Below are 263,113 nucleotides of genomic sequence, written 5' to 3' on the forward strand. Positions count from 1 at the left end.
CTCGCCGTCCCTATCTGTAAAACGGAGGTAATAATAATACTATACCCAAAGGATTGTTGTGAGGATTAATGAAATTATATATTTGAAGTGCCTAATGCTGTGTTCACCCCTTAGCAAGTTCACAATCAATTGGAGCTATTATTTTTATTATTACTAAAACCACCTCTAAAGATAGAGGGGACGTTGGGCACAACAGAGCATTCCAGAGGCATTTGGTTTCTTTTCCACCATGTGAAACTAACCTTCAGCAAGTTCTGCAGTTGCACCCATTTCTCCTAATAGGAGTCACCCGTCCAGCTAATGAGCTCTGGGGAAATTGTCTCCTCATTCCCTGGAGGTGCCAGTCCAGTAAACCAGTAGACATGAAAGTGGCTGAGATCTGCCACATGCAAAGTTTTTCCTGCTTCTGAGTCTGAGCCCTGCCCAAGTAGCGCCACAAGCATTAACAAAATTCCATCTCATTTGTCACTTAACCAGTGAAAGATAAGGCCCTTCATGATGTGGCCCAGGCCCACCTTTCCAGCCTCATCTGGATTAAGAAGCGCAGCCATCAGACAGTGTGACCAGGTGACAGCCCCAGTCACTCTGCCACTTTCCCTGAAGAAAGCATTGAATGAGGGCATACCTAGAAGAACGCAGCCCAGCACATGGAGGGCGGGCCCCTGGAATCAGCTCTGGATTTGAATTGCACATCCAGCACCTATCAGCTTTGGGGCCACATTGTCCAACTCTCTGAGCCTTGTGTCCTACTCTGTAAAATGGTGATAATAATAACCACCACCTCACATGGCTTTTGTGAGGACTGAGGAGGGAATGACTAGCACTTAGCACGGTGCCCTGCATTTGGTCGGCTTTTAACCACGTTAGTTCTCCTTCTACCCTCCCCACTGATGCTCTGTAGAAGTCACTCATTTCATCCTCTGCACCCACAGACCCATGGCCAGACTTGGGATCACAAGGAAAGTGTTTCTGGGCAATCTGAAAGAGGGTATCTGCTAAACCCTGAGGCCTGCAGGGGCTCTAGGCAACCCAACGGGTAAATAAGCAATACACCCAGAGAAGGAAGGAAGTTTTTGCACTGGGGGAAGGAGGGCTTGTGGTTACAAGCATCAGAGGGTGATTCAGCACCCAGAGGAAACCATGAGAGGCCTGCCAGTCATCACTCAGGGTCTCCTTTTGAAAACCCTTTCAGCGTGAGAGAACAGCTGGAAGCCCCCTTCCACCAAAAGGTAAGGAAGGGTATATGGGGACCTCCTGGGTGGGTAAAGGCACAACCAGATCCCACTCACCCCAGGCCAGGCGTCCAGCACTCAGGCTTTCTTCCAGCCCCAGCTCAGACACACCTGTTCCTGGAGAGGGGGGAGGACTGACGGGGAACAGGAACAGGGAGTCCATGTGGCTGATCCCTAGACCTCCCTGGGGCACGTCCTCTTGGGTCAACGGAAATAGAGTGAGGAGGGAAATGTGAGCCCCCTGGGGAGCTAGAAATGGGGAGGGGAAAAGACACAGGCCCTGCCCTGCACCAGCCTCCTTCCCGCAGGCTGAGCCAAGTCAGAACTCTCCCAGCTTTCTCTGGCCTTCAGACTCCAAGTCCAATAGCAGAAGCTTAACACTTGACCATGAAAGGGGGGCAGGTGGGGAGAGAGAGTCCCAAATTTTGAATACCTACTGTGTGCTCTCATCAATCCTCACAAGAATGCTCTGAGACAAGGAGTCAACCACTTTTTTAAAAAATTATAATTATCCTCACTTCTGTTCACTTTCTTTTCTTCTTTTTTTTTTTAATTTTTTTTTTTTGAGGAAGATTAGCCCTGAGCTAACTACTGCCAACCTCCTCTTTTTGCTGAGGAAGATGGGCCCTGAGCTAACATCAATGCCCATCTTCCTCTACTTTATACATGGGACATCTACCATAGCATGGCATGCCAAGCGGTGCCATGTCTGCACCCAGGATCCAAACCGGCGAACCACGGGCCCCCAAAGCGGAACATGCGAACTTAACTGCTGCGCCACTGGCCAGCCCCCTTCTTTTTTTTTTTTTGCTGAGGAAGATTCACCCTGAGCTAACATCTGTTGCCAATCTTTCTCTTTTTGTATGTGGGTCACTGCCACAGCATGGCCACTGACAGACCAGTGGTATAGGTCTGCACCTGGGAACCAAACCCTGGCCGCAGAAGCGGAGTGTGCTGAGCCTAACCATGAGGCCACCAGGGCTGGCCCAAGGAGTCAACCGCTCTCAACAGATGAGAAAACTGAGGCTTAAAGAGGTGAAGTGACTACAAAGGCTGTAGAGCATAAGGGTTAAGCTCTTTTTTTGCCCTAAGGAGCTTTCACATTTGTTTGTCCAGATTTGAATCTAGACTTTGCCATTATTAGCTGTCACCTTTGGCAGGTTACTTACTCTCTGTGTGCCTCTATTTTCCCGTCCCTAAAATGAGAATAAAAATACGTATTTCATAAAGTTGTTGCATAACCAAGTGCATTAATGTATGTAAAGTGCTTAGACAGGGACTGGTGCAAAGTAAGAACTCAGGAAATACTTGGCTCTTACTGAGGCTGTTCAGAGATTCAAGCTGTGAGTAAAAACCAGAGACCCCCAACTCCACACTCATCACCCCTCTCTTTCTGAAGGCTGCTCACCTTTGCCCTCCCTCCACCCCAGAGCAGACCCCTTCTTGCCATCTACTCCAACCAGGCAGAGTCTTCACTGCACTTCCCAGAGCTAGGAGTCCCCTACACCTGCAAGACATGTCCTAGAGAAAGGGCCCACCCACAGGCTGGCTGCTCACTCTCTGGACTATAGATAGCAGGTGCCTGCGGGCCAAACTGGGGGGTTGGGGGCCCAAATTGAAGTAGGGTCTGTCATTCATTCATTCATCAGATATTAATTATGTACGAGAGTTTGGAGTAGGTACTGGGAATGTGGTGGTGAACAACAAGGACCCAGTCTTGCCCTCATGGCACGTACAGTTTAGGGAGCAGCCACAACAATGATAAACAAGCAATTAGTTAACTTTGAAAGGAAACTTGGCCTCCGGGTGACTTGGGACCCAGGAAGGAAGCATGTGATTCAGAGACGGGAGGAGGGGACTCAGGAGTTCCAGCCTGGGATAGACTGAGCCTCTGTTCTGAGAGCTTGGCTAGACCCGGTCTGGGGGATGGGAGAGCCCCTGTGGGCACCTGAACCTCTACTCCAGACGCTGAGGTTATTTCGAGTTGGTTTGTTGTCTCTTGTTTTGCAAACAGCGCACTAGAGCCTCCTCCTCCCTCCCCCCCTCCTTCCAGATCGAGGCTATTTATTCCTAGTGACAAGCCTGAGGATCCCAAGGGGGGTGGCCTCAAGGACCTGGAGGGGCCTGTGTCCCTGGCAGGCGCCAGTCCTCCCTCCCCGGCACAGGGAGGAAGCCAGAGGGTTGGAAAATGTAGAGGTGGGGGAGGAGGGGTTCCCTCCACTTCCCTCCACCGTCCCTGCAGCACCCCATCCATACATACTCCTCACAACCCTCCCTAAGAAGCCCAAAAATCACGGGGCCAAGGATTAGGGTGTCCCCTGGGTCTCAAAGGTCAAAACTATTCCTGGGCACGGTGGAAACCGAGGCAGGACTTCTCCGCACAAGGATGCAGCTGGAGGTGAGGAGGTGGTTACTTCTGTTTGCCACTCAGAATTGTGGAATAAAGCCCTTTGAAGGTCAAGGCCCTATGCGGCTGGGGGTGGGGGTGGGGGTTTCCACTCTTCGGTCTCTGTTTCCAGAGAACACCTTGGTCCCCATGACAGCAGAGTCGAATTCACCCCCGCCTCCAGGCTGGATTAAGGCCTCATTTACAAACTCGGGCTGAGTGTGACCCCTGGGGGTAGAACTAAGTGGGGCGGGGTCACGAAGGGGGCTTGAGGACCCTTGGTTCTCAAATGGACCCTGGTCGGCTGGGTCCCGTACCCCTTGCCCGAGATGAATCGAGCAGTCTCCCGCTTGCAGCTGGGGGGGAAGGGGGAGAGCGGAGGGAAAAAGGAGGGCAAAAGCTCCAGGGAGGGAACAGGGGCGGGGTCCTGGCCGCCCTGGAAGGTTGGGAGCGCCAGGTTAGGCTGGACCGGAGGAGGGGGGCTGGGGCGAGCTCCAGTCTGGAAGGGAGGTGGGGGCGGGGTCTGGCCCCCGCCTCCGGGATGGGGGGCCGGGGGCGGGGTCCGCACCCCGCGGGCAGGGGCGGCCGGGGGCGGGGTCCGGGCGGGGCGGGCCCCCGCGCTCACTTCCTCGGGGAGGGGTTGGGGCCGCGCTACCATCGCCCACACAGTCCGTGTGCCGCCGGCAGCCTCGCCGGCAGCTCGTCCTGCGCCCGCTCGGCCCGGCCCGCAGGTACTAGCCGCCCAGGGACGCGGCCCCGGGGTCCCCGCCCCGCCCACGCCCGCGCCCCGCTCCGGCCGCCCGCGTCGAGGTGAGCTCCCCGCCGAGCCCGGCTCCGAATAGCAGCTCCCGGCGCCCGCCCCCTGCCCCCCGCCCGGGGCCGGCCGCGGGCACGCCGAGCCCGGGAGGGCGCCCCCCGGACCGCATCGCTCCGGGCCGCCCGGCGGGGCGGGAGCTGCGGCGGGAGTGAGGCGGGGGAGGGGGCCAAGTTTGAAATGGAAAAGCCTGAGTCGAGAGAGAGGCCGGGTGGGTTCGAGAAACTGAGGCTCGCGGAAAGCCTGGAGAGGCGAGAGACCGAGACCGGGACGGGGACGGGGACAGGAGCGACGACAGGCTTAGAGTGGAAGCTGCAGAGATCACCGAGACGGGGACAGAAACTTGGCTGGAGACTGACCGAGAGACAGACCCGAGGCATAGGGACGGATCCAGGTTTTGTGGAGCATGTTAAGAAAAAGCATACAGTGACCCCAGTGAACACGTCGTAGGATGCTTCGCAGGGCCTTGGGGATTCCTGGGCAAGTGAGGGGCCCTGAAACCCAAGCTTCCGTAGCCTGGTGGTGAATCAGCCTCTGTTAGGCCTATAAAGACAGTAGGGGATACAGAGATGCTAAGGGGTAGAAAGGAGAGTGGGGTGAGGACCAAGACATTCTGCGCCATAGAGACCCTGAGAGGCCAGACTTGGGCATTCAGAGGTAGAAATCCACAGAGGCCAGCTGTTGGGAGATAGCCAGTCAGAGATACAGAGACGCTCACAAGGTAGAGACAGCTGCTGAAGTGTGCAGGACACAGAGACTGAGATTAATGGAGGAGCTCTGACGGCTTCCAAGACAGACCCTGAGACTCAGGCCTGGAGGACTGGGAAGCAAGGATGTGGGGAAACTCTGGGCCAACTGAGTCCCCATGAGGAGAGGACCTGAGACAATAAGACTGTGAGCAAGGAGGAGCCCCACGCGTGCACCAAGACAGCCCCAATTTATTTTTAAAGTCAAATCTTGGACCGTGGCGTCAGCCCTGGGGGACCCGGGGTGAATGAACTGTTCCTCTCCTGTCCCCAGAGCAGCTGCTGGATCCTGCTTCCCACCCCCCCTTCCCCTAAACTGCTCCAACTCCCAGGCCCCATGGGGGGAGGGGAGGGGAGAAGAGAGTGGAGACTTTGGGGTTGGTGCCTGGTAGCAGGGGGTGGGGGTGGGGGGAGTTCGATTTCTCCCCTTAAGTCTCCTGTCAACTCCTAGGAGCTGGGGGAGGGGTCTGTTCTGATCTTGACTCACAGCTGTGGGTCCTGGCCAGGGTCCTCCTGGACAGTGGGGAGTAGAGGGGGGCAAAAGGGTTGAGTGGTTGGCATGGGTAATTGGAAAGGCTTCTGGGTGTCTTCCAATCGCAGGGCTGGCAGCTGAGGAGAAGAGCCAGGCTCCTGTGCCAGTGATGTCACCCAGCATCTCCTTTCCCCCTGCTCTTAAATGCTGACCACCCCCTCTGCCACCACAGCGGCATTCATAGGGAAAGCCGGGGACCTGGGCTCTCTAATACCTGCGTGACCTTGGGCATGCCCCAGCCCTGTCCCTAGCCTCTGTGTTCAGTTGTACAATGGAGATGCTATACTGTCCTGCCTGCCTTTTGTGAGATCTGAGGAGCTGGTGGGTGGGAATGCACCTTGTGAGAGGCAGAGCAGCATGCAGGTGTGTACACCTGTGTACCTGTGTGCCTGTGCAAGGGGTCTCGGAGTTATGCTCACTGAAGTCAGTCTGGCCCCACAGATCTCAGCGAGCCTCATGGCCTGGGCCTCTTCAGTCCCCCCAGCAGAACTAGGGGGTTCCCTCTTTCTTCTCTCCCTGGGCCTGCACTGAGAATGTCCATGTCAAATCCCCCGCCAGCTCCCTGACCGGGGCCTGGCGGAGAAACTCTCGTCTGACCCCAGTATGAGTGAGGGGCTGATAGTAAAAAACGCTAATAGCTACTATTTACTGACAACTTACCGTCTGCCAGGTGCTTTCCAAGGATCGTCACGTTTAAGCCTGACAATGACCCTAGGAGGTACACAGCAATATTAGATGGGAAAATAGGCTCAGAGAGCTTCAGTGACTTGCCCAAGATCACCCAGCTTTATATTTCACAGCTTAAGCCTCTACACATCACATGCCCACAGCCATTTATCCCACTCTTCTGAGCTCTGGGAGGTTCGCTGGGAGGTGCCAAATGTGTGTGTCTAGGTCAGGTGTGGGAATGTGTGTATGTGTGTGTGTGTGTTGGTGGGGGCAGGGGCTGGGAGCCATCTGGCAGACTGAGCAGTCTCCTCTCATCCCACCACCAGCCATGAGGGAATACAGACTGGTTCCCTACAGTCCCCCAGCCCTGCCAGGGAAAGGGGGGGGGCGGGGGATGGGCAGAGACAGGTGGGCCTTGATAGTGCCCTTCATGCTGTCCTCACTAGAGCCCAGCTGGGCAGACTAGGGGACGAGGGGATTCTGGGAAGGAAGCAAGCCACGCCCACACCCTATTTGGGGTGCCCCTGTCTCAGAGTGGTGAGTGCCTCCCAGGGGGCGGACTCTGGGCTAGCCTGGGCCTGGGAAGGTGGCGGCTGCTTTGGGCCAAGCCAGGAAGGAAGGAAAAGGCCCAGGGCACTCCCGGATGGACACATGGCCACACTCCACCTGTGTGGCCCCCTGCTGCCCAGTGGCTGACAGCCCAGGCAATCCTCAGATCTTGGGCCAGAGGAAACTCGGGCCTGAGTGGCGGGGAGCAGACTGAGAAGGGGGGGTACCCTCCACCCTACAGCATAGCCACCACTCCAGAAGTCCCCACACTGAAGACCCCAGCTCCTGGGGCCTCCTGTTCTGGCCTGGGGTATGAACTGAGTGTCCTCCCATTGTACAGAAGGGCAGCTGCGGGCCCAGGAGCCATCCCTTCAGAAGAGCCAGGCCCTCCGGGCTTGGGGCGTCTGCTGGCGCCTGGAGTCTGAACTCCAAGCCAGAGCAACGCTTGTTGGCGAGAATTTCCCACTGGGGGTGGCTGAAACATGGAGAGCTGTTCCTTCAACTTGAGCCAGGGCAGGCTCTGGGGACTGCCATTACTGGGATCTGACGCAGGGGGAGCGGGTTGGCAAGCTCCCTTGTGCTCCCTAGGCTCATCTGCAGCTGGGAGGTCATCCCCTTCCTATGGGTCCTGATGGGTCCTCTCCACCCACCCCAGGATCCCAGTCCTTAGAGAGCAGGCTTCATGATGGAGGAGGCCGGGGGTGGGGAGCTCTGAATTTGAGGCTAGAGACTAGAATTAGGGACAGCAGAAGGGACTGGGAACCCCACTTCCCTACCCCCCCACTCCCCACGCTCCTGTTCCAGAGGCAGCTGTGTGGATGACCTCATCCCGCAAACATGCTTTGTTCCTGAGAAAATGGAAAGTGTCTGAGGTTTGGTGGGGGGCTGGGTGTCTGCAGCAGCAGCTCTCAGGGCTCCCTCTTGCCTGACTTCCCCCCCAAGAGGGGGTCTGACTGGGGAGATGGTGTCTTCAGTGGCTCCCACTCTCTCACCTTTCCCTCCCCCTGCCCCAAACCCTTAGAAATCCGGAAAAGCTGGGGAGAAGCTGTCTCTTCCAGAGGCAGGGGGAGGGAAATAGTGACCCAGGGGATGGAAAGATCCTGGGGCTTTGCCAGTTGCTGCCAGGAGTGATGCCAGGAGTGATGCTCAGCAGGAGATGGCAGGGGGCACACTGCATGATCTCCACTTCCCCTCTCCCTCTCCAAGCATCTCATTTCCTTTTTTTTCCCCCTGTTGCTGGCAAAACTTGACATCTGGCCATCTGTGCTGCCACAGCTGCTGCAGATGTTGTAAGCCAAGGCTGCCCAGGCTGGTGTGACCAGCGACCCAGCGGGGGGTAGAGGGGGATGAGGGCAGAGGGTCCAGCTGGGGAAGCTTGGCTGTGTCCAGCTTGCAGGATTTCCTTCCTGCTTAAACCTAGGCTGAGTCTCTGAAGTCCTTGTTGCTGGGCCGATTGTCCAGGGAGGGGAGGCCCGAGTCTCCCATCAGGCCTCCTCCACCTCTACCATTCATGGGCCCAGCATCCCTCTAACATTCCACCATTTCCTGGATCAGGATGGGGGCAGGACAGCCCATTCCCATCCCTAAGCTGCCCACTCCAGAGCTCTGGGTATATCCCGAGGGTCCCTTCCTGGGAGTCAGGAGAGTGGGAGTGCTGTTCATATGAGATGGCGGGGGTGGCTCCCTGCCCCTGCTCTTCCCCTTTGGGGACAGTAAGGGACAGTGGAGGCTAAACTCAGACTGGGGCAGGAAATGAGTCACTGACCCAGGAAAAGCCCCCTCCCCCCAGATCTGCCAGGGCCCAGATAAGAAAACAACTTCTGCTTCCTGATTTTTTCCTGACCCCCTCCCACCCCCACTGTTAAATACAGAAATAAACGTGTGGGACTCCTGGGTTCCAGAAGCACGCCTTCCCCATCACCACCTGCTCTGACCTGGCATTTCCTATGCCTCGTCTCGCTTTTTTTAATGCAAAGGGCTATGCCACAGCCCCTCTGGGTGACCCACCCCCACCCCTTGTGCCCCACCTTGTGCCCCTAAGAGGGCTCCCTCAGAGCCACCATGAGCGAGGCCTTCGACTGTGCAAAATGCAGCGAGTCCCTGTACGGCCGCAAATACATCCAGACAGACAACGGCCCCTACTGTGTGCCCTGCTATGACAACACCTTCGCCAACACCTGCGCTGAGTGTCAGCAGCTTATTGGGCATGACTCAAGGGTAAGGACCAGACAAGACAAGTCAGGGAGGGGTGGAGGCTGGTGGGAGGGGCCAAAGGTGCCAGTGGCCCTTCCATCCTCCCCGCAGGAGCTGTTCTATGAAGACCGCCACTTCCACGAGGGCTGCTTCCGCTGCTGCCGCTGCCAGCGCTCCCTAGCCGATGAGCCCTTCACCTGCCAGGACAGCGAGCTGCTCTGCAATGACTGTTACTGCAGTGCCTTCTCCTCCCAGTGCTCCGCCTGTGGGGAAACCGTCATGCCCGGTACGTGCCCAGGGGCTCCTTGTGTGCACGACTGGCATGCCTGGCATCTGTATAGGGTTCTTGCATGTGCAAGGGACTGGCATGTCTGTCTGATACATACATGGAGGCTGGGTCTAGTAAAGACCTACACACGCAGTGTGTTCCTAGAAATTTGGTGTCTGTAGGATCTGTTGTACCTGAATGCTCTTGGGAGCTTAGCATGTGCAGGAACTGACAAGCTTGGTACATTCCTGAGGGTTTAGTGTGTGCTGGACCAGTAAGCCTGGTTTATATCTGTGGGCTTCCCATTTACAGGCAGACTGACACGCTTGATATACACCAAGGGGCTTAGCATGTATGAAGACCTGCATGTTTGGTACATGTAGGAGCTAAGAGCCTGCTGAGACTGTCATGCTTGGTGCATCGAGGCTTGTTGTGTGCATACAGATAAACAGAGGGCTTAACGTGTGGCAACCTGTATGCCTAATAGACAGGTGAAGGTGTAGACCTGTGGAGAAGGGCGTGATTAGGGTACGTGAGGGCTTAGCAGCTGCTGAATCCATCATGTCCAGGCCGTTAGAACTTCGTGTGGGCAGAGACTTGCTTGCCTGGTATATGTGGGGTCTTGATATGTGTGCTGAAACCATTATGTCTGGTGTATAAAGGCTTTGCAAATAGAGACATCATGACTGTGACACGGAGGCCTGGTGTGTGCTGAGATAGTCCTTTCTGGTACACAGGGGGACTTCCCATATGCCAAACCCTCATGTCTGGTTTGTGGCGGCCTAGCACATGCTCAGCCAGCATGTCCAGTGTTTGGCGGAGGTTAGGACATGCAGTATACATGCTGAGGGTCCTGCTGCATGTGCATGGACACCACCCTGCTCAGGCTATGGGAGCAGCGGGGACTCTCCTTGGAGGGTAGCAGAGGGTGGTGGCACTTGGCAGCTTGGGCCACAGGCCTCTGAGTTGGACCCCTGTTCCCCACAGGGTCCCGGAAGCTGGAGTATGGAGGCCAGACGTGGCATGAGCACTGCTTCCTGTGCAGTGGCTGTGAGCAGCCACTGGGCTCCCGGTCCTTTGTGCCCGACAAGGGTGCTCACTACTGCGTGCCCTGCTATGAGAACAAGTTCGCTCCTCGCTGCGCCCGCTGCAGCAAGGTGGGAGCCCGGCCAGCGGGGTGGGGGTGCTCATCTCCACTGCACTCAGGGATGGAGGCGAGCAAGGCTGTCGTGGGGTGGGAACCCCCACTCCCCCCTACTGACAGATGCTGCCCCCACAGACACTGACACAGGGTGGCGTGACATACCGTGACCAGCCCTGGCATCGAGAATGCCTGGTCTGCACCGGGTGCCAGACACCCCTGGCAGGGCAGCAGTTCACCTCCCGGGATGATGACCCCTACTGTGTGGCCTGTTTTGGAGAACTCTTTGCACCCAAGTGCAGCAGTTGCAAGCGCCCCATCACAGGTGGGACAGGGGTCGAAGGACTGAGTGGGTGGGGTGCAGGCAAGGGAGTGGTGTCTGGTATTGGGAGGCTGAGGGGCAGGACGGCCCTCTAGATCTGCAGTGCTAACCTCCAGCTTCCCTCCAGGACTCGGGGGAGGCAAGTACGTGTCCTTTGAAGACCGCCACTGGCACCACAGCTGCTTCTCCTGCGCCCGCTGCTCCACCTCCCTGGTTGGCCAAGGCTTCGTGCCAGACGGAGACCAAGTGCTGTGCCAGGGCTGCAGCCAGGCAGGGCCCTGAGCCTGGGCCCCAGGCCCTCCCAAACCAGGGCTCTAGGACTAAGGCTCCTTTTCCAAACCATCTCTGGGACCCAGCCCTTCCCCAAATTGGGGCTCCCCCTGGGCTCCAGGATTCAGCCTCCCTACTCCAACATCCCTGGAACTGGTACTCCCTGACCCAGGGCCCCCAAACCTGGGCTCTTATGAGCCTCCATGATTCAAATCCCCTCCCCAAGCTTGGACTCCAGAACTCTCCTCTATAGTCTGTGTTCCCAGACCAAGCCCCTTCCCCAAATAAGGGCTCTAGACCCCCAGCCCTCCAAACCTGGACTCTGGGACCCAGGCCCCCTTCAATCTAGACTTCTCTCCAAAGACTGTAGGCCTCCTGTGGGTGCCTGAGCAGCCCTCCAAGGTGGACTATACTCAGGCTTGACCCTCCCCACCCCATCCCACCTCTACCCACAGGGCTGGGGCTGTCTGGACAGCAGAACAGGGGTTCACTGGTTAGGGGGTCCTAGGGTACAGGGTTTTGCCCAGCCCATGTCCGATGAGTATTTTCTCATTTCATTTCAGCTTCGTTTTGCCCAGAGATGGGCAGAGGGGTGGGATTGGCTCACCCCCTTCCAGATTCTGCAATAAAGCAGTGTGAGGAAGTGAAGGCCTCTGTGTGTTTGTCTGGGGATGCCGGGGGAAGGAATTCGCAGACCGAGGGGATCTGAGGCTCTTCCAAACCTTCTCCGTGCAGGGCAGAGGGGGAAGCTGCCGGACCATGGAGCGGGAAATCTCTCCCCAGAGAGGGGATCCCCACCGCTGCTACCGTCCTTCTCAGGCTTAGCCTGCCTCCCCCCTGCTGGCGAAGAGCTTTTTCTTCCATGTGGGGAAGGGAGGGGTTTGAGGGAAGTTCTGGACAAGAGCGGGGGTGGCAGTGGGTTCCCCCATCTGGTACAAATCGCCCCCCTCCTCTAACAGCCCTTCCCAAATCCCGCAGAGCACCCGGTGCGGATCCCCAGCCTGGGCCCAGACCCTCGGCCCCCTTCCCCCTCTTCCCGAGGATTAACGGAGGCGGCCCGGGATCCGCTCGCGGCCGCACGTTTTTTGCCAAAAAAGGCAAGGATGCAGCTGCACGCGCCGCGGGAACATCTGGATCCGATTCCCGGCATGAATGGGTCATGGCCCCGCCCCCCCGTGATTCAAGAGCGGGGGCGGGAAGGAGCGAGGGGGGCTGTCCCCCAAAGTGGGGAGATGGGGCGGAGCGCTGCTCCCCTCACCCGGCGTCCGACGCCCCCTGCCCCTGCCCCCTCCGCGGCCTGCGGTCTGGGCTCCGCGGGGGGACTGTCGGAGCCCGCTTGTGCGCACACTCGGTACGCGCGGGCTCCGGGGGTGGGCGCGCGCCGCGGGCTGGGCGGACCTTCGTGCCCTGGGGGGGAGGGGGCCCTGGGGTCCGGTGGAACCGCGTGGTTGTATGTATCTCATATTAAATCCTCCGAGAAATCCGATGGGGCGGGCATTTTTCCATGTCACGGAGGTGGAGACGCTGTTTGTCACTTTCCCAAAGTCACATAGGTAGTCCCTGGTAGATCTGGGGTTCTAATGCGCTTCACACTGCCTCCCCGTGTCTAATTCGAATTGTAAACTTTCTGAGGCCTTGGTTGACATTTCCAACAAGCCTTTACGAATACCTGCCATGTGTGTTCATAATTAATAATTATATGTTTATATTTTTGTCTTTCTCCCACCAGCCACGTGGAGGATTAGAACTGCGTCTGCCTCGCTCAGCCCTCCAGCCTCAGCTCCCGGCACTTATTACGTGTTCAATAAATACTTGTTGAGGAGTAGTCGTCCAAGCATAGAAAACAGCTGGTGCAAAGGCCTGGGGGCCTGAAAAACCATATGGTGCTTTGGGGAAGCAGCAAGTAATTTCATTTGGAGGAAGTGCCAAGAGACTAACATGGCAGGCAGAGGCCAGGTCAGGAAAAGCTGAATGCCAAGTTAAACAGACCTCACCCTCTGGGTAAAGCAGCCGGTGAAAATGTTTAAGCAGTGGTGAGGCGATCACTCTGGCTGCAACATGAATAATGGATTGGAGGTAAGATGAGCAGGCTGATTAGACTAGCGCAGTGGTCCAGGTGAGAGATAATGAGGCATGTGGCAGCAGAAGTGGAAAAGACAGGACTTGGTGACTGGGTTGATAGAGCCGGGAAGGAAGGCATCAACTGAATGGTGTTGCTTAGGTGGTCCACCCACCTGAGAGGAGGAGATTTACAGGTACAAAACCATGTCTTGATTTCAAGATAATCGTTTTTCAGAGTTAACATCTCCGAAACCCAGATGCATTGTATAATCATATAATTGTATAAGCAACATCGTTTAATTGACAATTTTTTTTTCTTTCTTAGTGGAACGTGGTGGGGTTAAACATTTGGTGTCTTGTATTTGATGAAACAGGGTAGATCCCAAACCTAACCAAAAAAAAAAAAGGTACACACACTCTTCATCTCTCTGATCCTGAATGGAGATTTCTCACTTTTTTTCCTTGGGGTGCCAGAAAAGCCTCTGGTGAGGAATTGTGCCTGGAGTTCTCTCCCTGAGGTTGAGGTCTTGCTTAAATTTTTATACATAAACTACCCTCACAATTACCCCATGAGCAGGCAAGACAAGAGTCATTATCCCTATGTTATTTTTTTTTTTAAAGATTTTTTTTTTATTTTTTCCTTTTTCTCCCCAAAGCCCCCCGGTACATAGTTGTATATTCTTTGTTGTGGGTCCTTCTAGTTGTGGCATGTGAGACGCTGCCTCAGCGTGGTCTGATGAGCAGTGCCATGTCCGCGCCCAGGATTCGAACCAACAAAACACTGGGCCGCCTGCAGCGGAGCGCGCGAACTTAACCACTCGGCCACGGGGCCAGCCCCATCCCTATGTTATTTTTAACATTAAAAAACAAAAAGCAATGTATACTTATTGTAGAAAACTTGGAGAATTCCAAAAAGAGAACAAAAGATAAATTACTAACAACTCCTTGATATATTATAGCGTCCTAGTTCTTTTGTAAGTATGCATGTGCATACGTGTATTTTCAAAGAAAAATTTCCCTCCCATAGCAGATCTTCCAGGCTATCTCCTCATAAACAATAACTGTTTACTGTTACTTGGCTATCTTTACAGAAATCTCTTAGTGCATCTATTTTTATACACACTTGTGCATCTAGCTTTTTTCACTTTGGCCATATGAGTTCATCCAGATTTTAACAGCTTTATTGAGGTATAAGTTACATACCATAAAATTCACCCATTTTGGGTGTACAATTCAATTAATTTTAGCAAATTGAATACAGTTGTGCAACTATTGTCACAATCCAATTTTAGAACATTTCTATCACCCACAAAAAGAGTTCTCATGCACATTTTCAGTTACTTCCATTCTTACCTCCAACCACGGGCAACCACTGATCTACTTTCTGTCTCCGTTTATTTTCCTTTCTGCACACTTCATCTGGACCTAGAGAAGATCATCTTTTGTGTATGGCTTCTTTCACTTAGCATGATGTTTTCATGGCTCATCCCTATCATAGCATTAATTTACTGCTGAGTAATATTCCATTGCTGAGTAAATTCCATTGTATGGATATACCATATTTTGCTTATCTATCCAGTGGATTTGGGGGTTGCGTCCTGTTTTTGTTGATTATGAATAACGGTGCTATGAACGTCTGCATATACGGACGTGTGTTTTCATTTCTCCATCTAGAAGTGGAAATATAGACTTGCTTCATTCTTTTTGTTTGTTTGTTTTACAGCTGTGACATTTCACTGCTTCAATGTTCCTTATTTTATTTAACCAGTCCCCTGCTGATAGACAATTAGGTTGTTTCTGCATGTGAATTTCTTAAAAAAAAAAAAAAGAAACAAACAACAAAACCCGCTATCAGCCCCATCTTACTGACAAGGATGCCGAGATTCAGAGAAGGGAAAAACGTTGTCAGAGTTCACAATGAAAGTTAGAGGCTCAAGGTCCCGTCTCCCAACTCCTATCCGTGCGAATCTGCTACTCCTTAGTCCCCAGTGTCCCTGCTGCTCGGCCAGCAAGCCCCAGCCAGGAAGCCGGCACTTCACCCCAGGTTCCTGGATTTCTGTACGCCCCCTAGAGGCACCTGCAAAGCGCTCGGCGTCGCCCCACCACACCCCCGGCCAGCAGGAGGCGCTGCTGCCAACTCGATAGCACAGACTGGCTCTCCTTTCGGTGCTCACTTTTCCTCGAGTCCCCGCAGCACTTCCGGTATCCGCGGAACTTTGGAGCCGCCAGACCCGCAGCGTGGGGACGCGGGCGCGCAAGGCGGCAGGAGTTGTTTCCGGCCGTGTCGGTGGTCTGAATTGAGGTTCGGCGGCGGAGGGAAGATGGAGACAATTTTGGAGCAGCAGCGGCGATATCACGAAGAGAAGGAACGGCTCATGGACGTTATGGCCAAAGAGATGCTCACTAAGAAGTCCACGGTGAGTGGGGCCTGGGAAGGGCGGCCTCCGAAGCTGGGCCCCATCCCCGGTTCGCACCCCCGGGGGCTGTCTTGGGCCCGCACACCCTCCCCGCGCCCCGCCCCCGGATCCCTCCCCCAGCTCCCGCCCTGGTCCCCTCCTCCTGGGACCCAGCACCCGGAGGCCTCTCGGCTTCGGCCGCTAGCTCTGAGCGGGCAGGCTCCGCCATCGGGCGGCCTTTCCAACTCCAGAACTCCGGCTAACGGCGCCGTGTCACCGTTTGCCTCCCTTCAGCTCCGGGACCAGATCAATTCGGACCACCGCACACGGGCCATGCAGGATGTGAGTGCCCCGCTGCCCGCGTCTCTCTGCGTCGGGATGGGCTGGAAGAGAGGGGAGGCGTGGTGCGGGGTCTCCACGAGAGCCCCACGGTTCCAGAGGGAACCGGATTGGCCAGTCGCGGGTTGTCTGCCTGGAGATGTCCGCGCCGCTGCCAATCCTAAGGGTGCTTAACTGCCCTTCCTCGATTCTCTGAACGGGGAACTCTTACTCGTTCTTCGTTACTCGGACAGACGCCCCTGCATCCCATGGATGTGCCCAGAATGGTTATGAGAAGTCAGTGATCGAAGTACAGAAAGTACTATTCCTTCTCCCCGAAAGAGAATGCTGTATATTAGTGTTTTCTCCCAGAACGCTCATTTGAAGTGTTTCTCCCTTCCAAACTGCTTTTGCCTGGTGATGGTTCAATTTGTTACTTTTAGAAAACTAATCAAAATCAAAGTATTGATACTGCTGAAAGTTGAGTGATCAGTAAGTGGAGGTTCGTTTATGATGCTCTCTACTTGTACATGTTTGAGATCTGTTTAGAAAAGAATAAAAGACCTAATCAGTGTTTCTGATTTGCGGGAGATGATTAGTATTACAAGCCCCTAGTCCTTTATCTAAATTCCCAGATCCAAAATACTCTGAAGACAGAGATTTCTTTTGGTAATTACTTGGTGGCAAAAAAGTGAACATGAGAGGCTTTTGTGGTCTTTATGCTACTTAGTAAATAACGTGTAAGTTTCACTGCAGAACTATAAATATGTTTCACATTCCACTAGGGATATTATATAATATATAGTACCTTCATGAAATTAAAAATTCTGAAGTCTGAAATCTGGTTCCAGAAGTTTTGGAGAAGGGCCTATGTACCTATACTATCCTGAGTTTGAATCCAAAGGAAGCTGTGTGGTGTTTTATTTAGTCTCTGCACTCTGCAATCAAGCTTTTTGAAGTAGTGAAAATCATCTTGGACCACCCTTTTACCTTTGAAGGTCTCAGATGGGAACTACTGTTTAGCAAAGTTATGCCTCTTTTTTATGACTCTTCTAGAGAAAGTTAAGCATCAGTAACATGTAAACGTAGGCACTCACTGCTACCCCTCAAATCACATCACTTAGGTAATCTTCAAATTGACGTATTTTAGAAACTAAGCAGGAACCAGTGCTGTCTATTAAAGGTACTAGAAAGCACAGGAACTCTTCATACCACATTTCTCGAGGTTCCCCTGGGCTTTGAGTAGAGAGCCCTTGTCTGTTGCTTAGCTCTATGGTTGTACAGATTGCATCATTCTCATGGGTTTGTGTTTGCCTTTCAGAGGTATATGGAAGTCAGTGGGAACCTGAGGGATTTGTATGACGATAAGGATGGGTAAGTGACAGTCACAGCCAGTCCAGGAGTGAGTGCTTCTGAGGAGCCATGGTTAAAGGACTAACTTAGTGCTCTCTGTTCTTCGGATTTTTCTTGAAATCACAGGCTACGAAAGGAGGAGCTCAATGCCATTTCAGGACCCAATGAGTTTGCTGAATTCTATAATAGACTCAAGCAAATAAAGGAATTCCACCGGAAGCACCCAAATGAGGTATGGCCTCAGGAAGTATTTTCTCCAAACCTGCTCAAAGAGCGTACTAAAGGACAGGTGTGAGGAAAATGGAGACATGCCACTGAGATGTCCCTTCAGAAAACAACCTGCCTGTTAGCTGCAGGGAGCATAGTTAGCTGACATCCTACAACTCCATTGCTTTCGGGATCCCCTCAGCTTTAAGCCAAAGCCATTCTCTTCCGGGGCCACCCCCAGCCAGTGACTGAGCGTGGTGCGGGTACTGTGGCCTGGCTACTTCTGCCCGATGTGAGGTTCTTCTACTGAGTAGTCCTTGCTCCAGAGCTCCCCATTGGATTGGTCGGGATTTTGTCCAGTCTGCATCATGATCCATGCTCGCTCTCCCTGCCCACTTGTGCTCTCTTCTTTTTACCTCTCACGGATATTACCCTCCAATAAACTGCTTGTGCTCCTGACTCTGTCCTAAAATCTGCTACCTGGAGGAGCCAACTAATGCAGAGAGGCTTTACTCACTTCCAGGGATCATTACACACCTTCAAGACTCAGCCCAGAGGCCAATTTTTTCATGAAATATCTTTCTTAGTCTACCCCCCACCACTTAATCTTTCCTTTCCTTATGATCTTATCATATTTTATGACAAGGAATGTTTGCACCACTGTGTTATATTATAAGGCGCGGGGATTATGTCTCAATTATCTAGAACTCATTAAGCACCTTGCACAGCTGACCAAAGGAATTCTGTCTAGGGGCAGGGGGAGAATTAGCGAGGTTCTGTGATTACTCTGAGCTGTCATGACTGTGTAACTGGAAAGTTGTTTGTTCCCTTGATAGAATAAGGAAGGAAGAGGTGACCCATTTGCAGTGGGAAATGAATTTTTATATATGTAGATTTTCAGGTGATGTCCTATCTAGCTGGAATTGTCCCATGAGCAGTGGAAGTTAGGTGACTGGGGCTCAGGCAAGAAGTAGAGACTTGTGATTTAGATTTGAGAATTGTCACATGGACTTGGTGGTTGAAGCTATGAATCACAGTGTTCTGGGAGAGACACAGTGTGAAGGGAGACTGTCAGCTTCTCTGTGTGCCTTAGGCACGCTCACAATGAGGGACTTAACTGAAAAGGAGCCTGGGAAGCCTTCTACTATGGAAGTCAGATGACAGCTCCAGGAAATGTCGTCTTACTGGGACTAAGCAAAAGGGACTTTCAGAAAGGACGTCCCTGCTATCACTGCTGATTGGTACCTGCCAGGCCTGCTGCTTCGTTGAAGTAGTGGGAATGGATATCTGGTCCCAGGTGAAAGTGGGTAATGGAAACAGTAACATGGAGTGTGGAGCGTGCATTTGAAAGACTGACAGAAAAAAGAAGAGACACGGGAGAATTGTAAGGAAGATAAGGAAGACGTACATACGTAAGGAGCAGATAGAGGAAGAGACTGAAAATGCCAGAAAGAGAGGCTATTTCTTGAAGTTAAGTAGGGGTAGATGAAGGTACTCGCGCACACCTACATGCCCCCTCGTTGGAGGGTAGAATATGAAGTCTTTTGTTAACCAAGAGAGAAGACCTGAGTACCATTCTGGTGTGTTAACCTTATTCCAGCCATGGTAGAAAGGTGATGAGGAATAAATGATTGAATAAATGACTGGAAAGACACCCAGGATATACTAAGTGAAAAAAAAGTCGGATGTGAGGAAAAATAATAATAACCTTGTACCCACTTGTATGTTCTTCTACAAATACATGTATTTAAGTACATAGAGCAGTGTTTTCCAAATTTTGCTGCACATTTGAATCACCTGGGGATCTTTGGAAACTATTAACTGCCCCTTTCTGATTTGATTGGTATCAGGTGCATCAGGATTTTTTTTTTTTAACTCTCCCAGGTGATTCTAATGTGCAGCCAAGTTTGGGAATGGCTGGCGTAAGAAAAAGGTCTGTTAACAGTGGTTACCTCTTCACAAGAGAATTAATAAAATTTTTATTACTTTGATTTTGATTTTTATGACTTTGATTTTTCATTTTGTATTTTTGTGTTAGTAAAGTCTTTGCGCACATGTTTTACTTTAGCAGTTTATAGTCAAACAATGCAAAAAAGGACAAAAAAAAAGCAAGGTAATTGTCAAACAGCTGTAGGCTCCTAATAAAAAATCAAGGCCAAAGCAAGCATCAGAAGTCCAGCTTTGCGTAGAGCCCATTTCTGTGGTGCTACAACTTTTATGTTGAAAAATCCCCCTGAGCTTTTCTCTTTTCCGTCAGATCTGTGTGCCAATGTCAGTGGAATTTGAGGAGCTGCTCAAGGCTCGGGAGAATCCAAGTGAAGAGGCACAAAGTAAGTAGGGTTAACATTTCCATCCAGCATTAGCCCTCCCGATTTGCCCTCCGAGCCCTGGAAAACAGGCTCCAGAGAAATGTATAGCCAGGTTCTCTCACTGGGTTTCTGTTTGCTGGTTTCTGGGCTGGATTGGTCTCCTCAGTTGGCCTTGGACAAAATGTTTATTCTGTTCTAGCCTAGCTCAGATTCACTGACCTGGAAAACTGAGGTCTTTTCCCTTTGTGAGCATAGGGAGGACATTGGGGTGAAGGGCTGCGTCACACAACAAGGAACTAGCAGGTCATTTGAAAAGCCAAGTCCAAGAAAGTGACCTTTAGTGTCTGAATCACTAATATCTCTGATTGCTTCAGATTTGGTGGAGTTTACAGATGAAGAGGGCTATGGTCGTTACCTCGATCTCCACGACTGTTACCTCAAATATATTAACCTGAAGGCCTCTGAGGTAAGACTCAGGGGAGGGGAGAGTGGTTCTGTGCTAGTCCTGAGTCAGGACGCTGCATTGGGGCTACTAGACAGGAAGCAGTTAGAGTGTCTTCCCTGTGTTTTCTAACTTATATAAATATTAGAGAGGTGATTTGCTTTCTTGGAATGAAACTATTCAAAATGAAAGGTTTCTACAGTGAGTACAATAAGCATATGATTTTATTAATAAACTTTATTAATACAATAAGCATTTTTTTCTTTTGTGAAAATAAAACCAAAAAAACCCTCACAAATACGTATCGAGCTCCTGTGTTAGGCACATATAGTACTAGGTACATGGAAGATACAAAAACATAATCTTTGGGGCCAGCCCGATGGTGTAGTGGTTAAGTTTGTGTGATCTGCTTTGATGGCCCAGAGTTCACAGGTTCAGATCCTGGGCATGAACCCACACACCAACTCATCAAGCCATGCTGTAGCAGCATCCCACATACAAAATAGAGGAAGATTGGCACAGATGTTAGCTCAGGGACAATCTTCCTCACCAAAAAAAACCCCATAATCTCTGCCAGCAAAGGGCTATCTCGTGTGTTTTAAAAGACATTAAAAAATAACTTAATCACAAGAGATGAGATCTAACATGACAGTCTCAGAAAGGTCGCAAGGAAGTATATGATTAAGGTCCCCTTAGAGCTGTGAGCAAATGTCCCAAAAGTTCAGTGACTACACTTTGAGCTCCGTAAGGGCAGATCCTGTTATCTGTCTTGTTCTCATCTGTCTCCATTTTCTTAGTCCAGAGATGCTCAATAATGACTGAATGAGTGAACAAAATAGCAGCTTCCGGAACCTTAATTTAGGATGTGGTGGGTGTCAGAGTCTTTAACCAAGTGTCTGGCATGTAGTAAGTGTTTGACAAATGTTTCTTTTAGTTTACGATTTATTAACTTGATCTTTATTTTGCAGTTAATTATGTCTAATATTCTATCAGTCCAGTGGAATTAACACCACAGTTAGTATAGGAATTGAGTGATGGAAAAGAAAAGAATAAGCTGGGCCTCATTATTTCATTAGGCGACACTCAATTTTGATCTCATTTATTGGGGATTATATTGTAACTTTGTGCAAACACCTAACTGAATCTCTTGTCATTTCTTTTCTCTTTGCAGAAGCTGGATTATATCACATACCTGTCCATCTTTGACCAGTTATTTGACATTCCTAAAGAAAGGAAGAATGCAGAGTACAAGAGGTAGGCATTACTAGCTTCTAGCCCTCTACTGGATTTAAGTAGAAGATTATTTAATGTGAAGGTTTGAGGGCAGAAATCTGAATTTTGTAGCCTGTAAGTCATACATGAATAACTTCCAGGATTATTGGAGGACAGGGGTTTTAAAACCTTTGTAATACCCTGGCTCTGAAACTGTGTGTGTCTGTGGGCCCATCTTTGGTCGTAAGCCCCTATTATTCTTTTTTTTTTGAGGAAGATTAGCCCTGAGCTAACTACTGCCTCCTCTTTTTGCTGAGGAAGCCTGGCCCTGAGCTAACATCCGTGCCCATCTTCCTCTACTTTATATGTGGGACGCCTACCACAGCATGGCGTGCTAAGCGGTGCCATGTCCGCACCCGAGATCCCAACCAGCGAACCCCGGGCTGCCGAGAAGCAGAACCTGCGAACTTAACCGCTGTGCCACCGGGCCGGCCCCACCCCTATTATTCTTGATTTTGTCCCCTTGTAGAAGAAAATCTCCCATCCAGGGACCTCAGTGTCTTTGGAGTTTAATGGGAAGAAATTCGACTTTCTCAGATTGTGACTGAAGTGAGGCGCCTGGGTCTGATGGATAGAAGTTTTGTTTGTATTATTATGCCCCTGGTTAGTGATCTACATTCCCAGCTGCTGCTTTTTCTCAATTTTCTTTTTACCTGAAATCTTTTATGTGTGAGTTAAAACTTTAGTATTTGGAATTGTATCATGAGGATGAAAGAAGATAGAAAAGGTCAGAATCAAGATGACATGTTAGGAAAAAAGTCAATTTAAGCTCATTTTAAAGAGTAGTATTACTACTTGTAAAAACTAATATCACGGGGCTGGCCCCGTGGCCAAGTGGTTAAGTTTGCGCACCCTGTTTCAGTGGCCCAGGGTTTCGCCAGTTTGGATCCTGGACGCGGACATGGCACCGCTCATTAGGCCATGCTGAGGCAGCGTCCCACATGCCACAACTAGAAGGACCCACAACTAAAAAATACACAACTATGTCCTGGGGGGATCTGGGGAGAAAAGGCAGGAAAAAAGCCAAACTAATGTCACTAGAATTATATTTTATAGGGCATAACAATGTATGAAAAATAGAAATCCTCTTTGCTTTCTCTGTATTACTTGTTCCTCTGTAGATACCTGGAGATGCTGCTTGAGTACCTTCAGGATTACACAGATAGAGTGAAGCCCCTCCAAGATCAGAATGAACTTTTTGGGAAGATTCAGAATGAGTTTGAGAAGAAGTGGGAGAATGGTACCTTTCCTGGATGGCCGGTGAGCTTCAGTGGGGTGTGGGTGGAGGACATGCCGGGGAGTTGAACTGACTGTTTTACTTTCATCATAACCTCTCTTTAGAGCATTAGATGCTGATCTCTTGGGACCAGTTGTGGCCATGAGGTTTTCTCTGCCAAGTATGCTAGGTTTTCTCTGTGTACTTTGGAGTGAGATTTGTCAAGGCCCACTTGCCGTTGGCGGGGCCCAGGATTTTCAGCAACCGTGTCATTACTGCTGTGTGGTCTGATAAAATTATGTGCTAGAAATCTCTAATATATACTTTCACTCCTGGGGATAAACTTGAGTTTTTCTGAACTCTCAGGGAGAGAATGGACCATCTGTTTTTTCACTCTACTCTTAGAATTTGATTCTTATTCATACATGTGTATAAGAAAGGGGGCAGCCAGCAGCTGGTAATTTAGATGGCTCCCTCGCCTTCATTCTGAGCCTAGATCTTAGTAAACATCATGTTGTTGTTCTTGCCAGAAAGAGACAAGCAGTGCCCTGACCCATGCTGGAGCCCATCTTGACCTCTCTGCATTCTCCTCCTGGGAGGTATGTTTCCTTTAACCGCTATACTGGTCTCACCTCTTGACACCTCAGAGGGACCACTCAAGCTTCTCTTTTTAATGCCATGGACTTAGGATAAGACGCCAATTCCTGGGACCAGGCATCTACAAAGAATGTGGAAAGATGAAAAAAAAAAACATCCAACTACTTTGAAAGCTGTGAAATAGTAGTTCTAACTATATTAAGCTATAGTGGAAGTAATGGAAACACTACCAGTATGGTTACGTATAAACTTGACCACAGAGACAATTTTTGGAGAGTTTGAGCTTACTGCTGGGAGGTTGGCTCTGGAAGGTGTGGTCTTGCCACAGCTTCAGGGAACACTCACGCGCCAGCCTGCAAACACCTAAGTCTGAGGCTTGTTGATTCTCAGAACCTATTTATATAAAGTTGTAACTTGTCTCTCTTTTATATAGGAGTTGGCCTCCCTTGGTCTAGACAGATTGAAATCTGCTCTCCTGGCTTTAGGCCTGAAGTGTGGTGGGTAAGAGACTGGTTTTTCTACCAGAACCGTCCTGTTTGCTGTGTGTTTGCACCATCTTCTGATTGGCTCTGATTCCATTCTTGCTGTCATCCCACACTGTAGAAAGAAGCAAGCCTGTATGGTAATCTTGAAATCCTTTGCCCCTCTTGTCTCCTTAGGACCCTAGAAGAGCGAGCCCAGAGGCTATTTAGCACCAAAGGAAAGTCGCTGGAGTCACTTGACACCTCCTTGTTTGCCAAAAATCCCAAGTCAAAGGGCACCAAGCGGTGAGTGGTTGGGGTGGCACCTCTGCGTACAGTTTTGAAATTTTATTCCCGGGCAGGGTTTCACCATGACAGATTTTAAAGCCTGTTTTGTCACCATTATTGATCCATAGAGATCCGTCTGCTCTTTTTCTCTGCTAATGGCAGAGCGTGCTCTCATTGTTGCTGTGAACCAAGGACAGTCTGTACTTGGGTGATTTAGAGTGGGCGCAGTCTCGAGTGTTGAAACTGCTTTTGTAGGTACCTTTTGTTACCTCAACGGGTTAGGGAGGCTAAGCAGGTTGAAAAAAATATTTTTCCAGGTTCGTTTTTGCTAATGACAGTTGAATCCATTCTTTTTTTGTATGTGTATGTGAGGAAGATTGGCACCAGCCAACGTCTGTTGCCAGTCTTCCTCCTGTCTGTCTGGTTCTCCTCCCAAAGCCCCAGTGCGCAGTTGTGTCCTAGTAGTAAGTCCTTGTAGTTCTTCTGTGTGGGACGCCGCCACAGCACGGCTCAGTGAGCAGTGTGTAAGTCCACACCCAGGATCCGAACTGGTGGACCCCGGGCCGCCAAAGCAGAGCATGCGAACTTAGCCACTAGACCACTGGGCCGGCCCCAGTTGAATGTATTCTTGAGCTATTTGTTTGTACGGGGTACTTTTAATGTTTTCTCCTAATGCGCCTAACAACCCTGAAAAGTGGTTGTTATCCTGATTTTTTGTAGTTAAGGACTCAGAAAAGTTATGGGCTGTATTCATTATCTCACAGTTATTAAATAGCAGGGTCAGGATTTGGGCCCAAGCCTGCCTGTTCTGGAGCTCCTCTATACCACATTTCTCTTGTAGATTGTAACGATGGAAATTGCAGTATGTCTATATGCTTCCACGCATTACAAGAAATAACCTTGGTACTTCTGTCAGCAGGTCCTGAGCTGAGCAGAGCATGTACTTTCACAGGGTGATATTTCTCATGTGCTTGTGATTTTTAGTGCCCTCGTGGAGTAAGTGTTCCCAGAAATAGGGAACATGGCATTGGGTAAAAGACCCCTTGAGTGATAAAAGACCCCTTGTTTCTTGTTCTCAGAGACACTGAGAGGAACAAAGACATTGCCTTCCTCGAAGCCCAGATCTATGAATATGTAGAGATTCTTGGGGTGAGTAACTGACTCTGCTCTGGCTGTAAATGCTACAAGGTGTGGGAGTCGGAGAAATATGATCTTAGAGGATTTTTTTTTAGAATCAAAAGAGGAAGGGTAGGTGTTAAATGAGTTCAGCTTTTCAGGCTACTTGGCCCTTCAGTGAGGTCCTGCTCTGTTCTTAGGTGTCTGTTGTCAGGTGATATTCCCAAGGTTGCCCAACCCTAAGAGGCCAGGCAGAGAGAATAGACTCCCCTCTCAATATAGTATTCAGAATGGTGCAGGTTCTTTGCCTAGCTCTGGAATATACCCAGGAGGTGACCTGAGAAGTGGACACTCAAAGGGCAAGTAAGGGAAAGGCTACTCACAGTGGCTTTTCAGGATAACTTATTATGGAAAGGCGTTGCTCACATGTTCACAAAGTTGTGAGAACTTATTAGGGCTGGAATGTTAGTAGTACAAAGCTGGCTGTGCGCTGCTCCTTGAATATACTTTCAAGAAGGAGCTGAAGGATGGGTTGGGAGTGGCAAAAGGCCGAACCAGACCCAGATGCTTATCTCGGAGAAAGTAGGGGGAGGAGTAGGAGGAAAATAGTTCTCTTTCAGGGAAGAGAAGGTGGAAGAAAGGGCAGCGCTCACCTAAAGATGGTCCCTGTCCCTGGGAGTCCTACCATAGACCAGCCTTCCTAATCGTGTCTGCTTTGTGCAGTATGGATGTAATAGCTATAAAATTAAGAGTCACCTGTTGGCTCCTTCTATTACAACTGCTTTCAGTAAAAGGCTAGCCACATACTGGACGCTGGGGATGCTGGTATTCTTCACGGTGGGCTTGGGCTCTGCTGGTGTGGGCAGCAGTCTGAGTTGCCAGTCTTCCTAAGCTAACTGGAGGCTAATTTGTGCCCTAGACATACAGTGTACCTGGTTACTTTCTCCCTCCTTTGAGAGCATTTGGCTTTCCCTCCAGGAGGTGGCACCATTCTCCTTGGAATTCCAGCCAAAGTAGTTTCCAGAAGTTGCTCTCATTATTTGCTGATAGGATTTTTACTGTTATTTCACCATTTATTGGAATCTTTGGATGTTGTGGTGAATATGGCACAGCCTCTTGCCCTTGAAAAACCTACTTTGTGGTTGGAAGAGACAAATAGCTGTGGAATAATGTGATCTATGCCATAATACATTGAGATGGAGTTTCATAAGTAGAAAGAGGGAGAACAAATGTTCCAGGTAAAGGAAATGGCAAGCACAAAGGTAAAATATTATGAAAGGAAATGAGAAATTCAGTGTGTGTGGAATGTGCCTTGTGAGGGAGGGAGTTGAGTCAGAGAAAAATTGGGAGAGTTATGTTGGAATTTGGGATTTCGGCCTTTAAATAGTAAAAGCCAATAAAAGTCTTTTAAGCAGAGTGTACCATTAGATTGATTTTTTTAAGCAGATAAATCCAGGAACAAAATGGAAGCTGGCCTGGAATGAGGAGATACTCAGGGCGAGTGAGAAAGTTGTCATCTTGGTGAGGGCAATGACTGGGGGAAGGAGGAGAAAGCACTGTTTCAGAGACGACTGAGGCTGTCTCTGTTTTAGAGACAGAGGAGAGAAGACTTGGTTTTCTCTTGTTCTGTGATAGTGTGTGGCCTCAGATGAGTAATTTAGGCAAGTGACATAAAACCTGTGACTTTTTCCTTCAGCATCAGGGAGGGCCGGCTGATAAGGAACTCTAATATGAAGGCAGGAATTCCCTTTTGTTCTACAAGAAAGCAAGCCTTATCCTTGGAAGTGAGGGGTCAGCAAGGGTTATGGGAAAATGGGAAATTTCTCTTCTTGTTCTGCACTGCTTCTCTCTGACTTCCCTTTTTCATTTATGGACCTGACTTAGGAACAGCGACATCTCACTCACGAAAATGTGCAGCGCAAGCAGGCAAGGACAGGAGAAGAGCGAGAAGAGGAGGAGGAAGAGCAGATCAGTGAGAGTGAGAGTGAGGATGAAGAGAACGAGATCATCTACAACCCCAAGAACCTGCCGCTCGGCTGGGATGGCAAGGTCAGGCCCAGCGCGGCTGTCTTTCTCCCCATTCCCTGTTGCAAGCAGCTGCAGACGCTAGTCTAATGTTATCTGATTTCTTTTAGCCCATTCCCTACTGGTTGTATAAGCTTCATGGCCTGAATATCAACTACAACTGTGAGATTTGTGGAAACTACACCTACCGCGGTCCCAAGGCCTTCCAGCGGCACTTTGCTGTAAGGAGTTCAGAATCGTTTCTCCTGGAAACTGAAGTGTGAAACATGAGTCTTCTAGAAAAGAGGATGGGAGCAGCTTGAGAGGACTGGTAGTGTCCAGAGCTTAAGAGAATCAGAGAAGGAGTGGGTCTCAAGTCAAGCATATGGCATTGGGCTTTGGCACTAGCCTTGAGGCACACCGGAGACCGTGTCTGGAGGCATCCCGCCACGCTGCTGTTTGAGCCTTGTTTCCATTTTCTTCTTGCTTGTTCTTGTACTTCTCTCTTTTTGTCTTTCTGCCAGCATCTTAGACCAGTCCCTGGCTCCTTGGTCATTTCTTACCCCATTGCTAGTACACAGGACCAAAGAAGGGGCTGCCCACCTCATAAATGGCCTTTACCTCTTTGGAAAAAAGAAACTAAGGGGATAACATTCAGCAAGCTGTTCCTCGAGTCTAGGCATTATCTGGGTGGTGCTCCAGTAAGCAGATTTAGCCTTGTTTTATTTCTGCCTTTAATTCCTGGTACTTGGAAGGAAATTTTTTTTTAAAGATTGGCACCTGAGCTAACGGCTGTTGCCAGTCTTTTTTTTTTTTTTTCCTGCTTTTTCTCCCAAAATCCCCCCAATACATAGTTGTATATTTCAGTCGTGGGTCCTACTAGTTGTGGCATGTGGGACGCTGCTTCAGCATGGCCTGATGAGCAGTGCCATGTCTGCGCCCAGGATCCGCACCAGTGAAACCCTGGGCCACCGAATCAGAGCGTGCAAACTTAACCGCTCGGCCACCGGGCCGGCCCCCTTGGAAAGAAATTTTACAGAATGGAAAAGACTTGTTAGCCCAAGGATGGAGAATTTATGTGAACTCCTCTCTCCTTCCCTCAGACATACATATTACTATCTGATCCTGGCTCTTTTCTGCTGAGCCCCTGAGCGGTCTCTGAACCTTTCTCAACACCATCTCCAGTGAATTAGACTTGGCATCCAGGATAAAGCTCGCGCCATTTGCCGTCCCTGAGCCAGAACTGTCATTGTGTCAGCATCTCTCTCTCACATCCTTGCCTATACCTGATGAACAGTGTTCTCCGTTACTTACAGAGATGACCGTGGCCTGCCATGAGTAACACTCAAGCTGGGGGTGGGTGGGGGTGTGTGGGAGGTGACTGGTTGGTTAGAGCTGTGGTGCTTTTCTGTGGTCCTGACAGAGGTTTTGTCTGGAGGACTCCTGATTAGAATCTGGGTTTTATAAACCAGCCCAGCGAGGCGAACAGCGCAGTGCTGCTTTAAAGTAACTGCCTCTTGTGGGTCACAGCCAGCTGTTTACAAACAGAAACCACAAAGGATTGCTGCCTTTCCGTGGAGTCTTTTGCAAAGGGTCAGATTAGGGTTGATGAGCAGAGTGGAGTTAGTGCTCTGTGTTCAGTTGCTCACATTGTCCTCCTGCTTCTCTCCTCCCAGGAATGGCGTCACGCTCATGGCATGAGGTGTTTGGGCATCCCAAACACGGCCCACTTTGCTAATGTGACACAGATTGAAGATGCTGTTTCCTGTAAGTAACCTTGCTTTATTCCCTTGGCCAGACCAAGTGACCACCCCTACAGCTCCCTGTCCCAGCACCCTGCTGCATCCAGGCCTAGAGCAGCGTTTGTGGAGATGTAAAAACTAGTACAGTCATATGGTCACTGTATTATTTAGGGGCGTGAGTCAGCAGTACTGATTGTTTCCCTCTTGAGAAGAGCCCTGTGCTGAGTCAAACAGGGCTTTTCAGCGGGGTCTGTGAACTCCCCTGTGTGCAAGATTTTGAGTGAGTGGGTGTATGTGTATTTTCCCAAATTGATTTTAGTGTGTTGAGAACTGCACATATGAAGGAAAAATAGAAATGGTCTCAGTCAGCGTATTTCTGAGGTGCCAGGGCGGATACACAGAAACACGGCTGCAGAATATCTCTTGGGGAGAGAGCGCAGTGGGTGCCTGCCGGGAGTGTGCTGACAGCGCCAGGGGCCTCAGTCAGGCTTCCTCTGTGCCTGGCGCCGGTCGCTTTTTCTGCCTTGAGCATCTTCCTTGAAGGCTTTCTATTTCCTTTCTGGTTTATCTCTTCTCTGTCATGTTTTCACTTTGAACCGGTTAGACTGAGAGGAAAGGAATTTTACTGCTTCATTTGAAATTTCAGGCACTCCATCTCAGGTGTGCCCGTCACACCACTCAGCTGCTGGATCAGCTGACTCCTTTGGCTCCCAACTCTAAAGAGCTCCCTGACCCTGACTTAGCCCGGGGCTTCTGGGACTCTTTCAGTGAGGGTTTTGTGTGCCATCAGCTTTGGCGACTCCTTCTTGCTTTCTTGTCTTTTTTTATTCATTTATAAGTCAGGATCATACAATTTTTGCAATCAGAACTCTGTCATAATCAGATTATCCAACTAGCTTCTTTACCTTTCATTTTTGCCCTTTACTTTGTTTGGAGGAAATTAAAATAGTAACAAAATTTCATAGAATCATACTGCTGCATTTTGAATGCAGTCTCATTTTTAGATGTATTTTCTAGCTGTATACCACTACTAAATAGATCACAGTTCGTTTTTTGTGTATTTTTTTGTGTATTTTCTTATGTCCTGCAGTTTGTCTGAGTTGATTTATTACTACCTTGAGATTGATCTATTTACATCATTTTTAGGCTTAGAATCATGCCAACTGCAAAAACAAAGGTAGTATTTTTATTAATTTTGTTCCATGTGCTTGCTTTTCTTCGTGGACAGTTATCCTAGGTGTTACCCCCAAGTCTTACGTTAAATAGAAGTAGGTGCTAGATCATCCTCGCCTGGATGCTGCTTCTAAAAGGAACGATGCTTGTGCATCTACACTCATTTTAAGATTGGCTAGTGATTTCATTATCACGTTCCAAAAAAGAAAGATGACAACGTTCTTAGCAGTTTTTCTTTTATTAGGCATTGGCTAAAACAGTGTTCCTGGATTATTTTGCGCTGGGTGGCAGATATTCTTTTAATGCAATTATTTATCCTGTTAGGATTTTGTTTAGAAGTTGTGTATATATGTTCATAAAGATGTGCTGCTTGTTTTCCTTTGAGACACTTGTCAAATTTAGGGATCAAAACCATATTTATGACATAAAATGCATGGGATTACATGCTACATTCTCTTTTGTCATTTGAAACTGTTTATATTTCAATAGAGATTACTTCTTCATGTAAAGGGACCACTCTGAGAAGATTCTTTAGTTGATAACCCATATAATTCCCTGATGTATTATGACAAAATAGGAAACTAAGTGCTTTATTTCTATTCTGTTTTATTATTTCCTTTTTCCTATTAATATTTTCTGTGATCTTGTTTCTTTATTCCTTAAGTCTTTTAGTCAAGAACTTTCTTCTCTTTATCCTTTCTAATACAGGCATTTAGAACTAGATGTGATTCTGTTAGGAACCATTGGGAAGATCCATTGCTGACATGTTATATTTAAAGCTTTATTTATTAAAGCTGTTATCTCTGAATTTTTAAAAATAATTCAGAAATTATTTAAAAGAGTACTTTTAATTCTAATTGATTGAACATCTTTTAACTCCATTTTATTTATTCCTATTTTTCTTGGCCCGTGCAACAGGATGCAGAATTTCTTCTTTTAGAACATTTCTGTCTTTGTGTCCAAGTGTATAGTCAGCGATTTGTTAAAGATTTCTGCACACCTGAAAAGAAGTGCTTGTCTCCACCTGGAGGCTGTTCAATCTTAGAGTGTTCAGGTCCTTAATTTCATACTTAGATCTATTCATTTTGAATTCTAACAGGGACATGTTGACATTTCCAGTTATAATTAAATTTTGTCTCTTGCATTTCTGTCAGTTTTGTATGTATTTCGTGTTGTTTAAACCACATAAAGTCAATATTTTCGTGTAACCTTATTGATCACTCCCATTTTCCTTTTGAAATTCCTTATATAACTTATTTGTTCTATTGTGATAGACTTGACTATTTCCTCAATTATCAGAATTTTGGAGGGCTGGCCGAGTGGTGTAGCAGTTAAGTTTGTATGCTCTGCTTTAGCAGCCCAGGGTTTGCAGGTTCAAATCCTGGATGCAGACCTACACACTGCTCAGCAAGCCATGCTGTGGCAGCATCCCACATACAAAAGAGAGGAAGATTGGCATAGATCTTAGCTCAACAGCAGTCTTCCTCAAGCAAAACGAGAAAGATTGGCAAGAGAGGTTAGCTCCGGGCCAATCTTCCTCACCCGAAAAAAAAAAAAAGGGGCAGCAATTGTGGGCTTTTACCCCAGTCGTCAATACTCATCATTGTATATGGGTATTAAGCCTTTTACACTCAGTGTATTAACAGATCTATTTGTATTTAATTTCTTTGCTAGAAAGGTTATCTTGTTTTTTGTTAGATTCTCATTTACATGGATTATATAGTAGACTTGAATCTCTTCCTTTTATTTGGGTATTTTTGTAATATTTCTAACTTTAACATTTCAACTAATAGTTTATTTCTTCTAAGTTCTATTATTATTAATATATATTATTTGGTTGAATTATTTACAGGAGATAAATATTGATGGTCTGAAACACTGTAAACTTGATACTTGTTTCCTACTCTCATAATATGAGTAGCCATACAGAGACTTTTAGATAATTTTTATTTTTTTCTAGAATATTGTTGGCAGGTTCATGATTCTATTATCCTTATTATTTTCAGAATTTATCTCCTTACTCAGATGTCTAGTTTAATCAGTTTCTTTCATATGCCTGTTTTTATTGTACTTGTTTGATTTATTGTATCATTTCCATCCATCACGACTTCCCTTGATATTTTTAGGTTCTCTACATAACATTTATAGTTTTACTTCCATCTCAATATCACTTTCTTTTTTCATTTTTTTTCTCCACCCTCAATAGACCATTCGTAGGTTTACTACAAATTTATCATCACATCCCCCGCCCCTTGTTTTTTCCAGGCATTATTCCTCCTTTTAAGTATCTTAGATTAACTCTGGCTTCCGTTCAGACTTTCAGGAACAGGTAGATATTCATAGTGACTCCTATAGGATGCTGACAGCTTTGTCTGATGTATCTCCGTGATTACAGTAAACATCGATTAATTGTTGAATTGAAGTTAATTATACTGTTCTGTACAGTTTCTGCAGTTTTTCTTCCTTTCCTGTTGGTATAATTCCTTTTTATTAAACCTATATTGTGCTTCTTTTTTTTTTTTTAAAGCATCCAAAGTAGACACCCTGGGGGATTTTTATTTATAAGAAGGGAGACTATTAAAACTAGCTCCATGCTCTCCATCCTCTTTGCAAGAACATGCGTACCCAGCCTTTCTTCTTTCTGTACATGTGCCTTCTCCACTTCCTTGCGTCTTCTCTCTTAACCTTAGCTCACCACCAAGGCAGCTGTAGCCCTTGCTCTGTAAGCCCTGTTCGGTTTTCAGAGCCTGCTGCCATCCAGCTCATTCAGTCTCTCCATGTCCCAGTTTCTAATCCCTGGGACAGACAGTAGGTAGGCGCGGCTGGGTCAGGCCCCACCTGCGGTCCAGTCAGCTGTCTCTCCAGTAGCTGGTGGCAAATGTACTTACTTGTTAGATCACACTGCTCCCTGCAGAACTCATGGGGAAGACATGTTCCCTAATAAGGGAGGGGGTAGGGAAGTGACCGTTGGCACAGCCGGTGCGCTGGGTTCACTGATCTTGGTTTGAGTCATTCTGTTGAAGTTTTTCTTCAGTCCTGTCATTTAAGTTACAGTAGAATTTTTTTTTTTAATGAAGGCTCTCACTTTTCAATTTATTATGTTAATTATTCCATTGTTCCAGACTTAAGATTTTTTTTAAAAAAAGTTGAACAAAAGACAGCTAAGAAAGAGCCCTGTGGAATTGCCACCAGAGATCTCCATTTAGATGGTTGGTCACAATTGACTAATAGTAGGTATAAATCTGCCTAACTGGTGAAGTTCAGATATCACCATCTGGTTTATAATAATAGCATAAGAGATTTAAATGTTTTAATAAACTCTAGGGACATTGCCTATGAAAACAGTTGCTTTGCTAAAATTCTGATGTCCTGTGTCTCTGGCTTTTTCTCGGGTCAGCTATCCCATGAAAAACAGAAAATTCAGTTAGTTTGCTTCACGTATTCTTAGTGAACTCACACTGGCACCCAGAGGTGATCCCATGCTTTTCTAACTGTCTTCAGATCCCTCTGAACAGTGACTCCTCCCTTACTGCTCCACAATCTCCTACATCCGTTTTTGTCTTTAAGAAAATCATGACAGCATTTCAGATCTCCAGTATTTTAGTACCACTGTGGGTTGGGTTCCTGAATGGCTCGGACAAAGAATATGACAAGGCCCTGCCCTGGCATATAGTAGTACAGGATAAATTCTCCATTCCTTCGTGATGTGCATATAATCTGGGCCTGAAGGCTTCAGTTAATTTCAAACAATCAGCAAGGAGGAAAAGATGATTAGTTGAGCATCTTTACGCCAGGCACAGAGCTAAGCACTTTTTGATATATTGTCTCATTCACTATTTCCTCCCCATCTTAGGTTTCAACTTTCTTTATAGGATACTTCTTCTAGTCTTGTCAAGTTTGGAGATTGTTCTGCTTGATAGGAAACATGGACACATATAGGAATCAAGTGGTTCTGCCTTCTCACCGTCTATTAATATTTTGTCATCTCTCTCTCAGCAGACCTGTCTTGTCTGCGCCATGTCACACTTTGTTCTGAGAGTGTACCTTCCTGACACCATTCTTAGAGATTTAAATCATACTTTCCCTGATTCTATATCTGTCCTGTCTTGTGTACGTGTCTGATCACTCCCTCTGAAGATGTGGTATCTGTAAATGTCTTCCCCTATTCATCTTCATTGGGATAATTTGTTACTGCACTGTCAGGATTCTTGTTTTAATGTCTCCAGTGTTTGTTGAGCCATCTTACCTTTAGACTCTTTGGCCGTGATATTTCATCCTTTTTTTTTTTTCTCTGAAGTTTTTGAAATATGTGCACTAGACTTTAAATAAATATATTTTATAACGTCTAGTGTTTTCTTTCTCTTCTATAATGAACTTTAAGGTAATAAGGTCACTGTCTCCCATAATTCCCATAGGTCATACCACATTAATTTCTTTTTTGAAGAGTGTCAGTTCTTTCTTCTAAGAGTTCTTTGATTATATTTGATCCAACTTTTATAGCAATGCAAAGATTATGATAAATTTTGCAGTGGAAGGGGTTTTGTCTACAGGTGGTCCAGAACTAAAATTCCAGTTTGGGGCAGGCACAAGTCTCAAGGGCAGGGTCATCCGGGGGATCCTAATGAGGGCTGTGATGTAACACCGTGTACCCAGTAGATACTCGGGCAGTCCTGATTCCTGCTCATTTCTCCTCCCGCAGTGTGGGCTAAGCTGAAACTGCAGAAGGCTTCAGAACGATGGCAACCTGACACTGAGGTGGGTGCTGGCGTAGCGTCGGGAATAGTGCCAGTGACAGAGCTCCCTCACCGTGTAGAAGGGACATGAAAGATGGTTCCTGGTTCACTGTACAGTCATGCACCACATAGTGACATTTCAGTCAACAATGGACCACATGTGTGACGGTGGTCCCATAAGATTAGTACACACGGGCTAGGTGTGTAGTAAGCTATACCATCTAGGTTTCTTTGGGTACACTCTGTGATGTTCACATAACGGCAGAGTTGCCTAATGACATATTTCTCAGAATGTATCCCCGTCGTTAAGTGATGCGTGACTATAGCAGCGAGTATAATGTGACAATATCTATAAAGTGGCTCTTGACTGGCTCTTGATGTAAGCCTAACTTATTTATGATATTAAATGTGTTAGAGGTTGAATCTGTGTCTTAAGACAGGTTGTATTCTTCCATTGAAATTTTTAAGTGGTAAACAGGAGTACCCAGTGTCTCGTCCTGCCGTGAGGACTCATAAGCTAGGAAGTTGAGAGTCCGTATTGTATGTTAGATCTCCTTTGAGAAGAGCATCTAAGGAGAGATGATCCTCTCGTGGAATGGGGAGGCATCCTTGTTGGTCTTGAGATAGTCATCCCAAATAGCAGATTTCAGGGGTGAGGAATGACATGTATGTGAAGTTTATAGTAGCAACTCCCAGTCCTTTGGGTCAGTGGTTGTCAGTATTTCTTTTTTAGCAGCAAGGTCCTTTTCAACCTGTATTGTGGAACTCTAATATATAAAACAAAATAAAGCAGAATTGCTCTGGAAAAGGGGAAGCTCAGCCCTCTTGGCCTCCCTTTCAACCCTACAGTGGCCTCTTGGGCAGAAACCTAGGATTCTTGGGAACCGTTTGAAAACTGTTGTCTTAGGTCAGCCTTTCTCAACCAGGGTTCCTCATCTTAAACACAGAGCGTGATTTGACTGAACTGTTTTCTCAGATATCCCAAGCATGGGTCATAAGCTACCATTCTAGATGCCTAGCAGAGAAGTGAGTTGACTACACACAGCAGATGCCTTAGGGCAATAGGGCTTCATGCTCTTGCAGAACCCCAGTTGAGAAAGGTTGTCTTAGACGAATGCCATGGAATCAAGCCAGAGTTCCAGACTTCCTCCCAGGAGGCATAGCTAACAGTGTGCCCCTTCCCTTTTAGGAAGAATATGAAGACTCCAGTGGGAATGTTGTGAATAAGAAGACGTACGAGGATCTGAAAAGACAAGGACTGCTGTAGTGGTCAGGGATGTAGCTCAGCTTTCGGGCTTGCCCAGCCTTCCCTAAGATCTGCTTTTTCTATTTCTCCCAACCAAATGCTCCTAAAGACTCTTTGCTACTTAGTCTTCTGGTCTAGCATGCATCTTGTAGAGACAAGGCATGCTGGCAGATTGCAGGGTCGACATGTGTTTTATCTTTGTTTTATATTAAAAAAGATTCTGTCGGAAAATAAAACCAGCCCTTGTTCTGAATGTCTTGTTCTGAAGCCCAGGATTATGGACTCACTCAATCCTTTAGTTCTTAACATCTCCCTACCTCTTTCTCGTCAACCTCAGTAGCAACTAAGGTTCAATGAGCACCTGTTATGTTACACATATTATGTTAGGTAAATCTGACCGAACACCTTTCCCCACCCCCATTTGCTGCCATTTCCTCAAATGAGCATCACCCCAGGATAAGCCCTGCCCTTAGTTGAGTCAGCCACTCACACACATACTAGGGAACGAGGGGTAGGGTGAGCTGGGACCTCTGCTAAGGACAAAGTTGTGGCACCAAGGTTTGCCTTTTTTGTTTGCATAGAGAAGAGAGTTGAGCTTGTTTGGAATGGGCCTGCCACCCTACCCCTTCCCCAAGCCTCAGCAGCCTGGCACACAATATAACTAGGACCAGCAGTGACTTCAGCCGCTTGCTAGTTCAGAACAAGAGTCTTTGGTGATCCTGTCTGCCTGTTTCTTCTACAAGATCCCCGCTTAACTGAGAAGTGCCTAATACTCTTGTGTTTTCCAAGCCCAGATAGCCAAGATTTGGGTGGAGTTAAGCAGCTGCCTCAGGATCTGAATCTGGTATCCCAAATGGAGGAAGCTAAGAGAGCCAAGGAGGCACTGATCTGCCCACAGACACAGTCAGCTGAAAGCCAGGGCCTGTTCCAGAATAGAATTTCTCCAGAGGCCTCCTTTGCCCCTCAGCCCTCAGACCTTCAGTTTGTTTGTTTGTAATGTGTCAACTTGTAAAGATCCCAACTCAGGACCTGGCCCTCCCCGTCACGCTTATCTGTTGCCCTAGTCATCTCCATGGCAGTAAGGTTTCACCACCCCTCTCCCCGTGGCACTTCCCTCTGGGTTGGTATTTTCCTTCCTGGTTCAACCTATCCCTGGGGCAACACCTCACATGTCTGTGTGTGCTTTGGCTCCTCCACTAACTTAAAACCCTAATTGGACAACCTCTCCAGGGCCTGAGCTTCTGAGGCAGTGAGTGGATAATTAAACCTAATTGAGCCAACTAGAAACACTGATTACCAAAAGCCGGCCCAAAGTGCAAGGAGACATTGCCATTTGGGAAAAGTTAAAGCCTCAGAAGTGGGAGATGGGGGAGACATCCCTCCAGCCTGCCTGTGGGAGCAGCAGCAGCATCCAGGTGCCCAAGGAATGCACCTGCTGCTTTCCGGCCGTCACATTGCCCCCTCTCTAGAAGTAGGTACCTGGCTGCAGGGTTAATGTAGTATCCCAAGAAGCTGTTTCCGGTTTTTACAGTGTAGAGGGGAGGTGGGAGCAGGTTCTGAGGAGTCCTGCCATCCCCCTTGGCCAGATAACCAGTCATCCTGTGAACTGTGCACCAGCACGGCCTTGGCGGAAACGCGGGGCCTTTTCAGTGCATTTCATGTGCTAGGCACAGCTAACTTTGCAAACCTTGAGAATCAGGTGAAGGTGAGATGGTGGGAGCAGAACCAGAGGTAAGGAGGACTGGTAACAACCTCCCCAGCAGGCAGGAAGAGCCGTGTGGCCAGCTCCACCCAGCCCTGAGGGGCACGGAGCTGTTAGTGAGGTGCCAGCAAGCTCGCATCAGAAGTGGTTCTCCCCAGAGGTGACTCCTTCAAGCCTGGACTTCAGGGCGTCTGCTCCAGGGAAAACAGGATGGCAGCTGAGCCCCTTGACCAGGCTGGGCAAGGAGAGGGTTGCTCTTTCTTGGCTTAGATCAGTCATTCTTTTTAGGATGATCTTTTTAGGATCATAGGTTCCTTTGGAAATATAAAGATAACTGTAGACTATCTCCCCAGGAAGATATACATGCACAGACATTCTGCACACTATTTTAGGAGTTCATGAGTCCCCAGAAGTCTGTCCTTGGTTCCCGAATCTTAAAATCTTTCAAATCTCTCCTTTAGACAGGGAGTCAGAACCTCTGCCAGGGCGCTTCCTGCCGAGGACAGGGAGGAAAGCCGCCCCATCAGAGAAGCTGGAAGCGTCCTGGGAGTCGTTCCTGGGATTGACACCAGATGGGTGCTGCCGAACCCAGAGGGTGATCCTGGGCTGAACCTCCCAGGAGCAGGAGTCTCCTCACTCTGCACCTCTGAGCAAGAGTGGATACATCTATGTCCAGCCTCAACTAGTCATCCCTTCCCTTTGGTCTCCCTCTGTCCCCTCCCCAGGGTCAGCTTGTGCCAGAAGGCTCTATGAGAGAGCACCCTGAAGGTACCAACGGCTGGGAAAGCAAGGGGCAGAGTTCTGAGTTGTTCTCCCTCCGCGTTATTTTTTTATCCTTGAGATGATAGCTACCACTCCCGTCGTCTTTCAGGTCCTGTCATCAGCTTCACCTCAAAGTTCTCATCGTGGGAGTGGGCCTGCAACCTCTCCCCGCACGCTACCCTTTCCGCTGTCAGCCAGCGTCCTCCCACTCCAGAAGGGTTCTGGAGGACACTGGCCTCCCCTCCCTCTCATCTCTTCTGAGAGCCCTCGCCACCTGGCAGGTTTCTGATCTACACAAATAAGGCACAACCCAGTGGGACATTGGGATGGGGGTCCTTCGATCTGCCCAAGCTGCCAATTGGCTTTCTTTTCTTTCTGTGGCTACAGTACGGACATCCACTGTACTTCCTTCTTTTGCCTGTAGCCCCTTTGCGTCCCCAGTGGCAGCAACATCAGAGGGAAGTCCCAGGGCTGACCAATGATTGCAGAGGAGGAGGGGCAGCCGCCAGCTTCCAGGGGCTGCACCTGTAGCCTTCCTGACTTGCTTGCTGCCCTCCGCACCTTCAGGTGTGCCGGTAGGTCTACAGCTGGGAGGGGTGGGGCACAGGGAATATTGGGAATATTCTCCTGAGTCATGGAGGGGTGCACAGACTAAAGTGGATGGGCAAGGAGCCAGAACCAATACCAACCAGGAGGTAACCCTCCAGGCTTTGCCAGCTTTCTGATTCTGCTGAGTGTCTTGCCCCCTCACACTCCTGAGCTGTCACACCAGCCTCATGTACCCAAACCAGGGAGGAAGGAGAGGGGCTTGTGCGGGAGGCCTGGCCCCTTCCTTTCACAAGGACACGGGGACCTGGGTAGAACCTTGGGGCCCTTCTGTTGACCCACGCACCTTTAAAGACTGAGGTCACCTTGGAGAAGTGCTGACTGGATGAGAACTGCTTCTTGAATGTAGTGTTGTGGGGGAACGATGGGGGGCTGAGGCTCCTGGTGGTAAGGAGGGGAGAAGGTGGAGAGAGAAGTGGCCCTTACTGCCAAGGGGTCCTATCCTGCCTCGCCTCAGCACCCTGGATCCTGAGCACCGCCCCATCCATGCATTAAAGACCACCCCAGAAGGGGCCCAGGAGAGAGGGGGTCCCAGCTCCAGTCTGTCCCTGGCAGCTGTCACTTGAGAGACAGATCCAAAGCTGACGGCAGACTATAGCCACGAGGACAGGGAAACAGGCCCTTAGCCCCGGGATCCTTGGGGCTGGGTTGTGCTCCATCTCCCAGGGTTGGGCAGGAAGACGAGAATAATGCCCCACTCTCTCATCTCCAGCAGTTTTCCGCCTGGCTTGGGAAAACCTGAACCCGGGCTTGAGCAGACCCTTACAGGTCTGATCCCTCAGTCCTGGGGGAGGCAGAGCCCGGGTCTGAGAGCTACCTCCTGCCCTTGGCTCAGCTCTGTTTTAGGAACAGGGTGGGGTCTGAACCCTGAATTGCCTGGACAAGGTAAGCCGTGACTTCTGGCCCTCCCTGTGACCCGCAGTTTCCCTGCCCTGGGCTCTGAGGAAGCCCATCACCCCCACCCCCCAGCCCCGGCACCTTCTGATGTGGGAGGCAAATGAGGCCAGATCAGAGGCACCGGATGTCTATTTCCTGTCACTGCACCTGCTCCAGCTCTGTCTCCCCTTGGGCCTGGGATGCTGCTGTTGCCATGCCAACAGCAACATTCACTCTCAGAGGGGCTGTTACCAGGCTGCAGGCTCCTTTGTGGCTGCCTCAATATCATTCTGACAGTATGATTTGTGGGAAGCAAAAGTCCGGCCCCAGGATCCCGTATTTCCTACAGATTGACCTTGCCTTTCCCCAGCCTCAGTTGATTCATCGGTGTAGTACAATAATGGGGATCTCTGTTCACAGCCCTCCCCTGGCCTGCCCAGACTGGTCCTTCTCACTCTCTGTCTCCTGCAGCACCTCCACAGAAGATGTGTGTGGCCAATGGTAGCCATAGGGCTGCTTTGCCCCGAGGTAGCTGTCCTCAGCCCAGGAATCCCAGCCTTTCCTGGACTCCGTGACCAACTCTAACCCATGACTATTGCTGGACCCTGGGACTTCCCCTTTTCCCTGACCTCATGACCTCTACCACTTAACCACTGCATGACCTTTCCTTGACCTATGACCCTTGAGCTGCTTACTCCCTGCAGTGGTTCCCTCTCTCCTTTTCCTCCTACCAGTCCTCCTGCTGGTCTTACTGGTAGCCCAGAACCTGGTGAGAAGTCAGCTGACCCCTGCTCCTGTCCAGGTGAGCAGCATATGAAGGAGGAGAGAGCCTGCCCCGAGGGGAATGAGGCCACAGTGTTCCAACCCTCTCCTCAGATATCCATAGCTCCCGCTGCTTTGGAGAAGTGTGCTGCCAGGAGGCAAAGTTCTCCAACCAACGACAGTGTGCAGGCCCGGGGAGCACCACGGCGAGGTGCGGGGAAGGGCTGCCATGGGGCCCAGGCGGGGTGCTACCATGAGGGGCTGCCCCAGGGGTGGGGAGCAGTGCCACTGGAGGGCTGCTGATGAGAGAGACTGAAGCAGGAGGGAGAGGAGTCAGTGTTCAGGATGCCAGGGGAAGTTGAGATCTGGCTGTCCCGCCATCCTCTGGGCTCCTCCGCATTCTCTCTCTCTTTTTCTTTTTTTTTTTTTGAGGAAGATTAGCCCTGAGCTAACATCTGCTGCCAATCCTCCTCTTTTTGCTGAGGAAGACTGGCCCTGAGCTACTATCTTCCTCTACTTTAAATGTGGGACGCCTACCACAGCATGGCTTGCCAAGCGGTGCCATGTCTGCACCTGGGATCCAAACCGGTGAACCCCAGGCCACCGAAGTGGAACGTGTGCACTTAACCGATGCGCCACCAGGGCGGCCCCCACATTCTCTTTATTCTGCTGATTCAACTCCATGCTTCCCACTGCACTGCCTGGTGCAGCCTCAGTTGTGACCGGGGAAATGAAACCAGTCCCAGCCCTTGCCTGCTGCCCAACAACGCAGACCCCAGCCAAGGCCCCTGCTCTCTGCAGGCCTGCAGTGGCCGCCACTGTGCCTGGCGCTCAGCGGTCAGCCTCAGGTGAGACAGCCGCACAAGTCTGAACCCCTCTTCCATTGCCCCCTACTCTGACTCCTGCTCCCATTGGCCCCATAACCTTTGAGCCCCACCCCACCTCTCCCCAGCCCTGAGCCTTGCCCACACAGTAACCCCCAACTCTGAACCCCACCCTTTTAGAGGCCCTCACATCTGAGCTCAGTTTTCACCAAACCCCCAACCTCTGTCAACACCCTGACCTTTAAACCTTGTCAGGCTGACCCTTACCTTTGAGGTCTCCCCTCCTCATCGACTCCCCAAATCTGAGCTTTCTACCTTCAGTGCCTTCCACACTCCCCCTCCCAAGCCCCTCCACATCCCCAGCGCAGCTTAGACAGTGCTCCCCGCCAGGCTCCGAGGGAGCCGGGGCAAGCTCCCGTGCTTGTCCACAGCGGCGGCAGAGGAGTTTCTGGCTGTGATAGCACACAAGATGCCCTCCCTTGGGGCCGGGGCTGGGACTTTGCAGAGGAATCATCCCCAAGCAGAGGTGTCACAGCACTTCCCCAGGCAGCCCTGCTCTGCTCCCAGGCCTGGGCCACCTGACCATCCCAGAGGACAAGCTGCTTTCCACTGCCCCCCTGGTGACCACCACCCTGCCAGCCCCTAAGAGAAATGTGTCTCATTCACACCTGCCTGCTCTGGGAGGTGGAGGCAGGAATGACAACGTGTGGTGGCTGGGGCCAGCGGGACAGACAGGATGGGGCTCCAGCCTCGCCTCTGTCCGGCATTCACTCCCTCTTGGTCTAGACAGAGCTCTCCACTTTCTCTTCCAGGGGACAGTCTGTGCCACCTTCTCCCGCCAAGGCAGTGACTGCTTCAAAGGACAGAAAACTGTGACCGTGTGTCCTGAGGGCTTGGCCTTTTGTGAGGTGCGCCCCTGGAGTGCTCCAAGGTTGAGGTGGTGTCCTCCCTCAGCACTGCAGGCCTTTCTCCGCCTGCCTGGACAGAGTGGGTCAGCCCCGAATCTGGCTGGCGCTAGACCTGCTGGGAGCCAGGCTGCCTGGGGTGTGGCCTGTGTGACCCTCCCAGCCCTGCATGAGGCCAGATCCCAGGTGGCAGCTGGAATTTTCTGAGTCTCCATGATGTGCCCCCTTGTTCTGATGGCCCTGTATGATCTCTGGGGACTAGCTGGCTGACCTCGTGGGGAGGGAGCGAGGAGTCCAGGAAGGTTCAGCTCAGCCCGTGGCCCACTTAACACTTTCTGCCCCCGCGAGTCGGGGAGAGAGGTAAGGGCAGGATGAATGGGCACATCTCTGGTCTGCAGTTGAAATGGTCCAGCCCAGGTTACACTGCAGGCTGCAGCCAGGCCTGCATGGCAGGGACCCCCAGGTGTCACGGGCCTAAGGCTCAGCCCTGCTACCAGGTATGCTGCCAAGCCTCGGCCTCAGGCAGCTGCCTCCAGCTGGACGGGAATCTCCCCTTGAACCGGGCAGCCCCAGGGGCCACCAGCAGCTCCCTGTCCTGGGCCCTGACAGGGCTGTGCTGCTGCTCCTCCACTCTGCCCTCCTTCCCTTCCTGCTCCCCCACCTGAGCCCAGGAGAATCAGGGAACTGCAGCCAGGAAGACCCTGTAGGCCTGGCAAGCCCCAGGCCTGCCCCCAGCTCTGATTCCTGTAGCTCTGTCTTTAGTGAAAAGGATTTATCAAGGCCTCGGCTCTTGGCCGAGGCCTGACATGGTGTCCTCCAGGGGGCAGGGCCCTAGCTCCAATTCAAAGAGAGGCTAAGGTTTGTCTGAAAAAACAGAACCACCTCCTGTCTGAGCCCCATCAACTGGGAGGACCCCCCAGCGTCCTGCGGGGCCAGTTTCTTCGCCTGTAAGAATTGCCCAGTGCTATGCATCTTCCCAGAACTTCCTCCCCAACGTTTGACATTAAGAGCGGGCTGGAGTTAGGGTTCCTCTGCTTTTCTGCAGTGACCCCCACCCCTTTATCTCCAAAGATCTGAATGAATCCCCTCTCCCCTCATCCCCTACATGACTTTGAGACCAAATTCAAATAAACTTGAGCTCCATGTGTGCCGTGGCTATTTCCAGGAAAAGGAGATTGGGAAGAAGGTGAGCTCTGTTTCTGAAAGAGGTTCACACATACAGAGCTGGACTGGCCATCAGGGTGGCAGCTCCCAGCTCAGGCAAAGGGAGGGGGCACTGGTGAGAAGTCACAGCGGTCACTCCTTCCCCAGCACTGACCCTTCAGTTTGCGTCAAAGCTTGAGAGAAGGTGTATTCATTCAGATCATTCATTCATTCAGTGATTCAATAAACAAGGTCTGAGGGCCACCTGTGTGCCAGAACCTGTGCTGAAGTGATGAGAGGAAGACACAGCCCTGTCCTCTGTCCTCTGGGGGGCTTACAGCTCTGTGAAATGGCCGACAGTGTGAGAGAGCCCCGTCCTGGACTCCCTTATCCGAGCTGGCCCTTTTTGCCCATCCAGAGCAACTTCCTTATCCTAGATGGGGAAATTGAGGCCCAAAAGGAGGAAGGCCTTCCCAAGGACACGTGACCAGGGGAATCAGGGGAAAGGGCTGGAGAACAATAAAGTGCACCCTCAGGCTATCGTGAGAGCTGAGGGGCCCCCTCCCATGTCCACTCCGCTGCCCTAGGAGGAGGAGAGAGGACTGGGTCTCAGCACAGGAACAGCGTCACGCCCGTTACAAAGTGCCTTCCCATGAGGCGGGCAGGACCGGATGCTCCCCATCGTTCACACGTCATTCACACACACGTGAGGCTGAGGGAGGAAACATGGCAGTGTGAGGCAGTGTCCATGGCACACAAGTTGGAGGCACACTTCCAGCTGAGGCCCAGTTTTGCCGCTTGGTGTCTGCAGAGCCTTGATCGACTTGTTTAACCTGAGCCTCAGTTTCTCCACCCGGAAAATGGGAATGATGGTTCTTCATAGTGTCGTTCTCCTTTAAGCTAGGACAGGATAGTTATCTGAGGAGGAGGAATTCCAGCAGAGGCCAGAGTTGGCCTGTCTGGAGTGAGAGGAGTGGAGGATGGAATTGAGGAGAAAACAAAAATGCATTATTTTTCCCCCTTAAGGCAGACGTGACCATCTTCCTTCCGGGGCCCTGGGCGGGGAGCTCTGACCCCATGACTTAGAGGGCCGGGGGTGGAAGTTAAGGCATTCGTTAGGAAAGCCTTTCTGGAATAAGGAGCCCGGAACACCCCAGGACCTAAGGAGTTAATGGGGGCGGGGAGACCCCCCCCCCCCATGATTGGCGCAGGCATGCCGGGACTTGCAGGCTGGCTGACCATCATGCGGCGCAGGGGCTGCTGGGAAATGTAGTCACTGGCCGGGCCAGGGCCGAAGTGTCCCGTGCACCCAGCGGTGACAGCTCAGGAGGTAGGAGGCAACGGCAGGGGGCTGGGAGTAGGTGCAGAGCTGGGAACCAGGGCACGGCTGGGCAAGAGTGGGTGGGCAAGCTGAGGGCTGGGCCCCCTAGCCTGTGGCTGTCAGAACCGGACACCCCCTGGCCTGTGGCTGATGCAATTGGGCCTGATGGGCGGGGGTGAGAGCCAAGGAGCAATGGGACGCTTTTCACATCTCCGGGGAAAGAGGAACAGGACTGGGGTCCTCATCCAGGATGAGACCCTCCCTTCCTGGGAGTAACAGGATGTTCCCCCCAACCCCACGCAGACACACACAACTGACACCTCTCAGAGAGACGCCAGCAGGACTAACGTGGCTCCCCAAAAAGGGAGACAGAGCCCCATCCCAGGAGCAATGGGACCATGACCCTCTCTACAGTTATGGGACCAGGCACCCCACTTCCAACAAGCAGACTGGACCCCACTCAGGAACGACTGGTTCCCTTCCAGACAAAGGGCGGCACAACAAACCACATCCCACCAGGGGCAAAGGGTCGGCCCCTCTCCCTAGAAACTAGAAGGCCCCTTCTAGGGAGGAGGAGGGGGAGGAGGAGGGGGATCAGGCGTCCCGCACTTTTCCCTGCACAGAGGCCCTCCTCCCTGCCCCCGCCCCCTGAGGCAGCTCCATCACCTCTGGGGTGACGTTAACCAAAGGGGGCTCCCATCTGCCCTCCTGCAGGGTGTGTCCGCCCAGCAGGGGCCAGCATGGACCAGTCCGTGGCCATCCAGGAGACCCTGGCGGATGGGGAGTACTGTATCATCATATCCTTCCCCGTGCTGAGCTCCCAGGGCCAGCGCCTGGCCTGGGCTTGGGAAGTGGAATGGGAGGTGTCTGTAAGTCTATCTGCTCTCCTCCCTCTCTCTGTGCCATCAGGGGGAGAAAGAAACCAGTATTTAGTAAGTACTTAGTATTGGACCCTCTGCCAGGTGCTGTAAATACTCAGTGATCCTCCCAACCCCTGGTGACGTTGGGGATTATTATCCCCATTACACAGATGAGGAAGGCTCAGAGAGGGGAAGCCACTTGCCCAAGGTCACACAGTAAATCTGTGTGGGTGAGGACCGGGAAAGGGGCAGGCTAGGTTGGGAGAGGCCTGGCCTCCGGTTTTGTTTCGGTTTCCCTTGACCCTGAGCAGCAGGCAGTGCAAGGTATGCTGTGTGAGGGAGACAGCAGGCAGAGCCGGCTCCTGGGACTCGTCCGTTACCGCCTGGAACATGGTGGTCAGGAACACGCGTAAGTGAGGGGTTCGGTCTTTGCCTGGGCCATGGGGTTATTCTTCACTGTACCCTCCAGCTGGACTTCAAACATCTCTCCGGGGCAGAGTCTGAGTTTTCTAGAATAAATATAATATTGATGGTTAATATTTTTTGAAGACTATATTCTAAGCGCTTCATATGTATTCACTCCTATAACCCTCAAAATATGATGAGGGAGCTACTGGAGAAGAGGCAGTTTGACGCACTGGCCCAGAGCCTGAGCCTCGTGGCCCGCCTGCCCGGGTTCAGATCCAGGCTTTGTTACTTGCGAGCCACATGATCTTGAGCAAGTTGCTACACTCCTCTGTACCTGAATGTGTCCAGATTAAAGTGAGTTATTGCATGTAAAGTGTTTAGAACACCACGAAGCCCATAGAAAGTGCTCAATAAATGCTGCCTAGTAATGCCCACGTATTACCCAGGAGCAGAGAGAGAATAAATAATACTTGTCAAAGGTCTCATAGCCAGAAGGTGAACCCCGGGGTCCCAGAGCTGGGAGGGAGGCGCCTTAGACATTTTCTAATCCACTGCCCTCACTTTATAGGCGGAGAAACTGGGGTTCAGGAAGGGGAAGGGGGTGGCTCAGGTTGCCCTGTTCCTGTCACATGCAGCGCTAGAGTGTGCAATGGACAGAGCATGTGTTTTCCTAACAAAGCAGGGGCTCCCCACAATGAGACAAGTTCAGCTTTGATGACCTATCCATAAAATTGCAGTCTCTGATGGGCACCATGAACAGAGAGGGAAAGAGGAGTGTGCACAGCTGGGCAACACCAGCACAGCCCTAGGGACCAAGGAGGGAGTGTGAGCACCCTGAGGCCTCTACGATGGGCCCTTGGGAGGCCAGCAGACCCTGTCCTCACCTGTGCTTCCTGCCCTCAGTCTCTTCCTATACACGCACCGGAGGATGGCCATTACTGGGGACGACGTCTCTTTGGACCGGATAGTGCCTGTCTCGCGGGATTTTACGCTGGAAGAAGGTGCCGCCGGGGGCTGGGTGGCATGAGTCCCTCTCCTCTGGCCTTCTAGGTCATTTCTGCCCTTTTGGGGGTGGGCATGGGAGCCAGGAAGGCGCTGGGGCTGGGGTGTTCACTTGCTAAGGGCCTTTTTCTTTCCGTCCCCACAGTGTCCCCAGATGGTGAACTCTACATTCTTGGTGAGTGGTCGTTTCAGTCTGGGTCCCAGCGGGGGCAGGGGGCACAGGTTCTGCAGAGAAAGGAATGGTGGGAAGTAAGAGCACCCTCCGATATCCCTACTGTGGCGAGGAAGACCCCGCAGGATCTGAGCCACCCCCTCTCCAGCCTCAGCTCCCTCTCTTCCTGCCACTCTGGGAATCCTCTGGATTGCTTCCATCGCCCCACACGTGACCCGTTCTCAGCACGGAGCCCCTGATGTGCTGCTCCCTCTTCCTGAATGCCTTCCCACCTCTTTCCACTTCGCCAGCTCATCCTTCAGGGCTTCAGTTCACATTTCATTTTTCCCAGAAGGCCATTGTGCAACTCCTGAAATTGTATCTCACTGATACACATTCCCTTTTCTCATCCTGGCCAGCTCTCTGTCACTCACAGGGATGTAAGGATCCTATAGGATCCTTACAGTGACCTATTTAATGTCTGTCTTCTTTGTTAGCCTGTAGTAGGAGTAGTAGTTGATAATAATAACAATAGGGGCTGGCCTGGTGCATAGTGGTTAAGTTCATGCACTCCACTTCAGTGGCCTGTGGTTCACTGGTTTGGATCCTGGGTGTGGACCCACACACCACTCATCAGCCATGCTATGGTGTTGTCCCACATATAAAATAGAGGAAGATTGGCACAGATGTTAGCTCATGGACAGTCTTCCTCACCAAAAAAATTTTAAAAAAATAGAAGTGGCTATTCAATCAATGATTATGTTGTGCCAGGCACTATGCTGAGACCTTTACACACATCATATGGTGCTTTCCTCACAACAACTCTATGACATTATCCCTGTCTTCGTCCCCATTTTATGGACAAGGGAACTGAGGCCCAGAGAAATTAAGTACTTTAGTAAGTGGTGGAAACTGGATTCAAACTCAGCATCCAGACTCTAGAGCCCACACTCTTTATCACTCTGCTAGCTCACTCCTACCTCTTCATTAATTCAGCTCCTGTTTGCGCATGCTCACCATGTGCCTGTGGATGCTGGGGTTATGCTCTGAGCAAGACACTGTCCGCAGTCTAGCTCCCTGAAGACAGGCCTCGTCTGTTCTCCTCACCATGGTATTCCCAGGGCCTAGCACATGCCTGGCCCAGTCAGCTAGACTGACAGACGGACAGCCCCTCCCGTCCGCCTCTGTGTGCCTTTCATTCCACTTGGGGGGATAGACTACAGGTCAGAGACCTTGCTCTTTTCCAGCAGCATTGTGTTACCGACTTTTTAGGGCCTTGGTCCACCCCCCACTGTAGAGTGAGGATGACGTTAATTTGGAGCCGAGGGTACAGAGGGTTCCCTCATCGCCCCAGCAGCAGCTTTTAGTGAATTGATGAAGGGGCTTTGGGAGGATGGGCTGCTGACCCTCCATTCTGAGGACTCCAGCCTTAAGATGCAGCTAAGTGCTTCGCTCCTGGAGGCCAAGGGCTTATTTCCTGCCTCCTCTCTGCAGGCTCAGATGTGACCGTCCAGCTGGACACGGCGGAGCTCAGCCTCATGTTCCAGCTACCCTTTGGTTCACACACCAGGATGTTCCTCCAGGAAGTCGCCAGGGCCTGTCCAGGTAGGTAAGACCCCAGGCTCCCTGGAGGGTGGTGGGGTTAGCAGGCACTAATCTACCCACCACCAGTTGACTTTCCACATTTTGGACTCACACCTCATAGTTTCTGTGCCCTCTCGAAGTCACTGGCACGCAGCCACAGTGCCCCCAGGCCGCCAGCCAAGCAGGGTGTTTGCTTTTCGATTTTCCTGGCTCTGGACCTGAGTTGTAACTCCGGCAGGACCCCTCTGCCCTCCTGGCCCTGTGCAGGGCTGCACGGGTGGGCTGCGATTCTGATGCAATGTCTCTTATCAGTCAGCAGGGTCTGCAGCTTTCCTCTCCTCTGCCAGCCACAGCTAGACCCAAGGAAAGTCTATCAGACGGGCTCTCCTGCCCTGTTCCCACTGCGGCTGAGAAAATGGTCCAGCTTTGGCCCAGCAGGGAGAGGTCAGTGGCCTCAAGGGCAGAATTTGTTTAGATGGGAAGATCAGCCAGGCAGGATAAGAAGAGTTTGTACAGAGCAGAGGATCAGCCGTAGGACATGCAAATTCAAGCCACCATGTGCTGGGGCTGAGCTGTACCCAACACTATTACTCGTTTCCTTCCATGCCAACCTCTCGTCTCTGCAGGAGTGGAGGCGGGCTTCCCTTTGGTCGTGGTCTCACCATGGAGCCTGAACATGGGGAAAGGAAGCAGAAACAAGATTATAGAGCCTTGAATGCCTGGTTAAGGGGTTCAAGGTTTATTCTACAAGTGGGGGGAAGTTTATCTCGAAATCTTAAACTAACAAGGAGAACTTATTTTATGATTATTAGTAGTATTTGTAGGGGAGGTAATAATAGTAACAACAGCAAAGAGCATGGACTTTGAAGCTACAGAGCCCCTTGTGTTTGAAAGTTATCTTTGCTGGACCCTAGCTGTGTGACTTTGGGTAAACCACCTCACCTCTCTGAACCTTGGTTTTGTAGACTTCTTCTTCATGTAAAAAATATCATCCTCATGGAGTTGCAAGAATTAAATAACACATGTAAAAGTGCCTAGCACATAGTAGGAACTCAGAAAATGTTAACTCCTTCTGTACAAGAGGGCCCATAACTTAGCTAGCATTCATGGTTGACTTATTGTGTATTAGACACTGTTCTTTTCACACATTGTCTCCTTTTCCTTACAAGCTTACAAGGCAGGCATTATCTATGTCTCCATTTTACAGATGAGGAAACTGAGGCTCAGAGAGGTTAAGTGCCTTGTTCGAGTACCTTGCTGGTAAACTACAGAGCCAGGACTGGACAGAATTAGATCGTCTCCTCCAGAGCCTGAACTGTTGAGTTTTGCACTAGGGCTTCCTAAACTCAGGCCAACCCGTCACATATAAATGGCTCAGGGAAGGCTTCATGGAGGAGGTGATGTTTAAGCCGAGACTAGGATGACTAAGTTTTTTCCCAGGCGAGCAACAAGGGGAAAAGGGCAGTTGGAGGGAAGAGCAGATCATTTGGTGGCCTGAACTTGCTGTAGTAGGAGGGTGTGGAAAGAGCTGAGCTGGGAGAGGCCAGCAGACGGCTCACAAAAGGTCTTAAATAACCAACAAAGCACTCGGACTTTGCCCTGTAGCTTGTGGGGAGCTGCGGGAATTTTAAACTGAGGGATGACAAGGCAGGATTTGCACGTTGTGAAAGCTCCTCTGGCAAACTGGCGCGGAAGTGGAGAGCCTGGAGCAGGGAGATCGACAGGAGCACATTGCAGCGGCTCAGGCGTGGAAAAGGAGGCTTGGACCAGGGCCTGGGGATGGGAATGAGGAAGAGAGGACGGACGGGAGAGATCAAACGGATGAGAATGCACCATGGGGTACTGAGTTAGCGTTCTGTTCACAACTTTACCCCAGTGGTTAGAACAGTGCCTGGCACCTAGTAGGCACTTAATCAATATTTGTTGAATGGATGAACAGAGCCTGGTGCCTGGCTATGGGCATGAAGAAGAGAGAGGAGTCAAGGATGACATCTCTCTTTCACGCTTAAGTATCTGTCTGTCCCCTTACCTGCTCTTCCTTCTGGGGTCCACACTTGGGGTAACCAGCAGGTTAACCACACTAACTCAGCTTCTCAGAGTGGTTGTCACGATGTGGACTTCCTCAGGGAGGGGACTGGGTGAGAGGGGACTCTCAGAGCTGACCAGCTCTTGGATATCCACCAGCCCAAACCTTGCATTTTACAGACGAAGGGACTCAAGTCCAGGATGAGGTTATAGGTCAAAGAAACTAGGTTTTTTCCGCTGAGTCCTTGGTGGATGATGATGTGCGGCACAAAAGGCCAGGGAGTGGACGTGCCTTAGCCAAGAGACCACAATTAGAGAAAAGAATCAGCTAACATTCAGTACCTACTGTGCGCCAGATATTTTTCAAGCTATCTAGATAATGCACAACAATCATGTTCTGTTCAGTCTTTTGAGCAATGCTAAAAAGTAGGTATCCTGTTTTATAGATGAGTAACCTGATGGAGAGAAAGTAAGTAACTTACCCAAGGTCATTCATCTATTGAAGTAATCGGACCAGGTCTGGAACCCCAGGTTCCGACTCCAAAGCCCACAGAATCCAGAGATCTCAATTCTGGATGTGAATGTGGATAATATATTTTATTTCTTCAGGCCTTGGCTTTATTATTTGTACAATGGAAACATGAACTTCCCTTGTCTGCTACTCCAACGGTTCTATGAGAATCAGATGCAGCCGTGTATGGGTTAATAGTATGTCAATGCTGTAAATAATTTAAGAGCTGTGTCTGGCAGTGTCATCGTCAGGACTGGAACCCAAGGCTTCTCATTTATGATGTCCTTGCAAATCCAATTCAGCTAGGTCAGGTTCATGCAGTTCCATGAGGGGAGCAGGCAGGATTGCACAGGAGTTAACAGCGAGTGTTGGGGGTCAGACAGACCTGGGCTTGAGTGAGAGGCAGAGGAGACTCAAGAATTTCTAGAAAGGAGTGGCAATCTGGTTAAAGGGGAACCAGAGGACTTGTCTTGAAGGTATAGTTCGTAGCAAGCACTCTGCTTTTACTTAGAGTGTTTATTTGGAGTGGCTTGCGCCTTGCTGATGGAGACTATGGGTGGTTAAAGTCCCCAGTCCACACCTTATACTGACGTCTATTTAAGTGCCCACTCTGTGACCTTAGACTCCACCTCGCTGAGCGCAGTTGCCATGGGACAATAGTTGCCTGCCTCCTAAAGTTAGTTGTGAGGATTAAGAAGGTAACGTACATCTGAAGCAGACTTTGACACCTAGTTACCACAAGGTCGGAGGAGTGGCGCGGGTCTACCTTGGAACGGCACTTTCGTTTTAATTCTTTCTATTGCATTTGAATCTCAGACCCACCCTGTGCGCGAGAGGAACAGGCTTGGAGACTCTCCGGAGAACCTGAGCGATTTGCTCCCGGTCATACAATCACGCAGAGGCGCAACGGCTCTTCAAGCCCGTGGCTCAGTACTCCCTCTTTATTCCTGCCACAGGCTTCGATCCTGTGACCCCCGATCCCGAGTTCCGGTGGCTGTCTCGATACAGGTGCACCCAGCCGCAGTCCCAGCTGCCCACGCCCCACGGTTGGAACTCGGCCCCAGGCACCTGGCCGGGGTGCGCCAGAATTGGCGGAGGCAGGTATCCGTCTCGGAACGGGCTGTGGGGATTGGAGGAGGCCAGGTCGCAGGGGCGGGCTCCGTTCTGTTTGGGGGCGGGGCTGTGGATCAGACCGGCCTTCGATTGGCGGAGGTGGCACGCGGGGGCGGGCCCCTCTGGGGGCGGAGCCGGCTGGGCGGCGCGGGCGGCGTGATGAAGAGGTTGAGGAAGCAGGCCGGGAAATGTCCGCCGCCGCCGGCTCTCGGGAGCGCGACTCTGCAGGTCCGGCGGGCGGGGGGAGCCGGGCGGGGGCTCCGGGCCGCGGGCGGCGGCGGGCCCGGGCCTCGGGCGGCCGGGGTCTGCGGGTTGGCCGGTGGTCGCACGGGCAAAGACCAAGGTCCTGGCCCTATGGAGACGGGGCCGCTGGGACTGAAGTTCTCTGGAGATGTTGGTTATCCTTAGCCGGGCGTGATGAGGACAGGCGGGTGGCACTGGGGTTTTCTGGGATCTCGAGGCTGGGGCTGTAGGAAAGCTTAATTTTGACTCGCTGTGTGACCTGTGGCTAGTCGCTGCCCGTCTCTGAGCCATTTTCTCCATCCTGACCTTTAGTCCGTTTCTTAAGTCCTGACCTTCCGAGTTTGGCTTGTGTGGAGGTGCACTCCCCACGACAGAGCCTTCCTTTGGGTGAGGAACGGTGTGTGTATTGGGGCTGGCTGGCTCTCTTGTCAGTCTCAGCCCCTATGATAGATCGGGCTGTGCGCGACCCGGAGACTAGGACAGCCCCATCCGCCCTGGGACTAGAGGCCAGGATGAGGTTACAGGTGAAAGGGACTAGGTTTTTTCCAGGCACCCCTTGGTGGATAACGTTGTGCAGCACAGAAGGCCAATTGTTGAGCAGGAGGTCGTCTTTTGGAGAGTGAGAGGCCCAGGGCTGAAATTTGGGTCAGTCTGGTGCTTGGGGAGGACCAGCAGACCAGTATTTTCTGACCAGCTCCTAGGTTTTCTGCAAGGGCTCCCTGGAATTCTTTTCTCCTGGGTGTGCCCTTGCGGCTCCAGTTACGCACGAGCTTTGGCATGACCACGAGGACCTGGTTGTGCCCCTTCTCAGCCTTGCAGGAGCTGAAGCGTCTGTCGAGGAGCTGTAAGTGGGGCCCAGCACTTCACCTGCTCTTACCCGGCTTGGAAACTATGAGGGGCGGGGGGGAATAGTGTGTTGCACAAGTTCTTAAAATGGGAGGAAGCGAAGCGAGCAGAGGACTTCCTCAGTGCTTGAGCTTCTCCTTCACTGCGGCCACTGCAAGACGTGGCCGGAGCGGCTGATCGTTTGCATCTTTTGTGGGTTTATCTCAGCTCCCTTGAAGCGCTGATCTTGAGACAGCTCTTGCTTCAGTTTCCGTGACATTCTGGGCTGTGGTGCTGGGGCAGGTGAAAGTTTAAGGTTAAGAACCTGGCCTCTCCTTGCCCCTTCGAAAGAGGCTGCCAGAATGCAGACGATCGACAGAGGACAGGCGGTCCAGTGGCCACAGAAAGGGTGGGTTCTGTCTTCTGGGCCAGCACAGCCGAGCCAGGCTGTGGGAGGACTTCATTCCCTCAGCGGAGAGAGACCTGTGAGAGGTCAGGGCGGCTCTGAGCCGGTTATCTGCTCCGGGTGATAAAGGGCGGCAGGCTCACAACCTTTCCTCTCCTTTCCAAAAACAGAAACTAGCCACATGCTGGTGAGGAATTATTGTCAAGGTGTTGGGTTTATTTCTAGTTGGAAATGATTTGTCCCCATTATAATACCTACAGTAAGTGGGGATGCTCTATTAATTGCTAAGTTGCTCATGTTACAATTGGTAAGAAATGGCACCAAGCCCCCAGTTCTGGTTGGGTCATCTCTGTTTCCAGAGTTGCTCTGGCCTCAAAGGAGAGTGACATCTTCTGCAAGAGGTAGGAGGAACCCTTTGGGCCTCCTCTGGGCATTCGCGACATTCTAGGTCCCATGGAAAACAGGTAGTGGATTTGGTTTTTCCCATATACATATGATCAAAATATCCACTTCCCAATAGCCTGGGGAAGCAGCTCGAGGCAAAAAACTGCTTAAAAATACTGTTGGTGACGCATGTCAGGAGGAAGAGGGCTTCCCCCAGGAGCTATAGTCTGTCAATAGAGATAAGAGAGTGTAGGCTTGGCCCAGCAGGGCGGTGGTCCTTGTAGGGTGAGCCAAGGGTAAGAACACCATAAAGGACTAGGTATTTTGGGGGCAAGGTGAATCTGATCTTCACTCGCCTTTGCCTTGGTGGAGAAGGGAGAAACTCACTTTGATGCTTCTCTCCAAAATGTCCATTTCTTTCTTTGGTTTGTCTTTGCTGAATTCAGGGATGCCAGGCCAAGCTTGGCAGGGATTGTGGTAGAAAAGTGAAATGCAGCTAGCTTGAGACTGGAGACCACGTCTTCAGGGTCAGCCCGGTGTCTTGGAGCTCAGTCGTGATGCTGAAGTGAGATGTGATGCTCCTGGTTGAGTGGCAGCCAGTCGTCTGATTCTCTTGGCCTCTTGAGCTGCTGAGACCTTGCCCGGGTCTCAGACCTGTGGCTGTTGTGGGTAGGGGCATTGCTGCGGCTTCACTTATTTAACTGCTCTTCATTGTGTAGCTTTTCCTTTCCTTAAAAAGATATCAGGAGAAATGCCTCCTTATTTCTATCTAGCAACTGAAGGTGCTCTTATCCAGAAGGCCCCCTTGGAGGATCCAGCGTAGGTCTCAGTACTCACCCGTGTCGTTGTGTAAAATGGTCACCCACCCACATTTCATGCCAGACACGTGCAGAGACCTGGAGCTGTGTCTAGAGGATTCTGGGCTATGTGTTAGAAAGGAAACAGCTACTCAGAAGTCCCATTGGGGCTCTTCTGGGCTAATTTAACAAAGTGGTAATAACAAACACATTTTGGTCTTTTGAAGTGGTTTTCTTATTCCATGGTTGATTCAAAGTGAGGCAGCTTTGTAGTAACTCAAATTTAGAATGAGATGAGCTATGAGTATTTTTTCCCCTGGACCCAGGAAACAAAGCATTAAAGTCTATCTGGCCTGAGAAAGGAAATGAATGCTATTTATATCTCAGGGTAGCATAAAGGCTAACCTAGATTATTACCAGGGTAGAAGCCAGAGAATGCTGGAAAATAGCCCCTGGGTCGATCCTCTCTCCCTCTCCTCCCTCTCTCTCCCTCTCAATAAGTAAAATCTGTGTGACCAACATGTCCCTTTAGCTTGGAGAAAATGCATTTTGCTAGGTGTTTATCCTCTGGGTAGAAACATCACCCAATATTTTCACCTTTGTAGGAAGCTCTGCAGACTCCTAAGCAAATTCATGTGGCTCACTTTGTTTCTTTAAACAAAAGAGAACTGTGTTCATTTTTCTTCCTCCTTTCGTTGTTCCCTCCTCCATTTTCCCTCTTTGTCCCATTTAACCTTGTATTTGTTTCTAGAGCAGGAGAACCCCCGGAAGACTTTTCTTTCCTTCAGAAAACTGTTCATTTTGGAATTGTGGTGCAGTGGGAGTCTGGAGCAGAGAGGTGACCCACAAACGTTCAATTAGAATTGCAGCTTTGCACAGAAAAATCCTACGGGACGGAAGGTTCAGGAAGAGGGAGGCATCAATATTTATTAGAGGAAAGACAGTGTTGGAACATAGAAGCCAGCTGACTCGCATGCTTGCTTTCTTAAAATATTCTGTAACAAATTTCTAGACTTTACCAGTGATGCACATGTGAACTGAGGCTGGCAGATATGAATGATGAGGATTTGAACGCCATGTATCTCTAAGTGGCCTGGATATCATTTTTATTTTCATGATTGCACCTTGGTACAGTATTAGACATGTTCTCTTGACTTTCCTCTCTTCCATCTGTAAAATGGGAGTGTTTGCCTCCTACAAGGTCAGAGGACTTAAGGAAGGCTCAGGTGTTTCGGGATGCTTTTGTTTGGGAAGTGCATTTAGGAATTGCAGATGCCCACCTCCTAGGGCTTAGAAACTCGCTGCCCCCTTCATGGTCTGTCCTGGGCTGGTTTCTGCCAACTAACTACACTCATTATCTTCTTTACTCCTCCCTCCTTCCAGTTTCTTTTCTGTTAATGCCATCACTGACAACCTCAGTCAGCCTTGACCCTTCTCTCTCCTCTTATGTCTAATAACCAAATTCTGTCCAGTCTTTTTCAGCAATTTTAAAATTTTTCGAAAATTAAAAAAGTTTTTTTCAATCCCTGTGGTTCATGTTGGAGTCCTCTTACCTGAACTGGGGCAGCGGTCTCTACAAGTCTTCCTAACTTTACGTCTCCTTCTCCCCTAGGGATCTCCTGAGAACATGACTTTTATCATGTGCTGCGAGTTTGTATGTGAACTTGAATGTTGCACCACTGCCTGGTGCCTACAGAGGAAGGTTCAGATGCCTCAGCATGGCCTTCAGGTCCTGCACAGCCTGGCGTGGGCCCCCTCTCTAGTGCTTGCTGCCACAACTCACTTTCCTTTCCTCTTACTTCACACTTGACTGCTTTTTATTTCTGGATAAAGCCTTAGGCTTTTTCACCTCTTTGGGGACTGCTCATTCAGCTCTGTTTTTACAAGCTTGAGCTTGCTGCTCTCAGCATTTTGCATCCTCTCTCCTCCCCAAAGGCCAGCATAAAGCCTTGTACATCAGCAGGTGCTACAAAACTGCCTGTCGTCTTTGTTTGAACCGGAGAGGCTTGTATGATTCGTAGCCTGAAGTACTTGGTCACCTAAGCTCCTGACCCCTTCCTCCCCGAGCACCCTGTGCGCTTCTTCCCCCTTCCTGATTTGTTGTTGCCCACTTCTCTTTCAGCTTTATCACCAGACCACAGACAGTTCACACAAGGCCCGGTGAAGGGAGGGCCTGCAGGAAAAAGTCAAATCATCTCTCCAATAGCCCACCCCACCACAGCCTGTTGCCGTGGAGTAACTGCACTCTAGTCTTCCTCCTTGCAAGCTGAATTGGTCCTATTTAGTCTTACTGACCCAGGTTGGATTTGCACAAGGTGCAGACTGGATTTTGAGTCCTGGACTCACAGGTTTGCAGGGCACAGGATGTGGTTTTGGAGATGTCTCTGCCCATGTTAAATACCAAAATCTATGGTACCTTTTGAAAAGCCGTGGGAGAGTGGCAAATGTTAAAAAAGAAAAGAAAACTAAGAAGCATGGTTATTTAGTCTTTTAAGAAAGTAGCAGAACCATTTGCGGTGGTAGACAGGCTGAAATGGATCCTTTCCGTTCGTTTTAGTGCTGGGTGCCCTGTGTTACGGGCTTCTCTCACGATCTCCCTGCCTGGGGCCGGCCCCGAGGCCACGACGTTAAGTTCACCTGCTCTGCTTCAATGGCCCAGGGTTTTGCCAATTCTGATCCTGGGCATGGACATGGCACTGCTCATCAAGCCATGCCAAGGCAGTGTCCCACATAGCAGAGCCAGAAGGACCTACAACTAGAATATACAACCATGTACTGGGGAGCTTTGGGGAGAAGAAGAAACAAAGACAAAAATCTTGGCAACAGATGTTAGCTCAGGTGCCAATCTTTAAAAAAAAAAAGATTTCCCTGCCTTATGTACTGTGTACTATGTACTTAGTTCCCCTTTGCCGTAGAGTAAGATCCAAACTCCACATGGCATTCCAGTTCTTACAGTTGGGCCCTAATACATGTAATACAAATTTATTACTAATCAATAAAAGTATTACCGTTGTGACTATTATTATTAGCAGTTAGCATTTATTCGGCACTTACTGTGGCTCTGTGGGCCTCACACTGTGCCACAGAAGTGCTGTAGGAGGATGTCCATTTCTCAGCTGGACAGATTGAGGCCCAGAGGGTCGGTGACATGCCTGTGATCACTCACTGGTCAGTGACAGACTTGAGCCTAGACGTCAGTTGTCCGTTTGAATGTAATGCTTGAGCCCTAACCCCTACACTCTTCTTTTGTATCCTCCAGCGCTTCTCAAACAAAACTTTTCATTTCTACTTATTTATACTACTTATTATTACTTATTTCTGAGCATACTATAAAGCCACATCTTTGTGGTGAAATTATTTCCTCTGCCATAAATGCTTTCTGAACCCCATGTTTTTCTTTTCTTTTCTTTTCTTTTTTTGAGGAAGATTAGCCCTGAACTAACATCTGCTGCCAATCCTCTTCTTTTTGCTGAGGAAGACTGGTCCTGAGCTAACATCCGTGCCCATCTTCCTCTACTTTATATGTGGGATGCCTACCACAGCATGGCTTGCCAAGCAGTGCCATGTCCACACCTGGGATCCGAACCAGCGAACCCCGGGCCACCGAAGTGGAATGTGTGCACTTAACCACTGTGCCACCAGACCGGCCCCCCCATGTTTTTCTGATAGTGTAGTTTATTGGTTAGGAACACAGACTCTTCAGCCAGATTCCTTGGGTTTGAATCCCGGCTGTGCCACTTATTAGCTGTGTGTTCTGGGGCCAGTTACTTACCCTCTCTGTGTTTGTCTCCTGGTCTGTAAAGTGCAAATAATAATAGCACGTACCTCATGGAGTAGTTGTGAAGGTTAAATATCTGTAAAGTGATTAAAACTATGCTTGGCATGTAGTCAGCCTTAAGTATATGCTGTTGATATTATCCATGATAATATTACTATCATTGTCATCGTTAACGCAGCCTGACTTGGATTCTGGGTAGTTGGATCTGGATGTGTTTATCTCCCCGTGAATTGAACGTATCTCTCCCTGGTCTGTGTTGTCCTGTCTTAGACTGCGGGAGCCCATGGGATGGCCCCCTAGAGGGGTGTACACACTATGGTGTCGCCGATAAGCATGGAGCCAGCGCACTTACTCCTGCCAGTTTGAACTCTCAGCTGTTTTGCTCACACAGTTCTGCAGGTTCTTCTAGTGTGCTGGAAATGGAATGTAAAGCCGGTGACTGAGAAGATAAGAAGGCCCACCTCCTCCTAGGCCAGTCGAGTAGATGCTCAGGAAGGACAGGACGTGATCTCCACCCATCAGTGACAGCCACACCCACGCATCCTGTGGAGGCCATGGTGGTACTTTTGCTTTGTGATCCAGATGGTCTCAGTCCTAGTCATAGTTACCCCTGGGAGTTTATATTTGTGCTGAGGGTGTTGTGGCCATGTTTGCGAAAGGGGAGGCTGGAGTCAAGCAGATCTGGGTTTCAGCATCAACTGCGCCATTTACTGGCTTGGCTCTGTGTCTTTGAGTATGTCTGCCATCTGCCCTGGGCCTCGATAACTTTCTTTGTAAAATGAGGTCACTAGTAAGAAATACCACGTGAAGCACTTAACTTAATACCTGGCTGTTAGAGGGTCCTCCATCAGTCGTGGTCCTTGTCATCGAAGCAGTGCAGGATTAGGGCTAGAGCAGAAGGAAAAGAACTAACAGGTCCTGGGTTCCGGCTGTGGACCAGGCATGGTGCTAGGCTCTTGACCCATTCAGAATTTCATCTGTTTATCCTTTCGGCTTCGCTGTAAGTTTGGTGGTGTTATCCTCATTTTACAAAAGAGGAAGCATTAAGTAATTTGCTGGAGGTTTCATGTGAGGTAATGGATGGAACCAGTAAATTGGCCAGGTCTATTTTATTCCAAAGCTCAAGGCTTTTTCCAAAGCACTCTAATTTCTCTTAAAGTGCCAAACAAGTTATATGGACAAGAAGGCCTTCAGAATTCAGAGAAATGACTGCCGAGGACTGGTGTGGTTGGGGAGGCTTCGAGAAGGAGGACGTAGGAGTTGAGGCTGGGCTTTGAAGGAGAGGGAGCCAGAAGGTGGGAGGAATGTCATGTGGAGGCAGGAGTGAGGGTGGCGTGTGTGGGGAACCTGTTTAGATCGGGCTGTCTTTGGGTGGTGCATTGGTGAGGGAGAGCGGGCCTCATGTGCCAGTTCAACCAGTTTGGACCTTAACCTGCAGGCAGTGGTGTAATACTGAACGTTTTAGAGCAGGGAGAGATGAAATCAGAGTTTAATCCGGCAAGTCCAGAGTCTAAATGGGATAGGGAGAAGTGGAAGGTCTCTTGGTTGAGAGACTCTTGAGGTAACAAGTGAGGAGAAGATGGCCAGGAGGAAGGCAGCTGTGAGAATGAAGAGACTGCTGACCGCCTTGCTCTGGGAGCCCAAGGAGAGAGGTGAGCGAATGGCAGGATTGCAGAGGTGGCTGATGGGGAGAATGACAGTGCTGGTGACAGGAGGGAGAGCTCAGGGAAAGGGCCCAGAAGGCAAACCACCCATTTCTGGGACCCACCTGTGCGCAGAACCTCTTGTAGCAATGCCCAGTAGACAGTGGGGGCCTGGGCTCAGGCAGAGCTGGACAGCTCCGTTTAGACTGGACCGTGACGGCTGTTGGTTCTTGTAGAAGACAAAGAACGAAATCTAGATCTGCACTGTCCAGTATGATAGCCACTGGCCACAGGGGGCTATTTAAATTTAATTTAGGTAAATAAAATAAAAAATTGAATTTCTCATTCACTGTAGCCACATTTTACGCATTCATGTGTGGCTAGCGGCCACTGTTTTGGGCAGTGCCATTATAGAACATTTCCATCATCACAGTTGGTGGTAGGCCTATCTACAAGCTACTGAAAGCGAAGCCTTGCCTCCTGTCATTGTTTTGTAGGTCTGGGCCTTCAGCAGGTCTGGTTTAGCTTCTGGAGCACTTTTTGGTCTTGCAGTGAGGGGTAGCCTCGAGCTAACCGTAGGAAAAGAAGGCAGCAACCGTATGAGGCAGATACTGTTATCTTTACTTGACTGAGGAAGCAGAAGCTTAGAGAAGTTAGAAAACTTGCTCAAGGTCATACAGCTAGTGAGTGGCAGGGCCAGAAATGGAATCTGAGACTGCCGCCAAAGCCTGTGCTATATATATAGCACTATATGTATTATATATATCAGTATCAGTGTATATATATAGTGTGTATATATATACACACACACAAAAAAATACATCTGATTTTAGTGAACTTTGAAAGTGCCTATAAGCAAAAAGGAAAAGAAATCTTACCACTGAGAAATGACAACTGTTGACATCTGGTGTATCCCTTCCAGACTTTTCCATGTGTATGTGAATGTGTCTATATACGTATATATGTATATTTATAAACGTGTTATGTATGTACACAGACATATATTCCAATCCCTTCTAATGCAGATAGATATGTCAGGCCATGCTCTTAACTACCATCCTCAGTCCTTTATCAGCAGTTCTGAAGTCCTAGAATCTCTAAAGACTGAAAAGAACTTTGCGTGTAAGTTTGGTCCAAGTTCAGTTTGGCAGGGAAGCCTCGTGTGAACTGCACAATCCTATTTATAGCCTTTATGTATCCCACTGAGTCTTACGGCTCATGAAGTGCACTGTGGAAATATGAGTGTTTGGTTAGTGGGTGTTGCCTCAGACTCTGCTGAGGATGTTGTATAATATTTGCCACAGATAATGTAGCATCTTTCTAAAATTCCCCCAATTCTGAATTCCAAAATACACTTGGCCCCAAGGGTTTCAGCTAAGGGACTGCAGATCTGTACTAGGCTCTCCCGCCATGTGGGCGAAGGAAGGAGCCTCAATGTGATCTGTTTAGCCAGGCATGGGAGAGGGGTTTTGCTTTTGTAGGATGTGCAGTGCAATGCACAGAATTCGTAAGAAAAATACAACACTTCTGCACTCTTATGCACCCAGATCGAGCTGCTGCTGTTGCTCTGGTTGACCTACTCTGTAGTCTCTTACCGGAAATGGTTTCATGGTAGGCGTGAAAGGTGGTCATCGAGAAGGCCCCCAGAACTGACACCTGAGTCTCTGCTCTATGGCTCTTTGTTCGGTGTTTGTTTACTGACAACCTGGTATGTTGCATATATATGGTGAGCCGGGGGCCACAGAAGAAAAACATCATCCCCTGCTCCAAGACGCATGTGGTCTAGCCAGAGATGTGAGACAAATGAAAAGGGCTAAAGACTGCCTTTATGGGGAGTGCCTTGATGCGCTATGCCCTGGGTATATGAGACTGTGAGGAGAGGGCCAGAGAAGGCTGTCGAAGGAGACGACTCCTGCGCCGAGTCTTGAAGGATGCGTTTGGAGTTCACTGCATGAAGGTGGGATGGAGGGGTGGTCAGGATACACCCAGAATCAGGGGTGGGGTGAGGAGGCATCATCGAAAAAGATAAATAATTTTGGTGTGACCGAATTGGGGGGTGAGAGATGGGGCTGGAAGGTAGTCTGGGGCTAATTATAAAGGTTCTTGTATGTAATACTTAGAGGTTTGAGTTTTATTCCAAAGGTGATGCAAGTTATTGAAGGATTTTACATGCAGGAATGACCTGTTCAGATTTGTGCTTTCTTCTAGATCTTGGCAGAATGGGCCGGAGGGAGTGAGAATGGAGGCAGAGAAGTCATTGAAGGTGCTTTCCAGAAATATTAAGGGCCTAAACTAAGGCGTGGTAGTAAGGATAGAGAAGGGGCTCAGGTATAAAAATATTTAGGAGAGAGGATTTATCGGACTTGGTAACAGGACATGGGAAGAAAGGCAAATTCTCAGGTATCACCTATTAGATTGGGAGACAAAGGATCGGAGGTTTGAGGTTGGAAAAAGAGCAGAGTGGGAGTAGGGAAGCAGGAGCGGAGGAGGGACAGGAAGCTGTGGCCACAGAGGGAAGCGTGGGGCTGTGTGATGGTAAACTTGGTAGAAGAGCTGCTGACAGCCAGCTTCCTGCCAGATTCAGGAAAGAAGAGATTCCGAGAAGACTACCCTGTGGCTGGAAATCCCCCGAATCATCCTTTAAAGTTTCCATACATAGAGTCATGAATGAAGATGTTCCAGTCCTTGCTGGACCGTGTCCAGAGAGAGATGGTGTGAGGACGTTGACAAGATGTAGGTCTGCAAGGCAATTTTCCACTCAGTACGTTGCCCACTCATGGACGTAATTGAATCCACAGGGACAAAACCACTTGTCTTCAGGAGATGTCTTTTCAGTCTGGCTGTTGGTAGGAACTACCCCCAAAACCAAAATCCTGAAGGAGTCCTTAGAAAGCGCTCACATGCAGAAACAGAGCTCCTAACCAGTATTCCTTAGTTTGCTTTTGCATATTGTAAAGCCCCATGAGATATTTATATTAAAGATCCTACTTTATAGATGAAGAAACTAACACCCAAAGAGAGGAAGTATCTTGTTAAACAGGAAGATAATGGTAGAGTTAGATGTCAGCTTACGTTTCCTGAAACTTTCATGCATTTAACACATTGTGAACCTACTATGCACCAGGTGCTGTTCCAGGTCCCTGGGAAATAGCAGAAAGAAGACAAAGTCCCTGCCTCCTAAGGCTTACATTTTCATGGAAAGAGCATCCAATAAACCAATGAATACGTATAAGATTCAGTAGCAAATGGTGTTAGTACTAAGAGGAAAAATTTAAGTAACCAGGTTGTGGTTCCCAAACTGTTTGCTGAGGCACCCTGGGGCTCTGCATTGAACACACAGGGGCACTGAGGGACGTTTACAATTTTGAAGGTAAACACGGATACTGTCTGACATCTGTTGGAACATCAGATGAATTTCTAGCTTGAGGTAGTTCACAGTTTCAACCTTAGACGGTGCTGCATTCCTTTTGATGACGTCCTGTCTTTGTGAAGCTGGGTTTTTGGTGGCTCCTGTGATCAAAAACAAGTACCACGCCCAGATCAATGCGGAGCATCGTGTGTGGTGTCCAGTCTGAGTCCCAGGGTTGAGAAGTTGTGCAGTACCCAACAGGCACACACATCTCATTAAGTAATGGTGGGTATTTAAAATGAAATAGAAGTCCTATTTTTTCTTTCTATCTATGTGTGTTTTTTCAAACTGCTACTAAGTTGTTAGGACCTAAGTACTTAGTAATTTATTTGGCCCTAACTAAAACAGAACTGTTACGTACGTCTTTTGGCCTAGAGGTACCTTGAAAAAATTATGGAGGCGGTAAGGGTGCTGTGAACCAAGAAAGTTTAGGAACCCCTGGAGTAAGGGGATAGAGTGATGTGGGGTGGTGGGCCCGGTTTAAATGGGGTGTCAGAGCTACTGACAGTTGAGCGGAGGCCTGAATGAAATGGACTGAGCAGGGGCTGGCCCTGTGGCCGAGTGGTTAAGTTCGCGAGCTCTGCTGCAGGCGGCCCAGTGTTTCGTTGGTTTGAATCCTGGGCGCGGACATGGCACTGCTCGTCAAACCACACTGAGGCAGCGTCCCACATGCCACAACTAGAAGGACCCACAACGAAGAATATACAACTATGTACGGGGGGCTTTGGGGAGAAAAAGGAAAAAATTAAAAAAATCTTAAAAAAAAAAAAAAAAGAAATGGAGTGAGCAACATGGAGATCTGGAGGAAAAGCATTCCAGGCAAAGGGACCAGCGAGAGCAAAGGCACCTAGTTGGGAATGAGCTTGACACGCTCCAGAACAGCAAAAAAAGGAAGTGTGACTTGATCTGACCCGGTGAGGTAGAGTGTGAAGGCTGAGGCCAGAGAGGCCTGGAGGCTGGATTAGGTAAGGCCTTATCAACTCCATTCAGGAGGTTGGGTTTTATTCTGAGTGTGGTGGGAAGCTGTCTGAAAGTTTTAAGCAGGGAAGTTACTTCATCTGATGCAGTGATGCGCTTTCTTACTGTTGTCTCGGTGAGAGCTTCTGGGTATGTTTTTGAAGGTAGAAGTTGCCTGAACTGCTGATGAGCTGGATAGGGGTGTGAGGGGACAAAAGAGGAGTCACAAGGGAGTGTTAGGTGTTCTGAGCAGCTGGTTGACGATGGTGCCATTTACTGAGATGAGGAAGACTAAGAGGGGAAGCAGAATATAAGAATCTGGAGCTCAGGTGACAGGCCCTGACTGGAGATGTAAATTTGGGAATGATCAGCAGGTAGCTGGCTTTTAAAACCGTGAGACTACATGAGGTCACCTAGATGAGGAAGAGTGGCATTAGAGAAGAAGTCATCCCAGGACGTAGCCTGGAGTCATTCCGGTGCTGGGAGGTCGGGTAGGGGAGAGAAAACGAGGAGGCTTCAAGGACTGAAAAAGGCGTTTACCAGAGGAGGGAGCGGTCATCTTTCAAGTGCTGCCAAAGAAGGTGACGCGGGCTTAGCTGAAAACTGGGACTTGACCCTCGGATATGACAACAAGGAAGACTGTCCACTAGCTTCACACCAGCAGTCGCTGTGGGTGGCGGGGCCCGAGGCCCCGTTGCAGGCAGTTGAGAAGAGAGTGGGAAGTGAGGCAGAGGCTGGGTGAGCCTTTCAGAGAGTTTTGATTTCAGTTCCCAGTACGCCTTTTTAAAAAATAAACATTTTTATTTTAGAACAGTATTAGAGTCTCAAAAAAATCGTGAAGATAGCACAGAGAGATGCCATTTATCCCACACCCAGTCTCCGCTATTATTATCTTACATTAGTTATAGCACATTTTTCACAATTAATGAACCAATATCCGTACATTATTATTAACTGCAGTCCATCCTTTATTCAGATTTCCTTTGTTTTGGGCTTAGGTCCTGTTTCTGTTCTAGGGTCCTGTCTAGGGTACCACATTATGTGTCGTCCTCGTGTCTCCTCAGGCTCTTCAAGGCTGTGACCGTTTCTCATTGTGGGTGTTCCTTGCTTTTGACGACGTTGGTAGTTTTGAGGAGTACTGATGAGATATTTTGTGGAATGACCCTTGATTTGGATGTGTCTGGTGTTTTCCCCACGGTTGGACTGGTTTTACAGGTTTGGGGAGGAAGGCCACAGAAGTGAAGTGTCCTTTGCATCACAGCATCTTGAGGGTACGTGCCGTCAACATGACCTGTCACTGTTGGCGTGAACCTCGAGCACCCGATTGAGGTCCTGTTGGCCAAGTTTCTCCACTGTCGTTCGTCCTTCCCCCCTGCCACGCTGTCCACTGTGGAAGCAGTCACTGTGCACAGCCCACACTCAGGGAAGGGGAGCTGTGCTCTGCCTCCTTGCAGGCAGAGTATTCACCTAAATTATTTGGAATTCTCCAGAGGAGATTTGTCTCTTCTCCTCCATTTATTTTTTTATTCAATTTATTTGTGTCAACTTGGACTGATGGATACTTATTTTGTACTTTGCATTATAATCCAATGCTACTTTATTTATTTTGTTGCTCAAATTATTCCAATCATGGCCCTTGGAGCTCTTTCGGTTGGCTCCTGTGTCCCTTTGACATACCCCCATCCCCGTGGGTGTTTTATTTTCGTGTTTTTGAACACTTTCTTGTTTTCTGGCACCTACAAAATGCTCTGGGCTCATCTTGTGTATTTCCTGCCCCAGTCCCAGAATAACCATGTCTGAGGGAGCCCTGGTTCCTTGTGTTGGAGAATGGTATTAGAAACCAAGATCTGGGTGTTAAGTGTGGTCCTTGCTACTAGTATGTCCTTGCTTCTAGGCCCTCTTAGGTGACAGAGCAAGGAAACATTTGTGTGTATACTTACCTGTGTGTGTGTGTGTTTCTAAATGTAACCATCTCTATATTAAGGTCAACATGAGTTCATATTGATGTCTCCAGCTCGAATCCATTCCCACATGGAGCATTCCAGCTTCCTCCTTGCTTGTCTGGAACCTCCTCCTCCAGCAGTGGGGACCTGGCCCTCGCCATCTGCCGTGCATTGGCTTCATTCTTCAGTCCCAGTGTGCACGTCTAGTGGCTTCCGAGTTGTTAACCCACACCCGTGGGAAACAGCATTATCAACTGGAGTACAGCGCTTGCATGCGGTTCCTTTTGCCTTCAGTCTTGCAGGCTCCACATATTTCCAAAGGTACTTAGGTCAGCACTTTTTATCCCACCTCCGGTGAGGTTGTTTCACACATTTGTAACGTAGGTAGATTCTTTTGTCATTTTCTACGTTTCACCCCAGGATCCCTGACCTCCAAAATGATTTTTTAAAAAATTTGGATACATTAAGGTTCACTTTGTGCTGTCAAGTCCTATGGGTTTTGAAGGTCATATATAGTGTCATGTATCCACCATTATAGTTTCTTCCAGTTTAGTTTCACTGTCCTAAAAAGCCCCCTGTGCCTCACTTATTTAATCCTTACCCCAGCCCCAACCCCTGGCAACCGCTGATCTGTTTACCATCTCTATAGTTTTGCCTTGTCTGGAATGTTATATAATTGGAATCATATAGTATGTAGCCTTTTCAGACTGGCTTCTTTCATTTAGCAATATGCATTTAATATTCATTCATATCTTTTTGTGGCTTGATAACTTCTTTTGTTTAATCGAAGTATAATTGACGTACAATATTATATTAGTTTCATGTGTACAACATAGTGAATCAACATTTGTATACGTTGCAAACTGATCACCACAATAAATCTAATTACCATCCATCATCATACAAAGTTACTACAATATTATTGCTGTATTCTCCATGTTGTACGTTACATCCCCATGACTTATTTATTTTATAACTGGAAGTTTGTACGTATTGCTCCCCTTCCCCCATTTTGCCTCCCCAATCTCCCTGCCCTCTTCTCTGTATCTGTGATTCCAGGTTTTGTTTTGTTTTGTTTGTTTTGTCTTTTGGATTCCACTATAAGTGAAATCATGCTGTATTTGTCTTTATCTGTCTGACTTATTTCGCTTAGCTTAATTTTCTCAAGGTCCTTCCATGTTGTCACAAGTGGGAAGATTTCATTCTTTTTTACAGCTGAGTAGTATTCCATTGTGCATATATATCACATCTTTGTCCATTCATCTGTCACTGGACACTTAGGTTGTTTCCATATTTTGGCTATTGTAAATAATGCTGTAGTGAACATGGGGGTGCATATATCTTTTTGAATTAATGTTTTTGTTCTCTTCAGATAGATACCCAGAAGTGGGATTGCTAGGTCATATGGTATTTCTATTTTTAATTTCTTGAGGAAACTCCATACTGTTTTCCACAGTGGCTGCACCAATTTACATTCCCACCAACAGTACACAAGGGTTCCTTTTTCTCCACATCCTTATCAACACTTGTTATTTTTTGTCTTTTTGATAATAGCCATTCTGATAGGTGTGAGGTGTTATCTCATTGTGGTTTTGATTTGCATTTACCTGGTGACTAATGATGTTGAGTATCTTTTCATGTACCTCTTGGCCTTCTGTATGTCTTTGAAAAGATGTCTGTTCAGATCCTCTGCCCATTTTTTAATTGGATTTTTTGTTTTTTGTTAGTGAGTTGTATGAGTACTTTATATATTTTGGATATTAATGCCTCATCAGATATATAATTTGCAAATATCTCCTCCCGTTCAGTAAGTTGTCTTTTTGTTTTGTTGATGGTTTTCTTTGCTGTGCAGAAGCTTTTCAGTTCAATGTAGTTTCATTTGTTTATTTTTGCTTTTGTTGTCCTGCCTTTGGAGTCAGATCTAAAAAACATCACTAAAACCTATGTCGAGGAGATTACTGCCTGTGTTTTCTTCTAGGAGTTTTATGGCTTCAGTTCTTACATTTAAGTCTTTAATCCATTTTGAGTTGCTTTCTGTGTATGGTATAAGATAATTGTCTGGTTTCATTCTTTTGCACGTGCCTGTCCACTTTTCCCAGCACCATTTATTGAAGAGACTGTCCTTTCCCCATTGTATATTCCTGCCTCCTTTGTTGTAAATTAATTGACCATATGTGTATGGATTTATTTCTGGGCTCTTTATTCTGCTCCATTGATCTGTGTGTCTGTTTTTGTGCCAGTACCATACTGTTTTGATTATTATAGCTTTGTAGTATAGTTTGAAATCAGGGAGTGTGATACCTCTGGCTTTGTTCTTCTTTTTCAAGTTTGCTTTGGCTATTCAGGGTCTTTTGTGGTTCTATACAAATTTTAGAATTATTTGTTCTAGTTCTGTGAAAAATGCCATTGGAATTTTGATAGGGCTAATGCATTCTTTTTTATTGTTGAATAATGTTTCATTATTTGGATGTACAACAGTTTGTTTATCCAGTCACCTGTTGAAGGGCATCTTGGTTGCTTACAGGTTTTGATGATTGTGGATAAAGCTGCTATAAACATTTGCATGAGGCTTTTTATATGGACATAAACTTTCAAATCAATAATACCTAGGTGTGTGATTGCTGGATCCTTTGGTAAGACTGTGTTTAGTTTTATAAGAAACTGACAAACTACTTCCAAAGTGGCTGTACCATTTTCTACTCTTACAGTCAATGAACGAGAGATACTGTTGCTCCACATCCTTGCCAGCAATTGGTATTGTCAGTTTTTTGGTTTTCAGCAATTTTAATAGGTGTCCCAGTATGCCATTCACTAACTTAAATGCTTGGTTCTCTAAGCTTTATAGCTCAGTGAGAGTAAAGTAAGAGAGGTAGAATCCAGTTGGTGATTTGATTTCCAGAAATAATTAACTAACCATGGGTTGTAGAATTCTAGAAACAACCTATTCTCTCTAGTTCTCCCTTTCTTATTTTTCTTGTTCGCTGAAAGATGATCTGAAACATTCCAGAGAAAGCTACAGACTTGCACTTAGATGGGATTATATTTATATAAGGCACATAAAGGTCCACATTCATCTAGTATTTTCTATTGAATTGTGGAGTGATTGAACTTCTTAGAATGCACCGGCTGGCATGCTGGATGATGGCGATGCAGTGATGAATAGATTGGAGATGGTCTTGTCCTCAATAAGCTCGCAGTCTAATGAGGGAGAGAGTTACAGTAGACGCCAATCAAGGCTGTGATGGGAGAAGCACAGGGAGCTGTGGGAACACCAGTGTCAGGGCATCTGGCCAGTCTGGGAGGAATCAGAGAAGGCTTCTTAGAAGTGACCTCTGAGATGTGGCCTACAGCAGGGGGTGGCTAACTGCAGTCCGTGGGCCAAATCCTGCCGCCCGCTTTTGTACAGCCTGTGAGCTAAGAGTAATTTTCATGCTTTTAAATGTTTGAAAAGAATCACAAGAGAGTACTATTTTGTGATATGTGACAATTATATAATATTCAAGTTTCAGTGACCATAAATAAAGTTTTATTGAAATACAACTACGCTCATGACTGCTTTTGTACTATAATGGCAGAATTGAGTGGTTGGATCAGAGTCTATAAGGCCTGCCAAACCTAGGGCATTTGCTCTCTGGCCCTTTAGAGAAAAAGTTTGCTAACCCCTGGCCACAGGATGGGTAGGCGTTAGCCACATAAAGCAGGGTGAGGCAGAAGGAAGTCAGGTTCTAGTGGGATCTTTGTACAACAGCAGTAACTGTAATATACTTAGAGTTTGGCATTCAAGGAGGGAGGGGGTCAGAGGACTGAGGTGAGTGATGTGGCTGAAGAGGTGGGCAGGATCTGGACTGGGAAGACACTTGGCAGCCATATTATGGGGTTTGGGGTTGTCCATAGGGAGCTTTCAAAAGGTTTTAAGTGATGTGATCAGATCTGCTCTTTCAAAAAGTCTTCTGGCCACAGTGTAGAGGTTGGGTTAGAGGGTGGGGTGAGAAAGGAGGCAGGAAGACTGGTTGAGGTTTTTGTCATTCCAGGGAGATATCGGTAACATGGATTAGTATAGTGACATTGGGAGACAGGAATATATTGATTTGAGAGGCATTTAGGAAGAAAAATGGAAAGGCCTTGGTGATTGATTCGAGGCATTGAAATGCTATTCTTTCCATGTTTCAAACTGTTGTGTTTTCTTTTTCAACTCCAAAGTTTGTTTGTTTTTTCTGGCTCATGTGAATTCATGGGTGAAAAATCCATGTTTAGTAATAGTCTTTAAAGCAAAATTCTTCAGTGACGTTTCACATCTCTGGTGCTCCTTGCAATCTGTGTATCACAGCAGCCTTTCTCTGTGGCCTCTTCGTGCTGTTCCCTGTTGACAAGAGATTTGGCTTTTAAGGAACAGAGAAGCCATTGGCAGATTAATTTTCCCTTTCAGGTTTATTGTGGTGTAACAACTTTCCCAAATATGTCTTTGTTGGAAGTCCTTGGGCTCTTTGGTTTTCAAGGCAATTTGTTGCCTGTGACAATTCTTCTCATTCTCTAGAGCACTGAGACACTTTCCAGTTCTAGATCTCTGACCCTTGCCTTTTTCCTCCTTGGAATTGAAGTCTCGCTTGCAGTAAATGGTAATAAGATCACTATCTTATGTTTTATAATATGTTCTGTGGTTTTCAAAGTGCTTACTCACACGTCAACTACTTGATCCCTACAATAAACCTGTGAGGAAGGCAGGTCAGGTCAAGTTGCTGAGATCAGGAGAGGTTAGATGACTTGCCCCAAGTCAAAAGGTCAATAAATAGTAGAGCTGGTGATAGAACTTAGGTCTGCAGATTTCATGGCTTTATTCTTTTTCGTTTTTGAGGAAGATCGGCCCTGAGCTAAGATCTGTTACCAATCTTCTTCTTTTTGCTTGAGGAAGATTGTCGCTGAGCTAACATCTGTGCCAGTCTTCCTCTATTTTGTATGTGGGACGCTGCCACAGCATGGCCTGATGAGTGGTGTGTAGGTCCACACCCAGAATCTTAACCCATGAACTCCGGGCTGCCAAAGTGGAGTACGTGAACTTAACCTCTACACCAATGGGCTGGCCCACGGCTTTATCCTTTTTATAATGCACTCCGTCTCCAAGAGAAAGGAGTCGGACTAGCTGGGAGAGGTATGTTTTCAGCAGTAAAGACATCGGATGAAATATTTTTTTTTCCTCTTTGTGTGCTCTGTGGGAGCCTCACCTGGACATGACTATAGGCCTTTCCTACACTTTCAAGCCATATGTGGACAACCAGTGACAACTGAGAAGCTGTGGTCTGTATGTTGAAGCGTATGTTTGTGTTTTAATTCCTTCCCCCTCTCTTCTCAGGTAATTCTCACTTTGATGATTTGAGGCCAAATGGGAAAGGCCTGCTTGTGGACCAGAGCTCCTGGGGTCAGGATAAACCAGAAGACTTGCTCCCAAGGTAATGCGGCTCTCCCTTTGTGTGTACCTCTTAGGGCCGAGGTTTTCCTCGTTGTAGAGCTGAGATCATTCCCGTGCGTGATGTTGCCTGGGGGCCGCTGGCCTAAGAAATGTTGGACAGGGGCTGGCCCCGTGGCCAAGTGGTTAAGTTCACGCGCTCCGCTGCAGGTGGCCCAGTGTTTCGTTGGTTCGAATCCTGGGCGCGGACATGGCGCTGCTCATCAAACCACGCTAAGGAAGCATCCCACATGCCACAAGTAGAAGGACCCACAACGAAGAATATACAACTGTGTACGGGGGGGCTTTGGGGAGAAAAAGGAAAAAAATAAAAAATCTTAAAAAGAAAAAAAGAAATCTTGGACATTGATTGTGCGTTTACTGTGTAGGCAGCCGCCATGAGCTTACGTGGATTATCTTGTTTTCACCTGAGAGGTGGGTGCCATCGTTTTCTCTGCCTTTCAGCTAAGGAAACAGGTGAAGGAGAGAGGTTATGTGACTCACCCAGGATCCAGAACGAGCAAGTAGTGGCTCTAGCTTTGAAACTGGCGTCTGATCCTGCCTTAGAAATGTAGACGATCAGAAACATTTGGATTTCTCCCTCCCATTCTTTTAGGAGTTTCCTGACTTTCAAGATAGTTCCTTATTCCATTTTTTTTCCCACTATGTGCTGTTCTATTTCATCTGTGCTCCAGTGCCCCCTACTGTTCATAGCCAGAACCATCTAGTCAAGATGAAACTTGATTTGTGTCATTATTTTAATTATGTACTTAAGCAACAGTGAACGGTCCCTGCAGTTTAAATGTAGCTGGATCTGTCATTCTCAAGTCACTTTTGAGCCTTCTTGGTTTACATAGATACTTTTATATAGCCTTAATTAGTATGCACATGACGACAGTAATGTCAAACACTTGTGTGGCATTTATTCGGTGTCAGAAATTGTTTCAGGTGCTTTAAATATCTTAATTCATTAAGTAGTCTTCACTGAAAGCTTCTTGAGCCATTATTAGGATTCTGTTAGGTAAATATGTCAAACCTTGCTTAACTTTAAATGTTGGTATTTGAATACTTTTTAATACGACTATTAAAACTACATAAATAATAGTGGAATACAAATTTTCACGGCCTTTCTTTTTATTTCAGATTATTCCTGTGGAATACAGTAGACTTACCAAGTCAAAGGATCTGGACAGTTTTATAGTCTTGTTATGTGAGACACTAGGGTCCAGAAAGAGCCTTGTCCAACCTGAGTTCTAATCTGTCCACACTCTGCCTTCATCCAACAGGGTGAATCATTGATGATGCTCAGTCTCATTTTTCTCATTTGAAAAATGAAGGGATTCGGTTAGATAATCTTCAAGGTCCCCTTCTGATCAAAGATTCTGTGAATCTATTATTAGAAGATCTCTGGACCAATATACTGTGCAATCAACGACATATGAGTTCATTTAATTCCATATAGAGATAGTGTTGTTTTAGCAAACAAGTTTTCCTTTGGCCCCCTTTAGTCTTCTGTGACTCAGGTGGTGTGTGTAGAACCTTCTAGCTTTACATTCACGTATTTTATCATGGAGGGCTCATCAAAATATGATTAAAAAAATTTTTTTTTCTAGACAGAATAAATCCAAGTCTGAAATTACCGACATGGTTCGCTCCTCCACTATCACAGTATCAGACAAGGCTCATATTTTATCCATGCAGAAGTTTGGACTGCGAGACACATTGGTGAAATCAGAGCTCGTGCAGAAAGAAGAGGATTATACCTACATTCAGAATTTCAGGTAGCTATCTGGGTCTTAGACTGTTTTCATAGCAAAATGATCGTTCAGCTCTGTGAAATTTAAGCATCCCCTCACCTCACCCCCATACCCATCATTTTCTAAATGAGTGATTCTTTTCCCTCTTCATTAGCAGGCATTTATTCTGGGGCTTTTCTGGCCAGGCACTGTGACGGGTGTGGTATAGTGGGAGTGACCCAGCTTGCAAATAGTTACAGAAATGTTTGAAAAGATATACGGGTGCAGAAGGAGGAGAAATGCCTCGATCTTTGCCTGTCCCTCTGTATCCCTTGGCCTTTCTGGGCCTTTGAAGAAAGTCATTTAAATTGAAGTTAGTAAAATAAAATAGTGTTTGGTAATCTTTTTAGACAGGATTACTGAAAGTTAAATGAATAAAGGATGTGGGATTCTGCCATATCTTTTAAAGTGATTGCATTGGGACTATAAGACAAAGTAACATAGCTTCTAGGGATATAAACAGTGAATTATGGTGAAAAAATAGCCTTTTGAACCCTGGTGTTGCTTTCCTTCCGAATGTAATTACCACGGTACTTTCCAGTAGCATACACAGTAAAGAATCATCTTGTGAGTTATGGCTCCCTAATGACTGTTAAAGCTAAATAGGAATGTTCAGAGTAGACTTACACTGTTTGAAATTATCACAAAAGCAACAAATAGTATGGCAGATTGCAAGTAACCCGTTGGTGCCACAGTCATTGGTCTAGGTTAGATGTGACATTTCTTATGTTGTAAAATTCCACTCCCGAGAGACTGAAATGAGGCAAAATCAGCATAAAATGCTTTTCCTTGTCATCTCCATAGTCCTCCTGAGTGACTGATCAGTTTTCTTTGGTGACAGGTTTTTTGTGGGAACATACAATGTAAATGGACAGTCCCCCAAAGAATGCCTCCGGCCCTGGCTGAGACATAGTGTCGAGGCTCCAGATGTGTACTGTGTAGGGTGAGTGCTTCTTTTCTAGTTGCCTCTACATCCTCAAGATGTATACTGTGGTTGAAGGGATGGGGACATGAATATGTAACTGAGTCTTCACAGCAGGTGAAGGAATTAGAAAACAAGTGTGTGCTCAATAATAGCTGCTTCTCTGTTTGATGTTCTGGCACTATTTTAAATTAAATTAAAACCAAATTTCTGGTACTATTAAAGTGATGTGCTTGGCATTTAAATGCTAATATTTAATTTTTAGTGTAACTCTGTTAACATCATTGCACCTTGAACCGAATTTTATTACTTTGACAAAATTCAGTACTTTATTGGGGCTGGCCAGTGGCATAGTGGTTAAGTTCATACACTCCGCTTTGGCGGCCAGGGCTTCGCTGGTTCGGATCCTGAGTGCAGACCTACACGGGGCTCATGAAGCCATGTTGTGGTGGCATCCCACATAGAAGAACTAGAAGGACTTAGAACTGGGATGTATAATTGTGTACTGGAGCTTTGGGTAGGAAAAAAAAAGATGAAGATTGGCAACAGATGTTAGCTCAGGGCCGAGCTTCCTCACCAGAAGGCTTACCTTAAAAAAATAATTCAGTACTTTATTGGTCACAAAGTAAACATATCTTTGCCAGAAAAAGAAGGTTAACTTAAGGAAAAAAAGCTCCAGCAGTCAGTCATTTTTTTTTCACACCTACTGTCTTCTCACTGCTGTACTGGGCACTGTTGGTGGAGAGGAGGTAGCAAGGAGGCCTGCATGGTGAAGTGGAAAGGGCCTAGAATTGGGTATTTGTATAGACCTGGGTTTGAGCCTGTTTGTCACTTGGTGCTTGTATGAACTAGTGATCTCAGATGTAGAAGGGGGACACTTCCGACTCCTTCGCAGGCTGGTGGTGAAGAGGAAGTGGTCCGTTGCTTGTGAAGGCACCTGCTAAGTCCTTTGGCGTTTAGTTCCTCGGCTCTAGGTGTTTATTTTTCTTCCCTCCTGAGCGTCCTGCAGTTTATCTAGAAAGCTCGGATTTTCTCACCTAAAGCAATCTGAGAACATGTCATCTTTCATGTTCACTTTCTCTACTGTCTAACTGATTGTTTCTCCTAATAGGTTCCAAGAGCTCGATCTGAGTAAGGAAGCCTTTTTCTTCCAAGATACGCCAAAGGAGGAAGAGTGGTTCAAAGCTGTATCAGACTGTCTTCATCCAGGTGCCAAGTACGCAAAGGTAAGAGAGGAGTGAGGGACCTTTTGGTTTGATGGTGCCACGCAGGGACATTCTAAGGCAATCTTTCACTTTTCCCATGATCTTTATTGTAAGCCACTTGTAATTATCGTGCGATTTTCACTTCTGGGTGCTCCAGAACAGGCGCCCGTAGGTGGGAACGATGCACGTCTTGGCACTGGTAGGCTGTTTGGTTCTCACGTAGCACACTCAGTGAGTCGAACAGGTACCTTGTGTCCTAGTAAGGTGGGAAAGGAGGGACACTCTCACTCTCAGCCAGCTTCAAGACCACTTTTCCTTTGGGATATTTATTCTTGTTTTCAACTTCTAATAATGCTGTGGCTTGAACGTTTGGCTCTATTTTCCAGATAAAGCTCATCCGACTGGTTGGCATCATGCTCCTATTATATGTCAAAGAGGAACATGCAGCGTACATCTCAGAAGTGGAAGCTGAGTCTGTGGGGACAGGAATCATGGGGAGGATGGTGAGTTCTCGGATGGTCTGTGTGGCATGCTGAGGTCCTTGATCCCTGAGGTCTTGACCCCGTTTCTAATGATACCATGACTGCGTGTGTCCCAGTTTGAGGGTGCTGGTACTACAAGATGAGTGGTACCCTCAATCAGGGCCAAATGAGCAGAATTTAGAAATTTATTTAGAAACCGTGTTTTTTTTTTTAAGATTTTAGTTTTCCTTTTTCTCCCCAAAGCCCCACAGTACATGGTTGAATATTTTTAGTTGTGGATCCTTCTGGTTGTGGCATGTGGGATGCTGCCTCAGCATGGCTTGATTAGCAGTGCCATGTCCGCGCTCAGGATCCGAACCAGCGAAACCCCGGGCTGCTGAAGTGGAGCACGTGAACTTTACCGCTCGGCCATGGGGCTGGCCCCCAGAAATCGTGTTTCAGTGAATGGCTGGCTGATTTGCCGAACTGACGCATTCCCCTGTGTTCACTCCACTCTGGAGCCTCTAGCTTATCCTTCTGTTTAATCCGTGAACTATGTCGCAGAAACTATGTTGGGTCACCAAGGAAAAGAAAGAATGCTGATAATAGGTTTGCAGTTTCCTCCTCTTCTCGAGATTGTTAGAATCCTGCTTCTAGGTTCTACCGCAAGAGCTTAGCTTCCCATGGAGAAGGGAGAACACATGGTTTGCCTGTGATTTAGTGAAAAGTGGACTCAGCTTTGCCACTGACTGGCTAGTCATTGTGCCTTGTTGGGTTTGTTTTCTTACCTGTGAAATACAGACAATAACACTGCTTTACTGACCTCACAGGGTGATTATGAAGACTAATTAGGAGAAAACACTTTGGAAGTTTGCAGGTTTAAATGACTAACACAGTTAAGGTGTGAATTGGATTTTTCTGGGCTCCTTTTCATAGGGCAACAAAGGAGGCGTGGCCATCAGGTTCCGGTTCCACAACACCAGCATCTGCGTTGTGAATTCTCACTTGGCCGCCCACACAGAGGAGTGTGAGAGGAGGAACCAGGACTATAAGGACATTTGTTCTCGAATGCAGTTTTGTCAGGTTGACCCAGGCCTTCCCCCGCTCACCATCAGCAAGCACGAGTGAGTCTGGGCTTCCACACCACGCAGTTCACCGCGCCTGCTAGGCAGAGCTGTGGGCCTCTGTTAGGGAAGTGCCTGGGGGAGGCTTCCCATGGCTGGAGTGCGAACTCCAGCAACCCCCGCTTACACGTGGATTATGTCCTTTGGAAATGTTTAGTGTCCCGACGTACCATCTGGCAGACCTCTAGAATCCTTTTCAAACATCACTTGTCCCTGGAAAATGTATAAGATTGATTTTAATGTGGGTCTGCCTTGATCCAACATCGTGAGGAAAGCAACCACAGAGCAAGATCACACACCAGGCTTTAGAAGTCTGGTTTAGGATTTGATGTGTCTGTTCTTTCCAGGAGTGTGGGTAGTTGAGAACTGGACCACATCTGTCTCCCTTCACATCGTCTTTTATACCTCTTGATTCAACCTTACAAAGCTATAGTTGCCGCTGCTTGGAGCATCTTGTGCTAATTTTGGTCTGTTCTCTTTATTTCATTTGTCTCTAAAACCTTGTATATGTCTAAATTCAAGGCATATTAGAATTTCAGACTTTACAGTAACACTTGAAGCTTGTGCCACTTCTTTCATAAAGAGGAAGAAGCCTGTGGGGCCTTGGTGTCCCCCAGGGAGTACACAGAGTCAAGCCTCTCTTCCTGCTGCTGCGGTGGCAGAACTGTCTTGAGCTCACTGGTGTTCTGGAAGCTGACAGAATGGCTTTCCTTCTCCAGGGAGCCAAGCAAGGAGGGTGTCTTCCATTCTGCTGAACCTGCAGCGTCCTAGTTGCAGCTTGCATGTCAGTTTGTCTGCTTTTAGTGCATAGATGCATTTATTTTGGTGTGTGTGTACTGCTGTGCAGATTCTCTGATGACCTGCTTGTTGGCTTCAGATAGAGCAGTATTGGGCCTTATGGGATATGTGATGTCATCTGGGAGCATTCAGTTATCTTTTTCCCAAAGTAGCAGGTGTAGTAAAACAACTGTCACACTGCAAAAAGAGCCAACTGATGACACAGTGGTGGTTACACCCAGACTCCACTGTAACAGTCGAGCTTTGTTCCAGAGGAATTTAGCTCTAGAAACAAAGGCTGAGAGTGTGTTTTGTGGACTGGAGTGTGCCTGGCGGCAGAGGCAACATCATGGCCTCATCTGGTTTGAGGTCCTTGAGTGATTGACACGACTCCCAGTACTTGATCTTTTTTGCCTCTTCCCAGGAATGAGCTAATTTATTATCTTGCTTTTAGATCTTATTAGACTATCTTTCCAACTGAGCGAGAATAAAATAGTCAAGGAGAACTTAAAGTTGTTTATAATGAACTTGGACCAAGATAATTGAGTAGGCAGCATGTTAGACATGGTATCGAATGGGGTACCAAGAGAAAAAGGTTTCCTGAATGGCTGAGTCACTTCCCCACCCAAGTCCCAAGAGGCTGAGCCTCAGGGGCTTCCTGTCAGAAGCTCCCTGAATAGGACTGGTAAAGTCCCTCCCAAACCCTGTGACCTTTGTGCTCTGTCCTCACAGTGTGATCTTGTGGCTGGGGGACCTCAACTACAGGATAGAAGAGCTGGATGTGGAAAAAGTGAAAAAGCTCATCGAAGAGAAGGCCTTTCAAACCCTGTATGCATATGATCAGGTACAGATGGCCACCTGTGCCCTCTTCAGGCAGCTGCCCCCCACTGTGAGGCACAGAAAAGCCTGGCTTCCCAACTCTCAGCCTCTTCTTCCTCGACTTGGGAGGTTTCTTCCTTTCATCTGCATCTCCCTCGTCCATAGCTGTCTCCCCATTGGCTCATCCCTTGAGGCGCCCATCTCCCTTGGGAGCGAGAGTGTGTTCTCTCTTGTCTCCTGTGCTCATTCATTCATTCATCTATTCAAGTTGGGACTAAGAGGGTACCAGGCTTCTCTTAAAGAAGATACTTGATTAAGATGATTTACTGATTTTTCTGAACGAGCCTCCTGCTCCTTCCTCCTCCCCTCCAGACTTGTCCAGTGTGAATGACAACTCTTTTTTGTGAGTGGCTTTCTTCACTGCCAACAGGAATCAGTTCTGTAACCTGCTGTTCTCCCCTGTTATTTGGGTTAGCATTTCTTTCTCAGAACGTTAACCATTTATAGGACAAGACAAATCTGTTTCTCTGACTCTCCTCAGGTTACTCCTCTCAGTAGATTTCAGAACTATTCAAGCGGTCAAACTATTCAACTTTATCAATGTTAAAGTTCTTTTTCTTTTTAGTCTGTATCTCCCTTTTAATATCCTTCCTATTGTCATTAGTCTAAATCTTTCGTTACCTTGTTTTCCTCCCTGTGCAGAACGATTGAAGAAAACAAATCTAAACTTTATGTCTTTCTTTATTGAATAATCTCTTTGTTTACTCACTTTTCTCTCCAGCTCTTTTTCTTGGTACATTACTTTTATTCTCTTTAATCCTCATTTCAGCATTAACCCGGTCTGTTCTGTAACTGCATGTTTACTGCCTCTATTCTGGACTGGGGTGTTCTAACTGCCCTGTAGTTTAATACCCATCTCCTGTTGCCCTCTTTTCTGGTCTTTCCTCAAGTGATCGTACCAGTTTTGGGTGTTCTCTGCCTTCCAGATGATTTTAAAGTCTATATATACCCATGTTTAAGAATCATCTTACATTAGTAGCTAAATTTTTATTATTTCCTTTTGTATGAATGTTTATTTTTCCTTGATAGTTTTTTTAGGAATTCATGTTTTGGGGAATTCGGCAACTGTTGTCCCCTGGATAGCGGACCCTGTCTCCAACGTTAGAGGACAGTCCCTCACCAGTCCACGCAGTGCCAGGCCTGGTGCTCTGGGGAGAAGGCAGGAACAGCTGTGGTTTTTCTCTCTTGCTGAGAGTGTGATCTGGAAGGAGCGCCCAGAATTAGTGCAATAGGAAAAAGGCTAGCCATTATCATAATGTGTCAGGCCCTGTTCAAGTTGACAGCTCATCTTCCCAACCATCCTGTGAGGCAAATTCTGTTATAAACCCCAAATCTACAGATGGGGAAACCAAGGCACAGAGCTTCCCCCAGTTCATATGACTAATTTGCCAAACTCCTTTAAAAAATTGTTTTAATTTAAATTTCATTCCTAATTGTTTTGATATACTTCTACTCTATGTTTCTACATACATGGAAGTTCCCCTTGCTTTTTGGACTGTATCTTTTTCTATGTAGTTTTCTCTCTCTGTATTACTGGAACAATCTGTGCTACACAGATGGAGTGTTTGATACCGGGGAGGGAGAAACTCTGTATCCATTGGTACCTAATCCTCTTGGCAACATCTCAGTAGGATGGTACTCAGGGCCCTTCAATGCAGGTACACTCTTCTAAAAGAGCCTTAAAAACTGTGCAACAGCTGGAGCAATGGTCAGCTTGCTCCTCTTCCTGGTAGTTAAGCAAGATCTTACAGAATAGCTTTCTCATGGGCCTTTCCCCTTGGGTTAGGGTTCAAATTCCAGATTGATTTCCTTTCCTCTGCTAATTCAACGTTTGACCTTTTTCTTCTGAGATTTTTTTTTTTGTCTTCTATCCTTTTGCGTAGCTGAAAACTCAGGTGGCTGCAAAGGCTGTCTTTGAAGGCTTCACAGAGGGCGAGCTGACGTTCCAGCCGACCTATAAGTATGATACTGGCTCTGACGACTGGGACACCAGGTGGGTCCGAGGTTGCTCCAGGGGGTTGGGCTAATGGAAACCCAGAAAGTTATGGAAGCACTTGCCCTCATGGACCTCAAGAAGAGGATAGGTTTCCTGTGACTTCTTCCCCGTGTTTTGCATCTGGTCAAACATTTTCTCTCCGAATCTGCTCATGAAGCAGCCTACCTTCCTGTATGTTTTATGTTTGACTGCCTTGCCTTTATTCCATAATAATTCTTGAGGCTGATTTACTTTTTAGCTATGCTTAGGGTGACAAGATGATTCCAACTGACTTAGCTTGTACTTGGTCCTTACGTAGTAGTTCCTATTTTTTATTAGTGCTTACGGTATGCCCCGCACTGTTCGATACATTACATGTGTTATCTCGTTTGATCTTCTCAATAACCCACTGAAGTAAGTATGACTTATTATCCTCATTTTGTAGTTCAGGGAACTGAGGCGTAGGAAGATTAAAGAGCCTCCCAAGAAGGCCAGTGTGGAGCCAGGATGTGACCCCAGGCAGCAGGAATTCAGAGCCTGTTTTAGCCACCGCTTTTGAGGCTCAGGGAGCACTTACTTCTCAGGTTGCCTCCCCGTGGGAGGCTCAGTGCAGAGAATCGTTCTGAACGGTGATTTGGCTCTGAGCTTTCGCACTTGCTTTGGATGATACCACGGGACACATGGTATCCCTCGGTGGGCCACAGTCGCTCCCGCCCTCTCAGACCCCTGGCCTGCACGGACTCGAAGGCTCTTCCCCATCATTCCCAGCTGAGCCGGGGCTCTAGCCAGGCAGGGGTGCTGCTGTGCCTGTGAGGGCCCCCAGTGTGGACTTTGCCTTTCAGTGAGAAGTGTCGTGCTCCTGCCTGGTGTGACCGGATCCTCTGGAAAGGGAAGAACATCACTCAGCTGAGTTACCAGAGCCACATGGCCCTGAAGACCAGTGACCACAAGCCTGTCAGCTCAGTGTTTGACATTGGGGTAGGTGGGCAGCTGATCCCTGTTGTAATCATTCTGTAGGGAATTGCTTCTCACAACCAAGACGCTTTGTCTCTCTCATCTCCTCCTCCCCCCTTGAGTGTAAGGAAGCTTCTTTTAAAAATTGTTTTAATTTCAATTTAATTCCTAATTGTTTTGGTATACTTCTATTATGTATTTCTACATACATGGAAATTCCCATTTGCTTTTAGTATGGTATCTTTCCAGACCTTTTTCTGTGCGTTTACAAATGAGTATGTTGGTGTTCTATATATAACATAGGGGATATTTTTCCTTTTTTGTGAAAGAGATCATGTTATGCACAGTATTCTGAGACTGTCTTTTTTCCCTCACTGACTGCATCTTAGGAGATGTTTCCATGTCAGTAAAGGTGGAGCTCCCTCCTGGGTATTTTTTTTTTTTTAAAGATTTTATTTTTTTCCTTTTTCTCCCCAAAGCCCCCTGGTACATAGTTGTATATTCTTCGTTGTGGGTTCTTCTAGTTGTGGCATGTGGGACGCTGCCTCAGTGTGGCTTGATGAGCAGTGCCATGTCCACACCCAGGATTCGAACCAACGAAACACTGGGCCGCCTGCAGCGGAGCGCGTGAACTTAACCACTCGGCCACGGGGCCAGCCCCCGTCCTGGGTATTTTTAAAGGTTGCGAAAGATTCCACAGTATGGATGAATCATAATGTATATATCGATGGTCATTTAAGTTGTTTCCAAAGTTTTGCTGTTATATGCAGTACTGTGAGGACTACCCTTCACATATATCTTTGTGTACCAGTGTGAGTATTTCTATAGAGTGAAATTCCTAGAGGGGAAATTAATGGTTGAAAGAAAAATGTATTCTAGATTTATTAGACCCTGCTAAATTACCTTACCTTTTTACACTTGTACCAAACGTGGATGAGCTGCTTTTCCCACACCCTGGTTAATCTTGAATTTGATCAGTCTTAGATTTCTGCCAACCCAATAATCTTTCATTATTTTAGATTACATTTCCCTGATTACTGGTGAGGTCGACCATCTCTTCATTTATTTATTATCTCTTTGTGTCTCTTCTTCAGTGACTTCTGTGTTTCTTACATTACCAGTTCTCAAGGGGGCAGTGCAAGTAGAGGCATATCAGAATCTGAGAGTGTGGGTAGTTTGAAAAAAGCCTAATGAATGTTATAATTAAAGTTTTATTGTTGGAAAATGACAAAAATTGTGTTTATAATTCAAAATACAGAAGAGAAAGCCTGACAAAATCTTCTTGGCTGATGAAGCACAGGTTACAAAAGCTCGAGAAATGCTGCTTTAAATCAAAGCCCTAGAGAAGCTTCCCCTTGCAGGCCTGTTGGCAGCAGCCAGCACGGTGGAGCCAGGCACTGAGCATCTCCTGCCCTGGGCCCGACACCTGGCCAAACTACCAACCAGGCTTTCCCACCACGTCATCTTTCTGCCAGTCAGGAGGCAGCTCACTTGTACAAGCTTTGCCTCTGGGGGACCCTTGCAATGCTGACATTAATTGGGTTCTTGTTAATTAAATTTATTTAGTCTTCACTTTCTGTGTTGCTATCAACTGCAGTTTCCCCATGCTGTGAATGTTCTCAATGCTGAAAAAGAGGAAGTGGGCAGAAGCCAAGGCTCTCAGGCTCTGATGTTTCCCTTCCAGGTGAAAGTCAGAAATGAAGAGCTTTACCGGAAGACCCTGGAGGAGATTGTTCGCTCCCTGGATAAGATGGAAAATGCCAACATTCCTTCTGTGTCCCTCTCCAAACGAGAGGTAGGAAGGGCATGTTAAGAATATTGGCCTCAGGGCCCAGCCCTGTGGCCGAGTGGTTAAAGTTCCACACGCTCTATGGTGGTGGCCTGGGTTTGCAGGTTCGGGTCCTGGGCACAGACCTACTCCACTCACCAGCCATGCTGTGGTGGTGTCCCACATATAAAAAAAAAAATCCAATAGGATTGGCACAGATGTTAGTTTAGGACTAATCTTCCTCAAGCAGAAAAAGAGGAGGATTGGCAATGAATGTTAGCTCAGGGCGAATCTTCCTCAGTGAAGAAAAAAAGAATATTGGCATCAGGCTCTTCTATTCACAGAACTTAAATCTCATCTGCCAAGGCTCAGAACTCCAGGAGACACCTATCAAATTACTGGACTCTAGACTCTTGATAGGCTGCTTGTAGATAAAGTGAGGCTAATAACGCTAGCTGAGAAGAGAGGGGTTATTTGTTTAGATTATGTTAATCTCCTGATCTTCTAAACCAGAAGCCCTTAAACCTTTTGTGGCTCATTTATTTCACTCAAACATGGGCCGTCCATGAGTTAAATAATGGCATAAATGACCCAGAATGTGTTTTGTTTGATTTTAGTATAACTGGTATGTATTCTTGCAATGGGTTTGTCTTCCTACCAATGCTTTGCTTTGACTGAGATTAAATTGAGTCTGAATTTCTTGGGTCTGCCTGAGTTGCTGGGAGGGAAGGCAGTATAGAAAAGCGATGGGCAGTGGGAGAAGTCAAGTAAGGGCTAAAGATTTTTCATGGAAGAGCCCCACCATAGATTATTCAGAATTGACAATACCAAGAAGTCAATCAAACGGGAATTTATGGTGAGGATATTTTTAATGCCCTAGATGTCCAGCTACTTGGAAAGATGGGCTTGGTTTTGATGTTTGGGGTAGGAATTTGTGAAGACCATTCGTATTTTGGAAATGGTCTTTGGTTATAGAAGATTTAAATTTTTATTCCTTTGGGAAATTTATTTGTAAGACAACACGAGTTCCTTGGGTTTTGGGGTTTCTGGGTTAAATACAGACAACTGGTCTTTAGTGGTAGCCACGGCCTCCTAGGTAAGTACTTGAAGCAAAAACATGATTTGAAAGAAGTAGTCCTTCATTTTCTTTCCAGAAAGGGCAAGGATTGCCCAGTTAGGGTGGCTGGGCAGGTTGCCCAGGAGAGGGCACTGGTCTGACTGGTCCCGGGCTCGTTCCCAGTTCTGTTTTCAGAATGTGAAGTACATGCAGTTGCAAGTGGAATCCTTTACCATTCATAATGGACAAGTACCCTGTCGGTTTGAATTCATCAACAAGCCTGATGAGCAGTCTTACTGTAAGCAGTGGCTGAACGCCAACCCCAGCAGAGGCTTCCTCCTGCCAGGTACGGCCTCTCTGCCCACGCTCCTGCTTCTGGTTTGGGAACCTTCCACCCTGTCTGCTCATTTTCCTAAAATAAGCTTTTTGTTCCTGAGAGTTTTCTTGTCTGCTTGAAACTTTTTAAGAGCCCTGTGGATGAACCATCCATAAATAACTATAAAATAGTGCGGAGCATGGGTTCAGTTTCAGAAGCCTTCTCAGTCATGTTTATGTTCCATAATTTCACAGAAAGAGAAAACATAAGGTTGCTGGGAAGCAGGCGCTGCTGTCGAAGGAACCATTTTCACTGTCTGCCTCACTATCGTCAGCTCCCAACTGTCTACTCTTGTGGGGCAAGACAATGGGCGGTAATCCAGAAATTACATCTGGCCCTGGAATGTACCCCGTGGCGTGCCCCCAGCTTCTCCTTTGCACTCTGTGTTGTGCTCTGAGGCAGAGGGATTAAGCCAGAGTTGTGGACAATTCACAGGCTGATACTTGCCGTATATTTTCTGCTGGATCAGGTGTCTTCATCTGACCTGGCTCAGGGCATCTCTGATCCATGCCTTCTTACTGTATTAATAATTTCCAGCTCGAGCTGTGCTCCTGAGAACTTGCATTTTATGGTAGTTGCCTATTGACCTGTTTTTGTTGGTTGTTTTCGTATCCCCACTAGGACTGCCCACTCCTCGTTCGTGTGTCTCCTGAGTGCTGAGCATGTCCATAAATACTTGTTGGTCGGCTGATCCTCTTCCTTCCTCTCCCTAACTCTTTACACCTGACCCTCTTCCCGCTTATCTTCTTTCCCCCTTTCCTCTTGGCCTCCCACCCACTGACGTTCCTTTTTAAAATTTTTCTTCAGATTCTACCATTGAGATTGAATTGGAGCTATTTGTAAATAAGAGCACGGCTACAAAGCTCAACTCGAATGAAGACAAAATTGAGGACATCCTGGTTTTGCACTTGGACAGGGGAAAGGATTACTTTTTGTCTGTGTCCGGGAACTACCTGCCCAGCTGTTTTGGATCTCCCATTCATACGTTATGTTACATGAAGGAGCCAATCTTGGACCTGCCGCTTGAAACTGTCAGGGAGCTGGTGAGTCACCTGCCACAAGGAAAGATCTAGACCCATGTAGCAGCCAAGCCAGTCAAACAAGATATTCCTGTGCCTACCTTCCCAGGAACCTGAGAATTCTTCAGCCTTCTTAGAACTTGCTTCCTCTGTCAGTTGTATACTGCTGTCTAACAAACTACCCTGAAATTTTAGTGGTTTAAGACAACGGGTTCTTGCTTCCCATGACTCTATGAGTTTCCGGTGTGGCTCTTGTGCTGGTTTTCGTAGGCTCATTTGTGTGGTTGCAATCAGATGGCAGCAAGTTGTGGAGCCAGCCCAGATCCCAGGGGCAGGGAAGGACTCTCTACCTCTTGTGGTAAAAAGCTGCAAAATGATGTGGCCGTGTTTTCAGTCTTTCATACATAATGTATTAGAGAAACTCAGCCGTTGATACTAAGATATGAAGGTTCCCTGGCCCATGATATTTTTCCCTTTTTTTGTTTTAGTCGTCACTTGGTGGTTTATCATCCTAAACTAAATTTTCTGAGATCTAAAAGGCTCCTATGGTGACAATTATAATACAAGGGAACTAGTTTGGAGCAGATTTATGGTAGTATGTATGCGTTTTTCTTCCCGCCTCCAATGCATTTTTTTTTAAATTTAGGGAGTCTTGAACTCTCTTGTCTCCATTATACAGCTGGAAGCAGAGGCACGATAAGGAGAGTGATTTGTCTAGGTCACATGGCGAATTAACCTGGACCCAGACCTGGCACTCAGGTTTTGGGCTCCCACATCTGTGCTCTTTTTCCCCAGACCACACTGTCTCTGGTTCTGACAGTGAAGTGCTGTAGGCAGGAGGTTTTTCCTAAGACGATGGCGCGTGTTTCACCTGATGCCTTGACACTGCTTCCCATAAGCCACTCCCAGTTCTCAGAAGTCGCCATCTGTGCCTTGATTGCTCCACCTGATTTCATTTTTGCCGGTGGAATGTTTGCTTGGGGGCATTGACATGCTTCCCTTCTTCCACGGGTTTGCTGTCCCCATATTGTGCGTCCTCCTGAAGCCAGCTGGCAGAAGTTCCATTGGTGGGCTTTCTTATCAGGCTTTTTACTTCTTTGCAGACTCTGAGGCCACTATGGACTGAAGACGATGGGAGCCAGTTAGAGAACCCCATGGAAATCCCCAAAGAGCTCTGGATGATGGTTGACTACCTGTACCGAAATGCGGTCCAGCAGGTAGGTGGCAGTGAAGTCATCAGACCTGATTGAGGCCAGGCTGCCTTGAGAAAGAGTGTCAGCCCCTAGAACTCTTGGCATAAAAAGTTCTTACCCTGAGGAACTTGTGGAAAGTTGTTGTTCCCCCAGGGAGTGAATGAGGGATAGATAAGTTCATGTTTCACACCCCTGTGGCACCCTGATGTTACATATGGCGCTTGATTACCCCCAAGGGAAGCAGCCTTGCACAGAATGGCCTTCCCAGCACAGCATGTTCCCTCCCCTGGCCTCTGGGGTCCCAGGTAGAAAGTCAGCTGGAGACTTCTCAGGGTGTCACTCTGCTCTCCTTTTTGGGAACTCTCTCCAGCTTCTGGGAAGGGTAGGGGCTCACTTGTTGACAAGGCAGACAGAGGCAGGGGAGTTCTAGAGGGAGGTGGGCAGGCTTTCTGGGATCAGGTTGGTCAGTTTCACTGAGTCATTTATAGAGCTCCCAGGGAGACTGATACCAACTATAATCTACCACCACTTCCAAGCCACTTACATTCTTTGGATATTCTCTTTTCACTTTTGTTTCCCTCTCATTTATTGAGTGTTACAATGTACCAAACGCTATTCTAAGTGTTTACAGCATTGCCTTATTTAGTTCTCACAATAGCTCTCAGATGAGGAAACAGATGGCCAGAAAGGTTGAAGAATTTTGTCAAGGTCCCAAAGCTGATAAATAGGTAGGATTGGTATTTGAACTCACAGACTCTGGCTATAGACGTTTTGTTTGTTTGTTTTTTCACTTTTTATTTATTTTTTCCCCTATTTTTATGAGATATAATTGACATACATCACTGTATAAGTTTAAGGTGTACAACATCATGGTTTGGCTTACATATATTGTGAAATGATTACCATAATAAGTTTAGTTAGCATCCATCATCTATATAGATACAATTAAAAAAAAGAAACAAAAGAAACAAAAAATTTCTTTTTTCTTGTGATTAACTCTTAGCATCTACCCTAACAATTTTCACATATATCATACAGCAGTGTTAACTATAGTCCTCATGCTGTACGTTACATTTCTAGTACTTATGTATTTAATCTGATCTCTTTTTCTATGAATTTGTGGGGTTTTCACATAAGTGAGATCATATCAGTATTTGTCTTTCCCCGACTTATTTCACTTAGCATAATGCCCTCAAGGTCCATCCATTGTCACAAATGGCAGGATTTCCTCAATTTTTGTGGCTGAGTAATAGTCCATTATATATATGTACCACAGTTTCTTTATCTATTCATCCATCGATGGACACTTAGGTTGTTTCCATATCTTGGCTGTTGTGATAATGCTGTAGTGAACATGGGGGTGCAGAATCTTTCCGAGTTCTTTTCATTTCCTTTGGATATATTCCCAGAAGTAGAATTGCTGGGTCATGTGGTATTTCTATTTTCATTTTTTGAGGAACCTCCATACTGTTTTCCATAGTGGCTGCACCAGTTTACATTCCCACCAACAGTGCACAAGGGTTCCCTTTTTCCCACATCCTCTCCAGCATTTGTTATCTCCTGCCTTCTTGAGGATAGCCATTCTAACAGGTGTGAGGTGATACTTTATTATGGTTTTGATTTGCATTTCCCTGATGACTAGTGATCTTGAGCATCTTTTCATGTACCTGTTGGCCGTTTGAATATCTTCTTTGGAAAAATGTCTATTCAGATCTTTTGCCCATTTTTTAATTGGATTATTTGTTGGGCTTTTTTGATGTTGAGTTGTATGAGTTTTTTAGGTATTTTGGATATTAACCCCATATCATCAGCTAGGTGGTTTGCAAATATTTTCTCCCATTCCATAGGTTATCTTGTCACTTTGCTGATTGTTTCTTTTGCTGTGCAGAAGCTTTTTAGTTTGATGTGGTCTCGCTTGTTTATTTTTGATTTTGTGGCTTGTGTGTCATTAGGTGTCATATCCAAAAAATCATTGCCAAGGCCACTGTCAAGGGGCTTTTCTCCTCTGTTTTAGAATTCACATTCCTAAGTACTCTGCTATTCTCCCTTTTCTGTTGAGCTCCTTTCACGTGTAACTTTTGAGCAATACATATTAACCTAGTTATATGGCATTAGATCATTTTGTAAAACAAATGAATATAAAGTATCCTAGGACTAGTGGAAATACCTTTATTGCCATAATCTTGATGTCACAAAGCATTGAGGTCCATTTTTCCATCTTATGATATATTTTCTTCAGTTTTTTCTTTTTCTGGTTAATCCCCCTATAACACTGCAGGAAACATAGCTACTTTAAAGGCATACTTTTTTACGTGTGTGTGAGGAAGACTGGCCCTGAGCTAACAACTGCTGCCAATCTTCTTCTTTTTGCTTGACGAAGATAGTCCCTGAGCTAACATCTGTGCCAGTCTTCCTCTATTTTGTATTTGGCATACCGCCACAGCATGGCTTGATGAGTGGTGTGTAGGTCTGCGCCCAAGATCCAAACCCATGAACCCTGGCCACCGATGCTAAGGGTGCGAACTCAACCACTATGCCACCAGGCCAGCCCCAAAGACATACTTTAAAGATCACTTTAAAGACCTGTTGTGGGAGCATGCCTGGGAAGGCCTGCAAGATGAACCAGCGCCATCAGCCTAAATCAGCTCATCTACCAGGGTGATTCACAGGCCGCACTACCCTGCTCGTTTTGCACTCTGCTGGTGATTATATTTCTAGGTCAGGAAATGGTGGCTGACTTTCTGAGAACATAATTGTTTTGCAACTCTCTTACCTTCTGCAGGAAGATCTGTTTCAGCAGCCAGGCCTGAGGTCGGAGTTTGAGCACGTCAGGGACTGTCTGGACACTGGCATGATCGACACCCTCTGTATCCTTCAGATATTCACGTGCATGTGTGTCTGTGTGTGTCTGTGTGTGAGGATATGAGTAGGAGAGGTGAGAAAAAGGAATGAGTAATATTTTAAGGCTCAAAATCTGATCTTGTGTCCTCAGCTCTCATGTTTTTCCTACTTAAAGTTTGCATAGAGAAGACTTTACAACTTTAAGCAACCAATATAGCAGGATCTCAGGAGGGCCCGGCTAAGCTGACAAACAGCTTGGCCCCTTCAAGATGTCAGTCTGGCATCCTAGCTCTGAGCAGGCAGCACTTCTGGCACGTGCTCGCTCCTGGGCCTTTTCCTAACCATGGGCAGAGGCATCCCCTGTTCCTTAACGATGGGCTCAAAGCTGCTAGCAATCACTCTGTAGCCGAAGCCTTGCTGCTTTTCCTGGAGAGCCTGCCGGAGCCTGTCATCTGTTACAGCGCCTACCATAACTGCTTGGAGTGTTCTGGCAACTACACGGCAAGTAAACAGGTGAGGGGAAGTGTTGAGCATCAGCGTACACATGTTGCAGCCCCAGGCCTCATGAGGCCTGAGGGAACGAAGTGGGTGCCATCACTCAAAATGCAATGTCTTAGAAATTCAATTCCACATCTTTCCTTCCCAAACCTGTTCTTCCTCTCATGTCCCTTTTTCTTTTAATGGCATCATTCTTAATTCCAGTGACTCACCCTAGAAACCTGAGTCACTTCTGACTCCTCCTGTTCTCACCTCCCACATGCCCAGACCTCTTGATCTGTCACCCATCTTCTTTCTTCCATTCTCGTTCCACTTACCACGGTTCAGGGCCCTGCATTCAGGCTCTCTCTCTGCTAGTTTGTTTTGCATAGCGCCATCAGATTGTGTATTCTAAAGCTCTCAGCATGTCACTCTTGGTCGAAAACCATACTTGGCTTTCCACTGCCAATTAGTGATTTTCTTAAATGTTCAAGACTTTTTATGATCTAGCTTAGTGATTCACACATACAACTGACCATGGCAGAATAATCTAGAAAACTTGCTAATAATACATTTTCCAGAGCCTCACCCCACATCCACTGAGTGAGAATGTCTTTTGGAATATAGTTTGTGCAAGCTTCCCACCCGATTCTGATGTGCAGAGAGCTGGAGGTCTAGTCTAGTTGAAGTCTAGTCTCATCAACCCTGCAGGCTTCGTGCCTGTTCGGATAGTTGTGCTTCTGCCAAAGTGGGCTTCTCACAATGTGTCCTCTCTCCTCATCTCCCCGCTCTCCTTATCTTGCCTTTTTTTTTACACTTTCTTTTGCCCTAAGTATTCTAGTCCTTACCTCTGCAGGTCCAATCTTGTCTTATATTCAAGACCCAACTAAAATGTCTTCTATTCCTTTAAGTCTTTTGAGAAACATGCAGTGAGAAGTTTGACGTCTAAATTCATGCAGTGCTTGATCTGTGCCTCTCTTTTGGCATTTGTGCCAAGTGGTAACTGATCAAGGTTTTCTGTGCACAGTCTTACTCCTGTTCCTGGAATATGGCAGGCAGTTGACACATGATTGAGTGAACAACAAGACAAATCCAAATTCTCTCTCTTCCAGGTCATTTCTACTCTCCCCACATTCCACAAAAATGTCTTCAACTACTTGATGGCGTTTTTGCAAGAACTGCTGAAAAATTCAGCAAAAAATCATTTGGATGAGAATATTCTAGGTGAGCAGCCAAGCGTCTGTGGGAAGTATGTCTGCAAACTGAGAGCCTCATTAGGAGAAGTGTGGTTGGGGGGGGGTCCCAAGTCCACTGTAGCAGAACTGTTGTGGGAGCATGCCTGGGAAGGCCTGCAAACTCAAATCGCAAGCTCTGGGTGAAGTTTACTCTCAAATAGTTTTTATAAAGCAGCAAATATCCTCCCCACCCCTAACAACACAAGAATAAGTAGTACTTCTTTTGCTGAATCGTTTGTTTTCTGTGTTTTTCATGCAGCTAGCATATTTGGCAGCTTACTGCTTCGAAACCCAGCTGGTCACCAAAAGCTTGAAATGGTAGAGAAGAAGAAGGCTCAAGAATTTATTCACCAGTTCCTCTGCAACTCCCCCTGAGCCTCCCTCTCCTCGCCGATTTTACTGGAGGCAGCCAATTTCCAGCCTCACCTGAAGAGCTGCCTTAAGAGGATGTGAGGCCACTTAGAAGCAAGAGTGGCAGCTGCCTGTTTCCTGAGCCCAGACCACCCTCCCCACCATGGCTGTCACACCCAGACCTGCTGTGAGTTGTGAAGACATGGGGGAAAACCACCACAATAAAACTGACATTCAATGTTCAACTTTAGTTATTTAACACAGATAGATCTCTATTTTTTTTTCAAAGATGTTTAAATAACTGTACTTCTTGTGCTCGCTCAACCTGCCTCCAGGGCATAGTCAGTGCCTTCCCTGTAGCCGGGCTGAGCTGCCCAGGATCAGATATTTGAACGAACTTTGGAGTCCTGAAGGGAGAATGAGTTGGACAGCAAGAATGCAAGTGGAAGCTACTGGATAAACAGGCTGCAGCCACCCCAGATGCTTCCAACGCTCTGAGGACGTGTGTGCATGCATATGACACCCCACCCCCATTCCTACTCAGATATGGCTCAACAACTCTGGGGCTGGCCGCTGGGCCTCTGAGGGCAGTACGGTGGCTTGAAAAGGAAAACACTGAAGAAACTGGTGTTCTGGTGAAACAAGTGGGACTTTCTGCGCCAGCAAATCCTCCAAATTATATATGATGCATCCCCTCTCTCGTATGTGTAATATATTTCAGTGATAAATGTATTTTTAACAGTGGTTGTTTGTATGTTTTTATCTCTTAAGAGATGGCTACTCTCAGCAGCTGGACCTTTGTGGCTTAAGCACAGGGACAGTTGGTCAGAGGCCAAAGAGATATTTGCCTGGCAGTCTGGTGGTAACAGTCACTACTCACATTTTAAAAGCAAGAGATACTACAGGCAGGTCTGATCCCCTTGACCCCTGATCTAGTCTCCGGGGGTTGTCCCACTCTGAATCTTCTAGAGAAGTAGCTAATGGGGAAAACGGGCAGTGGCTCCTGGGAGGTTCTAACAGCTAGATCTTCCTGGCATTTAGAAAAATCAGCATAATGAAGCCACATGCAAAACTGCTTCTTGGGCACGGGAACACCACTACTCTTTGGCAGTGTAAAATGTGACTTACATACACATACCGGCCAGTAGGATGACAGTGTGAAAGGTTAAAGAAAGGGAATGGCCAGTAGGTGGCGTTGACTGGCCCGGGCGCAAGTGCCGTGAAACCCGCAGTCCTCGGCAGGGGAAAAAATTGGGACAGACAGCCTAGGCAGGAGCGTGAGGAAGCAGAGTTGGGAATCTCAGGAGAGCGTCAGAGTGGGGGAAGAGGCGGCGGCCACCTCCGGCTAGGATCGAAATACTCCTAGTTCTGCTATTTGGCTCCAATCTTCCATCTTAGATCCTCCTGCTCATATTAACTGTGGTGAACGATGAGGGGCAGCTGCGGCCACAGGGAGAAATCCGGAGATGTCACAGCCTTCCAGGCTCTCCCCTTGCGGACCCGGGCCGGACTTCGGATGGCTAGCTGATCCTTCCCATTGCGGTTGTGGCTGCCAGGGCGAGGGCGGCCAGCGCAAGCCGGGCGGAGGCCGCTTCGGGTTGGTGGTTGAGGGTTCAATCCGCGTTCCTCGCGTCTGGTGCCGCGGGAGCGCCGGCCGGACTCCCGGCGGACGCTTCCCGGCGCTGGGCGAACTCCCAGCAGGGCGCCGTCTCCGCGGAGCCCCGCCCCGCCCCGCCCCTCCCGCTCTCCAATTGGAGGCTCGAGCTCAGCCCCCATGCCGCACAAGCCAACCCGAAGCGCCCGCGATAGGCGGAGCCGGTTTCCCCTCCTTCCTCCGGAAAGCGGAAGCGGAAGTGACGTTCGGGGAAGGTGGGGGCAATCATGGTGCCGCTGGGGAGGGGAGAAGCTGCCGCTGCCGCCGTTGCCGGGAGCCGCGGAGGTAAAAGGCGAAACTAGACGCGGCCTGGGTTGGGGGCTTCCCGGGGGGCGCGGGGCTTAGGCTCCCTCCTGAAGCATTTCCCAGTGGAGACCCCAGTCGGGTCACCATAGGGACCCCACCCCTCCTCCGTTTCCATGGGGATGGGTATCCAGCCCCCCTCCCCTGTTTCCATGGAGACCCGGACCCTGCCCCTCTTCGTCCGGCTTGGAGCCCCCCCCCAGCCTGTCTTCGGGTTTTTCCGTGTCGCCCCGGGCTGGGAGTTCTCCTAGCCAGGTTCCTTTTCCCAGCCTCTTCTCAGGGGTGCTCCGTTTGTACTCTTCGTTTGCCACCCTCAAACCTCCTGGTCTTGTTTGTTCCGGACAGTTGGTCTCCGCGTTGCCGCCGATGGTGCCGGGGCAGCCCAGTGGGGCCCCCGGTGTTCTTATCTCTTCTCTCAGATGCAGCGAAATGTGCATCTACTGGGTTGCGTAAGCCAGAGCAAGGGGTCGGGCCGGTTCCTCCCGGGTCTGATCCCTTGGCCTGTTTCTGTCCAGCCGCCCCACTACGTAAAGGTTCACTTTCTAATCCAGAGGAGAAAAGAAAGATAAAGTACAAAGCCAGACTGAAAACTAAAAGTGATGTGCTGATTATTTTTGAATTCTCTGTTCTGCCTGCTAAACCCACATTTGTAGAACCTGTGTGTTTGCAGGTAAAGGAAGAATCACTATTCTAGAACAGGAAAGCTTCAAATTTGGTATTTTTCCCAAGAAAGCCTATCTTCCCAGGAGAGTTTATGTTCTCAAGGGAGTATATCTTCCCAAAAACTATATCTGCACGTCTTTCATTCATTTAGGTGACGTCTCCTGAACTCCTAGTGAGTGTCAGTGTACTGTGCTAGGGGCAGTAGAAACAAAAATAAGACTAGTCATTCCCTCACTGCAGGGAGCACACTCTACAAGCCTAGCTTTTAGTGGACACCAGATTGTTTTAGGAGATAAATAGATAAGGTGATCTGCATTAGATATGCCTGATGAGGGATCGGCCCTTCTACCCAGAAGCTGAAACGTCTGTTCTAAGGAGGGAATGAATTCACAATTGTTTTCTCTACTATTGTCAGACACTGTGCTTTAATGTAATTATCTCTTTTACTCCACATAACGACTTTGAGAGAACAGGAATTACCAGTCTCATCTTAAGCGTAAGAAAAATGAGGCACAGAAAAGTTACTCAAGTAGTAAGTGACAAAGCCAGGATTTGTAAGTAGGTAACCCTGCCTCAAAGCCCTGCTCCTTCCACTGTAGACTGCACTGCCTCGGGGTCTGACTTAGGGAATATTTGAGTGGGGTTTCCTTAATTTAAGATTGATGGGAACTCAGCCGCAAAGCAGTTTGTCCCTATATGCCCTTTAGATATTTTGACCAACATTCAAATTATTTGGCAATAAGGCACATTTGGAAGATCTTGTGAACTGCTACTCATTACTTCAATTTTTTTTTTTTAAAAGCATTGCTTTTCCTTTAGAATGACTTGAAGCTTTAAAAGTTAAAAAAAAGTTATTTCCAAGGAACACGGTTTTTCCTTTTCTTTGGCCTGCTCTTGAAATGAGAGGGAAAAGGAGCTGTGTGGTTGCTGAGGAGACCCCTGGTCCTGTGGGAGGGCTCTAACTCTGGCTGTGTTCTGTTGCAGACAGGCCATCACCTTTCCATTTCTCACAATTGGGCTGAGCACGATTGAACCATGGGGGAACACAGTCCAGACAACAACATCATCTACTTTGAGGCGGAGGAAGATGAGCTGACCCCCGATGTCAAGATGCTCAGGTTTGTGGATAAAAACGGACTGGTGCCTTCCTCATCTGGAACTGTTTATGATAGGACAACTGTTCTTATTGAGCAGGACCCTGGCACTTTGGAGGATGAAGATGACGATGGACAGTGCGGAGAACACTTGCCTTTTCTAGTAGGGGGTGAAGAGGGCTTTCACCTAATAGATCATGAAGCAATGTCCCAGGGTTATGTGCAACACATTATCTCACCAGATCAGATTCATTTAACAATAAACCCTGGTTCCACGCCCATGCCGAGAAATATCGAAGGTGCAACCCTCACTCTACAATCGGAATGTCCAGAAACGAAACGTAAAGAAGTAAGTAAAGCAGCGAGTGAGGGCCCAGTTTGGCTTTGGGGAAAGTCCTTACACAACTCTCATTGGCAGTTATAGCTGAGGAGTGAAGGAGTCCCTGGACTTAGGGCCTCCGATGGCTTTGCTTGTCAGTGGTACATATGTTTCACATTTTGTTGTGACTGCTTTCTGGAACTTTTGGTTTGTATGGCCACGTTGAAAATTGGGGAAACTGGGGCCGGCTCCGTGGCCGAGTGGTTAAGTTCGCATGATCCGCTGCAGCGGCCCGGGGTTCGGATCCTGGGTGCGGACATGGCACTGCTCGTCAGGCCACGTTGAGCCGGCGGCGTCCCACATCCCACAACTAGAAGGACGTGCAACTAAGATATACAACTGTGTACAGGGGGCATTTGGGGAGATAAAAGCAGGAAAAAAAAAAAAAAGATTGGCAACAGTTGTTAGCCCAGGTGACAATCTTTGGAAAAAAAAAAAAAGAAAATTGGGGAAACTAAATTATACTTTTTCAAATTTCCTCGCCAAATCGTAAATAAAATAGAAATTTCGCTGAGGTAAGTCCATGTTTCTGATGCTGACATAACTCCATTTGGCCTATCTGATAGTGGAATAACTAGATGTGGTTTATCTCTGGGTTGTATAAATGATTTGTTTTGGAGATGAGTATCTGCAGGCATATACCTTATTAGTGAATGTTTAATGAATACTAAGGGCTAGCTTTCTTTCATAAGGATTCAGGCAAGAGACAGTAAATGAGAGCAGATTATCCAAAATAAGTTTTCATGCTCGTATTTAGCTAATGTGCATAAGGTAATGCATGTCACAATGCTTTGAAAACTAAAGCATTGTACAAATTGTACTAGTGGTGACTATTAGCAGAATAAAAGACATGGTTTAAAGGTAGTGAAATACATCATCCAGGAACTGACTACAGGTCAATTAGAAAAAATAGATCATTGGTAGTTGCAATGCCAAGGACTAAACCTAAGATGCTGCCAGACAGACACAGGGGAAATTGTTTAGTAAAATATTTTTCTCCTTTGTTGTAATTAAGGTCTTGAAATTAGAGAATTTTAGTATTCATGGCATATGGCTTTTCCTTTGCTAGCCTTAGAATCTCAGAGCTGGAATAAACGCCTAGAGAGACCATCTTGTCCTACCTCCCACCCCATGCAGGAGTCTCTCCACAGCATCTCTGACATTAATTCATCTGGTCTCTGCCTGAACACTTCCAGCATGATGAGCGCACAGTGTTTCACAGCTAAGCCTAATATCTATGCTGGCCAGCTCTGATTGTTAGAAAGCTTTTACTTGTATAGAGCCAAAATGTGCCTTCCTGCAGCTATTGCCCACTGGTTCTCGTTCTGCCTTCCTGAACAACAGCAGGTTAAACTTTCCTCCCATGGGACAGCCCATCAGATATTCGAAGATCATGAGTTTCTCTTCTGCTTCTCTTGTACGGGCTAAACACCTCCAATAACTTAAATATCCCCCTTAGGACATTTTCCTCTAGTTTCTCATCAGTGTGGTCACCTTTGATTGTATCAATTCCAGTTTTCCAAAGTCCTCTTAAAATTCATAATTGTACAGTGTCACAAGTGTGAGTCAACTAGCACTGAATACTATGCAACTCTTATCTCTGAATCTGGATTCTGTACCACCATGACTATATATTTTATTAGCAATGACATTGTGCTGTTAGCTTGTACTTGGAAACCTCTACAATCATGGTCCTTGACTGGAGCCAGTTTTGTCCCATAGGAGACATTCGGCAATGTCTGGAGACCTTTTTGGTTGTTACACTGGGGAAGTGCTACTGGAATCTAGTGCGTAGAGGCCAAAGATCATGTTAAACGTTCTGCAATGCACAGGACAGCCCCCTACAACAAAGAATTATCAGGCCCAGAATGTCAACTGGCTGTGTTCCAATAAAAATTTATTTACAAAACAGACAGTGGTCTAGATTTAGCCCACTGGCTGTAGTGTGCCTACCCCTGGACGAGAACATAGGCAGTACTAGAAGATAAGATGGAAAGGTAGCAGAGGTCAAGACATGGAAGGCAGTGACAGCATGCTAAGGGGGTTGGACTGTGCTCTGGAAATAGTGGGAAACCATCGAAGGTGTCTGAGCCCCAGAGTGATGTAGAATAGCATTTTGGAGAGATTGCTCTGCTAGCAGTGGTAGCTTGATCGCCCAGGTAGAAGATAGCTGTAGTTTGCGTTTGGGCTTTCATTCAAGTCTAATGAAGGATAGTGGCCTTGTTACGTGGAAAGAATCCAGAGCTTTTGTTGAAGTAGAAGAGAACTTGGTATCTTATTGGAGTTTGAAGAATGAGCTATGAATTGGGTATGATTCAAAGGATTCATCCATTTTTCTAAGTGTCTTCAGTTTCTTCTCTGTCTTAGCACAGAAGCCACACAGATTATTGATGTGTCTGTGCTGTCCCCCGCCCCTCTGGAAATGGTGATTCCATAAAAGGAGTCAAGAAGACAGGAAGTTTGGTGGGGAAATTGATGAGTTTGGTTGGAGTATACTGAATGCATACTCCTTGGAGAAAAGTAAAGTGAACAACTTGAGAAGCCCATTGGAAATGTGGATCTGAAGTTGAGGAAATGGCTTAGGATTAGAATTGTGGATCCGTGAAGGTGGAGTAGTTCAGACTGTGGGCAGTTTACTCAAGGGAGAAGTAAGAGTTGATCTGAGAATTGAAGGGTTAGAAAGAGAAAGAGGAACCAAAGGTCACATAGTCACAGAGCTGGGTGGAATGCAGTGTTGTGGAAGCTGAGGGAAGAGTTTCAAGAAGTGTGACCAGTCATCTATGACCCTGCGGAGGGATAGAGGGGTCAAAGAGAAGCCATTAGTTCTGCTGTCTGTGCAGCTGGATCCCATCATGAGAAGACTTTCAGTGGAGCGCTGGGGGCTGAAGCCAGATTTCGAGTGATGGAGAAGTGTGTGGGTAGTGAGGAAACAGGAGACAGGAAGTGTCAGAGGTTTTTTTTTTTTAATATAATAGTTGAAGGAAGAAGAGTGATGAGGCAGTAGTAACTCAAGGGGACTGAATCATTTTTTTAGCACAGAAAATTTGAACATGGCTTAGGGCCTAAATTTTAGGCCATCCTCAGTTAGTGAGTGCCATGTGGAAATGTTTCAAGAGCAAATGTTTGGGAAACATTAAGTTAAATCAAGACAGAGGTTCATTTCTTCCAGGATTTCTCAGAGCTTTTGATGTACTAATAACTAAAAAGGATGGAAATGGAGAATTCTCCAAGTGTTTTGAACTTGGGAAGCCATTTTTCAGGTCTCGTTTCCAAGGTCACTGTTTTGTGGAGCACATTTTAGGAAGTGCTGATCTAGGCAGAAAAGGAGGAGATGGGAGGGAGGGGACGATTACGCAATCGGTGATATTAGCTGTCACTTTCCCACTCTGTACTACTAGCAGGGCTGGTTTACTGTTCATGTCTTCAGGTCATTAGTAACCACGTTGAATAGGACAAGGTCAAGAGTGCGATGAGCACCCTCTTCAGTCTCCTGTGGATTTAGCTCACTGTCCTTTCCTCCCACCACGTTTTCGCATTCTATCCATGAGACCTACATGGAAGATTCTGTAAACTAGTCTTGAAATCACTAGGTGTGGGGTTAGTTGGGGACTGAGAGAGAAGCAGCAGTGGCTTTCGGTCTCTGAAGATCTTGCTGGATGCCTGGGTGTTCAGGAGCCTTGCCTTTCTGAGGCACCGTCTCGCCTTAGCTTGTACTTTGACAGTGATTTTATTTCTCTGGCATTTAAATCCAGTTAATTGGCCCGAAGAGGCCAATGTTTATGACTCTTTGATAGCACTCTTCCTGATTTCCTTACTGCCTCCCCCCTTTTTTTCTGAACTTGGTCCTTTTCTCCATCTCCGTGCCCAGGTGTTAGTCTTGAGAAATCACATCATTTGATAACTAGTTCGGCATCTTAGCTTCCTAAGCAGCTTATTTTCTGAGTCAGATTTTGGCCTGATTTTCCTGTTTACCCTGGATTGTTCCATTGTTTCCTATAGTGTGTAGTCGGCTTACCTATTACTTCATTTTTTTTCCTCATGCTTTTCTTGCGCAAAAATAAACCAGCCAGAACCTTGCTCCAGATAGTGTGTTCTCCTTCCACAGGGCCACTGGTTATGCCGACTCTAATTTCACGTATCTCATTCTCACACTTGCTCTTTTCCTACCCTCTACCTGTTGATTTGGCAGCTTTGAGAAATTCCAATCAAAATACCGTTATTCTGTGCAAGGTCAGCCTTCTTAAGCTTTGTTCCTTCAATACCTTTCTGCTCCTTGTTTCTAAGCAGCTGTGTTTCCTTTAGTTGGTTCACTCAGTCCATGGTTTCCAAACTTGGTTGCTTCTGTGCCCTTCCTGAGAATGTGCCAGGACTGTCATCCTGTTTATCCACCTGTGTTTGAACCACATTGGTGAACGTCATGTACCCCCCGTGGCTAACTGACCTTGCCACTTTTCTCCTGCATACTTGGCCAGAAGTCTGAAGAAACCCAGAATCCTATACGAGATACGTTCTTCATGTTGCCCCAAGGTATTCCAGTGTGTTGATAAAGAAAGAATGTCTTTTTCTACCAAGAAGCACTTAACAGTGATGCTTTATGAACTAGGCTGCTTGCTCTATTGGTCAGTGACACTCCAAAAGGAAACTTCTTTTTTTTTACTGTGACAAATTTTAAGTGTAAGAATAAGGGGAAAAATTTTGATTCCAGTGTCTTGGAGCCTTTTTGCAATGTGTCCTTTACTTCGGGAGACCTAGTTCCAATGGCATTACTCATTACCAGTCCCTTTGGCAGAGGAATGATCCACTCAGACAAACCAGGATGTTGTGGACTCTCCCAGAGGGGAGCCACTCACTTTTAGTCTTTGCAAACTGTGATTACATTTTCTCACAGGTTCCTTCTGAACTCCCACGGACTTGCCATTCAGAACGAGGACAGACAGAGACTGTTTCTGCTTGAAATTCTAGTGTTAAGGATCCATTCATTCTATACACAAGCTTTTACTTATTGAGTGTGTATTTTTGTCAAATATCAGGAAGGACAAAGAAACAGTCCCTGCCCTGAGGGGCTTGGAATCTAGTAGGGAGACTGCTAGAGATATATGTGCCAGGTTCTGCGGGAATCCAGGGCCGGAAGCACTTTCCATGTGCCACCAGATGAAGCTGTTTTAGCGCTGTCCCCTGCACACCTGCATGTGTGCCGTGTCCCTCTCTGCAGCCATCAGCATTTCCATCACCGAGGCCCACTGGCCTGGACGAGGGACAGCGGTTGTTTTGTGTACATATTGGTTTTCTAGCATAGTGCTGCAGGAGTAACAGGCCTCAAATTTAATTTTATATTGGCTGTATCTCTTGGGTATTGCTGAAATTTTGCTATTGTAGAACATTGGAGAAATAACCCGAATTTTAATGTTTTTCTCCTACTTAAATCAAGCTTATTCTTAAACGGTTTCTTCTGTGATGTGCAAAGGGATAATTTAGACCTAGCTTCCATTTTTGTTTTGGAATATGCTGCATGGCCTTGGGCAAGCTGCTCTGTTTCCTCTTTTGTAAAATTGAAATAAAAATATCCCATTGCATTTTGTGGAGATTAAATGAGAGTTCTTCATCTATAAATATACAACAGTGTGTATAAAACATTTAGCGTAGTGTCTGGTGTGTCGTGGTGGTTCAGTGGATGTTCATTTACCTTCTCTTCCTTGTAGGCCCCATGATTCTTGAAGGAGGTACGGTGTAAGAAGAGGTTCAAATGGTCTCTGTTAGGAACTCTTTGGGAAGCACGTTCCCCTTAAAACAAGGTGATAAATGGTGGTTGAGTTGCAGGACAGCCTATAGAAATCCCGTAACCCCTACCTAGCTGGACCGTGTGTTAACGTGGAATGTGAGCCACCATTTATAACTGTGTTTTAAAATGAGAACAGGTGTGTGGTCCTACAGCAGGGGGTCTCTGAACACCAGCCGCCGCCACAGGTAAGCGTCCGCTGTCACACGTGCCTCCCTTTGACTTCCTTAGCACCAGGCCACCCTCAGTTACTCCATGGTGGGCAGTTGAGGCACCTGGCAAGGCTGAGGGCTTGTAGAGCTCGAGAGTGAAGACTCCTGCTATGCTGGCAGTGGCTGTGAGGGGAGGGTGAGAGAGCTAACACCTGTTGAGTGCCTACTATGTACTCGTCACTGTGTCAGGGCTTTAAGATAGTTTTGCCTTTCATTTTTATAACAATTTTAAAAAATAGGTACTGTTAGCTCTCATTTTACAGACTAGAAAACTGAGGCTTAGAAACATACAACTAGCAAATGATAGAACTGAGATTTAAACTGAAGACTTTCTAGATGCCAAAGCCAGTGCTTTTCTATCCTAACACACCATCTTCACAAAGACAGAGGGGAGAATCAGACCCTGAGACCTGTCAGCTGTGGAGAACGCTGAGCAGTGAGGAGCAGCAGGATGGCATTAGTTCTATAAGGGTAGAGGGTTAAAGTGTGGAAACAGCTGTATGAATTCAGCTCTCGTGGGGGGCAATGGCAAGTAAGAAACGAGGTCGCTTCTGAGCTCTCGTATTTCTACTGGGAGCTCTTTGGTTGCACACTATGGAGGAGGAGAGATGAGATCAGTGCTGGCATGGGAACAGAGTTGGTATGGAGAAATGGAAGGGAAGTCCCTGGTGATGAGGAGGAGAGGGCAGCTCCTACGGCCAGAGCAGCCAGGCCAGTCATTGGTTGGTGAGAATGTCCCTGTGCTGGGTGCTCAGAATCAGAGGCCCCCGTCCTTCCTGAGTGTGCGCCCGTTGACGTGTGGAATCTAGTTCTCCCAGTCTCATGTCTTTTCCCTCCAGCAGAAACCCAGACTTTTTTCTTTTCTGAATTTTTTAAAGCTTTTGTCTCCTAGAGTACCAGTGTTTAATTTTCTTGTTTTTCCTTATCTCATTCACTTTCCTTCTCTGATTCTGTTGACTTAACAGGGCAATCGTCTTTGTCAAATATTTCTCTATTCTAGAACTACTCAGAACACTTTGTAAGTCAACATCAGTTCTCTGAAAGCTCCTGCTTCCTGCCCATTGCTACCGTTAGACCCCTGTGCTTTCTCCGAACTCCTTAACTTAGTACTGGACAGCTGTCTGTGGCCACAGAGGAAAATTAAAGTGATGCAATGCTTAAGCTTTTTGGGGGAAATGAGTTTTCTTTATTATCCAGTGAAATCTTCAGCGTCATTATGTTCATATTACACTAATTAATTTCGATAATTAGTTATGTGTCACCTCTCCCTCAAGTTCTTTAACTTCGGCTTGGGCATCACCTCCTTCGAGAAGCCTTTTGTAGTTATCCCCAAGTCTAAGTTAGATGCTTTTTCTCTGTATTTCTCTATATTCTGACATCCATTGTCAGTACAGCTTGTCATACCATATTGTTCTTATCTGTTTATTTGTTTGATTCTCCTCTTGACTTTGAGCTCCTCGAGAGCAGGGGCTATTTTTTTTTTTTAATTCCTAGCACCTGGGACAGTATAATCCCTGGAACATAATTTTTTAAATGCATGCATGATAAACCTTTAACCTTTTAAGTCTACCAAATGTCGCAATACATCCTCTATGTAACCATGAAAACTTACACGTTTTTTGCAACTTCCCGTTCTGATCCAGTTTGAGGAGGTTTAGTTTTCCCTTTTTGTGAAACTTGGTGTTATTTAAAAACGATTCTGAAAGACACAGAATAGTGACTTCCATTTACTGCCTCCCTCCAGATGGGGTGAGAGAGTATTCATTTATTCGGCATATTATGGGGGAGCAGGCATTTGCTTTCACTGTCAGCCGTCTCTCCCACCTTTAAATATAAATCCCTTCCCCAGCGTGTGCCCTCTCCTCACTGTGTCTCCTCTCTCTCTCTCTTCAGCTGAGTTTCTTGAAAGAGTAATGATGTTCATTGTCTCCAGTTCTTTCTCCCGACTTCTCGGCCTGTTACATTCTGGCTTCTGTTCCTACCCCTCCAGTGAAGCTAGTCTCACTGGGGCAGTTGTGATCTCGTAAGTCGACTGAATCCAAGAAATGCTTTGTCAGTCATCTCTGCTGCATTTGACCTAGTCCACCATCCTCCTTGAAACTCTCTTCCTTTGTCACTTGTCACTTATAGTCCGTGTCATTACTTTCCTCAGCATGAAATCCTGCTGGTTTTGTTTTGTTTGTTTAGTCATTCATTCCTTCGTTCAACAAATATGAATCATCGAGTGCCACTTCCCCAGAAGGCTAGTCCCCAAGGCTGTGGCACTGAACAAGACAGACAAGGTCCCTGCTCTCATGGAGCCTGTAGTCCAACTAAAGAGTAGCCGTTTATTGGTCCAACTCAACAAATATTTATTTAGTGCCTCCTGTTTTCCAGCTACTGCTGTGCCTAACAACTAAATAGATAATGATGTAAATTGTTTAGTTGTGTAATTATTTAATTGTAATGGTATCATGTGCTTTAAAGAAACACAGGAAGCTATGAGAAACTATAATAAGGAGACTTATTCTGCTTTGAGGTGGGGGTAGGGGTCAGTCAGGGAAAAGTTTCTTGAGGAAGGAGCATTTAATGGAAGCTTGAACTGGCCAAGTAAAAATACCTGGATGGGAGTAGGGGTTGGCAGGGCAGGGAGACAGGGAGGGGTAGTTAATTATTGATTGCACTGTTACCTATAAAGTTATCAACTGCTGTAGCATCTTGAGAATGAAGTTTTGCTCTTATCATTCGTCATTGTCATAAACTCTTTGGTTGAGACATGTAGACGCCTTTATTGCAGCATGCACAGTCCCCATTCTTCCTGGTCAGTGATTATTTTGAAACTCTATCTGGCAGAACCAAAGAGGTTTTTAGTCTTGTTGGGAAATCAGGATATATGCATGAGAGGGTAATTAACAGTGTAAGCTAAGTGTCGAATGAGTGCTGTAGTTAACTATTGTTGGAATTCGGAGAACGGCACTGTCACTTAGACCTGGAGTAATTGTGGAGGGCCTTGGAGGTGGTGGGACTGAAACTGAAGGAAGAGAGAGCTTCGGAAAAGCGAAGAAGGAGCAAGGCATTTCCAGTAGAAGAGAGGAGCGAGCAAAGGCGGGCAAGTAGGAGTTCAGCGCTGCAATTAGGGAAGGGTGTCTGTTGCCTGTGGGCCTGGACAGAGCCTCCTGCCGGATGGTCAGGCAGTAATGTGATAGAAGGTGGAAGGGCCCCTGGGAAGGACCTTGACTATCACGCTAAGGAATTGGGATTTTATCGTTTGAGCAGAGAGACGGCACCTGCAGCACGCTGTTGTAGAATAAATCTGGCAGTGATTGGCTTCAGAACGAGGCACTGAGACGCGACAGTGCCTGGACTAGTGGGTCAGTAACAGGTGTTGATGAAGCTCCTCCTGTGTGGCGCTGGCAGGGCAAGGAATGAATGAGCAGGAGAGCCCTGGCCTGAGGAACCTACAGACTTGTGCAAGATCTTCCTGGGGGTTGGGCAGATGAGAGAAGGAGTGGGAGGGGAGACGGGAGGAGTCAGGGCCCCTCCCTCCCCACCCCCACAAGTTTTAGGGGTTGGCAAACTATGGCCCACAAGCCAGATCCATCCAGATACCTGTTTTTGTAGAAGAGTTTTTACATTTTTAAATGATTTTTTAGAAAATCAAACAACAGCATTTCATGATCTATGAAAATGATATGAACTTCAAATTTCAATGTCCATAAATAAAGTGTTTTTGGAGCACAGGCTGGCTTGTCCATTTATGTGTTGTCTCTGGCTACTTTCACATAGAGCAGCAGAGTTGAGTTATTGTAACAGAGACTGCATGGCCCGCAGAGCCTAAAATACTTACTATTTGGCCCTTTACAGAAACCTTGTCCACCCTTGAGTCACACCCGTCCTTATCCCAGGTCCTCTGTTCTCTGAAACTGAATGTCCCTCTTCCTACCTGAGGCTCTTCCCTCCACCCGGGCTTTTAAATATCGCTTTATTTTTGTGTTCCTCCCCAGATCCTCAGCTTCTCTTCTTCCAGGACCTTTCTCCTCCCAAATGTGCTCAGATCTATCCTACTTAAAAAAATAAAAACTTCATCAACTCAAAAGCCCCCATTTGGTGCTGCTCCCCATCTCTAGTCTCTACCTTCACACTCCCTGTCACTCATTCCCCTTAATCCAGACTTCTGACCCCAGCAGTCCGTTAAACTAGTCTTGCTAAGTCAGCAGTGAATGCCTAGCTGCTGAATCCAGTAGTTTCCTCAGTCCTTATCTTCCATGTTTTCTCTGACATTTAACATTTTGATCATTCTCTTTTCCTTGAGACCCTTTTTTTGTTGGCTTCTGTGACATCGTTCTCCTTTGCTTCTCTTCCTGTCTCCTTGACCCTTTCTCCTACTCACCATCAGTGGCTTCTCTTATTTTACCAGTACCTTAAACATTGGTTACTTTCAGGGGTCTGTCCTTTGTCCTCTAATAAGAGCTATTATTTTACTGAGTACCTACTATATGCCAGTCACTGTATTTAAATGCTTTATACAGATTATTCCTAATCCTTACAACAACCCTAAAACGATAGATTTGTTTCCTCTATGTTATATATAAGGAAAGTGCAGCTTAGTGAGCTTAAATAATTTCCCCAAGGTTACACAGTAAGTGGCAGAGCTGGGGCTTGAACCTGAGCCTGCCTGTGGACAGGGAAAGGCAGCTGTTATCTGTGTACAAAAGACTCCTGCCATAGACTGTCCTTTTAGCTTCTAGCCTATATGTCTGACTATCTACTAGACCTTTCCACCTGGAAGTCCTGGCAGCATCTCAACTTATCATCTCTCTCCCACCCCCCATCCAGCCCCAGATTGGTAGTGTGACCGTCTATTTAGTCATTCAGGCCATAATCTTGGGAGTTGATCTCGACTTTGCCTCTCCCCGACCCCTTCCACTCCTTGGCGCCCAGTTGTCACTACAGCCGGTTATTTCTCCCCCTTTAATTTCTGCGGCTTCAGCTCTCAGAATGTCCACTGTCACTTCCTGGTTCAGATTCTTCTCATCTCTCTTCTGGACTGTTGCCCCTCTTCTCTTAATCTCTACCCCTTCTACTCTCTTACCCTTCCAGTCCGTCCTCCCCAAGGCTACAAGAATGATGTCTCCTAAACCCCAGATCTGCTGGTGTTGCTATCTTGGTTAAAACCTGCTGCTGGCTCCCCATTGTCCTATTCCTCTACTCCATAGCTTGACTAAGGAGGCTTTGCCTTATTTTCTAGATTCTTCTCCCTCCAACCTCTCACATATTACAGGTGTGTTTGTGGTTCACCACAACATATAGTGGTACCAGTGTGTGGTACCAGCGCGCTCATTTATCTCTCCATGCAGTTCCCAAGGTGTTACCTCTTTCTCGAATGCCCTCTTTTCCTGGTTTGTCTGAGGAACACCTTTTCAGTTTATCCCTAAAAAAATAGGCAAACTGAAAGCAAAAAAAAGCCGCCCTCAGTTCAGAGAGAGTCCCTCAGCTTCTGAGCCTTCACTGATTTCCAGTCTTTCTGAGAGTGGTTGGGTTTCCCTTTTTTATGCTCCCCAAGCACGTTGGGTATGTATGTGTTGTCAGGCTCAGCACAGTGTATAATAATCTGTGCCTGTCTGCCTCCTTAAAACCAGTGCTCTGTAAAAGCAGAGATTTTTGTCTTGTGTATTTTTTTATCTGTGGTATCTAGCTTGTTGACTAGGACATAGCAGTTCAGTAACTGTTGAATGAATACCAGTAGTGTAGTCAGAGATAAGGATTGAAGCTTTGGAGAAAGGTCCAGATTAAAGCATGAAGATGTTCACTAAAGCTGAAGAGTAGACAATACTAGCACCCAAAGTACTTTCACAAATGTTTTATCTCATTTTGTCCCACTCAAAGGACCATGAGACAGACAGGGCAGGCGTTAATATTAGCATTGTAGAAATAAAGCAGCTGAAGTTCAGAGAAGTGAAGTGACTCGTTCAAAGGCTTGAGCATGAGTGCCAGAATTCCGTCTCCTGCAGCCAAGTCTAGTGCTGCTTCCCCTGCACCAGGGTGGAGGCGGGGAAGATGTGGAGATGAGAGACACGTTCTGGAATAAATCTACATTGGCGGGTGAAGGAAAGGACTGGCTCAGAGAAGAAGATAAAGAGAGCGCCACGAAATTACTGGGTTTTTTTTGTGAAGAACAAGTTTTCAGAAGGAGAGGGCATCATCGATGAGATATTTTTGCAAGTAGTGAAGGAAAATGGGGAAGGATGAAAGAGTTTGACCACCAGGAAGTTCAAGAGAATAGCTTTGTATAGTGAAGCCAGCTTGCCAAGTGGTTAAGGAATACGTGGACATTGAGGGAAATGGAGGCATACGTGTATACTACCCTCTCAAGAAGTTTGGTGGGGAAAGGAAACCAAGAGGCCAGTAGTTTGAGAAATGTCATACTGCCAAATAGGCTGAGAAATTCTTGATACATTATTTTCATTTTGGACTTGAAAATATACAGTGGTGGAACCAGCCTGGTGGCGTAGTGGTTAAGTTTGTGCACTCTGCTTTGGTGGCCTGGAGTTCGCAGGTTCAGATCCTGGGCACAGACCTACACACCACTCATCAAGCCATGCTGTGGCAGTCTCCCACATACAAAATAAGGGAAGATTGGCACAGATGTTAGTTCAGGGACAATCTTCCTCAAGCAAAAAAAAAAAAAAAAAAAAGAGGAAGATTAACAACAACGGTTGGCTCAGGGCCTATCTTCCTCACCAAAAAACAAAAAAGGCAACAACAACAAGAAAACATTTCAGGGGAGGGGCCAGCCCCATGGCCATGTGGTTAAGTTCATGTACTCTGCTTCAGCGGCCCAGGGTTTCACCAGTTCAGATCCTGGGCATGGACATGGCACCACTCATGAGGCCATGTTGAGGTGGCGTCCCACATGCCACAACTAGAAGGACCCACAACTGAAATATACAACTACGTATGGGGGGATTTGGGGAGAAAAAGCTTGAAAAAAAAAAAGAAAGGAAACATGCAGGGGAAACCATGCTAGTATATATGTGACTGAGTATGTAAATTTCAGGTTGTTTTAGGCTTAATTTAACATTGGTCAGTTCCCATCAAGATATAGTGCCAGCGGGCAGGGTGTTTAATCAAGCCTTAAAACGAAGTCAAATTGTATTTGAATGTAGGCAATTGTAACAGTATATGCCCATACCAGAGGATAGATATTTACTAGAGTCTGAAAACACCCTTCTGTTCATTTAGAATATTCACCTGCCTCCAAGCTTCTCTCTTCCCCATTACTCATTTGTAGTCCAGGTGTCATCTGAATGATGGGAAGATTTCCCCACCTTGTTGGGAGTGGTTTTCTGTATTTATGATAAAAACCTATTTGTGTCATCCACATCTCCTGGGAGCCAAGCTCTGGGGGGAGTTAGGCCCTGGGCAGCTCTTCTGTCCTGTTGATGAGGTCTCCTCTGTCTGCCAGGTAAAGCGGTACCAGTGCACCTTTGAGGGCTGTCCCCGCACCTACAGCACAGCAGGCAACCTGCGCACCCACCAGAAGACTCACCGAGGAGAGTACACCTTTGTCTGTAATCAGGAGGGCTGTGGCAAGGCCTTCCTCACCTCCTACAGCCTCAGGATCCATGTGCGAGTGCACACGAAGGAGAAGCCATTTGAGTGCGACGTGCAGGGCTGTGAGAAGGCCTTCAACACGCTGTACAGGTCTGCATCTTCTCCCAGCGTGCCTCCCACCTCTGACCCTAGCTTTGTCATGACTGCAGAGCACTCTCTCCTTGCACAGTACAGATGTTCACTTTCAGGCCTTCAAAGAGCACAGCAATGCTCAACTGTTTAAAATGCATTAGAGGAACTCGTTACTTAGAGATTGACATTTATTGGGTTGGTTAAAAATGATAGTACGTTGTGTTTCCATTTGTATTTCCTGGAGTGACATTCTGGCCTGGGGATTTTATTATTTGGCACAGGGTAATATTTCCCATTGGCTCAGGATCTTGGTACTAGGCTTCTATCATTTTCTTTTCTACATCACCTTGAAGATTAACTTTTTTCTACCCTGAGAAATGAGGAGTGGTCCACTCGTTAGCCATTTCTCTTTTCCACTGTTTGTATCAGAAGACTTACGTTAGTCTTCAACGCTGGGTGTAAAATAAAAAACATAATAATAGCTTACACTTAAAAAGCACTCACTGTACGCTAGGCCCTGTTCTGAGTGCTAATCCTCGTGGCAGCTGATGAGTAAATGGAAGCACAGAGAGGTTATTTAACTGTCTCCAGGTCCCCCATCCAGTAGGAGGTGGGACCAGGATTTGAGTCGCAGGCAGTCTGGCTCCAGAGTCACACTCATACCTCTCTGCTGTATACTTCTCTGACTATCTCTTTGAGCATACAATTTTGGATACTCATCTATTATGGATATAGAATTCTTCTGCACTTGATCCTGAAGGACATTAAGCTGACAAGGGGAGGCTGTGTAGTACATTATCACAAAGGCAATTTCTCTGGGATATCTTGCAGGCTGAAAGCACATCAGAGGCTTCACACAGGGAAAACGTTTAACTGTGAATCTCAAGGCTGCAGCAAGTACTTCACCACACTCAGTGATCTGAGGAAGCACATCCGAACCCATACAGGAGAAAAGCCATTTCGGTAGGTCTTTCTATTGTCTATTTGTCGCTGACTAGGTTTCAGTTGGGGGTCCGGAGGTACGCTAAAATTTTTCAAAGTGGAGAGAAAATTCCCTTCACCAGCTCTTTGGCAGTGTTAGCTCTCCCCAGGATGGCTATAACCAACCACTGCAGGTGGGAGGAGTGGTGATGGAACCAAGGGCATCCTTACTCTGTGGGTGACGGCCTTTCTGCCTCCATTTTCCCCTTTATTTTCTAGACGCATTGTTGAAACTCACTTAGGTGGTAGGTACTTTAATCAGTGCTGGAGAAGTACTAAGACAGTGGCTCTCCTCTTGAGAAGCTTGGTCTGGTGGAAAAGAACCACAAGTAACCAGACAGTCTCTGAGGCTGAGATGCCCAAAGTGCTTTGAGCACAGAGGGAAGGATACGTATGAACAAGGTGGGAGGCGGGGAGACGAGAGGGGAAATGAGGGGTAGGAATGCTTAGGCTAGGGGGGCGGGTATTTTATTTTGTTACTTGTTCACTTTTTGCTTTGTAGTATCTCATGTGTTGTATACACAGACATACAGGAGCCTCCATTTTTATCTGTGTATTTAAATTTATGTATATGTACATATATATACATTTAATAGATACATGTGTAAATGCATAAGCTTTTAAGGAAGGACTGGTGTCATCTATTTTCTTCTCTGCTCAGCATATAGCATGATTCTGGGCATTCAGTAGGGGTTCAAAAACAACTTGGGGATGATTATGTGACATTTTTAATGAGAAAATCAGTTTGTAAGGATTCCGTCTAAATATAATATAGATGTATTACAGAAAATTGCCCATAAACAGTGTCTTTGGATTTTGGCAGGAGAGATTGCTGTTATGTTCATGGCATCAAATTTGCTACCTTTCCCTTCTCAAATCACTCATCTCCTCGTTAGGATACCAAGGAATTTAAAAGTCTTCAGGGACAGTCAACTCTTAAACACCAATTAAATGGAATTGTGTTTTAAAATTACAGATGCATTCCTGAGTCATGGCCCCTTTAAAAGCAAGAGTATTTAGATTTTAGTTACTTACTCTTCCAGATGCTATGAAGCTTAGGTTATTTTTTTGTTCCATAGGGCTCTTGAGGGAACTCTGATTTCTATTCAATCACGTGCATTTTTGTGATGATTAAAACTGCTAATTTTTCTTTAATATTAGATGAGACTTTAGACACAATGATTACATGTAATTAAAAAGTAGAATGCTGGGGCCGGCCCCATGGCCGAGTGGTTGAGTTCGTGTACTCTGCTTCAGCAGCCCAGAGTTTCACCGGTTCGGATCTGGGGTGCAGACACGGCACCGCTCATCAAGCCATGCTGAGGCGGCATCCCACATTCCACAACTAGAAGGACCCACAACTAAAAATATACAACTGTGTGCTGGGGGACTTTGGGGAGAAGGAAAAATAAAATCTTTAAGGGGGGAAAAAAAGGTAAAATGCTTTAGAGAAGCTTTCTATTTAAAGAAATAAAATATTTTGGCTTATGAAAAAATGCATTCATTCATATAAATAGTTAGTGAAGACCTGCTATGTGCAAGAACTATAGCAGATGTAAAGAACCACATGGACCCTGCCCTCAGAGTTTACAATCTCAGAGAACAGATAACAGGTGTATACACATAGAGATAAAATAAGATTGGAAATGACAGGTGCCGTGAAAGAAGCATGTAGATAAATGCCTTAGCAGTTTTGAGGAGGGGTAGATTACTTCTAGCTTTGGTTGTCAAGAAAGGAAAAGAGAAGTAGATCTCAACACTGCAGATTATAGGTAAGCCGTTACAGCCAGTATGTTCGGACTGATTTCACTCGACTGTTGTATCTCAGGCTCTGTGCAGGTCTGAGAGCCTCTGTACCCACTGTTGATGTTCCTAATACTGCACTGGCAGATTTTCCGTATGGGCTCTCCTTGTCAATAGAATTCTGTTAAATAATTCATCAAAAGGCTTTTATTGTCAGGCTTTCAACATGTGCCTTACCTGTAGGACAAGAAATACTTACTCTGGGCCGTCAGCTCCCTCTGATCCCAGATTTGTCACCTTACTTTTCTAGGGACCTGTCATCATTCCCATCTCTAAAACCAATTCCATCGATCTGATCCTAGTATTCTGAACTTTTGTTTTAGTTTGAGTTTGTATTTACAAGAGATAATGAAGATAAAGGTCTGTTGGCTAATGCCTGCTGTTTGTCTTTGCTTAAACAACTTATTTAGGTGTGATCATGATGGCTGTGGAAAAGCATTTGCAGCAAGCCACCACCTTAAAACTCACGTCCGTACACATACTGGTGAGTTTAGGCTAAGTTTTATTTTTATTTTAACCTTTGTCAAGCCAGTAAACATCTATGTTTCCATTGAGATTTGTAGAGCTCCATGGAGGGAGCAAGCCTAATCAGTGTAGCCTTCACCTATAATGTTTGAGTTTCTTTCAGAGGGAAAAGGATCTAAAGGTTAGACTCAGGAATCCAGCCTTAAGAAAGAAACCAATACAGAGATACTCAAAAACAGAACCTGGGAAAAAAACTAATCTTCTCTTTAAACTTCCCAGGAGCAGGCCATTCTCAGTGCTTTGCTCTTCATTAAGTTTTAGGACTGAGATGATTAACATGTAATTCATCCAACTTAATAACAACTGTTACCTGAACCCTCATAAGAATATTTTCTTCCGTCTGTTAGGGAAAAGTAGATGTCTTAATCCAGTGAAATGACTTTTGGTAAAATTAACACTATTTGTCATTCTTGCAGGTGAAAGACCCTTTTTCTGCCCCAGTAATGGCTGTGAGAAAACATTCAGCACTCAGTACAGTCTCAAAAGTCACATGAAAGGTCACGATAACAAAGGACACTCATACAATGCACTTCCAAATCACAGTGGATCAGAGGTGTGCAGTGTTTTGTCTCTTGTTTTGATCGGGGCAGCACAGAACAGCAACAATTGTTTGTGTATCAAAATAAAAGGTTAAAACATCTCTCTAAGTCTGGCAGTGAGAGGGAAGAAATCAGGGTCAAGATCTGTGTCTTTGTGATGTGGTGGTGGAAGCCAGCAATGTTACCAGGCTCCCTGTGCTTTAGCCTCTGAGCCCCCTCTGCCTCCCTTCCATCAGGTATGGTGGAAGAAGGTGTCTTGAAACCAGGGGTCTCAGAATGGCTTCCGAAAGGCCAGCCAGATGCTCTAAAAGGGTGTTAATTTCCCATTCATATCTATAAAATGATATATCTGTACTTGAATTTGGGACCCAAATTAATGATTTGCTTCACACGTCCATTAATCCATCATTGGAGAACCAGGCAGAGTTTGGAGGGTCCCTTGCCCTTTTGAATTGTCTGCCGACCAGAATGTCTGAGAGCCACTGCTTTAAGGCACTGCACCACAGAACCAGCCACTGCAAAATTTTAGGCAATTTTGTATGTTGTTTACCAAGCCCTTCTACCATATTTCCCTCTCTTCTACAGCTCCTTTCCAGAGAGATTCTGGGATAAATTATCTGTTATTACTTCTAATGTGGTATTGGGCACTTATGTCTTTTAAACCTAGGAAGTGAGTACTGTTATTATCTTACTACTTCATAGATAAAGAAACTGAAGCACACTGACCCTCTTGAATAATGAGGTTCTTTATGTATTTAATATGATTTTGATTTGGAGAGAGACAGCATACTTCAATTCTGTGGTTTCTAATTTTTAAACTGCAAGGGATCTTTTTGAAAGGTCTTTCCCCTTCTGTTTTATTAGTGATGATGACTAATATTAACTGAATGTTTACTATGTGCCAGGTACTGTGCTGAGTGCCTTTGTATGGATGATCTCACTCACAGAGCTCTGTGAGGTCAGTACTATCATTATCCCCATATTACTGATAAACTTGGAGCAAGGAGAAATTAAAGAACTCACTTAAGTATCCAAAGCTTGCCATTAGTCTGATCCAGAGCCTGGTTCTTGACCCCGATGTTGTCAGAGGCAAACAGCATTGGTTGTGAAAAGTGCAGCCTCTGGAGTTCAGCTGCCTGAATTCACATCCAAGCTCCACCCCTAATCAAACGGCTTTGTTGTGCCTCAGTTTCTTCATCTGGTAAGACCCAATAAAAATATTAAGATTTGAGAGTCTTTGTCTGCTAAGCTGCATATATGAAGGCATGATCAGTTTTCTCATTTTCATAACAATCCAAGGACAGTTCAATTGCAGACAACCTTTAAGTATTGGAGTGCCCCAGTGTACAGTGCTCAGACCTCATCTTCTCTGGATTCTGTTCACTCCCCAGTGGAGGGAATCTCTTCTAGTGTCAGGCTATAAATGCCATCTGGATTGCCTTTGAGTCCTAAATTTACGTCTCCAGCCTGGTCTCTTCCTGAGCTCTAGACTTGTGCTGTTAACCACCCACTCCACCCAGATATCATCTGCTCTTCTCGAACTTGACATGTCCAAACCTGTTCCTCCTGAGTCTTCCCCATCTCCCTAAATGGCGCCTCCTTTTTTCTAGTGGCACAGGCCAAAAATCTTGGAGTTGTTCTTGAGTCTTTTTTCTTTATACCCCACATCCACCAGCAAAGTCTGTCAGCTCTACCTGGAGAATATATCTAGAATCTGATCACTTCTTCGTATTACTTCGTTCAAGTCACTATCGTCTTTTGCCTGGATTATTGCAGTAACCTGCTAAGTGGTCTTCTGGCACCTTTTCCTCCCTTCTCCCCTCTCCCAGTCTGCCCTGACACAGACTGTCCTGCATTTATGACCCAGAGCGATCTTTCTAAACCGTAAGGCAGATAATGTCTGTCCTCTGCTCATAACCCTCTAGTAGCTTCTTGTATCACTTGAAGTAAAAGTCAAAATCTTGACAGTGGTCCACAAGGGACTCTGCACCCTGACCTGGTCACTTCTCTGGCCTAGTTTACTTCTCCTCCTTTCACTTTAGTCATACTGTCCTCTTTATGGTTCCTTGAACAATGGAGGCCCACTCCTGCCTCCAGGCCTTTGTACTCGCTGTACGTACCCTCTGCTTGGAACGCCTTCCCTAGACATACATGGCCCATGCCCTTTCTCCTTCAGTGTCTATGCAAATGCCACCTTATGTGAGAGGCCTTCCCTAACCTAATAAAAGGGCAGCTCCTACCCCAGTATTCCCTATTCCCCTGACCCTCTGTAGTGCTCATTATCATCTTATATACTATGTATTTATTTGTTTTTTTCGACACCCCCGACACCGCCCCCCCCAGCAACTAGAATGTAAGCTCTGTGATGGCAGGGACTTTGCTTTGTTCATTCTCATGTCCCTGGGCCTGGAACAGTACCTGAGGCGTGGTGGATGCTCAGTGATCATTTGTTGAATGCACGCATGAATGGGAACTTCTGGTTCACGGGGGCGCTCGTTACCACAGAAGGTCTGTGAATCGCAGCTGGCAGTCTAGGAATCCAGAGGTGAGAGCGAGCCTGGGCAGCTGTGTGTCAACAGGGAACCCTCAGCTCCCCCCTGAGATGCCAGTACTGGGGACACAGTGATAACGGAAGGAAGATGGACTTGCAATCGGAAGTACTGGGTTTGTGTTCTGCTAATTAGCAGTGTGATTTTGGACAGTTCACTGCCAGTCTTATTAATTTTCTCATATTTAAAATGGGAATGTAAAATAATACTTCAAAGGTTTATATGAATAGCAAATGAGGTCATGTGAAATCGCTTTGTAAATGATAAGGCCAATTATGCAGATATTGTTAATTTTGTGTTATTATACCCTTTGTTATTCTGGAGCCTGAGTCATGAGATAATTCTTAAACTCTTTATTAACCGTCTTTAAGAAACATAAGAGATTTTTCTAAGAATGTCAGGACTTTTAAAATTAAAATAATTCAGTAATTCCCGTGGCCCCTGCTTGGGTGGTTTATTCCCCTCCAGGTGACACCTCTAGATGTTTGCAGCCTTAGGAACGTTGTAATCAAGCGTCTTATTACATGATATACTACTATAAATCCTGATTTTTTTTACTCAATTAGATTTTTTCTCTTTTCACAGGATACAAATCACACCCTTTGTCTGAGTGACTTGAGCCTTCTGTCCACAGATTCTGAATTGCGAGAAAATTCCAACACAGTAAGTGCACCTGTGACATGGGCGCTGGGAAACAAGCACGAGCCTTGAGCGCTCCCTCTGGGGGGAAACTGAGGGCCGGCTTTAGGTCTTCCGGATTTAATTGTGCTCAGTCAGTGACGGTGTAGGAGTTGTTGTTATTGTTTTTGTTCCCTCATAAGAGCTCTCTTAGGAGGGGTTCTCTCTGATGCCTGGTCACACACCTGATAGCTGCCTGGCCCCAGAAATTTTCTTCCTTTATTCGTTTAGCAAATATTTGTGGAGCACCTTCTCCATGATGCAGTGTGCTGGGGCTGAGCCTGTAGTGGTAAAAAAGTAGGCATGGTCTGTCCTTGAGGTGCTTAAAATTTGTCCACTGTGGGGCCGGCCTGGTGACACAGTGGTTAAGTGCGCACGTTCCACTTCGGTGGCCCGGGGTTCGCTGGTTCAGATCCCAGGTGTGGACATGGCACCGCTTGGTAAGTCATGCTGTGGCAGGCGTCCCACATATAAAGTAGAGGAAGATGGGCACGGATGTGAGCTGAGGGCCAGTCTTCCTGAGCAAAAAAAAAAAAAAAAGAGGAGGATTGGCAGCAGATGTTAGCTCAGGGCTAATCTTCCTCAAAGAAGGAAAAAAAATGTCCACTGTAAGAGGCAGCCAGGGTTCCAGTTTCCAGACTCTCTCAAGCCCTGCTGACCTGACCGGAGTCAGTCTTGCCTTCCTGTGAGCTTACTGCAGTGGGATTTTAAAGGAAGCTCCTCTGCAGCCCCTCTGCTAGAAGACTGCCCACTGCCTCTTGATCTGATGCTTCAGCTCACTCTGCTGAGCATCTCTCCCAGTTCCCCTGGCTCCGTGAGGTGGCCTACAGACCACTGCGTGAGGCCTGAGCTCACGCTTCTTCCTGAGGGTCTGTGCATTTTACTGTGTCCCCAACACTGGTTTTCAGCTGTGCGTTCTTTGTTATTTTTCCCTGCTAAATAAGTATAGCTTAGGTTAAACTTTGTGCGAGTACACGCATAATAAATAAGAAAGAGTCAACACGATAGGAAGTGTGTGAACAGACGGAGTGAGTCAGGAGTGCTGTGAGAAAGGGTTTCTCCCAATGTGATCGGTGGAGTCATCTGCACTGCTTCTGGCGACGTCGGGTCTTGGGCCTCCCCCAAGCCTGCTGAGTCAGCATCCTCTGGGAGTGGCAGCTGACACTGCACCTTTATATAAGCACCCAAAGCCTGGGTTCTTCTGGTAATGGCAGAGTTGCCCTTATCAGACCAACCCCCCCAAAGAAGACAAGTATCTCTGCTGGGCAAAATATAAAAATGATTTGAAGGCACCAGAGAGCAACCCAAACAGGCAGAGGGAACACTTGGAAAAAGGGGCCACTTGAGATATAGCAAAGCCCCTGGATAAGCTCTCGGATTTGGTGGCTTATCCACCTCAGGGCCACCCCGGCTGATACCAGACAAGATGGCCAAAACTCAGTAAACACTCAGTCTTACAGGCTTGGATAACCAGAGGACAGAGTTCAGGGCTACCACAGCTACTGCCACCCCCAAGTGCAGGGGGAAGCCTAGAAAGGAAAGAGCCACAAAGGGGAGCCCCAAGTTCTGTGTGTAAACTCTGTCCAGGGGCCAGCCCGCTGGCACAGTGGTTAAGTTTGCATGTTCCACTTTGGCGGCCTGGGGTTTGCTGGTTCAGATGCCGGGTGTGGACATGGCACTGCTCATCAAGCCATGCTGTGGTAGGCGTCCCACATATAAAGTAGAGGAAGATGGGCACAGATGTTAGCTCAGGGCCAGTCTTCCTCAGCAAAAAGAGGAGGATTGGTAGTAGGTGTTAGCTCAGGGCTAATCTTCCTCAAAAAAAAAAAAAAATTTAAATAATTTTTTTAAAAAGAAGAAATTTTAATAAATAAATAAATAAATAAATAAATAAATTAAAAAAAAAAAAAAAAAAAAAAACTCTGCCCAGTTGTCTCGTTGAGCCCTGAACTGTGGCGGTGTGGGGCACACCTAAGCAGCCCAGCTACGGCAGAAGGTCTGGACAGAGGTTCCGGCTGCCGCCCGCTGCAGGGAAGACAGCTTGGAGCTGGAGCACGGCCAAGTCAACAGAATGCTGAAGCAGACAAACAAACACTCTTCCAAGAAGCGTAACAGAATCCAGAGCCGTTTTACCACAATTCACCTCAGCCAGAGAGAGGCTGCTCTGTCCCTTGGGGTCAAATTATTGTGTCCTTGTCACCCAGCATTTATCCCAGAATTGGAAATAGTCCCATTTTTAGTCTTTCAAACTAAGGCCACAATTTCTTGAAGTAACAGGATTAATTTTGTTTGTTTTGCTTTTGCTTGCTTTAAAAAAATTATGAATCGTTCAAATCAAATTTTCAGTTTTTATGAGATCATCATTTTACTGGTTTCTGAGCAGGCGCATGTGTATATGTGTCCTAGAAGTGACCTTTGCTTGCTCAAATCTTTTGTTGATGGAGGGTTGAAGCAGCTGGGGAATGGCCTGCTGAGCCTCGGGCTTCAGGATCGCTCCTGGTCCCAGACAGCACCCGGTGTCCTCTGTCTCTGCTCCAGACCCGGAGGCCTGTCCTGGTCTCCTTCGGGAGCTGCTCCCACTCTCTCTGCCCCAGGGGTTTTGCCCTGAAGCCTGGCAGTGAGTGAGTCATAGTCTCCTCAGCACTTTCCCTTTTTTTTTCCTTTCAATTAAAAAAACCTTTTTATTGAGGTATAATATACATACAGAAAAGTACACCTATCGTAAATGTATACAGCTTGATGAATCACCATGGTTCACCAAATCCATGTAACCAACACCCAGCTCAAGAAATGGAACATTCTTGAGCCCCCAGAAGCCCCCTGATGCCCCCTGACACCTGTTCCCTCTCCCTGAGGATAGCCACTGTCCTGACTTCCAACAACCTGAGACAAATTTTGCCTGTTTTTGTGCTTTGTCTAATTGGAATCCTGTGGTATGTACTCCTTCGTGCTGGCTTCTTTCTTGACGTTATGTTTAAGAAATTAATCCATGTTGTTGCATATATCATTAGGGCATTCATTCTCATTGTTGAACAGTTATCACAGGAAATGAAGATACCACAGTTTGCTCTTTCTACGTCCCTTGGGTATTTGGATACTTCCTAGTTTGGAACCATGTGCTCTGTGAGCATCCTCGTACATAATCTTTTAGAGTCACACAGGCTCGTTCCTTTTTAGTAATGTTACTGCTGATAATTTGTAAACAGGCAGGACAAAAATAACAACCATCAGGAAGCTGCAAAGCTTATAGCTTAGTGGCAGTTGTTAGCCTGCTACTTTTCAAACTGAGTTGCACCTCTTCCCTGAGTTGTAGAATAGTGGTTTATAAACAGCATTTTAAGGACATCAACAGAATAGAAAGTAGCAGAAGACATCGCACATGGTAAGGCTAAGTTCTGTTTCATAGACTTTTGTTTCAGTTATACATATGTGTATGTAATATGAAGTATTTGTGTACATATATATATAATGTAAAATGTATTTCTTACTTTGTGTCACAATGAAAAGTTTGAAGGCTGCTGTCTTGGCCTATGATTCTTTTTTATTTTTTGAGGAAGATTAGCCCTGAGCTAACATCTGCCACCGATCCTCCGCTTTTTGCTGGGGAAGACTGGCCCTGAGCTAAAATCTGTGCCCATCTTCCTCTGCTTTATATGTGGGACGCCTGCCACAGCATGGCTTGACAAGCGGTGCATAGGTCCGCACCCAGGATCCAAACCAGTGAACCCCGGGCCACTGAAGCGGCGCATATGAACTTAACCACTCTGCCACCGGGCCGGCCCCTTGGCCTATAATTCTTAACTCTCTCTGGACTGGAAGCCTTGCAGAGATCTCTGTGTTCGGCTTCTGTCATACTGGCAATCAGATTCACTCAGCTCACCTCTCGTCCTTCCATGTAATGGAATCATGTTAGAATAATCGACCCCTCTTGGCTCATATGAGCAGTTTCATCTCTGAGGTCCTCTAAGCTGGTGGACAGTTCCACTCACCAGGCTTTTACCCCTCCTCCATCCCCAGAATGTTCCTTCTCTCTCCCAGAAGCTGAATTGTTGCAAAATGATCTTTAAACACAAGTTGGCACTGGGGCAAAATCTGGCCTGAGGTTAGGTTTGGTTTGGTTTATACGGTGCTTTTAAGTTGTTTTTAGTTACTTGCTTTTAATTACAAGTCAGAAGATTTCACATAAAAATCCAATTTCCGACTGCTCTTGAGCTCTGGTAACCCCCAGCCTGTAGAGCCTCGTGGCAGCATCCGCTGAAGCCTGAAGCCCGTTAGAGGACTGGGGCACGTGCTCTCCCATTTGCCGGTCTCCCTATCCCCGCCCTCCTTGCTTCCTTTATTTCTGTTATTTGCCTGGACCCCTGGAGGCGGCTGCCTTTGTCACTCTCGCCCTACACAATGTGGAACTGGAGGTGGACTGCAGAGAAAAGAACCGCTGTTCTTCCCTTCCCCTCATCTCAAGGGGAGCCTGGGGGTGCTCATTTCATTTGGTGCCTATTGGGAGTCAGACCCTCAGGGCATTATGTGTTTTGTTTTGCTTTCACATTTTATCTTATTTTTGTGTGTGTGAGAGGAAGTTTGGCCCCGAGCTAACATCTCTTGCCAGTCTTCCTCTTTTTGCTTGAGGAAGATTGGCCCTGAGCTAATGTCTGTGCCAGTCTTTCTCTATTTTATATGTGGGATGCTGCCACAGCATGCCTGATGAGTGCTGTGTAGGTCCACACTGGGATCCGAACCCGTGAGCCCCAGGCCACCAAAGTGGAGCGTGCAAACTTAACCACTGCACCACTGGGCCAGCCCCACATTTTATCTTTTTTTTTTAAGTGCCTCTGACTTTTTCTTAATTTTAAGTTACAAAGAAATTTGCAATGACAGATGGTAATGAGTATAAGGTGATCACTATTGTCTGTCATTATAAGTTTCCTTCTATTGTTTGATTTGTTACCATGTATACATATTAGAATATCATAGATGGTCTATTATGACCTTGAAAGATATTCACAATATATTATTATTACATGAGAAAAGGAAGTCGCTGGTAATGGATATTATACAATCCCATTTTTATGTAAGATTTGGTATTTAGAGTAGGGGTTGGCAAAGTAGTTTTTGGAAAGGGCCAGAGAGTAAGTATTTTTGGCTCTGCGGACCATACGGTGTCTGTCACAACTCCTCAACTCTACCGTTATAGCCGCGGAGGCAGCATAGACAGAAAGTAAACAAGCTTGCCTCTGTTCCTTTAAAGCTTTACTTACAAAAACAAGTCACAGTTTGCTGGCTCCTTTTTAGAGTATTTGAGGACCCAAACCTTCAGTGTCTGAGATTTAGGGAAATAAATATACATCACCTTGGAAAAGGAGAAGTTAGAAACAAGAAGCATATCAAAAGATCATTCTAGTTCTGTTGCTCTGACTGTGTTCTCATGGTGAAGGATTGCCTTAGCATGGAGCATCTCCCATCTCTGTCTCTGTCTCTGTCCTTCAGACGCAGGGCCAGGATCTCAGCACACTCTCACCAGCAATCATCTTTGAATCCATGTTCCAGAATTCAGATGACGCAGCCATTCAGGAAGATCCGCAACAGACAGGTGTGTTACCCGGACTCTTCCTGCTCAACTCTCAGCACTGGGGAAGGGAATTCACACTTGTGGACGTGCTGAACGAGGGACATGGCAAGATGTTATTTCCATTCCTTTGAGTGAAGTGTCCTTTCAGCGAGAGGTCAGGAAAGTAGGCGCCTAGCAGTTCAGTGTCATCTTTTTCCCCACTTCCCTCAACAAGAGTCCACTTGAGGGTCTACTTTGCCCAGAAGGGGTCTCTTTTCCCAAAAGCTCTTGTTGGCTTTAAAAAATGAGCGCTGTCGTGAGCTCTGTCTCCTGCTGTGATTCCCTGTTCATGAGTGGGGAGGATCCACAGACAGCGTCAGATGCATGGATCATGCTGTGTTTGAATGAAAATCTGTCGCTGAAGCTTCACAGTAGTCAGAAAGTGTGTTCACTGGTCATGCCGAAAAGGGATGTCTAGTCTCTTTTTCAGACAAGCCTTAGGGCACATGTTTTTATGGTCAGACCTAGACTAGCTCTTCACATGTAGAAAGTGAGGTTGATGGTGACGCCTGGTACTTTGCCCAGAGGGGTCGTTAAATGAAAAGCAGAAAGCCAGCCTTCTAGCAGTGAAGGATTGGCTCTCACAGATGTCAGATGTCCTTGGTTTAGCCCATAATGACTGTGTTTTTGTGGCTCATATAAGGCTTGGGATATGTATATATATTTCTATTTCTTTTTCTTACCAGCTGCCTTGATTGAAAGTTTTAATGGTGATGCAGAGTCAGTCAGTGATGTTCCACCATCCACAGGAAATTCAGCATCTTTATCTCTTCCACTTGTACTGCAGCCTGGCATCTCCGAGCCACCCCAGCCTCTACTACCAGCCTCAGCACCGTCTACTGCTCCGCCGGCTCCCTCCTTAGGAACTGGTTCCCAGCAAGCTGCATTTGGCAACCCCCCTGCTCTCTTACAACCTCCAGAAGTGCCTGTTCTCCACAGCACACAGTTTGCTCCTAATCATCAAGAGTTTCTTCCGCACCCTCAGGCACCGCAACCTATCGTCCCGGGACTTTCTGTTGTTGCTGGGGCTTCTGCATCAGCAGCGGCAGTGGCGTCAGCCGTGGCAGCACCACCCCAACCACAAAGTACTACTGAGCCCCTGCCAGCCATGGTCCAGACTCTGCCCCTGGGTGCCAACTCTGTCCTAACGAATAATCCCACTATAACCATCACCCCAACTCCCAACACGGCTATCCTGCAGTCCAGCCTAGTCATGGGAGAACAGAACTTACAGTGGATATTGAATGGCGCCACGAGTTCACCGCAAAACCAAGAACAAATTGTAAGTATTACATAGAAATGGATCCAGTGGGGGAACTGTATTTACATAGGTGACATGTACAGAGGCTTTTACTTCAAAAAGGAAAATGGCTATCATATCTGTCCAGAAACATGTAATTCTATGTCTTAGTCATTTTCCCCATAATCGAGTGGTCTAAACCCAGGGAATGCTGTGGTTGACACCTACGGTAGGGAGGCAGAGAAACAACCTTCAGGTTTACCGAGCAGCGGGCACTTGAACAGCTATTCCGTCTGCAGTTTAATCTCATCCTTGAGGACAGGAGCGCTGTCACAGACTCCAGAGGCCCAAGAACGTTTCAGGAAAGCGGTTCTTCCCCAAGGCACAGTCACACTGATGTGAGGGACTGACATGACCCTGTCAGATGGAGCAGCCAGCAGTGGCCAAGTCAGAGAAATAGTCTATGCTCCCAGAGCCCCCCACAGAGCCATTTTCCACAGAAGCGCTTGGTCTTGATGACTTGGTCATTCAGTTAAATATCTTTCGAGGGCCTGATATTGACCAGATACCCCGGGGTATACTCTCAGGATACAGAAAGTGAAAAGCAGGATCTCTTTTTCACAAAAACTTACTTTCTAGTTAAAGTGGCTAAAATGCCTAAAAGAAAGTTAATACATCCAATACGTAAAGTGCCAAATAATAATAAAAACACTAGTAAAAAAATAACAGCAGCTGTGATTTCCTGAGCCCTTACTCTGTTTAGGGTCCACTGTGCTAACTAAGCACTTTTGACAATTGGGGATCTAACGTGTGCCGCTCATTACCTTAGGTACATCATCTTTAGACTACATTTTTTTACATTTTATCGAACAGATAGTACAGAGAACTGCCCTACACTCTGCACCCGCCCCCCCATTTCCCCTATTATTAACCTCTTGCATCCGTGTGGTACATTTATTATTATTGATGAATCACGTTTGGTGCATTATTATTGACTGAAGTCCGTAGTTGATATCAGGCCCACTCTTTGTGTGCTATGGCTCTGTGGGTTTGACAGATGCATGAAGGCACGTGTCTACCATTACCGTATCCAGGATAGCTTCACCACCCTAAGAGTCCCCTGCACTTCACTTATCCCTTCCCCCTGCCCTCTCCTCCCTAGCGACCGCTGGTCTTTTTACTACCTCTGTGTGTCTGTATCTCTAGATATCACCCACTGTGCTGAGCATTTTTTAATGCATTTCTCTAATCACAACAATCTTAAGAGTAGGTATGATTTTACCAATGGAGAGCTGAGGCCCAGAGAAGTTAAGTGAGTAGCCCAAGGTCACACAGCTCTAAGTAGCACAGCTGGGATTTGAGCATAGGCAGATGGACCCCAGAGCCTCTGCTCTTGACTGCTCCATTGTGCTGCCAGATAAGGGCTTGTTGGGTGGCCATACAGGCCAGGAGAGACTTAAGGTTTGAGTCGGAATTAGATGGAGAAGAGGAAGGACTAAGTCGGAGAGTGTCTGGACAGATATATGACACTATCAAATGGAAAGGTGGTGTCGGGCTAAACGTTAGAGCTAATGTCAGGGCACTCACACTCCATACGCGGGGCGCCAGCTGGCTCTGGAGGCAGCTGCGTTCCATTTGCAGACGGCTGGAGTCACTGGAGAGGTCTTCCCAGCATGAGGACCCAATGTGCCTCCGTGTAGTTGGTACCATTTTGTTCTGCATCTGCCCTGGGGAGCTGCGTGGAACAAGTAGCATTCCTTTTCCATGCCATTCGTTTTCATGTATTTAAATATGCATCTCATTTCTCCATCATTATTCTTTAGTCTCATCTCCTATAACTTAGCCAGAAGCTTTCACGTTCCTCCTAGACTCATCTTAGAGGGACTTTTTTGTTCCCTTAAAGGGATAAAAGACAAAGCCCTTTTTAAGATAAGACTTGAAGAAAGCCGAAACCCTTTCAATTTAATAGCAAATACACTAAAAGGGCTGATTTCTGAGCGTGACTTTACAGTCCTCCTTAGTAATGATACTAACAGCTCATGTATGTCGAGGGCTCACCACGCGCTCGGGGCCCCACATGCATCATCTCTTTGTACTCTCTCAGGGCTCCTCCGGAGGTCCTTTGGTTATCATCCCCGTTTTTACAGACGAGGAAGCTGATACTTTACGAGGTTAAAGCACTTGCCTGACCTCAACAACTAATATGCAGCAGAGCTTGGACTCGGATGCAGGTGTGGTTGAGTCCAGGGCCCCTCCCAGAACAGCTCCCCAGTGCAGCCGACAGCATGCTGCCCAGGGCCTTCACAGTGCTGCCTGTGAGGGGGAGTCCCGGCCTGTCCTTAGCCTGGAGCTTAATCCTTGAGGGGAAAAAAGAACTTTCCAGCCTCACAGAAGGCAGGGGAGTTGGGGAGTGGCGTGGGAGTGCAGAACTTAGAGGGGAGGCCAGCCCTGGGGCTTCCCCCGAGAAGACCGTCGGCTTGAGAAAGGCAACCTTGGAGGAGCCTTTGGGCACACAGAAGCCACTGGATTAGGCAGCTGGGAGACAGCCAAGTAGCAGGGGACATAGCTGGCTACATTGTCAGCACTGAATGTCAAACAGTGCGGTGACCTCATGTCAGAGCACAAACAAAACATCCCTCAGTGCAAAAATCCCCGAACACTGAGGGTTTTCTGTCCTCTTGGGTGACCAGTCTAACCGGGGCAGCTTCAGGTCCTTGGAGATCCGCCATGCGACCGTGGCCATAAATGTGTGTGTTTTTTTCCAGCAGCAAGCATCTAAAGTTGAGAAGGTGTTTTTTACCACTGCAGTACCAGTAGCCAGTAGCACAGGTATGTAATTCTGTGTTAGCTTTAAAAGAACGTCGACTCTCTGGGCCCCTTGAGGCACAGTTAATTGTTGCTTTGCCCCAGTTTTTAAAACTTTAAAATTAATTTGTCACATTTTCTTGTTTATTTATTAAAGTATTTCATAGTCTCACAACTATTGGAAGTTAGTGTACTTATGGCATAAATACCACATTTAACATTCTTTAACTGCTACAGTGGTCCCCCCTTATGTGCGGGGGATACATTCCAAGAGCCCCAGTGGATGCCTGAGACCGTGGCTAGTACTGAACCCTAAATATACTATGTTTTTTCCTATATGTACATCCCTATGATAAAGTTTAATTTATACATTAGGCACAGTAAGCGATTAATAACAATAACTAATAATACAATAGAGCAATTATAGCAATATACTATAATAAGAGTTATGTGAATGTGGTTTCTCTCAAAATGTGTTCTGTACTGTACTCACTCTCCTCCTTGTGATAATGTGAGATGATCAGATTCCTAGTGATGAGATGAAGGGAGGGAATGATGTAGGCATTGTGACGTAGCGTGACTGGGCATCGGAAGGAGGGTCGTCTGCTTCCGGACTGTGGCTGACCGCTGGTAACCGAAACCACGGAAAGTGGAACCGCGGATAAGGGCAGACTCTTATGATGGTTCTTTCCCTTTCCGATATAGCTTTTCACTGTAGCCAGAAAAAAGTTTGAATCACAGTTACTGCTGAAGAGCGCAGCTGTTAATTCACTGGACTCTTTTCTAATTACAGTAATGAAGAAATAGCATCTAGGCCAGAGATTCCTGTAGAGCTAAAAGGTCCTTTTTTTCAAGCTCTTTATTTTAGAGATTAAGAAACTGGGGCCCTGAAAGATTAAACGCCTCCCCAAAGTCATAAGTGAGTTTGTGGCAGTCCCAAAGCACTAGTCCTGAGGCCTGTGACTCCCTCTCTGTTCTCCTGCCCCTTGGTCTCTAGCTATTTTTGAGACACACAAAGCCTGTTTGAATTCAGAGTGTGCATATGCACAGCACACATACACACACACACAGAATGCGTGTGCACGCGAGGCTGGCTTGTAAAAGGAGATTTACCCACATCTGCTGTGTGTCCGAGACTGGGCCTATAAAGATGAGTGGGATGTCCTAAAGGAGCTCAGAGTCTCTCGGGCAGGCAGAACTGACGAGGTCCCGTACAGTATGGAGAAAGGTGTGAGTACCTCTCAGTAGCTCTGGGCATGTGCCAGGAGGCTCATGTGCTGCCAGCCCTCAGCCTAGCCCTTGGTATAAGCCTGCTGGAAACACTCCGTGGAGGCATCAGGAGGGAGAGGCGCATGAGCTAGGTCTTGAGAGATGAGAGTAAGCTCTCCAGAAGAGCAGCCCTGTCAGGGGAGTTGAGGCAGAAGGAAGAGCCCATAGGCCCAGAGGTATGAAGAACGTGTGAGAAAAGGGAGGTGTCCTCCGTGGCTGGCATGGAGGGTGCCCAGGAGAATGGCTGGAAATACAGGGTGTGTCCAGACAGCACGTGTGGCTTTCGAAGGAAGAGGGACCTTGTCTTGGAGGGGATGGGCAGTGTCAGAGGCCTCCTGAGGAAGAACATGGTCCAAGTTAAAGCGGGACAAATCGCAGAGCGTGGCGTCCACCCCTTCCCACGGTTCCTGCCCCCATGGCACTCAGCTCTCACCAGCCTGTATCCCCGCCCCTCCTGCCCCTTCCCTGCGGCTGGCTACTTGAAGAGCAGTCTCTCTCGCCTCTCTCATAGGGAGCTCTGTCCAGCAGATTGGCCTCAGTCTTCCTGTGATCATCATCAAACAAGAGGAGGCGTGTCAGTGTCAGTGTGCGTGCCGGGACTCTGCCAAGGAGCGGGCGGCCGGCAGGAGAAAGGGCTGTTCTTCCCCACTCCCTCCAGAGCCAAGCCCCCAGCCTCCTGATGGGCCCAGCCCGAAGCTGCCGCCTCAGACTTTCTCCCCACCTCCCGTCCCTCTGTCATCCTCCTCCACCATACCTTCTTCCTGTGAGCAAAGCAGACAAGCAGAGACTCCTTCAGCCCCTCAGACAGAAACGTTAAGTGCCATGGATATGTCAGAGTTTCTGTCCCTCCAGAGCCTGGACACCCCGTCCCCTCTGACTCCCATTGAAGCACTGCTGCGGGGGGAGGAGGAGATGGGCCTGACCAGCAGCTTCTCCAAGTGAAGGCCTGTGTGCTCACCTCCGGGCGAAGAGGCCCGGCAGCAGGGTCAGGTGCGGGGCCTCCCATCTCGGGGTCAGCAGTTTGAAGGATGAAGAAACCTGCTGTTGAAATCCTCACCTTTCAGCCGTATTTTCTTTATTCATATCCCAGGAGCATCCATTTTAAGGAACTGATCTTTGAGGAAAAAAAAAAAACCAACAAAACAGAAAAAAAAAGCTAAGTTATAAATGAACTGTTTGGCTGCACTGTATGTCACTTTTGCTTATTGTCATGTGAACTTGGAAATTAAGGTTACTCGTATGCATAAAAATTCTAAATGAAAGGGTGTGGTTTCCATCAATCTGATGCTGCCCAACACTTGCAGTGGGGGCTTTGTGGTTTGGGCAGTAGATTTCAGTGTGTTGGGTGTTGCTCCTCCCCGTGAGTCTTTTGAGTGTGAGGCTGAAGCTTGTTCGGAAGGCCAGACCTCGCTCCATTGGAGAGGGAAGTGGCAAAGGCAGTTCGGACCCCATGAGCTGGACAGGGATTGGGTAAGATGGTTCTGTTGTTGCGCTTGGTGTCGGTGGAGCTCAGTGTGACTAGGCAGGGTCATCCGGCAGCTAAAAGCCTGGCCCGAGGCTGTGGGGATGATCCGGCTCTGCAGGGGCCCTCGGCAGGTTGCTGACTGCTAGCTGTGGATGACGGGTGTGCAGAGCAGGCTCTGGCGACACGATCACAGTCTTCGCCTTCCTGGTTCTTTCTCTCTCGGTTGGTCGCTGGGGCTTGCAGGTTGCAGTGAATTCTTGGGGAACGTCCCTGTTTTGTACTAGAGCAGACAGGTGGCTTGTGACCAGTTGCTGGGCGGTGGTCTGCCTTCCTTAATGGTGTTTCCTTCCTTAGAGCAAGAGAGCTGCATTTTGCTTCTCGGGAGAAGGTGCGGCTTTAAGGGAGTTTTTTTAAGGTGCGTGTCCTTGGCAGGCCGAGTGTGCTGGTTCAGGCTTCAGCAGGCTTCTGGCTGCCCCCTCCCATCTCCGCCTCTCACCCTCTGGATTTTGCATACAGCCTAGTACAGTGCAAAGAAGGATATGACTTGCTCAGCTTAGTCATTTGATTGCTAAACAAAAACAAAAAAACACAAAACGATGATCTTCTACTCAGGGTAAAACAAAACAAAAAATTCCCTTTCCACCAAAAAGCCTGAAATGTTGCAATAAGTTATCTCATTTGGAATGTTTCATTAAGTTGTGTTATAGGGAAAAAGATTTTCTTTTTGATCTGTGTATAGATTTGTATCCATCTGTCTGCCTTTGGCTCCAAGTCATGGCCTCTTAAAATAAAACATAAACTACAGTCCACACTAAAATGGAAAGTTTCTCTCAACTGGCTCTGTTAACGTGGTCCCGCATGCTCCCCAGACTCCCTGAGCTCAGAAGCTAGGCATGGCCCAGGGTTCTAGCCTCTGCCCCGAGGAGTGCTTGCCTGCCTTGAGCGAGGAGCAGGCTGCCACAGGCGGGGCTGTTCTTCTGAGTCGACCAGGTCAGGCAGAAAGCAGCCATCATTTTGCGTACCTTTTCCACTCCCTTATGTACAGAGATCTGCATTTGTCACACTCCTGTTCTCTGAGCCATTACTCAGGACCAGCCAAGACAGTATCCAGAGCAGATCGTTTACCTGGGAGCCAGGCTCTGCCGCTGACAGGATGTTTGGGACAGACTTGGACAAGAGGGCAGTGGCAGTAAATGTTGCTCCTGCCACGAGGAGAAATGGCCTTAAGCATAAGCAGCTGGCGGTTTTCACTCCAGGAGTCTCATCAGGAGAATTGATTTCTTTCTGACCTTCTACACTCCCCTCTGGGGACCACTGACCTCAGCAGAAGTTGATAAGGCAAGAGGAATCTTGTATTACCACAGTGGGTTAGTCCTGGAAAACCAGCAGCTGAGCATGGGTGGTCCTTGCCTGTCTCTGGGCCTTGCACCCATGGGAAGCTTTGAGGTAGGACCCTTGCTGTTTTCTCTACAGCTTCTGGGAGAGAGCAGTGCGATGGGACCCCAAAGCTTGCTTATATCAGAGGGCAGGAATGACCTCCCCACATACCCATGCTAGGGTTACCTGGGCTTCGGTTCCCTGGGAGCTGAGGTGGGAAACAGGAGCCCAGGGAAGGCCACTGGAAGGCCGTGGTTTAAGTATTGCTTCTTTCTGCTTAGCCAGGGCTGTGCTCGTGTAGGGCCTACCCAGGTCAGTGACTTTTCTGCCCTCCAGAGATGGGGAGTGATAAAGAAGCATCTTAAAACAGCGTTTAGGCTGACAGATTTTTCTAGTTGAAGTATCTGCCTTTTGAGGGTGACTTGAGATTACAAGGGGGACTGTCAGATCCAATCAGCTTTTGAAAAATCAGGAATGTGCTTAAAATGCTAGTGAGTGGTTGTGAGGAGCAGGTCTGTTCCAAAGGGTGGGTAGTCTTTCCTTTCCTTCCTCTTCTGGCACTCTTTCCCTCCCCACTCCCTTCTGTAAGCCTGGTCTCCAGTGCCCAGGGCCTTGGAGAAGGGAGGCCACTGGCTAAAGTGGAGCCAAAGGAGCCTTCTTGGAGAGTGTGGTTTCCTAGCCCAGGAATGAACCGAGGGTGGGGTTAGGGCAGGTCTGCCGACTGCTAGCGGTGACACCAGGCCCTTTTTCTTCCCATGGTAACCGTAACCATTTTCACCCCCAGCTCCCGTTAGCACCTCCACTTATCTGCCCCTTTGCAGGGGGCTGGGCAGCCCCAGGATTGGGAGCTCGTGGGCTTGGAGCTGGTAGGGAACGTTGGCTGGCACCGCCAAACTGCCTTAGTGAATTTGGCCCTTCCCCCACAGGTGGGTGGGGTGTTGAGGGAAGTGGTCCTCCCTTTCCTGGCAGGGTCTGGCCAGCCTCACGGGGGCATCACTAGTTCGGTGACAAGAGCTGGTATCATTTATTGAATTCCACCTCCTGCCCCTTTAGAAGGAGATCATGGTACAAAGCTTAGGAGGAGCCTTAAGGTGTGAAGGCCTCTCTGGGTAGAAGCAAGGGACTTCTCACCAGCTCTGGAGAGTCAGGAGATGAGAGAGTTTTACCTTCAGGGTCCACACGGTGGACTGACGGGGATAACGGGGTGCGGGGGTGGGGTTCCTGAGAGACTTTGTACATTGTTGAATGTGTCCAGAGGGACGAGTTTGCAGAACCTCATATTGGTATATTAAAGAAATAATAAAATAAAAAAGCACTTTAGGTTATTTTATCTTTAACCCAATTGCTGCAATTTCTTTTGTGTGTATATATATATACATATATATACTTTCCACAAAGTTTTATTTTTTGCTCAGAATAAAAAGTTAAATTGAGGTGTGAAAAGAAAAGCACTTACTTTGGTGCAATATGTGTAGCTTGACGGTCGTTGTCCCATGTGGCCCTGGCCTGGCCCGGTTTTCCTCTCATCAGCCCTGTACTCAGGCTGTCTATAGGGAAACACTATTATGCATTCTCAGCAACTGCTCAATCTATGCAAGCTTTCCCTGTGTGCCCGAGGGCGCCCCCTCAGGCTCTCTGAAGAATTGCTGCGAGTCCTGTTTTCTTCTGCTGACTGTTGAGGCCCTTTTTCATCATTTCTTGGTCCCTTGCCATCTTTCCCCTCTTCACCATTACAAAATGATACCTGGAGGAAGGAACAGGTGGTTCCTAGGTAGAAACCTGGCACCTTCTAGACTTTTATATTTCTAATCACATCGGTTGTCCTTAATCTTAAAGACTCCTGCAGAGTCACTGAAACCATTAAAGGTTTGTGGAACTGCAACAATATTGCTAAAGAATACCTTTCCACCAATCAAAAGTATGTTTGGGGAGGTGTTGGTAGTCAGGGTGGCAAGAGAGTTATTTCCATCCTGCCCCCATTCTGGCCTGTTGGCTCTTTAAGCAAAAAGCCCTCTAGGCTCCCTTGAATCCAGTAAACCAAGCTGTTAATAATTCGCTTTGTCAACTTTCTTCCTTCCCCCTCACTCCCCTCATGTTCTCCCCCACCCCATTTTATCTTCAATTCTCAGGCTACAATAGAAGAGAGAAGTTTTAAAATATACTTCAGCCAAAGCAGAAAGATTTCCATAGATCCAGTGTGCAAATTCTTCTGCTGTGACATAGATCGGAAATTGTCCATTCTTTAATACTTGGGGCAGGGGGGGCAACAAAACTGAATTATGCATATCTCTGATTGGTAGTCAGTCTAGCCTTTCCTCTTGCATATTTTTGCGGGAGAGGGAAAGGGTCCCGTATTTCTTCTCATGCCTTTTGGGGAAGCTGGCATTTCTCTGTTATTCCTGTTCAAGAGAGGGCTTCTCAGTCTGCACTGAAAAATCCAAATTAAACTGGATCTTGCTGTCAATGTGTACATAGTACAAGCTTTTTTACTGGAAGCAAAGTTTAAAACACGCTGCCCTTTTGGTGGTGTGCTGCTGGGCCAAAAATTGGGTGATAATGTAGTGTCACTTTCTCAGCTCAATGCAGTTTCTACTCTCTTTCTTATGGGAAAACTTTTCATAAAATCTTTTTTCACCAAAACCCAGGGGTGTTTTTTGCAATATCCTCGTTATCCTCTTAGTGGTGCCAAGTCAGAAGCCTCTCTTGCTCTTCTCCCCTGTGTCCTCAGGCCTCCCAGGGGCGCTTTTTGACTCAACGGTCTACATCCTTTGTTGTGTTTTGGAGAATGTGGGCTGAGGGTTGGAGTTCAAGGTGGCTGTTCCTTTTCCCTGTGAACTCCTCCTGGTCCCTGTTTGGGGAAGGTGGCTGGAAACAGGTTTTTGCTGAATCTCTGTCTCAGATCTTCTGGCCAGGAAAGGCAAGACCCACGAGAGCCTTCTCTTTTGACACACACTATCATTGGCCAGAGGTCTTGGTGACAATTTTTTTAAATCCCAAATAGTTTTATTTGGATTATGTAAAAGCCTATCAAATTTATTTAAGTGTGAAACATGGGAACAACAGACTTCCACTGAGCGATATGAAAACGTTACAGGTTCAGTACTTCCAAAGGAAGAAACCTCCAAACCCAAAAAAGAGTAAATATGAATTTGTATTTTTGAAGAATGTGAAATAATGGTGTTTGCTTAATTGCTCATTTTGTATAAACTTAATATTGTACTTTAAAATATCTGCTAAGAAGTCAAAATTTAACTTTTTGGAATTGAAAAAGCAATATTAAATACTAATGAAATCCTAATTAAATGCTTATTTAAATCTGGTAGTATCTGTGGCATTTCTTCCCAACCCGGCCCATGGTTGACAGTTTTCAACTATTTCCCCCCTCCCCAGCCATCAGAGTCTTAGAGAGGGGACAAAAAGGAAAGGTCGGTCACCAGAAGAGTCTGCAGGTTTCCTTTTAATCAAGGCTCTGCTAAAAGTGTTTTGTGGAGCTGGGAGCCCCCAAAGCATGAAATGGACATGTAACACCAACTGGATCCCCCAAAGCAGGCCAGACCACTCTGGCGAGCACTGCTGGTCTGCCCAAATCCGGGTATTCAGACTGGGTATTCATTGGCTACATTTCAAAGCTCAGCACTGCCTTCAGCCAGGATGAAGTGGGAGTGAACCCGGCTGCTAGCAGAGCTGCCACCCCAGGCTGAGAGCCAAGTACCAGCCACTGCCAGTGAAGACTGGCCCCTTTATTCAAGGGAGTTGTTCAGAGTCCAGCCACCAGCCCCGGGGAGGCAGAGAAGTCAGGGCGCCCGGCTCGGGGATGGTCAGGGCTCCGCAGCTCCATCGCCAGCATCCTTTGGAAAGCCACCTCTGGCGGAGACAGCTGGCTGAGGGGGCGCTCCAGGTTTGCCTGAGACGTTCTGGTTAGAACAGAAAGGAAAAAAGTGAGGCCGGGAGGAAAGGCCTTAGATTAGGCCCAGCAAGGATATGGCCACTTGGCATTTGGATAGCACCTAACTTTTTCAAAGCCTCTAGCCCAGATGAAAAGCGGGGGAGGGGTAAAGCCGTGGGGACACTCTTCCACCCTCCAGGGAAAGCTAGGGTTTAGCAAGTCCACCCGCTGGGTAGTCCGCACCTCCCAGGCCCAGCCCGGGGTGGGCACTGACCCCGCCACCAGCCGGCTCCGGGCGCCGGCGGCCCAGCTGCCGCAGCATCTCCTCGCAGGCGGCGATGGTGTCCAGGAGCTGCCGCTGCCGCTGCTCCACCGCATCCAGCAGCTGCTGGGCGCGCTCATCCCGGGGCGGCTGCGGGGGTGGCCTCCCGCCGAGCCCCAGCCCCGCCTTCCCACGGTCCACGCCGGCAGCCTCCCTGGCCGGGAGAGAGCGAGACAGACGGTCAGGGCCGGCGCTTGCGCGGGGTCCGAGCCCCTTCCCCCCCGTCCCCGACGGGCCCCCTCTCACCCCCGTGACCAGTCTGAGCCCGGGCCCCATTCCATCTCCGCCTGCGCGGCCCGACCACCTCCCCCCTTTCGGCCGCCCCCCCTCCCCAGCGCTGCGCTAAGGCTCTGCAAAGCTGCGCCCCGCCCCGTCCCCACCGGTCTCCTTCAATCCTCCTGGGGGTCGCGGTCCCTTTAAGTTGCCCGGCGCGGAGGTGGGGCCGAGCCTCCCGGACCGGAAGCTGACTGTGCGCGTCACTTCCTCCCGGAAGCGGGCCTGGGTGGATGTCTCCGGCGTGTCCGTGCAGGGGGCTGAGGGCCGCGGTGGCTGCCAGCGTGGGGCTGAGCGAGGGGCCGCCGGGCTCCGCCCGGAGCGGCCGCCTCCTCCGCCCGCCGAACCCCGCTCCGGCGGCGCCGGGAGCCCGGCTGTTGCGACTCCCGGGGAGCGGGACCGTGCGGGCCGCAAACCCGGAGCGCGCCGGCTGGAGCGAGGCGCTGCGGGCCGCCGTGGCCGAGCTGCGCGCCGGCGCCGTGGTGGCTGTCCCCACCGACACGCTGTACGGCCTGGCCTGCTCGGCGAGCTGCTCGGCGGCGCTCGGCGCGGTGTACCGCCTCAAGGGCCGCAGCGAGGCCAAGCCGCTGGCCGTATGCCTGGGCCGCGTGGCCGACGTCTACAGGTGAGGCCGCCCCGACCCGGCCCCGCTGGGGGCGGCACCGCGGGAGGGGCTTCCGGTGACAGGCTTGGGAGACTGAGGCGCAGAGCGCGGGAGGGGCTTGTCCAGGCTCACCCAGGAATCCGGAACTGGAAATGTGTATTGAGCGCTTAGCGTCCGCTGGCGCTGGACGAGATGCTGGGGCGCAGCAGTGAACAAGGCAGCCAGGGTCCTTGTTTTCTTGGCGCTTTTGTGATAATGGGGAGGCTCCCGCGGTATTAGGAAGAAAGAAAGAGGGAAACCAATAAAGTCGGGAGCTTAATTTAATAGGAGGTGCCTTGAAGAAAATAAAACACGGAGCACCAAAGCGATGCAGCTGTTGTAGGCTCGAAGACCAGGGGCAAGTGGGCTCCGAACCTGGGTGCTCCTCTGGAGCCCTGCCTTCTGCTCAAGCTCTTAGGTGATGAGGGAAGAAGGACGGGTCCCATTGTAGGCCCTAGGAACCCCTTTTTGGATCTACCTAAAGTCTGGAATAGGACCAGCAGTAGCCCTTCATTCTTGGATGGATTTGTACCCCTTTGTTTCCCAGGTACTGCCATGTGAGAGTACCCGAGGGGCTCCTGAAAGACCTGTTACCAGGACCGGTGACCCTGGTGATGGAACGCTCAGAGGAGCTCAACAAGGACCTGAACCCCTTCACTCCTGTGAGTCAGATTTTCTCGTGTCCCCAGGCTCCTGCCATTTGACTTTCAGTAGGATGCAGGCCAGACCAGTCTCCCACCCCTCCCAGCCTTTCTGATGGTCCCCGTTTCCCCTTGCCTCATAGCTCGTGGGCATCCGGATTCCTGACCATGCCTTCATGCAGGACTTGGCCCAGGTGTTTGGGGGACCACTTGCTCTCACCAGTGCCAATCTCAGCTCCCAGGCCAGTTCTCTGAATGTCGAGGTGAGAGTTACCCGGTCCTCCCCCCAGAAATGTCACCAGGCCAGACATTTTCCTTTGAACCAGTGGGGTTGACGGTTTGCTGGAATTGCCTAGCGGGAGAGTCGCCCTTTGGGTCTGATGATGGGAAGTCTGTGTCGTTGTCAGGGGGTGAGGGAGGCGGGGTGGAAGGAATCCACATTAAAGAATCTCAGAAAGGTTTTATTACAAAGTTTGAGAGGCGAGGGGGAGAATTGGTGTTTCCTTCTTATTAACTTTTTACCTATAAGAAACATTGTGATAAATACAATCATTTCTTCCCTTTTTGTGGGGGTAGCAGTTTTTGGAGAATACAGTTGGGCGATAAGTCTTTACAACAGTGCTGTACAGAAAGTTAAGGCTCCAAAAAGTTCATTCACTTGTGCCAGGGTCTCCTGATCCTGTTCTCTTACCTCTGCCACAAGCCAGGTCGAAGGATCATCCTATTCCTGTCTCAGCTGCATAGCTCAGACCAAATGAGGACACGAAGGAATTGAACTTACCACATGTTTTTCTTCGTACTGAATTTAAATGTAGAATATAGTCAAGTGACAGAGTTTTCCATGCCCGGACCTAGAGAGTGGGTTCAGGGGCCCTGGAAAGTGAGAGCTCAGCATCCCTTCTTATCCTCAGACTGCAGGCTTTTCTCGGTCCTGGTGGCTCCGCCCGAGGTGGTGGGGAAGGGGATGCTAGTGGGGAAGAGGGTTATTCTTACCTCTTAGCAAGCAGTTGACCTATCCAACACAGTAACTGGTATTTATGATCCCCCATCCCAAATTCCCAGGCCTAACTGCCACTGCATTGTCTTCACTGGGGCTGGGGGGAGTGGTCTACGCTCTAGCTCAGTTAACAGTTCAGTCCACAGCTCTGGAGGGAGTATCCTTCCCATAGCCCAAGGATTGAGTGCTGGTGGCATGCACTTGTGGAGTGCACCCTCTTTTCCTCTCCCTACCCTGATCCAGAGTTCCTCTGAGATCCAGAATCATAGTGCTAGAGCCAGAGGGACCCTTAGAGACCATCTAGTTCAGCCCCCTTATTCTACAGCCCTAGGTAAACTAACTTGTATGCAGTCACACAGAGATTTGGTAGGAAGTCCAGAGTGGAGCCCACATCTTTGGACTCCCATCTGGCACTCCAGTCATTGTACTTACAGCTTCCCAACTGAAGCAGTGTGGGGAATTTCCTCTTGGCACAGCAGGATTTTTTTTTAAGCTCTAAGATAGGTGTTACTTGGGGTGCTAACCTGGGGCAGCTCCAAACCTCATGAGATTCAGTGTCCTAGGAGCTAATGCGGTGTCCTTGGCACAGCTGACCTTAACAAATAAGGTTCCTTCCCCTGCTTAGAGGAAGATGCCTCCTGTTTTAGAACCGTGTGGCCTTTGTCTTGCTTACAAACCCTGCGTGCAGGATGACATCATTGCAATGCCAGAAGTAGCATCCATGCGCTTCCTCTCCCTCTTCTCAGGAGTTCCAAGACCTCTGGCCTCAACTGTCCCTGGTCGTTGATGGGGGACCGATTGGGGATGGCCAGAGCCCTGAGTGTCGCCTCGGCTCAACTGTGGTTGACTTGTCTGTGCCTGGAAAGTTTGGCATCATTCGTCCAGGCTGGTGAGTCTCTTTCCTGTGGCATGGGGATAGAATTTGAGGGAGGTTGGCAGATGCAAAAAAAGCCTTGACAGAATAAAGGCGATCACTCCTATCTTGTCCTGAGGTGGGTGGGCAGGTTTGGAGAAGTGGTGGATGGAGTGGGACTGAGTTTGCTCATATTTGCTGGCTTTTTCAAGATTCAAAAGGATTCATCAAGGGTTTGATGAACAGAGCATAGTTAAGACCAAGTGTTTAGAGGTCTCTGGTCACCTGACTCAGGTGGGCTCAAGACTTTGAGGAGTCAAACTCTAACTGTGCTCCATTTCCTCCTCAGTGCCCTGGAAAGTACTACAGCCATCCTCCAACAGAAGTACGGGCTGCTCCCTTCACACGGATCCTGCTTGTGAAACGTGGGAGGAGGTGGGGCCCAAGGACTGGTGCTGGACACTGTGTGTCTGTCCGCTGGTGGCTGACAAGGCCTCATTTGCAGAGGCCACTGGGGCTGCAAGGTCACTAGTCTGACCCTTCAAGGCAATGTGTCTTTCTCAACGCTGTAGACCAGGTCCCAGGAGCTGCCAGTGTAGCCTCACACCTGGTGGAGGAGGTTATATTTATTATTTGTAATTTCATGTATCAGCCAAAAGCTGACTAGAGACTTTAAGAACATTCCTAGGATGGCCTTGTTCTGATAAGTCGTTTCTTCTTTTTTTTTTTTAATTTTTGAAAAATAATTTCAATAACAGATTTGGAATGTAGTGGGAGCCTCCTCTCTGGTGGGTGGTGGTATTTAAGGTCCAAATCAGCTAGAGCACCAGCTGGTGCTGTTTAAGTCTCAAGTGACCAAAGGCGCGAGTTTGTGCTCCTGGAGCTGGAACCAGGTGAGAATGAAGATTGTAGAGCCACAGGCCGAACGCTGTTTCCTCTGAACCAGGGGCTGCTGGTGTGTGTGCTGTAATTGCCTGGCCGAGAGAGTCAACATTTTGGTCTGATGGTGGGAAGTCAGCTCAGTTGGCAAGGGCTGGGGGTAGGGGGTCCAAATTAAAGAATATTGGCAAACAAATCTCTACTACCCGTTTCAGCCAGGGACTTTTTTGTTATTTATTCATAAAATAAATTATGGCAAATTGTACCTATGACACCTTTATTTAAATCCAGTGTCTACTCAGCAGCCTTTATCTTTATTCATATGTATACCAAGTGTTAAATAGAATTATTGTTGGGCATTTGAACTTTGGTTTTCTTTAATAGAAAATAATGCTGCTATTAAACATCTTTGCAAATGGTTTATTTTTCTTCTTTTGAGTTATTTCTTTAGGGTAGGATTACTGGGTCAAAGTGTATGAACATTTTTATGGCTTTTGATACAGATTAGCCTTCAAAAGAACCGACCCAGGTGCATCGCCATCAGCAGTGTGTGCGAATTGCTGCCCAGCCCCCGGCTTTGCCATACTTGGAGTGTTTTTCAAATTGTGTATATGTGAAATGAAGCCTGAGTGTTGCTCCCTTCTGTAATGCCTACAGGTCACCATCCAGCCCTTTTCACTGTCCCTGCCCGCCTTGGTTTCCCCAGCTATGTCACAAGCAAGGCCACTAGGCCTGCCCCATCCATCGGTGGCGTTTCGTACCAGTTACATAACTGGAGCTGGGAGGCCTTGTAACCAGTGGGGCCCACTTCTCCCCCACTTCGTTGCACCCCAGTTCTCAGAATTGGGATTCACCCTTGAGCCCATAAACTTTGCAATACACTGGTTTCCAGTGCACATATCTTCAAGTAGACCCTAAGAATCTTGCCAAGAGGGTGTCCCGGGGCCTGCTTTGAAGGCCCTGCAATTAGCATATTAGTTTATGTGTAAATAAGCAGTGGTTGTTTACCGTTCCCTCTAGAAATCTCGTTTAAACTACTGATTTCTTAAGCAAACTCACTCTTCGTTGTGCTAACACTGTAGCCCGCCCATCCCACGTGTCGGTTTGTCACAGAATCTTACTGAGGGGTGAGACTTGAACTGAGAGAGCAAAAGGAATGCTTACTTGCGAATACCACATCATAATTCATACAAATGACAGTAGCACTGACAGTGGCTCTGGTGAGTGGGCCTCATTCGGCTCAGGCAGCGAAAGGGGGGTGTCCTAGTCCTCTCCCTGGAGCTAACCGTTCATCTGGGGGAACGCAGGCTCTGCAGCACAGAGGTATTTGCTTAGAAGAAAAACAACAGCTCCCAGCACTGGGTAAAACTGCAAAAAGGAAGAACTTCCAGCTGTGCTCAGGCCCTAGCTACAAGGCCACCCCAAATGAGGAAAGCTGGATCCCGTAAGCTTCAGGGAGACGAGCCAGTCCTGGTCAAGTGTTGCCCCAGCACCCAGCACGGAGGAGGTGCTCGGTTAGTATGTGTTGAATGTGTGTGAATGCTCAGGATATTTCCTGATAACTGGGTTCAGGAATCTACTAGGGAGAGAACTTCCCTTTTAGAAAGTCTCAGATATGGTGCCCTAACTTGGAGAAAACATGATGTGGGAAGGAGGCCTGGAGAGACAACGCAGGCTGGCAGAAGGGAGCAGGGTGCATGCTAGCCCAGAAGAGCAGTGACTTGGCGCCTCCCCTACACAACACCAGCCTGCTGAGCTCAAAGCCGGAAGGGATTATTTTAAAGTGTTCTGACAGGATGTGGAGCCGCCCTGGGCTAGGTCCCGTCACCTGCCAGCCTCTACGGTTCCCTCTCAGGAACACCACCTAGTTTCCCGTCACTCACAGAACACCCCAGCACCACTTGCCTGTGGACGGGCTCTGTTCTACATGGGCCCAGGCTTGATGGCCTACCCAGAAGCACCCAGCTGCTGACTTGGAGACAAGCAAGTGCCTACCACCTCAGCTGAGCCCCACGTGGTGACATCTTCCAGTGAGGCTGGGACATCAGCACCTCGTGCCCCTGTTTGTAGGCCCCTCACATCAGCCACTGCTCCTTCTCTTTGATGAAGTGCTCCGCCCAGCGGCGAGTCAGCTCCAGGTACAGGCTGGGCTGATGAGGCAGGTAGTCCAAATACAGACGAGTTGGTGTCTTCTTGGGAATGGCCTTCTCAATCTGGGTGCCCTCATGCCACTCATTGAAAGAGGTGATGGAGACAATCTCAGGCCTCACCGTGAGGGCTGCCTGCAGGGCTGTCTCATAGTACTTGCCATTGACCCTGTTCCGCGTATTGTGGTTGTTCCAGGGCCGGATGCTGGTGTCAATGTAGCCAGGCCCCACGCTGGGAATGAACATGAGGTTGTTGGCGTCGCAAAAGTTCTTCACAGCTTTCCAGTTCTGATGGGAGGAGCCGAAGGAGAAACCATTGGACGCAAAGTAGGTGTACATACCATCAAATCCGGCAGCCAGGATGTCATGGGTGTGGCCCTCCTCCACCAGCAGTGCAATGAAGACCCCATCATAGGGGGTGTTGCGGATTGAGTGGGGCCCGTTTGGTGTCAGGAGGTGGGCCCAGGCCTCAGGGGACGTCAGGTATGAGTCGTAGATATAAAAGAGTGGGAGGCTCTTGCCCATGCTGTTCTTGTAGCGGTAAAATGCACCATGGGAGCCATACCTGAGGAGCGGGAGGAAGAAGAGCCTGAGCTGGCAGCCTAAGATGGGAGAAGCCAGCACAGTTATGGCGCCAGCCATGGATGAGCTCTTTCCTGATGCCCAAGCACAGTTTTGGATCCAGCCAGTCTCCACAGTTGGATTCATTGTGCCTCTTAGCAAGAAGCTAGTTCCCTCCCTCCTCTCCCCAGGCTCGTCATTCCTTTATTCAAGCCTCACTTCCCTGCCCTCGGCCAAGCCACTGCCATCTTTCATCTGGAGGGCAGCAGCCGCCCCCTAACTGGCCTCCAGGCTCCCACTCCTGCCTCCCTGTAATCCATTCTCTTTTTAAAGTGTAAATCAGGTCTGATTGCTCCTTACCAAGACCTGTGGGCCCCAGCTACTGGATCCGGCCCTGCCCATCTCCATTCCTGCTATTGCCCTATCTGTTTCTCTACTCCAGCTACCCTGGCCTTTCTAGTCTGCTGTCAAGCTTGTCCCCTCACCTGGCCTTTGGATCTGATAGCCCTCTGCCTGGAATTTTCTGCCTGCCCAGCATTTTGCAGAGCGGACTCTTCATTCAGGTGTTAGCTCACAGGTCATCTCCTCGGAGAGGCTCACATGACCACTCATTGTAATGTAGTTTCTCAGGCACACTCGAACACAACACTCTATTCTTTATTATTACTTTTTCATAGTATAGATCACCCTTTGACTTTTTGTGTGCAACTACTGTCTGCTCCACTGCACCGCCAACACACACTAGAATGTAAACTTTGCTAGTCCTACCCATTACTGTACAACTGGGACTCAGGACAGTGCCTGGATACCTGAAGGTATGCAATCAGTGTTGTTTTGAATGAATGAATGGTATGTGCAAGCACTGTACAAGCCACTTTCATATATATTAACTCATGTAACTCTCATAAGACTCGAAGGTTAAGAGGCTTGCCTCTGATCACAGATTGGGGGCTGCAGAACCAGAATTCAGACCCAGGTAGCTGACTCCACACCCAGTACTCTCTTACTATAAAGTAGCTGCTGAGGACACAGGCGTTCAGCCCTTGTGTCTCTTGACCTGCCCCTCTAAACCTTCTATTCTCATTTTGATCCCCACCAAAATCCAAGCCCCAGAGCAGCTTACGTGTCAATGATGTACTTGATGTTGTCATGCAGAGTGATGTCATCCCGGCCCTTGTAGGGTTGGATGTGGAAAGCCACCTGCCACAAACAGAGGAGATATTGGTCAGGTGAGGCTCTGTCCAGGGGCCACAACCTATAAGGCTCGTGCTCTAGCCTGGAGAAGAGGCTGAGTTCAGGAGACAGCCTGGCGGCGGGGGCACAATAGAGAGAAAAGCAGCCACAGCCCTCAGGGCCAAAACAAGAGGCGCGAAGAGTTTGCCCACCTCCCACAGCAGGGCATCTGGGAATCATCCTGATGGGCTCTTGCAGGATGGCTAACAGGTTTCAGCTTACATGTCAGGTCCAAGGCATTGGCACTAGCTGCCTGAAACCATGGGGAGACATATACTGAAGCTGTGGCGAAGGGAAAATGTGCTCTTGTCTGTGACACTTGTCGGTGATGGGCATGGAAAAAGGAGCGGGGCTCCTCTCCTTCATTTTTCTTCCTTTGCCACGAGAGAGGGGAATGACTTATTTGATTGGTACGTTTGGGGAAAATAGCTGGACATGCTTACTCAGCTCTGTCATTCCTCCTGAAAGTGAGACTGCCTGCCGAGAACACATATTGTGTTCTACTCCTGGGGGCCCAACCCTGCCTCGCACCAGGGAGCTGAGGCTGGAGTTCAGTTTGTGGGCCCATTCTGCCCTTGCCTGCCCTCTACCCAGGGTCAGGGTCTCCAACCTAACCTCTAGCATCATGATATTTATTTAGTCCCCCATTTCTCCTATATTTCGTTTTTGCAATATTTTTTTCAGAATTCCAGAAAATAAGAGTAACATACACACTATTTATTAGAACCCCATCCCAACACCACATGTGCCATACCTGGGCTAATGCCAAGAACTTTGGTAGAGGCACTATCCCGGTGAGCAGAGCAGTGGAAATCTCCAGAATGGGCCAGAGAGCACCTGACCTCTTCTTGGAGACTCACCTGGATGTTGTACTGATGGGCGGTGTCCAGAATGGCGGGCACCAGGTCATCTGAGGGTTCCCCGTTGTCATCAGCCATGCCAGGTGGGTACCAGGAAAGGACCAGGACGCCTGAGACACAAGACAGAGGCTATTTCAGAGACACAGTACCCCCACAACAGAGATTTGTTTCCTTACAAACCATCTCCAGCTGCGAATGGTTTCTGACCAAAACCTTGAGCGAGGCTCCTGCCAGGTCCACTCCCCGCGATCAGATCCTAGAGCCTGCGCCCCGGAGCTGTCCACCCCCGCGGTGCTGAAGCGCAGCGGCTGTGGGACCCATAGCGCACAGGCTGGGAAGGAGCCTGAGAACGCCGGGTAGGAGCCAGGCTCTGCTTCCATCAGCAAGTAGTAGAACAAAGGGAAATGGGGGGTGGGGGGGACAATGCCACGCCCACCTGGAAGCCACAGCCCTATTTCTGGAGGACAGGAGCACCTCTGAGGCCCCGCAGGGAGTAGAGCCCTAGCAGAGGTCATCTTACGCTTTCCGTGGGAAATAACACTTCTCCAGTCTGCCCTCTAGACTGTAAAACCCTGAGGGATGGCCTCTGTGTTATTTATCTGTGAATACTTCCTACCATTGTCTCTGGCATTCGATTTTTTCCCCCACTCACTAACCATTTCCAGATAGATCGAAATGTACTATAAAATTCAGCAGAATTCAGTGACAAAAATCCAAAACAAGTGAGCCCCCCACCCCCGCAGCCTGCATACAAAGGAGGCTCCCGGGGACCTCTTTCCAAGCAGAGGACTTGATTCAAGGCTTCCGGACCCCAGACTGCCCACGGAGCAGGGTTGGTCATGCAACTTGGGCAAACTTTCCGTTCTGCAGCCAGCAAAAGCAGAAAGAGCTGCCTCTCTACCCTGTGCCTGGTGTGAAAGCAGAGGTCATCCCAGGCGCTGCTCTGAACCCCAGCGTCCTGCGGGGCCAGGATACCCAGGCCTCACTTACCCAAACCTAGAAGCCCAACAGCCATGAAGACTCTGCCTCCCTCTCCTCGAAGTCCCTACCTGGGGCAGCTCTGGCACCAACGCCTTCCACTGGCCCTCCCAGCAGCTCCGCCCCATGAAAGGGCCTGGAATTGTGGGGAGTCAGAAGGCAGAAGTGAGAGAGTCTGAATACTAGAAAGTGGGGGCGGTGCCTCGTGGTGAGCGCAGAATGAGTGTAGAAGGGAAGGGGTAAGAAGCCAGGCTGAAGGGTGAGTGGGACCAAACCCCAGCGACAGGACCAGCGGGAGTTGGGGTGGGAACGAAGAAGGGCGAGGCTGGGAGACAGGGCTGCCCGGGGGGGTGGGAGGAACTCACCGATGGCGGCTTCCTTGAGCTGGGTCATGTGCTCCCGCAGCACGTCGGGGTCCCGGGAGCTGTAGGGCCCGAGCTCCGGGTAGAAGCTGGAGCCCAAGTCGTCGGGGGGGCTATGGCGGCCGCGGGGGTAGCTGGCTGAGATCTTGGGGTCCCAGTGCGGCACCATGACGTGGTCCCAGTGAATGTAGTGGCCCTCGCGCCGCGGGCTACCGTACCACGAGTAGTAGAAGGCGTGCAGGTCCGAGTAGACGCGCAGACTCTGCCCGGGGGCGGGCTCGGCCTCCGCGGGGGCCGGTCCCGGGGTGCTGCCCGGACCCGCGGTGCGGGGCGGTGGCGGCGGCGGCGGCGGCGCGGCGGGGGCGGCCGGGGCCCGGGCGGCGGGCGCGGGGGCCCCCTCCGGGCGTCGCTCAAAGGGCGCCAGCTCCAGGCCCGGGCCCAGCGCCGGGAGTCCGTCCGGAGCCTTGAGCGTGCGCAGGCCCATGAGGGTGCCGAAGGCGAAGAGCAGCACCAGGAACAGCGCGATGCAGGCGCGGCGCCGCCGCCGGGCCATGGCGGCCGCTGCGCTCCTCGCGTCCGGCCCGGCTACCTCCCGGCGAGCCGCGCCATGGCCGCCCGCCCGGCTCCCGCGCGCCGCGCAGCCCGCGCGCGTCCCAGGGAGACGGTGACGCCGAGCGCCGAGCGCGGCGTGGGCGGCTCCCCGCCTCTCCCCCGCAGTGCGGGCGGGCTCGGCACACAGAGAATGCAGGTGGCGCAGACCAAGTGGTCGCGAGCCGAGGGGGAGTGGTCCGGGAGGAGAGACGGGGAGCGGCCCAACTTCGAGTTCCTGGGCCGAAGGAGCAGGGGCCTAAGTGCAGCTGGATAGCCTGCGGAGGATCTGTGTCACCTTTCAGCCTGGGGTAGTGGGGTGGGGGCGTCCGGTGGGGGCAAGGAAATGCCCTCCTTCCGGAGCCCAGGAGAAGGTCCGGGCGGCGGCGCTGGGGGCGTGGGAGCCCACGCAGGGTGGGGAAGAAAGCGAGCGTCTCTGGTGGTTCTCGCCACCGATCTCCTTCTCCGCTGATCCCTCTTTACTGACTTCGCTGACCCCCTCCCTTCTGATCTCAGTGACCTCCCTTCGTCCCAGGACCTGCGTACCCGGAGCCCCCTCTCACACACCCCAGGCCCCCTCTGCAGCCCGGGGAAAAGGGCATCGGGAGAACCCCAGGAGTCAGACACTGGCTAAAGCGTGGAAGGACGAGGGAGAGCATGACTTGCACAAGGTCACACGGACCTGGCCTAACCCCAAGGATCAGGACTGCCTCACCAGAGCGTTTGTCACTGTCCAGACTGCCTGGTCGCAAGCCTGTTGCCGTCCTGAGCCGTCTGCCCTTGGACAACCTCCTACATTTGGTGAGGACGCAGTGAGATGGTTACCATAAAACACTTTTTACAGGGCCTAACAAGATAAGCACTCAAAACCTGTCCGCCCTTCTTCCTGGACCCTGAGCTCCAGAGGGCAGGCCCCGGTCTTATTTATACTTTTTAAGACTTCAAGGGCTGCAAGAATAGGGTGTGGCACTCAGTTTCTAGGGCTGTTTGCTGAGTGAATATCAGACTCTGGTGTGATATTCTGTAGACAATGATATGTTTTTCACTCAACATTCATTGAGTTCCTACTCTGCGTTATTCATTATTTCATTCATTCAGAAAAGTTTTTGTTGCCTGCCTCCTTCACTGGTGCGTGCCGGCAGCAACTTTGTTTCATCACCTGCTCTGTCTGCAGTGTGGAAAACAGTGCTTTGTGTAGCAGCAGGCACACATTCTTATTTCTTAAGTGAATGAATTGTAGGAAACAGAGGAAGAGGAACAAGGTTGGGAGGTGTGGGTGGGTCTGGAGCCCAGGAAAGTGACTTGAGAGAATTCATGATAGTGAGAGTGAATTAAGTAGAATTCTTTCAGCTCCAAGAGGTAGACACGTGATTCAAGCTGGCTTATGCAACATGGACATGCATCATCTCACAACTCAGGTGGCCCAAGGGCAGGGCGGCAGACTCCCTGATTCAACGATGTCATTAGGAACCTGGGATGCTCCCATCTCACGGCTCTGCTGTTCCTTCCATTGACTTTATACCACAGCTGGCTCCCCTCATATCACAAAATGGCTGCCATGGGCAGTGGAGGCTGCAGGTTTCCTTTTCCCGTCCAATAGGCAACAGTAAGACTGATTTCTCTTTCCCAGAAATCCTCAACCAGCATCCCTTTGGATCTCATTGGTCTGATCTGGTTTAGGCCTGTTCATTCCAAACAAAGTGTTGCCAAAGGGGATGGAACTACCATGACTGGATTAGATTACATTTTGGGAATGGATTAAATATTGGGGAGAAGACTATAATGTCTCCCATGAAATTAGATGACTCTGGGAATGAGTAAGAATAAAAGAAAAAGAATAAGAGTGGAACACCAGCACTTATGGGTTGGGTAGGAGAAGGAGAGCATGTGAAGGAAACTGAAAAAGAATCATTAAAAAGGAAGGAAGAGCATTGGGAGTGCGTGGTGGTGATGGTTTTAGATAACTCATGAGAAGGTTACCCCAGCTCTCAACCATTCCACTATTTCTGGGTTGCCCTGCAACAGAATGGTGGCCCCCATGGGCCATGCCTGGAGTCCTTGACACTACCACCCAGCCATAATATTTTGATGCATGGCTAGAACTTTGGCCCAAGATGAACCAATGATAATGCCCTGTTTCCCGTTGTACCAATCATGAACACTCACCCAAGGGTCATCAATTACAACCCTTCCCTGGGATTTTTCTCTCTGGTGCTGAGGACAGATTCAATCTTTCTACCTAAAGGAAATGTCCTTAGAGGAGAAGGAACAAGGGACAGAGAAGAACTTAGTGGTATTGGAGTCCCTGGTTTCAGTTCTCCTCGACACCCGGTTTCAGTGTGAACCACTGAAAGACTCTTCTAGTAAGTTACCCTTTCATTCTAGGCAGATGAGCTCGTGGAACCGACTATTGGTTGCCTGTGGATATCAAGCAGAGATTGAAAAAGGGACTTGGGAGCAGGTAGGTCATTTGGAGGTAATCGTAGGAAGCATGAGTGAAGAAGTGAAGGCAACGAGACAAGAAAGAAGGGAAGGAAGGCTAAGCTAATGGTGGTTGCTGCTATAGATAATGGGGCCTTGGTTCCACTAGGACTTGTACCAAGTGTACAAATGCCTCCCAGAATTGACAGGTGTGAGGCTAAAGAAATTATCTGCTGGCCCCCCTCTTCCACTGGTTGAGTGTTTTCTCTAGAGCTGTTAACTTCCTCACACTTCTGGTCTCCTTGGTGCTAAGTAGGCTCCCATGATATCAGAGATGGTCCTGAGGAGGGCATGAAGACAGAAAGACACACTGTACGTTTGAAATGAGATGCTGCCAGTGAGAGGTAAGGCCGGGCTTGCACAGAACTGTCCACCCTAACTGTGCTGTCATAACAAATTACTACAAACTTAGCAGCTTAAAACAGCACAAAAAATGCATTATCTCACAGTTTCTGTCCGGGCACAGTGTGGCTTAGCTGGTTCTATGCTTAGGGTCTCATGAGACTGAAATCAGAGTGTTGGCAGGACTGTGTTCCTTTGTGGAGGCTTTAGAAGGGACTCCGTGTGCCAGGTCAGAATTGGCGGAATTCAGTTCTATGCAATTGCAGGACCCAGGTCCCCATCTCCTCGCTGGCTGTCCGTTGGGGGGATTTCTTACCTTCTGGAGGCTGCCTGCATTTCTTGGCTTGTGCCCTCCTTCTTCCACCTGCAAAGCCAGCAGCACAGGTCTAGTCCTTCGCACACTTTGAGTCTCTCCGACCTCCTCGTCTGCCTCCTCTCTCCTACCCTCCTCTCCGACGTTTGAGAGCTCATGCGGTATACTAGGCTCAGCTGGATACTCGAGGTTAATTTCCCTCTTTTAAGGTCAGCCAATTAGCATCCTTTCTGGATTGCAGTCGCCTTCCAGGTGAGCAATGAATGAAAACCAAGATCCACATAGGACTCAGAATTATGAAATTTTAGGGTATTGAAAACAGAGAAGAGCCAAAAAGCTATTGGAGAAAAAAAAAAAAAAAAAGACATATAACAAGGATTTGGAATTAGAATGGCATTGGAAACCAGAAGAGAGAGAAGAATTGCCTCCCACATTCTGAAGGAAAATAATTTTGAGCCTAGAATTCTATAACCAGTTTAAAAAGTGTGAGGAGAGAATAAAAACTTATTAGTGTTTAGGTATTATTATTCATTTTTATTAGGTCTGATTATTATATATTATTATATTATGCCTTATTATTTAGGTACACAAGGTCTTGACTTTTTTCTCCTGTGCCCTCTTTCTCAGGAAGCCACCAAAAGATATAATGAGGGGGTAAATAAAAAAGGTGAGGGGAAACTTGGGATCCAGTAAAAAGGAAACCTAACACCGAAGAAAAGCTAAGGGGAGCCCCAGGACCACAGCTGTGCACCCTAAGAGCAGTCTGCCCTGATAGGAGTAGGAAGACACTCAGGATGGGCGTCTCCAGGAACCACTGAAGTTGATAAATATCTGACACGTAGCCCCGCCCAGTTCTCCTCGTCCCTTGCCCCTATATGGCTGGATCATTATTGTAAGTTAAATCACTAGTGATTACGGTATACCCTATAATATTTTTCACTTTTGATCGAAGTAGTGAATTATGATTAAACTTCCTTTCATGTACAGTGTTTCTTTCTCCTGGAGTTAATAATTCCTTTTTTTCCCATTTGATTTATTTTCTTTATCTTTGCTAGTTGCTTTTCCTAAAATCTGCAACACAACTGTAAAACTCCTTTGAATATCGCTTTCTACAGAGCCCCGTATTAGGATGTCTATCAATCAATGAATAGGACACAGTGGCCAGGTGATGATAAGGGGTATACAGGAAAGCAAACCAGGAGTAGAGGAAGGGGCGTGCTAGGGTGGGGTGGGGGGGTTGCAATTTTTAGTAGGTTGGTCAGGGATGACCTCACTTTGAGGGTGACCTGAAGAGAGAGAGGAAGGACACCATGCGGGCATTTGGAAGAAGAGAGTTCCAGGCAGAGGGAAAAGCAAGTTCAAAGTCCTGGAGACAGGAACACGCCTGATATATTCTTCATGCATCTACTAGAACTTCCCCTTCCGTGGTTTACTGTGACTTCCACTACCCACTTCCCCATCCAAGGGCACCCCAATCTCTCAGGCACCCATATCCGACTTTAGTCAGTATTGGTGCACTTTTTTATTCCCAGTATCCGAATGGTGACAAGTCGTGTTGATACCACTTGCAAAACATGTTAATTGTTTCTCTTTTTCTATATTTGCACTGTCCCCATATCAATCCTGTAATGATAGAAATTATAGAACATTAGGACTGTAAGGATCCTTGGAGGTCATCTAGTATAACTCTGTCTTATTGAGGCCCCAAATAAGTTACTTCTCTGAGAACTCTCAGCCAGGTTTCTGGAGTACCAGGCAAAGCTTGATTACTGTACTCTTGAGTCTGCCCCTTGCCCGAATCCAGTCCATTTTGTCTGCTGCTCACAAATGAGTACTCCTCGCACACTGCCTCATTCCTCCCCTGCCCATCCTACAGTGAGACTCTGTGGTCCACCTCGGCAGGGCTTCCCTCAGCTGCCAAGCTGACATGACTTCTTACATCTAAAGAGAACCTGAGATTCAAGTTACATCAGTCTCCTTTCACTGTTCCTCAAACACAGCATGTTCATTTCTGCCTGTAAGTCTGCACTTCAACTCATCTCCTTTCTGTAACGGCCTCTCTTTTTCCTTCCTGTTCAAATTCCACCCATCATTCAAGACCTCTTCCAGACAGGGTTTCTCTGTCTGACGGAATGGAGCAGAAGCCATGTTTTAGGACACTTGATTGTCCACACTCACATCCCCATCCTCGTTTCAATCTTGGGTCATGAGTGGTTTCATTCCCCGTTTGACAGATGAAGAAACAAAGGCTTAGAGAGGTAGAAAGACTGGGCTAGGATTTGAGCCTACATCTGCCTGTGCTCTTAATCATGGTGCCATACTGTCTCCTGAACCTGGCGCACAGTAGGTACTAGTAACTGTTAGCTGAGTTGTGTGTGAACTCTTTCATACATGTTAGTGGCCTCATCATCCCAACTGGCCACGCCCTGAGGTTTGTGGAGCAGAGCAGGAGCACGAAAGAACCCCACTTGCAAAGAGCCCACCAGTCTCAGCACCATCTTCAGCAAGTGTGAGGAAATACTGGGAAATACAACGAAAAGTATTGAAAGTGGCTGGCTCTGGGGGATGAAACGCAGGGATGCGGGATGGAGAGAGGCAGGGGATTTCTATTTTTATTACAAGCCTTGTAGTACCATTCGACTTTTAACATTACATACAATATGACTTTGATTAAAAATTAAAGTGAATTTAAACAAATTAAATGGACAAGTGAATGTAAATGACCCTTTTAGAATCTTGGATATGGAGGGAAGAAGGAAATATAGGGTGATAGACATCTTATACGTTTGCAGTAAGGATTAAACAAAACAAAGCATTTAATACACTTGGCGAAGAATCAGCAGCAAGAATTATTATAAATGAAGTAGGACATAGGACCAAGGTTCGTAATGGGTCCATTAGACCTGAGAGATGTCATTACAAGGACAGGCTATGATAATCAGAGATCACTCTGCTCTCCACCAAGACAGGACAATGCTATGTCCTCCCCAGCCCTTCTGCTCCATCTTTTTACCCATTCCTCCAGATTTTTATTTCAACCCAATTCACTCAATAGAGTAATTATCCCCACCAAACCCTCCACACACACATACATACTCTCATCATGCTTTCACTTCAGTCCAACCCTTAACATGGATAAAAAGGAGCAGTGAAATCTACAATCAGTCTTTGTAGTTCAGAGAAGATGGTAATTGACTTCCCTGGGACATTTTAGTTACTAGGAAAAGGAATTTGGAAGGGGATATAGAATCATGTTATTAAAGTCCCATTCCTTCATTAATTTATTCATTCAATACATATTTATTGAGCACATGCTATGTGCCAGACATAGTTCTAGGTACTGAAGATACAAAAATTAATAAGATAGATAAGCTTCATGGAGTTGACATATAATACCACAATGACCAGAGCAGCTACTGGGGCAGGCTGAGGCCTCTGGCAAGGATAGGTACCTCTATTTTCTGCAGCCCCGTTTGATGCAGTGGAATTAAATAAAAGACATGAATTGGGGTGCTTGCTCATTCACACCCTCCTGCTTAAGTGGCTACCTTTACACCATGTGGCCCCTGTTCCCCTGACCACAGCTTTTTGGACCAATAACAGACCTCTGACCCAAGCAAGGCAATTAGATTCTTCTCCCAAGAATTTGCCAAAATTAGCTCTGGGGAGGTAAGCTGAAAGGTCGCGCAGCGTCAAGACCACATCAGAAGCCTGAGTAGACACCATGACAAGCCAACGTCATGGGCAGGCCAGAGTTTAATGGGCACATGCTGTGAGAAGGCTGAGACAATCAGTCTGTCTACAAGGAGGAAAATGCAGCAACTATGCTATAAGAAGAAGAAACCAGAGATCATTTGACCCCAGGAGGAAAGAGGAAAAGAGAGCAAGCAAAATACTTTTTAAAAAATTAGCGAGCAGCTGCCTCATGCAGGCGGCCCAGTGTTTCGTCGGTTTGAATCCTGGGCGCGGACATGGCACTGCTCGTCAGACCACGCTGAGGCAGCGTCCCACATGCCACAACTAGAGGAACCCACAACGAAGAATACACAACTATGTACCGGGGGGCTTTGGGGAGAAAAAGGAAAAAATAAAATCTTTAAAAAAAAAAAAAAAATTAGCGAGCAGCTGCCTCAGATACTGACAGCTTTCAGACCCAGCTCTGTTTCTCGCCAGGTGGTCCAGTTCATTCTCAGAAGATGTTTCCATCCACCCGGTAACTCCTCTCCCTTCACTTGAGTAGGTTTAAATATTTACGTCCGTGGCAGACAGACCCTAGAGTGGTCCCCATAATTCCTGTTCCCTGGTGTTCCTGCCCTTCTGAAATCCCCTCCCCCTGAGCGTGCGGGGACCTGTGACTTGCTTCTAGCCAACAGAGTATGGCAAAGATGAGACCATGTGTGGATGTAATTAAGGTCCCAAATCAGCCGAGTCTGAGTTAATTAAAAGGGAGATTATTCTGACTTAATTATGAAAAAGTCCTTAAAAGAGGGACTAGGTGCGCGCTGAGATGAGAGACTCTCTTGTGGGCTTGATGGAATGAGCGACCATGTTAGGAAGTTCAAGCGGCAAGGAACGTCGGGCAGCCTTTAAGAGCCGCAGGCAGCTTCTAACTGCCAAGGGCAGCCTCCAGCCAACAGCCAGCAAAAAGCCATCCTCCTCAAAGCTGCAGCCACAAGGAAAAGAATTCTTCCAACCTGAATGAGCTGATAATCAGGTTCTTCCCTGGTTGAGCCTTTGATGAGAATTCAGCCTGGCTGACCCTTGATTGCAGTCTGTGAGACCCTGAGCAAAGGACCTATCTAAACTGTGAGCAGACCTGACCCATGGAAGCTGTGAGATAATAAATGTGTATTCTTTTAAGCTGCTAAGTTTGTGGTAATTTGTTAGCTCAGCAATACAAAACAAATACACTGTCCTTCCAAACAACTTTGACTAAACAAATAGTCTTGAGATTTTTAGTTGGGAAGCCTAGGTTCTAGTCTCAGCTTTGCAAAAGTTTTCCTGGACCTGAGCAAGTCCCTTTCCTTCTCTGGGCCTCAGTTTTCTCATCTGTACAATGGGCAGTTGGACAGTTGGACTACTGGAGCTCTGAGGTCCCTTTCAGTTGTGATGTTCTGGATGTTGTCCCTGACCACTGTCCTATTGTGGGGTGATGTATGTTGACTCCATTTCTCTTCTCAGAAGGCTCCAAACCAAAATAAACGCTCCCAGATGACAATGTAAATCCTAACTCATTATTTGGTCTTCCAGTCTTGCCATAGTCCTTTGTCTGTGGAACCATGCAGGCCCCTCCTTCCTGATCTTGTTGATATAGATACAAATATTTGGAGTAAGGGGTGAAGAAGGGGCTGTCTGAATAGTTGTCTGTGGTCTATACGCATTGTATGAAAGGATACAGCTGTTTCTCTTAACCTTGGTTCACTGTAGAACCTCTTCTAGGAGTTTTGAATAAGCTAAGGGAAGATGCTTTGTGGGAGAAAAGGGAAAGAAGAAGGGAGTGAAGGAAAGAAAAAGAGAGAAGTGGATAGATGCTATTTTAAAGACAGCACAACTGAGAGATTATTGGGAAGGTGGAAAACAGGATTTTTTAAACACAATTTTCTAATGGCATCATGCGTCAAGAAAGAACATTTTCTTTTAAGGATTTGGGAAATTCCTGCAATAGGCAGAATGCCCACCAAATATTCCATGTGCTCCCCTACATTTTCCATTCTCCTTGCAATTAGAATGGGGCCAGGTGACTGGAGCTAACCAGTGATCTGTGAGCTGAAGTGACTTGTGTTACTTCTGAGTTGAGGTAGTTAAGAGTTTGTGGGTCTCATCCATCTACCTCTTCCCCTGTCACGTGTTCCTGAAGGTACAGGGTCAAGATCTCAAAGCCTCTGTCAGCCTCTATCCCTGAAGACTGTGAATGGAGCCGAGTCCCTACCAATTCACATTGAACGTGTAGTGAAAGCTAGAAATAAATTTGTTGCATGAAGTCACTAAAACTTGGGGTTTGTTTATTGCAGCCGCTAGCAGTTAATTACACTGACTAATGTTCTTATGCTGTGTTCATATCCCTGGATGCACTCTGTCTTCCATGCTCATTCCTTTGCCCAAATTCCCCTTTCCTGGATTCCCAGGACTCTTAGTCCATTGCTCTTTATGCTGCAGACTTGGAGGTGTGGTATGTATGTTGTGTACTTTGAGGCTATGTTATCAGGTGCATACAAATTTAGAACTGTTATATCTTTTTAGATACTTTGAGGCTATGTTATTAGATGCAAACATATTTAGAATTGTTATATCTTTCTGGTTTACTGACATTTTATGCATTATACAGTATCTAGCAGTTTCTTAAAGTCCAGTTTGTGTAATGTTAGTTTAGTTTCATTGCGTTCTTTTTAGTCACTGTTTGTATAGTATGTTTTTACAATCTTTTACTGTAACAGATCTGTATCCTTATATTTAAGATTTTTTCAAGCAGTAAAGAGTTACTTTTTAAAGCCCATCTGACAGTCTTTGTTTTTCAATAGGGGTATTTAGCCCACTTATATTTAAAATAGCTATTTGTATATGTGACTTTCAAGATATCATAGTATTTGTTTTGTTTCTCCCACATGTTCTATGTTCCTTTTTTTCTCTTCTTTTAAACATTTTATGGGTTGTTTTTATTATTCCACATTTTACTACATTAGCTTGTTAGTAACATAAATTTTTTTACTGTTTTTTCCATGATTACCATGGTGATTACAGCATGCATCCTTGACTTGTTAAAGTTTAATATAAATTAATTCTTTTACCACTTCCTGGACAATGCAAGGATCTTAAGAGATTTTAACTCTATTTAGCTGCTCCCACACTGTGTGCCTTTTTGTGCTGTGGTTTCTACGTATGTTTAAAACTCCGCAAGACATTATTGCTTTACACAGTCATTGTTCATTTATTTTTACCCATATATTTACCCTTTTCATTATTCTTTATTTCTTCCTGCATATTCATGCTTCCTTTTGGGTTTATTTTCATTCTGTTTGAAAAATTCTCTTTAATATTTCTTTTAGTGTGGATCTGTGGACAAAGAATTTTCTCAGATTTTGATTGTCTGAAAATGCATTCATTTTTCTTTCGTGTTTGAAGGCTATTTTCACTAGGTATAGAATTTTAGAATAACTGTTATTTTCTTTCAGCGCTTTAAAGATGCCATTCCATCATCTTCTGGATTTTATCTTTTATGTTAGTGAGTCAGTTGTTAGTCTTAATGGTTTCTTTGGAGGCAATATATCTTTTCTCTCTCTTCTTCTCTCTCTCTCTCTCTCTCTCATTGCTTTTAATATTTTTTCTTTGCCTTTGGCTTTCAGTGGTTTTACCATGAAGTGCTTACGTGTGATTTTCTTTGCATTCATCCTGCTTGGGATTAACGGTGCTTCTTGAGTATATGTCTTGATGCCTGTCATCAGTTGTAGAAATTTTTCAGCTACTCTCTCTTCAAATATTATTTGTTTCTCATTCTCTCTCTTCTCTTTCTAGGACTCTAATGTCATGTACTTAGGCTTTTTCACCATGTCCTATATATCTTACTCTCTTATCTATATTTTCCATTCTTTTCCCTCACTAATTACTTCGGTATGGATATTTTGTACCGACCTATCTTCCAGCTCATTACCCCTAGAATTAGCTGTACCTAATCTGATGTTAGGTCCATCTATTGTGTTAAATTCAGTTATTGTATATTTCAGTCCTAGGATTTCAATTGCATTCCTTTTTAGAATATCCAAGGTTGCTGATTAGCTAGCACTCTACCACAATCCCAATGCAAGATCTTGCTGTTCTGCACATATCTACCTCATTCAGTTACATAAGCCAAAAATATCTCATTTTTGTTTGAGTTTGAGTTGGGTTTCCAGTTACATGTAACTAAAAAATCTTGATTGAAAATGTTGAGATATCTCCCTTCATCATGTCAAGATGGCTGCAGCGGCTCCAGGTGTCAAATGCAGGCATGACATTCCGAGAAGAAGTGGAACGTTGACTGTCATGCATGTCTTTTTACTAGGAAGGGAAACCTTTTCTGGAATCCCCAGTTTGGAAGGCCAGGGTCGTATCACCTGCTCATGCCTAAGCTAATCCTGACACATGGAATTGGATGAAAGTGATTAGCCATGACAATCTTTATTCATGCCTGAACTTGGGGAAAGGGTCATCTTCTCTGCGCAAAGGACTGCAGTAGATGAATATCCAAACAAAATTGGGGCTCTCTCAGCAATTAAGAATATGAGAGGGGAGAGGTATTGGGTGGATAATCAATGATGTTTACCTCACTAACAGCTACATTCATTTCCTGTAAAGCTGTGTGTTTGTGCATGCATAGAAAATATCAGGAAGGGTACATATCAATCTGTTAGCATGGTTTAATTTTGAAGTGGGATTATGTGGAATGAACAGATATTTTACTTTTTACTTACAACATTTTTATTAGTTTATATTACTTGGGCCATTTAAATTTGAAAGGACTGTTTCAATCTTAAAATAGCCTGCTCAGAAATGGAAATAGGATTTAAAAAAAAAAAAAAACAGTCAGAGAAGCATATGTTGATGAATCCTATTCCAAGCCCTGGACCCTATAGAGTCACTCAGGTGCCAGTGGCAGGTTTATCCCTACTGGGGATTTGGAGGCACAAGGCTATCAGAGCCTGATGCCATCAAATATTTAAACCATCCAACTCCCTCCCCTCACCCTCGCAAAGCAGCTCTCACATCATAAATTGGCTTCCTGTGCACATTTTCCTACGGGGGAAGAATTTGCTGGACATGGTGATGTGAGCATTCTGGGCTCCTTGGCAGTTCTATTTCTCATCGTATATTAATACATTGGTTCTTTGGCTCAGATAGCAGGACGGGAGCTGACTTAGTATGATCTACTTCCCAACCTCCCAAGAGATAGGCTCTCTCTTAGCACCATTAAAGTCAAGCTTATGAACTTGGACTATAATGAATTCACCAAGGTAAATGTCACCTCTGAGGCCACTTGGCAGCTGGCCAGCCAGCCTGCCCTGATGCCACTCCTGTCTCTTCAAGCATATTTCCTTCAGGCTTCTGTGCTTTCTAGCCACATTCATCTCAACCAGCTGTCTCTTTCTTTATCCCTCATTCTGTCTTTTCCTCTATGACTGTCTCTCTAATTGTCTCTCTCTCCCTTCCTACCTCACCACCTAACCTTCTTTTATCCTTTCCTTTTTTCTCTTTCTGTTTTTTTCACTTTAATTAACCATGGAGTTGAATAACAAAATATACTGGAATGATGTACTAATCACTGTGCTGGGCCATACACACAAATTATATTCTACCTCACAATAACTCTGAAAGCATTTTGTTCCTATTTTACAGAGGAGAAGTAGAAGCTCATAAAGGCTATGTAGTTGTGTTTGATAATTTAAAGGTTTTCACTGCTTAATTTTCAGAGTCAATAGATTAATTTGCTTTATATTTCCTTTATTTTAGAAAAATACAATTTAAAAAATTGTTTATAACCTTTATCTTACTTTTACCTGTGAGTCTATCGTCCTAGAAAAGAATTCACTTTGGGTATGTTCATTTCTTTCTTAGTCTTGGGAGTGGGAGGTGGAATGGAAGAGGAAAGAGACAAGTTGGAGATGTCCCTTTGAGAAATGGGGCTCCCCACTGCTCCTTGCTCCCTCCCTGTCCTCTTTCCTGAGAGTAGAGCTTGGCCCTGATTTCTTTAGAGCAATCTTAGTCTTCTCCATGGAGGAGATGACCTTCTCTGTCCAGCCAGGATGAATGTACTTTCTGCATCTGTGCAAAAGGAAGAGATCAAATTTTCAGCCTCTAGATTTGTAACCTTCAGTAACTTGGAGATGAAGATTGCAGTAAAGTTGAATCTGCCTTTCAGAAGACCACTTCTCACTATTTGGATGTTAAATTAAGATGCTCATCTCCAACATGTGTTATCCCCATCATGCTGGAGATAGTGAGGTAGAAGTGGAGAGAAGGATCCCTTCCATCCTACCTCATACGGAGTTTGGGAAGAGAAGAAGACAAAACAGGAGTTTCTGGATGGGTTCTGGGACTCTCCACTCTTGTTCCGGGTAGTAAGGCGGCTTGTCTCCTGAGACTCGAATCACTGGATCTTGGTTATAGGCTGGAGGAGTAGGCAGCGAGCCCTGGGCTGAGCATCAGAGTGCAGCAGTAGGGAAGTCCCAGGTCTAGTCAAAAACGGAGGGTCCAGACTCTGGTGGGTTCAGCACAACGGACAGAAACAAGGCTGAGGCCAGCCCAAGGGTTCATAGTTCAGCACCACGGCCAGAAACCACCCCTTCATTCCATCCCCCACCCCCACCCCCCTCATCGCCGCCCCCCACCCCCGCGCTCGCCCTTCCAGGGAGGGATCTAACGTGGCCCTTTTGGTTGACTGGCCCTCAGGACTTAAAGTTCGCAATAAACCACGACTTCGTTTCCTTCCAAGGCCCTCCTGAATTTCTTCACTGAGGTGTCTATTCCTCAGCCTCCTGGTAGCGTGGAATCCGCCTTGGAGCAACTCTTATTAAGATCCAGTTGATTTGCATATATCCGCATACACTGGGGCTTCTCCATTTTGATTTTATTGTAAATGAATTGTTCAGAGGAAGAAAGAGAAGGATTACTTCACTCATTTTCCTCTTCTTTCCCTCGTTCCTAGGATTTCAATCTGGCAATTTCCCAGAGGTGCCTGCAAGTGTGTGTGGTGGGAGAGAGTGGGAACCAGACTCCCGACAGCCAGAGGCTTATTGGGGCATCCTATGTAGCTTTCCCCAGATAATTTCACCCATCTGTTTGCCTCCTGAACGATCTTTGCGAGTCTGCATTTTATTTTAGTATAAAGAGTCAGAACCTCTGGGCTGAAGTCCCTGGAGCTCAGGTAAGAAGCCACAGCTGGCGCCTTAGAGACTGCAAAGGGGATGGGACCCGGTTTGGAAGACAGGGGTGAGGCATGGTGGAGTGAGGACTCATTTTGAAATGAAAGGAGTCCTGGGTCTCTAAGCAGCTTCTAAAAATACCATCTCCCAGCGCTGGGGGGAGGGGGAGGGGGGGAAAGCGAGCGTGAGGAGAATGAAGATAGGAAGGAGGCGGGGGGGGGGGGGGGGGGTGGTGTAAGAGCCCTTCTTCAGGTAGATCTGGTTTCAGAGGCCCCGCCTGCATCCAAAGACCGGCCAGATGCCACACCTCCTTCTGCTTCCTCAGCAGGCTCCAGTCTCCTGCGGTGTCAGAGCCCCAGCCCCTCCTGACGACCTTTCTTTCTACAGGCAAAGGAGCCCGATTCCTCCCAGCCGCTCCTCCTATCGCTGCTGTCCAGCAAGTACGTCTGTGAGGGAGCAGGGGTGCATGTACACATCCCCCCCACACACACATACACACAGAAGTGACACATGACAGCAGCTTGTAGATGGCCGGTGCTGTACGATGCCAGGAATTTCCATTATACTCGCTGCTCAAGGAAGTACGAACTGTGGCAGAGACAGGGCAATTCACCCAGGTGTCCTCAGCACAGAGCATGGCACCCAGTAAGTGTTTGTTGGCAGGGTGAGGAATACATACATACAAAACGAACAGACACTCAGGCCACACAGGTCACATAAATACAGGACTCGCATTCATTCTTACGGCTTCTGCAGTTACTATAGCCTCCAGAGGGAGAGGGTTAGGTCCCCCAAGAAAAGAGCTCTGAAAAGCCACAGGGTGGGTGGAGCTTTCTCCGCTCAAGTTCAGCCCAGATGGTGGCGCTCCATAGCCGCCTCCCTCGTCGTGGAGGGCCCCAGCCCTTCCCGCCACCAAGGCCTTAAACCTTCAGCTAGCACATAAACGACCTTCACGAGATAGAGGTCGTGTTCCACGTTTTCTTAAGGCTTCTTCAGCGCTGGTTGAACTCTGCGAGGATCGCTCTGCCTCTTTCGCAGATGCTTAGGCGTCCTGGCCGCTGAGCTCCTCACCAGTTCTCTGGGGTGGGCGGAGAAGGATTATCAAAGGGTAAAACTCAAGGTCTGAGCAGACTGGGGAATAGGGTGGTTGTGGAGAGTGCGTCTGTGTCCTGGCAGCAGGAGCAAGAATCTGAGGACCCAATCCTTCTTACAAAATCTACCACCGCCCCATCGCGGCGTCCACATGGTTTCCCAGCCTCGGAAGCACTGCTGGTAGAGTGGGACTCTGTCTCCCACTTTGCCTTCCTTTCTTGAGTAGCTCCTGGATCCGGGTTTGGCCCCTTCCTCCTGCAGCTGTGTGTGTGTTTGTGTGTGTGTGATAAGGGCGGGGAGAGAGAAGGGGGCGGGATCGAGCCAGGAGACACAGACACAGGAAGAAGCCAAGGGCTGGGAGATAGAGGCGCTTCCCAGAACTTGGGGTCAGGACATCAGGCTTTAAAACCCTCTGCAAGTCCTGGGATCAAGGGAGCTTCCAGACTAGCTCAGAGGCTTTCAAGCGTCGCTGCCTCGGCGAGGTTCGCCCCTCCTTAAGCCACGCCCACATTGTCTACATCTCAGGAATGAGAGGCTAAGGTTTAGCGCTGTGGGCCACTGACGCCAGCTCCTTATCCTCCCCAGGAGCCAGACGAGCGATCAGCGCTGCCCCACCCCCACGGTTTGGAGATTGGCGGGACCCTTTCCTTCCCCCTCCAGTTTGCTGCTCCGCCCCTGGCCTATGAAACTCCACCCCTCCATCTTCTGCTGGGGAGGATTGGTGGACCTGCCGCGGCAGTGCCTAGTGATTGGTCCCAATGGATGATGGCAACCGGCGAGATCCCGCCCCCAACCGGCGCTGGGGTCTGGGGGCACTGCTCAGCGGTGCTGGGGCTGGCGCGGCTTGAGCCGCCGCTGCACTGACAGCTCGGTCTGCGGACCATGGAGACTGGCGCTGGCCCACATCCCCCGCGCCTGTTTGTCTGCCTGATGCCGCTCTGTCTCGCGTTGCTTTTGGGACCAGGGAGGCCCGGGACCGCCGAGGAAGGTGAGTAGACTGGTGGCTGTTCTCGAAGCCCGGGATGCCAACAGATAGGGGGGCTGGAGAACTGGGGTGCTGGGGGAAGGAGTCGTATGGAAAGGCTGGAGTCTGTATTGGGGTTTGAAGCAAGCGGGCAGAGGAAGCAAAGAACTGGACAGAGAAAAAGGTGGCTAAGCAGTGGAGAAGAGAGGGGCATTGAAGAGCTCGGGGCTGGAGACCTGGGAGGCTGGGGAAGAAAGAGACCAGAAACCGTGGGATCCAGAGGCGGCGGTTCAGGGGCCGGTGAGACGGACAAACTGAGCGATTGGAGGTGGGAGGTATGGGGGCGGGGAGATGAAAAGAGCGGAGGAGACAGATGCGGAGGTGAGCTCGGAGTATGGGGAGACGGGATGGAGCCCGAACAGCGGAGGCTAGAGGACCGCTGTGTGGCCAAGAGGAGGTGGAGCGCTGGTGGCGGGGGAGAGGAGGAGACTCGCTGGGAGCTGCCCGACGTGCCGATCAAGGAGCTGTCCGCAGTGCTGAATTTGGAGCGTAGACTACCCGGCGCGGTCCGCGTTGCCTGGTTTGAGGCTGCCCGCGGTACCAGAGCCTGCGTCTCGCCTTTAATTCTGGATTTGAGGGAGCTGTGCGCTCGGTTGAATCCAGAGGCATAATATCTATGTACAGAATCCTGAGGAGCTGGAATCTGAGGCGCGGACCGCGGGGTTGGTCGGGGCGCTGGATCTCTGACGCTTTCCAATATGCAATTCCGATGTGCTATTAGTTATACCGGCACGCTGTCGGTAGTCCTGCCCACTGCAGCTGACGCTGCTAGAACCAACCCTCTTAGAGGCCCTCACCTTGGAGCCCCACCCCCCCTGCTTAAGCTCCGGATGAGTAATCTTCCAAGATTTCGGGATGGCCTGGGCTCCTGTCTCTGAGCTGCTGCTGTGCTGTCCAAACCAGTCCTTCTCTGGGATGGATACTGAGCTCAGAATTCAGATCTCTGGTCCAACGCATCCTGGGGGAGGAAAGTGACTCCAAGCCTTTCTGATGTAGGAGGGGTCATGGGTTTATCTATAAAAGACCCCTGACATTCTTTCAAAGGCAGTGGAGGTGATAGCCCCTGGGAAAGGGGCTGGCTGAGGAGATGAGAGATCTTTATTTCTCCTGATGCTGGCAGGGTCTCTCCACTTCATTTTCCCCAGAAGCCCTGGGAGTCAAACCAAAAAGGTTCAAGCTACTCCCTACCCGGTGACCCCACAACTCAGAAGAGCCCCTGAGTATCAGTGGATTCAGGGGTGTATAAAGGAATCCTCTGAAGTGCTCACTTTCTCCCTCTTCTTGACACTCAGTTATAATTTAGGGAACTTGGGAAGGGGGGTTCACCAACCCCTCCCATTTTAGAGCCAGTCTTAGCGTACTTGCTATGGACTCTGTGGCGAGCTGAATAATGACTCCCCAAATAGGTCCACGTCCTAATCCCCAGATTCTGTGAATGTTATCCTAAAATGGCAAAAGACTTTGTAGATATGGTTAAGGATCTTGAGATGGAGAGATTATCCTGGATTATTTTGATGGGCCTGATGTAATCCCCATGGTCCTTATAAGAGGGATGCAGGAGGTGTCAGTCAGAGGAGAAGGCGATGATGTGATGAGAGAAGCAGAAATTGTAGTGGTGTGCTTTGAAGATGGAGGAGGGGGCCATAAACCAAGGAATCCAGGTGGCCACTAGAGGCTGAAGAAGGCAAGGAAATGGGTTCTCTTCACTGAGCCTCCAGAAGCGCCCCCTCCCCACCAATACCCTTTAGATCAGTGAAACTGATTTCCAACTTCTGACCTCCAGAACTGTAAGAGAGTAAATTTCTGTTGTTTTAAGCCATTAAGTTTGTGATAATTTGTTACAGCAGCCACAGGAAACTGATACGGCCTTCCCTAATCATTGTGGCTACCTCTCTCTGGACTTGAGCTACTCACAGCCCCTCGTGGGGAGGTATGGAGTGGGAAAAACTTGTCTGTGTCCTTTGCCACATTCTCTATGTCCTCAGTTAGCAAATTTACAGCGAATTCACCAAAGCGTCCCATCCTCCTGAGTTTCTGGCTTTCTAATGTCTCTGTTGTCCCCTCTCCCTAGTCATCCTCCTGGATTCTAAAGCCTCCCAGGCTGAGCTGGGCTGGACTGCACTGCCAAGTAATGGGGTAAGTGCAACCTTTCCCTCCCTGTCCCAGGGATCCTCTGGCGGTCCAGGACTCAGTCCTTTTAGCTCCTCATGGTTACAGCAAATCAAAATGCTGCTCAGAGCATGTGGCCTCCAGCAGCCCTGGCTTCAAACCAGAGCGGCCTACTAGAAAATGTTGAGTCTTCAGTCAGACAGTCAAAAAAAACAAAAACAAAAAAGATAAGTGAGGAGAGAACTGGCCGTGTCTAGGAACAGAAATGTGGAAGCTGGATGGAGCCAATGCTAAACAGTGCCTTGCACACAGTAGGTCCTACAAGCAGCGCTGTTGATTGATGGATTGACAGAACAAACAAGACTTGGAATCCTAAAAGAGGCTTGGAAACTTAGGGCTGGGGGTGGGGTGATGTGGCAGTGTGACAGCAGCTTGGTGTCGTGGAAAGGCACTGGGTGGAGAGCCAGGACACTTCAGAAACCATTCCTGGCTCCCCTACTAACTCGATGTGCATATCCAGTCAAGCCACTCCCTCTGGAGCTTCAGTTTCCCCATCTATAAAATTAAGGATTAGACTCAGTTGTCTCCAACGTTTCTCCCAGCTCCTCATCTTATAATTTCAGGGGTGTGTATGAGGCGTGTGTGGGGGGCGGGAGGAGGAGGGTGCCAAATCGTGCGGAAGGGGGTTTTCAGCCCTGCCAGAGCTTGACCTTCTGGGGGTTCCTTGGCTCTGAGCTTCCCACAACTTTGTTCCCCTCCCCAGTGGGAGGAGATCAGCGGCGTGGATGAACATGACCGTCCCATACGCACATACCAGGTGTGCAACGTGCTGGAGCCCAACCAGGATAACTGGTTGCAGACTGGCTGGATCAGCCGCGGCCGCGGGCAGCGCATCTTCGTGGAGCTGCAGTTCACGCTGCGCGACTGCAGCAGCATCCCCGGCGCCGCGGGCACCTGCAAGGAGACTTTCAACGTCTACTACCTGGAAACCGAGGCCGACCTGGGCCTCGGGCGTCTTCGCCTAGGCGGCAGCCGACCCCGCAAGATTGACACGATCGCGGCGGATGAGAGCTTCACGCAGGGCGACCTGGGCGAGCGCAAGATGAAGCTGAACACAGAGGTGCGCGAGATCGGTCCGCTCAGCCGGCGCGGTTTCCACCTGGCCTTCCAGGACGTGGGCGCATGCGTGGCGCTGGTCTCAGTACGCGTTTACTACAAGCAGTGCCGCGCCACGGTGCGGGGCCTGGCGGTGTTCCCGGCCACCGCGGCCGAGAGTGCCTTCTCCACGCTGGTGGAGGTGACCGGAACGTGCGTGGCGCACTCAGAAGGGGAGCCCGGCAGCCCCCCGCGCATGCATTGCGGCGCCGATGGCGAGTGGCTGGTGCCCGTGGGTCGCTGCAGCTGCAGTGCGGGATTCCAGGAACGTGGCGACATCTGTGAAGGTATGCAGCGGACTGGGGGGTGTGGTGTGGGAGTGTAGCGTGCAGGTGGCAATTGGGAGAGAGTGTGCCCTAGATGAAAGAGGCAGGACGGGGAGTGGGGAAGCCGTGGGCTGTGGAGGCCCGAGTCCTGACCTTTTGTGGCGCTTCCGGGTCCAAACAGGACCAATGAGTGAAGTTACTAGGAGGTGAATTTGAGTCCATTAAGGGGGCATTAGGAGCCCATATTTCAGGTACTATGATAAGCCCCTCACACAGGCCTTCTCATTTATTCACGGCAATAAAGTCACCATTACCCCCATTTCGCAGATGAGGAAACAGACTCGGAGAGATTAACACCTCAATTGCAAAGTTAGGAAAGGAGGAGCCAGGATTTGAATCTAGATTTGACCAGCTCTCAAGTTCTGCTACACCTTGCTGCCTCCCCTACGCTTAAGGAAGAACTCCACAGCAGCTCAACTCTACTAGCTAAGGGCTGGTGGGATCGGTTCCATTATAAGGAGTGAGCTCCCTGTCACTGACAATATGCAAGTCAGAAGCTGGCAGGGGGAATTCTTGAGAGAGAGAGAGTGATTAGGAGGTTGCACTAGATGACCACTGAGATCCCACCCAACTCCCTGAACTAGAGGCACTGTGCCCCCTGGAGGAGACCCTCCATGTTGGGGATTCTGTTGGGTTCTGAGATCTGTGGGGGCTCCAGGAACAGACCTCTCCTCTCTCCTATCTGTGGCTCTGAAGACTGAGGGTCAGGCTCGGGTGTGGATATGTGCACTTAATGGAGAAAGAGCAAGTGATACTTTTTCTAAGGCGGGGTCCTTTTCTGGGTGCCAGGGCCACAGAAATGAATCAGGCATAGTCTCAGCTCTTAAGAAGCTCATGGTCTAGATGGAGAGATGTAAAATTTTAAAAATCACAACGGGGTGATATATGCTCTAATAGAGGGATTAATACAGTGGTGGGAAGACTGAGGAAGAAGTGACTAACGTCACCATCTCTTTTCTGGGGGAAATTGTGATTTGCTAAGGGACTTGGAGGCATCAACCTTCCTGAGCTCTCCAGGTAGGGTTGGGATCCAACTCTGTGCTCTTCAGCACCTGTTACAACCCCTATTTCTGCAGTTATCCCATGGTATGCAGTGGTCTACTTATGTGTGTTTCCACCACCGGACTAGCAACTTCTTGAGCTCAGCCTCAGCAGCCCCAGTGTCCATAACAGGATATGGTATATGGTAGGTGCCCAATGAAAATGTATCAGGTGAATGGGTGGTTACCATAGGGTGTGGTACATATCAACAGAGAGCTGAGGAAGCCTGGAGAAGGGAGAACTCAATTCCAAGGGTGGAGAGAGATGGTGAGAAGGCCTGTCTTCCAGGTAGCCGAGAGCAGTCTGAGTTAAGAGAGTGTGTGCAGAAGCATGGAGGCAGGAGAGAATGGAGCATGGTTGGGGCTAGGCAAGCCAGTGTGGCTGGAGCAGAGGGTATTTTGGGGCATTAGGGGCAATGGGGCTGGAGAGGGACAGGGCAAATCATAAAAGGCCTTGAACGTTGGGATAAAGAGCTCAGACTTTATGCTTTAGACCAATGGGGAGGATTTGAAACAGGGATCTGACATGTCCAGATTTGTGTTTTCAAAACATCACTTGAGCTGCAAGTACAAAGACAGAACTGGGGAAGGATTAGAGGCCAGAAGATAAGGCAGGAAGATGGTACAAGAGTCCAGGAGAAAGAGCACAAGGTCTGAACTAAGGCAGTAGCAGAGATCACTGAGAGATGAGGATGGATGTGATCATCCTCATCCACAGCCCTTGGTGACCATGTGAGGAGAAAGGAGTCCTTTTTGACTCGTATGCTTCTGGAGGATTGAATGGACAGAGGGTCATTCTCTGGGTCAGAGAACACAGCACACGAATGGACATATCGAATGTATGGTGTCCACGGCGCATTTAAGTGGAGGCAGCTAGAAAGTGGGTCTGGAGCTCAGCAATGGAGAGGAAGATACTATTTGAAGCTGTAGGTGTGGTTGGGATGCACCAAGGAGACTGTGTGAGGTAAGAAGCGAGAGGGCCAATGATGAAGTCTCATAGAACAGCAATCTTTAATGGGAACTAGAGGAATCGTAGCTCATAAAAAAGACAGCGAGGGAGTGGCCAGGGGTTGGAGGAGAACAAGGACAGTGTGACTTCCTGGCAGCCAAGGGAGATGGAGATGCTCAGGAGGGATGGCTACAGTGCTGGTGAGCAGCCAGGTAAGGTGAGGATTGGACAGTGTCTGCTTGGTGGCTCTGGTGGGAGCAGTTTCAGCTGAGTGACGGAGATGGAGCTGCCGTGGGCTGAAGGATGGAGGAAGCTGAGGAGCTGGAGTCGGGGAATGTAAACCACCCTCTGGAAGGCTGGATTTGAAAAGGGAGGAGCAGGCATGGTACCTTGTGGAGGACATTGGGTTGAGAGAGGATTTTTACTGTAGAGGGGAGCCCTGTTTCTGGGACGAGGGAAGGAGCCAGGGGAGTATGAAGTCAGAGGTGGTGGGAATGGTCTGCCTCAGGGAGAAGAAATATTTTCTTACTGATGTGGGTTAGAATGGCGGGTGCACGCTGCTAGTAAAAAGCAGACCATGTTTTGTCAGTTTCGTTGTTTTTCAATACTCTGTAGACAGTGTCCTTACTGCCTGCACCCTGGATGGACTGCTTTTACTGCTCTACTCCCTTGCTCTGTCACTCAGAAGAGCAGGGGAGAAGGAACAGTGTAAGAATTAGGAGGCGAGATGCCTGACGGAATGTAGTCGGGAAGGAGGTGAAGAGGCAGGATGCAGAGGGAAAGAGGAGGACTGGCCTCAACGGGGGGCCCTCATCCCTTCTTCTAGGCCTGAAGAGAAGGAGGAGAGGGCAGGTGGGTGTGGACAGAGGTGTTTGTGGGTTTGACGGCCAGACGTGGAGGGAATTGCCAGCTGATGGCCTCTGTTCTCCCTGTGAGGTAGGAGGGAGGGCGTCTGTACCAGCCGACAGTGGGATCCTGGTCTTTTTTAGTCACTGCTGTATCTCCAGAGCCTAGAACATCACCTGGCTCAATAGATGCTAAAAAATTTTTGAATGAATGGATCAGGGCTGGAGGAGGAGCTTTGGATCCATACTCTGAGCAATGAGAGAGAGGGAGACACACACACACACACACACACACAAACACACACACTCAGAAACCCACTCCCACTCTGGAACTGTGCTGAGCTCACTCCCTTAGGCTGAGACCAGACAAAGGCCACTTGTAATGGCATCACCTCTGCCTTGGGCAGTAGGGAGCTGGGGAGGATGTCAGGGCAAGCTTCACAAGGCAGGTATTATTTTGAACTGGGGTCTGGAGAAGCATAGGAATTTGCCAGGAGAGAAGACATATAAGACATTATGTGACAAGACCCAGAGGCGTGAAAGGAAGAGTTCAGCATGGCATGGGTGGGGCGGTTGGCCATGGGGAGCTTTCGGAGGGCTTTAAGAAGGGTCGTGAAAGGGTCAGATTTGTGTTTAGGAAGGGAAGGCCTCCAGGCGCCTTCTGCAGCTGTGAACAGAGCCGTCTCTGAAGGCAGACGCGTGTGGAGGGCATACAGCGGAGATGTTTTCTCCCCTTCTTGCTTCTCTCTTCAGCGACTCGAACTCTGTTCCCCTTCTCCCAGCCACTAGAGGAGTTATTGAAAGAGTTGGAAAGGGTTGGGGTTTCCCTTGCAGGGAAAAATCAGGGCATTTGACCCCTGTCTTCACATCTGTGTAGGACTGCCTGAGAGAGGAGAGGACTCCAGCAGATAGGCTCTGTAAGGCTCCACAGGGCACACTGAGACCCCGTGATGGGGTGACATGAGGGGGCTACAGGCAGGGAAGCTGATCTGGGCTCAACACAAGGAAGCACTTTCTAAAGCCAGCGTCACTCAGCAGAGGCAGCCCCCGAAGAAGGCGGGCTCCCCATCAGCAAGTACCTGAGCAGTGACCGTGGCTACTGCTGGGAAAGCTGCTGAGGACTGGGCCAGCGGGAGCTGAACGAGATGACCTCTGGAATTCTGCCTCTGACCTTGAGGAAGAGAGGGAGGGGTCTGCAGTCAGGGGTCCCTTCCTGAGTCTGCCCCTCAACATGAACCTCTTCTAAACAGAGCTTTTCAGAGTAGAAATCAGCAAGGCTGTCTCTGAGGGGACCACCCATCTCTGGGACAGCAGACTCCCACCTACCCACAGAGACAAGGAGCCTCCAGCATTCTTTCTGGACTGCTGTGAGACCCTGCAGACAGAGCGACGCGTTTCACAACAGAGTGGGCAGGCCACGGCTATTATTTCCATTTGAAAGCCAGAGAGGCAGAGGAAGTGACAGAGCTGACACTGGCCTTCTGAGTCCCAGCTGACGTCCTGCAATGTTACAGGTCCCATGCTTGGAGGCAGAGACTGCAAACGGCCCCCACGCTGCTCTGGCCCTGCTCAAACCAGGTTACCCAGGACTCTAGGCAGGATGGACCCTCCCACGCCTGTGCCTTCCAGAGGATGGAAACCCACAGCCCCTTCCCTCTCCTCCCAGACACGCTGAAATTTCTTCCCGAGTGCGCATCCCTTCTGTTGTCCTATGTCCTCTTGGGGCTTGAGAGCAGCCAGCCTTCCATAACTAGCTAAACCAGGGGGGAGGGACAGAGAAGGCCTGGCCCGGGCGAGGAACAAGGTGAGAACCACCCAAGCTCTGAGATGAAGGTCCAGGAGCCGCCTCCTCCCTCCCTGGCCCAGCTGGTGAGAAATTCTTTAAGTGGGTGTTTAGCAGTTTCCACTTCAGGCCTGTGATAGAGGAACAGTAATTACTACCATTATTGTGTAAATGTTGTCTGTACTTGGCTAAGTGGTTTACACGTTTTTATCTCAGTTAATCCTCCGACAACCTTTTGGAGGTAGGTATTTTATGAAAGGCTCAGAGAGGTCAACCAACTTGTCCAAGGCCACACAGCAAATAAGGGGTGCAACTCAGCTGCAAACCCAGGTTCAGATATAAAAAGCCTGTGCTCTTGACAGCCAGTGTTCTGGGTCAGGTGAGGGAAATGAGAGAAGCAGAGTAACTGAGGCGGTGTCAAGACTAGCAGAAGAGAACTTGCACTGTCCGTCTTCGCTCTCTGCTCCCCTCCACTTGGCTGGCTCCACTTTCACGCTGGAACTGAGTGTGTGAGTTGAGGATTGATGACGCATTAACCCCAAATGGTGGTGGTGGGAGGACGAGCTTTGACAACAACGTGTGTGTGTCAGTGTCTGTGTAACTGGGAGCGTGTGGGTGTCCGTCCCTGGGTAACTGCGGAACACCCCCTTGGAGGCACAGTTCTCTTCCGTCCTCACATCAAGACTAGAAGGTTGTGCTCATTTTCTTCCGATGGGCGTGAGGGCAGTATGCTGTGGGCTCTGAAACCAGTCTGCTTGGGTTGGAATCCCACCGCTTACTAGCTGTGGGACACGGGACAAGTGACTTAACCTCTCTGAGCCTTAGCTTCCTCATTTTAAAAACGAGGATAGAGTACATACCTCACAGGCAGCGCACATTAAGGGCTTACTAAGGGTCAGGTAGCATCGGGTTGTTCAGCTGGGAACTGCCCCCCGCCATGGGGCAGAGCTGGAGCAGCCGAGACTCGCCCCCGTCCCTTCCCCAACACAGTTCGAGAGAAACCCCAGCGTAACGGGGGCAGGCGGGCAGGACCGTGGGGGCGAGAAGCGGTGGACAGCCCCCTCGTTCTCACGCGGCGCCCCCCGCAGCCTGTCCTCCAGGGTTTTACAAGGTGTCCTCGCGGCGGCCGCTCTGCTCGCCGTGCCCCGAGCACAGCCGGGCCCTGGAGAACGCCTCCACGTTCTGCGTGTGCCAGGACAGCTACGCGCGCTCGCCCACCGACCCGCCCTCGGCTTCCTGCACCCGTGAGTCGCGCTCAGGACGGCATTGGGGCGGAGGGTGGGGGGGCGGTCAATAAGGGCGTGATCGAGGTGTTGGTGACGGTAGGGGGATCCGCACCCAGGAGCCTGGGGGCCAGCGACCCTGACGGCGGGGTGGAGAGAGGGGACCTGGGCGTGGGGATGGGGTCCCGGGCCTTGGGGTGGTTGGAAGAAGCAGGACAACGGAGAGTCCAGACCAAGGGATGCGGTTAGGTGGATCACCGAGTGGACCGCCCTGACCTCGCCCTATCCTCCAGCCAGGAGAGGGCTTCCGCCCCTCGCACTCGGTTCTCGGTCCCCATACCCCCATATCCGTCCCCTCACTAACCTCCTCCCACGGCATCATTGGCCGCGCGCCCCTCCCTGACTCCACCCTCACCCCGCCCCTTCCCGGGACCCCGGCCCCGCCCCCTCCCCTGCCCCCTTCCCTGTCCTCATCCCCCACCTCGCCCTCTCCCCAGTCCTGCCCTCTCCCTGCCCCTCTCCCCTTCCTGCCCCCTCCCTGGTTGCACCCCCCTATCCAGCCCCCTCCCACATCCCGCCCCCTCCCTGCCCTGTCCCGGGAGCCTCCTGGCCCCGCCCCGGCCCCCCCCCCGGCCGCCCCGCGCCCCCGCCCCTCCGGCCCCCTGACGGCCTGCGCCCTGTGCCGCCAGGGCCGCCGTCGGCGCCGCGGGACCTGCAGTACAGCCTGAGCCGCTCCCCGCTGGCGCTGCGGCTGCGCTGGCTGCCCCCGGCCGACTCGGGCGGCCGCTCGGACGTCACGTACTCGCTGCTGTGCCTGCGCTGCGGCCGCGAGGGCCCGGCGGGCGCGTGCGAGCCGTGCGGGCCGCGCGTGGCCTTCGTGCCGCGCCAGGCCGGGCTCCGCGAGCGCGCCGCCACCCTGCTCCACCTGCGGCCCGGCGCGCGCTACACCGTGCGGGTGGCCGCGCTCAACGGCGTCTCGGGCCCCGCGGCCGCCGCGGGAGCCACCTACGCGCAGGTCACCGTCTCCACCGGGCCCGGGGGTAAGGCCGCCCCGCGCGCCGGGGTCTCTCCGCGCCCTCCAGAGACGCCCGCCCCCTGCCACACCCCTCGCCCCCCGAGGCCGCCTCTGTGCGTCCCGCAGGGCGCACCCTACATCCCGCAGCCACCCCCGATCAACCACAGTCGGTGCAAACGCCACCGCAACACCAGCGCCCAGCGACCCTCCAGGAGACGAAGTGACCCCCAAGTCCCCACCCCCGATGACCCGCACTGAGGGTCAGCCCCCCTCCCGAAGGCCACCAGGGAGAGAGCGAGGATGCAGGTGACTCCTTCCCCTGGGCCAGGGAGGATATGGGCATCACAGCGAGTCTGCGGGAGCCAGGGGGCGCTTCACCCGACCCCGCAGAAAGCCTTTGCCCCACGCCCAACTCTGCAGTTGCCTCGCGTCTAGTTTCCCAGGGAAGGAGAGCTGAAAAGTCCCTCGATATTTTGTCCTCTCTTTTCAAACATTCCAGTAGGCAGTGGAAACATCCTCCTTCCCCTCTGCCTCAGAAAGAGGGATCCTCCATCCCTTAGCCTCTGCGAGGGTTTTGCTGCCTCGGTCACCCTCTTTCCGGGTCCTGGAAAAGAGCAAGGAAGCGCGTGGGTTCAGACCGTAGGGGCGATGGAACCCACCGGTGGGCACGTAACAGTCACATTTCTGAGTCTGGAAGTGAGATGAATAGATGACGACCCACGAGCCTTTTATGCTACACCTTCCCCTTTCTTGAAGTTTACTTTTGATTTGTCTGTCGCTCAAAGATACACCTTCAAGTATCTTTCACAAGAAGGATGAGTGAGTGGTGTGGTTTCTGTCTTCTCATGTCTGGGAAGATATGATTGGTTATGACTACTTCCCTCTCTTCTGACAGCTACAGTGCAGAGAAGTCTGAGGCCAGGGTAGTTTTTATTCTTTGATAAGTAACGGGTGTGTGTGTGTGTGTGCATATATATATGCACACATATGGATGTCTGTATAATTCTTTAACCGACGGATGAAAATGAAACTTAACCTATATCGATCTCTTTTCACTGAGTTTGGCTGAAACAGTAAAACTTTTGATCTCCACATCTTTCTTTATTCTTGGGCATTTTTTTCATTGCTGCTTTGACTAGAACTTCTGATAGCTCTAATATCGCTCTTAAGGCTCTCCCTAAGCCACAGGTTGTACATCCGTTTTCTGATTCTCAAATCTTGTCACTTCCTTTCTCATTTTTAGCTCTTAATCCATTTCCTCTGCCTTTTGGGAGAGATTTCCCAATTCGACTGCTTTCCTGGAACAACAGTTATGTTTTTTATTCTCTCTGTTGTGATTTAACATTTGCTGTTGCATTTACATTTTTAAAAATTCAGTATAGAAAAAGAAAAAAGCACCATAATTCTATTACCCAGAGATAAACAACTACTCCTATCTTGGAGTATATCCTTCCACATTTTTTTCCATCTCTATCTATCTCCATATCTAGAACCAACTACTATACAAAAATCCCTTTTGTATAACACATAATACAAATTTTCATGTGATATTTCATATTAATCCTGTTGTTTTGATATAGAGGGATTTAGAAATCACGTTAAGGAATTACTCATCTATTTCCATTTATTAATGAAAATACTAAGTTTCCACTGATTGAGTGCTGCTCTGTGTTGGGCACTGTGCAATATGATTTTCTACATTAATTCATTTAAATAGAATGCTCATCTTTTAAGTGATGAAACTGAGCTCTGAGAGGCCTAGTGAATTGTCTAAAGTCAGCCAGCTAGTAAGGGGAGAGCTGTCCTTGAACTCACGTCTGTCTGCCACCAAAGCCCCTTGGCCGTATAATGCTTCTACATTTTACTAAACTTTTTTTAAAAATCAGGCGTGGATGTTAATTTTATAAAATGCTTCTTAAACATCTTTCAAAATGACCACATGTCTTTTCTCCTTGGACCTATCAGTATGGCGAATTCTGTTAATGGGTTTTTCAATGTCAACTCTTTCTGCATTCTTAGATTACACCCTGCTGGATATGAGTGTATGCTGAATTAATTTACTTGCATTTTAATATTTTTTTCATCTGCTTTTGTAAGAGAGATTAGTGGGGTTTTTTTGGTCAAGTTTTGGCCATATGGTAATGCTGGATTTGGAAAAGACATCAGGAAAAATGTCTTCTTTTTCTCTGCTCTGGAACAGTTTAAATAACAGAATTACACATTCTTTGAAGGCATGCAAAACTGCCTGGGAAAATTTCTGGGCCCTGTACCTTTTTTAGGGGAAATTTGATTATATTATCAATCTTTCTCGTAACATCTTCTTGAATCAGTTTTGCTAATTTGTGCTTTCCTAGAAAATCTTTTGATGATCTTTTTCTAATTCATTAGCCCGGGAATGTATATTTTAAAACTTTCCTGATTGTCTGGAGTTAACTCTGTTTTCTCTTTGTTCATGTTATGTGCTTGCGATTTCTTTTTTCTTAATTATCCTTGCCAGCAGTATACTTCATTGGTTATGACAAAGCATCAGCTCTTGAATTTATCAATTCCACTGCTCTTTACTTCACTTATTTTATGATTTTATCAATACCATCCTCCTACTTTCCTGAAGTCTTTTTCTAGGTGAGTTCAGTGTTTAGTTTTTGTTTTAATATTTTAAGCCTATGAATTTTCCTCTGAGTATAGCTTTGGTTGCATCCAGTTTGTTTTTATAAATAACATATCACATTTTTAGTATTGTCAGGTTTTTTTGAGATATAATTCACATACCACAAAATTTCACATACCTTTTAAAGTGTAAATTCAGTGGTTTTTCGTATATTCCTTTTTATGGCCAACCAGTAGTCCATTGTATGGATATACCACAATTTTGTTTATCTATTCATCAGTTTATGGACTTTGGGCTGTTGCTACTTTTTAGCTATTAGGAATAATATTGCTATGAGCATTCGTGTACAAGTTTTTGTGTGAACATATGTTTTCAGTTCTCTTGGGTATGTACCTAGGATTGGAAGTGCCATGTCATATAGTGTTATGGACTGAATTGTGTCCCCTCCAAACTCATATGTTGGAGCGGTAACTCCCGACATGACTGTATTTGGAGATGGGCCTTTAAGGAAGTTGTTAAGGTTAATGAGATCATAATAATGGGACCCTAATCTGTTAAGACCTTATAAGAGGAAGAAGGGACACCAGAGCTTGCTTGCTCTCTCTGCACATACACAGAAGAAAAGCCAGGTGAGGTCACAGCCAGAAGGCACACTGTCTGCAGGTCAGGAAGAGGGTCCTCACCAGAATATGAATACAAACCTGCAAGTATCTTGATCTAAGATGTCCAGCCTCTAAAACTGTGAGAAAATAAATTTTTGTCGTTTAAGCCACCCAGTCTGTAGTGTGTTGTTATGGCCGCCTGACCTGACTAATACACATGCTAACTTTTTATCTTTTTGAGAAACTGCTTAACTTTTTGAGGAATTGCCAAACTGTTTTGCAAAGCAGCTGTACCATTTTACATTCCCAGCTGCAGCATGCAAGCGTTCCACTTTCTCCTTGTCCTCGCCAGCAGTGGTTGCTTGTCTTGTTGCCCACAGCCATCCCAGTGTGCAACAAGAGGTATCTCACTGTGGTTTTGATCTGTGTTTCTCTAACGGCTGATGATGTTGAACGTCTTTTCTCATGCTGGTTTTCTTTTTGTCATTGAGTTATAATAATTCTTTTTAAAATATATATATTCTGGATACTAGACCCTTGTGTTAGTTTTCTAGGGCTGCTGTAACAACGTATCAAAATTGGTGACTCAAGACCACAGAAACTTACTGTCTCAAAGTTCTGGAGGCTAGAAGTCTGCAATCCAGGGTTAGCGGGGCCATGTGCTCTCTGACGGCTCCAGGGGAGAATCCTTCCTTGCCCCTTCTAGCCTGTGGTGTTGGCTGGCAGTCCTTGGTGTTCCTTGGCCTGTAGACATATGACTCCAGTCACATGGCCTCTTCTCCCTGTGTGTCTTCACATCATCTCCCCCTATAAGTGTCTGTCTCTGGGTCCAAATTTCCCCTTTTTATAAGGACACCAGTCGGATTGGATTAGGGCCCACCCTGATGACCTCATTTTAACTTGTTTACCTCTGTGAAGACCCTTTTTCCAATAAAGTTACATTCTAGAGATACTGAGGGTTAGGACTTCAGCATATCTTTTTGGGGGACACAATTCAACATGTAACTCTTATCAGATATATGATTTGCAAATATTTTCTCCTACTCTGTGGGTCGTCACCCACTTTTTTAAAAAAACTGAGCTATAATTGACGTGGAACACTATATTAGTTTCAGATGTACAACATAATGATTCGATATTTGTATATATCATGAAGTGATCACCACCATAAGTCTAGTTAACACCATCACCACACATAGTTACAATTTTTTTTTCTTGTGATGAGAACTTTTAAGATCTACTCTTAACAACTTTCAAATATACAACACAGTATTATTAACCATAGTCACTATGTTGTACATTACATCCCCGTGACTTATTTATTTTATAATGGGAATTTTGTACCTTCTGACCACCTTCACCCATTTTGCTCACCCCCCAACCCCCACCTCTGGCAACCGCCTGTCTTCCACTTTCTTTTTTTTTTTTTCCTTCTTCTCCCCAAAGCACCCCCCAAGTACTTAGTTGTATATTCTAGTTGTAGGTCCTTCTGGTTGTGCTATGTGGGACACCGCCTCAGCACGGCTTGATGAGTGGTGCTAGGTCCACGCCCAGGATGCAGACCAGTGAAACCCTGGGCTGCCAAAGCGGAGTGCGAGAACTTAAGTGCTTGACCATGGGGCCAGCCCCTCACTTTCTTAAGTAGTATCCTTTGAAACTCAAAGTTTTTAATTTGCTTGAGCCCCGTTTATCTTTTCTTTTGTTGCTTTTGGTTTCAAATCTAAGAAACCATCACCTAATTCAAGGTTATGAAGATTTATACCTATGTTTTCTTCTAATATTGTAGTTTTGACTAAAATTATTGCAGAGAATGGGTTTTAATTTCTGGATATCTTTTATTCTGTTTATCTTTTGTTTCTGATTTTACGGCTCCATGTTTAGAGAAAGAGGTTTGTACAGTTTTTACTTTTTTAAGTAACTGATGGGGTTTTCTTTGTGGTCTCAGATATGGTAAACATTTTAACTATTCCATGGCTACTTGGAAGCAATGTATATTATTTTTATACGTAGTTCTCTCTCTCTCCATGTAATAAAGTATATTATTCATTTCTTCTCTTTCCTTCTTATTTATCTACCTGATATTCCAAAGACTGAGAGGTTCACGTTTCCCCTTCTGCTTGTGATTTTGTTAAGCTTCCTTGTATTTGTACTGAATTTTCTTTTAAATATTTCAATTTTGCAAATGCACTTTTAGTTTTCCCATAAGCATTTTCACCTTCTCCACTTTTATCTAATCTCGTCTTGTTTCTTTTTCTTCTCCACCTGTTTACCCTTCCTGGCCTTCTGCTCCTATTTTGTGGAGGCTGTGTTTTCTTTCATCTCCTCAAAGATGCCAAACAATCTCCTTACTTGTTCCTTTGACTGTCATACTAAATCAATCTTAAAGGTCTCTTCCCCCGAGTCTTCAGAATAATATTCCTGTTGGCTTATTCTGATATATTTTTTCATATGCCCAATTTCTTGATTTTTTTGTTTACTTGTTCTTGAACAAGGACCTAACTCGTGTTTACCAAAAAACCCAAGATGTGTGAATTGTCCTTTGGATGGCTTTGTGAGGCTTTTGGCTGAAAGTAATGAGAAATCTCAATCCAACTGACATTTAACTAAAACGATTTCTTGGCTTACCTAAGAAGAGTAGAGTTGGAGTTGGGTTAACTCAGCAGCTCGATAGTATCCTCAAGGACCCAGGTTCTTTCTCTCTTTCCACTCTGCCATCCTTATCACATAGGCTGGCTCCCTTATGGTGACAAGTTGGCTGCAGCAGCTCCAGACATCACATCCTTATCATCCAGAGCAGAAAATGAACTGTTTCTTACCTGTAGGTATCTTTTAAAGAGCAAGAAACCTTTTCCAGAATCCCTCTTCCCCTTAGCTGATTTCTCCTTCTGTTGACCAGAACTGGATTATAGGCCCAACTCTAAACCAATCATTGGCAAAGGGAATGAGTGCACACAGATATCTTAGAACAATCAAAATTAACCTGAGTCATCTGCGGGGGAGACAATAGACCCTGAAACAAAAATTGGGCTCAGCCAGCAAGGAAGGGGGACATGGCTGTTGAACAGGTTTCCAATAGCGTCTGCTGCACTGCTGGCCCCGCTTGGGTGCTGGCTGAAACTCATCACAAATCTACAGCGGGAGAGCAGGTGTTGGGCTCAGCTTTTAGCTCCATTCTCAGGATTTATCAGGCTTTCATCTAACGTATCTCTGTGGGGCTGAAATGGAACCTTCTCCTACCTCATATATCCTGGCCGTCTGATGCTTTCAACAAATGAAGTTCAAAAAAATGACATTCCTAGCCCCTTCCTATCCTAGGAGATGTGCCATCTCCTAGGATGCTTCATCACTCCTCTCCCCTTTGTGCCCATGTCTTTTCTGGGAGCTGCCATCTCCAAGTGGGTTTAGACTGAGAGGCACTCCGGGAGGACAGGGAAGGACGCTTTTCCTCAAAAGCAGCTACGCAGTAGAGTGATGGCTGTGCATTGTCCAGTTGACAAAGACCTTGCTCTTTTTTAAGGGTCAGACAGTGGAAGGAAGGATAAAGGACCTTTCAAGTTATTTTGGGGATGGGAGGCAAATGTCACTCTGTGGGCAGCATAGCCTAGGGGTTCACTACAATTGCGCTTTTCAATCTAGTTCCTCTGGCTTTATCAGAGGTGGAAATATGCCACTCCACTCCCCCTCCCCATTCTGGCAATCAGCTGCCAAGACTAGTTTATGCTGATGTCCTGGGTTTTCAGCTCTTTCTGTCTCTTTGTGTTTTAATTGGAATTTGGGAAAGACTGGAGGTGGGGGCTGGAAGATGGATACCATTTAAAACTGGAAGCCACATTCATGCACTTTTCAAAGAGCGAGCTCCATACACCCTGTCTCCCCTTCCTTGGCCCATCGCCACCTGATATCAACTTCCCCTCCAGCCCGATCAACTTCTCCCCATTTTCCCCACCCCCAGCCCCTGAACCACCAGTCTACTCTCTGTTTCTATAAATTCAGCTTTTTTAGATTCTACATACATTTTAGATTCTACATAGATCTTTTAGATCATACAGTATTTGTCTTTGTCTGGCTTATTTCACTTAGCATAATGCCCTCAGGGTCCATCCATGTTATTGCTAATGGCAGGATTTCCTTCTTTCTCATGGCTGAATAATATTCTATGGCTGAAATATATTCCAAATATATATATATGTATATTGTATATACACAATATACATATTGTGTGTGTGTGTGTGTGTATATATATACATACACCACATCCTCTTTATCCATTCATCCATCAATGGCCACAGGTTGTTTCCATGTCACTGCTGTTGCAAATAATGCTGCAATGAACATGGGGGTGCAGATATCTCTGTGAGACAGTGATTTCATTTCCTTCAGATATATACCCAGAAGTGACATTGGTGGATCACATGGTAGTTCTATTTTTAATTTTTCAAGAAACCTTCGTACTGTTCTCTGTAGTGGCTGCACCAGTCTACATTCCCACCCACAGTGCACAAGGGTTCCCTTTTCTCCACATCCTCGCCAGCACTCCTCTCTTGTCTTTTTGGTGATAGCCATTCTAACAGGGGTGAGGTGATATCTCATTGTGTACCACATTTTCCTTATCCATTCATCCATCAGTGGGCACTTAGGTTGCTTCCGCCTCTTCGTCATTGTGAATAATGCTGCAGTGAACATGGGTGTGCAAATACCTCTTCAAGATTCCGTTTTCAATTCTTACATCCAGAAGTGGGATGGTTGGGTCATATGGTAATTTTATTTCTGATTCTTTGAGCTCCTCTGTACTGTTTTCCATAGTTGCTGAGCCATTTTACATTCCCACCAATGGAGCATAAGGGTTCCAGTTTCTCTATACCCTCACCAACTGTTGTTATTTTCTGTTTCTTTGATCACAGCCATCCTAAGAGTGTGAGGTGATATCTCATTATAGTTTTGATTTGCATTTCTCTGATGATTAGTGATGCTGAGCAGCTTTTCATATTCTTCTTGGCCATCTGTATTTCTTCTTTGGAGAAATATCTATTGAAGTCCTCTGCCCATTTTTTAGTTGGGTTATTTGTGGGGTTTGTTGTTGAGTTGTCAGAGTTCTTTACATATTATGTGTATTAACGCCTTATCAGATGTATGGTTAGCAAATATTTTCTACTATTCCATCGATTGCCTTTTCGTTCTGATGGCTGTTTCCTTTGCTGCACAGAAATTTGTGAGTTTGATGTGGCCCATTTGTCTATTTTTGTTTTCATTCCCTGTGCATTTGGTGTCATATCCAAGAAACCATTGCCAGATCCAACATCATGAAGCTTTCTCCCTCTATTTTCTTCTAGAAGTTTTGTAGTTTCGGTCTGGCATTTAGGTCTGTAATCCATTTTGAATTAATTTTTACATATGGTGTAAGGTAAGGGTCCAACTTCGTTCTTTTGCATGTGGCTATCCAGTTTTCCTAACACCATTTGTTGAGGAGATTTTCCTTTCCCCGTTGTGTAGCCTTGGCACCCTTGTCAAAGATCGTTTGACCATATAAGCGAGGCTTTATTTCTGGGCTCCCTATTCTGGTCCATTTGTCTATCTGTCTGTCTTTATGCCAGCCCCACACTGTTTTGATTACTGTAGCTTTGTAATATGTTTTGAAGTGAGGAGGTGTGAGGCCTCCAGCTTTGTTTTCTTTCTCAAGATCATTTTGACTATTCATGATCCTTCGCGATTCCATATGAATTTCAGGGTGGTTTTTTTCTACATTTACAAAAAATGCCATTGGGATTTTGATAGGAATTGCATTGTGGATCACTTTGAGTAATATGGACATTTTGACAATATTAAGCCTTCTACTCCGTAAACATGGATGTCTTTCTGTTTATTTGTCTCTTCTTAAATTTCTTTCAGCTGTGTAGTTTTCAGTGTACATGTCTTTGTAATTTCTTAAATTACAAAGTTTTCAGTGTACAAGTCTTTCACTTTTTTGGTTAAGTTTATTCCTTAGGTTTCCTTCTTTTTGATGCTATTGTAAATGGAATCGTTTTCTTAATTTCCTTTTTTGCATTATTCATTGTTAGTGTATAGAAACACAGTTGATTTTTCCTTGTTGATTTTGTGGCCTGCAACTTTGCTGTATATCTGTTTACTAGTTCTAACAGGTTTTTTGGTGGAATCTTTGCGGTTTTCTACACATAAGATCATGTCATCTGTGGAGAGAGGTAATTTTACATCTTCCTTTCCAATCTGGATGCCACTTACTTCTTTTTCCTGCCTAGCTGCCCTGTCTGGGACTTCCAGTACCATGTTGAACAGAAGGGGTGAGAGTGGACATCCTTGTCTTGTTCCTGATCTTAGGGGGGAAAGCTTTCACCCTTCCCCTGTTTGAGTAAGATGTTAGCTGTGGCCTTTTCATATATGGCGTTTATTATGTTGAGGTAGTTTCCTTCTATTCCTAGTGTGTTGGGTATGTTACCTCTCGACCAGATCATTAGAATAGTTAAGTAGTCTATCCTCCTGCTCTCTAATGTCTCTAAACATTAAAGAAAAGCATAGTATTTAAAAAGTATAAAAAGAAAGTGTAGAAAGAGCCCGGGGAATTAGAACCAACCACCATGAGGTGAGCTGGAGTGTAGGGGTGGGGCAAACAGCAGGACACCTGGCCCTGTTCCCCTCTAGAGCCACTTAAGCCGAGAGCTGCGGGGGTGAGAGGGGCCTCGCTTCCCTCTGGTCTCACAGACAGTACCCCTCAGGCCCCGCCCCTCAGGGGCGTCTTGTCCCACCCACAGCCCCTTCGGCCACACCCTCCGCCTTGCCTAGCCCCGCCCCCAATCCCGCATGCCCCGCCCTTCCAGCCCCACGACTGTGACCCACAGTCGGATCTGGATCCGGAGCCCCACGTTACTTACTTTCAGCGCCCTGGGAGGAGGATGAGATCCGCAGGGACCGAGTGGAGCCCCAGAGTGTGTCCCTGTCGTGGCGGGAGCCCATCCCTGCTGGATCCCCTGGGGCGAATGGCACGGAGTATGAGATCCGATATTACGAGAAGGTGAGTCGGTCTGGGAGGGACCTGGGGATGCGTTCCCGGCTGTGGTCTGCCCCAGCTGGCCGCCGGCTTCCTTTTCTTGACAACCTCCCCCCAGCAAAAGTCCTTTCTTTCCAACATGTCCACGGGCCTCCTAAGTGGCCTCCCAGGCTTGAGGTTCTTCCTGTCCCCTCCACGCCACGGACTCCGCTGCTCTTCCTCTTTCCCTCAAGTCTCATTTGTCCCCACCAAGTCACCAGTCACCATCTCCCTTTTCACCACTTTTGCCTAGTGTTTACAGTTGGCAAAGAGCTTTCTTTGAGGGCTGATCCAGATTTTGTGTGGCTGAATCGTATACATACAGTTTGCAACCCTTTTGAAGAAAAAGAACGCAGAAATAAATTGTTTCCAATTTTAGAAAACCGTATGATGCGGGAGCGCACATTGCTAGGTCGGGTGCTGTGCTGGAAAATGTTTAACAACTGGCTCTCCAGAACAATGAATGTGTGATTATTATAATTTTATCGATATAAAGGGTGTGTAACATCATTTACAAAAAATAACCAGAAACATACAGTGCTCCTTATTGTAAACTCCGCATAGCCAACTGATTCTCATGGATACTTTTGCTGATTTTTGCTGACCTTCTGTATCTGTTGTCAATCATTGGTTGCAGTTCAGCCATGATTTGACAAATGGAGTTGCATCCCAATCCACTATCTCTTTTCCCCATAAATTTATTGTCTTTGAATCTGATGTGTAATCTACTGTTGGACCAGAAGTATTGCTGGAGTCACAGCGCTCCTCATCTCAACTTCTCTCTGCTCAGCAGTCCAACCTCCTCTGCAGAGGGCCTTGCTCACCACGCATCACAGCCGTCGAGGTTGGCCGCCTTGCTCCTTCCTCCTCCCCGCCCCCAGCCTGCCCCCTCTTGTAGGTCCCGCAGCCATTGCCTTGCTGTCTTTCAATGGGTTGTTCAAATGCTTGGAAGGGAGATTCGGATTGGTCCAGCCTGGGACAGAGGCTGCCCCGATTCCTGAATCCCATGAGCAAAGAATTAGGGCCACAGGGTATCGGGGAGGTGCCCTTGTTGGGGCTGGGGTGGGCAGGGGCAGAGACGAAATGACAGCAGCATCTCCAGTACACACCATTATTAGATGTGTTGGAGGCAGCATGATGTAGAGCACAAAGTTGGGGACCTGAAGGAATTGAGAAGGTGTCATGCTGACCCTCTCCTATAAAAGGAGATAGAAATGCTGCTGTGGGGGCCGGCTCCGTGGCCCAGTGGTTAAGTTTGTGTGCTCCGCTGCGGCGGCCCAGGGTTTGGATCCTGGGCGCGGATATGGCACCGCTCGTCAGGCCACGTTGAGGCGGCGTCCCACATCCCACAGCTGGAAGGACCTGCAACTAAAATATACAACTGTGTACAGGGGGGTTTGGGGAGATAAAGCAGAAAAAAAAAAAAAAGGAAGATTGGAAACAGTTGTTAGCCCAGGTGCCAATCTTAAAGAAAAGAAAAAAGAAAAAAGAAAAGAAATGCTGCTGTGAGGGTGGTAGGAAGTCAGCCTTCTAAAGGGTCTAACACGGCAGCTGGCAGTGGGTGGGCCTCCGTGACAGCTGTCCCTGTTCCACTCTCCAGTGGGGCCGTGGGTGGGCCTCTCCACCCTGGCAAGCCCAATTCCTTTTCTGTGAATCTGTGCCTTGCAGGACAGTTGTGAAAATCAGGTGACAAGGGAGAAGGAAGAGCTTGTAAGCTGACTGGGCGGGTGCCAGGGCTCATTTTCTTATTCTTTCCTCTGAGGTGTCAGACCTGCTCACCCCCTGGGCTGCCAGGCCGGGATGTCCATCCTCCTACCATCCCCAAGAAGGAGGACTTAGCCCTTTCTCTAGAGTTTCTCTTACTCAGAGGTGGGCCTGTTCTCAGCCACAAGTACCAGCAGGTGTGGGTGGAACTTGAGGTGGAAAAAGGGGTCGGGGAGCCTATGGAAGAAACCTGTGGAACCCCCCCAGCACCACTGGAGTCAGGCTCTTCCACCCAGGCCTCACTCAACCAGGGGACTTCTCCCGCCTCCCTGCTCCTTTTCCCTGTCATTCCCCCAGGAGCGTGGGCCTGGCCCTGGACCTCACTTCTCCGTCCCTCCCCAGGGTCAGAGTGAGCAGACTTACTCCACAGTGAAGACAGGGGCACCTGCGGTCACCGTCACCAACCTGAAGCCGGCTACCCGCTACGTCTTTCAGATCCGGGTCGCCTCCCCGGGGCCTTCCTGGGAGACCCAGAGCTTCAACCCCAGCATTGAAGTGCAGACCCCGGAGGAGGGTAAGTGGTGTGTGCCCCTGGAGAGGGACCGAGCAGAGAGAACCCAGCACGGGCCAGGGCAGGGAGACAAATGGGGCGGGGGGTTATCTGTGCAATTAAAGGGGGCCTGTAGAACAGTCTAATCACAACCCAATGAATCACGAATTCAGAATCCACCCTCTAGTGCCTATTCAGTGACATGAGTTAGATTGCGTGCCTGTTGTGGGGGAGCTCACAGGGGCGGGGTTCATGAACAGCCCAGGACTCAGCCGGTGGCTCCCTGCCTCTCAAGACCTCCCATGTCTTGTGGCAACATCCTGCTTCCCCTCCAAGATTCCTGCTATTTTCTTGGGAGGAGCTTTAGTCTCGCATTCCCTTCTGGCTCGGGAACTCTTGTTCCTGTTCTGCTTCCTCCTCCTGCCACCATACAGACTCAAGCGTGAGATGCTGGCCCTTTCCCCACTAGGCCTTAGAGTGGGAGACACACTCCAGTGAAGGTTGAGGGCCAGGAAAGGGACTGCCTGCAGCCATAAGCAAAGCGAAACAAAGTGAGAAGTATGCGCTCTCGATGGGTGAATTGTAGGGTATGTGACTAATTTCTCAATAAAGCTGTTATCAAAACAAAACAAAACAAAAGCTGAACATTAGACCTCTTGATCCTCAGACAGCTCTGGCTTCTCCACGGTATGGCTCTCCCCTCCCCCACTTCCTTCCCCTGGCGCCTCTTGTCCCCACCCCACCCACCCTCACGCTCCCTTTCAGGACGGAGCAGAGCAGTTTAGCTGTCTCTCCTTTGTTGTTTCGCCTGCTGCTAACCCAGCCCTCAGGATCTCACCTCTATCTACCCCGAGCAGCTCATGAAAGTATTTCCCTGGACAAAGGCAGTTCCCCCTAAGAGGCATTCTGGTGCCAGCTGTCAAGATAAGAATTCTTTCCAACCTGCTCCATGAGTCTAATCCGAGATAGGACGAGCTCCGAGCCCAAAGGGAAGGGGAGATAAACTGTTAAAGGAGTTTGAGTTCTGGGAAGGGAGACAGCACTTCTTGCTCGAATGCCTGTCTGTGCCAGACCTCGGCCAGCTGCTGGCAAGAGGAGATTACAGCCCTGTCTTGGAGGCTGGGGAACATCTGACTGCGTGGAGATGGGCAGGGGAGGCCTTTTGGGGAGAGGGAGCATCTGAACAAAGGCTACTGGGTTTGGCTGGAGTGAGGGTGGCGGAGGTAGGAGCTGGGGCTGTTAGCTGAAAAGGGTTGATGGTTTCCATTCCTTTGGTACTTCTCAGTGAGTAGACACTGCTCCGCTCCCCAGCCGCCTCTGCTGTGGCTCTGGCTAAGGGGGAATGGAATACTTTTTTCAGTGAGCTGGGACCCCAAATCAGGATCATGACAAAGGATCATGGTTCACCACTGTATTGGTTATCTAGTGCTGTGTAACGAATTACCCTGAAACTTAGTGGCCGAAAACAACAAACATTTGTTATCTCATGGTTTCTGTGGGTCAGAAAGGTGGGTGCAGCTTAGCTAGGTGCCCCTGGCTCAGGGTCTCTCCCAGGCTGCAGTCAAGGTGTCCATGGGGTAGCAGTCAGCTCAAGGCTTCAGTAGGGGGAAGCTGCCTCCCTACTAGGTTCTCGCTGGCTCTTTGCTGGAGGCATGCGGTTCTGTGCCTCATGGGCTTCTCCATAGGGCTGCTCAGAACACAGCACCTGGACTCTTTCACAGACTGTGAGAGAGTGAGAAAGCCAGAGGGTGCCCAAGACAGAAGCCCCAGTTTCCAGTAACCTAACCTTGGAAGTGACATCCCATCACTTTTGTTGTATTCTTTTCATTAGAAGCCAGTTACTTTGGCCCACACTCAACGGGAATGAATACCAGGTTGTGGGGAATCCAGTGGGCATCTCAGAGGCCACCTACCACAACCACCCTGTCTCCATCCTCCATTTCCATGTCCACATGGACACCTCATTTCAAACGGTCCTTGGAAACTTCACCCCCTTTCTGCCCCAGCCAGACCCTGGTCCCTGTTCCCCACCTCTGGAACCACGGGCTCTGAAATCCCCTCTTGGACCCTGGCCTCCTTGGCCTCTAACTCTCCCTTCCTCTTCTGTCCCCCCTCACTTGCTCTCTGACATCCTAATAGCATCTCCCAGGCCCTCAGCCCCTCCCGGCCCCACATCATCTCTACCAGCCACCTCAGATTCTCCCAGCAGAAATACTCACCAGCAATGCCAGCCCTCATGCCCTGGACGTCTTGCTGTACCTGCCCCGCTAGTCCCCAGACTTGGGCCGTCCTCCTCTGTCCCATGCCAAGGCTGCCTGCAGAGGTGTAGTTTCCTAATCTCAGTTCAGTCTTCAGGGATATGCAACATTTTCCCCATTCTCAATAGTTACCCTAAACCTTTGCCTCTCTCGAGGACCTCCCCTCCATCCCTGCTCCCAACCCAGCAGATACCCTATTCCTTTCCTCTTGGGCAGGCTCTCTATCCATTGCTCCCTGGCTCCCTGTTATGCTCAGGATAAAGTCCATACTCCTTGGCCTAGCATTCAAGGCCCTCCAGGTTCTGTCTCCTCCCCCAGTCCTCTTCATCCTCTGCCCTCCAGCTTCATAGCTTGCCACTCTCTGCCTCCATACAGTGTTTTCCAGCCGCGTGGGATGACTTGCCATTTTCTAGACCCAGCACGTGCATCTAAGCATCATCAACAGCCCTTTCAATCTTCCAGGGCCAGTTTAGATGGCACCTCTTCAGCAAAGACTTCCTCACTGGCCTTAAGAAGAAATTATCATGCCTCTGCTCAGCTCTGCTCATTTCTCTGTTTCTTTTTTCATTCTACAGTTAAGATTTTTGTTTCTGTCTCCCCCACTGATCTGCACACTCCTCCAGGGCAGGGATTCTGGCTCATTCATTGCTGTCTCTGGCACATATGTTGGATGGATGGTTGGATGGATGGATGGATGGATGGTGGATGGATGGGGCTGAGTGCCTTGGGTCCTCTAGGCCCCTTCCCTAGGGGAATAGTTCAAAGCAGAGGCTTTTGGAATCAGGTTCAAATCTTAGGTTCACCATTTGTTAGCTGTGTGACCTTGGGAAAATCACATAACTTTTCTCAATGTCAGTTTCCTCAGATATAAAATGGAGATAATAACACCTTACTGGCTGGTTGTGATGATAAAACAGGATGATTTAGTCAAGGCACATGGCTTAGCGTCTTGACTGGAGTAAGTGTGCGTTAAATGTTAACTCATTATTATTGGTGGCGAATGGTCTGGATTGGGGCCGGAGAGCTCAGACCAGGGGCCATTCCCCCCACAGAGCTACCTTAAGTCTCTCATGGCCCATCTGAAAGACAAAAAGGGAGACCCAGGCCTGCCTGTCAGAAGCCCTGCCCCTGTCCTTCAGAGCTGGGCTGCAGTGGAGATGCCCTGCCCTGGGAGAGAAGGAAGCTCGTGGGACTCCAGATGCCATTGTGGCTACTGGGGCTGGCTTGGTCCCTCTGCTGCTGGGAGGCAGGGCTGAGTGCAGAGGGGCTGCAGGAATCCTGCTGTGGGATGAAGACAGAAGTCTGTCCTGGGGCTCACCCAGGAGCCTGGTCCTCTGCCTGCCTCAACCTCATGGTTTTCCTCCCAGCTGCTTCAGGGTCCAGTAACCAGAGACCCGCGGTCGTCGTCACTGTGGTGACCATCTCAGCCCTCCTCGTCCTGGGCTCTGTGATGAGCGTGCTGGCCATTTGGAGGAGGTACGTGGCTGGTCCCAGCCCGGCTGGCCCCTGGTGGGTTGTGTCCCTGTGCATGTTAACGTGCGCTCCAGGCACCTGTTCCTGTACCTGCAGTTGCGCACCTGCAGATTTGCATGTGCAAGCACACTGCTGTATCGACACAGGCATAGCTAGCGTAGCCCAGCCCCTCCCCTCCCCCTGCGGCAGCCGCTCAGCTCAGCCGCCCTGGGATGAAGCGGATTTAGCTCCTTAACTCATTAAATGTTAGAAGGCATCACTGAGGATGGGACCAAGCTCCGGCTGTTCCAGTGTGATTAGGATTCTCCTGAGGCGCTCAGAGACCCCCAGCCCCTGCCCCCAAGGGATCTTGAGGCCCTTGAACACAGGCAAAGGGAAGAAAGGCAGAAATTGTGTTGTGTATATGCATGTGGGAGGTGGGAGGACAGGGAGGGGAACTCATAAACCAGAACCTGCCCACCCCCAGCAGAAGGAAGCTTGCAGACAAGTGGGCAGAGAAAGGAGATGGGAGGAGGGGGAAAGATGTGGAGCTTAAGTCTGGCTCAGAAAAGATTCCAGTCCTTTTGCATGCAGTAGAAACCTCGTGGCATGTATTTCCCCCTTCTCCCAGGGCCACACTCTGCCACATGCAGAGGCACCCTCGGCGGGTACCAGGCAGGGGCTGAGGTCAGAAGACGTGGGGGGTTGGAAAGCCCGCATGCGATGGGCTGGAGCAGGGGCAGCAGAGGAGAGAAATGGGCTGGCCGAGGAGCCACATCTTAGCACGTCTCAGCATCCAGGAACTGCCTGTGGGCTGGACGGACAGGCGCATTCATTCGGCACTGACTGTTTTCTTGGCCTTGAATGAGGCACTGAAAGTGACTGAGGAGGGCCTGTTGGAAAAGCAGGAATGGACAGGCGCTGGGAGCACCTTGTCCTGGCTGCGGGCTTAGGGGCTTAGGGAGGCAGAAGGAGGAAAGGGGAGAGGTAAGTAAGGAATAGCTCTCAGGCAGAGACTCTGCAGGACAGGAGCAGCTGCCCGGGAGTGCCTTGGACACACACACTTCTGCACACGGGCAGGCCGAGTAAGCCAGGGGCTCAAAATCAGATGGCACCCAAATGGGGAGAATCAGCGGACTAGTGCTGATGGGCACAGAGGCGAGCTCCTCCAGCATGCATGTCCCAGCTCTGCAGGCTGTAACAGCTCTCGCACCGGTCCCCTCCTCTCCGAGTCTCTGGAGTGCCTGCTCTGTGCACTGGTCCCCTCACTGCACTCTCCCTCCCCCGTCCACGCCAGCTCACCTGACTTCTCACTAGAGGGTGTTGTCCAGTGGAAGCTTCTCATTTCCTCTTAACCCTGCGCTCTCTTTTGTTCCTCCCTCCACTCAACCTTGCCTCCTTCATCTCTCCTGGATGTTCCCCTCATTAAGCCCTGTCACCACGCTGGGCGACTTCAGTAGCCATTGGACGACCTGTCCCACCCCTTGGCCTCTCGGTTCTTTGACTTGCTCATTCCCGAGGACCTTCTCTCTGTTCCACCTCAGCCTCCCTCTTCCATATCCTGACACGGACCTGACCATCACCCCAAATACCTAATCCAGTTCTTCGACTTTTTCCTGCAGACTCCCTGCCCTTGCAGCTCGCTCCCTCAGCCACGTCTGGTGCACCTGCTCTGTAACCGCATCATTAGTGCCCCAACTTCTCCGCGCCCATCCTCTCCCTCCTTTCGCTCCAGAGGGGGTGCTGTCCTCCTAGCAAGGGCCAGCCCATCCACCTATGACCCGAACCCACGCCTTCTTACCATCTCAGGAACCGTTACTATTTATAAGGTCCCCTCTCCCCGGCACAAGAGCTAACATTTATGGAGTGCTTAGTAAGCTCTTTGCAACAGTGCTATCAGCGGGCCTGGCTTTCTCCTGATTTTATTAAAGAGAAAACCGAGCCACCCGGTCCCACAGCTCCTGAGGACCCAGGAAGCCCATCCGTGCAGTGAGGTTCAGGGCCCACACTGTTAGCCACATGTCGTGACACTTCATCCTATGGGACAGACAGCTTTTCTCTCCTTTCTCATCCACATCAAAACGGGATCACCTGTCCCCAACCTCCCTCAACCCTTCCTCCTCCAGCCTTCACGGGACCTCTCCCCGCTGCTCCACTGTTTCTTTCCTTGGTTCCTGTGACTTCACCAGCCCAGATTTCTCTTCTCTTTCCTTTCAGCTTCTCTGGGGTTGTTTTGGGAGCTCCTCTGTGGCTTCCTTCTCCTCTACCAAATCTCTGAATGTTGGGGGCGCTCAGACTTGTTCCTAGTCCCACTCCTCAGGCTCCATCCTCTCCCGGGCAAGGCCTACAGCTCTGCATTTGTATCTCCAGAGCAGCCCTCCCTTCCAGACTGCAGACACACACACATCCAACTCCGTCCTCATCCATCTGCCCTCTTCTCCCAGAGGCCCTGCCCACACAAAGGTCGAAGTGTGAACTTTCCTCTCCCCATCTTGGAAAATGGCACCCCCGTCAATGCTGCCGGGCAAGCCAGAACCCTACGAGTCATTCCTGCCTTCTAGTCATCTCCAAGCGCTGTGGCCCTGTCATCTAAATGTCACTCAAGTCTTCTCACTTTTCTCCATGTCCATGATCACCCCATAGCCTAAGCCACTGCCATCTCCTGCAGGGACAACAGCAGAAGCTCGAATGATCTTTCTAAAATGCAGATTGAATCCCGGCATCCGCTGCATAAACCTCCCCCCACCTCCACCCCCATCCCCGCTCGCTCCCGGAATAAAAGCCAAAGTCTTTATCTGGGCCGGCAAGGCCCTGCCTCAGGGGGCCCTAGTGCCAGCCTGTGGCTTTGTGGACTGATGCAGTGCTGTGGTCCACGGCTGCCTGTCTCCAGAAGCCATCCCTGACGGCCCTGGATCAGGTCAGGGCCGTCTGTTAACGTGCTCCCCCAGTGCCCACCCTTCTCCCTTGCTTGGACCTGTGAGTGGCCTTGTGTACCTCTCAGTGATTGTTTTCCTGTCTCCACCGGAAGCTGCCCCGGAGTTCAAGGTCTGCCCAATTGGTTCACCTGTAGCAGGGGGCAGCTTGGGCTTCAAGTCAGGACTGTGGATTTGGGTGCCTCTGGCATTGCAAGAGTGTTGATTGTGTCTCAAAGTGAAAATAACTATGGACGCTGATGGGGGTGAGGGGTGAGGTCTGGGTCTAGGGCTATATGTGTGCTATGGGGAGAAGCTTTCAAACCCGCAGGACAAAAAAGTCCCTCTCCTGGGGCGCAGACCTTGTCCTTTTGAAGGGACACCGCCCTGGGTGCTGGCGACATGGGGAGGGCTAAGGCAGCCTGGCTCAAAGGATGACTCTGCACCTTCCCAGGCCATGCAGCTATGGCAAAGGAGGTCGGGACGCCCACGATGAGGAGGAGCTGTATTTCCACTGTGAGTCTCCTGGGCCTGGCTCCGGCGGGGCGGGCGCGCCCCTACCTCTCTCCTCTACCCTCTTCCTTGCTGCCAGGACCACTGCATAACTCCCACCCCTCCAGCCATGGAGGCCTTTCCTCAGGTCCAGCTCTTTCTCTCTCTCTGCGTTCCCAGTCAAAGTCCCGACACGTCGCACATTCGTGGACCCCCAGAGCTGTGGGGACCCGCTGCAGGCCGTTCATCTGTTTGCCAAGGAGCTGGATGCGAAAAGCGTCACACTGGAGAAGAGCCTCGGAGCAGGCAAGAGGGGCACCGGGAAGCCTCGTCCATCTGGGAGCCCCGCCCTCTCTAGAAGCCCCGCCCCACCCCGCCTCTCTCTTGTAAGCCCGCCTCCACCTCCCCAAGTCCCGCCTCCATTCTGGAAGCCCCGCCTCCACCCCAATCCCGCCCTGTCTACCAAGCTGGACCTCTGCCTACCAGGTTCCAGGGATGGGGCTGGCAGAGGGAGCCTGTGACCCTGCCTTCCTACCTTCTCCTGGTCCCCAAGGCCATTGAGACCTCTCCATTCAGGCCCTTTCAGACCTGGTCTCTGCAGACTGCCCCTGGTGGGAGTTTAGTCCCAAGCCTTCATGGGGCAGTGGAAGGGGTCTTTGCAAGCTTGGGGACCATACATAACCTGAGTTGTAGTCCTGGCTCTACCACTGACCAGCTGTGTGACCAGGGGCACGTCCATCTGTCTTCTGCTCTGAGCCTCGGTTTCTCATCTGTAAAATGGGCGTGATCTCGGCCCTAGCCGGAGCTGACTTGGGGACTTCCCAGCACTTCACACCAGGCCTGGCTCATGGTGGGTGCTCGCTCTCTACGATCAGTCTCCTGGCTCCCTTCTTCTTGTCTGCAAAACCTCAGCCCCGGTGCTCAGAGAAGCAGCCGCTCTCACTGGAGCCAGACCTGCTGGACAGAGGCCAGGAAGGGGCAGGGCAGCAGCATAGATGTCACCCTCCTCCTTCCTGGGTCACAGTGGGCTTTGATAGCCGTTGATGCACTGTCGTGTGCCACATCCTCTCTTTGAGGCTTTGAAACCTCCTGCTGAGGCAGGTGGGGAGGAGTCCCATTTCACAGAGGAGAAAACTGAGGCTGAGGGGGAAAGAGAGGAAGCCCACGTGACATTGCTAGTACCCAGTTTACCAGGATTTGAACTCAGGAGCTCTGAGTCCCAGGCCAGAAACGGCCCGCCATCCCAAAGTCGCTTTCTCCTCCGTTCCCCCTGCCCGGCTTGGCTGGGGGGTGGTCTCCAGTGGGCTGTCTGAGCTGCTGTTTCCCCACAGGGCGGTTTGGGGAGCTGTGCTGTGGCTGCCTGCAGCTCCCTGGCCGCCAGGAGCTCCCTGTGGCCGTGCACACGCTGAGGGAGGGCTGCTCCGACTCTCAGAGGCTCAGCTTCCTGGCCGAGGCCCTCACCCTGGGCCAGTTTGACCATAGCCACGTGGTGCGGCTGGAGGGTGTTGTGACACGAGGTAAGGCCCGGTGCCCCTCAGGATGGGGCTGGAGAGGGCGGGGTGAGAGGGGAGTGCTCTGTGCCCCCAGGCCCTTTTCTCAGCCATGAAGGGCACCCCTTAGCCGCCCAGCCTGGAGAGAAGGCCTCAGCTCCTTCACTGCCTCTGGGCGGCCTCTCTGACCCTGAGTGACCTTTCTGATTTGTAGTGACGCTCTGGGGGGTGGACCGTTTGGACCTTGGTGATCTTTCTTAGCTAACTTGCTACAGCTCTGACCTTGGCCTTTGTTCTCCTACAGATGTTTCCTCTTCTGTTCTCTGGCCTAGAGTGTCCTAGGTGGGCAGGAGGGTGGCGAGACTGGGGAAGCTTGTTTCTGGCCATCTTGCCCAAGGCTGGGGCCCGGGTCGGGGGAGCAGGTGTGCACGCAGAGGGGAGCAGGCAGCTTAGCGTGTGTGTTCCCCCTCCCTGGGCACAGGAAGCACCTTGATGATTGTCACTGAGTACATGAGCCATGGGGCCCTGGATGGCTTCCTCAGGGTGAGTGGCCTGGGCCCCGGGGGGCAGGGGGACTGATGACTCTTATTCTTCATCCCTCACCCTTCTCTTTGGTGGGAGAGTGTTGGCATCATGCCCTAAAAAGGTACCCACTGGCCAGGCTGACCTGGTGGGTCACAGGGCACACTGAAGCCCAGAGAAGGCCAGCTGACTCCACTGAGGTCACACAGCACCAGGAGAACTGAGTGTGCAGCCCAGCCTTGGTCTCCTCCTCTCCCACAGCGGCATGAGGGTCAGCTGGCGGCTGGGCAGCTGATGGGGTTGCTGCCCGGGCTGGCGTCGGCCATGAAGTACCTGTCGGAGATGGGCTACGTTCACCGGGGCCTGGCTGCCCGCCGGGTGCTGGTCAGCAGCAGCCTCCTCTGCAAGATCTCTGGCTTTGGGCGGGGACCCCGGGACCGAGCAGAGGCTGTCTACACCACCATGGTGAGGAGTCCCTTCCCCCGGGCGAGCCCGCCCCCTCCTCTGTTTCCCATCAGATGGCACTGGAGCCCCCTTCTTCCCACTTCCGCCCCCTTCCCTGCTGTGTCAGGGTCACTCCCCCAGCCTGCCAGTCCACCTGACTGGTCCCGAAAAAATGTCAGTGTGGGTGTCATCCCTGGTCAGTCCAGACGTGCAGCCGGGAGGATGGCAGGTGGGGCTGGGGCTCTGTGGGGTGGGGAACCCTGGATGTGACCCAGTCCCTTCTTGCCCCTGACCTGCCCGCTCACCCTCAGAGTGGTCGGAGCCCGGCCCTATGGGCCGCCCCCGAGACGCTTCAGTTTGGCCACTTCAGCTCTGCCAGTGACGTGTGGAGCTTTGGCGTCGTCATGTGGGAGGTGATGGCCTTTGGGGAGCGGCCCTACTGGGACATGTCTGGCCAAGACGTGAGTGACCTGTGCCTCCAGCTCCTTGCCTTCTGATCCTGTTGCCCTCTGACCTCGGGCTCCAGCTCCCTGATGGCTGCCCGTTGCCCCTTGACCTCTTAGTCCAAGGGCCCTCTTCACTGTCTGCTTGCTTCCGGTCCTGCCTGGCCACCACCTGAGTCTTCCTTGGGATGGGATGTGTGTGCGTCCGGGGGACCTAAAGCCTCCCATGTGCCCGCCCACCACCCCCCTGGCCCAGGTGATGAAGGCCGTGGAGGATGGCTTCCGGCTGCCGCCCCCCAGGAACTGCCCCACTCCCCTGCACCGACTGATGCTTGACTGCTGGCAGAGGGACCCAGGTGAGCGGCCCAGGTTCTCCCAGATCCACAGCATCCTGAGCAAGATGGGGCAGGACCCAGAACCCCCAAAGTGTGCTGCGACCACCTCTCCCAGGTACAACTGACACCTCGCTAGTCTCAGGTACATTCCCATGCATCCCCAGCTGTCCCGGGTCCAGCCGGCCTCTCATGCCTCCCCGCATGGCCTCCCACGTGTCCCAAGGACAACTGCCACACCTGTTCTCCCCCACCTGTCTGGGTGGGGCTGCTCTCTCAGCTGCCCCAGACAGACCTAATGCATCCACCTACCTCTGGCACAGCTAACCTGCATCCATCTTAATCACTTCCACTTGTCCTGGATTTTGCCCCACATCTCCCAGGTACAATGCCCACTGACTGGATAAATACATGTGCTGATAGTTCTAACAAATTGGTAGTTCCAATAAATAAGTAAAATTAGTATTAGTTGTCCCAAATATGGGTCGCTTCCCAAACTATCCTAGGTGTGTCCTGCCCCGAGACTGTTCCAGGTACTCTCAGTGCCTTTAGCTGGCTCAGGTGCAACCCATTCTCCAGCAGCCTGAGTATCTCGAAACCACCACCTGCTCTGAGAATGCCCAGCACCCCGAGTGAGCCGGGAAGACCTGGGGCGCAGTTGCCCTCCCCTTCTCCTGTCCTTTCACAGCTGGCCTCTCCTCGGAAGAGTGACCAGGTCCAGGCACCAGATCTCTGCTGTCCACTGACCACAGCCCCTCTGCTCCACAGGCCTCCCACGCCTCTGGCGGACCGTGCCTTCTCCACCTTCCCCTCCTTTGGCTCTGTGGGCGCGTGGCTGGAGGCCCTGGACCTGGGCCGCTACAAGGACAGCTTTGCTGCAGCCGGCTATGGGAGCCTGGAGGCCGTGGCCGCCATGACCGCCCAGTGAGTCTGAGGAATGTGGGGGCCTTGCCCCTGCCTAACTGGGAGGCCCAGCCTGTCCTGATTCTAGGCCCTTCCCTGTCCAGCCAAGGGGAGGGGGCGCGGAAAGTGGGGTTGAGCAGCCCTTCTTCGCAGGGACCTGGCGGGCCTGGGCATCTCATCGGTGGAACACCGGGAGGCCCTCCTGAGCGGGATCGGTGCCCTGCAGGCCCGAGTGCTCCAGCTGCGGGGCCGAGGCGTGCAGGTGTGAGCCGCCCGCTCTGCCAGCCCTGACAAGGACCCGCCAGCTGTGCTCCACCTTTGCAGAAGGGAGCACACTCTTCCTCCACTTGGGCCCCGAGCTGGTTTGGGGCCACAGGCCCCCCATTTCACTGCCTACTCCTCCCATTTTCCCCAGTCTGAACATCTTGGCTGACTCAGTCCCCTTGGAGAAAAGGTCCACATCCCTAGGGAGGCCCCCTGCCATAACAGTGGGAGGACATGCAGGGGCTCAGAGACTGCGGCAGGCTGGGGCAGGGAGGGGAGGCATGGCTTCAAATCACCCAGTTCATGCCCTCTGTCTTCCACATGCACTGGGTCTAGAGTCTACCCCAGTGGGTACCCCATTTTCCCACAGACCCATTGGCCAGTGTTCAGCACAGGTCCCTGATGGATGGGCTCCCATTAGACCTAGCAGTGACCACAGCTGCTTGGCAGCCCATCCCAATGGGCCCCGGAGGGCCAGGGTCCTCAGCTCCCTGTGCTTGGGCTGCACCCTGTCTGGTCCCAAGGCCCAGGTGGGCAAAGGTGGTGCTGAGCCCAGAGGCTGGACCCAGAGGGCCCCAGACTCAGGAACTGATCTCTGCTTCTCCTGCCCTTGGGCTGACAGTTCAGGGTGAGGGTGAGGATCCTGGCTGGGCCACTCAAGGTCCTGGTGCTCCCCTGAGGCCCCACAAGGCCTCCCCTTTGCATTCCTTTTATAAACTCACTGGCCGGGACATCTAGGAAGAGCATGAAAAGAGAGGTTTTCTCCCAGGGGACCCAAGAGCTTGGCTCTCCAGCCTCAGGGATGGTGAAGTTGTGACTCTCAGAGATGGGTCTTCTCTCTCTAACAGGCTGGTCCCAGCCTCACTGCACAGCTGGGAAACCAAGGCCCAGTGAGGGGTCAGGGGACAGAACCCATGTGCCCAACTCTCAATCCAGGGATGAGGGGGTCCCTGGGGAGAGTCCTTGGTCCTGCCCTGTGACACCAGTTCTCCTGAGGTAGCCCAGGGGTACTCTGAGGTGACCCTTCTTGGAAGCTCTGTTCCCTGGGTACCCACCGCCCAGCCTCCCATGGAGCGCCTTCTGCCTCTGGCGGCAGTGGTTTTCTGAGCTTACTCCAGAGTTCCTCATCCAGAAGGACTTCCCAGAGGCGGTGGTGGCGTGAGGCCAGGGCTTTCACAGGACAGCAGGAAGGCCGCTGATCTGGATAGGGCCACAAGGGTGGAGTTTGTCCAGGTCCCCCCCGACATACGCCTGCTCTGGGTTTGGCTCGGGGTGGGGTGGGAGGGGAGGGGAGGGAAAGAGGGACGAGGGCTGCAGGAAAGGGATGAATGAGACAGAGACTCAGACTAGGTGGGGAGGAGCTCAGGCACCAAGGAGTACGACAGGGGTGCCTTCCAACAGTGCCCAGGGGCCCATGGGACACCTTGGGGTCAGTGGGCTCGAGGGGCAGATGGACATTCTCTCGGTCTGTGTGTTTGGAGGGCTGTCCTGGCTGAGGGGCTGGCGCATCATTGAAGAGGGCCTGGAAGGCGGGGGAGGGTTCTTTCCTTAGCGTTGGTGGAGTTTTCCGCAGGGCAAGATGGAGGGCCCCAGACAAGAGGAGACCAAGCGAGGGGCCAGCATGAGGAGCCTGGAGGCTGGGGGATGCAGTGCATCTTCAGGGAGCGCCCCATGGTGGGGGATGGTGTCTCCCAGCAGTGCCTTTGGCCTCGCCTGCCAGCAGCAGCTCTTCTCTCCTTGGAGCACCCCTGCTGCCCGCTCCCCCATCTCCTGAGCACCTGTCCCACCTCAGTGACCTGGGGGTCCTGGGGAGACCGAGAGAATGCTTCCACCTTTGATGGGGCTGGAGGGTCCTGTGCCAAGTGCCTCCAGGCTCTGTCCACCCTCCCCCCACTGCGGGAAGCCTGGAAAGGACATGGCATGCGGACCAGCATCCCGTCTTGGGTGGAGGGAGCGTCATCCTCATATCTGGCTTCATCAGTCATGCTCTAAGGTCAAAGTCCCCTCCCGTCCCGCTCTGTTCTGCAGAGGGGCCCTGGCTGTGTTGGCAGGACTTCGGCGTCCAGGGTAGACCTCGCCTCCCCTGAGGAGTGAGGTCCCAGAATCCAGGGGGGTCCCAGGCCTCAGCCTGCACAGGTGCCGGTGTGATGCAGGCTGATGGCTCCCTGGGAGCCCTCCACAGATCTATTTTTATATGGGAGTTGTTCACTGGACAGAGGGAGGGGGCGTGCGACCCCCCCATCACCCCTAGCTGAGCCCTTCCAGGGAGGGGAGGGGCCGGTTGGGGAGGTGGTTCCTTGGACTAATTCTGGAGATGTTTTTATATTTCTCGGGTTCTATATGCAGGACAAAGTAATAAAAACTTGTCTGCGATATGGTGTCTCTTTCAGTGACAAGTGCTTAACCATTGAGTAGCTTGTGTGGGAGGATTTCTGACCCCCCGGGGAGTTTTCCAAAGCGTGTGCCTGAGATCTGTCTGCGTAAAGAAGAATTGGGCTGTCCCTGCTCTGAGAGATCTCCCAGTCTAGTGAAGGACACATTTAGGAAACAGGTGACAGGACAATGTGATCAGGGCTACCATGGGGTGAGCTCAGGGTGGCCTGGGAGTGTAGAGAAGGATGTCACCCAGTCTCAGGAGCAGTAAACCAAGGAAGGCTTCCCCAAGGAGGAGGCAACCCTCCAGCGGCGGTGCCATTCCCTGAGACAGTGTCTGGGGAGGGGAAGCAGGTTGGGCAGGGATGTTGGGGGAGGGCAGGAAACGACGAACTGGGTTTTGGACGTGTGTTTGAGATCTCGTGGGACGTGCAGGCAGCGATGTCGAGGAGTGAGGTGGATGCTGGGTCTGGAACTTGGCACAGATCAGGGCGAGGGGCAGAGCTTTGGGGGTCATTGGCTCACAGGTAGGGGTTGAAGCCACAGGGAGGAGGTCCCCCTGGGCTACACTCCAGAGCGCTCTCCTTAGCTCGCAGACGGCCATCTTCTCCCTGTGTCTCTTCACATCGTCTTCCCTCTCTACCTGTCTCTCTGTCCAAATTTCTCCTTTTTAGAAGGACACCAGCCGTGTTAGACTGGTCCACACTGGCCCAATCTCATGACCTCATTTTAACTTGATTACCTCTGTAAAGACCCTGTCTCCAAATACAGTCACATTCTGAGGTACCTGGGGTTAGGACGTCAACATACAAATGTTGACGGGACACAATTGACCCTGCAACAGTGACCTTAGTTGTGGGGGCAGAAGGCGGATGAGAGGATTGGGGAGTGGAAACTGGGGATCTTTTGCTGCAAAGGGAGGAAGGTGGGATAAGACGGTGATCAGGGCAGAGCAGGGGTGTGGGCTGAGTCCTGGAGCACTGCCTGAGCACTCCCGTGTGCGGAAGCACACACACGCATGTGCGCGCACACTCACACCACACGAGCCCTCGCTTTTCTCGGCTTGCTAGAGCTCCTGCTCTCCCCGGCCTGGGCTGTTCGTGTTGCTGGCCTGGAAGAGGTGTCGGATTTTCTTCTTAGTCCGAGCCATGGGAAACGCTCAGTGCTGGGGGCTGGGTGGCTGAGTGGCAATAATTAACACCCCTTCCCTCTCCTCCTGTGCTTAGAACCAACTGAGTCCTATTCATTGGGACAGATGGAGAGCAAGATACCAGTTCTTTGACTGGAGAATGTTGCTTACTGTGTCTCTTCGAATCTAAGATGCCACTGAGTGTAAGATGTACCACTAAGGAACATCATAGCCAATTAAACTATGTCATGCCATCTGGTTGCAAGATGCATCCTGATTTCAGAGATGTTAAAATGTGTAAAATGTACATCTTCAATAAGTTAGATGTGGTGTATTGGGGGCAAAGTGCATTTGCCTTCATTTCCCTGAATTAGCCCCACCCGGACGCACAGTGAGCTGGACAGCCACCAGCCCCCCACAGGGGCAGAGCTGCCCGACCCCGCTTCCCGCATGACCAGTGTGCACCCTTCTTGTGGGCGGGCAGACCTGCGGGAGAAACCACATGGCACCGATTCAAGCAGGTTATTCCTTCTGTCCCCTAATCCCATTAGGTAAGTCCCTTTTGCCCCACGGGGAAGAGTGAATGAGTGGTTTGGCGATGTCAGGGGTGCCGCTCTGCTGAAGTCTGCCCCGGCAGAGGCATGCAGCCAGGGCACGGAGGACCCCCCCCCCCCCCCCCCCCCCCCGCCGCCAGCACATAACACAGTGCCTGGCACACAGGAGGTGCTCACGAAATGTCATTATTAGCAAGATGTGAGGCCCCGGGTAGACGTGCAATATGTGGTTGGGGATTGAAATGGACGTTTCTGGGCAGCAAGGCTGCTGACCTGCTTTGACAAGGCGTTCGCTCATTCAGTGAACACGTACCCAGCGTTGACTATGGGGCAGATGCTAGGAAGTCAAGACCTCCCTACCTGATGGGGGAGTTGGTTAAGTAAGCAGTGTGAAAGGCACCCCAACAGGGATAAATCCTAGGGGTGGTGGGAACCCAGCAGAGGGCTTCTTCCTGACCTTGTCCCTGGGGCGGTGTGAGAAGCCCCCAGGGGAACACCGCCTGGTGCGTTCACTGCCCTTATTAACCAGTGACTGACTTCTGGACTCAGCTCCTAACATCGCCCCCATCACACTGCTCAAGACACGAGTAAAATTTACCATACGGCATCCTCTCTTTAATTCTCTTTGTACCCTTCATCATTTAAACCCAAGTGTCTGCCAGTATCTTGGAAAAACCCTGCTCGTCTCCTCAGGATGCATCCCACCCCATTCTAGTAGCTGAGCCCCCTGGGGTCTTGGGGCAACAGAGAGAAGTCAGAAGCCGTTTCGGTTCAAGGATGACCTCACGACACCTACCAGGATCTTGGGGGCAGATTATGGGTATCTCAAGCCTCACCCCAAGGAATATGTTTTGACCAAGACTGCTCACATAAGTTTAAAAGAAAAACCAAAAGACCCAAACCAAATTTGCCTCCCCGTTGGAAACACCTCACGTCCCCTCCCGACCCCTCCCGGTTCGGCTACATCTTGCCCCTTCTCCCTCCACCTCACTCCTTCACAGTCAGCCGAGGGACTGTGAGGAGAGTCGAGTGAGCAGGTTTGCAGCGTGACCTTTCATCCGATTTGAAGGGGTGTATCCTTGGAGATTGTCATGTGTCTCCATCCTGATGGCTCTTGGCACGTTGTGACACACAGCAGGCACTGGTGGGCACTGAAAATTTGCAGATGGGGAGCTGAGCTCTTCCTGGTAGCTTGGTGCCAACGGTGAGTTATGTCCTCCACCATATCCATCATCTGAGGATCAGAAAAGGCCAACGACATAGACCCTAATATCAACAAGGGGAGAGGCGGAGAGAGGGACGATGGCAAAGTGTCGAAGGCGAGAAGTGCAGGTTACAGCTGGCAGGGAGGGGAGGGCGGGGGACTTGTTCAGTAGGTGAGGGGATGAGGGGGTGTGGGGGGGAGGGGGGATAAAGGGCGGGGAAATGCCTAATCCTGTCAAGGGAGAGGCACCTTAGCCAAAGCAAACTGGAGTCCAGACTCCCGCTAAGTGGGGAGCTCAAGGGAGAGCCGAGTTCTGATTGAACGCTCAGTGTCTCCCACTCCTTCCATTTCTGAAGCCACCCGAATTATCTGCTACCAAAACCTTCAGCATATCTATGTCATGCTGAATTTTAGGGATGGGTCAACAACTGTCATTCTGTAAATTAGAAAGACACTTATCGGAGCTTGTGCACATGCAGACATGGAGATGTCCTCTGTTTTGCAGTGGAGGTAAGCCCTGCATCGCTCTGCACGCTCGTCACAGGTGGAGATGGCTATAGTAATTCCTCTGAGCTAAAAGGTATATCTCAGGCCGTGAATAAATGTGAATAAGAGCTGCTTAGGCGAGGTTTTATCACCTCCCTCCCCACAACCGCTCCCCTCCCAAGTACTAGCTCTTCATATGAATAATGCTTCCTAAGGCAATTCATTAGGAATTCTCTCAACAGGAGTCCCAAGCAGGGCTTTTGGAAAGATGAGGCAGCCTGTAGGGCAAAGAGTGAACCTACTGTTGACTGGAGCTCTCGGGTTCTGTGGAACTGCTTCAGGGGCCCTGGTGAAGGGGACTTCAGCCCCACCCTCCCTTCCACCCAGAGCAGCTCTGCCTTTATTTGCTTTACACACAGCAGAGGGCACACAGCGAATTGTGCAAAGGGACCAGGCAGGTACCAGAGGGGAGAAGTAACCTAGTAGGACGGCTTTGAATGGGGAGAGGATTCTCTAAGGGCCAAGGAAAACTGCTGCTCGGCTCCAGCTGACTGTGGCCTGTGTGGCCACATCTTATTTTTCAGAGGCTAGCAATCATTTTTGTGAAATCTTGCAATTTTTAAATTGTTAGCAATTTGAAAAAACAAACAAAATCCAAACAGAGCAAAAGTTTGTCTGTGGGCTGGCAGTAAGATTTAAATTTTCTTTGCAACATCCCAGCCCAAGCCTTGATAGTTCAACTCATGCTTTAAATCCTGGCACGGGGAACTCATTACCTTCCAAGTCAGCGCCTTGTATGGAATGGACTGCTCCATCTTCGTCACGTGACTGGCATTTATTGAGCGCCTGCCATATACCACGTTTCCTGCCATTGGGTTCATTCAGGCGGTAGTGCAGATGCAGATAGAGGGCGAGGGGCTCCGGTCAAGCACGTCAGATCCCGAGCGCTCCCGATGCCAGGCTCTTCTCTGCACCACACCAGGCCATGAGGGAGAAGCGAGGGGCCTCGTGTGTGGTGACTTCGTTACTTGAAAAAAGTAACCTTTACTCCAAATGCTGTCATTGAGCAAAGTCATAAACTGTCACTGCCAGATGAGCTGACCTAACAATGACCTGTCTGTTTTCTCTTCCACCGTTAGCTCCGTGTCGACCACTTTCAGCGTAGACAGAATTCTGGGAAGGCAGATTGGCCAGATCTCCCCTGGAACTCTGGGCAGTGAGAAGCACGATCATGGAACCACGGCGCCCCGCTCTGTCCCTGGCCAACGAGGCTTGCCCGTGCAGTAAACCATAGACACCCTAAATTTTGTCCTCCCAGACGTAAATTTCTAGCTAGTCCTATGAGTAATGCTTCCCATGAAAGAAGGAGTTGGGGGAAAACTTCCAGGGGTAAGTTACTATGCCTTGGATCTGGGGGTGAGGGCCCCTCTTCAGAGGTCAGAGAGAGCCTGCCTGAAGCAAGGTGCCCCCACTCCAAGAGCTTCAGCTCCAAACTGCCTCCAGTCCACGCAGCACAGCTCGGAGGCTGAACATTGATTAAAAACAAAAACCCACAATTTATTGAAAACAGGTACCTTTCAGTAGCTCTGATTAGAAAAAACCAGCTTACAGATACCATTACTCAGGAAAACAATATGTACAGAAGTCTCAGGAAAGGGAGAATAAAACAACGTGAAAAGAATACATCTTGAGCAAGCCTGGATCATTAGAATGGTCATGTAGCAAAATAATATTCAGTACAACCAAGAACCACACTCGAGAGCACAGCGCCCTTGGTGTGGGGTAGGACCTCTCAGTCCCAGTCTTGGACCACGTCGCACGATTCTTGGGGCAGAGGCGCTGGCTGGAGCACAGGGATCTCAGTGCTGACCCCAAATAACTAGTCCACGTCCAGGACACAGGCCAAACACACGGAATGAGGCCACCAGACTAGTTCCACCTGCACCCCCAATGAACACCATGAAAGAGAAGTGCTCTCTGCGAAGTCTAAAGAGCTGGCAGGGAGCACGGAGAGCTTGGAGACGGCGCTCTGCGGCCAATCACATAAAAACCCTAGATTCCCTTCTCCAAACTCCCACTAACTAGAGAGGTAGAGGAGCGAGACACGGAAGCTGCCGCTAAGCTGATTTTTGGTCTTCGGTAAACAGGGATAAATACAAACACTATTCCAGTCAGGTTGAACAAGACAATCAGGCAGAGCAGGTGTAAGAGCCCAAAGCCCCTCTAGCACCCACCCCAGGAGAAAGACGGGACGGGCGCGGGAGGGAGGGGTGTTCTGCTGTGGTCACTGCTGCAACGCGTCCTGTTCTGCTGTTCTGGCCCCATGGGACAGTCCCCCCCAGCTTTCTGGATCTGCTCTCTCATAGCCCAGAGCTCTCCCTTCACAGAACCTAAACCTGCCAGCCTCAAGCACACACAGAGTGGAAAAGCCAAGCGCAGAGGGTTCTCTGGTGAGGGTGAGAAGGCAGTCTTCCTGAGAACATGAGGTTCTTTGATGCCACGTCCACTGGAGTGAGGGCAGGGCAAAGAGGACGCTGAGTGACAGGAGGCGGAAGATGGCAGGTCCAAGGGCAGGAAGGAGAACTGAGTCGAGGGAATGACAGGAAGTCCTGATTGCATGGATGCAGCAGGCAGTGCCTTTGTCACTGGGGTTGGCAAGTGTGAATAGCAAAGCTTTCTCTAACTGATGGCAGAACAGGTGTCTCCCCACTTGCCAAATTCTCCCAGAGGAACGCCACTCCCTGCTCTGGAACTTCACAAACAAACAATAAGGCTGAAGGGAAGAGGCCTCTTCAGGGTCCCAGAAGTGCCCATGGAAGGTCCATCCTGTCAAGTTTGGCTTCTTGGAAGAGCAGCCTCACTTGTGAGTCCGTATGCTGCTGCAGATTTGGGCAAGACGGCTCTGAAAAGAAAAGGAGATAGGTCATTTAGAGAAGACAGTACTGGGCTTGCTGCTCAGTTAGCCACTTACGAGTCTACCCAGGCAGCGCTGCATATGGGCTCAGGTCTGTGTGAATCTCAGCCCTCCATTCTCTACAGTCACGCCCCACATAACGATGATTCAGTCAATGACTACTGCATATACAATGGTGGTCCCATAAGATTAGTACATACAGCGTAGGTGTGTAGCAGGCCACACCTTCTAGGTTTGTGAAAGTATGCTCTATGATGTTCACACAATGATGAAATCACCTAATGACATATTTCTCAGAACGTATCCCCGTTGTTAAGTGATATGTGACTATCTTTCTATCACAAACTAAATAATTAACCTTTCTGAATCTCTGTTTCCCATCTGAACAAAGGAATAAAATAACATCTCAGATGAGAGAGTGAAGGTATAATCTGGGAACAGTAATGCTGTAGGTCCAGCAAGATGATAAATGTCACCAGATTTGGGTGGCTGCGTGTGTGTGTGACCTTGGCCCTGAGCCTATGTTCAGTAGGAACATTTGGGAAAGCAGCTCCATCCTTGTCCCCTTCCTCAGTTGGAGCCTTCACGGACCCCACTAAGGCTGGGCCTAGGGCAGACATGTTTGCACTAAGTGCTCCCATCCACCACCCGAGACCAGGCTGACTGGTCCAGGGAGGCCCGTCCGAGCCAGTTACACTCCTCCTCTTGAGAATTTACATGAAGACAAGAAATTGGACAGTCAGTGTTGGGCACTGGAGCAATAAACTTAGAGAGGGAAATGTGGCTGCCCAAAGCCGCACACAAACCAATGTCAAGAGAGTACAGAACCAAGAGCCCTGTGGAGAAAGTTATCTGTGGAGAGGGAGGAAGGAGGGGAGGAGTCCAAGAGAAATGAATGCACGGGCCCCAGACAGAGAGATGCTGAAGGAGCTGGGGCACCGGACTGGAGCTCCACCAACTCCTGCCGCTGCTGGTCCCGCCACTCTGGGGCCTGGCTGCTCAGTGCTTTCTCTGATTCTGCGGATTCCTTATAACAAGCGCCTCCCCCCATCCCCAAACCATGTGAGGAAGCTTCGGCTCCTGGCAGCCAGTCATGCTCCAACACTCTGGTACCCACTGCCTGAACAGGGCAGACTTCTGATTCTGTTGTGGAACTTCTGTGGGATGCACTCTGGGATGGACTGAAACTCAGCATCATTTTAGGAACAGAACTGCTGCTAGGTAAGTAGGGTAACAGTCAAATCCCTCGGGAGAAAGAAGGCAACACAATTGAAGTATAAAGCCTTAGCCCAGACCCAAAAGATAATCCTACGGACCGCTAAATCAAGAAAGCTATTGCTGTCACCCTATGTGTGCAGATGAGTATGAGACTTACGGAGAGCTTCTTAATGTTTCCCAAGGCCTCTGGGTCTAGTTGTGCGATATCAACCTTCTGTAAGTCACTGGCCAACAATCGCATGCTCTGTGTGGAGGGGAGAGAGGGTTAAATTGGCGTGTCCCTCAAGGCAGAGACCTACATCCAGCGCCCCAGTGTGCCCAGGGGTCCCCTGGATATCCTGCACTTGGTGGGGGAAGTGGCCAGGCAAGTAGGAGGATGTTAGTTCTAAGGAGACAATGACATCAGTGCTTACAATTGGACCAGTGGCTGGATCACCCAGGTAACCAGAGGCAGGTACATTAGCTTAGAAATGCCCTGCAGACCACGTCTGGGATAAACCATCCTCCCCTCCCTGGGGCTGAGGTCAGCAACGTGCTCTACTCAGCCTGGAGAACCCAGGCTCAGCCTGCTTCAGAACCCCTCCAAGTTATACAAAGTGGAAGTCAGTTCATGCTCCTCCTTCTAGACTACACACAGTGACCCCCTCTGCACTCTCTTTAATATCTCTATTACTGCACCCATCACATGATATTATAGTGAATTGTGAACTATCTCGACTACCAATTTGCTTCTCAAGAGCAGGAACCATGTCTTCTACATCTGGGACCTGCTTACAAGACAGGTAGAAAATGTTAGCTGATGAACAAAGGAACCCAGACCTCGGCAAGGATCTTCCCAGTCTAGGTCTCTAACCTGGGCGAGGAAACTGGGTTCTGAGTTCTACAGAAGTTTGGAGATCAAAATCCCTGCAACTGAAAGGACTTTGGGGGAGAGAAGTGAGTGACGGACCAGGGAAAGGAAATGCTGACTGAGCAGCACACTGTGGCCTGGCTTCCCTCCGAAAGACTTACCTCTCCGCCTCCCACTGGCACAGTGAGGAAGACCTCCTTGCTGTCGGCCAGAGGGCTGCCATTCACCGAGATATTGTAAATCCGCTCTCTGGCTGCTGGAGTACGCAGGCCTGGGGTCTTGAAGACCCTATAAAGTGGGAAAATCTTTGTAAAGATGGCATGGCAGATTGAATGACACCAGATGCTGTGAGTCCTTCCACCCCCATCTGGCCTCAAGCTGCAGTTTTTAAATCACACATTTCTAAGAAGGCAAATTCTAAATTTAGGAGAAAAATTTTTTTTAAGCAGTAATGACTAAACACAGCTGGAGAAAGGAGGTTGTAATTATCAAACACACATCTAGCGAGAGTCAATTCTTATCCATGTAAATTTTAGGTCCAAAGCTCCCTATGATGCCAGTCATCCATCCAGCCAGCCAGCCATCCTTCCAACCATCCACAAAGTCAGAAATAAACTATGGTTAATGTATTTCCAAGAGTGGCTAAGTGCTTCCATCAAGAGGAATTTTCCAGGGTTATAGGAGGATGATTCAGAGATTATATCATTATATTAACTCCCAAACTTTCTTAAGACAGTTAAAGTGCACTACCAAATGTCCTTTGCTATATGCTTGTATGAAACAACAAACAGTTAAAGAAGAGCCGGGGGGGGGGGGGGGGGCCTGGCCCCGAGGCTGAGTGGTTAAGTTTGTGTGTTCCGCTTCAGCGGCCTGGGGTTTCACTGATTCGGATCCTGGGCGTGCACCCAGCACCGCTCATCAAGCCATGCTGGGGCAGCATCCTGTATAGCAGAGCCAGAAGGACCTACAACTATAATATACAACTATGTGCTGAGGGGCTTTGGAGAGAAGGAAAAAAAAAAAAGAAGATTAGCAACATATGTTAGCTCAGGGCCAATCTTTAAAGATTTTATTTTTCCTTTTTCTCTCCAAAGCGTCCTGGTACACAGTTGTGTATTTTTAGTTGTGGATCCTTCTAGTTGTGGCATGTGGGATGCCGCCTCAGCATGGCCTGATGAGTGGTGCCATGTCTGTGCTGAGGATTCGAACTGGCGACAACGTGGCCGCCAAAGCAGAGTGGACAAACTTAACCACTTGGCCGCGGGGTCGGCCCATAAGCCAATTAAAAAAAAAAAAAAAAAAGAGTGGGATTAAAAGTAGAAGGTTAAGTCTTCCTCACTCTCCCCACCCCAGAGATCATCACTGTTGATTCTTTAGGCATCCTTCCAGAAACTTCCTATGTATATAAAAGCCAATGGGATCATCTAGTACACACTGGTCTGCAACCTGCTTGGAGATGCTCATGTTCATGAAGCTCCTCCCCTGTCAGCACAGAGAGACCTCTTCTGTTTTAATGGCTACAAAGCATTGCCTATTGAGGTGACCAGCCCTATGGAAGGATTAACTCATGCTGCAAGAACATCCTTGTTAATGCTGCTCTCCCAAAAGGGGATGTCAATTTTCACTTCTACCAAGGGTAAAGGAGAGCACCCACTCTTTTAAAAAAAACTTCTGATCAGAATCAGAAAAGACCCAAAATGTCACTAGAAGCCACCTAGTCATCAGACTGAGAATGTCCTCCCCCTTCTCCTCAGATGGAGAACCGTTTTGTCCTGTAAACAGATGAGCCTGAGAAGCTTCCAGGCCAAGGAGTCAGGAGTATTTGCTTAAACACCCTTCTTTTCTGACTGACATCAAGTGTTGGGCTCCTGCCAAAACCCAAGCGCTGCTCCCAGTGCTCACCTGGAGTCAAACCTGGGTGTCATGCCTGGAGTTGGTTTCACCATAGACAGCTCCAGTCGGCCCACAGCTGGGGTAACAGTGTTATAATGGCTGGACCTACAGGTAAGAAATGGCCATTAGGTGCGCCAACCCTCAGGTCCAATGACCACAGCGGCAGAAGTGGGTACCCTGGAGAGCACTGACATCAGACACCGTCCTGAGCACCCTCCTCACGGGAACCCGGGGAACCCTCCTAACAGCCCTATGAGAAGCGCCTGGATGGCCCTCGCTGACAGGGGCAGAAACTCAGCTTAGTGAGTTTAAACAACCTGTCCAGGGTCTCACGGCCAATCAGGGCAGAGCCAGGACTGGGAGCCCCAGCAGCCAGCCTCCAGAATCCGACTTCTTGGTCCAGCTAACAGAACGAGGAAGGAGCCAGGCTCTCAACACTCTGCAGGCCCCAAGCTGGCATTCTTGTCCTCTCACTAGGCAGTCGCTGCCGCTCAGGGAGAAATGAGAGGAGTCCACTTCTTCACAGCCACACATCCCAGGAACCACTTTCCTAGGCTTGTTCAAGATGCAGCCCCCACTCTCGAATGGTCGGTAGGGTCCAGCAGAATCAGTTCAAGCCCGTGGTGATTCTCTACTTAGTGGGACCAGGAGGAACAGTTCAAGAAACTAACTGTAAGTAGGTGACAGCCACTTTGTGACTGACTATGGGATAGCTCTGCACATGGACTGTCAGAAAACTAAGCTAAACATGCAGGGCTCGCCATATTTCTGGGTCTCATCCTCTGTTAGCATAAAAGAAAAAAAGTAGGAGAGGAGAGAGAACATGGGCAGAAGAGTTGGAGAAGGTGTGGGCTGAGATCATTCCTTAAGGCCCGTCCAGCTCGGCTGCTCAAGGCTTCGATGACCAAGCTCTACTCGCACAGGAGTCACAAAAGCCCTTCCACCCCCTCTTCTGCCATGAAGGATGCGGCCCTCCAATAAGACCAGACCCACGGCTGACCCTGAGAGCCCAGTACCTTTGGCTTTTGCCTTTTCCTTGCACGGACTGGGTTCTCTTCTTGGATGGAGGACACCTTTTCACCTAAAGTCACAATCACATAAAATTGAGGTTACAAAATGCCCCACAAAGGGGAAAGGTGAGGGAGGGTAAGAAAAGTAGAGGAGAGGGGCCAGCTTGGGGAAAGAAAACCAACACTGAACATAAGGTCTGTCTCACGGAAGCCAGAGACATAACTCAGAACTGATCAACTAAGGACTTACACTGGCTGGGTCTTCAAAATACAGGATTTGGGCCAAGATTAAAGGTAAAGCTCTTTGGAACTGACTGCAGCCTGGACTGTCCACCCCCGCCCCTCACATAAAGTGCTGCTGTGAAGGTTGCTAGGGCGTCCCGGGGGCCGAATGCAAGGAACCCTTGGCAGTGCGCACCCTTCCGGAGTCCTTGAAGGTGCCTGACAAGAGTCACCCCTTGCCCTCTGACAATTCTTACCTCCCTTGTCCTCCAAGCCCCCCACCATTGGCGTCTCTGGCCGCCCCTCTGCAGTCTGCCTCCTGAGCTCCTCTTCCCACTGCCCTCCTGGTGTCACCCTCAGCCCCGCACTCCATGCTCTCCCCGTACCGCCTCACTGATGCCCACGCTGGGACAACCACCTAAAGACCTGGGAGTCTGTATGTCTCTCAACCTGCTACTCCCCCCTCAACTCTAGGGTAAAATCTCTGCCGAGGCTGGATGTCCTGGAAAAGTATTAACACGCAACCTGTCAAACAACTCATAGACGAACTGCTCCCCTTCACCCTTAGCCAGCACCGCTCTCCCTCCCATGGCCCACACTCCATGGGGTGCCAGTTGTTTAAGCTAGAAGCCATTCAGTCATCTCTGCTTTTCTCCTTTCCTCCACCAATCTTGTCCCTTCTCCCTTTTAAAATCTATCTCAAAACCAACCCCTCTTCATAGGGTCAGTTCCTCAGCTCAAGAATTATAGTAGCCTCCCAACTGGCTTCCTTGTCTCCTTTTCCCCTCTCCCATTTATCCTGAATACAGTTGGCCTGGTTTCCGTGGGTTCTGCATCCATGAATAGAACTGCACTGTTCTGAAATACCCATCTGGTCAGGTCACTTACCATTACCTACCTGATGAGATCAAAAGGGCCAAGCTTGGCACACAAGGCCATTCATGATGTGGCCCCCGATTAGCCTCACAGCTCATATCCCACAATACCAAACTGCTTCCTGTTCCTCAAATGGACACTTTCACACCTCCTCCGGGAACCCCCTCCGCTTTCTTCTCCAGGAGTGAAATCTCACTCACATTTAAAGACCTGGTTGTGTCCTAATGGGGTGGTAGACTTAGCTGCTTCTTCTACGTTCTGCGCATTTTGCACACACTTCTGTATCACCTTGGTTATTAGCCATTTAAGTGGGATCATCTCTACTAAACTGTGAGCTCCGGGAGGGCAACACTGCATTTCCATACTTTTGTATTTCCTTGTCTCCTGTCAGCCCCCAGCCCTGCACGGGAGTGCCTACTTACTCTCGCACTTTGAAGACTCTTATTTTTATTTTCTTCTTCTTCTTCTTCCACTATCATTTCATCCACTTGGAGTACCCTTCGTGCTACAAGGAACAGTGTTAACAGCATGACATTTCTCATGGGAACAAGCTTTCATGCATTCACATTTCTTAGAGGAAATAAAACTTGTGCGATCTTAGGCTGTAATCAAGAAAGAGACCCAATATAAAGAAGATGACTTTCGTAAAAAGCGGGTGTAGACAAAGGAAATGAATCAGAGTGGTGAAGAAGCCCCACGATGCCTGTGTGGGCAGCCCAGCCTTCTGATAAGAGCGCAGACTCTGGGGTCAGACAGACGAGCTTGAGGCCTAGCCCTACTTAACCAGGTCACGGCTTTCATCGTGGTGCCTCAGTTTCCTCATCTACAGAAGGCAAGAGTCACCTTACAGGGATGTTGTGAGACTTGAAATGTGTGCTGCCCAAGAACAGGCTCTTTGTTCTTTCTATTCCTGTGTCCCCAACCCTGGAATTGTGCTGCCAGTGTTTAAAAATATTTATGTTGATACCACAAGGAAACTTAGAAACTTTCTTATGATCACAGCTGTTTAATGATGAAAGGTAGAGAGTGTCTCATGGCTAACTATGTACAGCCAGGAGCCAGACAATCCAGAGCAGCGACTCCATAGGGAAAATTCATGCATTTAATTATGGAGGGAGAGATCAGACTAAACAACTTTTAAGCTTTTTTTTTCTGATACATTAAATAAGAATATAAGTATATGCACTTTTTCCTTTTTTTAAGCAGCTTACACTGTAGTCCAAGTTCAATGGTCAAGAGGGCACAAAAACAGTTTCTAGTCAGTTTTGGCTGACACTGGGCCTGGTGTGTTCAGTTCTCAGGGGTGAAATCAGAGGACCCTCCCCATGCCCCACCAAGTAAGCAAAACCGGTGGAACTCAGAAGAGAAACCAATATCCCCCAAATGTAGGGGACCCAACAGATTGTAAACACATGGCTGAGGAACTCTAGGAACCCCCAAGTCCAATTACACCAAAACCTCAGGGAGGCAGGACTGGAACATGACACTAAGAAAGTGCCAATCTCATCATGCTTTCTTTATGCCACAAGGCAATTCCAATGCAAGACAGGTTGGAACAAGAACTGGGCAGTATTTCTGGCTCTGCCCAGTGGAGAAATGCCCTAGTGGGCAGGCCCCAAACCCAGGCCTTGGGTCAGGTCCGTCCTCATGAGACTGGATACATGGAGCTACCAAAGCCTAATGACAGTGACATCAAGTCCACAACAGAGCTCATCCTGGCCTGACTTCATGCTCACTAATTACAACCTGGCTCCCCCAAACTTTCCTGTAAGAGTGTCAGAGTGTGCGGCATGCAGGCAAGAGGATTCCACACGGAGGGTCACTGAATGGAGTGACGTGGAATGATGTGCCGAGAAAGCCAGTCCTTCTACCAGGCTCTGGCACCCCTTCTGATCACAGCGGGAGAGTCCCGGCTGACACGATCGTGCCCTGCCAAATCTCACAGTCTGGAACCTCTCTAACTCGGGGGTGAGCAGGCAGCAGCAGGCGTTCCAGCACATCTTTTCCCCTCCATCCACTCTCCCTCTCACTCACACATCGGTCTTGAGAGTTTCGTTAGTTTCAGCCCTGCGTACAATTAACTGAATGCAGCAGCCAAAATCAAATTTTTTGGCTTTACAAGACTGAGGACCAGACATTAGAAGGAAGAGGCTCCACCAGCGCGGCCTCCCTGAGCAGCCGGCCCACCGCCCTGGGCCTCAGCTCTCTCTCTTCAACAAGCGGTTGTGAAAAGTACTCACTTTTGGCAGATTTCAGGGGTGTCTGAATAGCTTCTGCTGTTAGTTTGTTTATTTCTGTGATATCCAGGTCAGCCTGTGACAAACACAGCCAGAAAACACCAGGCATATTCCATCAAATAGGAGGAACAATATTTTAAGATTAAAAACATTATTTGATACATACAAACGATTGCTACATGTTAGTTATAATAAAATGAACTCCCATGAACCCACCATACAACCCAAGACCTAAAACATTGCCAATAACCTGCTTCTTTGTATTTTTCCCTGTTCTGTTTCCTTGTCTGTCCCACAAAGGTGACCAGTCTCCTATCTTGGTCATTCCCCAGAAATAACCACTATAATTCCATTTGCTTAAAAGAAAGTACATGTGTGTGTATGTGTGTGTATATATATATATATGTCTTCACAAATGTATGCGTGCTTAAACAAAATTTTGTTTCTGACCACTATTTGTGGCTGTGCTATATAATATCCTACTGTGTGACTATGTCCCATGGATTTGTCCAATCTCCCATCAAGTCTTTTGCTATTACCAACACTGCTACTGTGAACTGTCTTACACACATGTCTGAGATACATGTCCACATTTTCTCTTGGCTATAGACTTAGGGATAGGGCATTACAGGGTCGTAGGGTGCACCATGTGCAGCCTTGATATCATGCTAAATTGTTTTCCAAAGTGGTTGCACTCGTTTACATCCCATGGGCGAACGATCCAAGTTCCTAACGACCCATATTCTCTACAACACTTGGTGCGGTGTCAGACTTCTCATTTTCTTTTTTTAAGTGTAGAGGGTCAAGAAAGTTTTCTATTATGCTCCTGGGCCCTTCAGAAAGGCTTCCAGTTGCCATTCTAATTAGATTTGTTCCCAGTGGTGACTACCTATATGTATGGGAATAGCCAAGAGCAGGCATGATTCGTAGCCCTTTCTTCACAGGGCACAGAAGAGTTGTTACAGACTAGGAATGACACACGCTTCATCTCTGGATTGGTAGAGACTACATGAAGTGCTCAGAGAAGGACTCTGAGGCTGTCCAAGCTTAGTATGAAACAGTGCTGCAACAGATTAGTGATGCCTGAAACGGCTGATGGAATGGAAGTGGTGGCTAACTTCCTGCCATCTCTACAAACAACTGGCACGTTAGGAACGTACCACTGGTGGCAGGCCACTGATTGCCCACTGTGCAGAAGAGTTAACAGGCCTAACACTGATACCCGTAGAAAGGTCTGTTTATGTGGCTGGCATGAGAACTTCAATTTCAGGGTTCCCAGCATTCCCTGAGAAGAGTGGCTCACTGTGCCCAAGCTTTGTACAAACAATATGGTTTATGCTGAACAGCTGCTTTCCTTCTGGAAGTATGGAATTTTGGTACATGCTATGTAGAAGATGCCTGTGGTGACCAGCCCCCAACAAAAACTCTGGGCATCGAGTCTCTAAAGAGCTTTTCCGCTAGACAACATTTCAGATGTGTTGAATTAAGTGTGTCCTGTGTGACTCCACTGGGAGGAGACTCTTGGGAGCCTGAGCATGGTCTCCTCCGGGCTTTGCCCCAGCCACCTTTCCTCTTTGCTGATTTGCTTTGTATCCTTTCACTGTAATAAATGACAGCCGTGAGTATGGCTGAGCCTGGGAGTCCTCTGAGTGAGTTACTAACCCTGGAGGCAGTCCTGGGAGCCCCCCATGTACGTAACAATTAAGAGCTTTTGTAGCAAAGTACCATGCCTTCCCTGGGCTTCAAATCACATTAGCTAAGGCTAGAATTCTCTCAACCGGATACCTCACAACACATCAGCAGCTCTGATTTGTAACTCAGATGTCTGATGAGTTAAAAAAAAAAAGAGGGTGGTGCTTAGCTGATGAGTATGACTCATCTCAGAGGTAAGTTTTCTGAAATATTAGATCTGGGCGTAGATGGGGGGGACATATTAAAGAAAGACAAAACATGGACTAAGAACGTTTTACTAGCTTTTGATTTTATTTTTCAGTTACCGCCCTCCTCTCTCCTGCAATATTCACCCCCAAACTCTCTAATTTTATCCTGATTGACCAACTGGCCCCTAAGTACCTTTCACTTCCGAGGCTGGTTGGAAATTCACTATTCAGTGCTACTATCTGACTACCCTTTGTAGTTAGGTCGCTTCAAACTCTGAGATTCCAAGTGATTTCAATAAACTCATAGAAGGATGTAGTTTGGGAATCACTTTGTAAATCTGATGGTTTACATAATAAACTCTCTCCCCAGAAAGATACACAAATGCATGTACGCACATACATTGTTCAGGTATGATTTTAGAGAATTTAGTGTCTCTGTGGAACCCATTTATGGACTAGCTCCCAACACTGTCTAACAGAATTTTCTGCAAGGGTAGAAAGGCTCTCTCTGAGCTGTCCAATATGGTAGCTACTAGTCACACGTGGCTACTGAACGTTTGAAATGTGGCTAGTGTGTCTGAGGAACTTAATTTTTAATTTTATTAATTTTAACTAATTTAAATAGCTACCTGCGGCTGGTGGCTATTGTAATGGACAGTACAGACCTAAACTCTTTATTCTGCCTCCCCATCTTCCTGCCTTCAGTCCTGGTATGGGTGCTGGAAGGAGGTGAGATGGGCGGGGAATCCTGAGAGTCCCCAGCAAGAGCACAGCTTCTACGGTATGACATGATAAAGCAACAGTCTCTTTGTCACCTAGCAGGCCAGGTCACCATGTAATGACCTAAGGGCTTAAAGGAACTTGGACTTGAGGCTTTCTACTTCCCCTGCAGAGGTCAGGGCAAAGAGCTACAAGGAACCCACCAAAAACGGGACTGCCTCCCTTCATAGGGCTTGAAACGATCTGGGCTTCATGTACTCAGCATTTGACAACTACAATTTTTCAGCTGACACAAACAGTTAATGTCCCCTATGAAGCTCTTCCACAGTAAGCACCCACTGGTTGGATTTGGTGACCAGACTAAACTTAAAAACTCACCAACAGTTCAAAAATAGGACAAGTCACTTACTGTTGCTGCCTCTTCCAGGGCCTGCTTGTTTCCTCCAAGGGCTTCAAAAAGAACATTTTGTTTAGTTACTACCAGATCTTGATGATAAATCATCTTCCTTAATGCAACCAGTTATCTTTGTAAAACTGGACCACCTTAACCCTTGGTCCAACATTGAAGGACCTTCACAATCTAGTCTAATCTTCCTCCAAGCTTGACTCGTCCCCGTCATGACCTAGTCTATGTCCCACCACACCAAAGTTCCTGTTATTTGCCAAATTACCACTGTTTCTCATAACTCGGTGCCCTGCTCCTTATTTCCTCTGCCCAAAATACTCCTCTGCACCCGAGAAATGTCTAATTCATCCTTCAAACTCAGCCCAAACCCCAAACTCTGCTCTTTTTGCTATCACAGCAGATTGCCACGACATGTTGAGCTAGCTGCTCACTCTTGTCACACCCAACAACTACTCAAAGCTGTTTGAGCGTCCACCCCTACTCTAAACTGAAGTCCTTGAGGACAGAGATAATATCCACAGCTTCTGGCAAAAACACGTCAGGCAGTAGCCACGTGGCAAATGGGTGTTGAATAAAGGTATCTTTGCAAGATTTAGATGTAGAATAAAAAGTGAGGTGAGGGCCTCCTGCTAGAAATACTCACAATATCTATCCTATAACAGTTAAAAACTCTGGCTTTGGAACCAGAATGCCCGGGTTCAGACAGACTCTGCTCTCAACTGGCTTATGAGACCTTGAGCAAAGTAACCCATCTCTCTGTGCCTTAATTTTGTCATCTATAAAATAGGGACAATATCAATAATTAATACAGTCATGATGACGACAAAATTAGTATATGCAAAACCCTTGGTACGATGCCTGTCTGGCATAGGAAGCACCATATAAATGTGCTGACTAATTTTCATTATATAATCCTGTGTGAATTTTTAAAATGATCCTTCTCTACTAACTTGTAAGTTCCTGAGAGCAGGGACAACGTCTGTTTTATTCCTCAGTGCTTCCACGGCACCCAGCCTTGTGACTGATACACACTCAATGGATATTTGTAGAAATAGGCAAACAAGAAGTTGAAAAATTAAAGGACAAGTCGAAAGGATCATTAAATGTCTACTATTTGAGTCGAACGGCCTTTCTATCCAGGAAGGAGGCTACATGCTGAATAATTAACAACAAGGAAAATAGAGAAAGTCAGGGTAAGCTCGCAGAAAGGACAACCTCCTGTTTCCTTGGACATTTAGCAAGGGGGTGGGGAAGAGGCCAGGAGTTTTCTTTAGCCAGGAAGATTCTTGGGTCCTTGCACTTCACAATTGGCTTTGACCATTTTTAAATTGGCAATTTCCATAAGATGCAGAAAGTGCCATTTGGAGTTATCCTTCCGCCTGAACTCTACTAGCAAACCAAGTTAGCCATTCATTCATTTTTAAATAGTTGGATAAAATGTCAACAACAACAACAAAAAAGGCGGGGGGGCTGCAGTTTCCCATAGTGATGACGGGAGACCTCGCCGAGAAGGCGCAGGCCGTCATGGTAACCACAGAGGGGCTCCCAGCCGAGGCCCGGGCAACCCCAGCAGCGCTTACCGAAGTAGTCGAGCCAGTTCATCTCGCGCAGCGCCTTGGGGAGCCTCAGGATCTCGATGTTGTACAGGTTATCCATCTCCTTCAGGAGGTTCTGCCTGTCTGACTGAATTTGCTTGGATCGTATTTGCACTGCGAAACGGCAGAGCCGACAGGACACGGGTCACCCGGCGGGTCGGTGGGGCCTGGAGTCCGTGCGACCTGCGTCCCAACCCCCCAGCGCCCCGCGATCGCCCACGGCAGCCGCGACCACCCCGGCTCCGCCCCTCACCTTCGCGGTCGAAGTCCTTAAGAAAGGAGGCGAGCTTCCGGCTCCGGAGCGAGTTGGTCTTGGCCACCCGACTGCTGCCCTTCCTAGCCGGAGCCATGGCGCTTCGCGGAGGCTGCAGGGAGCAGGGGACCGAGCCACAAGGGGTCAGCGGCGGGGATGGGGGAGGGAAACGGGCCGCGAGGGGTGGGAGAGGGCGGACGGGCGCCCCAGGGGGTGAGAAGGGGGACCCCTGCCCTTAGGGGCCTGGCTTAAAGGCACATACCTGCGGGTCCAGAAACAAGGCCTGAAAAGCCCCGCGACTCCAGCTGAGAGGGAGCGGCTCCGCTGCCAACCGGACGTGCGGCCGCCGCCACCAAATTCAAACTGCCACAGGCTGGCCAATGAGAAGTCGCCGTCTTAGGAGGATCCCACAACATCCAATCACAAGGAAGCTCCACTATCAGGCAGCCAGTCCACACATAGAACTACAGCACCCAGAAGGCATTGCGGCTTGACGACATATTTTAGCGACTCCGTAGCCGCGTTGGGGCGTGCGCCAGGGAACTGCGGGCGCAAGGTGGCGGGCTTATCGCGTCTTCAAAGTTTGATTGCACGGTTTTGAGTTTCCTCGCTGGTTTAGGACAGCAGTCTCAAGGAGAGGAGAAGAGGTTCCGGCTCCGGAAGCACGGATCAGGCGAGGGGGAGACCGGGCTTCGGCCCCGGGATCCGCAGTCTGACGTAGGAGACTGCGGTGGCCAGGGACCAGCCTCCTCCGAGGGAGAGTCAGGAAACCCTTCCAGAGGTGGGAAATAAGGACCCTATCTCCGAGAGCCCCTCTAGAGGTAAGACAAGGCCGCGCGCCTGTCGGAAGGGATGGACAGACGGCCTCACCTGCCAAGATAGGTTTAGCTGGACTTCACCTGAGAACGGAAATAAGCCCCCCACGCCACCTTGACCCGGTACTTCCTCTACCCACTTGGGACCCTAGTCATGTTTCTTTTCTTTTTTTTTCCCCAACAGAAGATGGCTCAAGATCAGCCTTTGCTTGCTGTGCAGGAGGCCCTGAGGAAGTGCTTTCCCGTGGTGGAGGAGCAGCAGGGCCTGTGGCAGAGCACCCTGCGGGACTGCCAGCCCCTCCTGGCCTCCCTGGGCAACCTGGCAGAGCAGCTGCAGGCGGCACAGCGCCTGCGATTTGAGGACGTGCCGGCACTTCGGGCCTTCCCAGACTTAAAGGAGCGGCTAAGGCGCAAGCAGCTAGCGGCTGGTGACACTGTCCTGGACAAGCTAGGGGAGCGGCTGTAAGAGGCTCGATGGTGCTCCTTCTTGGCGGAAAGATTTTAAAACTGGGTGTTTTGTACGTAGCCAGGAGCAGTCAGAAGGATGTTTTTCTCCTTACTTGAGAGCGTGGTATTTGAAGGGGTCTCAACCTTGCCTCCTTTTCATCTGTTGCGGTGGGACTTCTATCAAAAGCCATTTTCTGGCGTTTCCCTTGTCAGGCTAAGCATGGCAGTGGTGGACTTAGTAAAAGTTACAAAAGTGCAACAGAAAAGTAATGGAGAATGCTTACTAGCCCTCCTCTACAGTTTTTCTTTTTGATAAAAAGCAATGAGGAGCTATACTGTAAAGAGTGGGTGCCAGGGCTAAGGGGTTTCCGTGCCTTATCTCAAAATCTTTTCAGCAACTGTGTGACTTAACCTCACTTAATCCATTTTTGCAGGTGAGGAAGCAGGCTCAGGCAGATTGCGTGTAGTTGCACAGCTAGTAACTAGTAAAGCTGCGACTCTGACCCAGGTGTGCCTGACACCAAGGCCAGAGCTCCTCACCGGCACTTTGTTCTGCGGTGCATTGGTGTCTCTGTGCCCAGGAGCCACACATCTCTAAGCACTCATTATGCCTAATGTTAGGCCCGCTATCTTAGAGGTATAGGTAATTGAGGATAGAGAACAGACAGGGCACGCATGGCCTTTCCTTAACCAGAACAAAACAAGGTTCTAATGTATAGAGTCTGTGCCATGGACTGATAGGAAACTGTCAAAGATGGGGACCTTCTTTGTATTCATTTGGACAAAATATATTAAGCACCTTTGGGATACCAAGCACAAGGTCCTGGGAATACAGCGAACCAGACTTACTCCTTAGTGGAGTGAAATAGATAATCAGTCAATTAAGTTATGTTGTGGTATGTTGTAAGATAGTGAACTTTTATTTCAATTGAGTATGTATTTCTGTATGGGTATTGGGGTGTTATTTTAAGTCTATTTTAGTTGTGAGTCAAGATCAAACATATGTGAAAGCCACAATTCTAGGCTAGGGAATGCCTTCCCCTTTGGGAAGTTGTAGCCTTCCTTTTGGTGGCTGGGTCCCCTTGAGTCACCAGTGGAATAGTAACTATTTACCATAAGCTAGGCGCTCCCCCAAGCACATTATTTGCATTATTGCATTTAATCTTCACAATAACCCTCTTCATTCATTCATTCAGTGAACAAGTGTTTGTTGCTCCATCTTCCAGTCTTGATGTTCTAGGGATTTAGGATGTGCAGTGAGCAAGACTGACTGTTTTTATACATGATTGAGAATAAGTAACTCCTAAGATCCGGAATAGTCTGTGTGCATCCAGAGCCCAGACTTTACCACTTAAGAATTTAGTAGCACCTGAACAGTACTGGTTTATTGCCTCACATTCCTCTTGCTTACTCCCTTTCACGTTCATGGCATGGGACTGTAGGTGGGCGTCTGCTCTCCTCATATGGTTTTATGGCAGCCCCAGAAAGGCCCCTTACTCTTTACTTTGGTAACCAGGCTTATCATACAGCTTTGAGAGCCATGTAACTTCTTCAGCCTCTCCATCTGTAAGTCACTTCTTAATTCTTGAGCCACGCCTACTCCAAGGCACCGTCACTAATCTAAGATCAGTTGGTCTCATTTGGAGGCAGTTTTTCTGGTTGGGACATCTGGCAGTATCTAGAGACATTATTGATAGTCACAGCTTGGGGAGGGGAGGGTGTGGTTTTCTTTTGTCATCTAGTGGGTAGAGGCCAGGGATGCTGCTAAACATCCTACAATGCACAGGGCAGCCCTCCACCACAAAGAATCATCTGGTCCAAAATGTCCGTGTGTCAAGGTGGCGGAACCCTGCCTTAGGCCTTTCTCATGGTATTGCCTAATATCAGACTTTTCCCCCCAGAGCTGTGCTCCTCAAGGTGCGGGACACAGTCAGCAGCCATGTGGAACGGGTGCTTCAGATCTATGAGCAGCATGCAGACACGATCAGCATTGATGCTGTCCTGCAGGCTTCAGCTCTGAGCCCCTCTGTGGCTGATATGTTGGAGTGGTTGCAAGATATTGAGAGACATTATCGAAATTCGTATCCTTTGCACGCATTTCCTATAGTGGCCAGAGCTGTTCCAGGAGGTCCTTTTTATAAGGCTACAGATTACAGACTGTGTAGTGTGGGTCAGTTCTCTTTGGTTCCCCCTTCGTACAGCCCTTCCTCAGGTCCTTTATTGAGTTATGCCTTCCAGGCATTGTTCCAGGTGCTGAGAGACACGCGTTAAAAAGGGAATTGTATAGAACGTGCTGTGGAGAAAAATAAAGTGGAAGAAGTGAGGGGTGAGGGTGGGGTTCTGATTTAAAATAAGGTGGTCAGGGCAGGCCTCACTTCAAAGGTGACCTTTGAGAAAAGACCTGAAGAAGGCGACGGAGGGAGGCCTGTGGTTATCTGGGGGAAGAGGGCACCAGGCAGAAGAAACGTCCAGGGCAAAGGCCCTGAGGTGGAGCCTGCCTGAGGTTGAGCAATGGCGAGAAGGCCAGTGTGGCTAGAGCAGAGTGAGGAGAGGGGCCTAACGAGACGAGGTCAGAGGACGGGGCTAGACCTTGTAGGGCTTCGGAGGCCTTTGAAAGGATTTTGGCTTTTCCTCTCAGTGAGGTGGGAGAGGAGTAACATAATTAAAACTGTTTTTAACAGTGTCGGCCTGGCCATGTCCTGAGGAAAGACTTGGGGTGGGCGGTGGGGGCAAGAGTGGAGGTGGAAAGATCAGTTAGTCGGAGTGCGGGCCTTTTCCTCTCCAGTCTTGCCCGCCTCTGCCCTCTGGCTTAGGTTTCTGCCTTCAGTTGGGTAACTCCCCAATCCAGCCTTTCTTCTTGTCTCTGGTCTGGATTTTCAGTTTTCTGCAGGTGCCTCCAGTGGGGAGCTCACAGCACTGCAGGCTCAGATTTACACTGGAGCCCCTCCATCTAGCCCTCACTTTCTGCTCCCTTTCTCTTAGTTGTAGGATCAACCCTGTCTCGGCACCCAGTCTGGAAACTTCAGCAGCGCCTTCCGCCTTTCCCTCTGTTTCTTTTTTAGTGGAAGCAGCAGCATGTGCAGTGGGGGCAGGAGCTGCACTGACGGTGCCGAGCACTCCCATGCCAGCTACTGTTCTAGGAGTGTTTGCACAGTCACCTGTCAGGTCCCCTGAGTCTGTTTCTCTGGTGCTTCTTGTATTTTCCTCTCTGTCCCCACTGCCTCTTCCATAGTGTCTTATCTCTCACTCAGACCCTTCCTCCCATGCAGCCTCGTGACAGGCTTCTCTGTCCCCAGCTTCTTTCCCTCTTGGACACCCCGGCTGGTCACCCCGCTCCGGAGCTCTTCAGGAGCTCTAGTGCCGAACCTGTTGCTTGTAGAGGAGTTTTCAGTAGCTGCTGTTGCCGGAGGGTAAAGTGCGGAGTGCCCACAGTGGTCTTAGCGCTCTCTGTGTTCTGGCTCCAGCTGCCCTGTCAGCCACTTTTCCTGCTACTCTGCACGTGTCCGCTGCCAGCCAGGGTGGGCGATTCACTCGGCGCTGAATCTTTCCATGCTTCCTCGCTCTGTACCTTTGCTTATGCTTTTCCTCTCAGCTGGAATCTTCTGCTACCCTCTAAACTGGATGTGTTCGTCCTCAACTTCCACTGAGTTTTGTCTTTCGTGTGACTTAGATTCTTTCTTTTTAGTGTCTGGTTTTTTCCCCACTACGGTGAGATCCGAAACGGCAGGGCAGCGTTTCATTCCTCTGTCCCCCTAGCGCAGAGCCACATAAGCAAGAGGTGCTCAGTAAGGACGCATCACACAGGCGAACCCTGCCCACTCGGTGACGTGTCACGATAGCTGCCCTTTCACAGCTCCCTAGAGCTCTCTCCAGGGTATTTTTTTCCTTCAATGTTTCGTTTTCTTTTGGGGCAGTCCTTAACTTCCAGGAAGGTACCTGAAGAGAAAGTACCTCCTGTCTTCGATCCAGTGGGAGGACTTGGTCAACATCCAAGCTTTGCCCAAGGCCTGGGACCAAATTTCGGAAGAGGAACACCAAGACCTTGTACAGAGTATGGTTTTCGTTTATTCCCTCATGTCTCCTCCTTTCTTTGCCTGTGTTTCCCCTCTTCAGAAGCGTTATATAGATGCCCTTGCCGTGCCTCTGTGTCTTTTATACATCTGATGTTTCATCTTCTCTGGAGAGGTGGCGTGCACAGTTGTTCTCTCTTCCTGTTCCAGATGTCCTGTTGAATGTCTCCTTCTTCCTGGAAGAGTAAGGAAGCTGTGTGTTCATCTGCAGACGAAGGGGATGCAGCTGAAGACCGACATTGCTGCACTCTGCTATTTCTAAAGAAATGCCAGTATTGCAACCTGGCATATTGGAAAGGTCAATGCCTGGAGCCTCAGGGCTGGCTCTTGGGAGGGTTGTGCTAGATGTTTCTGATGTTGGGGCTTCTGATGTTATGGCTGAGGGTACACGGCCATCTCTTGCCCTTTCCTAAGGCTCAGGGGAGTGGACGGAGGCAGAGAGAACACTGGAAAGGTAGTGCCGAAGAACACCGAGGGCAGAAGCAGCAGCCACAGAAATGGTAGGCAAGGAAAGGATGGGGTAGAGAGTGGCACCGCCTCGGCATCATCCAGACCTCTGAGCCTGGTTGACACCAGGCCCTGGTTTCGTGTGTTTGTGTCAATACCCAACTCCTTGGCTAAAGAGAAAGTGGCTTTGATGATTTAAAGAAATAAAGGTGATGTTGATGGAAAACAGTAATGGTTTTCCAACGGCAGTAGCTCCTTATCATCAAGATGTGTCAGTTTCCAGAGCCTACCACCAGGGGGCGGTGGTGCAGCGTGAATTATTCTGACAGCCTTGTCGTGAGGGTGACCCCCTATTGCTCTCACATCTGAGAGGAAGTAACTGGGGATAGCGGAACTTCTCAAATGACAAGGTTTTTTTGACCAAAGCTGGCAACTGATTTGCCAGATTCCTCTGATCTTGGAGTAGCGGTGTGGGTGGCAGAGCACCAGTCCAGAGTCAGGCGATTAGGGTTGTGTCTCTGAGACCCAGTGCCCTCATCTGTGAAATGGTCGTGGTACTTCCACACCTGTCAGCTTCCTAGGCTGTTATGAAAATCTGGGTCATTGGATGTAAAAGGACTCAATAAAGAGTATAGATATTTTTCAAAATGAAAATGACTTTTTGTTTCCTTACTATGGAAGTGATATATGCTTTTTCAGTCATAGGAAAATTATATAAAAAATTTTAAATGTGGAAAGGAAGAAACAAGCTCCACTAGAGATATTTTGATTTGTATCCTTTTAGTGTCCATATTCACAAATTTAAAAAGAAAACAAATATGGTATCATTGATACATACTGTTATTCAATTTGTCTTTAAAAAAAAACCCCCAATATAGTTTCACCATTTTTTCATATCTGTAAATGTAGCACAACACAATTGTATACCATTATATACCATATTATGACTGCATTATATCTTACATTTTACATGTAATTTTCCAAATCTTCATGGTTTTTTCTACCTGTACAGGTAATTCATTCTGATTGTGAAAAATTGAAGGATTATAGCAAGTGAAAATGCACATTGTCCGTCTACCAAATAACTGTTTTTAATAATATAATGTATATTCTTCCAGGAATTTTTTTTTTTTTAAATATTGGCACCTGAGCTAACAACTGTTGCCAATCTTCTTTTTTTTCCCCTGCTTTTTCTCCCCAAATCCCCCCCAGTACCTAGTTGTATATTTTAGTTGTAGGTCCTTCTTGTTGTGGCATGTGGGACGCCGCCTCAGTATGGCCTGATGAGCGGTGCCATGTTCGCGCCCAGGATCCGAACCAGCGAAACCCTGGGCCGCCGAAGCGGAGTGCGTGAACCTAACCACTCAGCCACGGAGCCGGCCCCCCATTCCAGGAATTTTTAAAATCTATTCTATCACACATAATAATTGTAAATAAAACTTAAGACATTTGGGTGTCAGGTCTAATGATGTGCTCTGGAGATTCAAAGAGAGCCCTAGAAAGGCCTTTGGTGCAACCAGGGCAAGATTTAAACTTTTCTTGAGTTGCAGCCTGCATATAAGCCACTGGTATCTTGTTGACATTTAGACTCTGTTCTGTAGGTCTGAGCTGGGGCCCTAGACTCTGCATTTCTAATGAGGCCCCAGGTGATGCTGATGAGCCAAGGACCAGACTTTGAGTTGGAGCGATTTAAATTGTAATACAATAATAAAAGTGTTGTATTTGAGGTAAAAACAGAATTCTGTGGGAGAATAAAGGTGATAACTAACTGCTTGTGGGAATACTTCACAGTGACAGTGACGTCTGAGTCAGGCCCTGAGGCTCGTGTTTCTTGGGCTGGGAGAGGAGTGCAGGGTGTTCCACGCGCAAGGCCAGACAGTCTGAGCAAAGACCGCGTCTGAGAACGAATGGAAGCTGGCACATCCTGAAAGTTTGCTGTGTGCCGGGCACTGTGCTTGTGGCTGTTACTCCCTAGAACTGGCGACCATGTACTGGTTCAGTCTAGCACGTCTCTAATTCCCGGAAGGGTGGGAGGCTGGCAGGAAGTGGGCCCGTCAGGGTGGACTGGAACGAGGTTGTGAGCAGCCCTCAATCCCTGCCTCAAGAGGATGTATTTTGTGCTGCAAATGGGAGTTGCTTGTTTGTGTGTCTGTGTCTGTATAATAAGAGTTTTGTAAACTTCCCTCATTGAAACAAGTAATCATGACTATAAATAGATGCAAGTATATTTATGGTGCTAAGTAATAATTATGTATTATTTAAGTATAATTGTTTTTATTTTAGCTTTTCTTCCATTAAAATGCTATCCTTGTAGTTGTTCTTTTTAAATTTAAAATAAATTTGGTTTATTTTTTGAGTAAGTGAGACAATCACATGTACCAAATTCAAAGGGTACAAAGCATAGTCAGTGAAGAATTCTCCTCTCCCAGTACTCACTTCCCTTCCCTGGAGGCAACCAATGTTCAAAGTTTCTAGTGTCTCCTTCCAAAAGTATTCTTTGCTTCCGTCAGTGTGGTGGTGGGTGTCCTCTAAGATAGCCCCCAAGGCTCCCACCCCCAGGATTCACGCCCTGGTATACTCCCCTCCCCTTCAGTGTGGGCTGGACTTGGAGATTTGCTCCTGATGAATACAAGACTGCAGAAGTGGTGGGACACCAATTCTGAAAGTAGGTTATGAAAAAAGACCGCAGCTTTCGTCTTGGATGCCCTCGCTCTCTCTCGGGTCACTCACCCGGGGGGCATTGAGCCGCGGTGCTGTAAGGCAGCCCTGTGGAGCGCTCGTGAGAGAGACCCATGCCTGTCAACAGCCATGGGCCAGCGAGCTTGGAAGCAGAGCCTCTCTCTCCCGGTTGAGCCTTCAGATGAGACCACAGCCTCGTGAGGACCTGAGCCAAAGGCAGCCAGTGGAGCTGTGCCCAGACTCCTGGCCCACAGAAACTGAGATAATAAGTATTTGTTTTAAGTCATTAAGTTTTGGGGTAATTTATTCCACAGCAATAGATAACTAATACAACAAGCAAATACGTTTTCGTGTTTTTTCCCTAATTTTATATGAGTAGTTACATACTATGTACCCAGTTTTGCACCTTGTTTTTTCCACTTTCTGTATCTTGGAGATCATTCTATTGAATACTTAAAGAGCTTTCTTAATTTTTTCTAAAACAGTTGCACAGTTTCCTGTTGTGTGGGTACACAGGACTTATTTAACCAGCCCATTCCACAGGGACATTTCGGTTGTCTCCAAAGTCTTAACACCTGGTGGGCTTCGGCAACCCGTCCTCTACCCCAGCCCTGCTCCTTAGGGTTTTCTCCCTAGGAGTTTTCAATTAGCTAATCTCACCCCACCCACTCACCCAAATAAAGCAAGAACTCTTGCCATTTTTACTGGAATCGTATTACATTTATAAACTAATTTGGGAGTGTCACCACAGCGGGTATACTCCCAGCGCCCCCTTGAAGCCTGTCACCGGCCTAGGGGTTGAGATGTCAAATGTGAGTTCTTGTCTGTTCCCCTCAGTTGGGGGAACAGACTCTTGGTGGTCAGAACCCCCTTCCCTGTTGGTGAGACAGTCTGTTGGGATGAAATGAACAATTTGGGTTTCTTTCCTGTCCCTACCGCACCCACGTTTAGAAACTGACCTCAGGATTCTTCTCTGCGGCAGAGCAGGGGATTTTCAAAGCCCGTGGGATCCTAGGCTCTGAAGAGCCCAGGAGGAGTGCAGGCTGTGTGGTGACCACACCGAGTCTGACTCGAGGCAGGATGAGGGGCCGGGTACCAGCATCAACCTATGTAAGCACTGGGTGGTTGATTCCTTCTCCCTGTGAGAAGGCGGGGAGAGTAACACTTGGAGGAGTGGGTCCAAGGATGAAGGGAAGGAGCTGGTGTGCTGATAATCAACTCGGGAAAGCTTGCTCAACTGTAGGCAGCCCAGACCTGGGTCCAAGTCTCAGCGGAGCCTCTTCCTAGCTGAGTGGTCTTGAGTAAGTCACTCCCCTCTCTGAGTTTCAGTTTCTTCATCTTACAATGGAGATGATAGCCTTACAGAGTTGTAAGGTTTAAATGAGGAGATAAGCGAGGCTTTTGGTAAATTTATAAACATTCAAGGGGTTGAAATTCCTTGAGATTTATTAGTCACCTAGTAAGTGTGCAGCTGTGTGCTGTGCCGACATCTGCCCTAACCCTTAACAAGCATCAGGGCAAGTAGGCCCACCTCCATCAGCAGATGAAGAAACAGATGGCAGACAGTGAATTTTCTAAGCGCCCACAGCTCTGTCAGCAGCGTCGCCAGAATTTGCCCCAGGGTTTTCTTGGTTTTGGTGAAAGGGGTCTTTTCCTTACGCCACTGTTTCCTCTCTGCTGCAGAAGCCAAAAGCATCCCTAACGCCTACTCAGCTGTGACAAGAGTTGGGTTCCTGACTACCCAGCTCTGCATGGGATGTGATTCCTGCAAACAGAGGTGAGTGCAGTACAGCCGCCATGTGGCTTGGCAGTGGCACACGAGGCTTCCTCTGGGGGCAGCTGCAGCCTTGCCAGTCACCCTCCCTCCTGATCCCGTAGCCAGGAGGGCTGGAGTGAGTCCTGGGGCGGTCTGCCAACACTTTTGCCCCCTGTGCCAGGGGCCAGGAGGAGAAGCCAGCCCTTCTTAAGGAATGACAGGGGTGCCCCTTCCAGGCACTCTGCCTCCTCCCCATCATTCCTGGAAGGCTCCTTCTTGGCTTCTACAGAGTGCACAGGAAAGTCCTTTTTTCTGAGGCTGGTACTTGGTACAGCCTGTTAGGGCCGCAGCCGCAGAGATTCTAATCCAGCATGTGTGGGCAGGGGCTGGGTATCTGCATTCTTATCAAGTACCCCCATTGTGCTGCAGGGTCATTCTTTGAGAAATAGCCTTAATCCTGAGAAAAAGCAATGGCACAGGGGCTGGTGCCATGGCCTAATGGTTAAGTTTGGCCCACTCTGCTTTGCAGCCTGGGTTCGGTTCCCAGGCACAGACTTACAGCACTCGGTGGCCATGCTGTGGCAGCCACCCACATACAAGATACAGGAAGATTGGCACAGACATTAGCTCAGGGCGAATCTTCCTTAGCCAAAAAAAAAAAAAAAGGAAAGAAAAAGCAACAGCACAGAGAGAGAGAGCTAGGTAGAGTAGCCACAAAGAATGCCTTTCTCTGGGGAAGAAGCCAGCCTGATTAACCTCCTCTTCTTCCCTCATAGTTGCTTCTCAGCACCTAGCTGGTCCCCAATTCCAACAGACACCTCAGCTCTATTCGCCCAACCCCTCCATGCTGTTTAGAGTGGGGTTAGTAACTTAAGTATATGGTACCTTACAGTCTGCCACATCTGTATTCATTTAGAGGCTCCCCTGTGTGCCCAGCACAGAACCAATTACTGATGATGCAAAGATAAATAAGAGATGTACACAGTTTAATAGGCCAGGCAAATATGTTAGCCCACCGTGAGAAGTGCTGTCGTCAAGGACGTGCAGCGAATGCAGTGGATGGAGAGCGACTGATTCTGTTTGCGGGTTTCTGTGGGAGGCAAGAAAGGGGAATGTCAGAGTGGATCCCGGGCCACTTAATTTCAGCAACACTCTTCCCTCTGGTCTCTAGTGGAAGCAGCAGCGGGGGAGCGGGTCTGCCATCATGTGGGTGGGGAGCAACCCTCCGTGCCGGGCTCTTCTCTGCCCGATTCAGATGTGCACCGTAGTTCTGACTCTACATAGAGAGCCCAGACTAATAAATCCACTGCTCAATTGCAATCCCCACAGCGCCTTTATAGGCAGCAGCTGACTTTTATCAGCTAGTTTGTTCTTTCATATAAGCAGAGTTTTATGAGGGTCTCCTGAGCTGGCTCATAACGTGATGAAAACGTCTGCAAATCTCAGCCATAAATCGCCGGCACCTGCCAAGCAGAGGATGCTGTTTTCCAGGCACATTTTGTCCAGCTGGCGGCCCTGTCCCCTTGCCCAGTTTGCATTTTTGCACTTGTCTCTTTAAACTTGGATTTGTTTTCCAGCTCTCTGTGGCCTCTTTAAAGGCAACTGAAAAATGAGGGGTAGGGAAAAGGAACTAGAAAGTTACGTCTGTGCTAAAAATTACCGCTGGCTTATGTTGCTCTGAAAGCTGGTTTTGATCTCACTGCTGAAACAGAGACATCAGGCTTCCCAGCCACATAAACCCCAGGGTGGGGGACTGGAGGACAGTGCCAACTGAGCCCATTTTTAAGACTTCGATTCTTTTCTGGCCATCACCCTTTGTACTTGCCAAAGGTCCCTATCCTCTGTTGTCAGGTCCATAAATTAAAGGAACAGCTCCAGAGGCCTTTTCCCCAGATGCTCTCCAAGCATGACATCTTTTCCCAGCAGTTCGAGTTCCCCCAATGCAGAGATGAAATTTAAATGCCCTCCCTCCTCCAAATAAGGCAAGACCTGGACTCTCTGAGGATGCTGGTTGGCTGGGGTGGCCTGGTTCCTTGGGAAAGCTGCAAGTGCCTCAGTGGAGCAGACTGTCCGTCTAGGAAATGTGGAGCGTGGCCCCAAGCTGTGCCCTCAGAATTATTCGCCTGCATGTTTATAGGTTCTCTTTGTTTGAGTCAGGAGACCACTAGGCCAGAAGAAGACCCCTGTGGCTGCCTTTCGTGTGGCCTCATCCTTTGCTCATTTTCTCTAGACCCCACTTCAGGGCGGCTTCGTGGGCATGTGACCCATGCTTACAAGGACTACCCCCCACCTAGAGTGGCCTAATGCCTTGCTATCACCCTCTTGAAAATCTTAAATAGTTTTTGAACGAGAGACTGGATTTTCATTTTGCGCTGGGCTCTGTAAATTATGTCGTCAGTCCTGCCCCACATCCTTCTGGTCTTCCTGCAAGGAGCTGCCCCAGAGCTGTGGACAGACCCTCTCTGTGGCCAAGTCCAGGTCTGAGCCTGCACAAAGTAGGTTCCTGGCCTGTCAGTGAGGAATCTGGCCTTGTGTCCCTCCCAAGGGCTCCTGTCACCAGTCTTCTTGTGACAGCTACTCCCCATGATGTGACAGTATCTCTGAAGGCCCTGAAGAAGTGCCTCCCAATCCCAACTCATCAAGTGTCATCGCTGGTCCCTGGCCCCTCGTCACCTTCCAGAAGACTTCTAGATAACGCACTCTGCTCAGAGGAAGCTGCCTGCTCCTATGGGGGGCTGGGGCCTTTGCTAGAGAAAACAGCCCCTAACCCCGACCTGCACCCCAAAGGCAAGACATGGTTCCCTGCCATGGGAAGGGAGACCCACGTTATTTTTCCAAGCCCAACTCAGACACCATCTACTCTGTGATGTCTTCCCTCATTCCACTGCTCAGAATAACCCTTCCTTTCTCAGCACAGAACTTGTATCTCTCTCACTTCGTTTGTATCCATCCTCATCTCTCTACCAGTCCAGCGAGGGGCTAGCATCTCTGGGAATTGAACTGAGCGGCAGAAATGCTGCAGAGGCCCTTGCAGCTGCCTGGCCCGGAAAAGGTGGACCTGTCCGGTCCTACCCGGTGGGGTGGCACAGGGCCTGGGGGTGGTCCTTGGCAGAGCTTTCTGGCTGCTGGTGGCCATGGCCTCTTGTAAAGCCACAGTGTCCTGGAAAGATGGCGGGCTTTGGCATAATCCTGGCTCTATCACCTGGAAGGCCCTGGGCTTAATCTCTCTTACCTGCCAAATGAGGATAATAATACCTGACCCATTGGGCTGTTATGAAAACTAAGTGACCTACTTCATTCAAAGCACAGAGAATAAGGCCCAGCATACAGTAGGTGCTTAATAATTGTAGGGTTTTTTCTCCCCTCGCCCTGGAGGACTTGAGGCTGAGGCCTGTTTCCTCGTCTATCGGGTACCTGCTGGGCTGAGGGTCCCTGGCCATCTGTGCCTAGGAATGGGACCGGGTGATGAAAGTGGAAAAGGGCAGGAGCGGACCCCCACCCCAACGACAAAGAGTTACAGGCCAGGCTGAGCATCCTCCCTTCCCCAACCCTGCCTGGCTTGGGTTCCCAGATCCACCCGGCATTGCCACACCAGTGGAAATGGTGGTTGCCGTCCCAGCCAAACCCAAGGAGTGTGGCAACAGCCCTGACTGGGCCCCACCACCACATCAAGGGCACAGCTCCACCCTCCCCTTGGCACCCCCTCCCACCTTGGCTTCCCTGCCTGCCTCCTTCCCAGAGAAGCCAGGGCGTAGCCTCTCCTTGCGGCCGCTTGACCATGGGACTCTGTGGCGGCTGCTGTGCGGTGGAGAAAGTTCTGGACAGGGAGTCAGGACATCTGCCACTCACCCCCCTAGGACCCGAGCAGGTGACTTGACCTCTCTGGACCCCAGTGTCTTCACTGAAAAAAAGCAAACGCAGAGGGAGTTGTAGACAAAAATTTCAACGTCATAGGGCCACTGCAGAAGTGGGCTGATACACGTGAAAGAACTTTAAATTGTATCACACAAATATAAGTAGTCGTCCTCTGAGAAGCAGCAGGTGTAATGGAAAGGAGGATTTGGAGCCAATAAGAATAATACCACTGTAACTATTTATTCAGCATTCTCTGCCTCGTATGTATACCTAGTGTTTTTAGATGCATTATAACCACTCTGTGAGGAAGAAACTGTTTCCCCTATTTTCCAGAAAAGGAAACTGATTTAGGAGGGTTAAGTGACTTCTCCAAGGTCACATAGCTGGTCTGAGAATTTAATCCTTGATGAACTCCAGTGTTCCAATCCATTACACAGTTGTCTGACACAGAGCTGGCTGGGTGTCCTTAGCCAAGTGATCTAAACCTCTCTGTGCCTCAGTTTCCCCCCCCCATGCAATGGAGACTATTATCTCCCTCTGACAACCTGTGGGATGAAGTGAGCCCCTGTGCGGAGTGTATCTGGCACAGTGCTTGGCACATTTTCTTCTCTCGCTACCAGCCTGAGCCCCAAGAGCTGCTTCGGATTGGATGGTGGCCAACTGCAGCCTTTGTGGGGGAGCAGGGGTTTCCAGCACAGGCCTGCAATTCCCTGGAGCAGGCAGGGGTTCTGGTGACCGCTCAGTGAGGGAAGCATTGCTCAGGTAGGAGCATAAGGACTGTCGTTTCCTGGCTACACTTCAGAGGCAAGGCCGGCTGAGGCGAGGCTCCCTCGTGCCCAGGGCTGGCTGGGGACCTGTCTCATTTCTGTTTGTAACCACTGACATCACCATCATTCTCCACGGGTCGCCAAGGCACCAGCATTCCACACCACTGCGTGGGGGAAAGCGCACCCAGCCGGCAAGCCCTGCGGACATGTTTGTGAGATAACCAGCACCACCTGTGCAAACTGCCCATCCCACCGCTTTGATCCAAGGCCCGGCCTCAGAAGGACTCCAGCCTAATAGCTTCCTCCATCCAGTTGCCTTAGGCCTGGCAGCCTGGCCCAGCAGCAGACAGACAAGACACGGAGTCATCATCATTTCTACCCCGTGGGAGTCTGACCAAGTGAGAAATAAACAGTCTTTCCATCGGGGAGGATTTAAGAATTAAGACCCGTGGTTCTTGTTCTTGGCTGCAATTGGAGTCACTTGGGGAGCTTTATAAAGCGCTGATGCCTCTGTCCACTCCAAGATTCGAATTTAATTGGCTGGGACGCAGAAATTTTAAAAGCATCCCCCACCCCCACTGACTTTAATATGCAGCAAAGGCTTAGAACGACGGCTTTTATACAATGAATTCATTTAAGAAGCTTTGTTTGAGTGTCTCCTGTATGTCATGCACTGTGCTGGACTCCGAAGGAAACAAGAGTCTGGACTCCTACCCTCACTGGGCTTGCCTTCTAGTGGGAAGAAATAAAATAAGCCAGGAAATGGATAATTTCAGATGACAGTAAGTGTTATAAAGAACCTGGCGCAGGAACAGGATAGAATGACTTGGGGAGGGGACAGGAGGGACAGAGAAGACTTTCAGAGGAGGTGACATTTGCTCTGAGACTTAAATGAAGTGAGAGAGAGAGAGATGTGTATTGTCTGGTGTCCCAGTTCTCAACGTGTTATCTGGGGACTCGGAGACCCTTTCAGGGGATCTGCAAGGTGAAGACGTTTTATGACACTAAGATGCTATACGCCCTTTCGACTCTCCTTCTCCCATGCGCGTAAGAGGGAGTTCTGAGATGCCCTGTGATGCATAATGACATCATCGCCCTGCCAGCTGTCAGGACACGTGCTTGTGCATTCTAGTGTTTTAAAACATTCTCAGCTTTAATTTCTATTTTGGTAAACGTTGATGGATATAACCCACATGAACACAACCACAAGCTCTTCGGGGCCCTTAGTTTTTAAGAGTGTGGAGTCATGAGAGCAAAAAGTTTGAAAACTGCTGATCTGGTTGGAAGAGCCTTCCGGAGAGTTCTGAGGTGGGAACCAGCTTGGTGTGTTCTGAAAATAGCAGGAAGGCAAGAGGACTAGAGTAAAGAGAGGAATGGGTTGGTGGCAGCTGAGGGGAGGGCAGAGACCAGGCACACAGGGATCTAGAGGACTTCTTCAGGCGGAGGAGGCCTGGGAGGCTGTGCGGGTGTGAGAGAGAAGACCAAACTAGGACACAGCAGTGGAGGTGGAGAGAATTAATTGCAGAGCTATTGGGAAGGTGGACTCAACAGGACCCGGTGATAAATCGGAGGAAGGGAGGATAGCTCCAGGTTGCTGGCCATTCACCAAGGCAGGCGACACAGGAGCCGGATGAGTTTTAGGGTGGTTGGTGGGAGACAGAGTATGAGAAGTGTCAGGAGTGGGGGACATCCAGCTGGCTTCTGGATAGATGGCTTTGGGCATCGCTAGAGGAGTCAGGGTGACAACGATAATCAAAGCTTTGGGAGAATGTCCGCAGAGAAAAGAGACGGCATCTGAGGAACTCTGCTGGGGAATCCCAATCTGTAAGATGTGGCCCGAGTTGATGTCAGAGAAGGGCAGAGGAGAGCCAGAAGGGCCTGGGGTCCAGGAGCCAAGGAAGGAGACAGTTTCAGGAAGGAAGGAAGGGCGTGGGCCGATAAGAGAGCAGAGGGGTCATGTGGGATGAAGACAGAACCATCAGGCTGTGACCTCTGTAGGAAGAGTTTCTCCGGTGGGGAGCGGTGGGGAACGCTAGTTTGCAGTAGATTGATGGAAGTGATGAGTGCAGAAGGACTTCCAAGAGGGAAAGGAAGAAAATAGCTTAAAGGAGATACAGAGGGGCTCTTTTAGGATCGAGGAGACAGGAACCAAGTCCCAGAGCCCAGGTGGAGAGGCTGGCTCAGGACTGGGGGAGGGGAGGCCGGTTACAGTGAGTTTGAGGGGATTGGAGGAAGGGGAGCAGGTGTCCTGGGGATGGCTGGCAGGAGGCAAGGTGCTATCAGGCAGGAGGAGGCTTGAGGAGAAAGGGAAAGCCTTGGATGCCACCAAGGATGCTGGGTGAGGAAGCTGCTGGGCTCAGTGGCAAGCCCAGGCTTGGAAATTTGCCCCCTCATGCAGAGTGGACCTGGAGGGCTCAGAAGACACCAAGTAAACAGGCTTTAAGCAGTGATTCCCCTCAAAGAGCTCCCCATACCTTCCCCCAAATGTTTCCCAATCATCTTCTCCATATTGGGAGGAAATGGATGGAGAGGGGTGGAATTAACGTCTGACTTGCTGCAGGGAAATGGAAGCGAGGCTCTCACAGACTTCTGAGTGCAGCCGGGACCATAGCGCAGAAGTCCTGCTTCCCTGAATTCAACACTGGACAGCGGTGCCTTCAGCATCCTCCTCCTCCTTCCACCCATGGCTTCCTTCCTCCCCACCATCCTTCCAGGCTCATCAGCCTTGACTCCTCCCTCTTTTCTGCCTCCTCCTTCCGCCCCCTCCTCACTGGCTCCAGCATATCGGTCCCCAAGATGGTGGCCCTCTCCAGACCTCTCACAAATCTGTCATTTCCTCTCCTTTCTCACCACTGGGACTGTTCTCGGCCTCTGCCTCCAGCCTCTCTCCGTCCAGTCCACCCTCTGCCCAGAGGATCGCTCTGGAATATGTCTAACCCTGTAGTCCACTTACTCCTGAAGTCTTCAAAGATTCCAAGAGCATCTAGGTAGAGACCCAATCTCTTCAGCATGGTATTCAAGGCCCCTCATTAGCCCACCAACCCCCTTCCCCGCCCAGCGCTCCTTAGGGCTCCCCTGTCCTCATGACTTTGTTCACAGGGGTCCCCCTGCTGGAGATGCCCTTCTCCCTTTATCCACCTGAGGAGGTTCTTTCCACCTTTCATGGCCTAGTTGAAGCATCATCTCTGTGAAGTTGGCCTTGACCACCCAGGTGAGTCACTTCCCTCATCCTAGTCCCCACAGTACCGTGGACTCCAGGAGAGCAGCCATCCCACTTTGTAGTAACTGGCTATTTGTACGGCCACCTCCTTTCCGTGGACTGTGAGCTCCTCCAGGACAGGGGCCAGGTCTGATCCTTTGTTAGATCCCAGCAAGGAACAGAGTTTGGAGCCTCGTGGGTTCTGAAATGAATGAAGCAATCAATCAATGTTCTCATGGATCTTGTGTCATCAGTGTGGCAACCACTGCTATCACTGTCTTTATAAAAAAATGTGTCATCCAGTTTTACACAATCCAAAAATTCATAGGGATTCCAAGACTCGGGGAGGAGGGCTTTGCCACCTACCTGGAAGAGAACTCCGGGCCTCGGGAGTACACACAGAGGACCACTGGTACCTTGCTTCCAGGTGCAGCTGCAGAAGCCCTTCACAAGGCCATTAGCCAGGCTGGGCCTTTGGACAACCAGACCCAGGAAGCACTGATGGCTGGGAGGCCCAAGAGAAGTAGCAATCACTCCACAGCTCAGGCTGGCACAAGTCTGCCCTGCCCAGAGGCAGGAGGCTGCATGGAATGAATCCTGCTCGCAGGGGCCCTGGCTCCCCAAGCCTGCGTGACAGCCCAGACGGTTGAAATGGTTGTGCATAGTCACATCTGCAGGTAATTTCTGCATCCATCTGCTTTGGAATGGATCTCATTCAATTAATTAGAACAACACCCTCTGTCCCAGCGCCATCTCTCAGGCAGGAGGGGCCCCTATGTCCCCCGGAGAACACATTGCTCAGGCTCTGTGTTGGAACCTACCGTCTCCTAGTGGGCTCTAATTGCATTAGGAATAACCATGAGGTCAGCAGGCATGCTCTCCGTGGGCTGGCCTCCAGCCGCCTGGGTGCGTGCGCAAGGAGCTCCCAGGCCGTGCTGCCTGACATTTGCAATCGCTTAACGGGAATCAGTTCCATCTTTGAGCTCTGCTCTGCCTTTCATACAGGAGCCAAACTGCCCTCTCCGGGCAGGACATAAATCCTGCTGGCAAGTCACTGGGCCAGCTCTCCTTCTGGAGCTGCTTCCTTCACAGAGCTCGCCAGGGGTGGCTGTTTGCACCCCAGTTCAGAAAAGGCCCCAGGGAATGGATGAGGTGCAGGGGAGAGAGAGCACTGCATTGGGAGCCAAATTCCAGAGGAGCCGCATCCAGGCCCAGTAAGCTACTTAACTCTCTGAGCTTTGGTTTTCTCGTTTGTAAAAGGGGATGATACCTGCTCTCTTAATTATCCTAAGGATTAAAGGCCCCAACTATGCCTGATGCCCTGTCGATACATAGAAAATGCTTCTTTCCATCTATGTACCAGCTGTGTGACCTTGGGTGAGATATGTGACTTCTCTGTGCTTTGGAGGTTAATCGTCTCCTGGTGGGGTTCGAAGCTGAAACAAGTTGCAGTTTTGGAGGAGAAAGAGGGCTGGTGGGAGGGCTGAGTTCCAGACTGACCAAATGACTTGTTCATTTAACAAATGGTTGTCGATGTCCTCCTGTCTGCAAAGCACTGGGCTCAAAATGTAGAGTCGACAGGGATCTCTATTCAGGTTACTGTCATTCACGTGATCTGGTGATTTTATTTTACCCGTCACTGAGCTATCCATTTTATGAAAGTCGCCAATAAGGAGAAAGAGGCTCCTTGCCACAACCCCCACCGAGCTTCTGGGTGTATCTCAATGGGGCACGCGTCTGGGGTGACATCATTCTAGGATCTTCCTCTGTTGACCGCTTTCCCTCCTTTTCTAGTCTTAGCTGAGAAGTCTCTTCCTTCAGGAAGGCCTCCCAGCTCCCCTCTAGACTGGGTCAGGTGCCTTGTCCTCAGCGCTCAATGCTTTGTCACTAATAACGCATATCTTGAAGTTGCCCGGTTCCTTGTCCCTGAGGTGGGATGTGCAAGCACCGCGTCTTGTTCTCTGCTCTTCTCCAGAACCTAGTGGATGCCTGGCATGGAGTAGATGCTCAAAGATTCATCAGAAAAGGGGAAGCACGGGCTTTGGGCCTATAGCCAGGTGCAGTTTGGGGCCCAGAAGAGGTAACCTACCTGCCACCGTACCCAGCCCCTATGGAATGTCTCCAGGGCCCACGATTTCCCCGTCTTCCTCTGGCTCCTGTTCCACTTTCTAAGCCCCTGTTGGTCAGGAAGTTCTTCCCAATGTCTGCCTAAATCTCCAGAAATAACTTAAGCCTGTTGTCCCAGAGCCAGGAGCATGGAGGCAGACAGTGTCCTCCTTACTGCCTCTCTCTGGTCCCCCAAGGGAAAGACTGCGTGAGGGTTGAGAACAAGAAAGCCAAGAGAGGCGGTTTGGAAGTGGAACTCACAACTGTCAAGCCCATGGAACCGAGGAGACAGAATGTGGTCGTTGTGAGCAGGGCTTGGCGAAGAGGGCCTGCGTCTGACCAGAATCTTAAGAGCTTTCCTGGTGGAGAAGCATTGGCAGTGAAGAGGGATGACTCTCATGCCGAGGGCAGCTGGGGCCTCCCCGAGCGTGGCAGGGCCAGCCAGGTGCACGGCATGGGGCATCAGGAATCCAGGAACGCCGACCTAGCCATGATGGAGGCAGCCGAGCTGGGGCGGCGGTCTCCAGAACCTCAGCGTCTCAGGCTGGGCTGGGGTGGAAAGGAGGAACTCAGCTTGGCCTGGACCGAGGGCCCTAGAACCTGGGCCAGAACTGCTTGTCACCCGGCAGGCCAGCGAGAAGGGGCCTCCGTCAGGGGTGGCCCTGCAGGAAGGAAGGACCTGGTCTACAGGCCGTGTCAGCCCCAAAGCAGAGGCCCACAGCCTGAATGCAGATGGGCAAGGCTGTCCACTCTGCCCTCACCCCACTGTCCACTGCCACCTCTGCTGCGCAGGCCTTGAGCCAGGCCGGGAGAGATGACACGACTTCGCAAGGCCCCAGGGAACACCAGCCTGCACCCTCCTTCTGCACAGGGCTGTCTTCAGTCTCTCTCTGGTTTTCCTGGAGTCACTTGGTTACTCCAGCAGAAGGTGGTGGAACCAGCTCTGGGCCAGGAGGCAGTGACTCGAAGTCAAGTTCCTTGGCCAAGTCTCTTCTCTCTGAGCCCTGAATTATTTTGCCAGCACAGAGGGAGCGAGGGCAAGGGTTTTTAAATGCTTTTTGTTTTTTTACGGTAGTGGACCCCTTAGCATTCTGGAGAGAAACATGGAGAGGTGGAGTGTCGATATGCCAGACAAACCAATGCGGAGCTGCTCTGGCTGGAGTAGGGGAGGGTCTGGGGTCCCACCTGTTCAGCCTTCCCCCAGATCCACGGCTGGAAGCCAGGAGACGGCATGACCTTTAAGGGACTTGTTACTCCAAGTTCACTGGGGCTCCCAAGCGAGTTAGGAGTGGGAGGTCCAAGGGCAGTGCTCCCGGCTGCAAGGATGCTGAGAACCAGTCCCAGGGTAGGGATGGGGAGGCTGGGCTTGTGCTTTGCTCAGGAAGAAGACACTTCTCGAACAGAACTAGCTTCCTGTGGCCGGTCCGGTTGCAGGTGAAGGAGCAACATGAACCACTTCCCTCCGGAAACTGCGCACAGAGGGAGACAGGGACCCAGGCTTTCCTCTGGAGGCTGTTGGGGACACATTGTCTAGAGGAGGAGCTGGATCTGATGACTTCTCAGGACTGGTCCCTTGGGTGAGGATGGCAGGAAGCAGGTGTGGAGGAAAGCTCGGAGCATGAGCGCCCCTGTGTCGATGTAACTTGAGTCCTCGGGTCCAGCCTTGCCCTCACTGGGGGGAGCTGCCTGGGTGAGCCCCAGACCAGACCCTGCCTCCAGCCTCTGCTCCGGAAACCCCCTCATTCCATGGTGTCTGCTTAATCCCTGTGAACAGCAGGCTGACCTCCCGCCTCCATGGCCTCACGCTGAGCCTGCCCCAGATCCTCACAGGCTGCCTTCGAAAAATAAATAAATACTTTCTTCATTATCCCATTAGCAGCTTCACAGGTTTTTCTGCTATTAGTTCTCAACTCCAGCGAAAGTGGAAACACGTGTCCCAAAGAGCCTGCGTTTGCCCACCAGCCACTGGGAGGGTGGGGGCCGATGCTTGACTCCAGGTGGGAGCTGTGCCCATCCACCTGCATCTGCCAGCCGGGGAGAGAAGCGTTCAGAACCAGCTCAGCTCCCCCTGAGTTCTGCCAACTCCAGCTTACACCAGGGGCCTCCACACGCCAGACGGGGACCTGGGAGATACCACTTCTACACACTGCTCCTTACGGGCTGTGTGTCTTCAGGCAAAGCCCTTTACCTCTCTGGGCCTCAGGTTCTTTTTTAAAATGGAGATGATAATCCCTATCTTGAAGGCTTGGAGGACCAAAATAATCTGAGGGAACAAGGAAGGGTCTTAAAAGGCACCAAGTGCTCTGCCCATGAGGGTGAGGGATTTGGGAAATATTTCACTCTCCTGGCCTTTGCTCCTGCTGATTTTGAAGAGGAAGTAGCCAGGTCTTCCCTTGTTACACCGTCCTACAGCCCAAGCAAGGGGCCTGGAGACTCTCTGACTCTCTGGAGTTGGCCCGTCTGCCTCCCCCAGGTGCCCACCACACTCCACTTCCCAAGGCCACAGCTCTCTGAGGAGGTTCTAGGATGCCAGCTCTTGGCTCCTCGAGGGGGGGCGGGGAGCTGCCCGGCGGCCTCCTCTGACACCCCCACGATGCCCAGTGCAGGTCCTGGCACAGAGCAGAATCGGGCTGAGAGCTGGGGATGTGCTGGTCTCCCATTCCATCTCTTGGCCCCTTTCTCCTTCCTCTGCCTGCGGCCCCAGGCAAGGTGGCCCAGGGAGGGCAAGGCCAGCCCTGCAGCCCAGGTGTGCGGGAGTGCGGGCTGTCTCTGGCTGCCCACTGGGCACAAGGTGGCTCTGTCAGTCTGGGCTAAACCTGTCGGCCGCGGGGATCTGTCGGCAGTGTCTGTGATGTCACTGCTCTGCCTTCCTATTTCTACTGAAGCAGGACTGAGTCCCAGCTCAGGCCATTTGGGAAACCCTCTGTCCCCTGGCTCCCAGCCTTGTACCCCTCCCAGTCCCCTCTAGCACCCCAGCCCTGCTTCACTTCTTCTCTTGTCTGCGAGCATCTTGAGACAGGAAGTGTGTCTCACTATCCTCGGGGGAGCAGTGTTGCCCGGCCATGCCCCATTCAGTGCCATTCAAGGCTGAATTTGAACTGTGGCTCTCTTCTTCATGGGCTGTGTAGCCTTAGGCGAGTGACCCAGCTCCTCTGTGCCGCTAATTTTCTCAACTTTATTTTTTATTTTTTTTATTTAAGGATTGGCACCTGGGCTAACAACTGTTGCCAATCTTTTTTTTTTTTTCTGCTTTATCTCCCCAAGCCCCCCAGTACATAATTGTATATCTTAGTTGCAGGTCCTTCCAGTTGTGGGATGTGGGACGCTGCCTCAACGTGGCCTGACAAGCGGTGCCATGTCTGCGCCCAGGATCCGAATCCTGGGCCGCCGCAGCGGAGCGTGCGAACTTAACCACTCGGCCACGGAGCTGGCCCCTAATTTTCTCAACTTTAAATTGCAGGTAGCACATTGCGGTGCTGTGAGAATCTAGTGAGCTAACCCTTTAGCACAGTACCTGACTTGCAAGCCCTCTGAAGAATAGGCTATTATTTCTCTCGCTCTATCCTGGCACCAGGCCTGTAGAGTGAAGGAAACAAGTGAGTGAATGCAGGTGCGAGTGAGGCCCAGGCCCCGGGGCCCTCCTTCCGGCTCCTGGCCAGGTGGGAGATGCTGTCAGCTGTGCCAGAGTGTGGTTTCTCCACATGGGAAACGCTGTCCAGACACCTGGGAGCAGCAGGATGGCTATGCCTGGGCAGCCTCAGGGCCCACAGCCTCTCTGGGCAGCCAGGACCCTGGAGCATGTTCCTGGGCGGGGAGCTGAATGTGCCCACCTGTGCCGCTGAACTTGGCCTCAGGGTTCTGTCTGATGAGTGGGCCGCATCTTCCCAGCCCCACTGCTCTGTGCAGCGGGTCCATGTCAGTGGCACAGCAGCACCTGGCTGTCCTTACTCTGCCCCCCAGGAAGTCCCTTCTCACCTGTCCATCAGCAGCTCTCACCCCCTGGGTTCCCCCAAAAGTCGCATGAGGAGACTGGGCCAGGACATTCTTCCACCTCTGACCTGCTAAGCCACTCTCCAAGTCCCCCTTGGAGGGTGAGGCAAGGCTGGAGTCCAGCTGAGGGACGCCTGTAACTTGCTAGCAGTCGTCTTGGCCAAGGCTGGTCCTCAAGGGGGCAGTGGGGAGGGCTGCACCTCCTCCCCCTTCCCCCCCACCCCCCCCCCCGCCCCCACCCCCGCCCCGGGATCCTGGGCTCTCTCCAGTAGGCCAAGGGCTGGGGGCATTTGGGGAGGGTCTCAAGCCAGTTGAGTACTTTAGCGTGAGGTTCCTTGCAGGCCAGGATGGGGTGGGCAGGCCCAGCCCCCTCTTGCCAGAACTTGGTTGGGGGCTGGGCACGGCCTTGTGGAGAGCTGGCCTGGCAGACGGCAGGTGCTGGACTGCCTGACCTCCAGCGAGCCCAGGGGCTACAATTCCGGAGTGATCCTCCCCTCTGAGCAGCTCTCCTGAGAAAGCCTGCAGGTCTGGGTCAAGGGGAGGGAGTCTGGGATGGACCATATTCAGGGGCGGATTAGCTGGGGGAACTGCTCCCACCAGCAGGGAGGGGAGAGATAAAGCCTGTGCACTGGAGAAGTGGGGCCCCCGCACGGAGACATTCCCTCCCCTGACCCCAGGCCCGTGTCTGTGGTGGGGGAGGGGGCCGCCCCCTTTCCCAGGGTACTGGCAGGCTGTGGAGCCCAGCACTTTCTCAGGCCCTTTATTAAATTTCTCAGGAGCAAGAGGGGAGGCTATCCCTCCCCCTCTTCCCTGGGCTCCCCTCCTTTTGTCTCCCTCCCCAGGAGGGTCGGAAAGGAGCTTTTCTCATTATTGTGGTTATTAAAAAATAAATGAGCCTCAGCCAGAGACACACACACAGAGACAGAGACAGAGAGGCTGAGAGACAGAGGCCTGCGGAGAGACAAAGACAGACAGGCAGATAGGAGAGGGAGCTGGGAAGACAGAGACAGGACGGAGACCCAGAGACTTAGAGGGACCGAGAGAAATAGACGGAGGAGAGATTTGGGGCAGCTTGTGTAGCGGGAAGAAGAGAGGCCTTGGAACTTCCAGCTGTGTCTAAAGTCTCACCTGGTACGTAGTAGTGTGGCCTTGGGCCAGCTACTTCATCTACTTGAGCCTCAGTTTCCTCATCTGCAAAATGGAAATAATAATGCTTACTTGTAGTGTCACCGTGAAGCGTAGAAATAAGGTCTGTACAATACGGAGTGCGAAGCCTGGAACTTCATAGGTGCTTTCCGTATATGATATGTTATGCGTATGTCTATGGGAGGGGGGAAAAGAAATGATGGCAGCGAGAACTCAGTGGTGCCTGGTGAAGGCCCCATGGCCCATGTGCACGGGCAGGACTGTGTCAGGACCCCGTCCCTGGGGAGTGGCTGTTTCTGGGGTCCAGCCCCATTTCCTTGTTCCTCACCTCACTTCTGTGAGCCAACTCTTGGCTGCTGAGCCAGAGATGAACAGAGAATGTTCATCTCAGGTTTTTTGTTTTTTCTTTTTGTCTCCCAAATTAAAGAATTTGAGTTATGGGCTCTGGACATGAACGAATCTGGCCCTGAATTCCAGAAATTGGCTCTGACTTTTTTAAGGGCAGAAGAGCTAAGAATGTTGATCTCATAGGTTTGTTTGTTTTTTCAGAAGTACCTTTCTTGAGGTATAAAATTCACTGGTAAAACCCACCCACTTGAAGGGTACAATTCAATGACCTTTAGCAAATTTACAGAGTCACACAACCATCGCCACAGGCCAATTTTAGAACATTTCCATCACCCGTAAAACATCCCTCATGCCCATTTGTAGCCACTCTCATTCCCACCCTGAAGTCTAGGCAACTACTAATCTACTTTCTGTCTCTATGGATTTTCTGGACGTTTCCTATAAATGGAATCATACAGTATGTGGTCTTTGGCGTCTGACTTCTGCTCAGCACCAAGTTTTGAGACTCAGCCACGTTGTAGCAGGTGGCCATACTTTCCTACTTTTTATTGCTGAGTAGTATTCCATTTATGAGTGCACCCTGTGTGGTCTATCTATTCACAGGTTGATGGATATTTGGGTTGTCCATCCAGTATCTTAAGGGTTGTATAAGATACCATGTGTAAAGTGATGAGAACAGTAAATATCGGATCATTTTAAATAGATTAAGGAGAGAAAGAGAAATTTCTTTGCAGGCTTACCAAGCTCCAGGCACAGTTGGGAGCCCTTTCCAGTAATTTGCTTCTCACATCACCACCCTAGGGTGGGGGCTGCCATTATCCTCCATGGTGTGGAGAGGAGGCAGGCTTGTTGGAGGTCACACCCAGTAAGTGTGGAGCTTGGCCTGAGCCCAGGCACTTGGCCCCAGCCCTGCAGCTTCTCCTCCACTGGCCATAGGAGAGGGGCCAGGACCTGCCCACGCTGGAGGGAGCATCAGGGACAGAGCTGGCTCTCCTGCAGGCCTCGGGCAGGCTCTCAGACCCCAGTACTCGCCTCCCCGCACAGGGCCACTGCTGCGTTCGCCACAAACTCCCCCTGTGTGCTTTCCCTCCTCTGCATCCCCATGGGGTCTCCGCGTGCACCTACTGTGGCAGGCACTGCTGCACAGGTGTCGCGTTGATGATGTACTTTCATTCTTGGGCAACCTTGGGCGTGGGGGGGTGGGCATGAAGGCTCAGAAAGGTTTGCAAATTTGCCCAAGATCACACAGTTTGTGGGCCAGCGGTGGAGCCCACATTCCAGTGTCTAGATCTGTTTGATTCCAAAGGCCATTCTCCCTCTCTCTCCCCCTGCTCCCCTCCGTCTCAGGGGCTCGAGCTCCACATCTGGCTCCCAAATGACCCCCCAGGAGGGAAGGCAAAGGCCTGAGGACCCTGTGCAGGGGAGGGCGGAGGAGGCGGGTGGGAGGGGGTGGGCAGAGGGACAGGCTGGCCCTCTTCTTTCCACTTGGAGGCCCTCCCTAGGGCAGCAGGGTGCTGGGCCGCCCCCTCTCTCCTCCCAGCTTCTCCTGGGAGACAATGTGCTTCTCATTAGGCCGGTGTTGGGTTTTGCAAACCACACGTCTAATTGTGAAGGTTTGGGGGTGTGAGTAACTGCGAATCTCTGAGGGGGAGAGCAATCAGGCCTCTCCCACTTCACTTCCCAGGGTGACTCCCAGCCCTCGCCGAGTGCCAGCCTAGAGGGGCGGGGAGCAGGGGGCCAGGGCGGGAGAGCTGGGGGTTGGGGGGGGTGTACTGAGACCAGGCCACACTGCCTTCATCTGTAGCCCTCTGTCCAGGGGATGGAAGAAGCATCCTCTAGGTACCTCCCCTCTGATTAGGGCTCCCTCCCTCATCCTTTCCAGTACCCAGCAGGAGGACAGCACAGTGCGGGGTGGGAGGGGGGGAGGGTCCTGTAGGGCTGGTGGAGGTGGGGGCAGCCTGCCCCCCGCCCCCCCCGCCACAGTGTTGGGGTCACAGTGGAGAAGCTGTGTAATGAGCGTGTAACTGAGTTAGGCCCACAGGAGCCTCCAAAGGCTCCAGTTTCCTCCCCACCCAGCGGGCCTGTCTGGGTGAATGCGAGGGGCTGGGATGCTGCCTTCTCAAACGTTCCAAAGTCTTTGGAGAGTCTGAGCCAGGCCCCGGGCCAGGCAGGGGCCGCCCAGCACCGCACAGGGTGTGACTGTCAAGCTGCCGGAGCTCCCTGTCACTACCCGCTGTGCACAAACGCCTGTCACAGCCGCATAGGCACACAGAGACCCATGTGAGACCCTCATTCCTGGTTACTGACATGCGCACACACACACATGCACTCACAGATGTACTCCCCCCCGACACACTTCCAGTCACACACACAGTGCCCAGTACTAACACACGGATGCACACAGACAGCCATCCTAGTAGGCACTTAGAGTCACTTACACACTCAAACACACTTCTCGGGGCACATGCTCAGGCGCAAACATGTCAATAGGCACACTCACAAACACATACACTGATGCCTGTTGCAGACACACTCAGGCGTGTCCTCCTTCTCAGGGAAGGGTTACATGCGAGGAACCCTGGGGTTCCAGTGCTGGAAGGGACCTCGAAAGTGCACTGGTCCAGCCCCTGCCTGCAGGCCCCCAGGGGGAGACCCAGCTCTTGGTCCTGGCTCCAAGGTCAAGGATTTCTCATAACATCTGACTTTTGTCAGATGGACCTCGCTGATCTAGTCCTTTGGGAACCACCTTTGGTGACCCAAAAGCTCAGGTGCTGGAGCCGGAGGCTGGCTCTCAATGCGAGGGGCTCTGGGGAGGGGGGTGCTGTAGGAGCATCCACAGGGGCCCTTGCTGAAGAGGAGCACTGGACTGGATTGGATTAGGGAGGACACCTTGTCCCGTCTAAACTGAGAACATTCAGTTTATTTGTTTGCTTAAACCAAAGGAGGAGGAGCAAGGGGCCCCCCTCTGTTCCCCGGCCCATGATGCCCTCAGCAGACAGGGACAATGTGGGGGTGGGGACCATGGCAGGGGCAGGTCAGGAAACCTAGCAGGATGGCTTGGTGGGGCAAGGCTGGTCCTGGGCTTTGAGGGAGGGGAGAGGGAAGGGACCAGAGTCATTTGAAGGAGGAGAGGCCCTGCCTTGTCCACGGCCAGAGGGAGCACAATGGCACCATGAGGAGGATCTAGAACAAGACTCGCCTCTCTTGGGGCCTGAGGCCTGAGCTCCAGCTCACCTGGGGCTCCATTAATTTACTCCCCTCATTCATTCCTGGGTTAGAGCCTTCCTCTGGGCTCCCAGGGCTCCTGGACTGCAACTTGTCACTGTGTGTTGTAACTAACTACCTGCCTCCCTCCCTAGATGTTGACTTTATTTTATGTCATTCATTCACTGTTCACTCATTCATTTGTTACTAGCTGCATAACCTGGGGCCATTATCTTCTCTAAGAGATGTAAATGTTAGCTTTAGAAAGTTTACAGTCACACAACAGCCACTGATAGGCACTGGGGATGAAGCAGTGAATGAGGTGGGCACAGTGCTGGCCAACAACAAGCCCCAAGTCTTGGGGACCAGGGGCTAGGACGGTGTGTCATCCTTGAGCAAATAGTCGCTACAGTGTGTGAGGGGTGAAGGCAGGCTTTTAGGGGAGAACAATGCAGGGGGTCTTAGCCCAGGCAGCAGATTGGGGAGGGCCCTCCCGAGGCAGGGACATTCAAGGTGAGACCCGAAGGGTAAGATGGAATAGCCAGGTGAAGAGGGGGAAGAAGGGTATTCCGGGTGGAGGGAACAGCATGTGCAAAGGCTTGAAGGGCAGGATATCTAGGTCATTGCTATAACCTCCAGGGTCTAGCCCAGAGCCTGGTCCGGAGTAAACCCTTGGTCAATATTTGTTGAATGCCACGTTGATCCTTTTCTAGCTCTGGCAGTGGACACTCGCATTTCATCCTATGGAATCTTTGTGGCAACCTTGTGAGATGGGGGCTGACATAGCCCCATTTCACAGTCACAGACACTGAGGCCCAGCAGCTTATATAGGGGGCCAAGGTTACAAGCTAGTGAGTCAGTGGTGGAGTTAGGACCCTCTACCTTCTCTATCTTGGAGGATCAGGGCACTGTTTCTTTGCTGCTATTGTACAGGACCCCTGAACAAAGACCCAGGCATGACCTGGCAGGCTGGGGACAGCCCCCTGAAGTCCTCTCCTTTGAGATCTGGTGGAGACCAAACTTCTGGGAGACCCTCGCCCATCCTGAGCCTTGTGGTCTGAGCTCCCCACACACCAAGCCTCTCGATGGCCTGAACTGGAGACCCCAGCTACGCGGGCCCACCTCTGTCCATCTCTCCCTCTCTGCAGTTCCTGGGCACTGCATCTGGCTCCTGTCGGAACGAGGCCTCTGGGCCTCCACTCCTGGGGCAGTTCTCAGGAACATGTGCCTGCAGCTGTGGCAGATGTGGGCCTGGGATGAGGCCACGTTGAGGTGTGGGGGCGAGGCCTGCCAGGACACCTCATGTCTGACACCCCTCTCCAGGCCCCTGCCTGCCCCCACCAGCCCAGCTGTAATTTTCTTACCAGACCCTTCAAACCAACACATCTGGGGACAGGAAAAGACAGCACATCTTCCTTTGCAAAGTTGAAATCCAGAAGGAGGCCTCATGTGTCCATGGTGGGGGAACTGAGGGCTGGGCCCATGGAATGCAGGGGCAGGGGGCGAGGGCACGGAGGTGTCTGAGGGGTTGCTCAGGCCTGGCTGTTGGCTCTCCCAGCACCATGTCTGGCCACCTGTCAGCCTGTTTCTGAGTTAAAAATGCTGCTTCCTGGGGTGTCAGTTCTCAGACCCCAGCACAAACCCCAAGCCCACTACACAGACAGGAAACCTGAGGCCTGAGGAGGCTAGGAGAGGCTGGGGGCAGGTCTGTCCTTCTTGGGAGAGGGGAGGCCAGTCTGTCTGTCCTTCACTTACCCGTCCTTGGGCCACTGTCAAACCCCGACCCCTCTAAACGCTCCCTGGAGCCTGTCCCCAGCAACCCCCTTCCAGAGAATGTGATGAAAGATCTATTTATTATACTTCAGCTCAGACAGTTGTTTCAGATGTTTCCAATTCGTTAGCCTGCTCAGACATCTGTTCCTGGTTGAAGTCGGAGCAGAGAAGGAAAAAAGGAAAACTCCAGGCGTTTCACACAGCCTCACTCAAATGCACACGGACTCGCACATCCCTTTCCTCTCCCCACCCCCCAGACCCACACGGTCCTCTCCCTTATCCTCACTCACACTCAGATTGCACGCACATTCTCTGCACGGCACAGGGGTGCACACACTCCCATGCTTGCCTCTGCTTCCACAGATGTGCTCAAACCCTAACACGCCCAGTGGACACACACAACCCAGCATACATGCCTCCTGCACCTGTCCCCTCGTGGGGCCTCACCCTGCTCCAGGTCCTCCACTATCTGGACGCCTCCCAAGTCACAGAGCTTCCCAGTGCCAGAGGGTGGCCCGGATCAAGTCTTGAGTTCCAGTCTGGACTTTCCCCCTCTGAGCCTCAGTTCCCTCGTTTATAGAATGGGGTCATCACCTTCCTGACCTCATGGGGCTATTGTGCTGGTTAAAATCTTGTGTGTAAGCACCTGGCCTGGTGCCTGGCAGCAAGCTGGTGCTTCCGGAACAGAACGTGATCATTGTTACTGTTGCTCTTTCCATCTTCCCCTGTGCACGCGTCATTGTTACTGTTGCTCTTTCCATCATCTCCTGTGCACACGTCATTGTTACTGTTGCTCTTTCCACCTTCCCCTGTGCACACGCGTCATCATTACCGTTGCTCTTTCCACCATCCCCTGTGCACACACACGCCCACAGACATGTTTGCTCTGACACTTAATACAGGGGCACAGGGTGGGAGTGAAAGATCTCTAGGCTCCCTGGGAACCTTGAGGGTCTGTGATTCTTGAGCCCCCCAGATGCACACAGCTACACATGCATGTGTGCTCAGCAATTCAGTCCAAAACACGCACACACATAAACAAATGCACATACACTCAGAAGGACAACCTCCCACATACACACTCCTTAACACACGCACATTCACCCATGTACTCCCCCACGCACACCACAGCGGACACTTGCACGTGCATTCTCCTTCTCTCAGATCGTTCACACATTCACACCCAGCTCCACACACTGGAAGACCCAGGGGAGAAGCTGGGGACCAGCGGGGTGGGGAGAGGTCTGGGTTCATAGGACCAGGGCTGGACTTGCTGGGGTGGGGCTGAGGGGGGAAGTCAACCGCTACCCAGCTTCTGGGCAGGCTGGGTGCATTAATGCAGCGGGGACCAGCCCCACCCAACTCTGGGGGACGGGGGTAGGGAGGGCGAGGGGGTGATGAACGCCTCTCCTAATGTCTGGCAGTGCTTACCCCAGTCCCCCCAGCTCTGGAGGAACTCTCGAGCAGCTCCAGGTGAAAGGGAGGCTTGGGGGGGGGAATGTCAGGGTGATGACTCCTCTGCCCAGATAGTCCATTGGTTGGCACCTTCTGTCCACCAACCCCAGCCCCCAGATCTGAGCCATGAACTTGGAAACAAGACCCCCCCCTCCATCCTCCCAACTCCCCCAGTTCCTGGCAACCACAGGTGGCTTCCATCATGGCTGCATCAGACCAACCTGAGGCCTCCTGTCTGGGGCGCTCCAGGCGGGCTTAGCTGACCCCTCCACCAGGCCCCCTGAGCCCCCAGGAGGCTGGGCATGGTGATGGGCTGCTGTGGGCTGAGAAGCTCTGAAAACCAGAGAGCTAGGGGAAGGGGTCTCCAGGGCCCACCGTGCCCGACTCTCCAGATGTCTGTGTCACAGCCCTGCTCCCTCACCCAGACCCCACAGCAGGTGGGAGGTGGGATTTCCCGTGTTAGATCTCCGTGAGCCCAGGGCAGCTGGGGAGCCTCCTTCCCCAGCAGCCAGCTCGGCACATGTGTACTGGGGGGCCTGAGTCAGGGCTGTGCTGCCAGAGGCTTCCCAGTTCCCAGCTCCCTCCCTTTCCTGCTCCTGCCCTGGGCTCTTAGGCAAACCGGGGCCTCCTTTTCCTTCTCTCCTCTCTTCTTGGAGTCAGAACAGACCTGCGTTGGGATCCTCCCAGCTGTTGACATGCTCTGTGATTTGGGGCAGAGCATTTAACCTCTCGGAGCTTTGGTTTGCTCCCGTGCAAAATGGGAGGACACAGACTTTGTTGTGAGGACCCCTTGAGATTGTGGCCACCAAAGGGCCTGACCCTAAGGTGGTGCTCAGGGAAAGCTTGTTGACACAATCCTGGAGCCAGGTCACCTATCCCCACTCCAGGCAGGCTGCACCCTTGAGACTTCTCTCCTTTGGCATTGGAGGCTCCACCTCAGTAGGAGGGGGTCCTGTCTGCAGGAGGAAGGGCAGCATCTCCCCCAAGGAGTGTTCCCTGGCTCCTCCAGTTTTCTTGTCAATGCCCTGAACCCTAAGGTTCAGGAGGGGCGCTGCTGGGTGGCAGGCGGTGCTGGTGATGCTTGGAGCTGCCTGTGCCCTCCAACGGGGATCCCTCCTCCCAACCACAAGGGGGGCAAGCAGGACATAAGCCCTCCTTCCCCTCCATTCCAAGGCCAAGGGCAGCACTTGCTGCTGCTGTGCTTTTAGCTCTTGCCCTTCTGCAGGGTTGCAGCCGTGCACCCAGCCCATTCCTACCCTCGAAGGAGGCGTCTGCGGGCATTTGGGCTGGAGCCAAGAGCTCAGAGGGAGGAGAGGGGGTGAGGAGAGGGGCTCCTGCCTTGTTCCCCACCCCAGGCTTAATATGAAGTGGGAGGGGAGGGTAAGAAGTAAACATTTATTGAGCACCTACTGTGTGCCAGGCATTGCATCAGGACAATACCCATGTTGGGACATGTCTACCAGAATGTAACTCCATGAGGGCAGAGATTTTTCTCAGTTTGGTTCCATGCTATAACCCCAGTGCCTAGCCCCATGTCTGGCGCATGGTAGGCACTCAATAAATTTATGTTGAATAAATGAATTTGTACCCATCCTTCTCTCATAACTCTATGAGGCAGGTACAATTATTATCTCCATGTTACATTATCTTCAATGTATCAGAGAGGTTAAGTGACTTGCTCAAGGTCACACAACCAAGTAAATAGCAGAGCTGGGCCTATTTGGCTGTAAATCCCTTGCTCTGTCCACTTCACTCCTAAGCAGGCCCAGATGACCCCAGCTACTCTGTGTGTGGGTGCCCTGGCACAAGAGTGTCATATGCTGGGGCGCATTGCCCCCACAGTCTCATGGATGCACATAGAAGTTCTTATGTGTTCTTGTGCCTCAGTGTACCTGTGAGGGCTACCACGTGTGCTCTACATTCAGAAGCCTGCCCCTCTGCCAGCCGGGGCGTCCATTTCCCTGGACACACCCTGAATATGGAGTGGACTCGAGACAGGATGGATGCAGGACAGGGCACCCCGGCCTCTCTGGGGCACACTGTGTCCTCATCGGTTTTTTCTGTCTCTCTTGGACCAGTGCCAGAGGACATGACTGTGTGGGCACATTTGCACTCATGCATGGTGTGCACATGTGTGCACACGTCTGTGCACGCGCCTGTGTCGGTTGTGTGTGTATGCATGTGAGCCTGAGTTGCTTCTGCCTCAGGAACCCTGGCCTGCCACACCTCAGGGTCCAACTCTTCACAGACAAAACAGAGTCCTGGGAAGGCTGGATGAAGAAGCTGGAAGAAGTCAACTCTGGGCCTGGTGCGCTGGGTGGGAGTACATCATGAAGCAGGCAGGGGGTGGGTACCAGCTCGGGGAGCCCAGGGCGGCGGCAAGGAGAAATGCCTGGGCTGGGGGGTAGCAAATCCCAACCCCCCTCACCCCTCCCAGAAAAGGACGGCGCATCCGATCCAGAGTTGTGTGAGAGCACACGCACACTCTGATAGACACCGACACAAACCCACACACCGTACCCACCGACTCCCACGTAGACAAACACACACGGGTGCACATGTGCAAACATGCATGTATGCTCATGTCCACACAGACACAGACTCATTTCACTGGTAGCAGGTGGACACACACACACAGACACGCACCTGCACAACTGACAAGCACACAGACCCACAGACACACACGTCACAATGAACAGATTCAGTCTCCTCATAGCTCCTGCCTGACTCCTCTACCTGCTCCAACCAACCTGTCCCTCCACCAGGATCCCCCGTTCCCCAAAGCTGAGCTCACTCGGGCCCTGAACTGCACTGGAGGGCTGAGGGTCCACTCCGCGGGGTGGGGGAGGGCTCTCCATTGCCCGTCCCCTCCCCAGAGTCCAGAGGCCCATGCGCCTGAACCCAACTGACTGCCAGCCTGTTCTGTGTAGTCCTGTCTGGGGCAGACTGGCAGAAGGACGGGCCAGAACCAGCCCTCCCCGGACTTGAACTTAGGCGGGCACACACACACACACACACGCGCGCGCGCACGTCCCTGCCACCCTGCTTACGTAGCTCCATCTCTCCCTACTCCCACCTCACAGTGCACACTTGGTCGTCTCCTATTTCCTTTGGGTCTCTGATGATGACCTACCTTCAGCCTCCAGGACTTCCCACGCGCTCTGCCCTCCATGTGAACCCTTCCCTCCCACTCTTGGCCTAACCAACATGTGCTCCCTGGGCCCAGCTGAGAGTCACTTTCTCCGGGAATCTTTATGGCTCTGCTCAGAGGTCCCACTGCCTCTGATTCATGCCGAAGGAAGCAGCATTCCTCTGAATGGTGCCTGCTGCATTACTTGTCCCTATTCTCCTCTGGGCTGCCCTCGAGGGCAACGACCAAGTCTGTCTTGTTTGTCACTGTTTCCTAGTTTTGTTTTGTTCTGGTTTATAACTGGACAGGCAGTGAGTGCTTCATAAATACTAACTGAATAAACGAAATGAGTGAGTGAATGAAGGAGGGCGGGAGCCCGGTCTCCTTCTAAACACCCTGGATTGGCGTAGAGAGGCTCCGTGATTAGAAGATGGGGCCGCCAGCTGGGAGCTGGGACACCCGGCTTCTAATCTCTAAATGGCAGTGTGACCTTAGGCAAGTCACCTCCCCTCTCTGGGACCCGTTCTCTCCTCTGTGAGGTGGCTAGATGTTTCCTGAGGTCCTTCCAGCTCTGCCACCTCCTGTGCCGGGCTCACAGGCTTCCCAATTGCGGGCCCTGCCGTCTGGGGGGGCTGGCCCTTGTTTCCTGGGAGGCCCAGGGATGTGGGTGGGGAATCTGTGGAGCTTTTACCCTAAGAATCAAGTCTGACTCTGGTTTGGCATTCACGACCTTCCACAATTCATCCTCAGCCCCAACTGCTTCCTTATTTCATTCCTTCCCCTCATCCCGTGCAACACACACACACACACACACACACTTATGGACACTGGGCAAAACAACGGCTCTGCTCAGGCTGTGAGTCCAACCTGCAAGAAAAAGGGGTTTGGGGTCGGTTCCAGCTGCGAGTTACTGCCCTGGGCTTTGCCAGCATCTCAGTGTGATGGAGGCAGCACAGGATACAGGGGCAGACGAATAAAGTCCAGACCCAGGCTTGGCCGCTCCCAGTCAGGATGCTCACGGGCAGGCCACTTCACCTTGCTGTGCCTCAGTTTGCTCATCAGCAAAAGGAAAATGGTAATACTTCTCTGCGGGGGAGCCTTTGATCAAAAGAAGCAAGAGTGTCCACGAAGTGCTCAAAATATCGTGTGATGCTGAAGAATGATTGATTAGAAGCCGGCTCTGTGCTCAGGCCCCTGGCAAGGATCTGAGAGATACACGAAAAGTCTGAGGCGCAGCTGCTGCCCGCTCCTGGTCCAACCAGGAGGACGATGCAGACTGAGGAGGCCTGTGGCACAGAATAATGCAATCTGAGGCAGGGCAAACAAGACCCCGGGGAGAAATACTTGCAATGAATGAATATGATGAGCCAATAAGTAATATTTTTGCCATATAGCAATCTTAGACAATTTAAGGGGAAAAACCCCACAAAGACCCCAGCAGATTAATGGGTGAATGATATGGATACAAAATTCACAGGAGAGAAATTATAAATGTTTAGTGATAGACATTTGTAAAATATATTCCCTCTTCTCAATCGTCAAAGGCAGATTAAAGCAATGATAACATTTCTGCATGAGCGAAGCTTTCTTTCTTTAATGAGAATACCCAGTGTACATAATATCAAATGAAAAAGCCAGCCTCGGACTCTATTTCCTTTTCCGTTCATCAGTTCAATATTTCTCAGGCACATTCTACGTCCAGGTGCCATTCTGGGTGCTGGAAAGCAGGTTAGCAACACGGATGGAGAGCCTGAAAAACACTCTCACCAGCAAGGAGAAAAGAAGTTGCGTCTGAACCAGCCCTGTTGGCCTAGGGGTTCAAGTTCAGTGGTCACCACTTCAGCAGCCTGGGTTAATTTCCCAGTCACAGAACCACACAACCCGTGTGTCAGTTGCCAGGCTGTGGCGGACGCTCCCACAGAACTAGAATGACTTACAACTGGGATATACAACCATGTACGGGGGCTTTGGGGAGGGAAAAAAAGAGAGAGAATCCCACTTCTTAAAAAAAAAAAAAAGTTGTGTCCACAGCACTAACTGACATGGTTGAGCCAGGCGGTGGTTCACACAGATGTGGATCCAAACCCAGAGTGTGTCATTAGTGGCTGTGGCACCTCAGGGGAGCTGCCTAAGTGGTCAAGCCCTGTGTCCTGGTCTGTACAATGAGGATAATAATCTCCAGCTCCCAGCACTGTCCCAAGCACTAAGCGAATGACACGTCTGACACAGCCGGCCTCAGGTGGCTGCCCCACCCATGCCTGAGCCTGTGCAGTAACGACATCCGTTGTGCGCTATTTATCATCAGGGAAAAGCCCACCCAAGTGCCCAGCAGCGGAGGAGGGTAAATATATATTGCTGCATTCGCAGCTTCACCCACAGAAACCATTCAAATGCTTCTTCAAAGGATCTTTAATGCTGTAGCCCAGGACTTGCAAAATGACAATTGATACAGAGTGTACTTGACAGGTGACATAATCATGGCAAAGCAGCACACCCGGAAGTAAGAATTCTCCCACAATTGGGGGCAGCAAGATTCTAACCCTCCTCTGGGTTTTCTAAATAGTCGTAATCACGCTTATAACTGGGAGCTAGTTATATAGAATTAATATTATAGAATATAATTAATGGTTAATGTATTGCAGGGAGTCAAAAGGCTATGGCAGTGAGTAATGCAGACCTGTCAAGAGACTTCAGGTTTTTTGAAGCCAGGAACCATTTCTTCATTATCTTTGTTTTCCTGACATATTGCTAGAACCTAATCAATCAATCGATCATTGAAAAAATATGTATATGACTGCTTTACAGGAATTATATCAGTTCTCACAACAACCCTGTAAGGCTGAACTATAACTATTATTATTTTACACATGAGAAAACTGAACGTGGCAAGTTCCAGAGACTTGTCAAACTCACAAAACTAACAAGCAGAGCTGGCATTTGAACCCAGGTGTGTCTGGCTTCAAAGCACTGGACTTAGCCACTCAGCCCGGCCATGCCGTGGGCCAGCAGGCTCACTGACTCTCTGGTGATGAAGACGAGAGGTAAGGAGGAGGCTAGCCACTTAGGGAGAGGACAGGAAGGCAGGGACCTCTTCCAAGGCCCTGAGATGGGTGATGGAAGAGGCAGGAGTATGGAGCTGGGCTGCCTGGAAGAGGTCAGCTGGGTCAGAGAAGAGAACTGTGGACATGAACCACTTTCTGGGAGAAGAGCAATCTGGATTTTTCTAGGTTGAATTTGAAGAGAAGGCAGGCAGCTTGAAGGATTGACTGGTGTGAAGATAGGAGAACCAAGCTGGAGATAGATAGACCTAGGGAGCCAGAGAACCATGGGCAAGTGGAACGGAAGGGCGGTTGGACAAGGGAGAATGTTTGTTGAGAAGCGTGCTAGGTGCTCTGTGTTGTAGCAGACGTCTTTTGGGGGTGCCTGCCCAGTCATGCTCCTGTCTTTGGAATTGTCCCCCTTGTACAATCCCTCCGAAGGCACCTGCCCCGGAAGCCACATGTGCCCCATGACCTCATCATCCCGCCCACAGGTGACTGCACCAGGGGTCAACGATGGACTTGATTCAGGGCAATTGGCCGCTGTCTTCCTGGAAGGGGCTGGCGACCCTGGGAGACAGACATAGACTGGGTAGCTGTGCTGTAAGGTAACAAGGAGTGGAGGCCATGTTCGGCCATGAGTGGCCATGTGTAAGCAGAAGCAGCTGGTCTTCAGAGAGAAGACGTGATGGTAAAGGACCATGTGGCCCCATAGAAAGAGAGATAGAGAATGGTGACGGTCCCCCTTCCAGTTCCCAGGAAGCAGCCCGTCTCTCCTGCATTTGGATTCCTCTCCTTGGATGCTTACCAGACTCCGGTTGCAGCATTCCAATAAATCTCCTCCTTGAGCTGACTTGAGAGGGCCTCTGTTCTTTGCCACCAAGTGACCTTGAATGAAGACGTGAACATGCTGTCTTAAGTGTGAAGTTCCCGGTGCACTGCTTGCCTCATTATCGGCAATAAAAAATGGTAGCTGTTATTATCTCATTTACTCCTCAAAGTAAGCTGATAACACAGCAGGCATTATTACACCCGCTGGAAAGATGAGGAAACTGAGGCTCACCGATGCATTCAACAAACACGGTTGAGTTCCAGAGCTGGGGATACAGGGAGACAAGTTCTCAGCTTGAAGATGCCTGTGTTCTAATGCGAGAGATGGACAACAAACAAATAAACAAGAACATGAAAACATCAAGCAGAGATACAGTGTGATGAAGAAAATAACTTGAGGGGCCAGCCCCGTGGCTGAGTGGTTAAGTTCGTGCGCTCCACTTCGGTGGCCGAGGGTTTCGCCGGTTTGGATCCTGGGCGCGGACATGGCACTGCTCATCAAGCCATGCTGGGGTAGCATCTCACATGCCACAACTAGAGGGACCCACAACTAAAAATACACAACTATGTACCGGGGGGCTTTGGGGAGAAAAAGGAAAAATAAAATCTTTAAAAGAAAATAATATGAAATGGCCTCTTAGAGGTGCTTTAGACAAGGGAAAACCTCTCTGAGGAGGTGACATTGAGCTGAGACCTAAATGACAAGAAGGGACAGGCCACACGCAGATCTGGGAGAAGAACACTCAAGGGAGAAGAAACATCAAGAAGAAAGGCTTCTGGCAGGACTGGGTATGGGGCACTCAGGGTACAGTGAGAGGCCGCCAAGGGCAGAGTAGGGGAGCAGGGCAGGCCACCAAGAGCTTTGTGAATCAGGAGGAATGTTTGGTTTTAATCCTAAGTGTAGTGGAAGGTTTAACAGTGCTGTGACAGACAGCCCCTCAAAGATGTCTGCATCCTGGTCCCCAAAACCTGACATGGGAGCAGGGATTTTGCAGATATGGTGAAGTTAAGGATCTTGAGAGGGAGAGAGGATCCTCGGTCATCCAGGTGGGCCCAATATAATCACAAAGGTCTTATAAAGGGGAGGCAGGAGGCTCAGAGTCAGAGGATGATATGTGATGACAGAAGCGGAGGTCAGAGTGATGCAAGGAAGGGGCCATGAGCCGAGGAGTGTGGTGGCCTCTAGAAGGTGGAAAAGGCACGGAATCAGATTCTTCCCCAGAGCCTGCAGAAGGAACCAGCGCTGACAACCCATGTCGGACTCCTGGCCTCTAGAACTGCAAGACAATACATTTGCGTGGTTTCAAGCCACTCAGCTTGTGCTAACTTGTTACAGCAGCCATAGAAAACTAATCCAAATGCTATGATCTGATTTATAGTTTTAAAAAATCACTCTGGCTGCTGTGGATTGTGTGGGCAAAAGGGAAGCTGGGAGACCAGCGTTGCCAGGCAGGCGATGATGGTGCTTGGACCACAGTGATGATAGAGGAGATGGAGGCTAATACATGGGTCCAGGATCCCCCCTGGAGGTAGGCGGGAAACAGCTCGCTGCTGGACCAGAACGATGGCAACCCAGGATGCCTTTTGGGCTTTGCCTACAGTGGTCAGGTAGCTGGATGTGCTGTTTATTGAGATGGCAGAGACTGTGGGAGAAGCAGGCTTAGAGATGTCAAGAGACTTAGACTATATCATCCGGCCAGCAGGTGCAGACCCATGACTAGAACCTGCGTGTCCTGACTCAGGCCCAACATGCTTGCATCTGGGAGTGATCTCACTAAGGAAGGGAGTTTGGGAGGTTTTTAGTTAACACTTACTGTACTAGTTAGAGTTCTCCAGAGAAGCAGAATCAATAGGATGTGTGTGTGCGTATATATTTTAAGGAGTTAGCTCACATGATTGTGGAGGCTTGGCAAGTCCAAAATCTGCAGGGTGGGCCGAAGGCTGGAGACCCAGGAAAGAGCTGGTGTTGCAGTTTGAGTCCAAAGGCCGCCTGCTGGCAGAATTCCTTCTTGCTCAGGGCAGATCAGTCTTTGTTCTGGGAAGGCCTTCAACTGATTGGATGAGGCCCACCCACATTATGGAGAGTAATCTAATTTACTCAAAGTCTACTGACTTAAATGTTAATCTCATCTAAAAAATACCTTCATAGAAACATCTAGAACAATGTTGGTAGCACAGTGGACACATAAAATTAACTATCACACTTACTTTTCTTACTTTCGAACATTGTTCAAATAAAGATAAATATAGATAAAAGGACTCAGCCTTTTGTCTAAAGTTGGTGGTTGAAGAGAAGGGCAGAGATCCAGGAATCACCTTGAGCTTGCCCACAGTTGAGGGCCAGGAGGAGAGGTAGGCAGAAGGACAGGAGCAGGAACTAGGATGGTAGAGAGAAGCATTCCAAAAAGGAGAACGTGTCAAGAGTAGCAAAGAAGTAGAGAAGGAGGAAGACAAAGGAGTTATGGAATATGGTAATTAGGAGGTTGTTGTTGACCTTAGCAAGGGAGCATGGGGCAATGTGAAAGCACGAAGGGCTCTCTCACAGGCAGGCACTGGGAACTGAAGTCTAGGAGGGGAGCAAGCAAGTAAAAGATTACAAAATACAACGTCTGATAAAACAGAAAGGAAGCTGTGATAAGGAAAGATAGGGGAGCCACTTAGATGGAGAGGTCAGGAAAGGCCCTTCTAACAAAATGATGTTCCAGCCGAGATTGGAAGGTGCAAAAGAAGTCGCCCACCTGAAGAACTATGGGAGGGGCAAGTCAACAGGGGACCTGTGCAAAGGCCCTGAGACGCAATAGAGTTTGGAGCTTTCAAAGAACTGAAAGAAGCCCAGCGAGGCTGAAGCCGAGAGAGAGAGGCGATAGACGAAGCCAGAGGGATGTGGCCTTATAAGGGATGGTTTTTGGATTTGATTCTAAGTGCGATGGAAAATCACTGGAAGGTTTAAGCAGGGGGGTGAGCGATGGGATCTGCTTTATAATTTTTAACGTTTTCTCTGGCTACTGTGTGAAGCCCGTGTTGGTGAGGGGAGAGAGTGGAAGCCGGGGAACCAGTCAGGGATGCTTACAACCATCCAGGGAAGCAGCGAAGAGAGCTTAAAGCGGTACAGTGAGGGGAGCAGGAGATGGGTTTCGGAAATGGTCTGGAGGTCGACCCAACAGAATTTGCCAATGGCACGGACGTGGGAGGCAAGAGAGAGGAAGAATGAAAAAGCAACTGCTACTTTCCTGTCTGTCTATCAGGTTCACTCTCTCGGTTTACCAAGAGAGGGGAAATATGGGGCAAAAGAAGTTCTGGAGAGGGATCCTGGGTTTAGTTTTAGGGGCAGGAAATTGAAGGAGTCACTCTTGCCTGTCTCAGCTGTCCCGATGAGGGTGGGGCCTGGGTGGCTTAAGGGGTCGCCATGAGTGGCCGAGGGCGCAGTGGAGGCTGGCGCTGTCCCAGGGAGCTGGGGGACTCTCCTGCATGACTCAGGGGGCAGAGGCAAAGGTTTGCAGGGCAGTGGAGATGTTGAGGTGAGGCCGGGGCAGGAACCATTATCGCGCAGTTAAAACATCAAGAATCTGAATTAGGAGGGAGGGAGCAAGAGGTTATGGTGGGGGTCTGGGGGGCTCAGGGTCTCAGAGTCTACAATTTCAGAGATGGAGCAGTTTGCGGGAGGCTGACGGGCTGGCCATGTGCACGGGAGGCTGAAGCGAAGCGGACGAGAAGAGGAGCCCCGTCTGGAAAGTCCAGGAGGTGTTGGGAGTGGCACTGACACGGAGGGTGAGGTCCCCGAGATGATGCTTGAGCCTGCGATGGAGACGAGGACCTTGAGACGGATGTCAAAGTCCTGTGTGAGCAAAGAAGCCACCACAGGGCACGTGGCAGACGCGGAAGGTGAGGAGAGGACAGCGGTAGAAGAGCAGGAATGGAAAAGAGCAGGGGCGTTTGCAGGACAGTGAAGGGAGGGTCAGGAAGGGAGGGTGAGGGGGAAAGAAGCCTCCTCATGTGGGTGAAAAAGTGGTTTCTCCAGACCCTGCCCGGGGAGGGTTGCAGGGTCCCACGTGTGGGTTGGGGGAGCTGGAGCTCGTTTACAACCCGGTGGAGAATCCAGGAGGGTGGGTTTATGGTGGTAGCAGGCTTGCAGAGGACACTGCGGGTCCCCTGGAAGGGAAATTGAGAGAGAGGAAAGGGGGAGACCTGAGCTCCCCCCGGGGGTCCTCAGCCCCTCCAGTCTCTCCCCTTCAAATTCAGCCTTCACACGGGCTGTCAGGGCCCTCCTTCTAAAGCACAACTCCAACCTTGCCTCTTCCCCACCTCATAACCTCCCAGGGGCTGCCTGCCCACTGCCCTCAAGGTAAAGTCCCTGTTCTTTAGTCTGGTACACAAGGCCCTTCCAGAAGGATCTCATCTGCTGCCCTCTTCTCCACCTCTTTCGTCCTAAATCCCCATGAAGCAGAACTACTTATGTCTCCAAGGGCACCATGATGCATCACACCTCTGGGCCTTTGCACAAGCCGTTCCCACTGCCTGGAATGCCTTTTTCATCTCATGTGCCTAGGAAATGCCAAGCCTTTCAAGCATCTCCTCCTTGGAGCAGCATCTCTGACTCCCTCAAAGAGTCATGGTCACCCCTTCCTCTGTGCTGTCACAGGACCCTGTCTACCTTGTCTCATAAATCCGTCTCTCCCCCAGACCAGGAGCTCCTTAGGAAGACAGACAGTGCGATATTCATTTTTCTAGCCTCCATTCCCGGCCCGGGGCCTGGGATACAATAGCACTCAGTTAATATTTAATGAATGAAAGGACAAAATCACAGCGAACGATAAGAGCCAGCACGTACTGGGTACTCGCTGTAACTCCCAGGGCTGCGTTAAGCTCTTTAAACGCATGCCCCTGTGTTACCCCCAGAAGAACTGCGGTGGGATAGACATTGTTGCTCTGCTCATTTCACAGATGAGGAAACTGAGGCTCAGGGAGGTGAAGTGACATGCCCA

The 263,113-nt window shown here is 49.4% G+C and overlaps 10 protein-coding genes across 17 annotated transcripts; 7 read left to right on the forward strand and 3 right to left on the reverse strand.

Annotated features, from left to right (window-relative positions):
* The first annotated feature begins 1,088 nt into the window (after positions 1 to 1,088).
* On the forward strand, positions 1,089 to 11,765 carry FHL3 (four and a half LIM domains 3). 4 transcript variants are annotated; one of them, XM_070510316.1, is made up of 6 exons: positions 1,089 to 1,229; positions 8,970 to 9,145; positions 9,233 to 9,407; positions 10,377 to 10,546; positions 10,669 to 10,855; positions 10,980 to 11,765. In XM_070510316.1, the coding sequence occupies exons 2-6, from the start codon at positions 8,990 to 8,992 to the stop codon at positions 11,132 to 11,134; spliced, it is 843 nt and encodes a 280-aa protein (XP_070366417.1). In that variant the 5' UTR covers positions 1,089 to 1,229; positions 8,970 to 8,989; the 3' UTR covers positions 11,135 to 11,765. The 4 variants fall into 4 exon arrangements, with proteins under 4 accessions (XP_070366417.1, XP_070366415.1, XP_044626321.1 ...); XM_070510314.1 differs by lacking the exon at positions 1,089 to 1,229 and adding an exon at positions 3,305 to 3,630; XM_044770386.2 differs by lacking the exon at positions 1,089 to 1,229 and adding an exon at positions 4,213 to 4,428.
* A 3,492-nt stretch (positions 11,766 to 15,257) lies between these two features.
* Positions 15,258 to 36,295, forward strand: SF3A3 (splicing factor 3a subunit 3). Its single transcript, XM_014840171.3, has 17 exons — positions 15,258 to 15,600; positions 15,874 to 15,921; positions 17,219 to 17,271; positions 17,377 to 17,482; positions 19,715 to 19,787; positions 20,141 to 20,232; positions 21,380 to 21,462; positions 22,602 to 22,740; positions 23,227 to 23,295; positions 23,727 to 23,794; positions 23,953 to 24,060; positions 25,122 to 25,191; positions 27,043 to 27,207; positions 27,294 to 27,404; positions 28,839 to 28,929; positions 34,777 to 34,832; positions 36,000 to 36,295. The coding sequence occupies exons 1-17, from the start codon at positions 15,505 to 15,507 to the stop codon at positions 36,075 to 36,077; spliced, it is 1,506 nt and encodes a 501-aa protein (XP_014695657.1). The 5' UTR covers positions 15,258 to 15,504; the 3' UTR covers positions 36,078 to 36,295.
* Positions 36,296 to 44,836: 8,541 nt separating this feature from the next.
* Positions 44,837 to 93,096, forward strand: INPP5B (inositol polyphosphate-5-phosphatase B). The gene is given in 26 exon segments (XM_070510317.1): positions 44,837 to 44,966; positions 45,672 to 45,754; positions 46,129 to 46,226; positions 47,129 to 47,226; positions 47,373 to 47,402; positions 48,873 to 48,983; positions 52,455 to 52,649; positions 52,652 to 52,755; positions 52,758 to 52,839; positions 72,344 to 72,440; positions 74,050 to 74,217; positions 75,074 to 75,175; positions 76,266 to 76,380; positions 76,746 to 76,862; positions 77,757 to 77,944; positions 79,454 to 79,565; positions 81,484 to 81,593; positions 82,418 to 82,553; positions 84,214 to 84,324; positions 85,538 to 85,700; positions 86,538 to 86,773; positions 87,853 to 87,966; positions 90,725 to 90,809; positions 91,169 to 91,296; positions 92,373 to 92,484; positions 92,755 to 93,096. Coding segments are annotated over 25 exon segments (2,985 nt in total). The 5' UTR covers positions 44,837 to 44,966; positions 45,672 to 45,697; the 3' UTR covers positions 92,871 to 93,096.
* A 1,575-nt stretch (positions 93,097 to 94,671) lies between these two features.
* Positions 94,672 to 133,569, forward strand: MTF1 (metal regulatory transcription factor 1). Of its 2 annotated transcripts, none has more exons than XM_014840165.3 (11): positions 94,672 to 94,785; positions 96,451 to 96,909; positions 110,372 to 110,610; positions 111,424 to 111,555; positions 113,787 to 113,860; positions 114,318 to 114,454; positions 117,575 to 117,652; positions 123,152 to 123,254; positions 123,959 to 124,554; positions 127,278 to 127,341; positions 129,098 to 133,569. In XM_014840165.3, the coding sequence occupies exons 2-11, from the start codon at positions 96,502 to 96,504 to the stop codon at positions 129,526 to 129,528; spliced, it is 2,262 nt and encodes a 753-aa protein (XP_014695651.1). In that variant the 5' UTR covers positions 94,672 to 94,785; positions 96,451 to 96,501; the 3' UTR covers positions 129,529 to 133,569. The 2 variants fall into 2 exon arrangements, with proteins under 2 accessions (XP_014695651.1, XP_014695652.1); XM_014840166.3 differs by having other exon boundaries at positions 127,281 to 127,341.
* Positions 133,570 to 134,865: 1,296 nt separating this feature from the next.
* C5H1orf122 (chromosome 5 C1orf122 homolog) lies at positions 134,866 to 136,149 on the reverse strand. Of its 2 annotated transcripts, none has more exons than XM_044770383.2 (3): positions 136,017 to 136,149; positions 135,589 to 135,790; positions 134,866 to 135,342 (listed from the first exon to the last, which is right to left on the reverse strand). In XM_044770383.2, the coding sequence occupies exons 2-3, from the start codon at positions 135,634 to 135,636 to the stop codon at positions 135,247 to 135,249; spliced, it is 144 nt and encodes a 47-aa protein (XP_044626318.1). In that variant the 5' UTR covers positions 135,637 to 135,790; positions 136,017 to 136,149; the 3' UTR covers positions 134,866 to 135,246. The 2 variants fall into 2 exon arrangements, with proteins under 2 accessions (XP_044626318.1, XP_014695653.2); XM_014840167.3 differs by having other exon boundaries at positions 135,883 to 136,032.
* On the forward strand, positions 136,143 to 140,341 carry YRDC (yrdC N6-threonylcarbamoyltransferase domain containing). Its single transcript, XM_014840082.3, has 5 exons — positions 136,143 to 136,534; positions 137,100 to 137,214; positions 137,337 to 137,456; positions 138,937 to 139,079; positions 139,393 to 140,341. Exons 1-5 carry the CDS (start codon positions 136,143 to 136,145, stop codon positions 139,463 to 139,465), a joined length of 843 nt encoding a protein of 280 aa, XP_014695568.2. The 3' UTR covers positions 139,466 to 140,341.
* MANEAL (mannosidase endo-alpha like) lies at positions 140,333 to 146,797 on the reverse strand. The gene is made up of 4 exons (XM_044770381.2): positions 146,067 to 146,797; positions 144,724 to 144,833; positions 143,754 to 143,830; positions 140,333 to 142,634 (listed from the first exon to the last, which is right to left on the reverse strand). Exons 1-4 carry the CDS (start codon positions 146,614 to 146,616, stop codon positions 141,998 to 142,000), a joined length of 1,374 nt encoding a protein of 457 aa, XP_044626316.2. The 5' UTR covers positions 146,617 to 146,797; the 3' UTR covers positions 140,333 to 141,997.
* A 15,734-nt stretch (positions 146,798 to 162,531) lies between these two features.
* Positions 162,532 to 199,628, forward strand: EPHA10 (EPH receptor A10). 2 transcript variants are annotated; one of them, XM_044770374.2, is made up of 17 exons: positions 162,541 to 162,759; positions 164,867 to 164,931; positions 165,668 to 166,346; positions 172,091 to 172,246; positions 172,915 to 173,265; positions 183,341 to 183,474; positions 185,596 to 185,767; positions 189,369 to 189,477; positions 192,820 to 192,881; positions 193,038 to 193,163; positions 194,189 to 194,374; positions 194,829 to 194,890; positions 195,131 to 195,334; positions 195,625 to 195,774; positions 196,013 to 196,206; positions 196,857 to 197,012; positions 197,145 to 199,628. In XM_044770374.2, exons 1-17 carry the CDS (start codon positions 162,654 to 162,656, stop codon positions 197,257 to 197,259), a joined length of 3,027 nt encoding a protein of 1,008 aa, XP_044626309.2. In that variant the 5' UTR covers positions 162,541 to 162,653; the 3' UTR covers positions 197,260 to 199,628. The 2 variants fall into 2 exon arrangements, 1 of the variants encoding a protein (XP_044626309.2); XR_011503473.1 differs by lacking the exons at positions 192,820 to 192,881; positions 195,625 to 195,774; positions 196,013 to 196,206; positions 196,857 to 197,012; positions 197,145 to 199,628 and having other exon boundaries at positions 162,532 to 162,759; positions 195,131 to 195,205.
* Positions 199,629 to 204,535: 4,907 nt separating this feature from the next.
* Positions 204,536 to 219,447, reverse strand: CDCA8 (cell division cycle associated 8). The gene is made up of 11 exons (XM_014840163.3): positions 219,338 to 219,447; positions 219,076 to 219,187; positions 218,808 to 218,936; positions 217,231 to 217,271; positions 214,225 to 214,297; positions 212,407 to 212,489; positions 210,893 to 210,957; positions 209,886 to 209,981; positions 208,145 to 208,271; positions 207,291 to 207,377; positions 204,536 to 205,903 (listed from the first exon to the last, which is right to left on the reverse strand). The coding sequence occupies exons 2-11, from the start codon at positions 219,170 to 219,172 to the stop codon at positions 205,859 to 205,861; spliced, it is 843 nt and encodes a 280-aa protein (XP_014695649.1). The 5' UTR covers positions 219,173 to 219,187; positions 219,338 to 219,447; the 3' UTR covers positions 204,536 to 205,858.
* A 136-nt stretch (positions 219,448 to 219,583) lies between these two features.
* Positions 219,584 to 225,508, forward strand: AIRIM (AFG2 interacting ribosome maturation factor). Of its 2 annotated transcripts, none has more exons than XM_044770378.2 (5): positions 219,584 to 219,896; positions 220,075 to 220,352; positions 222,239 to 222,418; positions 224,270 to 224,388; positions 224,558 to 225,508. In XM_044770378.2, the coding sequence occupies exons 2-5, from the start codon at positions 220,078 to 220,080 to the stop codon at positions 224,593 to 224,595; spliced, it is 612 nt and encodes a 203-aa protein (XP_044626313.2). In that variant the 5' UTR covers positions 219,584 to 219,896; positions 220,075 to 220,077; the 3' UTR covers positions 224,596 to 225,508. The 2 variants fall into 2 exon arrangements, with proteins under 2 accessions (XP_044626313.2, XP_044626310.2); XM_044770375.2 differs by having other exon boundaries at positions 219,601 to 219,896; positions 224,266 to 224,388.
* Positions 225,509 to 263,113: the final 37,605 nt, after the last annotated feature.

This window comes from Equus asinus, chromosome 5, assembly GCF_041296235.1.
Source record: "Equus asinus isolate D_3611 breed Donkey chromosome 5, EquAss-T2T_v2, whole genome shotgun sequence".
Taxonomy (NCBI): domain Eukaryota; kingdom Metazoa; phylum Chordata; class Mammalia; order Perissodactyla; family Equidae; genus Equus; species Equus asinus.

Bases quoted from the DNA above. Each gene is read 5' to 3' on its own strand.
- C5H1orf122 (XM_014840167.3), bottom strand. From the start codon at position 135,917: ATGGAATGGGGCCCGGGCTCAGACTGGTCACGGGG. The intron at 135,791-135,882 runs GTGAGAGGGGGC...TCTCCCGGCCAG, and splicing joins GGCTCAGACTGGTCACGGGG to GGAGGCTGCCGGCGTGGACC. The intron at 135,343-135,588 runs GTCAGTGCCCAC...TGTTCTAACCAG, and splicing joins CGGAGCCGGCTGGTGGCGGG to AACGTCTCAGGCAAACCTGG.
- FHL3 (XM_070510316.1), top strand. From the start codon at position 8,990: ATGAGCGAGGCCTTCGACTGTGCAAAATGCAGCGAGTCCCTGTACGGC. The intron at 9,146-9,232 runs GTAAGGACCAGA...TCCTCCCCGCAG, and splicing joins TTATTGGGCATGACTCAAGG to GAGCTGTTCTATGAAGACCG. The intron at 10,856-10,979 runs GTGGGACAGGGG...GCTTCCCTCCAG, and splicing joins TTGCAAGCGCCCCATCACAG to GACTCGGGGGAGGCAAGTAC.
- CDCA8 (XM_014840163.3), bottom strand. From the start codon at position 219,172: ATGGCTCCGGCTAGGAAGGGCAGCAGTCGGGTGGCCAAGACCAACTCG. The intron at 218,937-219,075 runs GTGAGGGGCGGA...GCCGTTTCGCAG, and splicing joins TAAGGACTTCGACCGCGAAG to TGCAAATACGATCCAAGCAA. The intron at 217,272-218,807 runs GTAAGCGCTGCT...TTCTTTTTGAAG, and splicing joins GAACTGGCTCGACTACTTCG to CCCTTGGAGGAAACAAGCAG.
- YRDC (XM_014840082.3), top strand. From the start codon at position 136,143: ATGTCTCCGGCGTGTCCGTGCAGGGGGCTGAGGGCCGCGGTGGCTGCC. The intron at 136,535-137,099 runs GTGAGGCCGCCC...TTTGTTTCCCAG, and splicing joins CGCGTGGCCGACGTCTACAG to GTACTGCCATGTGAGAGTAC. The intron at 137,457-138,936 runs GTGAGAGTTACC...CCCTCTTCTCAG, and splicing joins CCAGTTCTCTGAATGTCGAG to GAGTTCCAAGACCTCTGGCC.
- MANEAL (XM_044770381.2), bottom strand. From the start codon at position 146,616: ATGGCCCGGCGGCGGCGCCGCGCCTGCATCGCGCTGTTCCTGGTGCTG. The intron at 144,834-146,066 runs GTGAGTTCCTCC...CTTGTGTCTCAG, and splicing joins GCTCAAGGAAGCCGCCATCG to GCGTCCTGGTCCTTTCCTGG. The intron at 142,635-143,753 runs GTAAGCTGCTCT...CCCGCTCCTCAG, and splicing joins ATCAAGTACATCATTGACAC to GTATGGCTCCCATGGTGCAT.
- EPHA10 (XM_044770374.2), top strand. From the start codon at position 162,654: ATGGAGACTGGCGCTGGCCCACATCCCCCGCGCCTGTTTGTCTGCCTG. The intron at 172,247-172,914 runs GTGAGTCGCGCT...CTGTGCCGCCAG, and splicing joins GCCCTCGGCTTCCTGCACCC to GGCCGCCGTCGGCGCCGCGG. The intron at 195,775-196,012 runs GTGAGTGACCTG...CCCCTGGCCCAG, and splicing joins GGGACATGTCTGGCCAAGAC to GTGATGAAGGCCGTGGAGGA.
- MTF1 (XM_014840165.3), top strand. From the start codon at position 96,502: ATGGGGGAACACAGTCCAGACAACAACATCATCTACTTTGAGGCGGAG. The intron at 111,556-113,786 runs GTAGGTCTTTCT...CAACTTATTTAG, and splicing joins ACAGGAGAAAAGCCATTTCG to GTGTGATCATGATGGCTGTG. The intron at 124,555-127,277 runs GTAAGTATTACA...GTTTTTTTCCAG, and splicing joins CGCAAAACCAAGAACAAATT to CAGCAAGCATCTAAAGTTGA.
- AIRIM (XM_044770375.2), top strand. From the start codon at position 220,078: ATGGCTCAAGATCAGCCTTTGCTTGCTGTGCAGGAGGCCCTGAGGAAG. The intron at 220,353-222,238 runs GTAAGAGGCTCG...TTTTCCCCCCAG, and splicing joins GACAAGCTAGGGGAGCGGCT to AGCTGTGCTCCTCAAGGTGC. The intron at 224,389-224,557 runs GTATGGTTTTCG...TTCCTGTTCCAG, and splicing joins ACACCAAGACCTTGTACAGA to ATGTCCTGTTGAATGTCTCC.
- SF3A3 (XM_014840171.3), top strand. From the start codon at position 15,505: ATGGAGACAATTTTGGAGCAGCAGCGGCGATATCACGAAGAGAAGGAA. The intron at 19,788-20,140 runs GTAAGTAGGGTT...TGATTGCTTCAG, and splicing joins TCCAAGTGAAGAGGCACAAA to ATTTGGTGGAGTTTACAGAT. The intron at 28,930-34,776 runs GTAAGTAACCTT...CTCCTCCCGCAG, and splicing joins GATTGAAGATGCTGTTTCCT to TGTGGGCTAAGCTGAAACTG.